Here is a 272,479-nt window from a genome sequence, read left to right on the forward strand (position 1 = left end):
GCTTTACTGCCGCCACCTTAGATTCCGCAGAAAGACCACAAAGATAAGATAAGAGAGATTAGGGCTCGTACAGAGGCTTATAGGCAGTCATATTTCCCTCGTTCTGTTTGGGAGTGGAACGGGGAGGGAAGATGCAAGTTGTGGTACGAGGTACCCTTCGCCACGCACCGTATGGTGGATTGCGGAGTATGTATGTAGATGTAGAATTCTCCACCTAGGAAAGTTCGGCCGCCGAATTGCAAGTCTTTTTAGTTGACGCCACATTGGGCGACTTGTGTTATGCTCATCACCATTTCGTCACAATCTATACGCAACACCGAGTTTCTAAGTTGAGAAAAATCTCCAACCTGGGCTGGAATCGAACCCGGGCTCGCTGCATGGCAGTCTGAACGCTCTGACCACTCAGCTGAAGGGACGGACGCTAAAGCAGATGTCAGACTTTGCTTCGTTAATGAGATACTGGGAAAAGGCAGGCAGTCTACAAAGGGGATACAATGCAGTGTGGATAAACGGGCATTAGGAGATCTTGCACTTGCGACTTAACTTTCGTTGGGCTAATGTGCATCTGTACTTCAAAAACTTGGTTTGTAGATGTCTCAGGGTCGAGCCGTACAACGACTGCTCTACCAATCAATCCATTACACTCTTGACCCTGCGGTCAAATGGTTGAGGGCAGACACGTAATGCGAGTTAAAGATTATTAAACATAAAAAATCAAGGAAATCACAGTAATAACGTATGCTACACTCGAGATATTTATTTTAAATAACTGATTTATTCAACATGATACAGCTTTCTACAGGATGGTGGTCCCGATGGTAGTGTCCACTTAACACGCTCAAATTTCTAAATTCGTTAATACGAGGGTAATCCCAAAAGTAAGGTCTCCTATTTTTTATAAGTACATAGACCTGTTTATTTCTACAGTGGTTTACATCAGTTTACAGCTCGAACATTTAGCTATTTTTCGACATAATCACCATTTCTGCCGCTGCATTTTTGTAGACGCTGTAGCAGTTTTTGTATGCCCAAGTCATACCAGCTCGCCGCCATGCTGTTCAGAAAGTTATGAACCTCTTCTTTCACCTCGTCGTCGGAGCTGAATCGCTTTCCGGCCAAATGTTCTTTTAACCTAGGGAACAGGTGATAGTCACAGGGCTCTAAGTCAGGACTATAGGATGGGTGGGTGATTATGTTCCACTTAAACTGTTGCAGGAGAGCAACGGTTTGCCGAGCGATGTGTCGGCGAGCGTTGTCATGGAGAATGTGTAAGCCCTTGCTCAACATTGCTCTTCTCCGGTTCTGAATTTCCCGTTTGAGTTTTTTTCAGAATTTCACAGTATCTGTCAGCGTTAATTGTGGTCCCAGCGATTCCTCTCCGACGACGAGTTGAAAGAATAGGTTCATAGCTTTCTGAACAGCATGGCGGCGAGCTGGTACGACATGGGCATACAGAAACTGCGACAGCGCCTACAAAAATCCATCGACAGAAATGGTGATTATGTCAAAAAATAGCTAAATGTTCAAGCTGTCAACTGATGTAAACCATTGTAGAAATAAACAGGTCTATGTACTTATAAAAAAACAGACCTTACTTTTGGGATTACTCTCGTACACCAGTTCTTCTAACCCCGCACTCAGATACATAAACTGAAGTTCATGTTTAACGAAATAGAGCCTCATAATCCGACAGCCAAAGTCACAGTTGCAAGTCTTTATTCAGAGTATAATGCGTGGTGGCACTCCCGATCGCGACAACACAAGTAACAGAAAATCCACTCTTACATAAAAAAATCATAAATCAATCCTCTCTCTCCGATGGTTGTAACTTAACTTTTTGCCCTTGCATTCCACCAACAAATCCACTAATGTCGGCCGGCCGCGGTGGTCTCGCGGTTCTAGGCGCGCAGTCCGGAACCGTGCGACTGCTGCGGTCGCAGGTTCGAATCCTGCCTCGGGCATGGATGTGTGTGCGGTCCCTAGGTTAGTTAGGTTTAAGTAGTTGTAAGTTCTAGGGGACTGATGACCACAGCAGTTGAGTCCCATAGTGCTCAGAGCCAATCCACTAATGTCGCCAAACTTTAGCCAGTGGGATCTAAAGTAGCCCCCCCCCCCTCCTCCCCACAACACAATGAATGCACTTCTTACAACACTTTTACACATTGTGTGCAGCTGAAATGGAATGAAAATGATCTGGTAATGAATGTAAATGGAATTGGTCCACTATGCCTACACTGATAATTCTACAATTATTTTACATACGTTACATGAAACATTGTTTGATATCATGCCTATTGACACTAACTAATAATTCCTGTAAACATCGCTGCGTGATGTATATAGACAGGGATCTGCATTTATCGCACTTTCAATCAAATACATCAACAATTTTAGTATGTTAAATTAAAGTGATATACTAATAGCTACATACCGCTTAATTTATATGTGTAAGTTTGGAGTACTTTCTGGTATAACACCCTTAAAAGTAGACACTTACCGTTATAGCATATAGTCACTTAGACCGACATAGCTATTTATTAATTATGTAATTCGCATTGCTGCTCGTGATAATGGTTACTGTGCAGCTCCTTTATCCGATGTTACGTCTTCCTTGCAAGACAGCTTTGTGTGTTATTTACAGAGTGTAAACGTTTACATTGTAGAGTCTAGTTATGCTTATAATTACAGATGGTGCTTGTGTAAATACGATTGCCTTTCTTGAGCTCACATATAACCCTTAAGCTTACTGCATCAGTATTTCTGGTCTCACTTTAAGTTATTAGAGTGTTTGTTATGTTCAGAGTCTTGGTATTTCCAAACAACGTTTAGCTTCGGACATCTACAACTGTTAGTGGACTCCTGGCTTTTGCCTGAAAGTGCCTGCCTCTTGAGGCAAGACGCTCACTCCCGCTAATCCGTCATCAGACCTGCCTCAGTGGAACCCATTACCGTTTGCCCAGCCTGAAATCATATAGACAACACAGTGAACAGTTTTCTATAGTAATTCAGTGTTGTAAGTGTTTCGGAAAGGGAACCTACCCTAGCGTTCTTCAGCAGCATAAACTAATCGTTTAATTCCTCCACAGCTCCCGTCTTTTAACAATACTCATTACGGACCGTCTTTAATTGTTCACGATTTTGGGTATTAGCGCAGATATGGGATCGTACCTGGTTTCCCCACCCTTAACTTATACAGCTCCAAATAACTTAATGCCAGCCTGTGGCTTCCTCCCCTGCCATGTTACGTTACACACTGGAACCAGAGAAACCCTAAATTCTGTTCTCTGACAAGTTTCTTGTGCTAGCCATTGGTCGCAGCTGCTATATACAATATAAACTGTAGCAGTGAGCAAGAAAAGGCCTTTTTTGCACTCTATAATAAATTTTTGTTTAAACAACCATACGCGTTTCGCCTCTTTAAAAAGGCACCCTCAGAGGGTGTCCTGGATTATTACGTAATTTTTCGTTTTCACAAAGTGATTTTTAGAATTAATACAGCACACGTAAATGTAATAAAATCAAGAGGTACTTTCAGTAAAAACGTCTAGTTCATTACAAAATCATCATGCAATCTTCCCTCATGTGAAAACCGGTTAAAAGTCGCACTCCTGTAGCATAAGCTCCGTAACAAAAGTCGGTGCATTTCTTCGATCTTTGGCAGCAGTAGGATGACGTTACAACCCGGCTGATAGGCTGTTACCAGTCAACAGTTCTGCAGTTTTTACTAGTTAAATAGGTTTAATTTTATAAATTAACTAATTACGGCTTTGTAGCTTCTGAGGATGTCCGCTGTAGTAGGGGACGAAACATTAAAAAGCGGAGTAGCGTGCGTCATACATGGCCTGACGCCCATGAAACGATGTCGGCAATGATATAATTGTCAGCTGTTAAAGTTTGTAGTGCGGGCCGGCCGCTGTGGCCGAGCGGTTCTAGGCGCTTCATTCTGGAACCGCGCGACCGCTACGGTCGCAGGTTCGAATCCTGCCTCGGGCATGGATGTGTGTGATGTCCTTGGGTTCGTTAGGTTTAAGTAGTTCTAAGTTCTAGGGGACTGACGACCTCAGATGTTAAGTCTCATAGTGCTCAGAGCCATTTGAACCATTTGTCTGTAGTGCTTTGTTGCGGCATTGGTCTCAGGCAGGCAGGCAACAGCAGCCAACCAAGGGTATGCGGGCCAGTCAGTTGTGTAGTTTTGTAGTTGGCCGCTACGAGAACAGTGTTGTAACATTCCGCAATGCAGTGGTCTGCCATAAGGATGGGCCGGATTGCTACATGCTGTAGCATAAAGCGCAGTAATACAACCGGCTCTGTGACGGGAACCGATATCCTGTCATAGTACATCCGGCCAGGATAAGTACTGGGTGGTTATAAGTAAACTAGCAGAGTTCAGAGAGCTGTAGTGCAGGCTCTGCATACCGCAGGCTGCTGAAACAGCGTAGGTGTGTTAATTAAACCGGCGCGTTCGCGGAATATGCTAAAAAAGTAATAGTTCCACATTTTCCCACCAGGTCAAAATATGGCGCTGCAGGCAGCCTGAATATGAAATGTTTCATGTTTTGACGGCAGTAAGCTGTTTGTTGCTTGGGGATGGGAGTTAATTTGTTTTGTGAAGTGATGGTTGGTGTAACGGTTTAAGTAATCTTTTTGGAAATTTGTGGTAAGGTCTTATGGGGCCAAACTGCTGAGGTCATTAGTCCCTAAGCTTAAGCACTACTTAATTTAAATTAAACTAACTTACGCTATAGACAAAACACACACACACACACACACACACACACACACACACACACACACACACACACACACACACACGCCGGAGGGAGGACTCGAACCTCCGACGGGGGTAAGTCACGCAGACCGCGGGGCTACCCGGCGCGGCTACGGTTTAAGGAAGATAACGTTTTCTGTATTCAGGAGGTAGACCATGCACGCTGGTAAAATTGTTTTATCAGAACAACAGCAATAGCAGTGCCGCATTGTGGGAATATCGCCTACAGAAACAGCTGCGAAGAGGGCCCATGTCAATAAATGGACTAAAGAATATGACCAAGAAGTTTGAAGAATGATGTGGCACAGCATGGAGAGGAAGGCGGCCCATTCTCGGGGCAGTTTTTGATGAGGTTGCAACAGTCAAAGCCGACCGTACAGCAAATGCCTCAAATTATGCAGCCAGTGCTAGAGCTGTGTCACGAGAACTCTCTCTCCACTAGTCAACAGTTGAAAAGATTCTGCGGTAATGTCACACTATTATCCCTACAACACTCAGAATGCGCGCCAAATGAAGCCCCAAGATAGGCTACAACGCTGTGACTTCGCCCTTCGTTTTTATGTGATGTGAAGTCATTCTAAAATATTTGTTTGCTGATGATACTAGCTTGGTAGTAAAGGATGTTGTGTGCAACATTGGCACGCTTTCAGATAGTGCAGTTCATGACATAAGTCTTGGCTTGTAGAAAATAAACTAACGCTAAATGACAGTAAGACTGAGTTTTTACCGTTTCTAACACGCAATTCAACAAATCCCAACGCTTTAATTTCACGGCATGGGTATACGATTAGTGAAAGTGAACAGCTCAATTTTCTAGCTGTTCAGATAGTAAGCTGTCGTGGAAAGCCCACGTTTAGGATCTTGTTCAAAGACTTAATGCTGCCATTTTTCCTATTCGAACGATATCTGAAGCAAGTGATACTTTGAAACAAAATGTAGTCTACTATGCTTATTTTCATTCGATTACGATGCATGGTATTATATTTTGGGGTAACTCTTCCCATTCTCCAAGGATATTTTTGGCTCAGAAACGGGCGGTTCCGGCAGTAAGGGGTGTAAATTCGCGAACCTCTTGTCGACCGCTGTTTACTAGCCTGGCTATTCTGACATTGGCCTGCCTCTCTCTCTCATATATATATATATATATATATATATATATATATATATATATATATATATATAGCTTATTCCCAAGAATAAGCAGCTTTCACTCAGTTAATACTAGGCAGATGTCCAATCTGCATTTTGACCGCACTTCCTTGACTCTTGTGCAGAAACGTGTGCAGTATACTGCTACATTCATTTTCACTAAGTTACCACAAGAATTCAAAAACCTTAGCAGTGCTCCACGCGCTTTCAAATCGAAACACGAGTGTTTCCTCACGGGCCACTCTTTCTATTCTGTCGAGGAGTTCCTTGAAAAATTAAGCTGATTCCTGTATCATGTTGTTCACCGCGTTTACATAAATTTATGGTTTGTCTTATTTCGGGTTCATAAACATTTTATTTTATCTGTTATTACTTTTACGTTAGTAATTTCGTCTACTGACACGTTCCATGACCTTCGAGATTTTCTCCTCAATTTGGTCCTACGGAACTAGACGTGTTAAATAATATAAATGAAAAATATGTCGGTGCCATGCATGCTCATAACTGTCGCATATGGGAGACTGCTCCTCCACACACTGTGTAAGGACATCGACTGCACTCAACTTACATGACTGTGTGGAGTGGTTTGCCAAACTCCTTCATTTTCGGTCCGTTTTTCTTTGAGAGGACGACATCTCTGAGTCCTTTTAGGTGTACAGTGACACCTGCTTGTTACAAGGATCTCCTTGTGCAAGAAGTGATACCAGCACAGCAAGAATGCAACTGCGTCCAGACCAATATTTTCATGCCAGGCGGGGCGCCGCCTCATGTAGCTTGCCACATGAAAGATTTGCTTCGAGAAACGTTCGTTAACAACTGCATCATCTCTAGGAAATTTCAAGATGTGTGGCCTTTCTGATCCCATTTGTGACTTGTGGTGGTGGGGACATCAGAAAGATCGTGTCTGTCAGGGATGTATCCGAACTCTTCCTGATTTGAAGGATAGCATACGACGACATATCACTCTGATTTCACCGGATATGCTGTGAGCAACTGCCCACCATGCGTGTTATGAAAGCAGCATCTTGTTGATTGGGGAGACCATATTGAACCCATGTTTCAACATGTGACCAAATCCTAATAAAAGTGACAGTAGCCGGCCGGAGCGGCCGAGCGGTTAAAGGCGCTACAGTCTGGAACCGCACGACTGCTACGGTCGCAGGTTCGAATCCTGCCTCGGGCATGGATGTGTGTGATGTCCTTAGGTTAGTTAGGTTTACGTAGTTCTACGTTCTAGGGGACTTATGACCACAGCAGTAGAGTCCCAAAGTGCTCAGAGCCATTTGAACCATTTTTGAAGTGACAGTACCACCGTTATCAAATATTTGATCGTTACTCCCCTTTTCGTGCACCCACACCACATTCTGACTGCTTACAACGCCATATTTTCACCTGGTGGCAGAAAGTGGAACTACTTTTTTTCTTCAGCATACTTCGCGAATGGACTGATTAATGAACGGTGTTTTAGCGTCTTGCGATATTTACAGCTGGCACTGCAGCCGTTGGAACACCGTCAGTTTAGTTATAACCGATAGAGGTACTCAAGGTACCCTCCGCCACACACCGTCAGGTGGCTTGCGGAGTATGGATGTAGATGTAGATAACCGCCCAGCATATAACCAGTTCAGCCAGTAGCTTCATTCCATCGGCATTGTGCTTTCGCCCGCCAAAGTCTCCACTCTAGTTATAAGCAGGATATGCAACCAAGCAGCTGTACTGCTACAGCTTCATCTGAAAGCACCATCACCTTCGAACTGGCATCTCATTTGGTGCCAACGCCTGCCAGTCCAGCCAGCCTTAGAGAGTTCTGGGTTCGACTCAAGGTGTGTGCGCGCCCACGCCAGCCACCGTGGACAGTATATGCCAATCCAGCAGTAAGCTCGCTGTGCTGCGGAGTGGACACCCGTCATGCGTCAGTAAGGTCTTTGTCGCTTGCAGCCGCTGTTGGGCTGTCTCGGCATTCTGTTATTCACTGACGCGCTCGCTGCCGCTAGCGGCAGTCAGAACCGGGGCCACAGCCATCGACCTGTTGCATGAGAAACGCTGAATGATAAAGAATGTTAGTGATTGCAGGCTTTCTCGGCGTATTCCAACCGACTGAGGTGGCGCAGTGGTTAGCACACTGGCCTCGCATTTGGAAGGATGACGCTTCAAACCCACGTTCGGCCACACAGATTTAAGTATTCCGTAATTTTCCTAAATCGCTTCTGCTAAATGCCGGGAAAGGGCATGCCTTTGAAAGGGCATGGCCGATGTCCTTCTACATCCTTGACACAATCCGAGTCTGTGCTCCGTCTCCAATGACCTCGATGTCGACGGGACGTTAAACCAAATCTTCCTGTTGGCCGCTGTGGCCGAGCGGTTTCAGGCGCTTCAGTCTGGAACCGCGCTGCTGCTGCGGTCGCACGTTCGAATCCTGCCTCGGGCATGGATGTGTGTGATGTCCTTAGGCTAGTTACGTTTAAGTAGTTCTAAGTCTAGGGGAACGATGACCTCAGATGTTAACTCCCGTAGTGCGTAGAGCCATTTGAACGATTTGAACCAATCTTCTTTCCTTCCTTCAGTGTATTCCAATGATGAAATCTTCCCGGGTGGTCGACCGAGTAATGGCATCGTCTTGTCGTAACGTTTCGATGAGTTCGTCACCCATCATCGTCGCTTGCTTGTTGAACGATTCGAATACTCCCTCAATACTCGAATGTGCATCGAAAAATGAATGTACATTAGAGTGTCGATAGTTCGAAGTGTACGGAAGCAGGACGACATGGAACAATTGAGAAGTCGGACTATCGAAATTTATGTGGGGTAAAGAAATAAAAAGACGTTGAAAAAATTCCAATAGTCAAATTATGAACTTTATTAAAACAAAATGTTTACATGGACATTTACGTTGGCGGAATAAAGGTATTAACTTACGTCTGGTAACAGTTTACTTCGTGATATAATCGTGGAGTCTCTTTTTGTTTGGCGAAGCTGCAATATTCCCGCGTGGCATTATCAAGGTTTGATCTCAAGAGCAGATCGTGTCGATCGGTGTCGCCTCAGGCTGTTGCGATGTAGCGCATGGTGGATTCAAGTACAGCGTAGCCATCAATATGATTCACCATCGCTACAGTCTCAACTTTATGCTTCTAACTTACCGTTCAAAAGGCGCAGATTTCCTTTTCTCTGTTACAGTACTCATTTTTAGATGTATGAACAAAAAGTCGACGAAGTAAACGAAACGCAACTGTACTGACAATGACAAACCTAAAAAACGAGTTTCAGCAAAGGGTTTGCATGTGTAAACAACTAAAAATCGGAAGAATCGTATAATTGGGTTATTGACACAGCTAAGGAGAGAGAGTGGTTAGACAGATGTTGCGCCATGAGTTGGCTGGGGAAACGGATTGCGGATGGATATGTTCTTGGTTTTTATTTTGTAAAAAAAACTTTCTAAAGCCAAGGTAGCATAAGTATTTCTTTAGTTTCAACAACCGGTTTCGGTTGTAAAATAGTGCACATGCATGTAATATCTCATCATGATGTGGCGTTCGCTGTGTTATTCAGTGGTTTGCCCGCATCTCGTGGTCGTGCGGTAGCGTTCTCGCTTCCCACGCCCGGGTTCCCGGGTTCGATTCCCGGCGGGGTCAGGGATTTTCTCTGCCTCGTGATGACTGGGTGTTGTGTGATGTCCTTAGGTTAGTTAGGTTTAAGTAGTTCTAAGTTCTAGGGGACTGATGACCATAGATGTTAAGTCCCATAGTGCTCAGAGCCATTCAGTGGTTTGGTATTTAACTAATTTGCAAATGAAAATGATAATCTTATTTTATTACATTGAGTAATTACTAAATAATTTTTCTCCCGGCTAAATAATTGGTCAAGTTGCTAAAGAACTCCAAGTTAACGTCGTGTTAAAGCGTTGTCTGTAAGTTGTGTGTCACTAAATCACAGTTCATACAACAGATTCTATACAACTATTGATTATGATGGAAGCAGTTATCTTCAGCAAAATGATCATTAAAACCACCGCACTGCAGTTCCTTCTCTAAATCCTCGCACAAACGAAAAAATGGCTGACATCGAAATAAGTGTCCAAGGAATAGAAAAGCAACTGGAATCACTCAATAGAGGAAAGTCCACTGGACCTGACGGGATACCAATTCGATTCTACACAGAGTACGCGAAAGAACTTGCCCCCCTTCTAACAGCCGTGTACCGCAAGTCTCTAGAGGAACGGAGGGTTCCAAATGATTGGAAAAGAGCACAGATAGTCCCAGTCTTCAAGAAGGGTCGTCGAGCAGATGCGCAAAACTATAGACCTATATCTCTTACGTCGATCTCTTGTAGAATTTTAGAACATGTTTTTTGCTCGCGTATCATGTCATTTCTGGAAACCCAGAATCTACTATGTAGGAATCAACATGGATTCCGGAAACAGCAATCGTGTGAGACCCAACTCGCCTTATTTGTTCATGAGACCCAGAAAATATTAGATACAGGCTCCCAGGTAGATGCTATTTTTCTTGACTTCCGGAAGGCGTTCGATACAGTTCCGCACTGTCGCCTGATAAACAAAGTAAGAGCCTACGGAATATCAGACCAGCTGTGTGGCTGGATTGAAGAGTTTTTAGCAAACAGAACACAGCATGTAGTTATCAATGGAGAGACGTCTACAGACGTTAAAGTAACCTCTGGCGTGCCACAGGGGAGTGTTATGGGACCATTGCTTTTCACAATATATGTAAATGACTTAGTAGATAGTGTCGGAAGTTCCATGCGGCTTTTTGCGGATGATGCTGTAGTATACAGAGAAGTTGCTGCATTAGAAAATTGTAGCGAAATACAGGAAGATCTGCAGCGGATAGGCACTTGGTGCAGGGAGTGGCAACTGACCCTTAACATAGACAAATGTAATGTATTGCGAATACATAGAAAGAAGGATCCTTTATTGTATGATTATATGATAGCGGAACAAACACTGGTAGCAGTTACTTCTGTAAAATATCTGGGAGTATGCGTACGGAACGATTTGAAGTGGAATGATCATATAAAACTAATTGTTGGTAAGGCGGGTACCAGGTTGAGACTCATTGGGAGAGTGCTTAGAAAATGTAGTCCATCAACAAAGGAGGTGGCTTACAAAACACTCGTTCGACCTATACTTGAGTATTGCTCATCAGTGTGGGATCCGTACCAGGTCGGGTTGACGGAGGAGATAGAGAAGATCCAAAGAAGAGCGGCGCGTTTCGTCACTGGGTTATTTGGTAACCGTGATAGCGTTACGGAGATGTTTAATAAACTCAAGTGGCAGACTCTGCAAGAGAGGCGCTCTGCATCGCGGTGTAGCTTGCTCGCCAGGTTTCGAGAGGGTGCGTTTCTGGATGAGGTATCGAATATATTGCTTCCCCCTACTTATACTTCCCGAGGAGATCACGAATGTAAAATTAGAGAGATTAGAGCGCGCACGGAGGCTTTCAGACAGTCGTTCTTCCCGCGAACCATACGCGACTGGAACAGGAAAGGGAGGTAATGACAGTGGCACGTAAAGTGCCCTCCGCCACACACCGTTGGGTGGCTTGCGGAGTATCAATGTAGATGTAGATGTAGAATATCAGCTGCGCACAACACTGACGTAAGTTACCTGAAACAATATTCTTCGCAACTCGTGCGTAATTAATTTCGGATCCATAAATCAGCTAGAAAAGTTTGTTATAACGATCGTGCTATGAGCACTGTTTTTAAAGAACCAATCTGATTCGAATTATTTTCATTAAAATGAGTTCGGGACCACCGGTGCACATTTATTTTTACACATTTGTATTACGTTCGGCATTTATGTCTGCAGAGTTGCGTAATTTGAATTTGCCGCTGAGACAATTGTTAAGATGGCGGCAGACAATTGATAGAGACTTCCTATTGTTAGAGCAAATAAGTATTTTAAATGCTTACTAAACTTTACAGAAACTCTACTTTCGTATTGTGCACTATTTAGACTTCATCAAGCAAACATTTGATTGGTTTCTAAGGAAAACACAGACAAAAATGCGATACAAATCGCTATCACCAATGGCTGCGCTCCTTGCAGAGGAAAGAAATAATTAACACAGATAATGCTTACTGAGAGAGGAATTAAAGTTACAAATAATTATTCACTCATATTTATAATAATAATGAACTCTATTTTCAAGTAATAATTAACAAATAATTACAATATCTTAACAGACCTCAGTTTGATATGCGTCCGCAACTTACAAAAGCCAACCAACAAAAGGTAAAAACAAAGGAAGACAAACGCAGATCATAAAAGGAATTTACAATTATCATTGTCTTTGTATGATACACATCGATATGTCCAATTACATCATAGAATATTACATAAATAATTAATATTTATAAGTTTTCACTGTTTTTTCATACGTCGAATAGATAATGTTTATAACTGTTAGAGGCATGATTTCCTCTCGTCGCACTGTAGCCAAAAGTTTATCACGTGGATGTTACAGTGACTTACGACGCATTATTTGAGAAAACATGTTTTTTGTTTGACGTTATAGGAAACAGAAATGGAAAATGTAAATGTACGTCTTCCATTCCCACTTCTCTTCGTGTAATGTTAAAAAATTTTATTTCTCAAATGTTACTTATAATTCATGATAAGAGGTACATTTCATGTACGTGCACTATGTTACAGGCCTGAAGATGACAGCAAAGTCTGCCGTAACCGGTTGTTGGAAATAAAGAAATATTTATGCTACCTTGGCTTTGGACAGTTCTTTACTAACTAAAACAGATTGCTCTTTCTCATTTCTAAACATGAAAAAATTCGATAAGGTTTAAATTTATTTATTTTTAGTTTCGAGGCTCAGATTTATGGGAAACTCGAAATTCCGAGATTCGAAATACGCGGACTCGGCTGTATTACACATGTAGTGTATAACGTGTCGTGTTCTATGGCTGGCGTCTCAGGGTAGGTTAGGTTAGGGGAGCGGGTGAGTGCTTTGGGGAGCAGAGAGACGTTCTTTTGAGAGGGAGACGTTCCTGCCACTGCACTCGGCGGGACGTGCGTGCGAGCAATAAAATAGCGTTTTCACAGCCGAGCGCCCGCCTCTGCCTCGCGAGGGGGCGTAACAAAAGATGAAGACCCGCTTTCAGCGCTGCGGAATGGCGCCCACTTACGCGCCACCATTCCGTCTTGCTCCGCTTACAGCCAGTCTCGATTGATTCCGCGCCTCGTTCGCTCTCTGCCCGGAAAGGAGCGAAAATATCTACCGCGGAAACACGGAGGGTGAAGTGCTCGTATGGAACTGTAGCGGACGATGTGAAAGCAATGAAAGCCGATAAAATTGAGATATTGAGCATGCCAGACGCGGCTGATGACCCCTGAGATGACCTTAGAGAATTGTATGTCGTGTGCAAGAAATGTAACGAACTTTTTCTAAAGCGAACTGTTTCTGGTGGAGTATTACTTATTCTCCGTGTTTTACTGTCCTTGTTAATACATACTGACAAAACAAGTATCGCACTAGAGTAATTTGGGACCCTTTATTGAATGGGCATTTAAAATTTCGCTTTCAAATAGTTTTTTTTTTCCTAACGCAAAATGAATTGACGTTTCCCCTTGACACTGGGCGTCCCATAAAGCATATGACAAGCAGTATTTTTTATACCGACGACATTGTGGTGCGCTGGGCTGTGAAAGCGCTATTTTATTTCTGGCGATCGCTCAGGCAACGATAAAACTGAGGAATTGACCTTCATATATTTCCGAAGAACAATGAGGCAAAACAAAAATGGATAAATCCTACTAAAAATGCCGATTCATTTTAGGTTACTGATGGTTGTGTGTGCTTAATACATTTTGCTAATTCGTATTAAGAAAGCGATTTGAAATGTGAGCTGTTGAATCTTCCTCTGAAATGTAAGTGAACTCTGATGCTGTTCCATCTCTCAGTGTTTATTTAGGAGTTAGTTACGAGCCAAATAAATAAAACCCAAAGAAAACTATGTTACAAAGTAAAAATATTACCAACTAATGAAGATGCTATTAGTAGAGAAAACATTTGACTTTGAAAGGAAGCAGTGCCGTAAGAGCGACTCTTGTCCCAGCTAGAAATTACGGAAAAGAAATAAAATAACTTAACCAAAAGAACGCAGATTTAGAGGGTCATTTCTCTTTTTAATGCTGACTTACTTAAAATTACAAAATTTAAAAAAAATTGGTTAACAGTTCTTTATTTGAATGTCAGCAACAAGTGATTATGATAGTAGAGAGTACTAACTGATCGTCTGTACAGTTTGGAACGCCCCTGTCTTCACATTACACTACCCAGTCAAAAGTATGCAGACACCTATTAGTGGCCGGCTTGAGTGGCCGAGCGGTTCTAGGCGCTACAGCCTGGAACCGCGCGACCGCTACGGTCGCAGGTTCGAATCCTGCCTTGGGCATGGATGTGTGTGATGTCCTTAGGTTTACGTAGTTCTAAGTTCTAGGGGACTGATGACCTCAGAAGTTAAGTCCCATAGTGCTCAGAGCCATTTGAACCTATTAGTGGACATTAATATGTGTATGAAATGTCGCGCTACAAGACACAGGAAAATAATATCCAGGATGTAATGTTTAATGAACAAAAAAGTCTGCTTCGACAGTGTGGAAATAAAGGCCAAAATACAATAACAAGAGTAACACAATAGGTACAAAATAAGTGTGGATAACAATAATGTGAGACTGGCACTAAGCGCCGAGGGCATGGGTTGGAGATTAAATTCACAGAGAAAATACTGGCGCAAAGCTCCGTTCGGAGTAGAACGCTGCCAGGTGCCAAGTCGGGAATGAGCACTTGGTGGACGCTAAGTTCGTTGCCTGTAAGTCTGGGTCAGAGTCTGAAGAGTGTTCAGTAAGGTAGCACTTGGAGTTTGTGGCCGAAAGCCGGAACGTCCAATTCAGAATAACATCGCTAATGATGAACACACTGTGCTACTGCAGAATCTAACGTTCCTGGATTCAACCAGGGTAATATTCTGGAAGGAGAAACGACGATGACTTCTGAGGGCGGCGTTTGTCCTTAACGATGCACTTAGAGAGCAAGTCAGTTCGATGGGGGTGACTAGCACCCCTAACTTGCAGCTCTAGAAACCTGACTGACTGGTGCTATCTTGCCTCCGGCTTATACAATGTGGGGCAAATAAAAGTGGTCCGGACGAATGGATACGACTGAACGCGAATATGTGCATTAACGGAGGGGGAGAACCTACAGTTACTTCCAACAGGATGGAGCAACTGCCCATACAGCCGGCCGAATCTTGGAGCACATTTATACAATCTTCACGCCTGACAGCTGTTAGCAGAGACTCTAGCTGGCCTGATCTGTCACTGTGCGGTAACTTTGTGTGGTGGGCTCTCAAGTATAAGATGTATCACAACAAATCTCACAGTCTGCAAGAACTGCAGCAGAACATTTCCGGTGATATTGCATTTGTTATATATTGTCCGCAGCTCGTGGTCGTGCGGTAGCGTTCTCGCTTCCCGCGCCCGGGTTCCCGGGTTCGATTCCCGGCGGGGTCAGGGATTTTCTCTGCCTCGTGATGACTGGGTGTTGTGTGATGTCCTTAGGTTAGTTAGGTTTAAGTAGTTCTAAGTTCTAGGGGACTGATGACCATAGATGTTAAGTCCCATAGTGCTCAGAGCCATTTGAACCATTTATATATATATATATATATATATATATATATATATTGATTTATAGGGTGAATTTTTCTTTTGATAGAGGATGATTCTTTCTCTCAGGGATATTATCTTTTCCTATCACTTTTATTTACGTGCATAAGTAAATACGAAACGGGTTCTTGTAGGGCCGCTGTTATTCATGTACCAACTTTAGATTTTGATCGTGATGACTAAAACATAGTTGCCGTTAACTGAATTGAATGTAATTTTGTTAATTTCTATTTATTGATTGCAAACCAAGGCTCGAGAGAATTTCGATTGTTGCCGTGGAGCGGCCACGATAAAACTTACTGAACTCACGGAATCTGTATAATTTAAAAAATGAACTTTAACGTAAATTAATTATCTGTTGCAATTTAAAAAGGTTCTTACAACGAAATCTCTCGCATTTACAGTTACTGTTAACACTGAAAAATAAATTAATACTTCAGCGCGTAATGGCCGACCAGAGGCTACATCGGAAGATGAGCTTCCCGCAGCGCAAATTACTGAAAAAATGCTTATTAAAAATAACTAGCCACTGCGATCATTTGAGGTGACAACTATTACAAGGAAATTCATTTTATGATAACAATAATTAGTTTATTTTAGCAGAGTACAGTATAACTTACATAAAATATGTGTAGCCGCTCAATGGCTGCCTTCCGTATCGCGAAACAAAACAGTGTGTGTACCATAAAGTATATCCTTCCTCCTCGGCCGTACAATCGCGTCTCTTTGCGATCCTTTTTTATTTTCATAGACATCTTGATTTAAAAGATATTACTCTTAAATTATCGCTGCATATCAGTTGTTTCAAAAACATTAACTAATTATATTCATAAAATACGTTAACTACGGTTTACAACCGATAAAAATGTCAATATTTATGTGACGTACCGTCACAAAACCACCTTCAGATACTTGCTTACCAGGGCCCAAAACTGCCAAGACATGAGTGGTGGTCACTACCAACATCTGCTGTAATAAGGATAGTTCTGTATTTCCTTTCCTCTGTCCTATGCTGTTTTTCTTTGTACTCTGGAAACTTGTTCTCTGGGCCACTTTCATGTGCCCCCTCCCCCCTCTCCTTCCCCCCGCCCCCCCCTCCCCCAACCTCCTATAGCTGCCTGCGGCGGACTACTGTTGGAACTATTTCCATTCCACGTGGCGCGTGGGCGCGAGAGTAGGTTCCGTGATGGCGGTGCACTCTGCAGGCGCCGGCTTCGCCTGCTGGTGACCGGGCTTGACGGCTCCGTGTCGCACTTGCTATGCCGAGACGTGCAGGGGCTGTGTTAGCTGCCCGCGGCCCGTGTGAAGGAGTTGTCCGAAGGGTTGTCTCTATAGTAGGCGATAGCCACAGTCATTGCAGGGTATGTCCACACTTCACCTTTATGACGGCTTGAAATCTGATAAGGATACTTTCAGTGGGGTGTCGAGAGTGTGTGGGGGGTTAGCAGCCATTTTACCTCAAGAGCCAAAGCCATTGATGGTTTTGAGTGTAGAACGAAGTCGACGTTCTAACTCAGCCTATGTGTTCAAAAAATGGTTCTGAGCACTATGGGACTTAACTGCTGTGGTCACAAGTCCCCTAGAACTTAGAACTACTTAAACCGAACTAACCTAAGGACAGCACACAACACCCAGCCATCACGAGGCAGAGAAAATCTCTGACCCCGCCGGGAATCGAACCCGGGAACCCGGGCGTGGGAAGCGAGAACGCTACCGCACGACCACGAGATGCGGGCGCCTATGTGTTCCCTTGGGTTCAGATTGGAACTCTGGGCAGGCCATTCCATGTCAGAAACATTATTGTCCCCATACCATTGTCTCACAGATGCTGATTTATGACAGAGTGCATTGTCATGGTGATACAATCGCCGTCTCCGAACTCTTTGTCTACCGTGTGCATTAGGCAATGCTGTAAAATGTGATCATATCCTTCCGCATTTAGTGTTTTGTGAAGTGCGATAATCACGGAACCCATGAGGTACCACTAACTCTTCCGCACGTACACGCTAGCAGGTAACGTCCTCCAGGCTTTCGCCACACACAAAGTCGTACATCGGATTCTCATAGCGTATTGCTTGATTCATCATTCCGTATCACTCGTTTCCAGTCATTCGCTGTCCAGTGGTGTCGCTCTTTACAGTAGCTCAAGCGTCGACTGAATACAAAAATGTGTGGTTTGTAAGTAGTGTAGTAGTCATGGGGAACGGCCAAGTTTTATTGCTTCGAAACATAATAAACGGGAAGTTAAGAGACAGGGGATACTTGTGCGCGACAGCAGCCAGACCTCGGAGGGCGGTTACGTAAAATGTCAAAGGCTCATAAAAACATTTGGGAAAATACTGACCAGAGGCGCCAGGGCAGCGACAGTCGCGTATATTGATAACAATACAGTCTGTAAAAGCAATAGTGATATAATGGCAGACAAGGAGCGAGGATAAGAGAGAGGTGCAGGGAGTGAGTCTCTAGGAGGGGCACCTGTACTTCATGAAGAGTCCATAGCAGGCCTGGCCTAAGACATGAATAACGACAGGCACTTCCCATCCTCCACTCAGCCTTCGAAGAATAGCCAATGAGATAGTGAGGGCCCTTCGACAGCACGTCATGTCAGGGACTGGCGGAAGCGAAGGGGAAAATTGAATAAAACTCGGAAAGAGGATCCTCAAAAAGATCTATCACAGTCACACTAGAAAGTTGGTACTGGTATCAGCAGAGAGAGCCAAAAGGAGTATCTAGACAGGGCTAAGCAGAGTTACACTATGGGATCAAAAGTATCCGGACACCGCCAAAAACATGCCTTTTTGATATTGGGTGCATTGTGTGCCACTTACCAACAGGTACTCCATATCAGCGACCTCAGTAGTCATTAGACATCGTGAGAGAGCGTAATGGGGCTCTCCACAGAACTCACGGACCTCGAACGTGGTCAGGTGATTGGGTGTCGCTTGTGTCATGCGCCTGTACGCGACATTTTCACATTCCTAAACATCCATAGGTCTACTGTTTCCGATGTGATAGTTAAATGCAAACGTGAAGGGGCACGTACAGCACAAAAGCGTAAAGGCCGACCTAGTGTGCTGACTGACAGACCGCCGACCAGTTGAAGAGGGTCGTAATGTGTAACAGGCAGACATTTATCCAGATCATCACACAGGAATTCCAAACTGTATCAGGCTTCACTGAAATTACGATGACAGTTAGGTGGGAGATGAGAAAACTTGGATTTCAGGTCGAGCGGCTGCTCATAAGCCACACACCACACCAGTAAATGCCAAACGACGCCTTGCTTGGTGTAAGGAGCGTAAACATTGGACGATTGAACAGTGGAAAAACGTTGTGTGGGGTGACGAATCACGGTACACAATGTGGAGATCCGATGGCAGGGTGTGGGTATGGCAAATGCCCAGTGAACATCTGCCAGCGTGTGTAGTGCCAACGGTGAAGTTCGGAGGTGGTGGTGTTATGGGGTGGTCGTGTTTTTCATGAGGGGGCTTGCACCCTTTGTTGTTTTTACGTGGCACTATTACAGCACAGGCCTACGTTGATCTTCTTGCTTTCTACTGTTGAAGAGCATTGCATCTTTCAACACGTTCGAGCACCTGTTCATAATGCTCGGCCTGTGGCGGAGTGGTTACACGACAATAAATCCCTGTAATGGACTGGCCTGCACAGAGTACTGACCTGAATCCTGTAGAACACCTTTGGGATGTTTTGGAACTGATTGAACGTATGACTGCGAGAGTGGAAGCTGTCATCAAGGCTAAGGGTGGGCCAATACCATATTGAATTCCAGCATTACCGATGGAGGGCGCCACGAACTTGTAAGTCATTTTCAGCCAGGTGTCTGGATACTTTTGATCACATAGTGTATCTGTAATAGTTGCAGTGCAGCTGATGGAATCCTAATCATTTCGGTAGGGACTTCTGTATGTCTTATCGTGGGTGCAGTCTCAGTAGTGACAGTTCCGTTTTAAGTAGACGGAACTGTGCTAACTAGTTACTGTCTTTGTGTAAAGACTTGGTCTCTTCGTGGATACATTTCCTTTAGAGCAAGAATATCAGGAGCTGATACTGTTTTCTGAATAAAGTTGTAGAACACTTATAGTATTTGTTATTTCAGTACGTATGCAAGCCTTACCTTTTGTAATAAGGGAATTTTAACAATATAGTCAGTTCAAGACACCTTCGCACTTAGGCCAACCGACTATTTCCTTTCCTTCCGAATTCTGTCGCCCAGTCCTGAGCAACATTCACGTTTCAGGCGCGACAGTAGCTGCTCGAAAATTGTATCTCATTCTTTTTAATTTCCTAAGCACAGACATTGTGGTAGTTGGACTGCTGGTAGCAGTTTGCACCTTACAAGTGATTGCTTCCGCTGACGTCTAGCGATTTTTTTACAACAACCCTCCGCAATGCTCGACATTGATGTCTGCGTGGTGTTTATTTAGCTATGGTTGTTCCTTCGTGTTTCCACTTCACAGTCACATCATCAACAGTCGACCTAGCTGATTTAGAAGGTTTGTCAGTGACGACCACGTCTGAAGCCACTGAGCTCTCCTAACCGAGTCATTCTGCTGTTACTATTTCACTACTACCTACACAATCCTCCTTGCCTTCATTTACATTGGCGGTCCGCCTATGTTGTTATCTAGTGTTCAGTTCCATATTAGATGTCGGTATCTGGATACTTTCGATCAACTAATGCATGTAACTTCTAAAGCGCTGTGTTTTTAAGTCAAGATAAATTTATTTGTTATTTAACTAATAAATGAGTTAATGATACTGTGGCATTTGTTTCTTTCCCCTTGATTATTGATAATATTACTAGTGATAACCAAACATGATAAATCATCGGACTTCGAATGGCACGACTGCACATGGGCACGACAGATTGTACACAACGCCTGTATCTTGGTGCCTGGAGTTTACAACCTCCATGCTATGTTTATATTAGTAAATTTTTAACAGTGGGGAATAATCTGCAATACTTCACACCGTAAACTATGGGGGCTGATTCCATTTGAGGTTCGCTACTTTAGTTAATCTTTCCTTAACCAGGGGTCTAGTTCACAGACTCTAACTTTCTTCAGCAAGGACCCTAGCTTCTCTTAATAAGTCGCACGTCATATTCGTTACATTTCACATACACTATTACAATAAATAGTACCTGAAAATTACACATACTAGTCTACAAATATCTTTTCACTAATTACTGACACCTCTACTATGCTGTGGTGATCTTTCTTTGTTTTAATCAAAGAAGTTATCTTTAATACTACAATTTTAATCGCTTTAAGGTTTCTAGTTGTTACACTTCTCAATAGTTTGGACCCACAGCATAGCATCCTGAAACTTGCAATTACAGTGCCTTTTGTTGTTTTCTGCTCCAAACTGCTCATTGAATTCCACAGTTATAACTTATTGTAAATATTTAAATAATAATTTTAAGCCTCAGTAAGACTGACCATGCTTCTGTCGTAATTTTGTTGAAACCATGACTCGTACAAAAGCCATGTATCATGTGGTAGAGGAAACAGATTAACTATCCATAAAATTCGCTGGTAATACACTTTGATGTTAACATTGATTTAATATAAACTTTTAATCGTAGCGCAATATTATTACGCTTCATTACACTTGAAAATGATTACTTTTGTTGGTCTTTTTTATAAGGTGCGGCTTCACACTTACAATCGCAATACGTTGCTGATAGCGTCTTATTTGAACAAACTTAGCCAAAATAGTGCACTTAATAAATTTCTTCTTACTAGTCGTATCGACATACCAAATAGAGGATTCCAGTTACGTGGTCATACGCAGTTGCACTAGTCATTGCATTATTGCGCAACAACACACTTTCCCTGTAAATACTCTTCTTCTCATTCTACAACTTTTTAATATTTATATTCCACGGAACCACTCTATAAGACGTCGTTTCGGCGATGTAATTTTAAATAATTAATAACTTTTAGTGCACTTAGTAATTAGCCTTGGCCTGCTCGCGTGTGATACGTCCGCTGCCTTGCTACCCGACGACTCGACTGCTCATTGTTCTTCTTCCTACTGCCAGCTGGGCTGTTCCGCGTTTGGGTTACCTGGGTGAATCCCCCACCTTGCTACTCTCGTAAAATTAACTTGTACATTTACTTATATCCTATTTACTTTCATACATTCTTTTTCCATCAGTACATACTAATTATCTTTTTTATTCGTTCAATTCTTATCTACATTCCTTAAACACTTCTGAATATTTACTACGGGGGTGCTGGTCGTACAGTATGGCTTGCAGTATCGTTCACCTTTTGGCCACTAGATGGCTCTCCTTGCTTGTCTCCAGCCACTCCTGCCATTTCGCGCCGTTCCTTTACACTAATACTACTGCTCTCAGAGCTTGTAGCGTCACAATACGAATACGGTGTAACAAGAAAAATTCCTATTGTTTTTACAATTATTGTGTAAGAGTTAAATCTGTTTGCGCCAGATGTGTACATAAGCTTTTATGTGGTGCAGCGAGGCGAGGCAAGGGGGTCGTTGTAGACTTTACCGATCGCAGCACATCTGCATGTGATGCTTCCGTGTACTCTAGTAACCACGACAATGGTCAGTTCTGTCCACTCTCCTCGGGGTGCTTACGAGCCATTATTTGTTGGCAGCTGCCATCAGCTGGTAAATGTTGTTGACCGTGAGTGATCTCGACGAGTCATGTATTAAACGTGCCACATGAAATTGTGCAGGCAAACTGCGACAGATCTTGTAAACTCTGAACACGTCTTATATCACTGCTTTATTATGCCGCTAAAATCAAGAGAGCATATGTTGTTAAAAAATTTTATCAGCAAGTGGTCTGTTGATTTTTTAGCTATATAATAAAGCAATTGTAGAAGACATGCTAAAAGGATATTCATTGCTTTGTACCTAGCGATAGTTGTTCAGTATTTGAATGCTGTTGTGGTGTGACCCTTACTGACGATGTATCTTGCCCAAAGGGGACTATATGCGCGCGATTTAAATTTGAAATGTACCGGGTGATCAAAAAGTCAGTATAAATTTGAAAACTTAAACCACGGAATAATGTAGATAGAGAGGTAAAAACTGACAACATGCTTGGAATGACATGGGGTTTTATTAGAACCAAAAAAACATCAAAGTTCACAAAATGTCCGACAGATGGCGCTGGACAGCAAAACGTCAGTGACTGTGCATGACAATCGTGTATAAAAGGAGCTGTAATGAGAGATAGAATCAGATGCGCCAGCAGTCGCAACATGATGACGTTACCTGAAAAGGTGCTTTTAATGAAGCTGTATTAGTAGAATGGGGAATGTGCTAGTTCAGCGTTACGATCCTATCCCCATAGGAAGGGGATTCGACCGGGTAAAGGTCCGTTGACAAATGCAGCTGTGGCGAGAATGATTTCGAAGTTCGAAGCCACGGGTTGTTTAGACGACAGACCCCGTAGTGGCCTACCGAGCACAAGGCGTAATACTGCTGAGACAGTTCAGGTAGAAATGGAGACTGTAGCGGGTTCGTCTATGCACGGGGAAGTCAGCGCTCGTGCAGTCGCACGTCGCACCGACATTCCATACACTACTGTTTGGTTGGCACTGAGACGTACCCTCCGATGCTATCCGTACAAAATGCATCGGCATCATTAACTGTTACCTGGCGATTTAGTGAAGCGCAAGGCATTTGCGGTGTGGGCGTTTCAAAAGATGGCGGAAGATGACAATGGGTTGAGTAACGTGTTGTGGACAGACGAAGCTCATTTCATGTTCCGAGGGTCTGTCAACATCCACAGCTGCAGAATTTGGGTTACCGCAAATCCTAGAACTGTCGTGGAAACTCCGTTGCACGACGAGAAAGTCACGGTATGGGTTGGATTTACCACATCTACCGTTATCGGGCCTTTTTTCTTCGAGGAAATGCGTGATTCTGGTTTTGTAACTGCTACCGTGACGAGTGAGAGGTACGCCGATATGTTACAGAATCGCATCATCCCCAGCCTGGCTGATAAACACCTGCTGGAACGTACGATGTTTATGCAGGATGGCGCTCCACCCCATATTGCTAGACGCGTGAAAGATCTCTTGCGCGCGTCGTTTGGTGATGATCGTGTGCTCAGCCGCCACTTTCGTTATGTTTGGCCTCCCAGGTCCCCAGACCTCAGTCCGTGCGATTATTGGCTTTGGGGTTACCTGAAATCGCAGGTGTATCGTGATCGACCGACATCCCTAGGAATGCTGAAAGACAACTCCGACGCCAACACCTCACCATAACTCCGGTCATGCTTTACAATGCTTTTCACAACATTATTCCTCGACTACACCTATTGTTGAGGAATGATGGTGGACATATTGAGCATTTCCTGTAAAGAACATCATCTTTGCTTTGTCTTACTTTGTTATGCTAATTATTGCTATTCTGATCAGATGAAGCGCCATCTGTCGGACATTTTTTGAACTTTTGTATTTTTTTGGTTTTAATAAAACCCCATGTCACTCCAAGCATGTGTGTCAATTTGTACCTCTGTATCTACATTATTCCGTGATTTATTCAGTTTTCAAATTTATACTGACTTTTTGATCACCCGGTGCTCTGGACGCATGCAGATAGACTTCAATTCAGGGCTGGCCGAAGAATATTTACAGTCTGCTGGCCCAAGATTTCCCAATACTCTGCATAGTTCTGTAATTGCAACCAATATTCTATAGGTAATAAAGGAGGAAAATGAATTATCACAATGTTCTTACGAGTTGGCCAAGCCAACAAACGTTATGTCATGAGAACAAGAAGTTCTTGTTCTTGCACGTATTTTACGAACATTAAATTTCGTTATAAGGCTGACGTTCACCACTGTTTTGAGATGAATGGAAAATGCGACCGATAATGTCGGTACCTCATTATCCTACAGCCGAAGTTCTGTATAGGTAGGTTCAAATGACTCTGCTGTGTACACTCCGTCTCACTGATTACCGACATGGATGGAGAAGTCCATGAAACTATGAACAGTAGCTAAATACGATCCAGTCCGCTGTTAGTAACGTGGTAGACCTCTTTGGAACCAACAGTGGTGGTCTCCCACACTCTTTTTGTCATATAATGTATCTTTTTGCACTGAACGCTCCATTGGAGCTCGTTGCGGGCATTACATTTTAATCATCCGAGCTCGCATTGCGTACTCGCAAATCTCGACAGGCACGAAATATTTTATGACATTCGCGTCAGATCTGTCGGAATTTGTGCAACGCGAGAGTTTTGCACTGCGCAGCCTTTTATTCCGGCGGTGTGTGGGCGCGGCTGCTGCCCGTCACGCCCTCATCTCGTATTCTGTCAGAAGCGATCTGCCACCCGCTCGTAATGAAAGCGTCAGCGGTGGCCGGCCTAAAAAATTCAGAGCCCTCGGAGTGTGTGTTCTGCTCCACGTGGAGTTAAGAGCCCTGCTGTATTTCAGTCCATCAGAAGCTCAGATTTTCTGAATGTAACATAACAAAGGCAAGCACAAGTGTCTTCTTGTTACCTAAACTGCTACTTCTGCTTGCCAGTCTTCATGGTGTTGACTTTCTGTTGGTTAAAAAATGGTTCAAATAGCTCTGATCACTATGGGACTTAACTTCTGAGATCATCAGTCCCCTAGAAGTTAGAACTACTTAAACCTAACTAACCAAAGGACATCGCACACACATCCATGCCCGAGGCAGGATTCGAACCTGCGACCGTAGCAGCAACGCGGTTGCGAACTGGAGCGCCTAGAACCGCTCCGCCACATCAGCCGACCCTGTTGGTTGCCTCGTGAAGCAGTTCACATCTTCATAGCAGACATATGCTTCTACAATTTTGCTACATGTTGTAGGTGCCTTCATCTTTGATAGGTCACCATAGGATGGGCGGTGCACGGTGCCGTCTTATGGGTAGTGCTTGAGCCTGTTTGTGTTCCATCACGCACTGTACATTTCTGTATGTGCCTCCGGTCGCCTTTATTTCTGCACTCGTCGGTAACCTGACTTTATAATAAGTGAGCACATCACATCTTTTAAATCTTTGAGCATAATACTAAACAATCGATATCAAATGGCAAGAAGAAACATAAAAAGGCGAATGGAAAAGTTTGAGGAGACTTAAAACACTTACTGCTCGAAAGGGGAAAAGCCAAATACAACACTATACTGCGCCGTTTGTTACACTGGAGCAACGTGTATTACCAAATATGGTATTAAGTAAATGTTTCCCTCTGGGAAGATTTAAGTAAATTGAGCGTTTGTTATCTAATGGATTTGGATTATCGAACCTGAATTTAATATAACAGTACAAACCAGAAAGCTAAAGATTGAAATTTGGAAAATTTCTAAGTAACCAAGTTTACTTAAAAGAAATAAAATACGATCGCCAGCCTAATTAGGCTTAGTAATATGAAACACTACTTTTAAAGAATCCATACTGAATTTTGGTAAAGGAAAGCTACCATTACTTCTTTCCCAGAGAAGTGGAATGAAACTCTACTACAATAAGATAAGTGATACAGTGAATACTAGCAGTTATAAATAGTATGTGCAAGCTCTCACAAGAACAATTGACACTTTGTCTCTTCTCAACAGTAATACTTTGTCATATATAAATTGTCTCGTCATCAAATGATGTGAAAGACACTACTAAACCAAAAATGGACATGGACATAGTCCTGTTTCAATAGTTACTTTTCATATAGTACAAATGTAATTAAAAGTCACTGGCAATATGTTTTTTTACATTCACTACGAAGTAAGCTTGTTTCTATTTTTATGAATAAAAGCAATTATGGTAACTTTATCTTTCATAGGCAAAGACTTAGATGGGGCCCTTAAACTGTCTTTCCAATTTTTACTACACAAAGCACACACAACTCTAGAATTACTTCATAATGCAATTAGTAAATTTATTGTTAAAGAATGTTTCTTCTTAATAAGCAACAATGAAGTGGAGATTCCCAAACTGACCATTACACTAAAGCAAACTAAACACACTTTTCTGAGACGATTTGGTAGATGCAAATTTAAGTATTACTTTTTCGTCATTTCACTCATCTTGCATAGCTTTTAAAACAGTTAATGCTGGAAATTTTCTCTCTATAATTTTAATTTAGACTTCAAGTGCATTTACACTCTAACTAACTTAAAGACATAGTGCTGTCTTATTGCCATTTATACAACCAGTAATTTTCACTAACAGAATTTAATGCAGTTTATCTTTAAAGCACAAACACATTGAAGTAAAACAAATCAGTCACTATGGAGGATTTCATAAATGCAACGCTAACTTCCTCCTTTAACTTCAATTGAAACCACAGTATCTCTAGATATATTTTTGCATTCAGAATTGTGCAAATAATCAACCATTTATTTTCATTAGATTTTAACATACAGGATACTCGGATGTCAGTATTTATGTGGAGTGGAACCTAAGAGGTATCACGAGATGAACCAAATCAAGGATCGGACACAAGTTTCACAGAAGTTGCCTTATTATTGTAAATTAAACAACACTTAAATGTACTGGTTCATAGTTTGACAAAATTCTGATCTCTTATGAACTGCCGAAGTGATTGCGCAGTGTCGGTGGCGGGTACATGGTGGCTACCTGGTCTTTCCTCTGGATGTAGCCGGCCGGGGTGGCCAAGCGGTTAAAGGCGCTACAGTCTGGAACCGCGCGACCGATGCGGTCGCAGGTTCGAATCCTGCCTCGGGCATGGATGTGTGTGATGTCCTTAGGTTAGTTAGGTTTAAGTAGTTCTAAGTTCTAGGGGACTGATGACCATAGAAGTTAAGTCCCATAGTGCTCAGAGCCATTTGAACCTCTGGATGTAATTTGCTCTATTATCTTCTTCTAGGCGAGGATACTTCCAACATTAGAGACTTTTTCATTAATAGAGCACCATTTTATAGCCGTACACAACCGAGGCCTTTCCATATTGCATCCAGGTACGGTACTGGATGCTACCCTCGGCACTTGCGCTGTCCACTCACTTGCTGCTCAGACCAGACTGTCCAGTAGCTAGCTGACGACTGACTCCTATCGCACCTTTAAGTCCGCGCCAACCACATTTTGGCGCGCGCCAACTCACTTCCGTTGCAAATGGGAAGTACTATTGCTTTTCATTTTATACGATGCAAGTCCCTAGGTATGAACCAGCTTATACATAGCTTTAAACAAATATCTTTTAAAAAATCTTAATATTTAAATACATTAACATGTCGACACAAAAGCCACATAATTATATAACATTTTCCTCTAGTTAATACAAAGAATTTAAATAGTAAGGAGGAAACCTTTGTACACAACTTTCCACTTTATTACAATAGGTCAAAGACATTACATAGTAAAAAATACATACTTGACACTGAACAGAATTGATCAGTACAAAATATTTACAGTATTAATTATGGTGTTACAGACTGTAGAGCATCTAGAAAGAAATTCGCTTCCAAGACGCTAGTGTGACCAGTTATATTTTACTTATTTTTTTATTACATATTTATACCAGGACCTATAGGAGACAATGCGAGTTGAAGCTATTTGGTCATGTAATGAGTCAGTACACTGTTTACAGAATGCTGGTTTTCTAAACAAAGTAAACTAAAGAACAGGAAAACATTGTGAGAGGGTATGCGGACAAATAACGCAGTTGTGTCCCAGAAATGTTTGCGACAACCTTAAAGGGGTTGTAGAGGGTGTCTTGAGGAACAAACTGAGGACACGAACGCCTGTCCGGAAAACTCATCCAACTACGCTACACAACTTCGAAGCTAGACACCGGACTTGCTAATAGGTCACCCCTTCGTCAACAAACTAGACTTAGTACAATGATGGACCGTAGGCGGAACGTCTCGCTGTGTTGTTTGTTATTCATTGATGACTGATTCCCACGATCACCATTGGAGAAGATAGATTTAGCTGTTTTGTAGAAAAGCCTTGTCTGCTATGAATGTGAAGCTTTGTTGCTTCTGTGGATGGCTGTTTCGGACATGGGTTTCCATCCGCAGTTTATTTTTTCTCCTGAGTCCTTCTAAAGTCTCAAAGGTTTTTCGGTATACAATTGAAAACTTAACTGCAGATGGAAACCAGTGATACAGTCACCTACCGAGTCAACAGAGCAACTCATTCATAAGAGACAAGGCCTGTCTATGCTGCGGGTAGCTCCATCTCCTCCTCTGGGCATCGTGGCAACCAATCGCCATCACTGAATAACAGACAACATTGCGAGACGATCCACCTACGGTCTGTCAGCGTAGTCACGTATGCTGCCGAAGGAGGACGAGGGACAGGTTCCGGCGCCTATAACTTGGCCGCTCTGTAGCGTCGTTGGATGACTTTTCCGAACGCGGGCTCCTATCCTTGATTCGTTCCTCGAGACACCCTCTACAACCCCTCGAAGTTCGTCGCAACATTTCTGGGACGCACTGTATATTACAGAGAATAGTTCTCAACTACTGTAAGGAACTCCTGTACAGAAGAAGAGAAATGTCCCACAAGGAAATCTTTCAGCTTAGGCTTTTAAGAATCATATTAAAATGAATTCTTGAAGAGTAGCGCACATCTTTCTGTACAGTGCTTACGGAAGTGTTATCCAAGTGCAAATAATTTTTCCATATAGGATACACTGAATTAATGTTTGCTGTTTCTGCTCTGTGAATGGATATTGTCCACAGGAGATCCTATGTCGGAATATATGTACATCTGGCCGGAGTGGCCGAGCGGTTCTAGGCGCTACAGTCTGGAACCGCGAGACCGCTACGGTCGCAGGTTCGAATCCTGCCTCGGTCATGGATGTGTGTGATGTCCTTAGGTTTGTTAGGTTTAAGTAGTTCTGAGTTCTAGGGGACTGATGACCTCGGCAGTTAAGTTTCATAGTGCTCAGAGCCATTTTGAACTATTTGAATATATGTACAAAGATGGTAGAGCTAGGACGTTGAGAAACGTGAACAACGGCCTACAGGAATTCGCGAATTCACACCGCAAATCTACCCTACTGCTCTTTTCTGGTCTTAGAATATTCTTAGTGAGTGAGTATACAGAGTTTCCCAAAATATGACACCATACAAGCGAACAAAGTGAATGTAAGCCTTTTCGTCCCAGTATCAGTACGGTGGAGATTATTGTTATATTTTCTGCGCAAGACGTTTAACGTGATGCTTCAGTGAAAGCTTTTCGTCTTCTACCATTCCCAAAAAATTTTTAAATGTTCGATTTTACTTCCTGTTTTACCCCTTTGGAATAATAAAGTTGCGCTTTTTGAGGAATCCCGCGTTGGAAACTGTATGCATCTCATTTTGTTACAGTTAAGTGTTAATCTGTTCTCTGAAAGCCACGTGCTGATATTACTGGCGACGCTGTTACGTATATCTGGAGTTTTAAAACTACAATAGACTATCGTGAGTAAGCGTAGACTACCGATGTTTTCCAAGTAGCGTTGGTCAGTTACGGGAGAACCGAGTTCCCTCTATGTTAGGTGTGTTGCATACCCATCGGGCGTTACCTCATTTCGATCGCTTTGTTTGCGTATGCTATCAGTGTCTTACCAGATTCGCCTAGAAACCGGAAGTGATGAATAGAAAGTGAGTGACCATACATAAAGGGCCGAGTAACTTACGTAAAAGCCCGCCCGTTTGGTCGTGCGGTCTAACGCACGGCATTCCGGGCGGGAAGGAGCGCCTGGTCCCCGGCACGAATCCGCCCGGCCGATTTGTGTCGAGGTCCGGTGAGCCGGCCAGTCTGTGGGTGGTTTTTAGGCGGTTTCCATCTGCTACGGCGAATGCGGACTGGTTCCCCTTGTTTCGCTCAGCTACGCTATGTCGGCGATTGCTGCGCAAACAAGTTCTCCACGTACGCGTACACCCCCATTACTCTACCACGCAAACAAAGGGGTTACACTCGTCTGGTGTGAGACGTTCCCTGTGGGGAGGGGGGGGAGGGGTCCACTGGGGGCCAAACCGCACAAGAACTGTGGGTTCGGTGTGGGGCGGCGGAGGGGTGAAGTGGACTGCGGTTGCCGTCGTGGGTGTTGTGGACCACTGCGGCTGCGGCGGGGATGGAGCCTCTCCGTCGTTTCGAGGGCCCCGGTTGTATTGTATATACAACTTCCGTAATATTTTTGTTCTACATGGCTATACTCCTATCTGTTATTTAAGAATAAACAGTATTTATAGCAAAGCTGAAGCTGTCAAATTCAGATTTTATTCGAAAATTGGTGATTTATAACATGAAACAGAGAGATGTAGTAAAAATTAAGAAAATAATACTGATTTATCGTACAGCGCTAGAAAACGTAATTTTCTCAAAAAAGATAAAACGAAAAAACGCAAAACAAAAATATATCAGACATTGTTTCAATACTTCATCCAACTTGTATGTAACATTTTTCTGTTATTCGTAAACAATTTTCGCATTTACCGTTAAATAAGTGAAAACTGTTGCCTTTAATCATGATGAACATCGTACTCAAACTAACAAAAAGATTTGTATAGACCTTCTATGTTTGTGAAAGTAAACTGTACTTGCATCAAAGGTAACTGCTGTCGTTACATAAAAACGCAGAAGTTATGTGACTAATTAACTTTTATTACTTATAAAATCATATTTGTATTTTGTAAGGATATAAAACGCACAGCGGACTAATACTGAACGATGTTCTGTTCTACATACGTGCAAAAAAATAAAAAAGTCGTCGACTTCCAGTTTCTCTCTAATACATTCATTTACACTGAAGTGACAAAAATCTGGGAGAGCGATGTGCACTTAATAGATGGCAGTAGTACCGCGTACGAGTGCATTGCATTGGCGGAGCTGTAATTTGTACTCAGGTGGTTCATGTGAAAAGGTTTCCGACGTTATTATGGCCGCACGACGGGAGTTAACAGACGTTGAACGCGGAATGTTAGTTGGAGCTAAACGCACGGGACATTCCATTTCGGAAATCGTTAGCGAATTCAATATTCCGTTCACAGAATGCCAAATTTCAGGCATTGCGTCCCACCACGGACAACGCAGTGACCGACGGCCTGCACTGAAAGACCGAGAGCAGCGGCGTTTGTTTAGAATTGGCAGTGCGAAATCGAAATCAATGCGGGGCATACGACGAACGTATCTATTAGGACAGTGTGGCGAACTGTGGCGTTAACGGGCTATGGTAGCAGAAGATCGCATTGCCGACAGCTCATCGCCTGCAGCGCCTCTCTTGGGCTCGTGACCATATCGGTTGGATCCTAGACGATTGAAAAATCGTGGCATGATTAGCTGAGTGTCGACTTCTGTTGGTAAGAGCTGATGGTAAGGTTCGAATGTGGCGCAGAACCTACCAAACCATGGACTCAGGTTGTCAAGAATGCACTGAGCAAGCTCGTGGTGGCTCAGTAATGGTGTAGGCTTTGTTTACTTGAAATTGGTTGGGTCCTCTCGTTCAACTGAACCAACAGAGACCTTTTGCAGCCATTCATGGACTTGACGTTTCCAAACTACGATGGAATTTTTATAGATTACAAAGCGCCATGTCACCGGGCCACAGTTGTTTGGGATTGGTTTTGAGAACATTTTGGACAGTTCGAGCGAATGATTTGGCCACACACATCTCGCGACATGAATCCCGTCGAACATTTATGAGGCATGATCGAGGGGTCAGTTTGTGCACAAAATCCGACACTTTCAGAAATATGGAGGCTTTAGAGATAGAGGCTTTAGAGATAGCAAGGGACTTCATATGACTTATTGTATCTACGCCAAGTCGAGATGCTGGGCAAAACGAGGTCCAACACGATACTGGAAGACATCCCATGACTTTTGTCACCACGGTGCATGCCAATGCTACCAGTTATATAGGTATTCCTACCATTTACTGCGTCATTTATGTAGTGTACCAAAACTACCGAACCGTGCTTTTGGTAGAGTTCAACCATAGCTATATGATTAACATTACATTCAACATCTCTCACAATATGCACGACGTCAGCAAAGACAAAAAAATCTATCATGTTTACTGCCAGATCATCGATTCATATCAAAGTGCCCAGAACAGAACCGCGTGGCATCCCCAATTTACATGACGCCAGTCAGGTTCAGATCCTTTCCTTGTTTGTTGACACTAGAGTACAAAGTTGCGCTTCCTACTTTCCAGTGAACCATTGTTGAATTTTTCTCTAATCCAAGATGTTCGAATTTTAACAAAATATTGCGTGGTCCACACAATCAAATGCTTTGGTTGAAACAAAGAAAATATTTATTGTCCTCAATCTGTCTTTTAGCCCTGCTATTACTCAGCACATACAAGAATAAACTGTATTTTTCTGTAAATGCTACACTGCTGACGCCCAACTGATAATCTGGCAAGAAAATCTGTATTGGGGCCTTCCAATATTCCATATAATACTGCTCCAGCGTTGGGAGTCCCTCTCAAGTTCGCAGTGCGTTGTGTGTACTTTAAACAGAATGGAGTCATGAAGATTCTGCGTCCGTGGCGGTCCACGGGCTCTGAGTGTTCAACAAAAGAATACGTAGTCCATTGTCGGCTGTATTGTGCTTTATTAAAATCGTGCTGTTATCTAATTTTGGCCGTGAGCAATAATCAAGAACATTTGCCGTATCATGAATTAAATATCGTGCTCATCACTTTCTTTTATGCCACATACATAAAACCAGAAGTCATAGCAGCACTTGCAGTATCTGACATAAAAGAATGTGACGACACGATACGTAATATGTGACATAGAAAATGTGCTTGATAATGGCTCAGGGCCGAAATTAGCTACTAGCACGGTTTTAATAAAGCACAATACAGCCTACGACGGACAATGTATTCTTTTACTAAACAATGGAATCAAATGGAAAAACAGCGCTTGTATAGGATCACACTTACAGGTTTTGAAACACTTTACTAAGAAAAGTACGCATGCAAAAGACACACTCCATGTGTTCGCATGTGTTTAGCATGCAGACTTGTAAGTTGATTCGAACGAATTACTGCTTAGTAGATGGATTACGATACGTAGTTTCAAAAGCTGTAAGTGTGGTTCTACGCCAGCACTGCCTTTTCAACTGACTGCAATGTGTTTAAGGGGCACACAACTGTCCCCACTGATATGCGAATTTGGCAATGTATAAAAACTTTCTAATGGTGCCCCAGAAGAGCGAAACGCCTCAGTAGAAATATTGTTTCCCCAGCAGCCAATACTGTTTTTCTTTGGAAACTTGTTTTCTTTCTTTTTATCGTTAGATGATATCTTATGAAGTGTAGAACAACAGAAATATTCTTGGCATAACTACAACCCCAAATTATTCAAACATTTTCATTTTCTTCTATAACCAGTTGAACTCAGCGTAACGTTATCTAGAATCGAAAATATTTTTGAATACAGTTTCGCTAAAAATCGATACACTTGTTGACACACGTTTGTGGATTCCTTCATATAAATGGATATCTAAATTTCAGTTTAAAACACGTACGACGTGTAGGTAATCATCTGAAATGGACACTCTGTTTCCTGGTTAAAGGGACAAACATGTGAAACCATGGGGGCTGCTCGGAGGTCTCGATGGCGAACTTGGTGTGGGCTGTAGCAGTGGTTTTCATAGTTTTTGAGTCCACGACTCCCTTGGCCTGAACACACACACCTGCGGCTCCATTCACACACGACATCTTAGGGTAAATTTACTTAAGTTTCGGAAAAAAGAATAAGAGTACTTATTTCTTTCTTAACTGATCAGGTTTCACATTTTTATCAATTTGAATGTAATTACATCTTATTCTTGCTACGAAAACAATAGGAAGTTTGAGGTTGCTTCTTCATCAGTTCTTCAAATTTCGGCACAAGGTTGGAAACTGCGACTCGTAACTCTTTCTCCATATTCACTAGCGATCTATATTTCGTGTTGATGACTGCCAATTCTGAAAACCTACTTTCCGTAAGTAGGATATTGCCAAAGGTATCAAAACTAGGGAGACCTTGTTATCTACTTGCGGATAGCTCCCGCTTCAGTAAGCTCTAATAGTCAAGCAGTGATGAGGAAACAAACTTCAACTTCAATGTAGAGTCGGAAGACATATCAATAGTTAGCTCTTGATCTTCAGTGGCACATATTTACAAAAGTTTTGTATTGAAAAATCAGAGATCCAGGTGTGTTGGACAACATGTTCTGAAAAATTCCATCAGAAAGTAATCTCTGAGTTCAATTAAATGATCCACAAACTGACTTAAATTGTTCGTTCAACGGAAAGTAAGTCTTCTAAAATCGTGTGAAGAGCAGGGAGAACCTGTGTCTTTGTCATCAAACAAGATTTTTGCCACAATAGGAGTTTCTGAAGCGTGAAATTTTGTGTGACCGTTGTAAAATTTTGGTCTCATTATCATGGATAGATACATTCAGTAAATTAAGTTTTCAAAGCTGTCACAAGGATACGGTAGCTACAAAACAAATTTACTAAGAACTTGTCGGAACTCAAATGTTTCTCTGGAATAAGGTAAGAGTAAAGTTCATCCCTAAGTTCATACAGCTTTTTCAACACAGTCCCATGTGAAAGCCAGCGACAATTACAGCAATAAATTAGGGAGATGTGCTTCTACCCAACATCATCGCACGGTTGTTGAAAACATCTCGATGTAAGTGACCTAGACTGATTTGACTTCAGTTAGTGATTGAGGAACCTCATGAAGGACAGAGCTCATGCTTTCTGCTGCCAATGCTTCTCGGCAAATAATACAGCGTGAGGAGGCTCTTTATCATCAGAGCTTGCAGTCCGTCGTCACCCCATCTGTAAACTCGCCTACACAGCATTCCTAGTCAATGTTTCCTTCCATGAAAGGATGTAGTATTTCAAAGAGATTTGTTGCTTTGTTCCAAGGGTTATTTTACTGTTGCAAGGAATTCTCTATGAACTACCTTATCATGTTTAATCTACATGTAAGAAATTAGAAGTGGACCATGGTGGTTGTCTGTAACTTCACCCAACTCAGTAGTGAAATCATCATTACATTTGAGTCTTTCAACCATATGATCATCAGTGTCGTCAGCCGTATCGAGTACTCGACATCTAATAGTGGTATCTGACAAAGGCCACATTCCAGTTGCTTGGCAGTTGACTCACCTTTCACAAAAGGTACCATGTCCGGAGCAGCTCGTAAAATGTGGCTTACCGTTATGGTGTGTGGTTTCTTGCTCTTTGCTGCAGCTCAGCAACTTTGTAAGACGAACGAACTGTTTTTGTAGGAATCGCAGCTTATTTAGTGAATATTTTTGTTTTGTTTATCGTTTCTTGTAACTTGTGGGAAAAGTATTCTCGTGGTTTGTTTAGTACACTGGTGTGATTGGACTCCAAATGTAATTTCATTTTATTAGGCAGCATGTTTTCCGTAGCTAGGATTTTGAAATACGTGAGACTCTGAGGTCGTTCTTCATTTCATGTCTGGAGAACTGCATGAAACATTTGAAACGAGACTCACCACCGCAACATCCAAATCCACCAAAAATAAACGCAAAAACATCTATTTAAAAAAGCAGATAAAGATTCGCTTGACGCTTCCTATGAGACAGTCTTCACTCTTTCCCAACTAACTATGTAAGTGTAGACCATACGTGGCGTAAATTCAAGGAAGTAGTGTCTGCCGCAAATGAGAGATTTATAACGAATAAATCAATAAAAGATGGTACTGAACTCCCATGGGACACAAAAGAGGTCAGAAGACGACTGCAGAAGTAACGAAAACAGCATGCCAAATTTAAAAGAACACAAAATCTCTGAGATTGGCAATTTCTTACTGTAATTCGAAACCTAGTGTGGACTTCATAAGAAAACTCTGTCTCGAAATCTGACAGAAGATCCACAGAGATTCTGATTGTATGTAAAATAGACCACCCCCAGCAAGATACAAATAATACCTTGAGTGCGCGACAGCAATGCTAATATTACCGATTGCAGCGTCACTAAAGCCGAGCTATTGAACTTCGTTTTCCGAAATTCCTTCCCCAAAGAATAAGAAGAAGTAGTAGTAAATATTCCAGAATTCGAATCAAGAACAACTACCACCTCGAGTAACTTAGGCTTCGATACTCTTTGTGTAGCGAAGCGGCTTTAAACACGTAATAAATGCAAGTCTTCCTGTCCAGACAGTATACCAATTAGGGTTCTTTCAGAGTATGTTGTTACAATAGCCCAATGCTTAGCAGTCATTTACAACCGCTCGCTCGACAAAAGATCCGTACCAAAAGAATGGGAAGTTGCACAGGTCACACCAGTACTCAACAAAAAAAGGGGGGGCGGGGAGGGGAAATCCGATGGATTAAGGACCCGCACCTCAGATGTCAGTTGGCAATAGAATTACGGAACATGTGTGCTCGAACGTTATGAATTGCCGTAAAGAAAACGGTCTATTGACACATAGTCACCACGCATTTAGAAAATATCATTCTTGTGAAAAACAACTACCTCTTTTTTCGCACGAAGTAATGAGTGCTATCCACAGGGGGTCTTAAAATGATTACATATTTCCAGGATGCTTTTCACACCGTTCCTCAAAATTTACTCAAAATGTACGTATGCTGCGAAGAGGGGCAATTGTCTCTTAATAAGGAAGAGTGCGATGTCATTCACAAGACTACGAAAAGTAGTCCGTCAAATTTCGATTAGACGATAAATCACACCAACTTAAATGCTGTGAATTCAACTGAATACTTAGGAATTACAATTAGGAACGACTGAAATTGGAACGATCAAGTAAATGATGTGGGAAAGACAAACCAAAGACTGAATTTTTTTGGCAGAACATTTAGATGCAACAGGTCTGCTAAAGGCACTGCCTACAATATGCTTGTTCGTCGTCAATTTTGCTGTGCTGTACCGCATGTTTGGCAGACAGTGTTGAGAAGGACATCGAAAAAGTCCAAAGAAGTGCAGCTCGTTTTGTACTATCGCGATACAGGGGAGATAGTATTACGGATATGATAAGCGATTTGAGGTGGCAGTTATTAAAGCAAACGCGTTTTTCGTTGCGGCGAGATATTTCACTTTATGTCAGTCACCCACTTCCTCTGAATGTGAAAATATTTTATTGCCACCAATGTACACAGGGAGAAGTGAATCCTTGCAATAAAGTAAAAGAAACCAGAGCTCGTACAGAAATACCTGAGTGTTCACTTTTCCCACGAGCTGTTGGAGAGTGCAAGTTCATGGATCAAAAATGGCTCTGAGCACTATGGGACTCAACTGCTGAGGTCATTAGTCCCCTAGAACTTAGAACTAGTTAAACCTAACTAACCTAAGGACATCACAAACATCCATGCCCGAGGCAGGATTCGAACCTGCGACCGTAGCGGTCTTGCGGTTCCAGACTGCAGCGCCTTTAACCGCACGGCCACTTCGGCCGGCTGCAAGTTCATGTATGCGTTATGTAACCTTGCAGTCGATAATGTAATGGTAATATTAATACGCGTTTATTAGGAATCTTACTGATAACAGGAATTTACTTTCCCGAGTCAAAATGTTCCGATAAATTGTAGGAGGAGTGATTTAGAAGACATTCTCCGTCTTTATTTTCGGATATCTGGGGATTTCCAATTTCCTGCCTGATTTCTACGGACAACCTCTTACAGATATTTGCATCAAAATAAAAAACTCCTTTCTGAACTCTACATACTCTCTTACTTCGTGCGAAAAAAGAGGTAGTTGTTTTTTTCACAAGAATGATATTTTCTAAATGCTTGGTGACTATGTGTCAATAGACTGTTTTCATTACGGCAATTCATAACGTTCGGACACACATGTTCCATAATTTTATTACCCTATATAAAAATTGTTTCACCTTTAGCATTGTTGTTTGCTTCACAGTTCATTCTAAATTCACCCTTATTATCAATCAAAAATACCACTAGGGAGCAAATGTATTCCGTTCCTCTTCCAAGGTACTTGTACGTGACAGGCTGCAACAAGCGGTAGGTGTACAAATGAGTAATGGAGAATGATCAGTTCAGTGCACATCGCGTTTCAAACAAGAATAAATGGGCTGCGTGCAATTTAGAAGCAATTTACTACCAAACATACATGATATTTCACACTGTGCTTTCATACAACGCTTGCCTGTTGCATATGTGGACATTATCACAAATAACGGGAGGGCGAAAAATTTCTGGCGCCCAGAGGCACAGTATAATTAATTACGGCCTGAATATATGGCCCCAGTGATTGGTAGCTGCTCGTTCATCGAGTGTAACATCCGACATGGCCATCCATCCGTTGGCTTCATAGGTCTTCAGTCACAAAACTAGCACTTCCCTTATAGTGTCTGAAGAAGACCAGCAAGTGGACCTACACGTCATTCTTGTCTTCTTTTCTAACGCTTACCTGCGTGGAGTTCAAAGTGTGCGGTTTTTGATTGAAGCTTTGACAGCTGCTATTAATCTTGGTATATATGGGTTGTCCGATCTGCCCCTGCCTGTGGGTTTAATGCAACCTGCAATGCCATTAAAAGCCATGCACGAGGTTTTCATATTCTCTCGCTCTCTATGTGCGAACTGTGAGTCCTACAGAAAAATGAAAAGGATTTTTTGTAGAAAATTTTATTTAGTTGATATGTCTTCACTAGGGGCCTTAGTTTTTGAGTTACCTGAGAAAACGTAAAAAAGTGACCTTCAAATGTGTTATTCTTCCAGTGAAAGCACATCCCAGTACAAAATTTAAGTACATTAAATTTCCTAAAAAAGATCCTGTTCATTTTTTCTGTAGGGCTATTAGTTTGCGTAGCCAATAAGAGAATGAAAACCTTGCGTGTGGTTTTAGAAGGCGTTGCAGGTTGCATAAAACCCACATATACGGGCAGCTCAATCACCCTGTATAGTCTTACTGGTAACGGAACATCAGTAACTCAATGTTACGAAAATTTAAATCTTTTGGACTATACTTTGATAAATTTAAGGTTCAGTGCAACATTACACGTGTTGAACAATGACAACCACATTATAAATACCTCATTATTGATTCATCTTCACTTTAGTCTATTTTTAATTACACGTACATTAGGTGCAGTTTGGCGTCAGAGCTTTGCAAATTATGCATTTTAACTCTGCCATAGAGTAGCTGTGCGTCACGAAGCAAATAATTGCCCCATACCTGAGAGAGTTTTTAGATTTAACTGAAATTACAGGTCTGAGTTAAATGTACTGTAGTACAAAGTAGAAAAATTAAGAAGCAGCGACATCACGAAAGAATTGAACATGTTTATTGTAAGAAACAAAATCGAAGACAACAGAAGAAAACTGAGTGAATGTCTCGACTGAATGAACAGTGGTAGACTACCGTACAAAATCAGAAATAATAGTCCTGTCGGACGAAGAAGTCGAGGAAAGCCAGGCAACAGGGGGCACCGTAACGAGCAAAAGCGTAATACTTAAAGAAGAAGAAGAAGAAGAAGAAGAAGAAGAAGAAGTACCGTTGTGATGGATTTATTTTAAGTCACACAATTGTCACATAATTCTATAGTGGTGGAGTTAAGGCCTCATATTGGAAGTTAATTAATGTTGATTACCTTTATTAATCATAAGAGAATAGCTATTGAGTTCGGCAGTTGCAATTAATAATAGATAAAGAGACTAAGTGTACCAACTGCAGAAATATAAATAAAATACATTACAATCGTATATCTTCAGAGCTCTTCTGTTTTGACCATTAGAGTTAATTTGTTATGCTTAACAAAATGGACTTGCTAATTAATTTGTGTCCTTCCATTATTACAATTAAAAAAATGAAAACAGTAACATCGCCTCACATTTTTGGGCAACAGTCATGAGATAATGCTGAATGATATTTCCGCCATATGAGTGCACAAACTTCGTTATTTTATATTACTGTCATGATTTAGGGCTCAAGCCATTGTATAGTACAATAGTATTGAGTATAACTAGACTTTGATGTCTTCTGTTAACAAAGTCTAATTATACCCAACGGTGTTGTACTTGGTAGTGTCTTGAGACCGAAATTGTTCAAAAAATGGTTCAAATGGCTCTGAGCACTATGGGACTGAACATCTGTGGTCATCAGTCCCCTAGACCTCAGAACTACTTAAACCTAACTAACCTAAGGACATCACACACATCTATGCCCGAGGCAAGATTCGAACCTGCGACCGTAGCAGTCTCGCGGTTCCGGACTGCGCGCCTAGAACCGCTAGACCACCGCGGCCGGCACCGAAATTGTGATAGTAATATAAAATAAAGATGTTTGTACATTCAAATGGCGGAAATATCATTCAACACAGTAACATCACCGTTGTAGTAATGAAAGTCTCTCAGATCCTTTGTCTTAGGCTTTAGTAATTATAAGGGGCAGTCAAATGAAAACGATACAGGGAAGAAAGTATGCAAACTGCCCATTATTTCAAAAGTAATCGTCAGAACTGTTGAGCCCTTAAGGAAGACATTCGTGACCGTCGTCGATTTGCTTCGGACGAAGTAGTGCATGCCTGGCTACAATAATGGTTCCACAGGGAGCCACAGACACTTTTTTTCGTAAAGGCATGTACCGTCTTGTCTCATAGTGGGATAAATGTTTTAACAGTTACGGCGATTGCTTTGAAGTAATAAACAGTTTACTTCCATTTTTTTACATCTGTCTTGTTTTCATGTGACTACCCCTTATTTTGCTCGTGATAAAAATGGAATATTGTGGACTGTGGCAGGAGTGCTTAATTACATGTCTTTACCAGCCAGGCGTCGTGGTAGCATGTGCTGTTGAATCTGCATGTATATGGCCCAAGATGGAGTGGCGTTAGCGACAACAAACCCCGCTTAACTACCCCCACAAAGCCTCGAGTGACCTGCAGGCAGTAGTGCAAACGCCTTTCCCTATGTCTGGCGGCCAGACATTTCAGCGGAATACGAGGGTGGTTTGATAAATCTGATAAATTTCTGTGAAATAATGGAACATTTTTAAGCGCCTTGATGGTTGGTAAGCTTGAAATTCCTTATAGGATCCATGGAATAATCAACAATGTTCGGCATACAGTTAATTGCTGGCAGCATAGAGTAAATATCTCTGGAGTGAGCATTCACATGCGCAGAACAGATTTCGTGTTGTCAACATACATTGCCAGCCTGGTCACGTGATCTCGGGACGACGTGTGTTTGTGCGTATAGCGCCCTGTATGTTTAGAATGTCACTACATCCCTGATACAGACGGATTCTTTTCGTACGTGTAATGGATTATTTATATATGTTGCACAGACATTTTAACAGTATCCATTTGATACGGGGAATAAACCAGCTACGTAACTTTTAAGGGCAAGTGATATTGCATTCTGCTTCTTTGCGATAGGTGTCACAGTTCAGATTTTTGGTAGTTTTCGGTATGATACGGTACTTTATAGTATTACAGAGCCTGACGTACATTTTTGCAGTGAAAGTCTTGCAAAACAACTTGACAGTACGGTAGTACTTTTGCAAGTGTCCGAAAAACACCGAATTTGCCACAAATTAGCGATTATATCCCTTCTAATTCGTCCTTTTTTCTGCTATTTCTGTGTATTTATTTCCTCGTTTTTGCAATCTAAAGCACAATTTTTCTTATTGGTGACACTTTGAAGTATTTATTTAACGCATTTTACGTACTTGCGTCCAGTTTATTAAACAAATAGTAGACCGAGTAAACTATATACATAAATCGACAAGTCACTCATAAATGCATGGAGGATAGTATTTGCTGAAACAACTAACCATTCCCTTTCCTGTTCCACTAGCAAATTTACGAGAGGACGCGATTGTTTGTAAGCTTTTGTACGAGCCGTAATATCTATTATATAGTCATAAAATCGTAGAAAAATAGGTCTACAGAATCTAGCCTTGATTATAATGCGTCTCGAAATTTTAAAATATATACCGTGTCTCTTACTAATATGATAACTATAATTAGAACTATATGGTATGTACCCATGAAAAGTTACTATCCCTCCTTTCACTTATTTTTCTTTGCATCCGTAGCAACAACAGTAATTCACCATCGCTATTACACTATCAACAAACGGTGAAACACAACAAAAACTCTTGATATTATAGACTTCAAACGCTGCGGAAAGCACACAGGCACAGCAAAGTCCCGAAAACACGTGACAGTCCTGGTTTAATGTTGACAACATGCGCAGAACGCAATGCTCACTCCAGAGATATGTACTCTATGGCTGGCAGCCGTCTGAATTGCTCAATGTGTTGACTGCGTTTGAAAATGGAGGAAGCCGGGGTTCGTGCTTTTCTTAAACATTTTCATTTGAAGCGCGGGACTGCCGTAGAAATAAAAACAGAATGGAATGAAGTTGATGCGGATTCTGCACCATTATTGAAGAACATTTCCTTTTGGATAAATGAATATAAACGTGGTAGGGCGAGCACCGAAGGCGAAGCGCGTTCAGTACGTCCAATTGAGATCACCACAAAGGAAAACCATTTACGAAGTCCATGACATGGGGAATGCAAGACTGCCGAATAAAAGTTCGTGAAATTGCTGAGACAGTAGGTATCTCAACTGAGCAATTGCGTTATATGCTGAACAAACAATTGACTATGAAAAAGCTGTGTGCGAAGTGAGTGCCGCGATTACTCACAGTCGACCAGAAGCGTATCTTGCACAATATTTGAACACGATGTTGGGTGATGTTTGACCGCAATCCGTAAGACTTTTTTCGTCGATTTTTGACTGTTGATGAAACCTGGATCTATCATTACACATCAGAGTCAAAACGACACTGTAAAAAAAAAAAAAAAAAAAAGGCAGGTGGAATTGCACTAAAGAAGGAAAAGACCATTTTGTCAGCTGGTAAAGTAGGCCCATTGTTGTTTTGGTATTCCCAAGCAGTAATATCCATAGATTACTCGGATAAAGGCATAATCATAACTGGGTCCTGTTATGCTTCATTGTTGGATCGTTTGAAATAGGTTGACGGAAAGAAAATCAAGGTTTTCACGCAAAAAAGTGCTCTTCCACCAGGATAATGCACCATCTCGCCCATCAGCAATAACAGTGGCAAAAGTGCAGGAATAGGGCTTTGAATTGTTTCCGCATCCTCGATATTCACCACACTTAGCCCTGAGTGAGTTCTTCCTGTTCAAATGGTTCAAATGGCTCTGAGCACTATGGGACTCAACATGTGAGGTCATCAGTCCCCTAGAACTTAGAACTACTTAAACCTAACTAACCTAAGGACATCACACACATCCATGCCCGAGGCAGTATTCGAACCTGCGATCGTAGCGGTCGCGCGGTTCCAGACTGTAGCGCCTAGAACCATTCGGCCACTTCGGCCAGCCTTCCTGTTCCCTACGTTGAAACTTTGGCTTACTGGGAAGAAATTTTCATCAAATGAGGAAGTAATAGGTTGCAGTCAATGTGTATAAGTTTGACAGAACCTATGTTTCCGATGGGATGAAAAAGCTGGAGGATCTCTGGAGAGAGTATGAAAGGTCTCTGTTGGATTCCTTTCATGTTTGATTTCTTAAATCTGTTGTCATTTATGGAATAAATTCCTCTTCTAAATTTACTGTGGCGTTTCTGACTATCTGGGAGGAGACTGAGTAGTGGAACGTGTTACTTTTACACATAAACAAGAACGATCTGTCACACTACTACACTTTAAAACACAGTTTATATGTAATTCATGTCACACAGTCTCATACGGAACCTACATCCGCTTTCTTTTATATACTGTATATGATAAGATACTGTCATCCCCCTTCCCTTCTGTGTGAGAGTATGAATGAGCAAATGTATTTGTAGGTGCATGCTTGAGGGTAGCAGACAAGCCTGTCTGCTAGAGAACAGTAGGACCAACGTCGGAACAGGTAGCTACGCTTCCTAAAAGCAAAGAGGTTTCTATCCTTAGTATGGTTCTGTCCGTCCGTTGTCATGTTGGTATAGGAAGCTGCCCCTCTGGCCACTTCCGTTTGTCTTTGTGAGCCACCCTCAGGAAGCACGCTCGGCAGTAGTCAGTTGCAGTCTGGCGGTGGCGAGCGTCTGAAGTGGTAAGATCTCCGGCTAAGCGCGTGTCTGCTAAGTCCATAGGACAATGGATTTGTTAAGTTCAGCCTAACTGAAAATTTAATCATCTTTATTTCGGGTTTAGCTCTAAAATATCCAAGGTTATCTTAAATTGCAGCGTAGTGTAATTCTCGTGTGAAGTTCATATTAGTTTCCGGTTGTTGCTTTGTTACTACTTTGTGAGTAAAGTGGAACCATGTGTTGATCAGTAACTCTAACTAAGTTCATCAATCTTAAATGTGAATGCTTGTGTGATTATAACGTCTCGTCTTGACAATATTTTACAATATAACAACTTTTCTTTATGCTTTTCTTTATGTTCAACCCACGTGGAGTGTACTTTGCGCGACCAGTACCACGTGCTTATATAACTGTTTGACCCATCAGGTTAATAATAAGACGTTAGTAACCAGTTCAAGGTTTTTCTTTTGTCAATTGCTTTTCGATCGAATTTATTTTAATTATCAAAATTACTGTGGAGTTATACGCTTTCTGTAAACCAAGTTGACCACGTGGAGCATGTGGTGTAATCATCAAAGTAGCCTTCAGCTATTCCTTTTGGGAAGATTTTACAAAGAGTTAATATGAATTTAGTATACCAGTGTGTGGTAATTACATGACGGACAGGATTGTGTTACGAACGTAATTTCTTTGGGTGAAAACTGAATCTGTTGGTTGTGGTTAATTTCTCCTTGCTTATGTTTCAACGTTCTTTGGGTGTTGTTTTGTGAATGCAGGGTTGTATGCAGTCTTCCAATCTTGGCTCCATATTTGATGTGTTCCGTAAGATTAAAATCTCACATTTTTACAATCCTTAAACAAGGCACCAGCTCAGTTATAACTCACGTATAATATGCTGAAATTTCAATGAACAATTTTAAAATAAATTTCCAAATATAAACTGATTTCTTTCTTTTTATTTAAATTCTCCTTATATATATATATATATATATATATATATATATATATATATATTACCGGTTTTGTATGACTATTAAAAGATTATCATTAATGTTAGTCTGCTTGGTAAACCTAGACTAAATATCTGATGAAACAGTTGCCCAGTAATCCACGGTTAACGTCCCCAGACAGATCACGGCTTTTAACCCACTTTCATTGTCAATTAGCACCGATATCAGCATACCAAATTAAAGTTACAACATTACAAGTATATCTCCCTCAGAGAATACTCAGGACGTGAGGTGAGCTGTTTACGACACCAGCATTTTTCTTCCTTTTTTTACCAGACTACTCAAACGATCCTCGTACGTCTCTTAAGCCGTCGGCACACGGACCGTGCTGTCGAACCTAAACGTTGAGCGTGCCAAGTTCAACGTGCTGCTGAACGCTCAGGAACAATGCGACTTGTGCATACGGTTCGCGGGCCCCAACGTGGTATACGCAATCGCAACGCACTCCAGCGGCAGTTGTGGGATGTTTCTAGTTCGTAAATCACACTGTTTACTCAACAGGCGCGCTTAAAATTCCCACGTTCACTCTATTAAAATCACATTTCCTCCATTGTTAATATTCTAGTCAGGTTGTTCTGTATGTATTATACACAAATAAAAATTTCAATATCGATGTACATGCTTTAAGACAAAAAGGACACAGGCTTATAAAAGTTCCATTACAAACAATGCGACACAAATTTGCAATAGTTATCCACATAAGATAAACACTATTTTATCTTTCCCACATTTTAGTAAAACCCTAAGGTCATTCTTACTTGGCCGGCCGGTGTGGCCGAGCGGTTCTAGGCTCTTCAGTCTGGAACCGTGCGACCGCTAAGGTCGCAGGTTCGAATCCTGCCTCGGGCATGGATGTGTGTGATGTCCTTAGGTTAGTTAGGTTTAAGTAGTTCTAAGTTCTAGGGGACTGATGACCTCAGATGTTAAGTTCCATAGTGCTCAGAGCCAAGCCATCATTCTTACTTGATCACTGTTCCTACCCAGTAGCAGAATCTTTACAACATGTAAATGACGAAACACAAAAGAAAAAGGAACAAAATATCTTTATACAAGTAGCGCAAGCTGTCCTGTACATTAAGCCAATCGAATAAGCTCACTCCTTAAAAAAAGGTGAGCTTATATTTACGTAACATCAAATATTGTAGTATATACATTAAACAATAAATAAATAAAGACCGAGCGAGGTGGCGCAGTGGTTAAACACTGGACTCGCATTCGGGAGGACGACGGTTCAATCCCGCGTCCGGCCATCCTGATTTAGGTTTTCCGTGATTTCCCTAAATCGCTCCAGGCAAATGCCGGGATGGTTCCTTTCAAAGGGCACAGCCGACTTCCTTCCCCGTCCTTCCCTAATCCGATAAGACCGATGACCTCGCTGTCTGGTCTCCTTCCCCAAAACAACCCAACCCAATAAACAAAGCATCAGAACCTATTATACGCAAATGTTAGGAAAAAAAATATTTAGACTCAGCGAGGAGCGAACCATCAGATCACGTATCAGGTCACGAATCATCAACGCTACTCACTACGTGACAGTGACAACAATTGATTTTACGGCCAAGTCTAACATGTTGCCACCTGCTAAGTGCTTTAATCGTAGCTATGTTACTAACTGAAATTTAATTATAACAAATTGTACTAGGAACAATGTGTTCTTGGTGGATCCTCAGTGTGTCGCTATGACATACTCTCATAACACGCAAGTTACAATAATTCTTTTGCCACGAATATGATGTGTCTCATTATTTTATTGCAACGAATCACGCGGTTAACAATGGGCTTTCGAGTGATTCTCAATTTGCTGGTGCTCAGAAACGACATATATACGTATAGGCTTGAACTGAATGCCCTGCCTCGCAGTTCAGTGCTGAAGGGAGATGGCGTGCATGTGACGTATGTGGCGTTGTGCCATCTGACTGGTCAACGGTCAGACGCACGTTCGGAAAGACTCCCGAACGTGCTATTCCACCTTACGACGTCAGAAACTCGGCACGCTCAACGCTCGGATGCACGGTCCGTGTGCCGACGGCTTTACAAGAGAGGGCTCCCGTCACAGTACCGAAAAAGGTATTTTTTTTTCTTAAATTTTACATTTTGGGTTCTGTAGAACACGCTCCGTCCAATTTAACGTATTGAGGTATATTAGTCAAATATTTTTCGAGTCAATCACATTTTCGAGAATAATACGTGTAAGTGTACCTGGATTAGTGTCCAACACCTTTCGGAATTCTTGTTGTTTCCTACAATTCGGCGCGAAATACCGAAGCGCCAGTGTAGTGGAAAAGAGGCCCATTGGTTGAATTGCCCGGAGCTGTACGGCCCACGCCGTGGCGTGACTGGCTGGACGGAGGCGGAGCTGTACCTAACCTCTGTGCGGTTGGCCACCGTGCTAACGGAGCAAGCTGTGACGTAACAGGGCCGCCGCTAATGGAGGTAACTAAGTTGCCGGCAAGTTGCCCCTCGGCGCTGTTGCCTGCTGGGAGGTGTCGGGCCGTACCGCCGCCAGCTGGACCTCTCACGCCTCCACTGTCGCGCACTACGACTCGCCAGGGCGTGAAGGGACGACAATTAGCTCCTAACGTTAGCGCCAATGGCCTAACAGGGTAAATTGGCGCCCGGAGCAAAATTAGACTTCACCCTCCCTCCTTTCAACGTCCTCCTTTATGTTTAATCCACAACCTACTTGAATGCGCCAATAAACCAAAACAGTATTGTACGGAAGAATAATTTTAAGTCTGGAATTCTTCGATTACCTATTCCGACAAGAGGTTGCCAAACTACCACTTCCAAGCTCCAGACGAACCAAACCGTCTAAACTTTTAAGTTGTTCTGGAACTGTTCAAATGGCTCTGAGCACTATGGGACTTAACATCTTAGGTCATCAGTCCCCTAGAACTTAGAACTACTTAAACCTAACTAACCTAAGCACATCACACACATCTATGCCCGAGGCAGGATTCGAACCTGCGACCGTAGCAGTCACGCGGTTCCGGACTGAAGCGCCTAGAACCGCACGGCCACCGCGGCCGGCTTCTGGAACTGTAATGAGCCAAAGCTTAAATAATAATGAGTTATTGCTTGTTACGATTTCGCTGCTCGTACCGCAAAGAACGTACGAAGCAGACCATGTCCATAGAGACAAATTTGTCCGATAAATGCTCTGACCTACGAAAGAAGGAGCTTAAGTTTGCCGAAGGATCCCACGCAGGTAGCAACACAACAGAGAATGGCGGCGTGATTTGGTCGTCTACCCTTAAATTCGCAAAGACACTTTCGTCACTATAGTTAACTGTGAACTGCAATAGTTGCGCTGATTTCGACAGTTCGATGGAACAGCTGTTTGGCATTAGTATCGTGCAGTCCAAAAATTCTGCATACAGTTCTTCACCGTCCACGTCACGGCTGTAAAATTTGCCAAAACATTCACATTTGGTCTTTAGGCCCGTCTTGCTAGCATCGCACACAGTTCTCTTCACCTGAGAAGAAACCTTCACTTCTCAGGTGTGTCATTCAATGACGAGAATCTTCATTGAATCATTTCTTCTCGTTCTTCATATCCCCTTTTGGCCTCCTCCTATCCGTTTGCGATCCTCAATTTTTTCCTAGTTCCTTTTCGCCCTCCCTCTTGACATTTTAGTTTGCACAACCTCAATTTTTTCTCCCTTCACAATAATTCGCCCTCGGCAAATTAGCTGTTGAAAGGTCATGTGGACCTGCTGTCATATCCTGGTTACGCCGTCGATTAGCGCTCTGTATCTTCATCTATACGTAGAAGGACGCTCCATATTCATTTAAACGTTTTTTCCATCATTCGTTTGCACCGTTTGACTCATCATTACTGCTGCAAGTACACTGCACTTTGGTCTGACTGTAAGTAGCATGAAAATCACCAGAAGTGTAATCCGTGCACAGTATAACTAAATTTCTCGACTGCTGACATTTGGTGACCGGACAACATGGAGTATGGTAATCGAGGACAGTTGCTGCACGACGTGGTTTCTGTGGTAACACAGTGTAATCACTACGGATATTCACAAGCGATTGATGGCAGTGTATGGACAGCGTACACTGTCACGAAAAGTTATACTGCAATACGACAACCCCCCCCCCCCCCCCCCAAATGTGAGTCGGAAAACCCCATCTGCCTTTGCTGAAATGGGATTCCAGGTACTGCAACACCCACCGTATTCTCCTGGATTGGCTCTTTTAACTTCTGTAGACCCTCTCTGAAGCATTTCTGTTGTCTGCCGCAGTCCCTGGAAGTCTGCGAAATAACGTCCGCGTAGAGGTTCCTTCATAGCTCAGAATATGTGATAATCACAAGAGATCAAGTCAGAGGAATACGGTGGGTGTGGCGGTACCTGGAACCCCATTTCAGCGATGGCAGCTGCGGTTTTCCGACTCGTATGTCGAGGAACGCTGTCGTGTTGTAAGAGCACTTTTCGTGCCGATACGCGCTTTCCACACACTGCCACCAATCTCCTGCATATATCCTCAGTGTTCGAACCTTCTTTCTGCAGAAATCTCGTCCTCCAGCGCTGTCTTTGATGGTCACATTTCATTTGTCCGCTCACATAATGAAAGCAGTCGGGGAAATGGGATTACAAAATGGTTCAAATGGCTCTGAGCACTATGGGACTTAACATCTGAGGTCATCAGTCCCCTAGAACTTGGAACTAATTAAACCTAACTAACCTAAGGACATCACACACATCCATGCCCGAGGCAGGATTCGAACATGCGACCGTAGCGGTCGCGCGGTTCCAGACTAGCGCCTAGAACCGCTCGGCCATCCCGGCCGGCAAATGGGTTTACAGTTCTATTGATTGTCCTGCCACCTACTATTAGACCAAAGTACTAGATACCTGTAATGATGAGTCAAATGAACGATGGGAAAAATAAAGTTTAAAAGAATATGTAAGGCCCTAAGTATAACTAAATTAAAGACCACCTACGCGTTTTTCTCTCTGTACGTGAAGGCTGTTCTCAGGAACTACTGTAAGAATTTCGATGGTGTTCTCACTAAGAGACCAACTGATTAACGAGGAAAGTTTTTGTTTATGATTTATTAGCGTTACGCCAGGCAAGTCACCTGGCCTTAGGTACTTAGCGCTGCCCATGCCCGTGCGAATCCACCTCTGAATGTGTACCGCGATCACGTCCCCTTTTTTCTGTACCATTCGCGACTAATGCGTGGAATGTACGAATATCGGTATGCCACCGTGTGCTCTTAAAAACTTTCCTCTCGTGGTTACTTTGGTAGACGTACGCAGAAATAAGGAATATGGTCCCTGACTCTTCTTAGAACGTACACCCTCGCTCTTCTGACAGTCAACCATAATGAGTCTCTGTAATGCACAACGCCTCTTGTAACGTCTGCCAGTAGGGTTCGATGATTTTGTCAGTAACGCTCTCGTATTTATTAAATAAGCGTACGACAATCGTGTAATTCTCACGACAATCGTGTAATTCTCCTTTGGATTTTGTCACTCTCTTCTATTAACCGTACCTAACAAGGATTGCAAACAGACAAGCAGTATTCAAGAACTGCTCCAATGAGCGTTTTGTAGCCCAAATCTTTCGTGGTGGACTTAAATTTCATTAGCATTCTTTCGACAAGTATTAGACTGTCGTCTGCTTTCGCTACAACTAGTTACATTGCTCATTATACTTCAAACAATTATGGACGGTTACGATTTGTATTGTATTATATTGTATGTTAACCGGAGACCTAGGAACGACGGAGATGCTCCGTCCCTGGCGCAGCCGCAGTGGTCCACAACACCACGACGACTACCGCAGTCCACTTCATCCCTCCGCCGCTCCACACCGAACCCAGGGTTATTGTGCGGTTCGGCCCCCGGTGGACCCCCCAGGGAACGTCTCACACCAGACGAGTGTAACCCCTATGTTTGCGTGGTAGAGTAATGGTGGTGTACGCGTACGTGGAGAACTTGTTTGCGCAGCGATCGACAACATAGTGTAACTGGGGCGGAATAAGGGGAACCAGCCCGCATTTGCCGAGGCGGATGGAAAACCGCCTAAAAACCATCCACAAACTGGCCGGCTCACCGGACCTCGACACAAATCCGCCGCGCAGATTCGTGCCGGGGACCAGGCGCTCCTTCCCGCCCGGAAAGCCACGGTTACGATTACGTTTCTCCCTCTTTTGAGTGATCTGTTTACAATTGTGTTGGGGACAATAATGGCTCTTACTGCATCATTTTGTTGCTGTGGTCTTCTCCCCAAAGACTGGTTCTATGCAGCTCTCCATGCTAGGCAAGCCTCTTCATCTCTGAATAATTACTGCAGCCTTCATCCATTTGAATATGCTTGCTGTATTCGAGCCTTGCGTTCCCACTACAATTTCTATCACCCACAGTACCTTCCATTACAGAATTGACGACGACTGCTTGACGCCTCAGAATCTGTTCTATAGCCGGCCGAAGTGGCCGTGCGGTTAAAGGCGCTGCAGTCTGGAACCGCAGGACCGCTACGGTCGCAGGTTCGAATCCTGCCTCGGGCATGGATGTTTGTGATGTCCTTAGGTTAGTTAGGTTTAACTAGTTCTAAGTTCTAGGGGACTAATGACCTCAGCAGTTGAGTCCCATAGTGCTCAGAGCCATTTGAACCAATCTGTTCTATAAACCGGTTTCTTTTTTAGTCAACTTGTCCACAAATTTCTTCTTTCCCCAATCCGATGCAGTACCTCCTCATGAGTTAGGTGATCCACCCAGCTAATCTTCAGCATTCTCCTATAGCACCATGTTCCAAAACTTGCTTCTTGTCTGGCCTATTTATCGTTCACGTTTCACTTCTGTGCGAGGATACGTGTCAGACAAATACCTTCAGAATTTTCTAATATTTAAATGTATATTCGATGTTAACAATTTCTCTTTTTCATTAACGCTTTAGACTATTGCCTGTCTGGATTTTAAGTTCTCAGTGTTTCGACCATCACCAGTTATTTTGCTGCCCAAGCAGCAGAACCCATAGACAGCTTTTTATGTCTCATTTCCTAATATCATTCCCCAGAATCGCATTATGTAATTCCACAAGGTTCCATTACCCTTATTTTGCTCCTGTTCATCTTATAACCTCTTTTCAAGACACATCCATTCTGTCAAACTGCTCTTTCAAGCCGTTTGCCGTCTATGACGGAAATAAAATGTTATCGACAAACCACTAACCTGTAATTCCCTTTCCACATTTCTCATTGGTTTCCGTCAAATGTTGCTGAATGCACAAATTGAATAAAACTGAGGACAGGTTATATTCCTCTCTTGCTCTCTTATCAACTACTACTTGCTTTTAATGTCCTTAGACTGTTATAGCTGCAGTCTGGCTTTTGCACAACTGTGAATAACCTTTTTCTCCCTTCTTTTTATCCGTGCTGCTTCCAGAATTTCAATCGGTGTTGCCCAGTCAACGTTCTGAAAAGATTTAGGCAAATCTAAAATTGCTCTAATCGCAGGTTTTTCGTTTTTTTCCAACTTCTAAGATAAGTCGTAAGGTAAGTTTTGCCTCACGTATTCCTACGCCTCCCCAACGTCAGCCTGTATCAGTTATTCCATTCTTATACAAAGGATTCGTGTCGATAATTTTCAGCTGATACTTCGGTGATAATCACACCTGTCATCAGCTTTGTTTTATGGAATCGGAATTATTATATTCTTCTTGAAAGAACCTTCAGAAGAATGTGTTTCCCCTGTCTCATATACCTTGCATACCAGTTGCACACCAATCTAAATAGTTTTATCAATAATTCTGACGGAACGTCGCCGACTCCAGGGATCTTGTTTCGACGTAAATCTTTGAGTATGATGTCAATTTCTTCTCGCAGTATCAATCTTCCGTCTGATCTTCATCTAGTTCCTTTTTCAGTTTCTATAACACTGTCTTCAAGTTAATTTCCTTTCTGTAACCTCACTACATACTCCTATCTTTCAGTTTTACCTTCTTTACTTAGTACTGGTTGTCCACCTGAGCTCTTGATATTCATACACCTGCTTCTCTTTTCACAAAAACGTCTTTAATTTTCTTGTAAGCGGTATCTATCCTTCTAAATCATTACATTTGCCCTCTAGCCGTACCAGGTTAGCCGTTTTGTACGTTCTGTGAATCTCTCTTGTCTTCTGGTTCTCATCTTTTTCGCTATTCGATCCTCTGATGCTTCCATTATTTCATCTCTTAAACGCACCCATTCGTCTTCTGTCGTATTCCTTTCACCTTTTGTAGTCAATCATTGCCTAGTATTCCCTCTTGAAACTCTCAACAACCTCTGGCCCTTTCAACTTTTCCGGGTCCCGTCTCCTTAATTTCCTACCAGTTACCAGTTTCTTCACTTTTAATCTAGAGTTCATAACCAATAAATTATAGACAGGGTCCACATCTGCCCCTAGAAATGTCTTACAATTTAAAATCTAAAGTCAGTATAGGTTTTTAAATACGTGCATAAATCCGGCGATCCTTTATAAAATCGGAACGACACGCGCCTCTTTGCAATCGCTCCGAAATGTCTCTAAAATTAATACATTTGGAAATTTCTCTTTGTCAAACAGCGAATTAAATGCTTATCTTCTCCCAGTCATCCATGTTTTTGTTTTTTAATCAATCGTACAAGTTTCGTTCCTCCTCTCTACATTACTTGCGTTTCTATTACTTTCCTCTTCCTTGTCCCCTTTCCCATTCCTTTTCTCACGTCCTTTATTTCCAGCATCAACAATTACAATCTACCTGCCTGAAATTTACCTTAATTATTATTTTACTTCTCAGAAACGAATATCGAGTTTTTTGACTGTTACAGCTATTGATGTTTCTTCTGCTTGTTGTAACCATTTCCAGTTGTTGGATTCCATGTTAGATGTAAGATCTCTTAAAACGTGTTTGTAATTAATGTAAAGTTTAACACGAAAAAGCATAACGAGGATAATGGAATGTAGTCGAATTAAGTCTGGTAATGCTGAGGGAATTAGATGAGAAAATGAGACACTTAAAGTAGTAAAGGAGTTTTGCAATTTGGGGAGCAAAATGACTGATGATGATCGAAGTAGAGATGATATAAAATGTGGACTGGCAATGGCAAAGAAAGCATTCCTGAAGAAGAGAAATTTGTTAACATCGAGTATAGATTTAAGTGTCAGGAAGTCGTTTCTGAAAGTATTTGTACGGAGTGTAGCCATGAATGGAAGTGAAACGTAGACGATAAATAGTTTAGACAAGATGAGAATAGTAGCTTTCGAAATGAGGTGCTACAGAAGGATGCTGAAGATTAGATGGGTAGAGCACATAACTAATGAGATATTGAATAGAATTGGGGAGGAGTTTGTGACACAACTTGACTAGAAGAAGGGATCGGTTGGTAGGACATGTTCTGGGACATCAAGGGATCACCAATTTAGTATTGGAGGGCAGCGTGGAGGGTTAAAATAATAGAGGGAGACCACGAGATGAATACACTAAGTAGATTCAGAAGGATGTAGGTTGCAGTAGATACTGGGAGATGAAGAAGCTTGCACAGGATAGAGAAGCATGGAGAGCTGCATCAAACCAGTCTCAGGACTGAAGACCACAACAACAACACGAAAATTGCGTGGTTACACGTGAGAGACGGTCTGATGGTCCTAATCTTTCCAGGGTACAAAAAATTAATACACAGGAAGTGTTTTGACCTCACCAAGAAATTTTGACAAATAGTAGGCCCCATGTATACAGAATCAGTTTTTTTATTGAGATGAATATACTTTCTAACCGTTGTTTCTGAGGTACGTGTATAAGATGCCCTGTGGTCAGCAACTTCGAGTAAAGAAGGGCAGTACCAAGGGTCACAGATTTGTTGGACCCACGGGAGATCGTCACAAAGATGCTGAAGAACCTGAAATGAAATGGCAAACGCCTGGAGACAGACAACGTCTAACAGGAGAAATCAAGCTCCTAGAACCAGTGTGAAATGGGGAATGTATGAACGTGTTACAGCCCCCTCTATGTAGCCGGGGAGGGACCGCGAGTATAGGACTAGACTAACTACAACGCACAGAGGGAAATTTAAGCAGTCATTCTCTCGGTGCTCCATTCGCAAAAGGGACGGAAAGAAACCCTACTGTGCGTTTCAGTGGAAAGTACCCTTTGCCATACACTTATCTTATGTAATGGGTGGTTGTGGATGTAGATACAGAAATTTACCCCAAGTACTCAGTCTGCCCATGCCATATGGCCCCTGTTGTTCCAGTAACGCAGTACCCATTGGATCAGTAACGACACTTCTCGCGGCGTATCTTTATTGGAATATTTCTTCTTTTCACCCTAACAAGCATTTCACGTAAGGTTCTTTTAAAAGGTTTAGATTGTCTTGTATCAAATCGGGTTTTATATTTGCTATAAAATTAGTTGGCCGCTTGATTATGTTTAATATTAAGCAAATAGCTGCACTCGCAATTTTTTTATTTGGCTGTGGAATAGTCTTCCACTGATACTTTCCATCCATACCTATTTCCTTTCCCCTCCATTCTTTGTCAGCTGAGACTAATGCTGGCTTTTTTTCTGCTTGCAGGGGCTTCGGCAAGCAAGGTTTCCAGTGTCAAGGTAAGCACGCGTCGCCTGCCTTCGCCGTCCGCTTTATCTTCTTTATTTGCCTTGTTTAATTGGCATTTCGGCAAAATCGACGGGACGCATTGTTTACAGTCTGCCTTAGCTGAAACTGTTCAAAATACAAACACGACAGCGTGAAGGACTTCCGAGAAGCCAGGGGAGTAAGTAAGTATGCAGCACTTATAAGGCGCCTGTTCGACCGATTCTTAGTATTGTTCATGTATTTGGGGTCCTTACCAGTTAGGACTGATAGGAGAGATAGAGAAGATCCAACGAAGAGCGGCACATTGAGTCACGGGTCGCCTAGTCGGCACGAGAGCGTTACGGAGATGCTCAACAAACTAAACTCCTGGCCATTAAAATTGCTACACCACGAAGGTGACGTGCTACAGGTGCGAAATTTCACCGACAGGAAGAAGATGCTGTGATATGCAAATGATTAGCTTTTCAGAGCATTCACACAAGGTTGACGCTGGTGGCGATTTCTCATACACAAACAGCAGTTTACCGGCGTTGCCTGGTGAAACGTTATTGTGATGCCTCGTGTAAGGAGGAAAAATCCGTACCATCACGTTTATGGCTTTGAAAAAGGTCGGATTGTAGCCTATCGCGATTGCGGTTTATCGTATCGCGACATTGCTGCTCGCGTTGGTCGAGATCCAATGACTGTTAGCAGAATATGTAATCGGTGGGTTCAGGAGGGTAATACGGAACGCCGTGCTGGATCCCAACGGCCTCGTATCACTAGCAGTCGAGATGACAGGCATCTTATCCGCATGGCTGTAACGGATCGTGCAGCCACGTCTCGATCCCTGAGTCAACAGATGGGGACGTTAGCAAGACAACAACCATCTGCACGAACAGTTCGACGACGTTTGCTGCAGCGTGGACTATCAGCTCGGAGACCATGGCTGAGGTTACCCTTGACGCTGCATCACAGACAGGAGCGCCTGCGATGGTGTACTCAACGACGAACCTGGGTGCGCGAATGGCAAAACGTCATTTTTTCTGATGAATCCAGGTTCTGTTTACAGCATCATGATGGTCGCATCCGTGTCTGGCAACATCGCGGTGAACGCACATTGGAAGTGTGTATTCGTCATCGCCATCCTGGCGTATCACCTGGCGTGATGGTATGGGGTGCCATTGGTTACACGTCTCGGTCACCTCTTGTTCGCATTGACGGCACTTTGAACAGTGGACGTTACATTTCAGATGTATTGCGACCCGTGGCTCTACCCTTCATTCGATCCCTGCAAAACCCTACATTTCAGCAGGATAATGCACGACCGCGTGTTGCAGGTCCTGTACGGGCCTTTCTGGATACAGAAAATGTTCGACTGCTGCCCTGGCCAGCACATTCTCCGGATCTCTCACCAATTGAAAACTTCTGGTCAATGGTGGCCGAGCAACTAGCTCGTCACAATACGCCAGTCACTACTCTTGAGGAACTGTGGTATCGTGTTGAAGCTGCATGGGCAGCCGTACCTGTACACGCCATCCAAGCTCTGTTTGACTCAATGCCCAGGCGTATCAAGGCCGTTATTACGGCCAGAGGTGGTTGTTCTGGGTACTGATTTCTCAGGATCTATGCACCCAAATTTCGTGACAATGTAATCACATGTTAGTTCTAGTATAATATATTTGTCCAATGAGTACCCGTTTATCATCCTCATTTCTTCTTGGTGTAGCAATTTTAATGGCCAGTAGTGTACATCGGCAGACGTTACAAGAGAGGCGTTGTGCATCACGGAGAGATTTACTATTGAAATTTGGAGAGAGCACTTTCTGGGAAGAGTCGGACAACATATTACTCCCGCATACGTCTCACATAATGACCATGAGGAGAAAATTCTAGAAATTAGAGCCAATACAGAGGCTTATCGACAGTTATTCTTTCCACCTTATTCGCGAGTGGAACAGGGTTGGAGGGCTCAGTTAGCGGTGCAGAAAGTATCCTCCGCCACATGCCACTAGGTGACATGCGGAGTGTGATGTAGATGTAGATGGTGTCCCAAGACCCTAGGGTCAGAATTGCAAACATGGTAAAGGTTCCTAAACTTAGTAAGTAATGATCATAAACGAATATTGTTTCTGCATGCAAACAACTTTAACCTTAAAACAACAACTTACATCCATACAACGCTCGACATCTAGTTGCATCAAGATGACAAGTAAGAAACTTGTCGAAAGCTGTTGCTCAGCTGACTTTCCGAGGTAAATTAATAAGTGCAACTTATCAATAAAACTGTATTCACATATAATAATACGAGGTATGCCCACAAAGTAAGTTCCATTTGGTTATATAAAACAAATGTGGAAAGATACCAAAAAAAAATATTTGTTGTATAAAAGTCTACAATTGTTAAACTACTTTTCTGCATAGCTTCCGAGATTTTGTAGGCACTTGTCATAGCGTGGCACAAGTTTTTGTATGCCTTCTTCACAGAACGTTGCCGCATGTGTAGTCAACCATGTGGTAACGTGTTCTTTCAGCTCGTCGTCATCGTTGAAATGTGACCACCAAGGACAGATTTCAGGTGTAAGAAGAGATTAAAGTCGCTAGGAGCGATGTCCGGGCAGCACGGAGGATGATCAGACGTGTCCCAGTGGAATTCCCATAAGAGTTGTTTGGTCACATTCGCCGTGTGGGATTGTGCATTATCGTGGGGAAAAAAAACACCTTTCGACAGTAATCCTCGGCGCTTGTTCTGTATTGCGAGGCGCAATTTCTTAATGGTCTCGCAGTAACCATGTGCACTGATTGTATTGCATCGTCTTAAGAAATCAATCAGAAAAATGCCTTTTCTGTCCCAAAAAAACGTGCACATGACTTTTCGAGGTGTCAAGATTTGCTTAGACTTAACCTTCGTTGGGGATGAAGTGTGCCCGCAGTACAATGATTGCCATTTTGTTTCAGAGGTGTCGCAGGATACACAAGTTTCATCCCCCGTGACTATCCGAGAAAAAAAAAACCCGTCGCCTTCTTCATTGTAGTGTGCCAAAAACTGAAGTGCACTCCCCATCCTTTGTTTTCTGTGTTGTTCAGTATGGATATTGGGTACCCAGCTTGAGCAAAGTTCTCGAAATTTCAGTTTTTTAGTAACAATTTCATGAATTTGTAGTGATCGTGAGATTTGCTGAACTTCCATAGCAAGGGCACTTAGTGTCAACTTATGGTTGTGCTTAATCTTATCTTCAGTTGTGTGAACCAGTTCATCGCGCACTTGATCACGTCCTTCATCGATTACTCTGACCAATCTTCTAACCATTGAATCACTCACAGCATTTTGTCCGTAAACCTCGCAGATTTGCCGATGAATTTCCTTTGGTTTGACTTACTTTGCATTAAGAAAACGAATCACAGATCTTGTGAAACACAACTAGCTCTTTATACTCATGAAGTAATAAGTGTTATCGACAGGGGATGTCAAATTGATTCCATATTTTTAGATTTCCAGAAGGCTTTCGACACCGTTCCTCACAAGCGTCTTTTAACCAAGCTGCGTGCCTACGGAATATCGCCTCAGTTGTGCGACTGGATTGGTGATATCCTGTCAGAAAGGCCACAGTTCGTAGTAATAGACGGAAAGTCATCGAGTAAAACAGAAGTAATATCAGGCGTTCCGCAGGGAAGTGTTATAGGCCCTCTATTGTTCCTGATCTATATTAACGACATAGGAGACAATCTGAATAGCCGTCTTAGATTGTTTGCAGATGGTGCTGTCACTTACCGTCTTGTAAAGTCATCAGATGATCAAAACGACTTGCAAAATGATTTAGATAAGAAATCTGTATGGTGCGCAAAGTGTCAATTAAACCTGAATAAAGAAAAGTGTGAAGTTTTTCGCATGAGTACTAAAAGAAATCAGCTAAATTTTGATTACGCGATATGTCACACAAATCTGAGGGCTGTAAATTCAATTAAATACTTAGGGATTAAAATTATAAATAACATTATCATATAGATAATATTGTGGGTAGAGCAAACCAAGGACTGGGATTCATTGGCAGAACACTTAGAAGGTGCAACGGGTCTACCAAAGAGACTTCTTACACCACGCTTGTCCGCCCTATTGTGGAGTATTGCTGTGCAGTGTGGGATCCGCATCAGATGGGACTGACGGATGACATCGAAAAGAACAAAGAAGGGCAGCTCGTTTTGTATTATGGCGAAGTAGGGGAGATAGTGTCACAGACATGATACGTGAGTTGTTGTGGCAATCATTAAAACAAAGGCGTTTTTCGTTGCGACGGGATCTTCTCATGAAATTTCAATCACCAGTTTTCTCCTCCGATTGCGAAAACATTCTGTTGGCACCCAATTACATAAGGAGAAAGGATCATCACGATAAAATAAGAGAAATCAGGGCTCGCACAGAAAAATTTTATTGCTCGTTCTTCCCGCGTGCCGTTCGAGAGTGGAACGGTAGAGAAACAGCATGAAGGTGGTTCACTGAACCCTCTGCCAGGCTCTTTATTGTGGATAGCAGAGTAATCACGTAGATGCCAGTGATGTAGTCGCAGCTTATGCCGTGAGATATCTTGATCGAGGAGGTTCATCAACCATAACGTTCTTACATACTGAACAATGACTTCCAGAAGGTACAGCTGTAATTAAGCCAGTCCATTTTGAACGTGATGTTGTGCAAGAACGAAATAACAGATTTTCTGTAAGATTATTAGACTCAGGAATGGTCTACGCTGTTGCCCGATTTAACACCAGTAGATTTATTTTTGTGAGTCGACTTCTAAAAATTGTGTTTAGCCTTTGAACTCAGAATCCAAGATGACTTCAAGCAGTGTACCGACGAATCTCGCCGCTTCGTGTCTCCAACAACTTCCCATCTAGTCCGCGGTTCATGTATAAGGCGCACTGCGTTGTGCATTTAGGAAAATGGTTACTGGTTTAAACATGCCACTTAAATGAAGAGACCGTGAGAAAAACATCCTCCAGAACAACGGCAGTTATGTATGTTGAATCAGCGCTAAAATTCTGAAGGTTTGTGTCTCGCTAACTAAAATAGACAGAAAATTTATTTGGACACAGGTTTGACTTCACATAAACAAACTGTCAACTATAGGGAGGAAATATGGACTGTGGTTGATGGCAGATCAAATTATGCACTGAACTTAAAGGCGTATGCTGGAAAAGAAGGGAACGCCCCAGAAAAAAAATCAAGGGCAAAGAGTGGTGTTGAAACGACCCCTTAGAAAATTTTGAATTACTGCGCTGGTAAACCTCTTACGTTATTTGATTTACAAACAGCTGAACAAAACTCAATGTACTCAAACAGTTTTCTCTGTACGTATTCTGATCATCACTAAACTGACACACAATATTTTTAGCGCAACGCAATCTGACCCTCAATAACCCCTACAAAAGAATGGCCCTGACTAACAATAACCTATACCTTTCATGAATCACTTACCTCACGAAAATCTTCGTTACTGGAACTACTGCCATACAGCGAGCGCCAATACTGCTAGCTAAATAAAAGATTCTAGCGACTGAAGGCACTAACTACTGATAGGCACAGTTAGCAAATGAAAGATTTTGATAGAGAACAAACAATGTATTAACCTTAATAATGTTCAAAAGTCGTATATATATATATATATATATATATATATATATATATAGAATCTCAATTCATGACATCTTTACAAATTTCCTTTTTCTGGCGGACAAACGTCCGCTTATAGTGACCCCCCACTTATAGTGAGTGACCTCTCAAAACTCTGTCATCTCTCTCTCTCTCTCTCTCTCTCTCTCTCTCTCTCGCTCTCCACATCCACCACTGCTGGCGACTTGTCTCCAACTGCACAACGCTACGCGCTGTTCACATCGAACTGCCCAACACTACACAAGCGAATATTCCAATAATGCCAACCAGCTACAGACTGCACCCAGCACAGTCAGTGATTTCCATACAGAGCGCTACGTGGCGTTACCAACATAAAAACCTAAAAACCCTTCTTGCAATGAAGAGACCGCGAGAAAAACATCTTCCAGAACAAAGGCAGTTATGTATGTTGAATCAGCGCTAAAATTCTGAAGGTTTCTGTCTCATTAACTAAAACTGACAGAAAATTGATTTAAACTGATTGGGACACAGTTTGTTTATGTGAATTCAAACTTGTCAACTATAGGGTGGAAGTATGGGGCCGGCCGAAGTGGCCGTGCGGTTAAAGGTGCTGCAGTCTGGAACCGCAAGACCGCTACGGTCGCAGGTTCGAATCCTGCCTCGGGCATGGATGTTTGTGATGTCCTTAGGTTAGTTAGGTTTAACTAGTTCTAAGTTATAGGGGACTGATGACCTCAGCAGTTGAGTCCCATAGTGCTCAGAGCCATTTTTGGAAGTATGGGCTGTGGTTGGTGCCAGATCAAATTATGCACTGAACTTAAAAGCATAAACCGGAAAACAAGGGAACGCCCCAGAAAAAAATGAAGGGCAAAGAGTGGTGGTGTCTCTAACTAGTTGTCTTAGAGTACGTTATGGCATCACCACTGATGACTTTTTTTACCTCTCTTCCACTTTCATTTGAACTTTAGAAGTGGAATTTGACTCTTTGTGGAACAGTGAGTAAGAATAAGAAACAAATACCTAAAGCTTTGTTGCCTAACACTATGAAGAAAGTAATATCATCTGTTTTCGTTTTTCATAATGAGGATACCTTGGTGCTCTATGTCCCGATGAAAATCGCACCTTATTTTTCTTAGCACCGTGCTTCGTGACACGAATTTAGGAGATGATACTGAAAGCTACACAGAAATGACATTTTTCATTATAACACCACCAAAGGTGTGTTGATACACTGGACAAGATGGTCAATGGATATTCTGTACAAAGAACTGACAAGAAGAGGGTCTTATGTCGTATTTATCAATATGGTTGACAGAGGGTGTTCGAATGCTTGTATATTATCTCCATCCAAACGTGCCTCGGGAGGCCCAACGGTACCGACCGACCTCCGCGTCATCCGTAGCGGATAGGCGTCACTGGATACGGATGGAGGGGCATGCGGTCAATACACAGATCTCCCGGGGGCTGTCAGTTTTCGTGACTGGAATCGCTACGTCGCAATCAAGTAGCTCCTCAATCGGTCTCACAAGAGCTTAGTTCTCCCCACTTGCGAGCAGCGCTCGGCAATACACGGATGATCACCCATCCAAGTGCTAGCCTAGCCCGAAAGCACTTAACTTTGGTGATGTGATGGGAACCGGTATTACCAGTGCGGCAAGGCCGTTGACTCCATGTGTATTATGCATGACAAAAAAAAAAAACAAAAAAAAAACGGCATCTTCCTTCAAGTTCTACGCGTGGGAGGAGAAATTTTTTGCCAAATCTTGGCAAGGAGTTAACCATACCCCAAGTCAAACGACGACCTGAACGACACATAGGACTTCCGAAGATAGTAATAACTGCAATGAAAAATATAGGTACAGAACAGAGGCTGTGGGAAGAGAAGATGACTAAACTCCCACTCAAGTCCAGGTTTTCGGAAGACGTTTGTGTCAGCTGTGACCAAGAAAGTTTGACAAAACGTGTAGTGTATCATGAGCAATGTGCAAAAAATATATATGCACAAAAAATTTCAAGAATATTAGAAAAACTCTGTGTTTCATGCAGTGGACAACATGAAGTGAACAAATGCTTGGAAACTTGATAGTTCCTTTTTTTTAATTCAGTTTCTTTCTCATTGTCGTACTTTTGTTTTGACTCACTAGGAAAACTATAATTAGTACGTTTTCCAAGGATGTAATGCAATTTTTATGAGTGCATATGAGAGAGAGGAACATATGAAGTCAGTTATTGTGTTATATTTCGTATTCATAGCCACAGCATTATACCCTTGTCTTCAGGCCGAAGACTGGTTTGAAGCTACTCTGTGTTGTGAAAGCTTCATCTCCAAGCAACTACTGCAACTTACATCCTTCTGAATCAGCTTAATGTATAAATTTGTTGTTCTCCCTCTACGATTTTCAGCCCTCATACTTCCCCCCAGTACTAAACTGGTGTCCCCTTTATGTGTCAGAGTATTTCCTACCAACCGACCCCATCTTCTAGTCAGACTATGCCACAAATTTCTTTTCTCCCCAATTTTACTAATTACGTCCTCATTAGTTACGTGATGTACCCACATCATCTTCAGCATCCTTCTGTAGCACCATATTTCAAAAGCTTCTATTCTCTTCATGTCTAAACTGTTTATCGTCAATGTTTCACTTGGTATATTAACAACTAAAGTGTATTTTTTACTTAAATTATTTTGTGACTTTTGCATTCATTCCTATTCAAAGACAACTACACATAACAAAAAAAGTTTTGCATCACCTCGGTTCCGAGAGTTCCGGACCTGTTCACAAAATTGGAATAGAAATCAACATAAACATCATTTCCGCCCTTTTTATTGCTCATGAAAACCACACATTGCATGTTGTACCACCATACAGCGAGACCTTCAGAGGTGGTGGTCCAAATTGCTGTACACACCAGTATCACGTCCTCTTGCATTAATGCATGCCTGTATTCGTCGTGGCATACTATCCACAAGTCCATCAAGGCATTGTTGGTTCGCATTATCCCTCTTCTCAACGGCGATTCGGCGTAGATCTCTGAGTGGCTGGTGGGTCACGTCGTCCATAAACAGCCCTTTTCAGTCTGCCCCAGGCACGTTCGATAGAGTTCATATCTGGAGAACATGCTGGCCACTCTAGTCGAGCGATGTCGTTATCCTGAAGGAAGTCATTCACAAGATGTGCACGACGGGGGCGCAAATTGTCGTCCATGAAGACGAATGCCTCGCCAATATACTACCGATATGGTTGCACTGTCGGTCGGAGGATGGCATTCACGTATCGTACAACCGTTGCGGTGCCTTCCGTAACCACCAGCGGCGCAAGTCGGCCCCACATAATGCCAGCCCAAAACAGCAGGGAACCTGCACCTTGCTACACTCGCTGGACAGTGAGTCTAAGGCGCTCAGCCTGACCGGGTTGCCTCCAAACATGTCTCCGACGATTGTCTGGAAGAAGGCATATGCGACAGTCATCGGTGAAGAGAACGTGACGCCAATCCTGAGCGGTCCATTCGGCATGTTGTTGGGCCCATCTGTACCGCGTTGCATGGTGTCACGGTTGCAAAGATGGACCTCGCCCTGGACGTCGGGAGTGAAGTTGCGCATCACGCAGCTTATTGTGCATAGTTTGAGTCGTAGCACGACGTCTGTGGCTGCACGAAAAGCGTTATTCAACATGGGGTTCCCCCGAGCCATAATCAGTAGGTAGCGGTCATCCGCTGCAGTAGTAGCCCTTGGGCGACGTGAGCGAGGCATGTCATCGACAGTTGCTGCTTCTCTGTATCTCCTCCATGTCCGAACAACATCGCTTTGGTTCACTCAGAGATGCCTGGACACTTCCCTTGTTGAGAGCCCTTCGTGGTACGAAGTAAGAATGCGGACGCGATCGAACTGCGGTATTGACCGTCTAGGCATGGTTGAACTACAGACAACATAAGCCATGTACTTCCTTCCTGGTGGTGTGACCGGAACTGATCGGCTGTCGGAAACCCTCCGTCTAATAGGCGCTGCCCATGCATGGTTGTTTACATCTTTGGGCGGGTTTAGTGACATCTCTGAACACTCAAAGGGTCTGTGTGTGTGATACAACATCCACGGTTAACGTCTATCTCCAGGAGTTCGGGGAACCGGGGTGATGCAAAACTTTTTTTGAAGTGTGTAGTTACCACTGATAGAGATCAGCAAATTAATTAATTAATTTCTGTAACTTATTTTCACGTAGCACTTCAAACTTTAACATCTATCTAAAACAAAAGCGCACCATGCGGTACCTTATTCACTAGCGACTAATACAATGGGTTCTGCCATTTGACTTGACGAGCACGCACGCAAGCTTAGGACTTGGCGATACGGAAACTAGCCTATATATTTATCTGTCCACTATGAACCTCACAGACTCTAGGCGTCCACTACGGACTACAGTACAATCCCTGAGTACCATGGAGCGTTAAGGAAATGCTCCAGGGTACACGGGAGGGAACCGGGTTTCTCTTCACCCTCAAGTGCAAACATTGTCTGACACCTGATCGTCAGACAATAGAGTAGAGACGGCCAGGTAGCAGTACACGTCTCAAGCTCAAAATGGCTCTGAGAACTATGGGACTTAACATAGGAGGTCATCAGTCCCCTAGAACTTAGAACTACTTAAACCCAACTAACCTAAGGACATCACACACATCCATGCCCGAGGCAGGATTCGAACCTGCGACCGTAGCAGTCGCACGGTTCCAGACTGAAGCGCCTAGAACCGCTCGGCCACCGCGGCCGGCACGTCTCAAGCATGCAGTCCCAGTGTACATCTATCTGGGAACCGGGGTGATGCAAAACTTTTTTTGGTGTATTATTGCGTGGGATCTAATTTGACGGCTTCTGGAGGTGCTATTGATCCTGGAACCTAGTAGCCCGTAGGTTAACCGATAACCTGCAATATTGTAATTTAGAATGATCACTTGCCATTAAATTTTCTGCATCTTATTTGTGTCCATGGGCTTCTCTGTTAATACGTCTCCACACACTCTCCAGCATAAGTGTTTCCGCTTGCTTGGCACTGTACTTCTCTTTTTTCCCTTGAAGCTGCTGCTAGGTGAAGTAAGGGATTGTGAGTGTGAACAGTACAAGGAAAAGTTTAACGTCCCGTCGATAACGATAACGATGCCGTTGGAGACGGAGCACATGCCCTGATTAGGGAGGGTGGGGAAGGAAATCAGCCGTGCCTTTTTCACGGGAATCATCCCAACATTTACCAGAAGCGATTTATAGAAAACACAGAAAATGTAAATGAGGATGGCCGGATGTCGATGTGAAGGGTCGTCCTCCCAGATGCGAGTGTAGTGTGAACTGTAGAAGGTGGCTATGGAGTAGGGATGTTAGACGATAATCAGAATAACACAGGCACTGCAATATCGAATTTATCTGCCGATAGCGGGCAAGTGACTTTAAAGTGCTACGTTTGACCTGAACGGGAATATACTTAATGGATGTACGTGTACAGGTCGTAGATGCATGGTTGACGACGTATGGAAGTTCGGATTTGACTGTGAGTCGTGCACGGATAGCCAAATGGTAAGGCGACCGCTCGTGATAAGCGGGAAATCCGGGTTCGAGTCCCGATCCTGCAAAAATTTTCATTGTTGTCATTCTATTCTACAACTGAAGGTTGTCCTTATTCGCAGTTGCGAACACATGTAATGTATTCTTGAGACAGTCTTTTAGGTGTCTGTTATTTCTTATCTTAAGTTGTGTATTAGCGAAAATGTGATTCTATTTTGATAGTGTTTTGATTATTGAACAATTTCCGTTTTTATTGCCTTTTCCTAGCGATTGATCATGACCACCTCGTGTATTTTCAGCCAAAGACCGGGATATCTGTTTTTATTCGAGTGAGATGGTTGTTTTCCTATATTGGGTTGAAATGGCTCTGAGCACTATGCGACTTAACTCCTGAGGTCATCAGTCGCCTAGAACTTAGAACTAATTAAACCTAACTAACCTAAGGACATCACACACATCCATGCCCGAGGCAGGATTCGAACCTGCGACCGTAGCGGTCGCTCGGCTCCAGACTGTAGCGCCTAGAACCGCGCGGCCACTCTGGCCGGCCCTATATTGGGTATTCTGTATATGTGTCATCTATACGCTCACTCTTCAGTTGTTAAGAAAATAATTATTATAAAAATAATCATTTCACACTGAAGATGTCTTAAACAAAAAGACTTAATCATTTTGTATGCGCTTACGCGGCTGAATTATACGGTGGACAGCTGATACGGATGAAGTCAACATTCCTCTCTCAAATTACGTGATCTCTCGCGGAGAAATGACACTGGCACCCTGTCAAAAGTGTGGCCTTTTAGCTGCCAAACCAGTAAAGACGTCAATTAGTGGTTGACGGAATTTCGGCAGTTGGAAATTGGTCCTATTCGCTAGAAAGACAGTTTTTCCCATACTAATTTTTCACGCAAACCAGGACCATAAAAAGTCACATACGACAGAGGTCGAAAAGAAGTCGTTTCTAAAATAGAAGAAAATCAAAACACATTTCAACGATCCATTTTAGACGAAAGGCCCAATGTTTTGGTGTCATTTAATTGTCTTGGAAGATCATTTGCAACACTAGCTCATGAAGGTAAAACTATATTAGTATGAAGTCCAGGCAGAAACCAAATATACCGAGCGAGGTGGCGCAGTGGTTAGGCACTGGACTCGCATTCGGGAGGACGACGGTTCAATCCCGCGTCCGGCCATCCTGATATAGGTTTTCCGTGATTTCCCTAAATCGCTCCAGGCAAATGCCGGGATGGTTCCTTTCAAAGGGCACGGCCGACTTCCTTCCCCGTCCTTCCCTAATCCGATGAGACCGATGACCTCGCTGTCTGGTCTCCTTCCCCAAACCAACCAACCAGAAACCAAATAGCTAATAAAATTATTTTAAAAATTAATTATAAGTCGCATTATTTGTGAAAGAATTGTATTTGAATTCTACATGGGTAATATTTGTTTGGTTGATACATTCCTTTTGTTATCGTGAATCTGCCTGGCAAACGTATTTGCTTGTAAGTACAGTATTTTTTTTTTTAAATTTCAACGCTGCTTTTTGCATGGACATGACCTTAGTCTTTTTTTCTTAAAAAAAGTTAAGTTGTTCATAACGATGTTAATAAATGGTGTTGAATACCTTAATGATATATATCCGATTCATTTTTTAATCTTATGAATTCATCAATACAGTAGAGCCCTGGTAATTTGAGCTAATTGGGGTGAAGGCTACCTCGAACGGAAAAAAAAACCTACTACGAAAATACGGAAATATCTCTAAATCAATGGGTAAATCATGAATAACTGTTTAATGAGCACAATAATGATTAAAAAATAAAAAGCGATGTAGTACTTATGTGGGCGCACATTTCCAGTCTACAAAAATGTGAGTGCAACTTAAAGAAATTGCCCATAGTCCTTTGTTTTATAATAGAGCCTCGTTTTTTAGTAGCAATGTGGGGTCATCTGCTAAAAAGTCTGGTGTCAGTTGGAGTAGCGTCCGCTTTCTGCCGGATATATAATGCAATGCCACACCTAGCGCTGCTAGACTCTCGGGGTGAGTGATCACTCGTACAGTTTCTTCAGCTCGTCGTCACTGTCTTCAGCGTGTTGACTCACCATTTCGATAACTGCATGATCCATCCATTCTGTAACATCACTCTCATTCGCATTTTCACGTCCAGCAAGCGTTTTCATCATTTCTGCGAACGACAGGTCATATTCGTCTGTGTTGTAGGTGTCCGTTTCATTCCGTAAAATCTGGTTCCGAAACTTTTGTAGTGTGTCCGCCTGTATTTCAGACCATGAATCAGGTATCTAGTAAATATCTTTTTTGGTCGGTCTTCTCTCTCTCTCTCTCTCTCTCTTTTTTTTTAAAAAAAGAAATTCTTTGATGGTTGCTTCACCTTTCTCTGAATCAAAATCTTCGAAAAACCACATCTTAAAAATATTTTTGTCCATGTAAGCAGATTTCTACTAGACTGATATAACTGGCAGTGCAGAAGCAGTGCTATTTTTTAAAGCTCTAGGCTTAGCAGACTTTCCTATAACCAGCAGCGTCAGTTTATGGTGGCCACTTGCATTCCCTTCAGTAAGAACTGCTAACCTCTCTTTACATTTTTTGTAGCTCCCGAGTTTTAGAGCGAAGCATTTTATAATTTAACCCTGTTTCATCACAGTTATACACTTAAGTAGAAAGATTTCCTTCTTCTGTAATTTTTCTTAATTTATCACAAAACTGTGTAACAGTTTGAAAATTTGCAGAAAGTTTTTTCACCGCAAATTTCAGGCAGTCTTACGGCGTATCGCTTGTTCCTCCTATCCAACCATCTTGAACTTGCAGTAAAATAGTCCTCACCTTCCTTTAACTCACTTCTAAAAGATACAGCTTTTTCTTGCAGAATATGTCCTGCAATTGAGTTTCCTTCGTGTTTTAGTTAAGTAAACCAAACGAACAAAGCTTCACTCATCTTTTCATACTCAGATTTCTTCATGGACTTCCGTTCAAATGACGAAGCAGAATACTTGTTTGATGAAAACTTCTCAGTTTCGTCTCTATTTCTACACCAATGTCCAACTGTCACACACCGACTCCATACTCAGCAGCAAGGTTTTTATTATGTATCTCCTTTGTCACGTCTTTCCACAGCCTCCAGTTTCACATCCACAGACTTGAGTTTCATTGATTTTAATGATCCTCAGTCAATAAACAGTAAAATTATGTACATGAATTAAAATTAAACTTCTAATATTTACAGGTTTAATGCTTACATCTGCTTTCATTAAACCCATCATTCACATGGTAGGTAGTTACTTGACTACTACAACCAAGTATTGTAAAAAATTAAAGTATAATAAATTATCATTAAAATGGACTACCGAACTTGTTGAGAGATTCATGAATGGAATGCTTTTAAATTATGTTTAAATTGTGCCTTGTCTGAAACTAAACTCTTAATGGTTGCTGGTAACTTATTGAAAATATACGTTGCTGAATATTGGACTCCTTTCTAGTATTGATACTGTGTACTAAGCAATTAGTTGGAAAAAGAGATGTATTATTTACAACAAACTACATTAAGGAACAAATATACTGAGAATCTGTGGTTAATATGCCCAATTATTTGAATAGGTTTCGACATGATGTTCTTGGATTTACACTACACATTACTCTCATTATAAGCTTCTGTACTATAAAAAAATTTTCTTGGTTTGTGGAGTTACCCCAAAATATGATACCATATGACGTAATGGAATGAAAATAAGCAAAACATGCCATTTATTTTATATTTATATCTCCTATATCTGACATCATTCCCATTGCAAACATAGACTTGTTTAGGCGCTTTAGCAGTCCGTTGGTATGTCGCTCCCAACTGAATTTATTACCAAGTTGTAATCCCAAGAATTTTACACTCTCAACTTCTCATGTTTCCATGTCATCATATTTTATACATACACTAGAAAGAAATCTCTTGGAAGTTCTGAACTGCATATAGTTGTTCTTTTCAAAGTTTAATGACAGTGAATTGGCTACGAACCACTTATTAATTGAGTAAAAATTTGATCAGCTGACATTTCTAAATTTATATTTAGTTTACTATTTATTGCAATGTTTTTATCACCTGCAAATAAGACATACTTGGCATCTGGTAATGTAAGAGATGACAGGTCATTAATGTTGTTGTTGTTGTTGTTGTTGTTGTTGTGATCTTCAGTCCTGAGACTGGTTTGATGCAGCACTCCATGCTACTATAAGCTGTGCAAGCTTCTTCATCTCCCAGTACATTCTGCAACCTACTCCTTCTGAATCTGCTTAGTGTATTCATCTCTTAGTCTCCCTCTACGATTTTTACCGTCCACGCTTCCCTCGAATACTAAATTGGTGATCCCGTGATGCCTCAGAACATGTCCTACCAACCAATCCCTTCTTCTAGTCAAGTTGTGCCGCAAATTCCTCTTCTCCCCAATCCTGTTTAATACCTCCTCATTAGTTATGTGATCGACCCATCTAATCTTCAGCGTTCTTCTGTAGCACTACATTTCGAATGAAGCCGGGTGATGCTGAGGGAGTTAGATTAGAAATGAGACACTGAAAGTAGTAAAGGAATTTTGCTATTTGGGGAGAAAAATAACTGATGATGGCCGAAGTAGAGAGTATACAAAATGTAGACTGGCAATGGCATTAATATACACATGGATCATTAATATACACAAGAAAAAGTAGTGGGCCCAGTATGTTATCTTGGGGAACACCACATGTAATTTCTTCCCAGTCAGATGATGTCTGATTTCCTACTGTTGAAATGTTACGTAATGACACCCTTTGTTTTGTGTTAGTAAGATATGACTGAAACCACTTGACAGCACTACCAGTGATGCCATAATATTTTAATTTACTTAAAAGAGTGCTGTGATTCACACAGTCAAAAGCCTTTGACAGGTCACAGAATATGCCAGTTGCCTCTTATTTGTTGTCTAATGAATTGCGGACATTAAGGATGGTATGCACTCTACAACTGATTGTCAGGCGTTCCCAGTTAGTGAAGGGTCGACTAAGAAAGAGCAAGTGCAAGCGCATTCATCGAAACCTAATGGTACCTGCCCATCTCTCATAGAAATGCATTAGCACTCTGAGGCCAAGGTTATTTCTGTGCGTTATGAACGAAAACTCTTAATTGGGACAGTTTTATCTGCATTGTACATGGGAAATCGAAAGAAACTTCAAAATTTATCACATTCGAAAGTGCGTAAAACGTACATTCGGACAAAGTATGAAAACGTCTTTTTACTCTGTGTTTTATGTAACATTTTAATTTTCTTAAAACCAGTACGAATTACACGGAAGCTCGAAATACCGGGGCTCTATTGTATTACTAAATGGCTAAAACAGATACCCGGTCTCAGTAGCTGCAGGCTGCGTTTCTAACGGCTTCGCCGGCCGCGGTGGTCTAGCGGTTCTAGGCGCTCAGTCCAAAACCGCGCGACTGCTACGGTCGCAGGTTCGAATCCTGCCTCGGGCATGGATGTGTGTGACGTCCTTAGGTTAGTTAGGCTTAAGTAGTTCTAAGTTGTAGGGGGCTGATGACCACAGATGTTAAGTCCCATAGTGCTCAGAGCCATTTGGTCTAACGGCTTCCAGGGACAAGATGAATTTAATATTCAATATTTCATATAATTATTGCCCGTATTTAAAAGTGTGAAATACTGTCGTAATTGTTCATTAATAGGTGTAATCTCAAGTTAAATATGAAAGTTAGAAACTGAATATAAGTCTTGAGGCAGACAAATCACGGCACGTAAATTATACAGACTATATTCAACCACTATTTGGGAACCAGAGCACATAGCGATTTCCAACAAACTTTGAAAGTAATCTGAAACCTTTTAGATACTTTTCCTCCCCGCCACCGCAACATGATGATGAATGGAAAGAGGTTTATCACTTGGTACATTTTTCGCTGTTCTTGCGATAACACTTAAGCACAGTTATCATGTTTTTATTCATTACGTCTTTGCTACAAACTCCAGTCGCAACGTATTTTGCAGACAGTATCCGCATATACCATTGAATGTAATTCCAGAATTATATCGATTTTATCGTTATACATGTCATACGTATATGACGTTATAAATATTGGGATGCCTGAAAAACTATATTTTTTGTGTCTTCGACAAAATTTTTTTACATGCTTAACGTCAAATATTTAACACATTAACTCAGTTGGGAAGTAATCAGACGTTAAAAGCTATTTTATACATGGAGTTCGATTCTTTAAAAACTGAAAAGGGGGGGGGGGCGGGATTTCTGGTTACAACATAAATTGTACAGTAAAACTCTGTACAGTTCAATAAAACCCTTAAATGCTGCGTCATAGGTCTTCAATTTTAAAATTTCTGTAAACTGCTATTTTTGGATGTTTATCATCCTGGTATGGCCCGCACCACGAGTTTGGCATAGAAGTGTACAGATCTTCCATATGACCCTGTAAGAAGTAGTTCCTTTTATTAAGCCTGAACGCGATTCGTGTTCTCTTAGAAAGAGCAGCTAGTGCAGCAGAGTGGCTTATGTTGCTGGAGAACAGATTCACTGTGCTAAACGATTGCAGCAGACAGATGTGTCAGGCCCGGTCGTCGTCTGTTTGCAGCGCTAAGCTGCGCCAGTCCTGCGCACACTGCGACGATGGCAGCTCGCCATTCCGTTTGATTTGCTAGACAGTCGCTCAGACTGCGTCCACAGCCCTAGAGATAACTTCATCCATGCGCCGTCTGTACGCCTGTGGAAGTCGCTCTGTTGTTAACTGCAGGGACACTGATCACCCCGACGCATTTAATACGAGTAAGGACGCTAATGCTGGCTTGCACAGCTGTACGCGTGGTAAAGCATTGTACAGAGCAAATACGGGTGGTTTGCTGGCAATCGTCATTCTGGGCCATCGCACTGCCGCTCATACACTGAGGACTACAATGTACACTATAGTAACAGAATTAAAGCAGCACTTTTTCGAATTTGGCTCAAAGGTGCCTACAACTGGCCTCTGTAATGGTGCACAAGCGTGGAGCCCTGCGACGTATCCTCGGGCTCGATGGCGCTCCAGACAGCGAGGTGTCGACACATACGAAAAAAAAGGCCACGGTTCAGAAGCTCAGGTGACGTGTAAAGTGGGTTAATAATGACCAATTGGCACCAAATTTTACCACAATTCTGCCCAACGCCATCGGCAACGTGTCTTATGGCAGGATGGTCGTTACAGCCCCCTCTTACCCACATTTGACCCCTTCGTTTGACGGCTCTGCGATGGAGGTAAGAACCGCGACGCCCAGCGTTGAAATCATGGACTGTTCTTATGAGTGGCTGAGGAAAACATTTCGCTGCTCAGAATCGACACGAAAAAGCCTCAGGAGTTGGCATAAAGGGCATCAATGACACCACACCTTTCCTTGGGACGTTGATTCCCGAACACATCACTGTCGCAAACGAGAGCGCAGTGCGATAAGCAGCAGGAAGACGTTCTTGACAATCTTTGATACTACTGACATTTCCCCCGCGCTTCAATCCTTCTGCAAGGACATCGTGGGATCGTGGGCTAGCAACCCCATTGAATCTGCCGGCCGCGGTGGTCTAGCGGTTCTAGGCGCTCAGTCCGGAGCCGCGCGACTAAGGACATCACACACATCCATGTCCTACGCAGGATTCGAACCTGCTCGCCCAACGAGGCCGGGCCGGCCGGAGGGGCCGAGTGGTTCTAGGCACTACAGTCTGGAACCGCGCGACCGCTACGGTCGCAGGTTCGAATCCTGCCTCGGGCATGGATGTGTGTGATGTCCTTAGGTTAGTTAGGTTTAAGTAGTTCTAAGTTCTAGGGGACTGATGACCATAGATGTTAAGTCCCATAGTGCTCAGAGCCATTTGAACCCATTGAATCTGATCTCACCTCTTTGAAGTACAGCAGGGCGCAATTTTTCCTGTGTTATACAGGGTGGAACCATTAGGGACAGTTCAAAACTATTCGACGAAATCTGAACGCGATCCGAAACAATAAAGGGGTCTTACGCTTTTTCAGTGCTCCTGTTTCACGCCTTACAGAGGGTTACGACATGGGCAAATGGTTAAATAAAACAGCAAAGTGTCCGTCTAGACTCCCCCCCCCCCCCCTCGTTCGGCAATAACCTACTGGTACCTGCCACCAGTTATTGAGAATTTTAGAAAGTGCATTTACAGAGGAAAACGTTCGGAGTAGTTCTAAGCGCCTGCAGGTAGGCAACCACTTGACACACCTACGGTGTCGGTTGCCTCCCTGCAGCCAGGGCAAACACCAGAATTATGTGGAAGTTTTCGTTAACGAAATTAGACTAGCTACAACAAAACATTCATTTTATAGAAGCCATGCTATTGCGGCACTAAGGTTTGTTTAAGATTAAAGGATTTCTTCTCCTGCGAGATTCCTTATTTTAATGCTTACGTAAATCATAGTTTATTACCGATATAGAAACACTTCTTACTATGTATTATATCTGTGTAGTTTACAGTTTTGCCAGAGACGGGAAAGGGTTTGGAAGAACAATGAACGAGATGGGTAGCACCTTGAAACGAGATTATGAGATGAACTTCAACAAAAGCAAAACAAGGGTCATGGAGTACAGTCGAACGAAATGAGGCGATGCTGACACATTAGACTAGAAAATGAGATACTAAAAGTGATGTATGAGTTTCATTATTTAGGCAGGAAAATAACTGATGCTGATGGAAGTAGACATACTGGCAAGAGCGAGAAAAGTATTCATGAAAAAGATAAATTTGTTAGCATCGATTATAAAGTTAAGTATAAGCTTGCTGGCTTTAATAGTCGTTGTCACTGAAAGCAAAATCCTCCAAGTTGTTAGGTCGCCTTAGATTTCTTTCCAGTTTCTTCTTATACAAAGGACGTTTCGACTACTTTAAGTGGCGACATCAGAAGACCCTGAAGATGACACCAGTAGAGGATACCAACGTCCATTGTGTGAAGTAACTGAGGTGGAATATACCGCGGCCTAAAAACCTAGAAGATTTAACATCAATAAATTTAAATGTCAGGTAGTCTTTTCTGGCACTTTTTCTCCGGAGTGTAGCCTTGAAGGGAAGTGAAACGTAGGCGATGAACATTTCAGAGAAAAAAAGAAAAGTAGCTTTTGAAATGTGGTGCTGCAGGTTAGATGTGTAAATCGAGTAGATAATGAAGGAGGTACTAACCGAATTTTGGGAAAAGTAATTTTTGATACGACGTGATTCAGTCTTACGATTAATGAACGGAGTCATGTGTATCATACAAATACCTGGACGTAACAGTGTGTGGGGATATGAAATGGATCACATGCGTTCAGTCTTGGGTATAGCAAGTGAAAGACTTCGATTTGTTGGAAGACTAATGAGAGAACGGGTCTTACTTAAGACGGAGACTGCTTACGGAATGTTTGTATGACGAGAATAGCAACACAAATTCATAGGTTTGTGGAACAGCGGAGCTCCAACGTATGTTTGTGCATTGAATTGGCAGCACGCATGGTCGTAAATACCAATAATATTTTTCTTTTCTTGTTTTTTCTTTTTTATTTCAAGCATACTGCAGTATGAGGGTGTTCTACATCAGACTTTACATTTCAGTTGACTTCGATAAAACTAATAACGCAAATGCAGCAAAAGAAAATTCAAGTTCCAAAAAGCCGGAAAATCGGGGAATGTGAAAGTGTAAACACGTTTTTTCAAAAAATGGCTCAAATCCCTCTGAGCACTATGGGACTTAGCATCTGTGGTCACTAGTCGCCTAGAACTTAGAACTACTTAAACCTAACTAACCGAAGGACATCACACACATCCATGCCCGAGGCAGGATTCGAACGTGCGACCGTAGCGGTCGCGAGGTTCCAGACTGAAGCGCCTAGAACTGCTCGGCCACACCGGCCGGCAAGTTTTTACAACTCCTGCTAACAGCGAGGTACAAATCGAGACAAATCTGTCGACTACAGAACATCTAAGAAAGATAAATGAACGCCAACAATAGTGCTTAAACAAAAAAAGCGCCATTCGGACACATTTGTGTAATGTAGAATATCGCGAGAGGCAGACCCGCCAATACAGAAGAAGGTGGGCTGTATTATATTGTCAGTAGAGAAGCAGTAACTACAGAATGACTTCTTCAGGAGAACTCAGGGACTTCGAACGTGTACTAGTCATTGGATGCTGCCCGAGTACAAAATTCATCAGGGACATTTCACCCTACCTAAAGCTACCAATGTCAACTATTGGTAAACTGATTGTGATGTGGAAACGCGGAGGAACAAACATAGCTACATCTACATCTACATAGATATTCTGTAAATCACATTTAAGTGCCTAGCAGAGGGTTCATCAAATGATCTTCACAATTCTCTATTATTCCAATCTCGTGTTGCGCGCGGAAAGAATAAACACCTATATCTTTCTGTACTAGCTCTGATTTCCCTTATTTTATCTTGGTGATCGTTCCTCCCTATGTAGGTCGCTGTCAACAAAATATTTTCGCATTCAGAGGATAATGTTGGTGATTGGAGTTTGGTGAGAAGATTCCGTCGCAACGACAAACGCCTTTCTTTTAATGAAGTCCAGCCTAAATCCTGTATCATTTCTGTGACTCTCTCTGTCATATTTCGCGATAATACAAAACTTGCTGTCTTTCTTTGAACTTTTTCGATGCACTCCGTCAGTCCTATCTGGTAAGGAGTCCACACCGCGCAGCAGTATTCTAAAAGAGGACGGACAAGCGTAGTGTAGGCAGTCTCCTTAGTAGGTCTGTTACATTTTCTAAGTGTCCTGCCAATAAAACGCAGTCTTTGGTTAGCCTTCCTCACAACATTTTCTGTGTGTTCCTTCCAATTTAAGTATTTTGTAATTGTAATACCTAGGTCTTTAGTTGAATTTACGGCTTTTAGATTAGACTGATTTACCGTGTAACCGAAGTTTGAGTTCCTTTTAGCAGTCATGTGGATGACCTCACGCTTTTCGTTATTTGCCGGCCGCGGTGGCCGTGCGGTTCTAGGCGCTGCAGTCCGGAACCGCGCGACTGCTACGGTGGCAGGTTCGAATCCTGCCTCGGGCATGGATGTGTGTGATGTCCTTAGGTTAGTTAGGTTTAAGTAGTTCTAAGTTCTAGGGGACTGATCACCTAAGATGTTAAGTCCCACAGTGCTCAGAGCCATTTGAACGATTTTTGAACCATTTCGTTATTTAGGGTCAACTGCCTATTTTCGCACCATTCAGATATTTTTTCTAAACCGTTTTGCAGTTTGCTTTGGTCTTCTGATGACTTTATTAGTCGATAAACGACAGCGTCATCTGGCAACAACCGAAGACGGCTGCTCAGATTGTCTCCCAAATGGTTTATATAGATAAGCAACAGCAAAGGGCCTATAACACTACCTTAGGGAACGCCAGAAATCACTTCTGTTTTACTCGATGACTTTCCTTCAATTACTACGAACTGTGACATCTGACAGGAAGTCACAAATCCAGTCACATAACTGAGACAATATTCCATAAGCACGCAATTTCATTACGAGCCGTTTGTGTGGTACAGTGTCAAAAGCCTTCCGGAAATCCAGGAATACGGAATCGATCTGAAATCCCTTGTCAATAGCACTCAGCACTTCATGTGAATAAAGAGCTAGTTGTGTTTCACACGAACGATGTTTTCTAAACCGATGTTGACTGTGTGTCAATAGACCGTGTTCGAACAGAATATATGTTCTAAAATCCTGCTGCATATCGACGTTAACGATATGGGCCTGTAATTTAGTGGATTACTCCTACTACCTTTCTTGAATATTGGTGTGACCTGTGCAACTTTCCAGTCTTTGGGTACGGATCTTTCTTCGAGCGAACGGTTGTATATGATTAAGTGTGGAGCTAATGCATCAGCATACTTCGAAAGGAACCTAATTGGTATACAGCCTGGACCGGAAGAGTTGCTTTTATTAAGCGAAATCAAGACCGGGAGGATCTCGTGTACTGGCGGGCAGGATCTGTCAAGCATTGCGGAGGGTGGTTATAAAATATACCTTGAAATCAGAGGAGGAAATCATTGAGAGTTCCAAAGTGCTACAAGCAGTCGAGCTAGTCCGATGATTGTGTTTAGGAACTTAAAACGAATGGGGTACACTGATGGAATAGCTAGTCATCAGCCACACACGTCTGTAGTGAAAGCTAAGCGACTCTGGAGGTGCTGTAAAGGACCGCACGCTGGACGGTGAACGACTGAAAGCGAGTGATTTGGACTGATGTATCACACTGTACCCTGTGACAATCCGGTGGATAGGTTTGGGTTTGTGAAGGCCTGTAGGACGTTGCCTGACATCGTGTGTATTGCCAGAAGTGATATTCGGAGGAAGTGGTTTTACGTATGAAGGAGTTTTTTCGTGATTAGAATGTAATATCCTTACTGCGGTAAGAAAGCGCTAAATGCGGAAGAATAAGAAGAAATTTTTCAGCATTGCGTTCTGTTTACAGTAGAGGAACAGTTAGCAGATGCCGATTGTCTGCATCAGCATCATAGTGCAGCCTCTCCTAAAGCAGCATTTGTGAGGCAATGGTTTGTAGACAGCAACATTAAATTAATGGACTGGCTCATCCAAAACCCCATCTGAACCCAATTTAACACTTTTGGGTTGAGTTATAACGCAGATCCCAGCGTTCACAATCAGTATCTTTTCTGATTTTGGCTCTTGAGGAAGCACAGTTAGTCGCTGCTCCATAGACATTAAGATATTTCTTTGAAAGACATTAAACGTATTAGCAATTGCGAATATGGACAGCAGTCAGTTGTTCAAATTTCTCTGAGCACTATGGGACGTAACATCTGAGGTCATCAGTGCTCTGTACCTTAGAACTACTTAAACCTAACTAACCTAAGGACATCACACACATCCATGTCCTACGCAGGATTCGAACCTGCTCGCCCAACGAGGCCGGGCCGGCCGGAGTGGCCGAGTGGTTCTAGGCACTACAGTCTGGAACCGCGCGACCGCTACGATCGCAGGTTCGAATACTGCCTCGGACATAGATGTGTGTGATGTCCTTAGGTTAGTTAGGTTTAAGTAGTTCTAAGTTCTAGGGGACTGATTACCTTAGAAGTTAAGTCCCATAGTGCTCAGAACCATTTGAACCAGCGAGGCCGGCAACAATCAATTGTTGAACGGAATGTCAACAGTGAAAATTTGTGCAAGACCGGGACTTGAACCCGGATTTCTCGCTTATTGCTAGCGGTCGCCTTACCATTTGCCTACCCCTGCACGACTCCCGGCCACACTAAAACTTCCATATGTCATCATCCATGTGTCCACAACATGTACTCGTATATCCACTATGTATGTTCCCGTACAGATTTTGCTTGAAAGTCGCATTCGTGTCCGAAGGAACTTTGCACCTTAATTCGGGATCCACAGGCACTGCAATATCGTATTAATCTGCCTACACCGGGCAAGCGACGGTCTACGGACACTACATCTACATCTACGTGATTACTCTGCTATTCACAATAAAGTGCCTGGCAGAGGGTTCAATGAACCACCTTCAAGCTGTCTCTACCGTTCCACTCTCGAACGGCACGTGGGAAAAACGAGCACTTAAATTTTTCTTTTCGAGCCCTGATTTATTTTATCGTGATTATCATTTCTCCCCATGTAGGTGGTTGCCAACAGAATGTTTGCGCAATCGGAGGAGAAAACTGGTGATTGAAATTTCATGAGAAGATCCCGTCGCAACGAAAAGCGCCTTTGTTTTAGTGATTGCCACTCCAACTTTCGTATCATGTCTGTGACACTATGTCCCCTATTTCGATTTCGCGATAATACTAAACGAGCTGCCCTTCTTTGTAATTTTTCGATGTCATCCGTCAGTCCCACCTGATGCAGCTCCCACACCGCACAGCAATACTCCAGAATAGGGCGGACAAGCGTGGTGTAAGCAGTCTCTTTAGTAGACCTGTTGCACCTTCTAAGTGTTCTGCCAATGAATCGCAGTCTTTGGTTTGCTCTACCCACAATATTATCTATGTGATCGTTCCAATTTAGGTTATTTGTAATTGTAATCCCTAAGTATTTACTTGAATTTACAGCCTTCAGATTTGTGTGACTTATCGCACTCATAATGTAATTACGATTTAACGATTTTTCTCCACATTTATCTTTGTTGCTGCGGAAATACATTCACAAGACTGAAAAAAACAGTAATTTTCAGTCGCCGAAACGTAGAACACAGAATACAGAGTAACGCAGCAACCCTCAGACAGATGCAAAAATTCTGTGGTGTGGTTGTCACTGCGGGAACAGCGGTACTTAGCATCGCTGAGGCGCTCTTCAGTGAACCGATGTACTAGCTTCATATCGGCCAACTCTTTTTTCAGCAAACCTCTCCATATTGCTGTGCATCACCGTTTACCTACAAATAACACAGCCGGAATAAAACACACCCGAGACAGAACCGAGGAATACTGAGTTGAAGTGTGGAAGCGAAGACTAAAGTGGACCTAAAATGTGGAGATATTTTCACAGAATGAAAGGTAACTGGGCTAACAAACTGAATAAATTATAATTATATGACTACTCTGCAATGAGCCTCCGAAAATCACGGGACGGGCTTATGCCACATCAGTCAGAAAAAATCCCCGACAAATTTCCAAAATGTTGTCGATGGAGTTAAAGCTCAACCTGTAAATACGGGCTGACAGTTATTGAAGTACATGGAAAAAAACCGTAAATTAGTTACAAACTACAGCGTGCGCACACTGTATTCAACGAGTAACCGTCACTACAGATATTCGAATTATGTTACGTCAAACGGTATTCGATATGCTTGTCATCAAAAAATGTTCAAATGTGTGTGAAATCTTATGGGACTTGATTGCTAAGGTCATCAGTCCCTAAGCTTACACACTATTTAACCTAAATTATCCTAAGGACAAACACACACACCCATGCTCGAGGGAGTACTTGAATCTCCGCAGGGACCAGCCACACAGTCCATGACTGCAGCCCCCAAGACCGCTCGGCTAATCCCATATGCCTGTCATCATTGGCGATGATGTGCTGCAGACGAATAGCGAAATTCTGCATGACCCGCTGAAGTGTCGGAACATCGATGCTGTCGATGACCTTCTAACAACCCTACCACAACAAAGGTCAAAAATTATTTATGATTGTAGTCTTGCTCACGCTGCTAAATATTGCATTTTCGGGCAACATCAAAGTTATATTATGTGGCAGGTGTCATTATAGCACAGTTAATAAAGTCATTTCTTGAAATAATGGATAAACTAGGAACTCATCTTTTCGTGTTTCCCACGCTGGTCTCGTTGTGAACTCATGGCTCAATCGTCGAACATCTAGGTAGTGATGATTGCTGGCTCGGATGCAAAGAGGTCTAGGTGTTATTCTGCGATATTCAAAAGTTTTATAGATGTGTCTCATAAACCATTCTTGAAGATTAAACTTTTGCAAGTTAGGACAATGGTGATGTAAAAAAGTAATCAGCACTACGAATTAAAGTTACACTTCTTTTTTATTACTTTTGTTGCAATATCACATAACTCGTTCCAAAACATCACTTCACAACATAAAACATACTTGAAAATATCTTCCTCACTGTTAAAGTTCACATTTCATAAACTGACTACAATTTGCGTCTTTTTAACATGACGACCAAAGCTTGACTCTTTAATAACCGCTTATACGCCCAAAAATCAGAGTTACAAGTACGTCAAAGATCATAGTGACAAAAGAAAGAATACACATAAGAATAGTATCATTGCTATATATACATATCGATGTATCGAAGTACATCTACATTAATGAAATCAAATCTGAATGTTGTCACAGAAATATGTTAACTATTTTACAGAAACACAGTAGAATATTGCTGGTATCGAGAGGTTGAGGTGAGGTGCCGTAATGGTTACGTAATTCAAGTACCATTAAAACCTCCTGAATGGTAGTTTTCACCAATGGTTTTGGGGTTATTGCTGTACACATTGCCTTTAATATAGGCCCACAAAACAGAGTGGTAAGTGTTCAGATCCGGAGAATATGGCGGGTGATCCAGGCCCATGCCAGTGGCCACTGGGTACCCCAGAGCCAGAATGTGGTTCCCAAAGTGCTTTTCCGTGACTGGGCACTGCACACCACACAGTCACCTGCTCATCCTGAAGGGACTTCTCGATCACGAAATGCGGATCTCAGTCCCCGAAATGCAGATTCCCAGCCCCTCAGATGTGCCAATTTTGTTTATTGATGAACCCAACAAAACGAAAGTGGGCTCCGTCACTAAACCAAACCATATTCACATAGAAGTTCAGTTCGTCAATTCCGTGGACAATAGTGTTGGCGAAACACAACTGCTGTTACATGGCCCTGGGGCTTAATGGCTGATGGGTTTGAATTTTGTATGGGGTGACATGCAGGTCTTCAACAACAATTTGTCACATTGTCTCCTGGTTGATTCGCACCTGTTGTGCAGCTCGCCTGATCGATTTCCTGGGGCTGGTATGAAACACAGCGGGTGTCTTCCCGATGTCTTTAGCCTTTTTGGACGACCAACACTATCCGTTCTCCCAACTTGTGAATCAAAGTCTTGATTGTTAGCACCCTTGGACCTGTTATCTTCAGCTTGAACTCGCTGGAAAACTTCCTTTGAGCCGCAGTTGGAATGTTATTGGTCGCATAGTAGGCCTTCACAAGCTCTGTACGCTCAGGCAGGCTGCACCGAGACATTGTCAAGTGCAAATGGCCGGATGCGCGTACTAATTCCCATCATGCCCCGCTGCCAATTGTGCAGTGTAAACGTCCTAACGCAAACCGTTCAGAAGTTACGACGATTTTATTTCATATAGTTCAATAATTTTCACCCTGTGTGTAACTGTAGATGTTAAATCGTAGAGTTCTGCATGAGCTCCATTGTGTTTCATAGGCGGTTTCAATCTTCGCTGCTTAAGAGATATAAACTCAAACTTTTTTCGCTTATTTTTTCCTCAATATCTGCAAACTGTTGAAGACAATATTACGGTATGCTAATAACTTTTATCGTTATTACCGTCTAACTTATTCTTTGCAAGACATCTTCAGTGATCTCTGGAACATGTACATATATTTGTTTATATAATTTAGTTTACATTTAGGACAATGTATATATAGGCTACAAACAGTCCTGGGGTTTTGCATTTCTGTGATGTAGTTTTAATTTAAAGTTCTACTTACAGGCTGCCTGGATGTTGTTCTGTATGTTGTGTTTTTGTTTGTTAGTGCTGGCCACGAAACCTGTAAGTACAACCTTAAATTATTACTGCATCATAGTGAAGCAAACTGCCAGAACTTTTTACAACCTATATACATAACGTCATAAACCTAAACTTAATAGTACAAACAAAAATATGTACATATCCCAGACCACCGAAGATGCCTTGCAAAGAATAAAGGCGAAACGCGGGATGGCACAAAAATTGTGTTCATTCAGTTGTAATTAGACGGTTATAAAGGTAAAAATTATTAAAATACTATAATATTACACGCAACTGAGGACGACAGGACTGCAAAAAATTGAATAGGTTGAGAACAAGTTTTGAAGTTAGAAATATTTTAGAGCTTTCTGCAGCTACATGCATTCCACCTGCTGGGAGCCCCTAATATTTTTGTGTACATGTAAAAAATACACCCTGTGTAAATTACAAAACGCTCGTGACAACGATAATTAGCTAGGAAACGTTATTACAGAACCATTTAACTATTGTGACACTTAGGTCCGTGGCGCAACACTAATAAGTTACTTGTTAGTGAACCTCAACGTCTGTGTTTCCGACCTACACGACGAAAAGGGAGATGCACTTGATGATACACAATTCTTTTAACGCAAGCTCTTTGCTGTTAAGAACGATCTGCAGAGTGCGGTAAACAAATGAGGTTACATTCCTCCGTTATTATCCTTGGATCCAGCATGAAGTAATCATCTGTTAGTGTTGTTACTGTAAACAGTTTTGACAGTTCTGGGTAAGTGGAGAAGATACATTCGCTCTAGTGAAACCAGTTCATAATGAGATAAGTTTGTGAAATACTTTCACACAGGAGTTTTATCTTTGTACTTAGCAGCATACTGGAAGTCTATTACTGCACACGGGAAATGACCGACATTTGCCAGAGCTTAACTGAAGGTGATGACCACCATTCACCGTGTAGAGTAATAGATTCCCAGTATGCTGCGAAGTACAAAAATAATACTACAGTATAAAAGCGTTTCACAAACTGGTTTTGATCCATCAGAGCTACAGTATGCGCTGCGTTTAATCAGAACTACTAGTACGATTTACAGTAACAGCAGTAACTGTTTTTAACTGCGCGCTGTATTCATGGACAAAACAGAGGAATGTTCCCTCATTTGTTTACTCCATTGTGTAAGTTGTTCATAACAGCAAAAAGCTTGGAGTAGAGATAGGCTCTCTAGAGGGGATAAGTAGCGAACATGAAAAAGTGTTCATAGCTCTTAACGTGCGCATTTTGGAGCCCATGTCTACTGGATATTTTTCTTGCGTTGGTTCACCTCTCCAAAGATGGAATGCTTTTTTAACGTCCTTTATATTTATACGAAGGCAGACTGACTAATCCTGTGAGGCTTGTAAACAAAGGGAACGGCGACGGGAGAAGTTCAGAGGACGGAGTCCTTATCTGTTCCTCAGATGGGGCCTGCTGTTGCGGACTCGAGCGCGAAGATGAGAGAGGTTCAGGCAAATAATTAATTTTCTAGAAGATAAGAAATTAAGAAAAGAAACCGTAAAAATGGGTAGTAAAATAAAAGTTAATGACAAATACAGCTCGTATAAAGTGAAATGGCTGAGATAAGAGGTCGGAGAGAGTAGAAAGAACGGACAACATTAGAGGTTGAAAGAGAGATTTTTTTTTTTTTGATGGGGGAAGCTGGTTTCTTCCCCTGTAATATTAAATAACTTCTTACTACCTACAGATAAGAGCAGTCTCCTATATTTATCTTATGGCGTCATCCCAACGTATGCTGTGCTGTTTTTTAACTGTTTCCTATTTCCGTAAGTTGCGCGTGAAATGTGTATGACAAGAGTCCGTGCAGTGTTTGTCTTGTCGTGTTTGGTATTATTAGCCGAAGCATCGCCGCAATGCACTTAATTGATCCATAATCGTTTTGTACGCTGGACTGTGTAACTTTATAAAAATAATTTTCAGCAGCGTGTATGTGGTTAGCAAAGTTTTCTCGTGTTAAAGAACTTGTCTCACTCTTCATTATACCTTGCTACCTCCAGTGCTGTCAGTTTGGACGTTCTTAAGCTGCGTTCGTTCTCTTGTTGTCAGCCACATCATTTGACACCGATCACAAACATTCACGAGTCTGACACCATTTTCGGCAATGTACTGCGTTACGTTTTGTTGTGGTTGCTGCGACCCATACATTCTGTAGATCATGCTTCATGGGTTAACATTACTGCATCGTCGTCCGCCCCCGGTAGCTGAGTGGTCAGCGCGATGGAATGTCGTACCTAACGGCCCTGGTTCGATTCCCGGCTGCTGCGTCGGAGATTTTCTCCACTCAGGGACAGGGGGTTGTGTTGTCCTTTTCATCACCTTTTCATCCAGATCAACACGCAAGTCACCGAAGTGGCGTCAACTCGAAAGACTTGCACCAGGCGAACGGGAGGCCCTAGCCACACGGCATTTCCATTTACTGCATCGATGTCGTCGTCGTCATCATCAACTATTTGGCTACCGTTGCCGTATGAAGGCATCCTGTAAATGTTTTGATACATTATGCTGTTCAGCTATACACGTTTTTTAGAATAGACCCCCCCCCCCTCCCCCCGCCAAGGGGACTCAGGTTACTTCCTTTTCCCTCTTTGGTTATCCCTTCCCCTTGACTGGACTGTGCTGGTTGTGTTGCTTCTCCCTTAATTTCTGCCATCTTACATCATTGGACCGATGACCTTGCTATTTGGTTCCCTGGCCCAAATGAGCCAACCAACCATATAATACACTGACGGAAAAATATCGCAACACCAAAAAATAATTCATGTAGAGTAAAGAAATTTCGGGAATACATTTGTCTAGGTAACATATTTAAGTGATTAACAATGCAAGATCACAACGTAATGTAAATGCAAGTTACGCCATTGCAAATGTGAAATTTTGGAACATTAATAACCGGTGTAACCGCCAAAATGTAGAATGCTAGCGTGCAAACATTGTGTCTTACAGGTGCCGGATGTCAGTTTGTGGGATGTTGTTCCATGCCTACTGTACTTGGTCGTCAATATATGGTCGATTTATGCTTGTTCTGGATGACGGGTTTTTGTTCGATGATGTCCCATATGTGCTCGACTGGAGACAGATCTGGTGATCGAGAGGCCTAGGCAACATGTCGACACTCTGTACAGCATGTTGGGCTACAACAGAAGTATGTGGACGAGCGTTATCCTGTTGGAAAACACCCCCTGGGAAGCTGCTCATGAATGGTAACGCAACAAGTCGAATCACCAGCTTTACTTACAAATTTTCAGTAAGAGCACGTGGGATAACTACGAGAGTGCTCCTTCTGTCATACGAAATTGCATCCTAGACCATAACTCTAGGTGTAGGTCCAGTGTGTCTAGCACACAGACAGGTTGGTTGCAGGCCTTCAACTAGCGTCCTCCCAACAACACAAGACCACCTCTGGCACCGTGGCAGAACCAAGTTTCTCATCAGAAAACACAACAGCCCTGCCCTCCAGTGATCTCTCGCTTGACACTACTGAAGTGGTGGTTTGGGGTCAGATGAATGCAGACTACAGGGCTTTTGGGTCGGAGCTGTCCTTGAAGTAACCGATTTCTAGGAGTTCGTTGTGTCGTTGTGGTGCCAACTGCTGCTCAGTTTGCTGTGCAGATGCAGTACGATGCGACAAAGCCATTCGCCGAACACGATGGTCTTTCCTCTCAGTAGTGCCACGTGCCCGTCCGGAGCCCGGTCTTCTAGCGACCGTACATTCTCGTAACCACCGCTGCCAACAACCACGTACAGTGGTAGCCACTCTTTCTGCAATAAGCATTTCTGCAGTATCGCAGGAGGAACATCCAGTTTCTTGTAGCCCTATTACTCAACCGCGTTCAAACTCAGTGACGTATTGATAATGGCGCCTTTGTCGCTAAAGACATTCTTTGATTAACTTCACCTCACCACGTCCAAACTCAAAAATAATTAACGCACACGGCCGTTACAGCGTGTGTTTAAAGGAAACCTGATTTGCAACCGTCTACGACACTAATAGCTCCACTTTTATGTGACTGGGGCGAAATTGGAATAGATATCATCTTTCAGATGCAGAAACACACTTACAACTTCCGTTTATGTCGCGTAACATCTTCTTGGTGTTGCAGTTTTTTTTTTCTGTCAGTTCCACTTCCCATTAGGTCATAATCTTTCTCTCTTGGACTCCAACAAAGGACTCAAGTGATCCACTCTACCATCCATACTAGTGACAACATGTCACACCGCCGCTCCCTCACCCTCAAATTCCATTTTAGTTCCATTACAGGCGTAATTACGCTGCCACTAGAGTCTGTTCTCTGATCCAGTTTTTATTCTCCTGTCTTTCCTAGTAACTCCCATCAGACATTGCTCCATCAGTTACCGAGACGTCCTTACTTTTGGATGATTTCGCATTCAAAGACCAAAATTTCACCATCTGAAGTCAAAACTGGTAACTCACATATTGCAAACTGTTTGTTTCAGACGCATCAGAAAAATGATTTAGAAACCCTTATCTAATGTACCATGCGTTATAAACCATTTTTGTTCTTCTGTTTATCTCTCTGGCTTTCCACCCAGGTGTCTTCAATTTCCATATCGCTTTATACCCTGATGGTACATACAAGCACCAGATTACTCGTCTTCAACATGCAGCGATACAGGGATTCTTGCGGCGGAGCTCTGGTCTGTTACACTGGTCAGCTTGAGAGTGATCTTAGGCGGTATCTCACGCTCGTATAGGCAAATGCTGGGCTGGTCCCCAATGTAGGCCTTAGAAAATGAGATGCACGCACTGGTAAAAAAGTAAACAACATTCACGAATTATGTGTTAGGCCTCTTCAGACTTCCCGCCTGCTGGCTACGAGCAATATGAGGAGCGGTTTACGATCGTGGAACCTGTGATCGTCATCTCGTCAATCCATCCAGCCGTTGCAGCCAGTAGATGAATCCTGACGCTGCCGCTGCTTCTTCATTCAAACAGCTCCTGATTTGGCCTAACTAGGATCCTGTCCCAGACCCCCCCCCCCACCTCCCCCTCCACCCCCTACCCACCCGTAAAGAAATCTAAAGAGGTACTGGAAATCGTCTTTCCGCACTGAACTGGTGCTAACCATTCGGCTACGGAGACAAGCAGTCCTTTTTTACTTCAAGCATGCCAACCCGGATAAATCTTATTGTCTGGAGACGTAATCTTTCTCAACTCATTTTTTCGTGACATTGAAACAAACGGTTTAAATACGATAACACATCGAAAAAAGTTAATGCGTTTCAGAAGCAGAAGGCTCACAAATTCCTTCCCTCAGGTGAATGATGACCTAGGCTGCCAGTAGGGATGACAGATTAAACTGACAGAATAACAGAACATGCCAGACGAAAGGGTGTGCTGATCTGAAGACTGAGGGTGAACACAACAAAACACTCACTTATGAGGGCGCACTGAAAAGTAATGTCTCCGAATTTTTTATGCGAAATCTCTTAAAGTTTTTTAAATAAAACAAACGTCATTAACATTCTACACATTTAACTACATATTTGTAGCCCTCTACCTCTAGAGGGCTCCGAATTGTAGCATTTAACAAGGAGATGTGTAACGCAACTATGTCGGTGTGCGAGAAACACCGTACTGGAATCTAGTTACGAATTCGGAGAGTTAGTCCACACATGGAGCACACAATCCTTCAGCATGACGATGTCAGAGCACACACGAGTGCTGCGTCATCTGCATCAGTCCGAGGCCCTGTGTTCAGTATCATCGATCACCCTCCATGCAACCCCGACTTGGCTCCATCCGATTTTCATCTGTTTACAAAACTTGAAAAACATCTTCTAGAACTTCGCTTTGATAATGGTGCTCTGCAAGCAGAGGTGAGACTGTGGCTCTGTCAACAGAGTCAAATATTCTATAGTGACGGTATCAACAAACTGGTTTCACTTTGAGAGAAATGTCGCCAGGGCGAGAGCGTTGAGAAACAAATATGTAGACATAAAGAATAAAGATGTAGAATGTTAATAAACTTTGTTTTATTTAAAAGGCTGTAAGATTTTTCACATAAATAATCCCATGGCATTATTTTTAAGCATGCCGTCGTATATTTATTATTGATAGTTATAGTTTCCAACAGATTCTTTTTACTTTTAACTTTTTTGTAAAAGCCGTTGCATGCTGCAAACTTCAAATTACAGCGAATGCATAATTCTGCGTTTACCTTATCGACACTCAATTTGTTTCTAGCGTCACACTACAAATGATTTGTGTGACAAGAATTCCATTTACATCACCGGTTTAGATAGTTCATGCGAAGAGATCCGTATACTGACTAAAACTATGGAACAATTACGAAACCAAGCTTTTACGTCTACAAACTCGTTTTCCTGGAAAACCTTTTTTAATGGAGAAGAAATGATTAACATGCAGCAACGCCTATGTGGAAATAGTCTTCAGTGACATGGATTATTTATAGTCTGACCCTACAAACAAATTGGTTGTCGATATGGTTAAAGCAGAATTATGCATTCGTCGTAATTTAAAATTTGCAGCACGCAGTGACTTTCCCAAAAAAAATAAAGTTGACAAAAATTTGTTGAAAGCTGTAACTAGCAATAATAAGTGTAATTTTTAATGTTTGATAATTGTTTCATGGTATTCGCCCTCAGCTCGGCCTATGTTCGGTAATTTTGTCAGTTTAATCTGGCCATCCTACTAACGACTGTGGCTTTCGCCACAAAGTTACAATACAAATAAATTTTCCAGAACATTAAGAACAGCGGATCCAGCACGACGGACTTGCTGCGAAAGAGAGAAGTACTAATAAGCACCATATTCTTTATGCGTCGTAGTTTTCGACAATATATACCGTATGCTGGAGTTACAAATATGTGCCTCTTTTATATTAATTCTTCCTAACTGTTGACAGGGAACAGAACCAATCTGAAACAGTCAACAGCTTGCATATGCGATTACTGTAACAGCGCACCTCAGTGTGTGAGACACGTTTGGTTCAGTGCTTGCTTCTTTTGCATACAGCTCTACTTACTTGCGTTGGTAAGCGTGCCCACTACTTTTTTTCTAGTTTTAATGCTCAGAGAGACTATTGGAATACGAAAGTGGGTCTAAATAACAAATGCAACGACACCCACATACAGAAGCTTGCAAGTTATATGCATGTTCCTTGATTGATAATAGCTATCTAGCGATTTTGATATTAATTTTGTTATCTGGTAGATGGATTTGTGATAAAAGATTGTTATGGCTGAATACTTCACGCCTTAAGTGTTACTGTTATTTTGAAACTGGTCTTTACTGTTGAAAACGAACTTCATAACCAGTTGAATGTATTGTGAGGATGTTGTCAGTGCGCCCAACTGTTTGACACTGGAGCACTAAAGGGGAGGAAATGTTACGTTTCTACTAGACCATCGTAAATTTTACTACTCCAAATTTTATTCAAACGAAGTTCAAACGCCAGTTAAAAAATTATTAGATCTCCAATGGTATGTTACTACAAAATAAGTATAAAAAGTCCTGCTCTATAACCTAAATGACAATTTTACTGTCAAAATGTTATTGGAAAAGCAGCCATTATACAGGGTGTTTCAAAATGAGTATACAGGTTTTAAGGCTTTGCAGCACTTATTACATTCACCTTACAATTATAAATAATTCACCAAATGAAAGAGAAACACAAACAGTTTTTGTTACAATTATCCATTGTGAACACCGATCACACATAGTCTATAGGCGAGTTGTTCCGAAAGCTTGATCAATGTGTCGGGAGTAACTGTTGCAATAACACTGTTGCTAAAGTGAGATAGATAGATCAGTTGGTATCGGAGATACATACACATGATCGCGTCATATCGTGTGTGAACGTGGAGGTCATGCATAAACTGCTGTGTCAACCGGCCCCTTGCGCCCAATCCACCGGTCGGGTACGTCATCGTTTAACCAGTCACGTATTGAGCATTGCCCACGCCGGCGCATCATCTTGCTCCCAAATAAAGATGTGTTCTTCAGCTTCTCCCCATTGAGACACGGGCCATAGCTGTTAACACATCAAGATAAGAAACATCAGTTACAGTTGATTCACCGAAAAAGAAAAGCCCATAAACTCTCCGCGGGGCTATTTCTTGGGGCCAAGCGTGAAAGACCCGCACTCGTTCAACACGTTTTTCAGTCACTCTTTGTCATTCCATACTCTTCCCACTGCGCGTAGGTATACAAACAAAATTGTTTGAATCGCTCTTTCATTTGGTGTATTATTTACAACTGTAAGTTGAATGTAATAAATGCTACAACGCCTTAAAACCAGTATGTTCATTTTGAAACACACTGCAATTTGTGGCACGCACTGGTTACAAACTATTATTATTATAATAGTTAACTCAGAGTATTTCGCACATAAAATAAATAGTCTTCAGCTTTAGACACCATTATTACAATGTGAGCAAGACCTAGCTCGGTATTCTGCACAAATTCCCCTGGAGCAGTGATGACAATATGTCGTCAGTCTTCGTTTTCTTGAAGGACAAAATGAGCATGCTTTTTCTCTCTTGACGTTGTTGTGCGTTCTACTACTGCTCAGGCGAAGTTCTACATGCAAATCACTCAATCTGTAAGTCAAAACCAAGTTTTGCACCATCCATATTGTGCTGATTCCAGTAGCAACAGACGAGATTAACACTGAAGAGAGCCAAAGTGACGTAAATTGTCTTTTAACTGTGACTGCTTGATACTTCACCTAACATGCCACAATACGATGAATTCCAAGCCAATGTACGACTGTGAGTAATCAGGCACACTATTACATAACATTCGCAATATTTACGACAAGAGCACCAGTGTCAGCAAACAGTTGGAGTCAGGTTGTAAACAATTCATCCATCATTGTTAACAACAGTGATTGTCATGAAGGTATTCAAGAGTACGTGTCGCTTATGTCTCCAGATTGGCGGGAACCGTGAAAATACACCAAGTGAAATGGTAAATTTTACGAGGTTTTAGTAATGTAAGGTTAAAGAACTCTACAAGAACGTGTAGAGCAGCCACTACATGTTATTCGCACTGAACGCTTCTGTGCGGCGAACATTTTCTTTCTTTTGAAGGTTTGTCCAGTACATTATCGAGCGAATAATAAGAAAGCTGAATGAGCTTTGTGATATTTTTTATTTCGAAAGTCTGCTATTGTTCATAAGTAAAAGTTGCAGAGCTCAGACGTTACAGTAAGTAACGTCAGGTCTTACTTGCTGCGTGTATGTGACTGTGATGTCAAGATTGAAGTACAATTCAGCAAGTGACACTCGCCTCTGTTGTGGGAAGTAAGGCTCTCAGCCAAATATTAGCTGAAGAAGAGGTACTTCAGTTCATTGTGGAAGACATTCCCTCCGACACAGTGATGCCAGTTAGATCCCATATACGCGCAACAAAGCGAAGGGGAAAAGTCCCGGGTGGATAGACGCGTCACATTAGACCGCACGGACAGAAATCAAGCTGTCATAGCGCCGAGTGCTAAAAGGAAATAAGCAATGCTTACCTTTCCTGCGTTCGTTTCATTAAGTACCGTGTGAGTGAACAACACGAAAAGAAAACGTTCATTATGGGTGAAAAAATGGATGAGCAGACGGGGTTTTTCTTCAAAAAATAACTTCTTTTAGAGGACGAAAACTCATTTAGAAATTGAGGATGAGGGACTATAATTATCGATTTGTTGTAGATCTTGTACAACAGAAATTAACCAAGCCGCACACTGCGATGCAACAATCAATTACTTTTGCCGAAAAAACTGTCGGTTTTTCTAAGATTGCAACTGGAACCGTTGAATCGAAGTCTGCCAAAAAAAAAAAAAATATATTTTTTTGGTATGTAAACATCCTTCCTGCGGGCACCACTTAGCTTAGAGGTCTCAGTGACAACTACTTCTTGGAACTATCGTGAAAGCGGTGTTTATAAAATTTTCTCCACTGTTGCCTACAGCCTACACGCTTTTAACGTAAAGAATATTTCGTTTAATGTTGTATCACGTCTGTTCCTGTTGGGATAATCTTTACTTCTGACTTCAAAAAGTCGCGGCTTCAGTTCACATTGTTAAATAAAACACGTGTTCTTTGCACGTAGTTGTCAAATTCTAACTTCCTTCTTCTCGAAAGGACTTAGCACGCCGTGGGATCTTTGAAGTGGACAGCAGCAGACGCCTTTACCGCTCGAAGCACAAGTGGAAGTAAACTGTATGGGTGCCATCGGGAGCGTTCTTGTAACATGGTACGGGCTTTCACATACGGATCGTCCCAGCCGTATTGTTTCACCAACTTGTGCTGGAAAATACCGCCACTACCTTCACTTCAGCTGTTGAAAATTTATTATTTGATGCTAGAAGTGATTTGTGTGATGAACAGGAAACTATATCCGCGCAGAGAGATTGGTATAAGAGAAAAGTTGTAACAGGTATACCGCCAGTCCTGCAGAATGCTGGTACGCGAGTAGGAAAAGAGAGGGTTTCCGCCTGTCAGCAAACGAGAAATATGTAGATTTATCGGTTAGAAATTATTTTCTAACAGTCCTGCGGTACGCCTCGTGACTGTTTCTCTCAAATACGTTTGTTATTTGCATGTGAATGACGAGGCTGTTTTGCCAAGATTCAATACAGATATTCAGTACAGATAAGCTATAAGAGGTTGACAACTAACAGATCAGCTTGTTGCAAAATTCATGAATTGCAGATGCAGATTAGTGACGGGCATAGATTAAAGTATGGTCCACTTCAAAGATAGAACATCTGAAAAGCACTACATTTCAATGAACCCCACAAAGAGAGGCTAAGGACTGAGATGCAAATCTGGTTAGATACGCGTTATCTGTTTGTCCAGGTAAAACAGCTGCATGTGAATGATCCATAAAGAAGTGTGATCTGAGATGAAGTGTTGTGGGATGGTTGATAATAATTCTGATAAAAGCCTTGTTGTGCTCGTGGATTCTTCCCTTCTGTAGTGGAGCTGTTTGAGTACGTGATCTTGTAGAACATACACTTGCAGGATTGAGATACCCATTCTTACAAGGGTTCTTTCGCACAAACTTAAGACATACGCAAGGACTGCCTTGAAAGTAAACTGACAGAAATGAAAGCTCTATATGGCCAAGCGTTAAGAAGAAAATGGAATTTTTTGCGCTGGTTGGATGGGCCATTTATGTTAGGGTAGTTTCCAGTCAGCCGTTGGCGCAGCGGAGTTGTTTGCAGTCCTAGGTTCGTGGGGTCGAGTCCTTACGCGGAAATTTCTTTTTTAATATTCAGTTCTTACGTTACTTACACTGAAAATAAACGAAATAAAGCGCAATACATTGCATTTACTAATACCTTGATATAATACATGAAAAGGAAAGGCAAAGGAAAATTTGCGATTGAAAATAAATTTCTGTTAAGGGATTTCAATGCGTGCGCGAGAACTTCGTACATAAAATAAGAAACTGCTACTTCATTTGATGATTTACACATGCCTGGTAATACTCATCGTAAAGAAGGGGTACCAGTAATTTTCTCAGCATCCTGTGCACTTTGTAAGCGCCACGTTTTTGGAGACTGTTGGTAAACAATCCTGGTTTACATTCATAAAAGATTCTCTCTGTCTCATCACACAGTTTGGCAGCAAACCACACAAAATACGAAGTTTCACCAGATATTGGCGAGGGTAGCTGGTGATTTAGTCTTCACCAGATGATTCAGTGTTCTCCAAGGTCAAAATGAAACTATCGCAATACGAAGTCCTGCTTATTTTAATTACAACCCATTTTGAAAAGTTATTTGCAGAATCCTGTGAACACCGTAAGTAAAGATCTTTCTTGGAAACTGATTTTGCAATCCTAAATTTTCCTGTGCGTTTCCTTTTCATGCCTCTTATGAAAAGAATAATATCGGTTTATTTGCATTACAAGAACGTAAAAATTGAAAATAAAGCAAAGAAAAAGTTTCCGCGTACGTACTCGATCCAACGACGGTTAGCGTTCAGTAATTTTTCCATACCGCCAACCGCCAACCGCCAAACTACGCTCACATAAATGGCTGATGCCTCTTCTGACTCGCGCCAAAAATGCTGTTTTTTTTCTAACCGCTTTGACATAGGGAACTCCCACTCCTGTCGTTTTTATTTCGTGGCCAAGCCTTGCATCTACCATAAATTTTGATGAAATCAGTGATTACGAGTAGGGAGGGTCCCATCGTTAGCCATTTTCTACGACTCCGAAAGGACAAAGAACTGCATTAAGACGACTACTACAGCACAGTTGAAAGGCAAGGCTTTCAGAGCCGAAAGCCCGGTCGTGTACTCTTGATGACTGCACGACACAAAGCTCTCCGCTGGCTACCAGTCTCCCCAGAGTGAACAGTACCGAGAGAGGTGGCGCAGTGGTTAGACACTGGACTCGCATTCGGGATGACGACGGTTCAATCCCGCGTCCGGCCATCCTGATTTGGGTGTTCCGTGATGTCCCTAAATCGCTCCAGGCAAATGCCGGGATGGTTCCTCTGAAAGGGCACGGCCGACTTCCTTCCCCATCCTTCCCTAATCCGATGAGACCGTGACCACGCTGTCTGGTCTCCTTCCTCCAAACAACCAAACCAAACCAGAGTGAACAGTATTGAGCATATCTGGGATGCCTTGCAACGTGTATGCAGAAGAGATCTCCACCCCCGCTCGTACTCTTACGGATTTATGAACAGCCTTGCAGGATTCATGGTGTCAATTTCCATCAGCTATACTTCAGCCATTAGTAGAGACCATGGCACGTCGTTTTTCGGCACTTCTACATGCTCACTGGGGCCCTACACGATATTAGGCAGGGGTGCCTGTTTCTTTGGCTCTTCAAAGTGTAATATTCAGTTGACTGACTGGTACACACTAACACACACATTTTGCACTTGTCTCAATGCTACGTTGCCATAGTCATATAAATTAGTCTATGAAAGAATGCTGAAGTGCTGATTATTAGGCAGGACAAGGATCCAACGATACTTAAATCCTAGAATCGAGTTTGTTGCCGTTAATATACAGGCGAAGTCAAAAGGGGCTTCACAACTTTGGAATAATATATAAATTTATTGAGGTAACTTACAAAACCTGTAGATGTGTCATTTTGTAGCAAACAACCTCAAGTTTGATTCACGTAGTGCAGCAGTACCCATTCCGCCCCTAGGAGCGCCAGTGTAATGCAAAGTTAATGTGGCTGCTTTCACTGTTGCGGAGTGTGAACGGTGTGTGTTTTGTTTTCATGAAACGAACTCGGCAACAACTGTTCGGCGTAAATTTCGCATCGAATACGCTAAAAAAAACCTGCTAGCAGACCTACGGTTTATTCCTGGCACACGAACTTTGTTGAGAAGGGTTGTTCACTGCGACGTGATACAGCACCAGGTCGCTCGCGTATTGATGATCATGTCGGACGGATTAGGGAGATCTTTGCCCGCATTCCACTAAAATCAACGAGTCTCGCTGCACTGGCATTCCACAAAAGACTGTTTGGTGAGTCCTGCGTAGACATTTGCATTTGAAACCATATAAATTCACAATGGCACAGCAAATTAGTGATGCACGTAAGGTTGCTCGTGGGGAATTCTGTGCGAAAACGTTGCATCGGATAGAGGACGACGAAAGGGTCGTAAACAAAGTAATCTTCAGCGATGACTCAACATGTCATATCAATGGCATGGTTAACACCCACAACTGAGAATATGGAACAGCCAAAATCCACATGCAACACTGGAAACGTTCGTGACAGCCTCAAAGTTAATGTATTTTGTGCAAATTGAAAGTGAAGGGCCCTTTCCTCTTCATGGAGAAAACTATCAGTTGTATTGTGTATCTAGATATGCTAGAAAACTTTTTTAATTCCACAATCGATCGATGAAGGTAACTGAGATGGGGTGGTTTATTACCAGCAAGACCGTTCACCACCACATTGCTCCGTGGAAGCTCGAGGATTCCTCAATAATCGCTTCCCAAGTAGGTTGATTGGCTATGACTACCTCCCTACACAGACTTTGTCTGTGGTTTCATTAAAGACCGTGTGTATGTTACTCCCCTATCATACAGTTTAGCCGACCTGAAAAGTCGAATCTACGCTGCCGCTACAGAAGTTCCGCCCGATTTACTGCAACGAGAGTGGGAAGAAACTGATTACCGGTGGGATGTTCACCGCATCACAATCGAACCAAAATGACACTTGACACTTTTATATGGAACTTGAGGTTGTTTGCTACAAAATAACACATCTACCGATTCTGTAAGTTATCTCAATAAATTTCTCTATCATTCCAAAGTTGTAAAGTCCATTTTTGACTCACCCTGTATTAGAAAAACCAGTATGCAGGAGGTGACAAGATCATAAGTTGCTACACGGGATGACTCTCACCAGTACAGATTTAGAAGAGGCAAGACAACTGAAGATGCAATTAATAAGGCGACCTCACTGACGGCAGACACTCATTCTACATACACTCTAGCGATAATGATAGATATAACTAGCGCTTTCGATAATTTACTCTGGCCTTAGCGAGTTTGAGTGTGCAGAGGTGCTGCACAACTGCCTGAGAAGCTATTGCCGCTAGAGACAAGCATCTTTAATATGCCCAGGAAAGTAAATGTCGAAGACCATATCAAAAGACCGTCTGCAGGAATCATTGTGTGATCCAGAGTTTTGAATGTAAGATTTACAGCCCATACTACAGAAGTTATATGAGAGCCGTATTGTAAGCAGTCTGCTAGCATTTGGAGATAACATGTTCTTCGGTAATTCCAGAGTGGTAGAAGGCAAATGCAATGCAACGTTCAATGAACTGGAAGGATGGAGTCGAAGTGTCAAATTGTGATGAGCACTTCACAAAACTACGTACCTGCTGCTGAAAGGGGACCTAGCAAGGAGCCTTAAAGTAATATTTAATGATATAACGATCAGAAGAAGCGTAATAACGAGATATCCAGTACTTCTGAACGAATCTCGTAATTTTGCACATCGTATAGAGGAGGCTCGCAGAAAAGGTATACGTGATGTACAAAATTGTGACTATCGCAAATAAACAATTTCTGCTTCCATTGAAAACAATCTAAGCATACCACCAATCTGTATTAACATCAGTCGTAAATGCCGGGATGGTTCCTTTGAAAGGGCATGGCCGACTTCCTTCCCCGTCCTTCCCTAATCCCATGAGACCGATGACCTTGCTGTCTGGTCTCTTCCCCCAACAACCAAACCAAACCAACCATCAGTCGTAGGATATGGTGTGAGTGTTTGAGTTCATAGATTGCACCTTGCGAAGCCAGCATCATTAGTCAGAAGATTTCAACGAGGAGTGCTCCTACGGTACTACTCCGAATGACGCACTCTCAGTAGTTCTAGGAATATGCTCCTTGAACTTTGAAATCGTAAAATTGGAAGCCCGTTATTGGTTAAATAAAGACATTCAAATGGAATTACGAAGGATACTTGGAACTGAGGCCTATGCGAAGAAGTTAATGCAGGATCGATATTCTAACTGTGGCGAAATGAATGGGATACTTCACGCGCGGGCAGGAGAACCTGCGAATTTCTTCCTATATCAAGGAAGTGACTGATACATTAGTTCACCCGTCATGGCCCTTATCTACGTAATCTGTACAAACGTGGAAGACAACTTAATGATAGTTGCGCCAGTGGCAGTGTGGGCGCTCCAGAGCACACATTCTCGAAATCTGGCAGAAAATCCAAAGAGATTCTGGTCATACATAAAGTACACCAGTGGCAAGACGCAATCAGTACCTCCACTGCGCGATAACAACGGTGAAGTCACTAATGACAGTGCCACTAAAGCAGAGTTATTAAACACGGCTTTCTGAAACTCCTTCACCAAAGAAGACAAAGTAAATATTCCTGAATTCCAATCGGGAACAACTGCCAAGATGAGAAACATAGAAGAAGATATCCTCGGAGTAACGAAGCAGCTTAAATCACTTAATAAAGGCAAGGCCTCCGGTACAGATTGCATACCAGTCAGGTTCTTTCAGAGTATGCTGATAAAATACCTCCATATTTAGCAATTATATACAACCACTCACTCACAGAAAGATCCGTACCTAAAGACTGGAAAATTGCTCAAGTCACACCAATACCCATAAAGGGAAGTAGGAGTAATCCGCTGAATCACAGGCCTGTATCACTAACGTCGATTTGCAGTAGGGTTTTCGAACATATACTGTATTCGAACATTATGAAGTACCACGAAGAAAACTATTTATTGACACATAGTCAGCACGGTTTCAGAAAATATCGTTCTTGTGAAACAAAACTAGCTCTTTATACTCATGAAGTAGTAAGTGCTATCGACAGGGGATGTCAAATTGATTCCATATTTTTAGATTTCCAGAAAGCTTTCGACACCGCGCCTCACAAGCTTCTTCTAACCAAATTGGTTGCCTACGGAGTATCGCCTCAGTTGTGCGACTGGATTCGTGATTTCCAGTTAGAAAGCTCATAGTTCGTAGTAATAGACGGAAAGTCATCGAGTAAAACAGAAGTAATATCCGGCGTTCGCAAAGGAAGTGTTATAGGCCCTCTATTGTTCCTGATCTATATTAACGACATGGGAGACAATTTGAGTGGCCGTTTTAGATTGTTTGCAGATGATGCCGTCATTTACCGTCTTGTAAAGTCATTAGATGATCAAAACGACTTGCAAAATGATTTAGATATGATATCTGAATGGCGCGAAAAGTGGCAATTGACCGTGCATAAGTAAAAGTGTGAAGTTATTCACTTGAATACTAAAAGAAATCAGCTAAATTTCGATTACGCGATAAGTCACACAAATCTGAAGGCTGTAGATTCAAGTAAATACTTAGGGATTACAATTACAAATAACCTAAACTGGAACGATCACATAGATAATATTGTGGGTAGAGCAAACCAAAACGACGATTCATTGGCAGAACAGTTAGAAGGTGCAACAGGTCTACTAAAGAGATTGCTTACACCATTCTTGTCAGCGCTATTCTGGAGTATTGCTGTGCGGTGTGGGATCCGCATCAGGAGGGACTGACGGATGACATCGAAAAAGTTCAAAGGAGGGCAGCTCGTTTTGTATTATCATGAAATACGGGAGATAGTGTCACAGACATGATACGTCGATAGGAGTGGCAATCATTAAAACAAAGACTTTTTCGTTGCGACGGGATCTTCTCATGAAATTTCAGTCACCAGTTTTCTCCTCCGATTGCGAAAACATTCTGTTGGCACCCACCCACATAGCGAGAAATGATCATCAAGCTAAAATAAGAGAAATCGGGACTCGCACAGAAAAATTTAAGTGCTCGTTTTTCCCGCGTGCCGTTCGAGAGTGGAACGGTAGAGAGAGAGCTTGAAGGTGGTTCATTGAACCCTCTACCAGGAACTTTATTGTGGATAGCAGAGTAATCACGTAGATGTAGATGTAGATTGTCAATATCCGCAGAGAAATCGAGCCAGCCTATCGAAGGAGCCGGTCCATCAATAGCAACCTTCCCCTGTATGATACCAACTGAAAGAAAGATACTCAGTGATCTACAAAGACGCAGCGCATAAGCTCCCTAAGCAGCAATGTGGAGCGAATCGACCTGGCGCATCTTGGACGACACTGCAGCCGCAGTATCCAGGAAGGTCAAGGAAGACTTCACGAGGCATTCAACCCCACGTCAGCATGCTGCCAACCCGACTACACGAGATTTCTCTACATATGGAAAGAGGTCAGATGCAATTTGCACAACTGCGGTTGGCAACCAACCAGTGAAATGCTTGTTCAAGAATTGAGATTAGATTGGTGCTAGTGATAAAGGAAGTGTGGGTTCCAACACGCTACAATCGCTTGTTGTAGTGGAAACGCTAGTGACGTGCTCCACGCCTAAGGGATCCAGCAGGCGATACGCTTATATGAGGGCGGATCGAGTAGCCGTGACGATCATCTGCAGTCAAATGCACCCTGATAATTGTACAAAAGCAGAGCAGAATCTGTAGAACAAACGATAGTATTAGTAGCTGGCTGAAGGAAGGAAGGAAAGATGGAAGGAAGGAGGAGTAGGGACTAACGTCCCATCGGCATCGAGGTCATTAGAGACAGGGTAATTTGTTAAGAGGTTAGGTTAGTGTTTTTTTTTTTTTAACGTCCCGTCGACAACGAGGTCATTAGAGACGGAGCACAAGCTCGGGTTAGGGAAGGATGGGGAAGGAAGCCGGCCGTGCCCTTTTTCAGAGGAACCATCCCGGCAATTTGTCTGAATCGATTTGGGGAAATCACGGAAAACCTAAATTAGGATGGCTGGAGACGGGATTGAACCGTCGTCCTCCCGAATGCGAGTCCAGTGTGCGCCACCTCGCTCGGTCAATTTGTGAAGAGGTTTTACTGTAGTTTAGTAGTGACAGAAAGCAATTGTATTGTCAGTATTTTGTAGCATTAACATTTGTTTTTGATAAATACCATGAATAAATGAATTAATATACATGCTTATTACGATCCACGAAAATGTGAATTATATGGCCTGTTTTAGCTTCCCGGATAACAGGCTGTAATTGTGAAGAGTAAAAAAATAAATGAGTAAATAAATATATCCTGGCGGATCCTTGAGAGACAATAATATCGTGCAAGATTTTTGATTGTGCAATATTATTGACCGTCTATGGGGAAGATTGACGGCTGTGCAGCGTATGTTGAACAACATACTGACGCCGCTACCGAGACTGGATTTTAATTACGCCAGTCCGGCCGCTGTGGTCGAGCGGTTCTAGGCGCTTCAGTCCGGAACCGCACTGCTGCTACGGTCGCAGGTTAGAATCCTGCCTCGGGCATATATGTGTGTGATGTCCTTAGGTTAGTCAGGTTTAAGTAGTTCCAGGTCTAGGGGACTTATGACCTCAGATGTTAAGTCCCACAGTGCTTAGAGCCATTTGAACTATAATTACGCCAACTGGTTCTGCTAATGTATGTAGTCTCTGGATAGTACCGCATATATTTGACTGCTCAATCGCGCCTGCTAGGCCGTTTATGTCGCGCCATTTGTTGTAAACCGAATTGTGGAAATTGCTACAAAAATCTGCTGAACGTACGTTCAAAAATGATTCAAATGGCTCTGAGCACTATGCGACTTAACTTCTGAGGTCATCAGTCCCCTAGAACTTAGAACTACTTAAACCTAACTAACCTAAGGACATCACACACATTCATGTCCGAGGCAGGATTCGAACCTGCGACCGTAGCGGTCGCGCGGCTCCGAACGTACGTTCATTTTAGGATAATTGGAAGTAGATAGGGATTTGTCAGCTTCGTTGTTGCGTAAAATTTAATGCATGTAGTAACTGTCAGAGGAAAACCGAGGAACAGGCTATCATCAGTTGACGAAATACAGGGAAATACGAGGGGCGTTCAGAAAGTAAGCTCCGATCGGTCGCGAAATGGAAACGACTATGAAAATCCGATAAAGCTTTGCACAGATGTGTTGGGTAGTGTCTCTAGTATAACCCCAGTTAGCATCACGTCGCTCTTCTCATTTCTGAGCTCGCAGTGAGTGCGTAAAGATGTCTAGAAAATAGTGTCTGCCGCCAAGTACGAGGGCCTGGTGAGAAATTTCGCCTGAAGCTCTGAAGCTATGCAGCTAACATTACATAACTGTCGTGCTGTTTCGTCTTCACGACAATTCTCAGCCGCATTCTGCAGGGGCAATGAAGATGCTCCTGCATCGTTTTCAAATGGAAATGTTAGATTACCCACAATACAGTCCGCAATTGTCTCCCCCTGAGTTTCATCTCTGGTCACATGAACCGCTGTCTTTGAAGACAACATTTTGACACAGACAACGAGGTGTAGGCCAGCGTGGAGAATTGGCGGAAAGCACTGGCGGCTGCCTTCTATGATGAGGCTATTGAAAAGTTGGTACAACGCTATGACAAAAGTCTAAGTCAGAACGGCGACTACGTAGAGAAGTAGCTGAAAGGTGTAGCTAATTGTTACACGTAAAACATTTCTGATGTTCACTGTGGTTTCAATTTGGCAATCAATCGGAGCTTACTTTCTGAACAGGCCTCGTATATCCGGAAACGAGTAAGACACAGTAAGTAAAAAAGTTAAATTCGTTGCGGAGTATTTACGAGATGCGAACGAAAAGCGAAGCTGGAGTTGATCTACTGGAACAAAAACACGTTGGTAATTCTGATACCACCAACGTTTTGTAAAGTCGAGAGATACCTTCTAATTTAAATCTAACCACAATTTGAAGATGATAATAATAATAATAATAATAATAATAATAATAATAATAATAGCGTGTGACGAGGGCCTCCCGTCGGGTAGACCGCTCGCCTGGTGCAAAACGCATGTATACATCTTTCATTGTATTTATGTAATGTTTCAAGCTTTCTGTAATAGCTGTGCACACTTCCATCAGTATTAGGATTTTGACTAGTTGTGCTGTACTTCGGAATTTTAGGTCTTCAGTTGAAACTATTGTAGCCGAACAACATAAAGTGACTGTCAGGCTCTGAGCTGCAGAAGCGGAGTCTGGCAGCTGAGTGGTCTTTTTCGTAATTATTAATGTGACCATTTGCAGAGGTACATCAAATGAGCGAGCGTCCATCCTCAGAAAATTCCAATAACCCTTTGGTCCTCTTTATCATAAAGTCAGTAAATTTTGATGTTCAGGTTTCCCTCTTTTCTTAGACCATTGATTCATTCATTCATTCATTCATTCATTCATTCATCTACGCTTCCTCTTTTCTTTCCGACCCAGGGACCAAGTAGGCCTAATAGGTAGCGTCCCTATCCACCATGTTTATACCTCCGACATTTGACAAGTAATTTGCGCAATACCACTTCGCTGTCTGGATCCCACATTCAGTAAATAGCACTACATTATTGACACTCTAGAGGCCGCTTTTCGGTTTGATGTTGTTGACACGAGCAAAATACGCTACGCCACGCTCACCCGCAAGGATAAGGGCCCTACAAACGCTCCAACAAGCAACAGACCGACAAATTTCGTGGAAACTTAAACTGGGATTTGCCATGGACGGCTTAGAGGTAACAAGGCTGAAAAAGCTGAGGGAAAACTGTAGGTAAATGCAAAGAAAGAAATTCACTCACGTTCTGTTACTTAAGGAGCTGGGAGCTATGATTTTCGTAATTATGTACTAATGAATGACTCATACTTTTCGGAGCTGCTGAACATCATCAAATCATTCTTAACGAAAAAGAATAGCCATGAAAGAGGCTGTAAGCTGCGAGGAGACACCGTTAGCTATAGTAGGTTCCTAACCACTGAGGACCTCAAATTCAGTGCAGCTATATCCCCACGAGTATTAGTTACAATGCTTCCAGAAACATGCAACACGATTTATAGTTGCTGAGTAAATACATCGTGGTAAAGCAAAATAAATAAATCAAATGATATTCATGTAAACTTTTTTATTTATGTAGCATAAAAGATGTCCCCTGTAAGTTTAAGAAACTCATTTCAAACCAGAAGAAGAAAGGTTACAAATGTTGATGCGTACATCATCTAATAAATAGAACAATAGATACATAGAAAATGAAGCATTTAGCAACTGTTAGGAGCATAAAAAAAGAACAAGAGACAGTCCTACACTTCGCCCTTAACATCTCAAGGATTAGATATAAACTGTATTTTTTAAATATTTCTAGTTATGAAACAAATATGTTTTGTGAATAAAGTCTACCTACGGTTTATGTTTCGGTTACCGAAGAACAGAAGGCAACGGACTTTTATTCATAAAATATACAGTATATCTTTTGCTCTCTCTACGTGCCACATTAAACCATTACGGATTTGTTAAAAATGAATCAGTTGCTTCGTTTGTTATGTCTCTATTGCTATACTCCCGACGTATCCCACAAACAACTGCCGTCTTTAAATTTCTCCAGAAACTCTGTCATTAAAGTTTCGTCCGCCTCGCGCTGTATCATGTATATTAGAATAGCATTTAATCCCGTGGTGACAAAAGACGATCTTTTGTCGAGCGGTTGGCGCGACAGCCAACAAACCGCCTGACAATAAAAGTTGGTCTGTCCGTCGACGCGTCTCTAGGCTCTTAATTGTAACTATGTTCAAACCGCAGGCACACGGCGCGCATTCCAATGTTGAGCGCTGAGTGTGTCGAGTTTCTGTCATTATAGCTTGGAATCAGTATGTTGGGAAGTCTTTTCGAACATTCAGAGCAATATAGAGTATGTCGGATATTCTGAGCGGAAGATGGAAAAACGCCAGCTGCGTCACCCGACGCCATTTCTGTTCAGTACAGAGTCGCAAGACACCGTAATTATTGACTTTCAGTTGAAGCCCAGATGAATATGTGCCGTTTCTAAGCACCATCAAATTACGAATATCTCTAAAATCTGTTGTTAACTGTACTATTTGTTGTAATAAAATGACGGGAAACGTCGTATTGGTGGTTAAAGAATTATTGTAACTTCCGTATTACGAAGTATGCCGTTTCAAGGCAACGGCACGTTGAGGATCCATCAAAAACGCATTGTTCTTAATACAATTTGTTATTATTAAATGTAAGTTAATAACATATCTACAATTAAAGCTTTTAGGAGATGGTAGGACACAAAGTATGGTTGTAATTAATCTACGGTTGGCGTAGCGCAATGAGTAGACACAGAATTGCTACTTACCAGGTGATATATTGGTGGTTCGCTACTCACTGCAAAAAAAATTTTTACTAACCTTCGCGTTTTGTAATAGGTGCAGATATTTTATTTTTAGTTTAATAGAAGTATATTCTATGATATTCGATGTTATGTAAATGTAAGTGCGCTCTTTATAAGGAGTTAATTTCTTCGTTTGGCTTTATCTACAAGACAACTTGGGCTACTTGCAGTGCGATATTTTACGCTTTCTTGTATCAATTTTTGTATTTCATGTGTTGTAAATTAAGAATGACCTTAGAGGTTTACTGAAAAGAGAGAATGGTGAAACCAGTGACCTTGTGTGGAGAACTGTTATAAATTTATATCGCGCTATTTATAATTGAACTTTTATACGCCGATGTTCTTATTGGCTGATACTTTCCTTTTCGCCTTACAGCATTGTTGATGGATGTTGAGGTTTTTACTTATGTGTACTACAGACAGAAAAACATGACCAGCATATGGACAAGGGAGGAAATGTTCGTTTTAGTAGAGCTAACGTAGGTATTTTACGCCTGTCAGTTTGGCAAACAGTGTGATTTGCTAGCCTCAGATACAGCCGACAACTGCCGCTGGAGAGCGCTGCGATCGCATGTACCACGTTGAGGCTCACATACCACAAACGGAAGTCGCATCGTTTCTGAACATTCAGCAAGATATTGTTGAACTCGGCAGGCTCATCGCTGACGTTCGAACGCTGTTCCTCTGATGTGACTTACTCTGTCAGCCACATGAAACATACGTAATTTACTCATATTACAAGAACTTTATTTCAGTGCATTTAGTAAAATTTCATGATTGTATTCCCACCTAAGCGGCGGGAGAAATCTGGCGTTATTATTCGGAAATCTGTGAGAATTGAAGTTCGAATCAGACCTGAAGGCGTGCTCAGATAGCCTAACGGTTGAGAGTGGCACTAATTTTCAGTAATTATAACATATTCATTACATTGTAGGTTCAACATATCCGAAGTTTGCACTGATAAAATTTCATAGCACTGTATGTTCTTTGGTTTCATCCCCTATCAGGCAACTCGTTTCATTGCATTTGAGTGTATTTAATTTAGTTTGGTCACAGGTTTATTTGGATGGCGAGAGAGCGTAACAGAAATACTTGAATATTAAAACTGGTCGACATTTTATGTGAGAAGGTGTACATCTCCGCTTAGAAAATTTCAAGCGCAGTAACTACCAACATTCCTTAGTCCACCAAGTATGTGTCCCATAGGGATCGTACAGATAAATTAGGAAGGTAACTATTCTCACAAAGGCTTTCAATCATTTTCTCGCGCTACATCCGTCTGCAGAACAGGAAGAAACCTTCATATATAGTACCGTAAACTGTACCTTTCGCCACACACTTCCCAGTGACTCACAGAGAATAGACCTTGTTGCACAGGAACACCCAGGATATTCTGGCACCATTATATGTTTGTTCTGCACGTCATACAGTTCACCTGTTGAGTGTGTATGTGTGTGTGTTTTTTGAACGTCAGACATATTGTTGTGATTATTTTGTATTTTATTTCAGCCGTATCAAGTTTGCGCCAATTCTTTCCTCGGGAGTTTGACGTTTCCTTCTTCCTTTCGCACAATTCTGTAACGTGTGCATTATAGTTGCTTTGGAATGAGAGAAGACGGGTATTATTTTATAAACTGGTGTCCACGATGGCAAACCGTGCGGTAGCAGCGCTCGTATGTGTTCAAACGCATGTGGTCTGTGTCGTGTGGTTATTCATGTTGTATTGTTTGTTGCAGTATGCAGCTTCGTGGTCCACAAGCGATGTCACGAATATGTCTCGTTTACCTGCCCCGGAGCCGACAAAGGAGCAGATTCAGACGTAAGTATCCGAAAAGCAGGCCTGTGCATTTGCTGCACTCAATAGCGCTGCTTGTTCAGTAATATGATATTTGCGCAGTTTTAATTACATAAAAGTTTACTACATTATAGACTCAGTGACTTCGAAAGTTTCAAGGTATGTTCTGTTTACATTGTGAGATAATTTGAAACGTACGCTTCTTTTACAGTTCCAGTTTTATATGGTTCACGCTTGTATCGGAATAGTAAATTACCAGAAATAGTGTAGAAAATTCTCACTATACTAGTTTTTACACATAGCTACACAGGTCACACATCTGAAGTAGACAAGATAGTAACAGATCTGCATGAGAAAAAATATTGGCATTTCTAGATTTCGTTCTTTAAAATTGACGTGGAGGCGGATAAAGCAGTTGTTGGACATATGCTCCAATACTGAAGACGGCGAGATTTGAGACAATACGCTAATAGTAAGCGTTAGAACTAATAATGAGGATAGTAGCATAACCTAACGAACAATGTGTGTCGACAGATAGCAAAGTTTATTGGATGATAGGACAATTTTCCATCGGTTGGCTGTTGGCTGGTTTTTGTTTGGATCATGCTTCCTCTTAAGTTTTTTTCTCAGACTCATTTGTGTTTGCAGCAGTTCGGCGATTCGAGATACTATGTCCACAGTGTGTTTCAGTAAGGATTTTGTAACTTTCAAAAACTCGTTTCGCTACCTTTCAGGATAACTACATGTTAGCGAAAGTTTGCTTGGCATAAATTTCGGCTTAACGATAAATGAGACAAAGACAAAGAATGAACGCTCAGCGCGGCCAGTAGTTCAACAAATCGGCATTTTGCGTCCTTTTCAATGATGCGAGGCGTCGAGTATAGTGGCGTCCCAGTGAGGAATTAAAGCCACAGTTTGTGGAGGGTGCAGTTCAGATAAGAGATGCTCCTGTGATGTTTTGGGAGTAACTTAAGCAACATGTCGTGGGTCCATAGATTAGCGTTACCGTGAACATGAGCCAGGATACCATTTCAACATTGCCCATGACCAAGTGTAATCTTTGCATACGCTTGGGGTATTTGAATCACTACCAAATCATGCATCAATTAGTAGTTGTCATAACAGCTCCCTTTTCCATAAAGTGACAATTTTTCGTCTATCAGATTTCGTCTTAGTTACGGTATTGAGCCAGTTTCAGTTTTATAACATGTACATGGTCAAAGCAAAAGTTATTGACTAAGGAAGGGCTCATTCTGCGCAGACAACTGACACTCTCTGTGCTCGCTACATAGCGGTCGTAAACGCACTACAAAAAGCTCTCCACCCCTGGCAATAGGCCAGGCGGCGGCCAACACCACTTTCACCCTTTTCAGTCTCCTCTACCCTGACTCACATTTGTTCATAGCGGATGAAAATGACCCGCCACAAAGCAAAACTTACTGCGTTCATACCACTACTTTACTACACGAAACTGAGCTTTGAACACAGGTCTTCGGCCCGCAGCGTCTAAACGCAACTCTCGACTTCGTGGTAGAAGCAGAGAATACATATGCAGTGCCTGGCAAAAAAAGTAAAGCACTCCGAAGACATTACGCATACACAACACCAGTGGGCATGTAAAGGATTAAAGTTGCAATTCTCTGTGAGAGGTAAATCGGTCACCTCTGTGCTTCAGTGTCGTTCATGTACAATGTTTTACCATGCCTGGTAGCACCTATTGGGTGATTTCAGCTGCCCCTACATATGGGTATTACGCAACCTGCAACGCCTTCAAATACTACGCGCATCCTTTTACAACTTTATCGTGATTATACTGCGGACACTTCCGTCTTGCAAAATGACAACAGCTTGTTCACATGTCTGTACGCTCACGTTACTGGTTCGTCGAACACTCGGGCACACATCGCACCTTGAGTGGCTCTCTAAATCGCTCTGTCTTAATCATGTAGAAAATGGCGGTGACTGGTTGGAACAGTGGATGAAACGTGGCTTCAGCTTTGCATCGCACACCTGAAGAAACTTTTGGACTATTTCGTCACAGAATAAAGATGCAATTATCTAGGTTAAAGACGGTGTTAGTGTCATGTTTCCTGGGGTGACAAACTTTTTGTCTGGTGTGCTTATCTGTCTTATGCATCTGCGCAATATTCATCAATGCATTTTTGTTTCTAGCATCTTCCGATGCAGAATTTGTTGATATACAGAATGTTTCCTGATTTCTATTACCGAGGGCACTTAGTAGATACAGATTTAAAAAGGAACCCACGTGCGGAAATGTTCTGCTTGGTTATAAAATATGTTTCTAGAATGAATGTAAAAAATGAGAGAGCTAGTAGAGTGGCTCGTAACAAGCAACTTGCATATAGCGTCCCATGTTCGCAACCTTTAGCATTCGGCGTCATTTAACAGCGTTGCGCGTCGCCGGGAAGGTAGGCATACAGCCCGCCATCCGAGTGGACATGGTGGCTGCCCTGCGGGGCAACGATTTCAACTTCTTTGTGATACGAAGGTAAAAGAAAGGTTAGGTTGACGTTTCATGACCTTTATTTGAAAACAAAAACTGGTCAGTTACAAAAACTGGTCAGAATTACGTCCTCCTGCTCGAATGAACGCCATGCAACGACGCCTGAGTGATTGTCGCACCCTTTCAAACTTCCCTTCATCCGTCTCGATAGGGTGTTGTAACCAAGGAATTTCACGTGTCCCCAGACGAAAAAAATCGAGGGGAAACGTGCAGGCCATGCCACCGGCCCAACGGGCCCTATCAAATTCTCACCTAATGTCTCTTCCGAATGATTTCGCACCGCATGAGCGAAGTGCGCAGATGCACCTTGTTGTTGGTACCACATGCTTTGTCGCATGTTCAGTGGGACATATTCCAATAACTCTGGAAATGTTTCCCTTCTACATCTACATCTACATGGATACTCTGAAAATCACATTCAAGTGCCTGGCAGAGGTTTCATCGAACCACCTTCACAATTCTCTATTATTCCAATCTCGTATAGCGCGCGGAAAGAATGAACGCCTGTATCTTTTTATAAGAGCTCTGATATCCCTTATTTTATCGTGGTGATCGTTCCTCCCTATGTAGGTCGGTGTCAACAAAATATTTTCGCATTCGGAGGAGAAAGTTGGTGATTGGAATTTTGTGAGAAGATCCCGTAGCAACGAAAAACGCCTTTCTCCAGCCCAAATCCTGTATCATTTCTGTGACACTCTCTCCCATATTTCGCGATAATACAAAACTTGCAGCTTTTCTTTGAACTTTTTCGGTGTACTCCGTCAGTCCTGTCTGGTAAGGATCCCACACCCAGAAGTATTTTGAAAGAGGACGGACGAGCGTAGTGTAGGCAGTTTCCTTAGTAGGTCTGTTATATTTTCTAAGTGTGCTGCCAATAAAACGCAGTCTTTGGTTAGTCTTCCCCACAACATTATCCATGTGTTCCTTCTAATTTAAGTTGTTCGTAATTGTAATACATAGGTATTTAGTTGAATTTACGGCTTTTAGATTAGACTGATTTATCGTGTAACCGAAGTTTAACGAGTTCCTTTTAGCACTCATATGGATGGCCTCACACTTTTAGTTATTCAGGATCAATTGCCACTTTTCGCACCATTCAGATATTTTTTTATAAATCGTTTTGCAGTTTGTTTTGATCTTCTGATAACTTTATTAGTCGATAAACGACAGCGTCCTCTGCAAACAACCGAAGACGGCTGCTCAGATTGTCTCCCAAATCTTTTATATGGATAAGGAACAGCAAAGGGCCTATAACACCACCTTGGGGAACGCCAGAAATCACTTCTGTTTTACTCGATGACTTTCCGTCAATTACTGCGAACTGTGACCACTCTGACAGGAAATCACAAATCCAGTCACATAACAGAGACGATATTCCATAAACACGCAATTTCACTACGAGCCGTTTTGTGGTACAGTGTTAAAAGCCTTCCGGTAATCCAGAAATACGAAATCGATCTGAAATCCCTTGTCAATAGCACTCAACACGTCATGTGAATAAAGAGCTAGTTGTGTTTCACAGGAACGATGTTTTCTAAACCCATGTTTAGAAGATTAAATATCTGATACAGTGGCCAGAGGAGCATGTATGGACCAATCAGATTATCGCCTACCAAAACGGTCGAGACACCGACAGCAAAGCACTCTTGGTGATCACAAGTAAAGGCGGTGTGAGGATTATCCTGTGCCTTCACGTGTTGACTGTGTCTGTTGAACACATCTTCCTTGTAGAGGATGTCTCATCTATAAAAAGTACAAAGTATCGAAATTCAGGTTGAAGGGCTCACTTCTGCAAAAACAACTGGCAGAAGTCAGCGAAACGAGGAAAATATTCTGGGTTAAAGGCTTGAACATTAAACACCCATCAGACCTTGGAATGACTAACTGCCATTTCTCGAGCAATGCTACACGAGCTTGTTGAGGGCGTGTATTGAAATAGTGTTAACGCCTCCTCGTCGAACTCTGGTGCACGCACTGTGCGTTGATAACCACATCGTGCGCCATGACGATACGTTGTCAGCGCAGAACTCGCCTCAAGTGCGCCTGTCTCTCTTAGGGACTCGTGGATGGCGAGAATCTGGTACTCAACGATTCGGAAACCGCTAAACGTACAACTGTTGAGCAGTGAGATCATTTCCATCCACCGCCCCGTAAGCATAGTGCATGTCTGCCCTCTTCTTCCAAGAAAAGCGCTCCACTTACCGTCCACTCTGCAAGGAACTAAACACAAGAGTGTCCCCGTTTCTTGGCACACTGACACAGGACAAGACAGGCTCTGTAGCGTTTACAGATGCCGTCCTATGTGCGACATCGTATCGAGGAGGCATTTGCACTGCCAAACGCATCGCGTTCACGTCCCAGCAAATGCCGTGGTGTTGTCCCACCCGGAATACCTGCTACCATTTCGGCTAGGGTGGCGGGGAATGTATGCCTACGTCCTCGGCGGCGCGCGACGCTGTTAAATGATGCCTAGCGCTGAACGCAAAGAGCTACCGACATGAACTGTATGTAAAGTTGCTTGTTACGAGCAACTCTACCAGCCCTGTGCTTTTTTAAATTCATTTTGGAAACACCCTGTAGAATAAGTTTAAAGATAGGATCACTTCCGAATGTCCCCGTTCAATGTACGGACACAGGCTGAGGAGAGGGCACCGTCGTCAGTCCCTGTTGTAACCATGACATCACATACCATTTTTATCCGACTACAAAACGGCTGCGAGAATCTGGTACTTCCGCTACTAGTAGGTTTGACTGTGGTGTTACAGGGACTCGCCACGCTATGGACTGTGGAGAAGACACACTTCGTCATGTAGAAGGGAACCCGACGAAGACTGCTCGCATCATTGCACATGCCATTGGCTCCAGTAAAGCACAGCGGACAGAGCTCATTGTCTCCATCGTGTGTGTTCCGTAAAGTGACTGATTTAAGTGATTCGGTCTTCAAACTTCTTTTACATCCAAACGGTACATTTCCCAACTTGAGTTCCTAATTAAAACGTTATCTACAAAGTCCCCTCAACAACCTCTAGAAGCCTGTAATAGGAATTGTGAAACGTATGTATTGTTGTGGACATAGCCTTCCCATAGGATGAAAGAGATTCTGATTATGCGTCGGTAGGAATCTGAAAGATGTACCAGGAAGAATTATCCTATTCTGCCAACTACTTTCAACTGAATTGTTGGCACTGAACTATATGGGGTGATTCCATGGAGGTATAACAAACTTTCAGGGTGGTCTAGAGGTAGCATCTTAATTAGTTAGTAATCAAAACGTCATGGATCTCGGGTTCGAAACCAGACACTGTTTAAATTTTCAATAAAATCATCAGCAATAGCGGATAAGAAGTCACCCTCGCTCTGCCAACGGCCTTTCCAAAGAGGGCGGAGGAGCGGGCAGAGGTTCCAGGCTACTCTATTGCCCTTGTGGTGGGAAATCTGCCCCCAAAAAAGGCGGAAGGATCAGCTTTTATCAACTTCATGAGGATGCAGAAGGCAATGGAAACCACTGCTTTAAAGACAGACAGTGCGTATCCACAGGACTTGTGGCCTATAATTGAAAAGTGTAGTGATGGTCTCTCCATTGGAAAAAGTTTTCGGATAAGTCCCCCATTCTAATCTATGGGAGGGGACTGCCAAGAGAGAGGTGCCCATGAGAAAAAGATTGAATAACCAACGAAGTCAGAGCATGGAATTTCAGAAGTTTAAACTTAGTAGGAAAACTAGAAAACCTGAAAAGAGAAATGCTAAGGCTTAATCTAAATATAGCAGAGTGACATTGAAGTGAAACGGAGAGAGGATAAGAATTTCTGGTCAGACGACTGTAGGTAATATCAACAGTAGCAGAAAATGGTATAACGGGAGTAGAATTCGTTATGAATGGGAAAGTACGGCAGAGAGTGAGCTACTGCGAACAGTTCAGTGATATGGTTTCTCCCATCAAATTAGACAGTAAACAAACGCCGACAACGATAATTCAGATAAACAGAGCGACGTCACAAGCAGAAGGTGAAGGGACAGAGAAAGTATATGAGGGTTTTGAACGGTTATTCAGTAAGTAAAGTGAGATTAAAAATCTAATAATCATGGGGAATTAGTACGCGTTTGTAGAGGAGGGAATAGAAGAAACTGTTGCTGGAGACTATGTGGCCCGCATCTCGTGGTCGTGCGGTAGCGTTCTCGCTTCCCACGCCCGGGTTCCCGGGTTCGATTCCCGGCGGGGTCAGGGATTTTCTCTGCCTCGTGATGGCTGGGTGTTGTGTGCTGTCCTTAGGTTAGTTAGGTTTAAGTAGTTCTAAGTTCTAGGGGACTGATGACCGTAGCAGTTAAGTCCCATAGTGCTCAGAGCCATTTGAACCATTTGAGACTATGGGCAAGGCAGTAGGAATGAGAGAGGTGAGAGACTAATTGAGATCTTGAATAAGTTTAAGACGGTATCAGCGAATACTCTATGCAAGAATCGGAGGAGGAGGAGGAGGAGGAGGAGGAGGAGGTGGTGGTGGTGGTGGTGGTGGTGGTGGAGCTATACTTGGAGATGGGAGAAAATTCCAGCTGGGTTAAACCAATGACACCGAGATTCCGAAATCAGATAATGGATTGTGAGGCGTATCCAAGAAGCATATATAGACGTAAAGCACAATTTAGTAATGATAAAGAGTAGACTGAAGTTCAAGAGAATCGTCCAGAAGAATCAGTGTGGAAGGAATTGGAATAGTGAAGTACTGAGAAATAATGACATTCGTTTGAAGTTCGCCAAGGATATGGATACTGCGATAAGGAATATCACAGTAGGCAGTTCAGTTGAAGGGGAGTGGACATCTCTAAAAAGGGCAGTCGCAGATGATTGACAGTCAGACATGGGTACGTGGGAGGTAACTGCAAAGAAGCTTGGGTAACATAAGAAATACTTCAGTTCAGGACAGAAATAAGAGCAGCATGGGTCATAATATCTATATTTCATTGCAGATCTGGATTTCAGCTGAGAGCAGCTGTCGACAGTGCTATAAATACAAAAATAGCACAGGATTCAGACACTGATAAAGTACACAAACCGAGAAACATGTCACAGTTGTACACAATGCCAACACAAAAATTGCATGCCGTGATAGGTAGTCATGTAGACTCAGCATAGTTATAGGACACAAAGTAGAATATAACTTTGGCATGTACAAGCGTCAGTCAAACTGAGACTGCTGTTTACACATCCATACAGCTAGCCTCGGTTTATGTGATGTTGGATGGCCAACGCCGTCTATTTCCATTACCCGTATATGAAAAAAATGGGTTAAGGTAAAATTTGCACATAATAATAAAATGAATTCACATAATAATTATAGCAAAATACATTTTTTTCCAGGAGGCATGTAAATTAAAATACGAGTGGCGGCAAATGTGGCAATACATTGAGTCCATTATAGTGAAGTACATTAAAGTGTATTAAAAAACTTTACTTCATAAAATGATGATGAATGAACACAATTGTTAAGAAGCTTAATAATTTACACAAGAAAAGAAAGTTCACATGTGAAATAGCGAATAATGATTCTAAAAATTTCCTATACTTTAAAATTAAGAATGAAAATGGGAAACACGTCATTGGGATCTTCCGGAAACTCGCCTGTACAGATGGTGTGTTAGATTTTTATTCTGACCACCCTAACCAAAATACGAAGGAATTTTTAAATTTTGCAGTAAATCGCTTTTTCAAACTTCCACTATTGCAGTCTGAAAACAAAACAGAATTAGATGTCATCAGTTACACTAAAAAAGCTAATTATTATGTAACAAATATTTACAATAAAATTTCAGTTCAAGTGGGACCAAATACAACATCTGTTGCAAATAACACAGCAAATGCCAAAGATAATAAATTTGTTATGTTACCGTACTATCGTACTCTTAATATGAGAGTGCCGTCAGCTTTTAAGAAATATAAAGTTACAGCATCTTTTACGACAGTGAATAATCTTGGTCGATTACTATTAAGTAATTTACGAAAAACTAACATTTTTCACAAGTCGGGTGTAGAGAGAGTGGAGACTTCAGATTGTGACACTTGTAATGTGGGCCAAACTGAGAGACGGTTCGCGTCCAGATTCCGGGATCATATGACGCTGGAAAGAAGGGACCTGACGGGTAAATGTAATTTTGCCGTCCACCTGATGGACAGCTGTAACAGTGTTCTGGATGTGACCTTGCAATTGAAATTGCTTCAGAGAGGCGAGAAGGGCAGATTTTTAGATTTGCTTGAGGAAATGGAGATTTTTTTTTTTTCCATCACAGATTTTCTCACGCTATCTTTCTCAATCAGCAAGTAGCAGTGAGAAGCACCCATTTTTTGGGAGCTTTTTCAAAGCCACCTTCTCGACAGAAGGCATGGTAGCGACTTAAGAGGTCCGAATTCAACTATTCAATTACTATGTAGTAACATTTGACAGTGTACCATATGAGTACAAACAGTAGAACTAAAACTCTAAGTTGTCTTTCCAGTATTTAGAGCTTGTACACGTTGTAAAGTAGTTTCTATCATCAGTGAATGCTACGTACGTTTCTTTTTTTTAAAAAAAATTGCTAACAAGCATATTGTTACAATTTTTTTTTATTCCACTTTCGCTTTTCAGCCATGACACCGACTGAAAAGTTTCGTTATGTGGTGTCTACTTGCTTTCTATTGGTTAATATATTTCACATTTTTAGACCATAAAATGAACTAAAAATGGAAAATTACAGTTTCTACGCCAGTTTGTTACTCCTTTTTAATATATTAAGGAATAAAGTTTTAATGCATTTCATTGTCCTTCGCTGTAATGGTCACAATGTATTGCAATATTTACCGCAACACTTACTTTAATTTATACCTCCTGACAAAATTATATTTTACTGTAATTGTTTTTTGAATTCATTTTATTCTTACGCATAAGTATAATCTTAACCTATTTTTTCATATATGGATCACGGGCATAGAGGGCGTTGGCCGTCCAGCATGCCGTAAACCGAGGTTAGCTGTCTGGACTTGTAAACAGCTGCCTCAGTTTGACTGATGGTTGTACGTGCTGAAGTTATATTGTAATAGCGGCTTTACAACTATGTTGAGTTTACGTGACTACCTACAACGATATGTAATTGTGCAGTTGGCACTTCATACAAATCTGACATGGTTCGTGGTTAGGGTGCTTAATCAACTTCTGTGTTTTTTTTTTGTGCTCGTATTTATAGCACTGAGAATAGCTGCATTGTTAGCTGAATTCTACACTCTTGCTCAGAAATTAAGGATAACTGCAGAATGTGGTGCCACACAACGTGGCACTCCACAAAACTGGCGCTAATAGCATAGGAACATAGGGATCACACACGACACAGATCTGTAAGTCCACGGTATTTGTGATAAGTTGAGAAAACCGTCCGGAAACACATGTGCTACAAAACGTCGCTGTTTCCTGCGCATGTACCCCGACATCAATATGGGATATGATCACCATGCACAATACACAGGCCGCACAACGGGTTGGCATACTCTGGATCAGGTGGTCGAGCAGCTACTGGGGTATAGACCCCCATTCTTGCACCAGTGCCTGTCGGAGCTCCTGAAGTGTCGTAGGGGTTTGAAGACGTGCAGCGATACGTCGACCGAGAGCATCCCAGACGTGCTGGATGGGGTTTAGGTCTGGAGAACAGGCACACCACTCCATTCGCCTGATATCTTCCGTTTCAAGTTACTCCTCCACTATGGTAGCTCGGTGGGGCCGTGCGTTATCATCCATCAGGAGGAAGGTGGGACCCGCTGCACCCCTGAAAAGGTGGACATGCTGGTCCAAAAGTTCCGATACACCTAACCTGTTACAGTTCCTCCGTCAAAGACATGCAGGGGTGTAAGTGCACCGGTCATAATCCCACCCCACACCATCAAACCACGACCTCCATACAGGTCCCTTTCGAGGGCATTAAGGAGTTGGTATCTGGTTCCTGGTTCACGTCAGATGAAAACCGGCGAGAATCACTGTTCAGACTATACCTGGACTCGTCCGTGAACATAACCTGGGACCACTGTTCCAACGACAATGTGCTGTGTTCTTGACACCAGGCTTTACGGGCTCTCCTGTGACCAGGGATCAATGGAATGCACCTTGCAGGTCTCCGGGCGAATAAACCATGTCAGTTCAGTCGTCTGTAGACTGTGTGTCTGGAGACATCTGTTCCAGTGGCTGCGGTAAGATCCCGAGCAAGGCAACTTGCAGTACTCCGTGGCCGTCTGCGTGCACTGATGGTGAGCTATCGGTCTTCTTGTGGTGTTGTACACTGTAGACGTCCCGTACTGTAGCGCCTGGACACGTTTCCTGTCTGCTGGAATCGTTGCCATAATCTTGAGATCACACTTTGTGGCACACGCAGGGCCCGTGCTACGTTCTGCTGTGTTTGGCCAGCCTCCAGTCGCCCCAGTATTCTACCCCTCATAACGTCATCAATATGTGTTCTTTGAGCCATTTTCAACACACAGTCACCATTAGCACGTCTGAAAACGTCTGCACACTTACTCGCTGCACCGTACTTTGACATGCACCAACACACCTCTGCGTATGTGGACTGCTGTCAGCGCCACTATGCGAGGACCGCAGGTCAAATGCACGGCATGGTCATATCCCGAGGTGATTTAAACCCGCAAACCGCCAACCAGAGCGTTGTTTCACCATGTATCAGCATTATCCTTAATTTATCAGCGTGAGTGTAAATAGCAAGTTGCAAGGCAGCCAAGACGAAGTAGATGCAGGAAAAATGTGAAGAAATCTAAAAATTAATTATCGTCGTAAGAACTGACCCAGCAAATGATAAAATCAAAACAATCCTCGGTTAATTTAAAAGAAAGGGTGATTGCATTAGTGCAACGAAAATTCCACTGTAAAACGCAGAGGAAACAGCGGACGGGTGTAGGAAGTACACTGAAAGCCTCCACGAGAGGAAGGACTTGTCTGATGAATTGATAGAACAACAAACTGGAGTCGATAAAGAAACGTAGACGATCCAGTATTAGACTCAGAACTTGAAAGAGCTCTGGAAGACTTGGGGTCAGATAAAGCAGAATGGGTAGATAATAATCCATCATTGGGGGAAATAGTAGCCAAACGACCGTTCAAGTTGGCGTGTAGAATCTATGAGACTGCCGAGGTACCATCAGACCTTCGGAAAAATATCGTCCACACAATTCCGAAGGTAAGAGCAGGAATCTGCGAGAATTGCCGCACAATCAGCTTATCATCTCATACATCCAACCTGTTGACGAGAATAATTCACAAAAGAATGGAAAAGAAAATTGATGATGATTTTTTGGCTTAAGGTAGACGACAGAGAATTATGTTGAATAATGTTTATTCAAGGAAGGTCGTTTCAAATAAACGGGAAGTGGTCCTACAATATTCAGTTAAAAATACAGACAGTAACCACCCTTATCAAATGCAGTAGAGTTACGTTGAGTGTGATACGAGAATGGTAGCAAAAGAAACTAGAGAGGCATTTATCACTTTGGCTTGGTAATGGAAGCAAACTGAAGGAAAATAAAGATACGCTTATAGAATTCGTAGATCTAGAAAAAGCTTTCGACAAAGTGAAGCGGTGCAAGATGTTAGAAATTCTGTGAAAAAATGGTTCAAATGTCTCTAAGCACTATGGGACTTAACACCTGAGGTCATCAGTCCCCTAGAACTTAGAACTACTTAAACCTAACGACATCACACACGTCCATGCCCGAGGCAGGATTCGAACCTGCGACCGTAGCCGCAGCGCGGTTCCAGACTGAAGCGCCTAGAACCGCTCGGCCACAGCAGCCGGCGAAATTCTGTGAAGAAAAGGAGTAAGCTACAAGGAAAGACTGGCGAGGTTCAATATGTACAAGAACCAGGAGCGAACAATGTGGTTGGAAGACCAAGCTTTGAATATAAAGTGGGTGAGACAAGGTTGCAGTCTTTCACTACTACTTTTCAATCCATGCATCGACCAAGAAATGATGGAAATAAAAGAAAGGTTCAGTAACAGAATGAAAATTCCGGGTGAAAGGATATCACTCGTAAGATTCCATGATGATGACATGGCTATCCTCAGTGAAAGGGAAGAACATTTAGAGGAGCTGTGGAAGGAGATCAACAGTCTAGTGAGTGCTGGACTCGGAGTAAACCGGGAAAAGACAAAAGTAATGACAAGTAGCAGAAATGAGAAAAGCGAGAAATTTAACATCAAAATTGGTGCACGCGAGTAGACGAAGTTGAGTTCGGCTACCTTAAAAGCAAAATAAGCAATGACGGACGAAGAAAGGACATAAAAAGGAGACTAGTATATGCAAAGAGGGCACTCCTGGTCAAGACAAGTCTACTGGTATCAAACAAAGGCCTTAATTTGAGGGTGAGCTGTCACAAAATGTAGTTTTGGAATCCAGTGTTATCCGGTAGTGAATCAACGACTGTAGGAAAACCAGAACAAAAGAGAATCAAAGCGTTTGAGACGTGATGCTACATTAGAATGTTGAAAATCAGGTGGACTGATAAGGTAAGAAATGAGGAGATTCTCCGCAGAATCAGCGAGGAAAGAAATATGCGGAAGGCACTGTCGAGGAGAAGGGACAGGATGATAGGGCATTTGTTCAGACATCAGGGAAAAACCTCTATGGTACTAGCGGAAGCTGTAGAGGATAAAAACTGTAAGGGAAGACAGAGATTGGAATACATCCAGCAAATAACTGAGGTGGCAGGCGCATCAAACCAGTCTCCGTGGCAGGCCGCATCAAACAAGTAAGAAGACTGACGCTGCAAACATGGACTATAAAATGCGCACCTTAGTAGCTATGAGCACTTATTTATCTTCGATACTATGAAACACACCTCTTCTACAGAGAAGATGCCCAAAGCTCTTAAGGTATGCATGCTATTAGACTTGGTCCATACTATCACCTCTGAATGTTGCCTAACCCACGATTTTAGAAACAACGTATCTGGTACAAGTCAGAGGTTCGACCACTGTACCATCCTCTGCCAATGACGATATCGGATGCAGTGCAGGGTGCACCTCGTACGATTCCTTCCACCAAGAAAAATCCTGGCAATACTGGGTATCGAACCCGCGTACCCTCGCATGGCGGTCAGGTTCCCTGACCTCTCTGCTATGGAGACTGATTACAGTCGGAAATATCTGAACGGTTTTTGCCTATAGCTTTAGACTTCATTGTTTCTGGACCAGGGTCTCTTATCTCAAATTGATGTATTTACCCGTCTCCATTAACACTGAAAGTTTGCAACACTATCACGGAATCATCCTGAAGAACGTGCACTAAGCTCTATTCTTACTGAAAATTGTGGAGTCTTAAGTGAACTTTTACTACGACTTGTGCGCTTCTGACGATTGGATGTGGCATCACAGTACAACAAGATTCTAACTTAATACATAGTGCTATTGAATGGCAGCTTAATCCTGTATGATTACTTGAATGGCATTTTGGAGGCTTTTCATGTTACGCCATTTATTATGTTTCTTACTGAAACGCACTGTGTAACTTCACTAGTTGTTCCTGAGAGACATAGTATAACGAAGCTGTATTTACGTAGTGAAATACACTCCTGGAAATTGAAATAAGAACACCGTGAATTCATTGCCCCAGGAAGGGGAAACTTTATTGACACATTCCTGGGGTCAGATACATCACATGATCCCACTGACAGAACCACAGGCACATAGACACAGGCAACAGAGCATGCACAATGTCGGCACTAGTACAGTGTATATCCACCTTTCGCAGCAATGCAGGCTGCTATTCTCCCATGGAGACGATCGTAGAGATGCTGGATGTAGTCCTGTGGAACGGCTTGCCATGCCATTTCCACCTGGCGCCTCAGTTGGACCAGCGTTCGTGCTGGACGTGCAGACCGCGTGAGACGACGCTTCATCCAGTCCCAAACATGCTCAATGGGGGACAGATCCGGATATCTTGCTGGCCAGGGTAGTTGACTTACACCTTCTAGAGCACGTTGGGTGGCACGGGATACATGCGGACGTGCATTGTCCTGTTGGAACAGCAAGTTCCCTTGCCAGTCTAGGAATGGTAGAACGATGGGTTCGATGACGGTTTGGATGTACCGTGCACTATTCAGTGTCCCCTCGACGATCACCAGTGGTGTACGGCCAGTGTAGGAGATCGCTCCCCACACCATGATGCCGGGTGTTGGCCCTGTGTGCCTCGGTCGTATGCAGTCCTGATTGTGGCGCTCACCTGCACGGCGCCAAACACGCATACGACCATCATTGGCACCAAGGCAGAAGCGACTCTCATCGCTGAAGACGACACGTCTCCATTCGTCCTTCCATTCACGCCTGTCGCGACACCACTGGAGGCGGGCTGCACGATGTTGGGGCGTGAGCAGAAGACGGCCTAACGGTGTGCGGGACCGTAGCCCAGCTTCATGGAGACGGTTGCGAATGGTCCTCGCCGATACCCCAGGAGCAACAGTGTCCCTAATTTGCTGGGAAGTGGCGGTGTGGTCCCCTACGGCACTGCGTAGGATCCTACGGTCTTGGCGTGCATCCGTGCGTCGCTGCGGTCCGGTCCCAGGTCGACGGGCACGTGCACCTTCCGCCGACCACTGGCGACAACATCGATGTACTGTGGAGACCTCACGCCCCACGTGTTGAGCAATTCGGCGGTACGTCCACCCGGCCTCCCGCATGCCCACTATACGCCCTCGCTCAAAGTCCGTCAACTGCACATACGGTTCACGTCCACGCTGTCGCGGCATGCTACCAGTGTTAAAGACTGCGATGGAGCTCCGTATGCCACGGCAAACTGGCTGACACTGACGGCGGCGGTGCACAAATGCTGCGCAGCTAGCGCCATTCGACGGCCAACACAGCGGTTCCTGGTGTGTCCGCTGTGCCGTGCGTGTGATCATTGCTTGTACAGCCCTCTCGCAGTGTCCGGAGCAAGTATGGTGGGTCTGACACACCGGTGTCAATGTGTTCTTTTTTCCATTTCCAGGAGTGTATATTGAACATTTTTGACATATTAACATTCGATTACCCCTAGCGAAGTACAGTGCGTAGCTCTCTTGATACTTTTTGAAAGTTAGATAAATGATGCACTGAAATTAAATTCTTACTAGCTACAGTCATAGAGTGTAGTTAAAGAGTACGAAAACCTATCGCTGAGCACCAGAAACTCTAAAATTCTTATCTTTCATTACGAAGGAGAAGAATGGATTGCATTTAAACAGAAGAGTAGCCTTCTCTATAAGTTTGTACGTTTTATGCTTACAATGCTAGTAATTTTAATTATTTAGCCTATTGCATGATTTTTGAATGTAATAGTGATGTAGTTAAAATGCTGATAAAGTTTGAGAATATATGCAGAATGATACGCAGGTATTAGGAGAAGAAACAGAATGCACTGTATTACATAATGGTATTTATAAAGGTATTATATGAAAGCACATTATGGGTTGCAAACGGCGACAACTAAGACATTTTCTTTGTTACTTTACTATCATGATCTTTTCATGGGACAATCTGGATCGAATGGAGTCCATTCATAGCGCATAATGCTCCGTTCGTCGAAATTATTTGCAACTCTCCCCTTCATAACAAAAATGCTGTTTTATCTTGTCTTTAGACTTCAGTTTTGACAAATAGACATATTAAACCTGTGTTGTTACACTATGAATATATGTCTAAGTCTACCAAAACTGGAGTTGAAGTATTAAGTACAGCCATGAAATAGTTTAAGGTTACTAATCATTCAGGTTACATTAATTCCGTTTACACCATTGACCTGGCCATATTGACTATGGTCAAATCGCATATGCCTCTTATTGATAACGTACCATAATTGGAGAGGCTCAACAACGGATATTTTGGTCTTGAGAAGTACTACTACTACTATTGCCGCCGCCACCACCACCACCACCACTACTACTAGCAATGTGGTAGAATATTCTGGACTCCAATGCTTTTGGTTTATATCTAAACCTACTTAACTCTATCACCACAAATGAGAAGGATTTACAGGGATTTCACCCGTCTGGGTATTTGTTATTGAGCGGGAACGATATGCACCCATTGTACTGTATTGTATGTTAACTGGGGACCTAGAAACGACGGAGAGGATCCGTCCCCGTCGCAGCCGCAGTGGTCCACAACCCCACGACGACTACCGCAGTCCACTTCACCTGTTCGCCGCCCCACACCGAAGTTATTGTACAGTTCGGCCCCCGGTGGACCCCCCAGGGAACGTCTCACACCAGACGAGTATAACCCCTATGTTTGCGTGGTAGAGTAATGGTGGTGTACGCGTACGTGGAGAACTTGTTTGCGCAGCAATTGCCGACATAGTGTAACTGAGGCGGAATAAGGGGAACCAGCCCGCATTCACCGAGGCAGATGGAAAACCGCCTAAAAACCATCCACAGACTGGCCATTTCACCGGACCTCGACACAAATCCGCCGGGGACCAGGCGCTCCTTCCCGCCCGCAAAACCGTGCGTTAGACCGCAGGGCCAACCGGGCGGGCCATATACATCCATACTCGAAAGCACTACGTGTATAGCATGTTACTTGGCTTCTTCGCCTTGTACTCAGAATGCCAATAGTTGTGGAATACCGATTAGACTGTGGAAATTCAACACGGTGAAGTTTCTTACCAGTCAATGAACACACAGGGTTCAATTGACTCCACCCGAAAGATATTCTATTTTGTCCATGTTTAGCAATCTGTGTAGCGACATAGTTTCTTAAAACTACTCAGACTGATTTTCATACCTATCTCTAACGATCTTAGACAGGGACTGGAACCGAGAACCCGGAACTTTGGCTTTCACGGACCCGCTCTTGGCTCTTACTAACCGAGCAATCCAGCTAAGTTCCAGTCTGACGGAAGTTTCTAATACATGTAAAGCACAAATGAGTTCTCATTGAACACGTATCTCAAATCGAAATGTGTAGTGATTTCGTTTAGCAGCTGGTTTGGAACCACAGCAGAAGAAATTCTATATGTTATTATGGTGCAACAACTGCCATTTTTCATTGGGTCTTCATGGTGACTGAATCATTGACATTATCTGCATCGACATCAGTCTGAGAAAATCGTCGAACAGTGTGTGCCAAAGATAACTTTTTTGTACCATACATTAAAGTTTCTTTGCGATCCATTCGTGAATGGAGCGTGGGAAAAATGACTGCTTGTGATCTCTTTGCGCACTCATGAATGCTTAATTTTGTCTACACGTTATCTGTGAATATGTACGGTGTGTTAACTGCAAGTTGGCTGATTGGCTCCCTTCCTGAAACGGTAGATCAGTAGTGTCTTTTCGTACTGTACCCATTCCTTGTGATAAGTGTGCGTAATTGTTGCAGTTAGGATTTTATTTAACATGTCACGACAGTATACGATTTCCGTTTCGATTACAAACAATATTTAAGATAGCTACAATTAAGCATTTCTGTTACTCCGCCAGCCACAGTAGCCTGTGACAAGTGACATTTCACAGCGCTTTTTTTGTGTGCGTTTGTTGTCCCCTGTTAGTGCGATCTGATATACTTGAGCAATATTCAAATGTAAGACTGCAGTAAACCAACTGACACTTAAATTTATTGAACTAAACTGTTGTTGTTGTTGTTGTTGTTGTTGTTGTTGCTGCTGTGGTGGTGGTGGTGATGGTGATGGTCTTCAGTCCTGAGACTGGTTTTATGCAGCTCTCCATGCTACTCTATTCTGTGCAAACTACATCTCCCAGTACTTACTGCAACCTACATCTCTTCGTCTCCCTCTACGATTTTTACCCTCCACGCTGCCCTCCAATGCTAAATTTGTGATCCCTTGATGCCTCAGAACATGTCCTACCAACCGGTCCCTTCTTCTTGTCAAGTTGTGCCACAAAGTCCTCTTCTCCCCAATTCTATTCAATACCTCCGCATTAGTTATGTGATCTACCCATCTAATCTTCAGCACACTTCTGTAGCACCACATTTCGAAAGCTTCTATTCCCTTCTTGTCCAAACTATTTATCGTCCATGTTTCACTTCCATACATGGCTACACTCCATACAAATGCTTTCAGAAACGACTTCCTGACACTTAAATCTACACTCGAAGTTATCAAATTTCTCTTCTTCAGAAACACTTTCCTTGCCATTGCCAGTCTACATTTTATGTCCTCTCTGCTTCGACCATCGTCAGTTATTTTCCTCCCCAAATAGCAAAACTCCTTTACTACTTTGTGTCTCATTTCCTCATCTAATTCCTTTAGCATCACCCGAATTAATTCGACTACGTTCCATGATCATCGTTTTGCTTTTGTTGATGTTCATCTTATATCCTCCTTTCAAGACACTATCTATTCCGTTCAACTACTCTTCCAAGTCCTTTGCTCTCTCTGACAGAATTACAATGTCATCGGCGAACCTCAAAGTTTTTATTTCTTCTTCATGGATTTTAATTCCTACTCCGAATTTTTCTATTGTTTCCTTTACTGCTTGCTACAGTAAAGCTGCATGCCCTCGGGAAAAATTACGGCTGTAGTTTCCCTTTGCTTTCAGCCGTTCGCAGTACCAGCACAGCAAGGCCGTTTTAGTTAGTGTTACAAGACCAGATCAGTCAATCATCCAGACTGTTGCCCCTGCAACTACTGAAAAGGCTGCTGCCCCTCTTCAGGAACCACACGTTTGTCTGGCCTCTCAACAGATACCCCTCCGTTGTGGTTGCACCTACGGTACGGCCATCTGTCTCGCTGAGGCACGCAAGCCTCCCCACCAACGGCAAGGTCCATGGTTCACGGAGAGGGGGGGGGGGGGGGGGGAGGAAAGGGTGAACTAAACTACAGTATTTTATTACAGCATAGTCAGCTAAGTGTTTTGGAAGATTAAACAGAAGCCCTTGTTTCTTGTTTTTATTAAAGATACTTCCTTTAATCTTCTGTCCATTTAACAGCGAATGCTGTTTTAGAGCCAATTGACTCGTAGATACCTAAGAGAATATGAACATCGGTGTTGCGCATAAATTTTAATACATTAGGGAAAAATCAGGAAACAGCTTGAACTAGATAGGTTACATATTATAATTGATGAAATTTGAAAGCTCCTTATCCTAAAATCCCATTTCTGTCTTGTGTCATCTGTATAAATACAGTATAAAATGAGAGATTTTATAATTTGTCCATGGTCACGCCTTTATGTACTAGTTATTAGGTTTGTTAAGTTTCCATCAGTGGTCTATCGAAATTGCTATGTTGTGTAATTGCGTCTAACTTATATTGTGGTGTGTTTGCTGATCTACATCTACATGATTTCTGTAATTCAAACTGTAAGCGCCTGGCAGAGCGTTCATAGGGCCACCATCAGACTAATTCTCAATCGTTCTACTCCCGAACATCGCGTGGAAAAAAGAAACACTTAAATCGTTCCGTACGAGTAACAATTTCTGTTATTTATTATAAGGTTTGTTTCTTCCTGTGTAGGTTAGCGTCAGTAAAACAAATTTCCCTTCAGAGGAGAAAGTTGGTGATTGAAATTTCGTGAAAAGATCTCTCTGCAACGAAAAACGCCGTTGTTTTAATGATTGCCATGTCAACCTGCGTATTATGTCCGTGACACTTCCCCCCCACCCCCTCCCTATCCCACACCAACCCCTATTTCGCGATAATACAAAACGAACTGCGCTTTTTCGATATCTCCTACAATCCTATGTGGTAGGGATCCCATACGGCTTACCAGTACACTTTCAGAGAACGGACAAGCCTAATGTAAGCACTCTATTTACACTCCTGGCCATTAAAATTGCTACACCACGAAGATGGCGTGCTACAGACGCAAACAACAGACGAGTGTAACCCCTATGTTTGCGTGGTAGAGTAATGGTGGACAGGAAGAAGATACTGTGATATGCAAATGATTAGCTTTTCAGAGCATTCACACAAGGTTGGCGCCGGTGTCGACACCTACAACGTGATGACATGAGAAAAGTTTTCAACCGATTTCTCATACACAAACAGCAGTTCACCGGCATTGCCTGGTGAAATGTTGTTGTGATGCCTCGTGTAAGGAGAAGAAATGCGTACCATCACGTTTCCGACTTTGATAAAGGTCGGATTGTAGCCTGTCGCGATTGCGGTTTATCGTATCGCGACATTGCTGCTCGCGTTGGTAGAGATCCAATGTCTGTTAGCAGAATATGGACTCGGTGGGTTCAGGAGGGTAATACGGAACGCCGTGCTGGATCCCAACGGCCTCGTATCACTAGCAGTCGAGATGACAGGCATCTTATCCGCATGGCTGTAACGGATCGTGCAGCCACGTCTCGATCCTTGAGTCAACAGATGGGGACGTCTGCAAGACAACCACCATCTGCACGAACAGTTCGACGACGTTTGCAGCAGCATGGACTATCAGCTCTGAGACCATGGCTGCGGTTACCCTTGACGTTGCATCACAGACAGGAGCGCCTGCGATGGTGTACTCAACGACGAACCTGGGTGCACGAATGGCAAAACGTCATTTTTTCTGATGAATCCAGGTTCTGTTTACAGCATCATAATGGTCGCATCCGTGTTTGGCGATATCGTGGTGAACGCACATTGGAAGCGTGTATTCGCCATCGCCATACGGGCGTATCATCCGGCGTGATGGTATGGGGTGCCATTGGTTACACGTCTCGGTCATCTCTTGTTCGCATTGACGGCACTTTGAACAGTGGACATTACATTTCAGATGTGTTACGACCCGTGGCTCTACCCTTCATTCGATCCCTGCGAAACCCTACATTTCAGCAGGATAATGCACGACCGCATGTTGCAGGTCCTGTACGGGCGTTTCTGGATACAGAAAATGTTCGACTGCTGCCCTGGCCAGCACATTCCCCAGATTTGTCGCCAACTGAAAACGTGTGGTCAGTGGTGGCCGAGCAACTGGCTCGTCTCAATACGCCAGTCACTACTCTTGATGAACTGTGGTATCGTGTTGAAGCTGCATTGGCAGCTGTACCTGTACACGCTATCCAAGCCCTGTTTGACTCAATGCCCAGGTGTATCAAGGCCGTTATTACTGCCAGAGGTGGTTGTTCTGAGTACTTATTCTCTGGATCTATGCACCCAAATTGCGTGAAAAAGTAATAACATGTCAGTTCTAGTATAATATATTTGTCCAATGAATACCCGTTTATCATCTGCATTTCTTCTTGGTGTAGCAATTTTAATGGTGTGTAGTGTAGTAGACTTGTTTCGTCTTCTAAGTGCTCTGCCCATGGAGATATAAATAAATGAATGTCATGTGGCACAACGGCCAGGTGCAAGCAATTGGACGCAACTTCGGCGACTTGGGTGTCTTGAAAACCAACGGCATCCGGTTCTACCCAAACTATCACCCGTCCAAATACTAGGTGGACCCAATGTTGCTTACCCCCTTAAACATCCCAATAACCACCAACCGCCACTCAATGTTGCTTACTGTCAGCGATCGGGCGGGAACCGGTGTTACCTAGGTGACAAGGCCGCTGGCATGGAGGTGTAATATGGGGAGGTGACACTACATTACTGTTCGTTGCTCTGAAGTCGGCGCCGCCATGTTAGATACCTTAAAACATTAACAGACTACTGTTTACGATTGCATCACGTTCTTTATCTGTGTCGTATGCATGCAACGGTTGTTCTAAATAGCAACTGCTGCAGTTCAAATGTGTGTGAAATCTTATGGGACTGTCCGCAGCTCGTGGTCGTGCGGTAGCGTTCCCGCTTCCCGCGCCCGGGTTCCCGGGTTCGATTCCCGGCGGGGTCAGGGATTTTCTCTGCCTCATGATGACTGGGTGTTGTGTGATGTCCTTAGGGTAGTTAGGTTTAAGTAGTTCTAAGTTCTAGGGGACTGATGACCATAGATGTTAAGTCCCATAGTGCTCAGAGCCATTTGAATCATTTTTCAGTTTCACCCTTCTGTTAGTGCGGGACAAACAACCTCTTTTTATATGGTGTAGAAAAATTTCCGCTACCAGTCACAATAAAAGGTTATTTATTTGTCATACGACCGGTTTCGGGCATGCGCCCATCCTGAGATGTTTATACATGTACATCTTTATATTGCTGGAGATCACTGTATAAATACAAAAAAAAATTATTTTACATATGCCGCCTTACCACTTACAATTGTCCCAGTTGTATCTGTTTAGTCACCAGCAAATAATATTTTTTTATTTATACATTGGTCTCCAGCAATATAAACATGTACCTGAATGTATAAACACCTGAGGATGGGAGCAAGCCCGAAACCGGTCGTGAGACAAATAAATAACCTTTTATTGTGACTGGTAGCGGAAATTTTTCTACACCCTATAAGGGAACTATCACGGAGTTCAACTTCATCCACTATGGATACAATTCATTCTCTTTTTATATATTTCATGAAACGTTTATTAACAAATCTGTCACAGTTAAAGTACATACGTTTGGTGACTAGTTAACGAACTGACTGGTTCATTCTCAAGGCTGACTTACTATGGCTGCACTGGAAGTACCTGATCTTAATAATGAACATCACTATGGCAATACAGGCTTTTATAAGTAATTGTAGATGACTGTCGCAATCAGCATGTCTGTCTTTGAATCTAACTTGCGAATTAGGCACATTTTGGTTGCGACAGTCATCTACAATTACCTTGTGAAGCTTGCATTGCCACTGTGATCGTTATTAAGGTCAGGCACTTTCAGTGGAGCCTCAGTTGGTCAGGCTTGAGAATGAGCCAGTTGTTTGAAACTAGCCGCGAAACGGATCTACTACAACTGTGACAGATTTGTTAATAAAGGTTTTATGAAACAGTAAAAGTAACTATCGCTAGAACGAGTCCACTTACGAATGAAATGGAATTCCTTTACACTTTAGACTAAAATTTGTGACATTGTTAACGAACTTCAGGTATGTTCACTTGAAAACCGACATACTTGTATCAGCATTATTTACTGTTGTTTTGGACGTACGTTTAACTTTGCAAGCCTTGGTTGATTTAGCTGTCTGCATGTGTCATCCCGCTGTCCTTGTCGGTGCTTTGAAATTATCTATTTAATCCTTGTACAAGGGTCGTCCACAAAGTCAGTTCCGTTTGGTTATATAAAACAAACATGTACAGATACAGAAAAAATATTCATTGTGCAAAAGACTAAAACTGTTAAACTACCTTTCTACATAGCTTCCGATATTTTGTAGGCACTTTTCATAGCGTGGCACAAGTTTTTGTACACCTTCTTACCGCCTGTGTATTTAACCATGTGATAACATGTTCTTTCAGCTCGTCATCATCGTTGAAGTGTTGATCACCAAGGACAGATTTTACGTGTAAGAAGTTCCTAAGGAAATGCAATCCGAAAACAAAGGAAGTAGATTACAGTACGCTTGTTCGCCCTCTGCTTGAATACTGCTCAGCAGTGTGGGATCCGTGCCAGATAGGGTTGATAGAAGAGAGAGAGAAGATCCAACGGAGAGCAGCGCGCTTCGTTACAGGATCATTTAGTAATCGCGAAAGCGTTACGGAGATGGTATATAAACCCCAGTGGAAGACTCTGCAGGAGAGACGCTCAGTAGCTCGGTACGGGCTTTTGTTAAAGTTTCGAGAACATACCTTCACCGAACAGTCAAGCAGTATATTGCTCCCTCCTACGTATATCTCGCGAAGAGACCATGAGGATAAAATCAAAGAGATTAGAGCCCGCACAGAAGCATACCGACAATCCTTCTTTCCGCGAACAATACGAGACTGGAATAGAAGGGAGAACCGATAGAGGTATTCAAGGTACCCTCCGCCACACACCGTCAGGTGGCTTGCGGAGTATGGATGTAGATGTAGAAAGTCGCTAGGAGCGAGGTCCGCGCTGTATGGAGGATGATCAAACGCGCCCCTGTGGAGTTCCCGTGAAGAGTTGTTTGCTCACATTCGCCGTGTGAGGTCGGGAATTATCGTGGGGGGGGGGGGGGGGGGGGACGCCTTTTGGCAGTAATCCTCGGCGCTTGTTCTGTATTGCGTGGTGCAGTGGTCTCGCAAAAACCATGTGCTTTGATTGTTCGGCCTCGTGGTAAGAAATCAATCAGCAAAATGCCTTTTCAGTCTCAAAAAACAGTGCACATGACTTTTCGAGGTGTCAAGATTTTCTTAGGCTTAACCTTCATTGAAGTGTGCCTCCATTCCATTTATTGCCGTTTTGTTTCAGGGGTGTTGTACGATACCCAAGTTTCATCCCCCGTGACTATCCGAGAAAGAAAACCATCGCTTTCTTCACTGTAGTGTGTCAAAAACTGAAGGGCAGTGCCCATCCGTTGTTTTTTTGTGTTATTCAGTAAGAATTTCGGGTACCCAACGTGAGCAAAGTCTTCGAAATTTCAGTAACAATTTCATGAATTAGTGATCGTGAGATTTGCGGAACTTGCATAGCAAGGGCACAAAGTGTAAACTATGGTTGTTCAAATGGCTCTGAGCACTATGCGACTTCCGAGGTCATTAGTCGCCTAGAACTTAGAACTAATTAAAGCTAACTAAGCTAAGGACATCACACACATCCATGCCCGAGGCAGGATTCGAACCTGCGACCGTAGCAGTCGCTCGGCTCCAAACTGTAGCGCCTAGAACCGCACGGCCACTCCGGCCGGCCTTATGGTTGTGCTCAATCTTCTCTTCAACTGTGTGAACCAGTTCATCAGTAACCACAGACGGGCGTCCACTTCGTTCTTCATCGTGCATTGGACCACATCCTTCACTGAGCAGTCTGACCCATCTTCTAACCATTGTGCTACTCATAGCATTTTGTCCGTAAACCTCGCAGATTTGCCGTTGAATTTCCTTTGATTTAACTTTCTTTGCATTTAGAAAACGAATCACAGACCTGATTTAACACGCGGCCGCAATTGCGGCTGACATTATAAAGAAGCACTACAAAGCAAACGTTGGCAGCAGCGATCTGAAAATGGCGTACATGTCTTCTCCTTGAGTCAGAGTAACCGGCGCGCATGCTCGGAACTGCGATCGTAGCTCTGCCGCGGATAGAAATAGAAACGGAACTTACTTTGTGGACGACCCTCGTGTTTAGTCTGTTCCATCGTCTTTTGAGGTCTGGGTTATCCGCCCGTCAGGTTTCCCTATTGTTTTTTTTTTTTCCTGTCATATTAGGTCGAGGGCTTGTTGGGGGATGGCCTGTCTCCAATTTACTATGATGGTGGTGGTGAAAGCTTCTTCTATTGCCTGTTGTATGGTTTTTCGAGTCTGTTAGTGACCTGCTGGAGGTCATCGTCATCTGTTACGGCTACTGGGAACGCAAGGCTTTCTGGGAGGACATACTTGTATCTATCTCAGTCTGCGTTAGCGTATTTTCATGTTGTCCGCCTTCTGGGAACAGTCTGGTGGGCTGAGTGGGACTGTTCGCGGAAAGAACAGGAAGCTTGTCGCTTGTAATTGAATCACCGATGTAAGGTTCTGCCGCTTCGTCGCTGATGTTGGGTTTGTGCAGAACGAGGTCCGGTTTCTAGTGTCCCTGAAAGCCGATGAAGGCCGCTTGATTTACACGGAGAGTAATGAACGGTTCTGTTGACAGTATGTTGTGAAGTCGGCGTCCGTTTCCGTTGTCAGCTCTGTCTCCCAGCATATGGTGTCTTGTATTTAAGTCACGTAGAATTATTAACTTATTTATGGTCATTATGTGTCATAAGAACTGGGATGGTAGGAGCCTCCTTGGGGAGGGGGTGTTTGTACATAGACTGTGATGAGGGTACACCTGTTTCTGCCTTTTATTTGGACTATGACCGCTTCGATGTTCTGAAGTACTAGCGGGAGAGGTCTTTCTTTCTCTGCCACCGAGTCGCGTGTATACAGGGGGTACATAAAGTCCGAGAACACTTTCAATTATTTATTGCACAAGAACGAAACATTCTACAGATATCGTTGTTGTTGTTGTTGTGGTCTTCAGTCCTGAGACTGGTTTGATGCAGCTCTCCATGCTACTGTATCCTGTGCATGCCTCCTCATCTCCCAGTACTTACTGCAACCTACATCCTTCTGAATCTGCCTAGTGTATTAATCTCTTGGTCTCCCTCTACGATTTTTACCCTCCACGCTGCCCTCCAATGCTAAATTTGTGATCCCCTGATGCCTCAGAACATGTCCTACCAACCGGTCCCTTCTTCTTGTCGAGTTGTGCCACAAAGTCCTCTTCTCCCCAGTTCTATTCAATACCTCCTCATTAGTTATGTGACAGATATCACTTTCAGGGTTTCTCTTCAAAATGACATCTGTATGACAGATATCAAACATATGTCATTTTGAAGAGAAAGCCTGAACATTTTCCTCATGTATACCGCCATAGCGTAGTTTTGGTAATTTGCCGATAGTCAGCGCTAGCCGCAAACATAGCGAGTTCAGGTGCGGAGCGAGCTTTGTGTGTGTGTGTGTGTGTGTTGGAGTTTATGAAATAGCCTCCCTGATCACCAGATCTCACTCGGTATGTTTTTTTCCGTGGGGACACATTAAAGATCTGGTGTGTGTACCGCCTCTTCCCGTGATGTAGCAGAGCTCCGGGAGAGAATACGGGAAGCGGTTGCCACAGTCGACGATGCCATGCTGGGATGGGTATGGCAGGAATTCGATTACGGTGTTGATGTCTGCCGGGTTCGCATATCGAATGTTTGGAAAAAACTTTCATAGTTTCTCTTCAAAATGCAATACGTATGACAGCTGTACAGTATTCAGTTCTTGTTCAGTAAATAACTGAAAGTGTTCCTGGACTTCATGTACACCCGTTTGACTATTCCGTCTCTTCCGTCTTACCTATATTAGCGAAAGGTGTTGTATTTGGGAAAACCGAATTTGTTTCTTAACGTGAGCCAATTGTTGGCTATTCCTACAACATGAATGCTGGGAAGATTTTTTTTTCTCTCAGCACAGGGTTCAAAGCCCGGCTCAGCTGTAGACTCCACGCCTCACTCAGAAATAATATCGACGGATGTTGAGAAATACGTACCAAATAAATTAATAAGAGATAGTACTGATCCCGCATCGTACACAAACAGGTCAGAACACATCGTGCCACATTTAAAAATACAAAATTTGATGACTGCCGATGTTTTGCTGAAGTGTCAAAATGTATCGCGGACTTAAGTTGAGATGCTTTTGTTGAGATGCTTTTGATGGCTTCCACTACGAAACTTTGTGTCGGAATCTGACAGAAAATCCAAAGAGATTCTGATCGTATGTAAAGTATACCAGCAGCTAGACACAATCAATACCTTCCCGGAGAGATAGAAATGCTATTGATGAAAGTGCCAAGAAAGCAGAGTTACTAATCATGGTTTTCCGAAATTCATTCAGCAAAGATGATGAAGCAGATATTCCAGAATTTGAATCAAGAAACACTCCCGACATGAGTAACTTACAAACAGATATCCTCGGTGTAGCGAAGCAGCATAAATCACTTAATCAAGGCAAGGTCTCCTGTCCAGATGTGTGTCAGTCAGGATTTTTTCGCAGTATGCTGATACAATAGCTCCATATGTGACGAAGCAAGCTGGCATCTCTTACTTCCTCTCTAGTTTTGCCATCTGCCTCCTTGAATTCATTTTATTTTCATTTTTGACTAATTACCATTAAAATACATGAGTATAATCTGCATTTTCATGAAACAGAAATGTTGGCCCTCAGCCTTAAGGAATATAGCACCAGATCTAATTTTGTGCTTAGCTTTGTGTATGTAATTAATTTCCTCATTTATTTTGACCATTCCTAGTTAATATCTTTTGTTATACAGTGAAATCAGTAATTGTTTCGTGGCTTAAATTCTATTGTTGACTTATGGTTCAAATGGCTCTGAGCACTATGGGACTCAACTGCTGAGGTCATTAGTCCCCTAGAACTTAGAACTAGTTAAACCTAACTAACCTAAGGACATCACAAACATCCATGCCCGAGGCAGGATTCGAACCTGCGACCGTAGCGGTCTTGCGGTTCCAGACTGCAGCGCCTTTAACCGCACGGCCACTTCGGCCGGCTTGTTGACTTATAAACAAATATAAATTCTGTACTTATTATAAACATATGGAAGGACTACTACTAGGATCCTTGAAGTATTCATTTGGCTCTATTCGAAAACATTGTAACACGCCCGGGAGAACAAATGGGTGGGGTACCTTTAAACTGGTTTTCACTTCTGGACCGTGCGCCCTGTCCACACCACGTACCTGATAATCCCGCGGCGGTCGTATTGTCCTGCTCCACACTGCTGTTGGCTTGCCTGAAATTATCTATCGAAATATGCAAGCGGGTTTAGGGGAGCCACTCAACGTTAAAACACAACATTGTTCGACGTCTGGTATGAATAACTATATTCTGTGACGATTAAAGAAAATCTCAGGTTGCACTGTTTACATTCTAATTCATAAGTGTTTATCCCAATTAATGTATGATAACCAGTCCACAGCATCACCCAACGAGCGAACGCGTAACCGACACGACGCAGGTGATTGTTGATGATGCGGTAGTCGACTGATCGCACGAAAGTTCTTACGCTCGTCATGCATACATAAATATTTGGTACCAGTCCTCCTTGACACTAGTAATAAATTTTAACACTGTTCACAAAGTTAAATTTACAGTTCTCAGTTGCACGAGCGTGCACGTAACCGTCGTGGCGCGGTTGATTGTTGATGATGCGGAACGCAATGATCGAACGCACGTTCTCACGCTCGCTACAAGACACTGGCACTTAAATGCTCTCTTTCGTGGTAAATAGTATTACCGATTCACATAGTTCATTCTTGGAAACCGAACACGGCGCGGTTGATTGATTGAGCCGGGTGACGCGCAGCGAGAGGATACACAAATGCGTAATCGGCGGCACTGCTCACTTTTAATTACGTCATTACGCACTTTTCTCTGAATCACTTACATATTCCATCACTTTACTATAATATCACTTGCAGCAATACTTCAACTTCCATACTAACAATGCCTCTCACATGCAGAGCTACACACAACACAACATAACAATTCCGTGTCCCATGCTCGACTCAACAGACGCGGCTGCCCGCATAGATACTCTACAACTAAACCAGCGATATGACAATACACTTACAACATGTTAGCAAAGCCAGCCCTTAGTAATTCCAAAATAATTACCTGGTTTGTCAAAAGTATTGTTTGTATAACCATATTTGTTAATTTCATTATTTAAACAAATAATTCGGCCTAACGTTTGTGATAGAAGGAACTATTAAAAGAGGAGGAATTTTTCGATGTGTTCAGTTAATTGAATGAGTTGGGTTTTAATTATAATTTCTTTAACTTAAACGCTGGACAATGTATAGTTTCAGTGCCTGTTATTGTGAGGATATATAAAGGCACAATTTTTGGTCCCGAGACAGTCAGTCACGGCCGATTTTCAGACAGGAAGTCTGTATCAGTCAGAGTAACAAGAATGTATTAACTTAGTCGAATTAGTGTAACACAAATAGGCCGTGTGTTAAAACAGTGACAGTGTCCGATCAATTTATTTGAGAAATAGTGTGACACGTATCTTGTATTCTGCAAGAACTATGAAATCTTCTCGGATTGAAGTCGCCTGAAGATGGCAAGTAAGAAACTAGCTGAAACATTGCTGGAGAACAACGCATTGTATCAGCTGTCAACCCGAGAAGATTTTATCAATGTGTGGTTAGGTATTTACTGCTCATAGATGTTCAACAGCAAACTATTGTAACAGTATGCTGATGTTTGCGTGCAAAATATTAATGAGGCTTAACCTTTACCAGTATTGAACTGGCCATATAACTGTGTAATACTGGGGGGTTGTGAACAGCGAAAGTAAAAGAACTGTGGAACGCTACTCCCGTCCCCCATTTTTCAGCCCGTATAAAAATGCAGTACATCGACACCGAGGACTATCAACGAAGAAATAAAGCAGGCGAATGTCACACATACAACCGCTCGCTCGATGAAAAATCCATAAGAAAGTTGCACAGGCCACACCGATACTCAAGAAAGGAAATAGGAGTACTCCGCGGACTTACAGATCTGTATTACTAATATCGATTTGCGGTAGGATTCTGCAACACATACTGTGTTCTAATCTTATAAATTACCTCGCAAGTCGCCGAAGTGGCGTCAGCTAAAATGACTTGCAAAATGGCGGCCGAACCCCGAAGGGGATTCCCGGCCAATAAATGCCATACCACGAAAAAACTATTTTTTGATAGCCAACACGGATTAAGAAGACACTAGTCCTTTATTCACACGAAGTAATGATTGCTATCAACAGGGAATCTCAAATTGTTTCCATGTTTTTAGATTTACAGAAGGCTTTAGACGCAATAACTCACAAGCAACTTCTAATAAAATTGCGTGCCTATCTAATATCGTGGCAGGTGTGCGATCGTATTCGTGATTTCCTGCCAGAAAGGTCACAGTAACTGACGATAAGTCATCGTCTAACACAGGTAATATTTGTGGTTCCCCAGGGAAGTGTTCCAGGCCCTCTGCTGCTACTGATTCATATAAACGATGTAGTAGACAATCTGAGCAGTCCTCGTAGATTGTTTTCGGATGAGTCTGTCATTTACTGTCTCGTAAAGACATCAGATGATCGAAAAAAATTGCAAAATGATCTAAACAAAACATCTGTGTGGTGCGAAAAGTGCCAGTTGACACTAAATAATGCAAAGTGTGAAGTCATTCACATAGGTGCTAAAAGCAATTCACCAAATTTCTGTGACACGATAAATGGCGCAATCTAAAGGCTCTGAATTCAATTAAATACTTAGGGATTACAGTTAATGTTGTGGGGAAAGCGAACCAGAGGCAGCGACTTATTGGCAGAAGACATAGGAAATGCAACAGATCTATTAAAGAGATTGTCTACACTACGCTTTTCTATCCTTTTCTGTAGTACTGCTGTACAGTGTGGAATCGTATCAGATAGGATTGACGGAAGACATCGGAAAAGTTCGAGGGAGAGCAGCTTCTTTTGTATGATCACGAAACAGGAGAGAGTCACACAGATACGGTAAGCGAATTGGGGTGAAAATCATTAAAACAAAGGCGTTTTTCGTTGAGGCAGGATCTTTTCCCGAAATTTCTGTCGCCAACTTTCTTCTCGGAATGCGAAAATAATTTGTTAATGCTCACCTACAATGGGAGAAATTATCATCGTATTAAAATAAATCAGAACCCGCACGGGTAGATTAAAGTGTTTTTTTTTTTTTTTTTTTTCGCGCGCTGTTCGGTAACTTGAAGGTGGTTCGATGAATCCTCTGCCAGGCACTTACTGGTGAACTGCAGAGTAATCATATACATGTACATAATTAGACCGTCGTGAACCATAATTTGAGTGGCCTCTTTAATCAATCTCAGAAGCAGGAAGACTGTCGAAGTATCTTGGTTTTGTTGTGATCTACAGTACGGACGGATTTTATACTACGGTCGGCCGATTTGGTGATATGGTGTGATTAATTGCCGTGTCTACAGGGTGACAATTATTGAACTACACGAAAAAAACGTAAATTAGTTACAAACTACGGCATGAAAACACTTCAGTCAACATGTAAACGTCAGTACAGATATTCGGATTTAGGTTATAACATCTTCGATATGCCTGCCATCACTGACGATGATGTGGCGCATACGAATAGCGAAATTCTGAAGTGTGGAACATAGATACTGTCTATGACCTCCTGAATGGCTGTTTTCAGCTCAGCAATGCTTTTGGGGTTATTGTTGTACACCTTGTCTTTAATATAGCCCCATAGAAAGGAGTCGCATGTTTTCAGATCCGGAGAATATTGCTGCTAATCGAGGCCAGTGCCAGCGGCCTCTGGGTACCCCAGAGCAAGAATGCGGTCCCCAGGCCGACGCAAGGCACGTGCGAAACGTGCGGCCGCAGGGGGCGACTCTTTCCGAGGGACGGAAAATTTTCCGCCTCCCCCCCTTTTTTTTAGGGCACCCTCAACATTCATGCCCAAGAGGGGATTCGAAAGTAAACCTTGGAGGGAGCGGCTTCGGGAACTAAGGCATAGCGCCCAGTGTGCGATTTGCAGGGGGGGATGGGGGGGATTTCCCCCCCTCTGCATCAGACCATCGCCTCCTCTGGTTTTAGTTTATGCATCCCAACCTGGGATGTTTATTTCCCACGCACTGGAGTAATACTTTACATATAATTTAAATTTGTCGAGCCGAACACTGAAAGTCTTTAATACAGTCTTACTATTAATACTATTAATATGTTTGCTTATTAATATTGAAAAAGTGTTATGTAGTAGGTAAGCATTTCAAAACATTTAGAACTAAATGACAAGACGACACACGCCACATTTCCGTAGCATACCAAAATGTTGCAAGACGTCAACCCAGCGTAAACAAGGCATTAGAGCCAGGTCTGTATTGTATGGTGGATGTGATGTGTTGCGCACGAAACTAAAACCTGCAATCAAATCCAAACGTCGTGGAAAACTGTGAAGAGATGTCATCCTGCAGCAAGATAACGCTCGCCCACATTCTGCCAAACGGACAGCCGACACGATAAAGGAGTTGAGATTCGAGGTGCTGGAACATCCACCATACAGTCCAGACATGGCTCCTAGCGATTTTCACATGTTTGGACCGTTAACGGAAGCATTACAGGGAAGAAGATTTGAAAGTGATGAAGACGTCATTGCTGGTCAATTGGTCACAGATGGAACCGATAAACGAATTTTCTGATGAAATAAAAAAAAAACTTGTAAAACATCGGGAAAACTGCATTGAAGTCGACGGATGTTACGTAGAAAAATAACGCATGTTTCAGTTTTCTATCATCAGAATAAGTACAGCTTTTCACAAATGTACCTTTACTTTTTGAATTCCCCTCGTATACCTACATGTAGATGATTTTGTAAATAAGCTTTACCTATAATGTACTTTTAAAGATATAACAAGGGATGGCTTTTCTGATAGTGCATACGCGTGAACAGTGAGTTTCGGCAGTAACATCTAGTTATAAACAACTGTTTAATCATGGGTAACGCCACGGTTCAAACTAGTAACATATATAATTATACTAACCCCCTAAGACATCCCCCCCACTGGTAAAAGCGCAAATCGCACACTGATGGCGCCTCGAATACCTGCCGGCCGCCCCTGTTGAACAAGGGGTGGGAGGAGGACTAATTTCTTCCTCACCACTGTGGCAGCACCGTCGTGTTTACGCCGTAGGAACAGAGAGGGGGAAGCAGTCTGGCTTACACGCCAGTATTCATAAGAAGCGCTACCAGCCTTAACGCGCCGTGCGTTTACTCACAACTAATTTTGCAGAAGACGAAATCTAATTTGGAAATTCGAATGCAATGTTCGACACTGCGGTTACATATTAAGCCTGAAGCAATTTTGCTAAGCCCTTCAATGGCAGTTTCCGAGTGTTTTATTCTTCCCGCATTATGGAAAAAAAAAAAGGTTGAACGTAACTACAATCAAACATGTCTAACACCTACAATGGCTAGAAGTATTCCGAAAGTGTAAATACGCTGCGAGTAATTACAAGGGCTATAGACATTACTAATAAGCCTGGCATAAGTTGTGTTTCGACGTATTTTTGAAAATTTTTGCTATCCGTTTCTGAATGATAGTCGGACGTTTTGGTTTTTGACCCATGGACACCTGTCTCCGCCTGCATGAACAACAATTAAACTCTGACCGGCACTTTTGTTTGACAATACTACTTGCACACTACATGTAAGCACATATTAAAAGCTTTGAGACTGGCCACTCAGTGGCCGAAACCTAGGTAGATCTGAAAAGTAAAAACAAAAATTGCTATTGATTGCTGACATTTCCTACAGATTTGTTTAAATAAAAGTACACAAACGTTTTGTAAATAAAAAACGGGGGGGGGGGGGGGAGGGCGGCAATTTAGCAGCTCGCACGGGGCGGCACTTGGGCTTGAGCCGGCCCTGAAGGTCCCCATAGTGCTCCTCCAGGACATCAAACACTCGCCTGCTTCGATGGGGTCGAGCACCGTCTTGCATAAACGGCACCTTATCGAAATCGAGGTCACTTTGGATAATGGGGATAAAATAATCTTCCAAAACCTTCACATACCGTTCGGTGGTCACCGTGCCATCAAGGAATATCACACTAATTATTCTGTGATTGGACATTGCACACCACCCAGTCACCCATCGAGAGTGAAGAGACTTGCGGATTCCCAGCCCCTCAAACGCACCAATTTTGCTTCTTGACGAACCCAACCAAATGAAAGTGGGCTTCGCCGCTAAACCAAACCGTATTCACATCCAAGTTCTGTTCGTCAGTTCTGTGGACAATAGTTTTGGCGAAACACAACCATTGTTACATGGGCCTGGGGTTTAATGGCTGATGGGTTTGAACTTTGTATGTTGGTTGATTCCCACCCTTTGTGCAACTCGTCTGGTTGATTTCCTGGGACTGGTTTGCAACATGACGCACAGCACTTTCAACTAAATATTACATATGATTTACATTTCAATTTATGTAAAATATGACAAAATGTATAACACCAGGTACATTTTCAATTTTAATATTTGTCTATGTTAAAAAAGAGAACATAAAGTACATATTATGTGTATTAAACAATGGGAACTCCAGGATGAAATAATGACAGTATTATGAAAAGGAAAGTTGCTACTCACCAGATAGTGGAGGTGCTGAGACACAGAGAGGCACAACAAAAAGACTGTCAAACAAACAAACACACACACACACACACACACACACACACACACACACACACACACACACACACACGACCACGACCACAGTCTCTAGCTGCCAAGGCTGGACTGTGGTTTGTGTGTGTGTGTGTGTGTGTGTGTGTGTGTGTGTGTGTGTTTGGTGTGCTTATCTGTGTCTCAGCAAGCAAATCTCCTTTTCAAAATATTGCATGTGTTAAGATCCCCAATTGAAAAGATGCTACACTAATGTACAATGGAGAAAATCTCCATCACTTTCTATTTATTGATCCCTCAATTTGCACTAGTTTCAGGTACTGATTGCACTAGTTTCAGGTATTGATTGCACGATTAATCCAGTCATGTATCTTTATGATTCTAGAAAGTCAACACATGGAGACAGTCAGCAAAATTATTAAGAGGTGGCTTGGGTAGCTTTTCCACTTGCTTACTGTTGCTTTCATTTCTAAGTGTGTCTTGCAATTACGTGGCAAATAATATCACCCCACATATCGACTTTGATGGAAGTTGTCGAATTTACTCAGAGATGTTCTAGTATGAAGATATTTACCTCTAAATACGATGTGACATAAACTTTTTTTAACAACTACTGTTGTGTGTAGGGAGAAAGACATACATTCAGTTCTCATTAGATGTTCAAAAACTAAAACTTGCGAAAACTTCTTTGTGGTATGGAAACCCAGATGCTTCTCAGTCTGTCTCACGATGATGGTACCATGGAGGAATGTGTTTGTGCAAACAGAAACATTAGTGGTACATCTAACCACTAACATTTTCTTTCTTGAATAATCGGGTTCTGTGCACATTACTCATAAAGCAGACAATGCTGACATGTTTAACATTTAATACATGGGCTATGTCAGCTTTGTAACATCTCAAGTATATGATATTTGTGTTGAATCAGTGGATGCACCTTTTCTACTGTATGTGGTGTTAAAACACTTTTCATTTGGTAAGCTAGTGTCACATGTGCCAAAAAGCCATCAAAAATAAATTGTTGAGTTTCATTGTTATAACAATTGACTGAGTAATATTAATTTGCTTGGAAAGCCTCTTTGGATGCAGAATTATTTCTTAACCTACTGTTTAATTATTCTTCAGTGTAACATCTCAGCTTAATCTTAAAAGAAATGAAAAATGTAGATGATAGATCTAACATTAGCAGATTTCAGTGGTTTTTGTTTTTACTTCAACTATTAAATTAATCAAGGGCTATAGAGCTGAGAAGGAAATGTCTGCCACTTAGTTAACTTTTTTTTACATGCATTCTGAATACTGTTTCTGAATCTTTGTGGTGGTGGTTCATTACATGGACTTGGTGAGTTGTGTGTCTGTTGGGTTTCATCTTCAGTAGAGCAAGGTAACAAAAATTATAAATGCAATGCAATGGAATGGAGAGAATGTGACGAAGTTTTCTTCTTTATTACTCTTAACAATTTCCACTGCTACTCTGAACAGTATATATTTTGTAAACTAATATATGTGTCCAAGAATTAATGTGACAAGCTCCACAGATGTACCAGCTGAAACATGTAACAAATGCCACTCCTCCATTCTTTAAATAACTGCTTGAATTTCAGAATCTTTTGTCATATTTCAAGGATGGTGGCATTTAAAGTTGTTTCAGTGCTATAATACAGCACTGTGCTTTGAAATAAAGTTTTTCACTTTATAATAATGAAGACAAATATAAATCATAGATAAAGAAAATAAATACTCTCAGTGAATGTTTCCATGGAGAATTTACATACCACCATCGTTCTGAGAATTGTTGATTTGTGTTATATGATGATGATATGAACGATATTTTGTGAAGAGATTAGATACCAATTTCCATTTTATTGTAGTTTATTTATTAATGAAAGTAACACTATTGTGTAGTAATTTAGAACAGTGTTTGTTTACTGTACTGCCAACTTGCCGATAGAGCATACAACATCACAGAAGGCACGATTTAGAGTGAACAAGAGACAGTACAGTCTGTATGTATCCACAGGATTCTCGGACGAAACATCGGTTCAAGGTGCACACATACAGCAGTCCAACATTCTGCGACCACTGTGGATCACTACTATATGGGGTGATCCACCAGGGCATGAAATGTGAAGGTAACGGTGGGCAGATGCTGAGGAGCCACCATTGTCAAATGTAACTCTCCCATTTGAGTCTGGGATGCCGATCTTTCAGAACAGGCACGTGCTAGAGCCAGTGCCTTTTTTTTGCCATACATTTGTGTCACATGCAAACATTATGTCTGCATGATGCAGATAAATTTTCCAAATATAAAAGGGCATTAAATCCTGTAAGGGAAAGAACCATTATGCTATTCTAAATATCTTAATTTTTGTTTGCTAAGTGTTGTTCAATGTAATTTTTGGAGCTAAAACTCAATGTTTTTGATTGGTATTTCAGTGAAACATGAGCAAAATTTTTAATTAAAATGTTGCTGCTAAAATTCAATTATTTTATCAGTCACTATTTCAGTGAAATATGAGCTGAAATTTGTAATAAACAAAATCTGCATCCCAAATCAGCTAATGGGAGATGACATTTCACAGAGTATTAAGTAAAAAAAAAAAAAAAAAAAAACACTTTGACTTGGTGGTGGTCCCGACACTAAATCTTTTCCATTTGGTGATTTGTGCCTGCCTGCTTGCCCATTTGCTTGTCTGATTGCATGGTTGCATGTAATCTGTTCTTGTAAACAGCTTCTCTCTCATTACTTTTTCCTTAAAATCAGATTTTCATTTTGTAACCATGCTCACAGTTGTCATCTGCAATGGAAATGCATCTTATCAGTTATGGAACGAGCACTGGAAAACTTTTCCCACAAACAGGTGAAATCTGTTACTGAATTGGGATGAAAAAAGTTCATTCAGATCTTCATAAATGATTGCAGGGCAATCCATTATCCATTTATATTGAGCAGTTTAGTGTTTTTAAAAAGTTTAACAGGATGGTGTATAGCTGTGTATTCTCCCTGAAGTAAATTTCCAAAAAGTTAACAGCAGATTGTATATAGTTAGAGATATTAATTTTGTTAATAATTGTGATATAATGTAAATGCTGAAACACAGATGTTTGTCCTTTATGTATTAAAACTGTAATATTTTTGTTGTTTGTGTATACTTTTCTTACAATAGCACATTTCAGCATGTGTAAATGCTGCTACCATAACTTACCAGACTGGCACAAAGTTATTTTTACTTGAAAAGCAATTCTTTTAGCATGGAAAGAATTTATTGTGTTTGCTCAAAGTTGTTGTCATTGATTCTCTCATACAACCTTTATTTGCTTCCTGAATAATAGGGGATAACAATCTGCTTGAAACAGGTTTCATTCAGCATTCTGAGGGTTGTGTAATATTTCTCAACTATTTTAGGTGGGGCTAATGATTCATTGGTAGCACATTTTCATTGAAACAGTATGCTAGTTGTGCTATCATTCCCCATATTACCATGTGTCTTATTATATGAATGTGAATAATTCTGAATGGGCTGTATGAAGAGCACTTCATAATAGAGTTATTATTTTGATTGTCCCAAATAGGTAAGTTGGAGTTTTTTAAAAAATCAATATTTCAGAAAAGTATTGGTATTTACTTTTCATTTAAAAAAGAAAGACATGTGTGATAGGAAAGTACTGTTTGTCTGCATTTTATGTTCCTGATCACTGTAATCAGTTCCATGACTTCAGTGAGCAATATTTTTCATTGAGTATTGATCACACAAAAATAAACATACTAAGTCTTTTTTTTTTCAGCTAGGGGATAGAAAATAATCTCAGTGTCCCAAGGCCTGCAACAGTTTACATTCATTCAATTTCTGTGTTGCAAAATTTTGTCCTCAAGTGACTCTACACCTCTTCATACCTTATTTTTGAGTTTTCTGTTTTCCTCCTTCTCTCCTATTACCTTCCCAGTCCACAGTACCTGATACTGTACATTTGCTTGTGTTGGTTGATACTCACTGTGATAGGCCACTAGCGCGTGACGCTTTGATCGGACACTCGAATGTGTGTTGCTCTGTGTTTACCACCAGGCCTCCGCCGTGCACAAGTGGGAGGTTTTCACGTACTTGACTCCGACTTTCTGTGACCACTGTGGTTCCATGCTGCACGGCATCACGCATCAGGGCCTCAAGTGTTCAGGTCAGAACTGTTCTCACAAGACACAACTGTTGCCACTGTAACAACATTAGTGCCAGTGATATAGAAATTTAGTATCAAAGCCATTTCATGAATATGTCAGATATTAGATTGCAACCATTTCTGAGCAACCATTAATCCATGTTTACAAGTGTAGAGAACATAGCCCATCCAAAATTCTATCAATATCCAGCTGTAAGAAATTATACATCTAGTGATGTGGTTCTTTATGGTACTGTGACACCAAGTAACTAACATTAAAACTAACAAGTAGCTGTAAATTTTGTGCTAAACTATTTGTAATAAAGAAAATAATAAAATTGTTTTAAAGAAGTATTATCCCTTACTGTGGTCTGAAGTGAGCTAAATGAACTAACATAGCACTATTTAGTAATTTTTGCAACCAGGTGACAACCAAATAAATTTCAAGCCATCATTTGAAAATAACAAAAGGAAGGTGGAAGACTGTGTGATGTATTTTGTAGCAAAAGAAATGCTGATTAATTTATAGATTGCATTCATATTTTTCTGAGAAAATAGTCATGAGACAATATTACTTATTTATTGCTCCTTTCATAATAACTACTGCTGTAAATAGCTTGTAGCCACTCCTTTAAATTATTTCACTTTCTTGCAGCTCCTTCTGTAAATGTCACCTTATCAGCTAGTCATAAATTTTTGCTTCTTTCCTGGTATATCATATTTTCAAGATCAGAATTCTCAAAACAAAGATATGAAAAAAATGAAGCTATGAATTATATTTCCACTGAATTATTGCTTTCAACTTACAGTGCATATCCTTTATGTGCCACTGATACAGGATTTGAATGAATTTTCAGTTTCTAGTCTTCTTTGTTGCATTTTTTTCTATTTCTTGCTTTCAGTTCTCTGCAAAGAAAGCACTTCTTCACAGAGTTCATGGTTCATTGTATCCAGTCACTTCATGTTGATATTGCCTTATCAACTTAATTAGTTTTCACGTTAGTATATAGAATGTTACAGAATAAAAATATAATGTTGTTTGGGCGTTCAAGTAAATTTGTTTTACATCTTTTCAGTATTTGGTAAAAACAAATTATTCCTGAATCAAATTCTGTATTTTTCTGTATATGATATTTAAATCTTATTATTTTAGATTTCAAAAAACTACTTTCATTGTGGAACTTCAGTTCCTCTTGAAATGGAATACTTAGATGCAACTCATCTTTAATCCTTTTGAAGTATTTTGCAGTTTCTCTTATGTGACTTCTTTTAGATCATAAAACTTCTCAAGACACTTAACAGTGACAAAATGTGCTGGAGGAAACCTCTCAGAATATTTTACGATCATAAAGGGATTCTTGTAAGCAGAAGTGATTTTAATTAACTACACTGAGGTGACAGAAGTCGTAGGATACTTCCTAACACCATGTCAGACCTTATTTTTCCTGGCGTAGTGCAGAAACTTGACATGGCAGCGACTCGACAAGTCGTTTGAAGTCCCCTGCAGAAATATTGCGCCATGCTGCCTCTATAGCTGTCCATAACTGCAAAAGTGTTGCCAGTGCAGGATTTTGAGCACAAACTGAGCTCTTGACTCTGTCCCATAAATGTTCAACAGGTTTCATGTCAGATAATCTGGGTGGCCATACCATTTACTTGAATTGTCCAGTATATTCTTCAAACCAATCATGAACAACTGTGGCCCAGTGACATGATGCATTGTCATCCACAAAAAAATCCATTGTTGTTTGGGAATGTGAAGTCCGTTCCACACCATTATGGAGTGACCGATGGCATTCGCAGTGCCTTGTTGACAACTTTGGTCCATGGCTTCTTGAGATCTGCACCACACTTGAGCCATACCATTAACCCTTACGAGCTGAAATCATGACTCATCTGTTGATAGGCAACAATTTTCCAGTCATCTAGGGTCCAACCAATATGGTCACAGGCCCATGAGAGGTGCATGCCGCCAGCAGTCGTGTTGACCGTCTGCTGCCATAGCCCATTAACCCAAAATTTCACCACACTGTTCTGATGAATATGTTTTTCATATGTCCCACATTGATTTCTGTGGTTATTTCATGCAGTGTTGCTTGAGTGTTAACACTAATAACTCTAAACAGATATCGCGGCTCTTGGTCCTTACGTTACAGCCATGAGCCACTGCATTATCTGTCATGAGAGGTAAGGCCTGACATTTGGTATGCTCAGCACACTCCTGACAGTGTTAATCATGAAATACTGAATTCCCTAATGATTTCCTAAATGGAATGTCCCATACATATAGTCCTAACTATCATTCCACATTCAAAACTGTTAATTCCTGTCATGCGGTGATGATAATGCCAGACGCCTTTTCATGTGAATCACCTGAGTACAAGTGACAGTCCCACCAATGTACTGCCCTATATACCTTTGTGATAATGCCACCATCTGTGTACATGCATATTACTTTCCCATTACTTTTGTCACCTCAGTGCGTATGTAAAGCAGTTGGTATATTAGTGTATCATGTCTGACAGTTTTGAGAAAACTATTGTGCTTCATTTTTAAGTTGACACTAATACAACTAACTAATTTCAAGAATTTTAAATGACTGCTGTTGTAATTATTTCTATCAAAGGATAATTCACTTGAGAAAACTACATAAATATGAGACAGAACTTCTGGCAAGTCTTTATTTTCAACAGGCAAAATATAAGCATTCCCGATAGGTATATGTGATAATTATTTCTTCATATTGGGGTTCATAGCTTGTGTAATGTTTACCGATTACATCATTTTTCCTTTATTTGTTTGTCTTTCAAATACAGGAAGAAAGACTCCACCTAATAAGACTGAAGTAGCCTAGCAACAGAGAACAAGGTTATTATTGGCGCATCTCCTGATGTCATGGAGCTGTGTGTCTAATTAATTTAGAATGCCTCTCAGAGTGTTATTTCTTTTTTTATCTTGCTGCATATGATTTCTTGCCCTTTGACACATAAACAGGCTGCACAACTAAGTCTGGTGCCTCATAGTTTTAAGCAAAAAAATTTTGGTGTTCCATAGCATATGCTACACCTCATCGTCCTTTTAATTCGTGTTTTACAATTGTGTCCTATGTCTGTAGGACATGCAAGATACTTATTTCCAAATTGATCAATGTTTTTATGTTTTCTCTTTGTTTTCTCTTTTTGTTTGTTCATCTCATGGCATTTTCATTTACTTTCCTTTTTATTGACAATCACTTCTTTATATAATTCCTTCAATCCCTTTCTTCATTTGTCTTCAGTACTATCCTGTTGTCATCTGCAGTTTTGCTCTATAAAATAATTATTTTTTTCTTTTAGCAAAATATCATACCATTATTTCAGGTTATTAAAATTATTTGTGATCATTAGTTTCCTCCTTATACAATTCTGTGCCTTAAGTATGGTTTCTCTTCCACAGTTTCCATTGCTGGTTTCTTACACATATACTTCTCTCCCATTCCTCTTTAGCTGCAGACGAAATGACCTTTAGGGCTGAAACATTGAAATTTGGCCTTGATGGGTCACTGGAGGGAGTTGCACCACTTCTGCATGACAAGTCACCTAATTCCCATAAATTTTGGGTAGAGCAGCAATGAGCTCCAATGGCAAATTCAATCACATCCCAGTTGTGTTCGATCGGGTTCAGATCTGGTGAGTTGAGGGGCAAGCACATCAACTGAAACTACCCAATGTGTTCCTCAAACCACTCTGCACATTCCTGGCCTTGTGACATGGTGCATTATCTTGCTGAAAAAGATAACAGGTCATCATGAGGGGGTGTATGTGGACTGCAACCAGTGTATGATACTCGTCGGCCACCATGGTGCCTTCACAAGCTCCACTGGACCCATCAGTTCCCATGTGAATGTTTCCCAGAGCATAATGGAGCTGCTGCCAGATTGTCTCCATCCACACTACAGGTGTGTAGGATCTGTTCCATTGGGAGACGAAAGATTCGCAGCGTCACATCAGTATGATGAAGGAGGTATTGAGATCAAACCAAGCAAAGCTCTGCCATTGTGCCAACATCCAGTGCCAATGGTTACATGCCTATTTCAGATGCAGTTGCCAATGTCGTGGTGTTAACATTGACACATGCATGTGTTATCGGCAGCTGAAGCCCATTGTTAGGAGTGTTCAGTACACTGCATATTCAGACACACTTGTACTTTGTCCAGCATTAACATCTGAAATTAGTTCTTCCACAGTTCGCAGCCTGCCCTGTTTTACCATTCTTCCGAGCCTATGATGTCTGACATCTGCAATGAGGAGTGGCCACCCAACCCCGTGTCATCCAGATGTGGTTTCACCTTGGTTTTGGCACTTGTTGAAGGCACTCACCATAGTACTCCTCAAACACCTGACAAGTTGTGGGATCTCCAAAATGCTCATGCCGAGCCTCCGGGCTGTCGCAATCTGCCCTCAGTCAAACTCAGAGAGATTGTGTGCCATCCCCACTCTACACACGGATAGTACATTCACTGAAACTACACAAACTGTGCATGTGTCTCATTAGTAGTCATTCCTTGTCAGCTGACACTGCTATCTATCTTCAGGATAGGTTTATATTGATAGCAGGTCAGTGGTCCGAATGTTCTGGCTGATCAGTGGATTTCTGCTAGCATCTATAGAATCAGTAGGTGCCATCTCAGAGTCTGCATTTGCTTGAAAATGTATCCTCTGAGTTTGCTCTTTTTGATATATATTCCCTAATGCAAGATTTATGTAATCTTATCTGTATGATGTCATAATCTCATTCAAATTTAGTACAACTTCTTATGTGGCATGTAACACCAAAAATTTTCTTCCTGCACTAAGATTCAAACCAGCTATCTATGAAGACTGCCATACATTATCAACCTAGGCCACTGAGAGGTTTTGTTGCCTGTTTACAGCTTGGATATGATTGGAAAATAAAGCTCTTCATATACTGAATACCATGTCAAATACATGCACAGTGTAATGCTAACAATGCCTTTGTTAGTCTCATCCATAAACTCAAGTCTCACCTGTACTTTGCCTTCACATGACTGATGAATCTCTCACTTAATAGCAAAGAGCCTTTGCCTTTGAGCACTATTGGCTGGAAATCATTAATAAATTTTCCATCCCTTACTAAATTAGAAAGAAGAAGGAAAGAAGATTAGAGCTTAATATCCCATTGGGGATGATGTCATTAGAAATGAAACACAAGCACAGAATGGACAAGGAATTGGATCTGTACTTTTTAAAGGAACCATCTTGTCATTTGCTTTAAAGTATTTAGGGAAATCACTGAAATTTACTTCACAATAACTATACTGGGATTTGAACCCATTTCCTCCCAAGTGTGAGACCAGTAGTGTATCCACTGTGCTACATTGCTCATTCCCTGTATTGCCAGTACTAATTATCATAAACTATAATGACCTGCACTGTCATGTGGAGACTCTGTCTGACATTTCCCACAATTGCCAAAACATCAAGTGTAAGGCTGAAAACTTGTGTCTATGAAGTAAGGTGACACTAAGAACTTTCATGATGGCTACTGCATTTCATTTTCGTATTGTACCACTTTTGCATCTCATGGCTAATTGCTATCAAGATCAAGTTCTTCTCTTTAACATCTTTTGCAGTCTTCTAAATATTTTACTTTTTTTCTTACCTTGTAAATTATGGACATGAAATGTTGCAAATTTTAGTCCACCATGATTTTGTGTTAGTATCCGTTTCACTGAACACATTGTCTCAACAGGTACTGTTTAATTCTAGGTATATGTGGAATATAGCTTTGACTTTCATTCTTTTAAGATTTCCTTTCAAGTAACGTAAAAATCTACCTAAAATAAGAATTTGAAACGTTTGCTAAATATTGTCATAAGCAGATATTTATTAAAATTTGTCTAATAAGCTACAGAAATTTACTTTCGGTGTAATGAGTGGTGGCTGTACTTGTGAACCATGTCCAGAAATTATTCTTACAACTTTAATCAAGCAGTGATGAATTTGCTATGTAAAATCTCATTTTGTAACTAGACTGATATGAAGACATGTATCCGTCATACTTACACTGTTGATGGAACATTTTCTTGTGAATCATCTGTATGATGGTTCATTTACAGAGTTATTACTTTTCTGCAACATGGAAACCAATGACAGTCAACTGAGATTGTGTACATGTATTGTTTTCTGGTTTCAAAACCTGTCCACTAAATGATATCTCCTAAGAAAATAGCAATAAAAAACCCAAAAGGGGCAACCTTCCATTGTCTTTTGGCAATACTTTCAGTAGCTGTAACTTACTTTTGGTATGTATTTCATTTTAGAATTGGATGTCTCTATTCATTTTCTCCTGATCTATTTTATTTGGTCAATACACATTAGATATCCAACAAAAATATGCTACCATCAGGTATTAAGTAGATGTGAGATAAAATTTTTGAGGAGCCAACATTTTCCATTCTTGTTTTTGGATTGTGCTAGCATTTGGTCATCCATTGTGTCATAGTGCAAGCTTAACTGTTTACAAGAATTGGAGATAAATCAGTCTCAATATTGTTAAAATAATCATCCTTACATTTTCTTTGGGTGCTTTAGGGAAACTGCGCAAAAATTGAATTGGGTTTTTTGGAAGATGATACATCCTGACTATTCCTCCAGTGTCTCAAGTTTATGGCCTGTCAGACCAACTAATTGGATTCTGTGACAGAAGTAGGCAACTATGTATAATATGAAGTAGTTCTTGTAACTGTGTGCGCTGTCAAGGGCACTTCTTTGTCTTTTCTGTTTGTGAGATATCACTGTTTAATATAAAGACATTATGTGTTCATCAAACACCATGGGAAATGACAGAGAGTTTGTTCCATACCGTTACCAAATCCTAATATCTCATAGTTGTGAGAATTACTATTGCTTATGAAGCCATCTGACTTTCATTGGTCCAATGCCTTCCTTTTCTAATCATTGGAGGAAGCAATTAGCAGCCACTGATATAAACACTGGTGTATTTACAATTGTTTCTTGTGTTATGGCAGGGAAATTAATGTAAATATCTAGAGCCATCAGTCAGCCAACACCAGATGAAAGTTTGCACACAGTTAAGTGCCCCCATCATTAGTCACTAATCCCCTTCCTGCCTTCAATTGAAAGAGGAAAAAGTCACTGCATCAACATGAGAAAATGGAAAGTTGAACCAGTGACAGCTGTCACAAGAGGTAAGAAGAATGATATTCCCTCATTTTACAAGCTTCAGCACAGAGTGTCGATTTCAGAAGTTCAGATATGTGAAATGAGAATTTCTCCAGTAAAAAGACTCCTGCAATGATATCAGAATTACAGGGAAAATAGAGATGATGCAAGACGATAGCTTAACCTGCCATGCATGTTTACTACTGCTGGATGGTAGCAGTTGAGTTGCATTGAATATCTTGCAGCATTACAACTCTGTTAGAGTGTTGGGGGTGGTATGCAATCATAGCTTACACAAAACAGAGCTGTTTTAGGCTGTTGACTTTGTTTTTAGAGTATGAAGTACAGGACCTTTCATCATGGATGCTCATTTCAGGGAGATAACTAAAGTGTACAGTGAGTAACTTGACGTATTTCACTGATACTGTATTGTATTAAACTGGCCTTTGTGCTCTTCAAAAGTCATACACGTTTGTTAGATATTTGAGCAGCCCTCCATGTGCTTCTTCTCCCTTCCCTTCTTTATTGTAGTTTCATTAGTTTTTTTCTGTCTTTTTATAACACTTTCTTAGTTTTCCTTTTTCTGCAATGTACCCTTTATTGCAAATGCTCCACTTCAGTTTGGTTTTCTGTCATCTCGGTTATGTCAGCTTAATGTAGTGTTTGCTGTGTACTGTTCTGGTCCTTGTACAGAAGGTAAATCTCAACTGCAGTGAATGAGATACGTAAAGTATAGTCTACATAAATTTCTGGGTTTCATCTGGTTGGTTCGTCAGTGCAGTTCTTTCAAGAACTCAGTTTTGCAAGTTGTATCTACTGCAATCCTTTTCATAACAGAGAAAATTTGTTTGTTGTAAATACCACCACTAGTATCCTGCATTACATTGAAAAGTAGCTTCTTTAACAATTTTCTATTCTTGTGTAACATAATGCATTTCATGTTTGTCTGAAGCTCTGTACAATTTTTGGAAAAGTAGAGTAGCATATTGTTTGATCTGTGCTTAATGAATTCTCAAGAAGCTTATCTTTTTGTTGAATTTACTTATTTTATTGATTAAAATTAAGTTCATTAATGTATTCCCAGGTAGTTACATGTTTACTGCATACAGTGTAGCTTTATACAAATTTAGCTGGAGAGAGATGACTGAAAATATATTTTGCTCTTTCTGATATTAAACTGGGAAATCTCAGTATGTATGATACTAATTTTACTGTTTTGTCTATTCAATTTTTTGGGTAATATGCTTAGACAAATTTGATAGCTGAACATCATTATACCATGAGGTTGCTTTCCTTCAGTATGCTTACAGTTACTAGACTCACACATTGTTCTCTTGTAGCAATAAAATAAATTTAAATTGTTGATATTAAAGAGAGCTTTCACTCTTAAGATTACTTTTTTACTGGAAATTTTTGGGTTCCTCACAGACACCATTAAATGGCAAATTTTACTAAAATGCAATAATATGTTAAAATTAAGAATATCTTGTTACCTTTACTTCTTAACATTTGCATCCCACCAGGACTTTCTCTTGCCTCATTAATATTCTGTTATCATTTTCAATAATTGATACTTAAGATTTTAATGCACAGCTTTAAAACAGGAAATGAAAGAGTAGTATCATTTTTAAAAGAAAAATTTAATTTTTAACAATATGTCATGGATAAACTTCAAGTACAACATTTGGAATATACCAGTTGCTTTTTCTGCCCTGATGTGTGTAGATTGTTTACACATTGGCACAACTACAAATTCAGTGACACCATTGTGTTATGTGTCTTTTGTCTTCATTGTGTTGTTGTGGTTTTTTGCAGCTCTCCATGCTACTCTATCCTGTGCAAGCTTTTTCATCTCCCAGTACCTACTGCAACCTACATCCTTCTGAATCTGCTTAGTGTATTCATCTCTTGGTCTCCCTCTACGATTTTTACCCTCGACGCTGCCCTCCAATACTAAATTGGTGATCCCTTGATGCCTCAGAACATGTCCTACCAACCGATCCCTTCTTCTGGTCAAGTTGTGCCACAAACTTCTCTTCTTCCCAATCCTATTCAATACTTCCTCATTAGTTATGTGATCTACCCATCTAATCTTCAGCATTCTTCTGTAGCACCACATTTCGAAAGCTTCTATTCTCTTCTTGTCCAAACTATTTATCGTTCATGTTTCACTTCCATACATGGCTACACTCCATACGAATACTTTCAGAAATGACTTCCTGACACTTAAATCAATACTGGATGTTAACAAATTTCTCTTCTTCGGAAACGCTTTCCTTGCCATTGCCAGCCTACATTTTATATCCTCTCTACTTCGACCATCATCAGTTATTTTGCTCCCCAAATAGCAAAACTCCTTTACTACTTTAAGTGTCTCATTTCCTAATCTAATTCCCTCAGCATCACCCGACTTAATTACACTACATTCCATTATCCTCGTTTTGCTTTTGTTGATGTTCATCTTATATCCTCCTTTCAAGACGCTGTCCATTCCATTCAACTGCTCTTCCAAGTCCTTTGCTGTCTCTGACAGAATTACAATGTCATCGGCAAACCTCAAAGTTTTTATTTCTTCTCCATGAATTTTAATACCTACTCCAAATTTTTCTTTTGTTTCCTTTACTGCTTGCTCAATATACAGATTGAACAACATCGGGGAGAGGCTACAACCCTGTCTTACTCCCTTCCCAACCACTGCTTCCCTTTCATGTCCCTCGACTCTTATAACTGCCATCTGGTTTCTGTACAAATTGTAAATAGCTTTTCGCTCCCTGTATTTTACCCCTGCCACCTTTAGAATTTGATAGAGAGTATTCCAGTCAACATTGTCAAAAGCTTTCTCTAAGTCTACAAATGCTAGAAATGTAGGTTTGCCTTTCCTTAATCTTTCTTCTAAGATAAGTCGTAAGGTCAGTATTGCCTCACGTGTTCCAGTGTTTCTACGGAATCCAAACTGATCTTCCCCGAGGTTGGCTTCTACTAGTTTTTCCATTCGTCTGTAAAGAATTCGTGTTAGTATTTTGCAGCTGTGACTTATTAAACTGATAGTTCAGTAATTTTCACATCTGTCAACACCTGCTTTCTTTGGGATTGTCTTCATTGTTTTCCCAAAATGTGACATAAACTGTTCTACCAGCTACCTTGCTCATTATGTTCCACAGCTTGTTTGAGTTCCTTACGATGTGTTGTTTTTTTTAGTTTTTCTCTGTTGTTCCCAGATTAGTCTGAAGTGGAATTTTTGAACCAAAACTTTTACAAAAGTATTCTGCGTAGTACACATACAAACAGATCCATGATCTGTGAACAGTATGATCCAGTGTTCAGAAGACATAAACTGCCTAGTCATTTAATAAACCAATAAGCAGTTTACAAACAATATTTAACATTTCAGATTTCTTAACTGAAAAATTTTTCCTGTATTAGGGTTTTGAACTGACCTAAATCACTTCTTTGATGTATTTTTACCACCTATCAATCATTAATCAGGGTGAAATTATTGTATTTTATATTTTCAGTATCAATATGTTCCTGTGATTCAAATAATAAAGGGACAATGATTGTCTGATGCCAGTGAATTTTGTGGATACTGCTCTTTTGCTGGAGCCCATGCTTCTGACTGTTATGAACATTATTCTTGAGCTTTGTGTGTTAGAAACGTGGTGACAGAAATTTTTGTAAAGGAAGACTGAAGTTTGTTTCTACTTGGTGAACAGTTTCCATTTCATAGCTGATATATTCTGCATTTTGATGATAATACTTTTTGTCACCATAAGATGACAACATCTTTCTTTTGTTGTCTTTTGTTTACATCGTTGGCTCTCAGTTGGAAGGAAACTGAAGGGGGTCATTTGTTTTCCAGTTTGCCAAAAATATTGGCACTACCATTCTAAAAACAAAGGGGGAGGGGGAGAATTTGTGATTTTTACTCCCTGCAGTATTTCTTTAACTCTTGTTTTCAGATTTGTTTTCATGTTGTTCATCACTGTGCATCATTGTCAGCATCTCTACTTTGAAAAATTAAAGTGCTCATGAACAGCTCAGCATTTTAAGCAATCATGCACAATGTTTTTATGTACTTTTCTTTAATCTGGACCTGTACTTCCATAAATATCCATCAGCGAACCAAAAGTAAGATGCATACTCGAAACAAGTCAGAAATATTTTTTGTTATATCTAATAAAGGCCAGAATTTGCATAAATCACTTAAAACAAGGTATTAAACAGTTAACAGTAATTAATGTGCAGTTTTCCTGAGTGAATTAATGAGTCTACTCTGTTAGACCGTTTTCCCAACAAGTGACTAGAAGAAAATCCTTTAGTATGGCTTAACAAAGACTGGCTCAACAAGTAAAACTTGTCACATTAACATGCAAACATAGACTAACATTGTGAGGGATAGTTTTCTGTGTTGAGTGTGTCGAGTGTTGCAGCATGTGACATGAACGTACACAAACGCTGTGTGGAGACGGTTCCTAACCTATGTGGCTGCGATCACACGGAGAGAAGAGGGCGAATTGAACTGAAGATTATCTGTGCTGGCAACAAATTGACTATTGAAAGTGAGTAAATGCAGAAATGACTGGAATCCTTCATCTTTTTGAACTTCCTAATTGAAATTCTGTTCATTGTATTTTCTCAATCTTGTCTTTTTTTGTTCTGTGAAAAATATTATTTTTAATTTGAATTTTGGTTGACAAATATTCTCTTTATAATTAATTGACTGACACTGAATTCCTTGACATCAGCTGTATCTACTACTCGATAATGACATGTGAAAATTTGTGCTAGATTTCCTGCTTATCGTGAATGGGAATTCTGGCTTCAAGTCTTGGTCCAGCGCATAGATATATACCTAATACAGCTGATGTCCATAAATTGCTGTGAGCGAATTAATTTTGAAGTATTTCATACAGCTGTGGATCAGCAGCAGCATCTGTTCTTTCAGACATGCATGAGAGACTTTCTCTTATAAATTTGCAGTTCGCCAAGGCCGAAACCTAATTCCAATGGATCCAAATGGTTCATCTGATCCATATGTAAAACTCAAGCTCATACCTGATACAGACAGCATAAAGAAGAAAACAAAGACAATCCGTTCCTCTCTGAACCCTGTTTGGAATGAGACAATAACATTGTGAGTATTTGTTGACTTGTTAAATTCTGTATTTAAGTGTAAAGGTTGTAAATTGAGAAGTTATTCCATTTTTTGAAGTGGGAATTTAAGTGTATGGCATAATCCACTGATGATGTGTACTCATAACAGAATTAACTGTGCATGTTTCCCTTATTTCCTTTTCCAGATGTTGATCTGTTAATTTCCTTCTTTCTTTATCAAAGAATAATACATTCAGATTAATTATTAGTATGAGAAGGAGACAGGAGAGGATGTAAGAACAGTTAATACTTCTTTGTTTCAAACTAGGCACCTAATGCTGCTGTAAAAAGTCTCCCATTTCTCCCACTTTCCTCAATCCACAACCTAAGAGTAATCTAATCAATGTATGGCTTTCAGGTCTGCCATCAGATCACATTTTGTAAATCCTACAGTCAGCCGCTCCTGGTCTTGTCATTAGCATTTCTTTCTCTCGATCATGGGGCCTGGGTTCAGTTCCCATCTTGGTCTGAGATTTTCTGTGCGTGAGACTCTTTGGTTGTTTGTGTGTGTGTTTTTTCTTTTTGTCAAACAGATTTCATTTCTTTGTAAATCCCACAGTATCCCTTTGAGGCGACTTCTCAATATTGTCAGATGCTGGCTGTTGGGTATTGCTGGCATGCTTCTACCAACTGATGATGTCAAGTAGTGAGATTTTCAAGATATAATTTGGTGGCAGATCCAAGAGCCGTATGGAACTTTTAGTATCTGATCTGTGCTCATCTTGTCTTCTTACTACCCCTTCACTCTTCTTTGCCAAGGAATCTCATTCCATAACACACAACTGATTCTTGCTTTCTGGCTGTTGTTGGATCTCTGTCTTACTTTATCTTCACCTCACCAGATCATCATCAAAAAGCTTTGTATTTAAATGCAAACATTTTTGGCTAGGCTTTGTGGTGACTGTTATTAATGTTGAATGAAACAAATTTACTGTTACCAGGTGAGCATTGTATGTATTTTATATTCTCCTAACATCTCTGCCACCATCACAGTTTGACCTGCTCCCAGCTAAGATAGTCATGAAGAAGGTGCTAAAACACCATAGCCCAGCTTCCAGAAGTGTATATTTTGTCTGAGCATGTATGTACAGAATGTACACAGTTGAGCCTACATATAAGATATCCCATTCTTCCTATCCCCTATCAATTCCTCTCCCTCCTATAAATCCTCCTCCTCTCTCTTCTCCCCGCCCCCTTACCCACTCTTCACATATTTCCCCATTCCCTTCATGTCCCCATGTCTCCCACTCTCCACACCTATACCCCTCTCCCTAGCCTCACCCCCTTCCCATTTTAAAATTGCTACCCCACACTTTCATAAAAGTTTTTTAGTGGGTGTATGTAATACTATAGATATAAATTTTTAACACTACATGCCATTGATGGGGCCAGGAAAATTAAAGATAAAACTGTAACACTTAACTGTGGTTATGAGATGTGTTGGTCCCAGATTTGATTATATTAATGAGAAAATAGCTCTCTCAGTTTTCGCTTTAACATACAAGGCAAAAATTATACAGTCCAGTCAGTCTCCGACTCAGTTTAATGCAAAGAGCTAGCCAGACAACATCCACTGAGTTCGTATTTACACAGTCCAGTCACATTAATGTGACCAATGCCTCTGTTCAGTGTCAATGTACAATAACTGTTCACAGATGGCAGGTGGCAGCACTAGCAATGGAGGGCACACAAATCGTGTTGGGAGCACAAGGAAAACAGTGCAGTGATTGTCGTAATATGGAAATGGAGAGATTTATGTGGCATCCAAAATGCCATGTTCCTTGGCTTTTAGGCCAAAGGTGAAAGCATTTCCAAAATTGATAAATTTATGATCTGCTTTCATGCTGCTGTGTTTAAAGTATACTGTGTATGGCTGAATAGCGCTATCCAAAATTGGCATCGAGGCAAGTGTGGTGCACCACAGGCCATAGATGACAGCAGTGAATGGCTGTGCAGATGTGTATGGACAAGTAAATGTGCACCTGTTAAGCAACTGACTGTCAAGATGAACCAAGGGGCTACCAATAGTGTCTCGTCAAAGACCATTCAGCAAATGTTGCTGTGTATGGACCTCTGCAGCAGGCACCTGGTTCTTACACCCATGCTGTTCCTTGGTGACAAAGGCTGGAATTTGGACACCAGCAGTGTAACTGGATGTCCTCTGAGTGGTGAAAGGTGGCATTTTCAGGTGAGTCACATTGTTTGCTCCATCAGACAGCTGGCCATTGGTGTGTATGGCATGAAACATCTAAAAGTAAACATCCTGCAACAATTGTCAGAATGGTCCGAGCTGGAGAGGGGGAGTGTTAGGCTCTGGGAAGTGCTTTTGTGGCATTCTCTGGGTGATCTCATCATTCTGAAAGGCATAGTAGATCAACAAATGTATGTTTCTATCCTTGGGGACCATGTTCACCCCCATACACAGTTTGTTTTTCCTTGTCATTATGGCCTCTACCTCAGGACAACGCAAGACGTATACAACGCACAGCAAATTGGCGCTATTCAAAACTGGAATTAAGACAACTGTGGTGCACCAAGGGCTGTAGATGGCAGTAGTGTATATGCATAGTTTGAAGAGCACCAGCATGAGATTACCATACTCCCTTGGCCACCAAATTGGAGAGGGGGAGTGTTAGGCTCTGGGAAGTGCTTTTGTGGCATTCCCTGGGTGATCTCATCATTCTGAAAGGCACAGTGGATCAACAAATGTATGTATCTATCCTTGGGGACCATGTTCACCCCCATACACAGGTTGTTTTTCCTTGCCATTATGGCCTCTACCTCAGGACAACGCAAGAAGTATACAATGCACAGCAAATTGGCGCTATTCAAAACTGGAATTAAGACAACTGTGGTGCACCAAGGGCTGTAGATGGCAGTAGTGTACATGCATAGTTTGAAGAGCACCAGGATGAGATTACCGTACTCCCTTGGCCACCAAACTCCCTGGATTTAAACTCAATCAAGACTATGTGGGACACCTTCATCATGTTGTACGCACAATGGATCCTCAATCGAGAAACCTAGTGCAGCTGGCCATGGCACTGAAGTCTGCATCACACCAGATTGCTGTTGGTGTTGACCAGAACCTCAGTGACCGTGCAAAATGTGGATATTCAGACTTTTGACAGATCATCACATTAATGTGACTGGACTGTGTATAAAAGTATAACAATTAGCATTACGTTATACACCAGTAATGGCTATGACTGTTTCTTTAAAGAATTGAACACCCATGTACAAAGCAGCTAGTTTTTCATGCATCTCAATGTTTACAATGTCATATTGCCATAACTGTATATTGTAAGAGCCTGGGCTGAGAAACCTTACAGTCGCAGGATGGTGAAGCATGTAGCACAGTGGTGAAGGCCAGACGGCACTCTGTGCCCTACTGAAATAGCATTAGTAAGATGTATATTTATTCATTTTAAGTGTTACAATTACATCATCATTTCCACGGCTGCGGTGAGGGCAGTGGGCACATCAGCCTCGCAACATGCTGACTCATCCACCTTAGCAGATTGTCAAAGCCGTTGTCTCCAGAACACCAGGGCACCATGTGAGGTAGTGGTGTGTGTGTGTGTGTGTGTGTGTGTGTGTGTGTGTGAGATGTTGGCAGCTCACAGTGACCAGGTCTAGCAGACTGGGTAGTCAGCAATCTTGAAGGCAGAAATCATCTGGCAAATGGTAGACAGCGTCTCACAGGATCTGCATCATAGCAGGCTCACTGTAACTGAACAGCATAGGGGTAGGAAGCCTAAGTACATATTGCTTTTCATCTGAGGCAATGACATTCTCTTTTGCTGAGGATGACTGCATGTGTAAACATTTTCTGGGCTCATCGACATTCTTGATCACACCTCAGTGTCACAAAAGTAGCTTTCAGCACTTCAACTTGGTGCTTTGCACCATGTCAGTGGGCTGATAGGTGCTCTTGCATAACATTTATTCATTTTTGCAGCATCACGCTGTGCTGTCAGAATGATGTTATGGTCCCTCCTCAGTAAGCTCATGTTGCTGCATCAGTGATTCAGACTTCTCACTCGAGCAAGGTGAAGCAATAGCTTCCAGGGTGTGCCATGTTATTTGTAGTGTCAGCTCTGCCTGTTTGCGTTCTGGTTGCTGCGTGGTGCACTGACTTCATTTCATTTGGCTTAGTACTAGTCGGAGAAAACCTTAAGAAATCATGAATTTGACCATGACACCTTTTTGCAGCACAAAAGTACAATGATATTATTTTGCAGGTACATTTGGTGGTATATGCGGGTACAGTGTTGCAAATAAAGTTAGTAGTAAAGAAGTTATAAATTAAAATGTCACAAAATGTAATAAGCAATAACTTTCATCATTTTGTTGGGGGTGTCAGTAAGAAAAAGTTTCTAAAAAGTTTGAAATTATGTTTAAGAAGTTAAGTACTCTCATTCACAAATACTGTATCAATATAGCTGTGTATTATGTGTGGCATGAGTTATGCACCCTCAAGACATAACAATTTTAATACTTGATTTATTGTGTTAAACCTTTAATGTAAGATTACATCTCTTAGTGAGTAGATTATGGAGCATTTTAAATTATTACGTTTGGGCAATAATTATATGAAATACTGGGAATAAAATTTTTGTTTAGAAGTTGTTAGAAAGGCAATGTGCAACTGAGATTGGGTGACCGCATGAGTGTTTTAGCTGTTTACTAAGTTGCTGGATAATTCATTTAAAATTAATATTTCTATATTAGAATAATTGTACATTGTTTATAATACTGGACATTGTTTGATTTGTCATTTGTCTTTGAAAAATCATAGTTTTTCTACAAAACTACAGTAATACTGCTTAAAACTCACATTTGGTACATTTATTTTGACTTTCTGGAGTGTCATTGTTGCATCCTTCGTGGGAGGTGTATGGTACAATGAACAGATGTGCCCAGGTACCCAAAAAAATGATAGAACTTCATTACACAGTACTTTAAACAAGTACAACAGTTTCTGAAGTGACACCACTTAAAAATAGTTCTGATCTGATAAAAGTTGTCACAAACAGAATAACAGTTTCTTGAATATAGGAGCCTTGCCATGATGCAGATACAGCTTCTGAGTTAAGTACCCTCCCCATCCTAATAGGGTAACTCCTCAGGGGGCTCACCGCTCTTCGGTGAGTTTGTGCTTGGCCACCGTGGGACCCTGCCTTTGCAGTGTCTTTTCCTTTCCATGCTGCATGTTTATCCATTTGTTATTTTTTTCACCCCTCTTGGGAAACATGTCTGGGATGTTTTTGGGACTGTGTTCTGCATTTTCAGTAGCCTGACATCAGAACAATCCCTCCACTATTTTCTCATTCTTTTTTCTTTCTTTGGTTCCCTTTACCTATCCTTCCTCCACTTTGGCGTTTTGAGAGTCCTCTTTTTCTTCTTCCTCCCTGTGAACTCCTGAAGGCTGGCCCATGCATCTGTTGCATAACAGGTGACTGGGTAATGCATAATTCCCGTCCATGGGTCAACAGGTAGCATTCGCATATACCCCCTGGTACAGGCCAGGTCCAAGTAGAGGTGTTTGCCTGAGCTGTTACCTTCCCAAATTGCCAATTGGACCCTCTGTCAGGTGTTTGTGAGGTGAGGCCTGAGGTATGAACAAGCATATTAGGTGGGTGAGCCCCCCCCATCCAAGGGGGAGGGGGGGGGGGGGTGCCAGTTGGAAGGAGTATGCCGTCGGAGGCACTGGCAATCATGGGGGATTTTCTCACAGTGAGCCAAACTTCATCATCTCAGTCTATGTCTACTAAGCATAAACGGAATAAGACGGATGAATCGAAGTCCTTCCCAGCTGCACCTAGGTTCCTCTTGGTTTTGCATGCTGAAGATGGACAGTCCTTTGATATGGCTAATCTGTTTATTATTCAGAAAGGTGTTGATGCAGTTGTCAGCCCTATGAAATCATGCTCTCATTTACGCAATGGCACTTAGGTTTTTGGAGACTACATGTGAGTCTCAAGCACAACAGCTGCTTGCAGCTTTGTTCCTCCATGGATACCCTGTTCATGTCAAGGCCCATCGAATGCTGAATTCTTCACATGGTGTTACTTACACTAGGCTGCTTGATGGTCTTACTGAGGCAGAAATCCAGACTTACATCTCTGATCAGGGCATCATTGCAGTCCATTGGGTGAGGAAAAAGGTAGATGCATCCTTAGTGCAATACACACTCTTTTTCTTACACTTGATAGAGTAGTGCTTCCATCCAAGATCAAAGCAGGCTATGAAGTTATCTATGACTGTCTGACCATACATTCTGAACCCAATGCACTCTACCAGTGTCATCATTACAAGCACACTCACATATTCTGTCGACACCTGGCCAAATGTGTAATCTGTGGTAGAGATGCTCACTTCATTCTTCTGATCCACCCCACGGCTGGACGATGTTCACATTCATATGTTGCAGAACCTTTCTCTTGTGGGTAAGCAATTTTTCCTTCATATGTACAATCGCATTTGGGCAAACGGCAAGTTTCCTAGATCTAGCATGAAGCCACTGTCATACCCATGCCTGAGCTCAGTAAGGACAAACACCTTCCTTCTAGCTATTGCTCAGTTTCTCTCACCAGCTGTGTTTGTAAGGTAATGGAATGTATGACTCCTTCCCGGATGATATGGTAGCTTGAGTTTCGCAATGTACTAACCATTGCACAATGTGGATTTCTAGCACGTCTTTTTGCAGTTGACCATCTCATCACTTTGTCAACCCATGTCATGAATGTTTTTCTGTAGAAATACCATCCTGTGGGCATGTTTTTTGATTTGGGTAAAGCCTATAAGACCTGCTGGAGGACTGATATCCTCTGTACTCTCTACACGTGCGGCTTCCAAAGCCACCTGCCCCATTTCATTCAGGAACTTTCAAAATACCGAGTTTTCAAGGTACATGTAGGTTCTGCCTTGTTGGACACCTTTATCCAGGAAAATGTGTGCCTCAGGGTTCCATTCTGAACGTTTTCCACTTTGCTTTTATGGTCTATCTCCCGCAGGGCACCTCCAGCTCCCTTTTTGTTTCCAATTTTGCCATATATTGCAGTTCTCCATGGACTTGTATCCTTGAGTGGCACCTTCAGTATTGTCTCACTTGTCTTTACTTGTGGAGCATCAACAATGGCTTTCGATTTTCCAATGACAAAATTGTTTGTATGAATTTCTGGCTGTGTAGTGGTTTCTTCCAGTGTCTTTACTTCTTGGACCTGTTGCTCTTCTGTTTGTTGAAACTATGAAATTCCTGGTCCTCATTCTCAATAGGAAACTTTCTTGGTCCTCCCATGTCCTACCTGGCCGCCTGCTGTATGCAGTCTCTCAATATCATACATGTCCTCAGCAGTACTTCCTGGGGAGCGGATTGGACCACCATTCTCCGTTTTTACCAGTCCCTAATCCATTTGAAACTAGACTACGGGTGCTTTGTTTATGCATCTGCACATCCGTCCATCTTACACTGTCTCAATACAATCAACTGTCAAGGCATCTGTTTAGCCACTGGTGCCTTTTACGCTAGCCTGGTTGAAAATCTGTATGCAGAAGCTGTCGAACTACTGCTGTCATACTGCCGTGATTTTCTCCTCAGCAGATATGTGTACCATTTGTTTTCCATGTCTGGCCACCCATCGTGTGCCGTCTCCTTCAGTGACTCCTTTGTTTGCCAGTATGGGGCGCATCCCTCTTCTCTGTTATCTCTTGGAGTTCACTTTCGGCTATTGCTCTGGCAGCTTTACTTAATGCTACTTCCCACTTTCCCGATGGGTGGGAACCCTTCACCACTCTGGCTTTGTGCAATGGCATGTGTCCATCTTGGACTTCATTAGCTTCCTAAGGACACTACTTCAGACTCGCTCTATCATAGTAAGTTTCTCAACCTTAGCTCAGAACTTTGTGATAGTACCTATGAATACACTGATGGCTCTCAGACTGACCATGGTATCAAGTGTGCCTTGATCATGGACACCGAAGATTTCACCCTGTACCACGCCATGCAGTACATCCAGTGACACAGGCTTTTCAATTCTGTCATCTTCTCAGACTCTCTGTGTCCTTCAGAGCCTCTGTGTGCTACGTGTTATACACCATCCATCCCTTAGTGCAACAGCTCCAGAAAAGCTTTCTCTTGCTCACTCATGATGAAGCCATTATAATACACTCCTGGAAATTGAAATAAGAACACCGTGAATTCATTGTCCCAGGAAGGGGAAACTTTATTGACACATTCCTGGGGTCAGATACATCACATGATCACACTGACAGAACCACAGGCACATAGACACAGGCAACAGAGCATGCACAATGTCGGCACTAGTACAGTGTATATCCACCTTTCGCAGCAATGCAGGCTGCTATTCTCCCATGGAGACGATCGTAGAGATGCTGGATGTAGTCCTGTGGAACGGCTTGCCATGCCATTTCCACCTGGCGCCTCAGTTGGACCAGCGTTCGTGCTGGACGTGCAGACCGCGTGAGACGACGCTTCATCCAGTCCCAAACATGCTCAATGGGGGACAGATCCGGAGACCTTGCTGGCCAGGGTAGTTGACTTACACCTTCTAGAGCACGTTGGGTGGCACGGGATACATGCGGACGTGCATTGTCCTGTTGGAACAGCAAGTTCCCTTGCCGGTCTAGGAATGGTAGAACGATGGGTTCGATGATGGTTTGGATGTACCGTGCACTATTCAGTGTCCCCTCGACGATCACCAGTGGTGTACGGCCAGTGTAGGAGATCGCTCCCCACACCATGATGCCGGGTGTTGGCCCTGTGTGCCTCGGTCGTATGCAGTCCTGATTGTGGCGCTCACCTGCACGGCGCCAAACACGCATACGACCATTATTGGCACCAAGGCAGAAGCGACTCTCATCGCTGAAGACGACACATCTCCATTCGTCCCTCCATTCACGCCTGTCGTGACACCACTGGAGGCGGGCTGCACGATGTTGGGGCGTGAGCGGAAGACGGCTTAACGGTGTGCGGGACCGTAGCCCAGCTTCATGGAGACGGTTGCGAATGGTCCTCGCCGATACCCCAGGAGCAACAGTGTCCCTAATTTGCTGGGAAGTGGCGGTGCGGTCCCCTACGGCACTGCATAGGATCCTACGGTCTTGGCGTGCATCCGTGCGTCGCTGCGGTCCGGCCCCAGGTCGACGGGCACGTGCACCTTCCGCTGACCACTGGCGACAACATCAATGTACTGTGGAGACCTCACGCCCCACGTGTTGAGCAATTCGGCGGTACGTCCACCCAGCCTCCCGCATGCCCACTATACGCCCTCGCTCAAAGTCCGTCAACTGCACATACGGTTCAGGTCCACGCTGTCGCGGCATGCTACCAGTGTTAAAGACTGCGATGGAGCTCCGTATGCCATGGCAAACTGGCTGACACTGACGGCGGCGGTGCACAAATGCTGCGCAGCTAGCGCCATTCGACGGCCAACACCGCGGTTCCTGGTGTGTCCGCTGTGCCGTGCGTGTGATCATTGCTTGTACAGCCCTCTCGCAGTGTCCGGAGCAAGTATGGTGGGTCTGACACACCGGTGTCAATGTGTTCTTTTTTCCATTTCCAGGAGTGTATTTATTTGGTTCCTGCTCACATCATTCTGATCTTCCATTCATGGGAACAAGCTCTGGGGAATTAAACCTCTCCCAAAGGCTTGGCTGATCTCCTCTTGACCCTCTCACTGTGAGGAGATCATTTTAGTTGGGTTGCGTATTGGGCACTGTTTTTTCATCCATCACTGTCTGTAAAGTGGCGCTCTCCCACAACTTTGTGCTCAATGTGTGATGTTCACCTGCTTTATTTCTTCGTTGACAGTCCTCAGTGTTGCTGTACTGTGTTGTTACACTGGCTGAAAAATGGGGGCTGGAAGTTCAACACTGACTCTGTAAATGATGTAGCCAACAGCTGCACAGTTGTGTTTCACAGTTATTTACTTTCACTGGTCACAACCCCCAACATTACACAGTTAATCTGACCATTTCACTATTGGTTAACTTTTGATAAGCCTCATTTATAGTTTGCAGGCAAACATCAGCATAATGCTACAATAGTTTACCGTTGAACATCTATGAGCAGTAAAAAACTAACTGCACAGTTTTTACAGAATAGTACGTGTGACACTATTGAACAGACACTGTCATTGTTTTAACACACAGCCTGTTTGTGTTACAATTATTTCACAGTTAAGGCGTTGTTCCTGATCTAACCTGTGCAGGTTTCTCATCTGAAAATCGGCCATGGACTGACTGTTTCAGGACCAAAAATTGGGCCTTTATATCCTCACAATAATAGTTACTGAAACTGTACATTGTTAAAATTAAAACAACTCATTCAGTTAACTGAATGTATCTAAAAAGTCCTCCTCTTTAACAGTTACTTCTATCACAAAGGTTAGGCTGAATTATTTGTTTAAATAATGAAATTAACAGATATAGTTACACAAACATGACAAACCAGGTAATTATTTTGGAAATAAATAAGGCCTGGCATTGCTAACATGTTTTCGAATAGAGACAAATAAATACCCTAAGAATGGTAGTACTACTTCTTCTAAATGTTTATAATTAGTACAGAATTTATATTTGTTTACAAGTCAACAACGTAATTTAAGTCACGAAACAATTAACTGATTTCACCTTATAACGTAAGTATTAGCTAGGAATAGTCAAAATGAATTAGTAAATTAATTACTTACACTAAACTAAGCACAAAATTAGATCTGGTGCTAATTCTTTAAGTCTGAGGGCCAACCTTTCTCTTTTATGGAGATGCAGATTATACTCATTTATGTTAATGGTAATAAGGCAAAAATGAAAATAAAATGAATTTAAGGAGGCAGATGGCAAAACAAGGGAGAAACCTTGCTTCATCACAGTTGTCCTCAATCTTTGACGGTTCACCATTTCCTGACAGAATGCTCTTTTTTTTAACAACTTATCTTATAATTTATATTTGTCATCTGAGTCATTGGTCATTTTAGTGAATGATGTGCAGGCTGTTGACTGAATTTTACTTTTTATCTGTCATAGCAATATGGCGAAGGATATTTAATCATTAGTTCAGGGCTTCTGTTTTTATAGCATATTTTATGGCCCTTTTTCCAAGAGAAAGTACCTGTTTGTAGCTGTGTTTCCTTCTCTCAATTGGACTAAATGTGTAGTCACTTTTAACTCCTTTTTCATTGTCCCTTCTACAGTTCTGACATGGGCATGTATGACCTTATTCGTTTTTGCACCCTAAAACAAATAAAACTAATAGTGTAGCACTGATGTAGCTTCGAAACATCCATACATGAGCGTAGTCCGTGGCTGAAGTAGTCCCGAAGACCATGCGGTTTGTATGTGGTATGCAAGGCTGTAGGCTCTGGCAAGTGTGAAACCACTTGCATGGTCAACTCCTGGGCCAGAGAACCACAGCTATGAGCTCTTGATGTTGACCGATAAGTGGGCAGCTGGGCAGCAAACTATAAGGTCAGAAGAATACCAGGAAATCATAATAATGTCACGTGGCTTGCAGAAGGCTGCTAGTGCCAGTGATACTGGCACTGTATCAAGTGAATGTGGCACCATTAGATACTCCAGTGGCTGCTGCAAGCATGATGTGTTGTGGTTGAGTTGCAGGTGCCTTAGCAGGCTGGCAACCAGTAGCACTCTGCTGAGTGGTTGATGACTGTATCTAAAGGTGTCAGTCACAATGACTACAATCAATGTTTATCACAGTTCAAAACTAGCCCACACAGACAGAGTGGTTTAAAATGGAACGAAACTCGTAAACAATTTTAGTTTTTATAAAAGTGCCAAACTTCATATAAATTCTGTAAGTTTGTTATGTAAACAGCAAAGTATCCCATACATTCCTTCTTCAACTAATGATGACAAATAAAGCAGAAAACCTCCACAATAGCACCCAAAGATGTTAGCTATTCACTCAAAACCCTATGATGACACCGGAAAACTAAAAAGACAATTTATGAATGAAAAGTATACATGTATCAGCTGCTTCACTAAACCACTTTATCAGATATTTCAGAACTTTCCAGTCGTGGTAGTTGCATTTCTACCTCTCCACCCTCTTCCGCCCTCTCCTCCCTTTTGCCCCTTCTCCCCCCTCCTACTGTGATGTGTCTTTCCTTTTTCCCACTAGTCTGCCTTCATCTTCTCCTCCAATTCTTCTCCTCTTTCTGCTAACCAGTTCCACCCTTTCTGACACTGAACTATGCTGTTTAACCCCTTCCTGTTGCACCCATCAATTGCTAAGCACTTCCATTCATTGTATAGAAGAAGTCCCTCCACATGCGGATGTTTATTTTCCACTTAGGAGTTTTATTGTTTTGAAATTACTGCTACAGAAAGCTGCTGCGTGGGTTGTAGAATGTGTTTGCTGTAGAAGTGCAATTTTTTTTATGGTAGAGAAACCAACCCTCTGGTGGCCCAGTGAACACTTACATGTAGTACCGTATTTACTCGAATCTAAGCCGCACTCGAATCTAAGCTGCTCCTGAAAAATGAGACTCGAAATCAAGGAAAAAAAAATTTTCCCAAATCTAAGCCGCATCTGAAATTTGAGACTCAAAATTCAAGGGGAGAGAAAAGTTTTAGTCCATCTCCAAATCAAAACAAATTTGGTGTATTGTAATATGAGACACAATTTAGGTCAAATGAATGACAATACAGCTACAGTAGTTTGGTTCGAGTCGTAAGCTTAGCAGTTAAGGTTTACCAGGTAGCCATGGCGACGCGTCAGGCGCTCCGTCTGTATTTATATGGGTACCCTTCCTTTTTCACGTGCTTAACCTGGTTTGAATTGATTGCTTATTTTTCTTTGATCTGATAAGCACCATTTTCTTTACGTCACTCTAAGCTGAAAATGCATTGCTGTACTGTGTCATGCATTCTGATAGTGTGTGTTTACCGCCTGTTGCCGCTCACGGCATGGCTTGCTTTTGTGCGTGCTACCACCGCTTACAATTAAAAAGAAAAGAGAGAAATCGTTTCATTAGCAAAACAATGGCGAGAGACTGCTATTTGTTGTTACTTACACTACTGCTTTCTACCCCCCTGCGGGTCCGGGGTAAGAATAGGCCCCAGGTATTCCTGCCTGTCGTAAGAGGCTACTAAAAGGAGTTTCAACCATTTCGGCCTCCTCGTAGTAGGTCCCCCTTGGAGTTTGACCTCCATTTTTCAAAATTCTAGTAAAGTACGAGCCTTTTGGGGAAGGACGCCTTACGTGGTGTATCTCTGGTCCTCAGTGCACTAAGACCTTGGCACGCAGCATTGTAACGGCGTTGTTACCACACCCACTATTCCTCAAATTGGGCCTAATCGCCTGATGAGTTGCACAAGTTACGCCCATAGTGCATCCCCATCTGCACCTACGATCATGATGGACTTTCCATGGCACCCGAAATCCAGCACGGTAGCCAGACCGTTGTGGTGGGGTCGTCATCTAGCCTCTAGGTTGTAGCCCCCTGACAACACAGGGATCGTCCTGCCGATACCTGAGCTGCACCCTCCCCACACCGGCCAAGTAGTAGATGCCCATCTCCTTGGGGCATCAGGACTCCCTGCAACGGTCATTCTGCCAGGTGGCCCTTGCTGAGGCTGGGTGGCACCCGTGGGGAGAGCCCCTGGTCGGAGTGGGTGGTATCGGGTCGGACGTTTTGCAGATGAAACGTCAACATGTATCAGGTCGATCTGCGGCCGAGTCTTTTAAAAAGAAAGGTACTGTCTCTGGTTCTGGTTCTCCTGCCCTTTCCCCCATGGCCACTCCCTGGGAGGAAGGACAGGCCCGCCGGCTTGGGACGAAGTACTTCCCCCGCTATTTAGTCTGTTCTCGGACTGATGGGGGGACGTTCGCCACCTCCAAGCCCATGTTCTTTGTCCAGCACATCGAGGACATCTTCGGGGAAATCGAGGCTCTCAGTAAGATGCGTTCGGGGTCCGTTCTTATAAAGACCACCTCCGCCACACAGTCGGCGGCGCTTCAGGTGTGCGACCAACTAGGGGACATCCCAGTGTCCATTGTCCCGCATCTGGCCCTGAATAGGACGCAGGGGGTTTTTCATCGGGACCTCCTGCTGCAATCTGATGAGGAGCTCAGGGCCAACCTGGAGTGCCGAGGCGTGCATTTCGTCTGGCGAGTCCAGTGCGGCCGCATCGATACCAGGGCCTTTATCCTCGCCTTCAAGGGGGACGTTCTCCCAGAGAAGGTAAAGGTGATGTGCTACCGGTGCGACGTGCGACCTTACGTCTCGCCTCCTATGCGCTGCTTTCGGTGTTTGCGCTTTGGGCACATGTCCTCACGGTGTGAGGCTGAGCCCCTTTGTGGCGATTGTGGACGTCCTCTTCGTGAGGAACATACATGCACCCCACCACCTCAGTGCGTCAATTGTCCTGGCATCCACTCGCCTACATCTTTAGACTGCCCCGCGTATCAGATGGAGAAGAAGATTCAAGAATTAAAAACTTTGGATTGTCTCTCTTATTCTGAGGCCAGGAAGAAGTATGACCACCTCCATCCCGTGACGTTGACAACTTCGTTTGCCTCAGTTGTGTCCACTCCTTCCACAGTATCCTCGCCCCTATCCTGTCCACCCTCCACCTCCTCACCCCATCCGGGGTCTATGCCTCCGCCTCCCAAATCCCTCCCTTCCAAATCCTCCTCCCTCGCGGCCCCTGCCCCCTCTGCCCCAGGGGCCACCCTTCCTACTCCTTCCCCTCCGCCGCCTGAGAAGCGATCCTCTTCTCAGGCATCCATCGGGGAAACGTTCCGGACCCCGACTTCCGAGGTCCGGCATTCCAAAACGGACCCCGCGTGTGAGGACCTTCTTCGGGTCCAGCCCACCATCCTCGTGCCTCATCGGACTTCCAAGAAGGCCTCTAAGATGAAGTCTTTATCCCCCTCTCCACCCCGGCACATTTCGTCTGACGCTCCATCCGTGAGTCGCTGCTCCTGGCCGTCCTGTTTCGCCGGACGCTCTGCTGCCAGGCGCTCAGCTAGCCTCTCGTCAGCGGACGATGCTGCCCCTCCTACGCAACCCGGGAAAGCGGCTGCAGCTGGCGATGACTCGGCGGAACAGGATCCACCTCCCTCCGGTTGTAGCGTTGTTCCCTCGAAACCTGGCCCTCCGCGGCCGTTGAGGTGACCAGCTCTTCCCCCGTTTCGTTCCCCCTTTTTTCTGACTTGCGATGGCCTTGTTACATTGGAACATAAGAGGTATTCGATCTAATCAGGAGGAATTACAACTGCTCCTCCACCTGCACTGTCCACTTGTCCTTGGTCTCCAGGAAACCAAGTTGCACCCGACTGACCGTATTGCCTTTACCCACTATACCTCGGAGCGGTCTGACCTCACCCCTGCGGACGGTATTCCAGCTCATGGTGGGGTCATGTTGCTCGTTCGGGACGATGTCTATTACCATCCCATCCCATTGACCACCCCACTCCAAGCCATAGCTGTCCGTATTACTCTTTCTGCCTTTACTTTTTCTGTTTGTACCGTCTACACTCCATCGTCATCCGCAGTTAGTCGTGCCGACTTGATGCACCTGATTGTTCAGCTGCCTCTGCCGTTTTTATTGTTTGGCGACTTCAATGCCCATCATCCCCTTTGTGGCTCTCCTGCATCCTGTCAGAGAGGCTCCCTCTTGGCAGATGTCTTCAACCATCTCAATCTTGTCTGCCTCAATACTGGCCCCCCCGACCTTCCTCTCGGACTCTACTCATACCTACTCCCACTTGGACCTCTCGATCTGTTCTACCACTCTTGCCCATAGGTTCGAGTGGTATGTCCTTTCTGACGCCTGTTTGAGCGACCACTTCCCCTGTGTCGTTCGTCTCTTGCACCACACCCCATCCCCATGTCCTTCGAGCTGGAACATACCGAAAGCTGACTGGGGACTTTACTCCTCCCTGGCGACCTTTCCGGACCACGATTTTCTCAGTTGTGGCAATCAGGTCGAATATCTCATGGCTGTTATCATCAATGCTGCCGAACGTTCCATTCCGTGTACTACCTCTTCTTCACGTCGCGTTTCCGTCCCCTGGTGGAATGAGGCTTGTAGAGACGCTATCCGTGCTCGACGACGTGCTTTATGCACCTTTCGCCGCCATCCTACGTTGGCGAATTGTATTGGATACAAACGAATCCGAGTGCACTGCCGCAGAGTCATGAAAAGACAGCAAAAAAGCTTGTTGGGCCTCTTTCACCAGCTCCTTTAACAGTTTTACTCCCTCTTCTGTCGTCTGGGGTGGCCTGCGCCGGCTGTCGGGCATTAAGGCCCACTCCTCGGTACCTGGCCTGACCTCAGGTAATGAGGTCCTTGTTGATCCTGTGGATGTCTCCAACGCCTTCGGCCGCTTTTTCGCGGAGGTTTCAAGCTCTGCCCATTACCACCCTGCCTTCCTTCCCAGGAAAGAGGCAGAAGAGGCTCGGCGACCTTCGTTCCACTCGCTGAATCTGGAAAATTATAATGCCCCCTTTACTATGCGGGAACTCGAACGTGCACTTGCACTGTCCCGGTCCTCTGCTCTGGGGCCAGATGCCATTCACGTTCAGATGCTGGCACACCTTTCTCCGTTCAGTGCAGCTTTCGTCGCCTCCACTCCGCTGTTGACCATCTTGTGACCTTGTCGACATTCATCATGACCAACTTTTTGCGAAAGTGCCAAACGGTAGCCGTGTTCTTCGATTTGGAGAAGGCTTATGATACCTGTTGGAGAGGAGATATCCTCCGCACTATGCACCGGTGGGGTCTACGCGGTCGCCTGCCCCTTTTTATTGATTACTTTTTAATGGATCGAAAGTTTTGGGTACGTGTGGGTTCTGTATTGTCCGATGTCTTCCTCCAGGAGAACGGAGTGCCTCAGGGCTCCGTCTTGAACGTAGCCCTTTTTGCCATAGTGATCAATCTAATTATGGATTGCATTCCACCTAATGTCTCCGGCTCTCTTTTTGTCGATGACTTCGCGATCTACTGCAGTGCCCAGAGAACATGCCTCCTGGAGCACTGCCTTCAGCGTTGTCTAGACAGCCTATACTTGTGGAGTGTGGCAAATGGCTTCCGGTTCTCTGAAGAGAAGACGGTTTGCATCAACTTTTGGCGATATAAAGCATTCCTTCCGCCATCCTTACATCTTGGTCCCGTTGTTCTCCCATTCGTGCAAACAACTAAGTTTCTAGGGCTCACACTGGACAGGAAACTTTGTTGGTCTCCGCATGTCTCTTATTTGGCTGCCCGTTGTACGCGTTCCCTTAATGTCCTCAGAGTTCTTAGTGGTTCATCTTGGGGAGCGGATTGCGCTGCCCTGCTTCGCTTGTATCGGTCCATAGTCCGATCAAAGCTGGATTATGGGAGCCTGCTCGGCCATCCCTCTTACGCCGTCTCAACTCCATCCACCATAGGGGGTTACGTCTTGCGACCGGAGCATTCTACACTAGTCCCGTTGAGAGTCTTTATGCTGAAGCTGCCAAATTACCATTGACCTACCGGCGCGACGTACTGCTTTGTCGGTATGCCTGCCGGCTGTTGTCAATGCCCGACCACCCCACTTATCAGTCTTTCTTCGCCGATTCTCTCAACCGTCAGTATGGGTTGTATGTGTCTGCCCTGCTGCCCCCTGGAGTCCACTTTCGTCGCCTGCTTCGACAATTGGATTTTGCCCTCCCTACCACCTTCAGAGAGGGTGCGAGCCCGACACCACCTTGGCTCCAGGCTCCGGTTCATATTTATCTCGACCTCAGCTCGCTCCCGAAGGAGGGTACTCCAGCTGCGGTGTATTGCTCACGGTTTGTCGAACTTCGTGCACGACTTGCCAGTCACACCTTTATTTACACTGATGGCTCCAAACCTGACAATGGTGTCGGCTGTGCCTTTGTCGTCGGGCCCGTCACCTTTAAATACCGGCTCCTCGACCAGTGTTCCAGCTTTACGGCCGAGGTTTTTGCTCTGCATCAGACTGTTCAGTATGCCAGCCGCCACTGCCATTCATCGTATGTACTCTGCTCTGATTCACTCAGTGCTCTTCAGAGCCTTGGAGCTCCATATCCGGTCCATCCCTTGGTGCAACGGATCCAGCATTCTTTTGCTGATGATGGCTCTCCTGTCAGCTTTCTTTGGGTTCCCGGCCATGTAGGAGTGCCTGGGAATGAGGCTGCTGATGCTGCAGCCAAGGCTGCAGTCCTCCTGCCTCTGCCAGCCTCCCATTGTGTCCCGTCATCTGACGTTCATGGGGTTGTTTGTAAGAGGCTTGTGTTGTTGTGGTGGGATACTTGGTCATCACTTCAAGGAAACAAGCTCCGGGCAGTAAGACCGTTCCCAACTGCTTGGACAACCTCCTCCCGACCATCTCGGCAAGAAGAGGTCCTTCTGACCAGGTTGCGGATTGGGCATTGCCGGTTTAGCCACCGCTACCTGCTCTCGGGTGACCCAGCCCTGCAGTGCCCTTGTGGTCATGCATTAACAGTGCACCATGTTTTATTGTCGTGTCCCCGTTTTAGTCAATCTCGTGTTGTCCTGTCTCTGCCATCTACTTTACAGGATATTTTAGCTGATGACGCTCAAGCAGCTGCTCGTGTTCTTCGTTTCATTACTTTGATTAGCTTGTCCAAAGACATCCAACTCTTTCACTTATTTTATCTGCATCTTTGTAAGAACTTTCTGGTGTCCCCTCCCCTTGAGTTTTACTAGATTCTATGTGCTCTAACAATTGTGACTGGGCGCTAATGACCTCAGTAGTTGAGTGCCCTTAAACCCCCCCCCTCCCCCGCCGGGGGGGGGGGGGGGAAACAAAACAAAAACTACTGCTGTCTTTGATAATGATCAACAAGAACCAAATAATAGACTGCGTATGATAGATGATGTTCTGAACGAAAGTTTAGCGAAAATTTTTCTCCGTTTCAAAATCTTTGCAGGCGCCTCTTTAATTTCTGTGCAGAATGTAATGAACTAGAGTCATCTTAGATTTAAAAATCTAGTCAGTTGCCGTGCTTCATTTCTGACTGTATCACTATTAGGCATAAGAATAATACGAATATAAACATGACATTATATGTATATTCTTCCGCGTTTGCTGTTGTCTCACTCTAGTTTCGTAGTTTATTAGGCAGACAGGATTTAAATGAGATAGCAGCAAACATGAAACAATACATGGCAAAATGTTTAGATTTGTATTATTCTTATGGTGAAGAGAATACTGCATGTGATTCACAATTCATAAAAGTTCCTATTAGCAACCATCTCTTCTCGCAGGTAGGAAAAAATTCAGAAAGCAGAGTTGGCCATATTGACAAACATCCCAAACAGTCTTGCCAGTTGGATTTTCGTAGTACATTGAAATGCTGCTACATTTGAAGATGAACAATACGGAATTTGTATTTACTTCGTTGGATAATGTACCAAAATGCAGTGGTCGAAAGTCGGGGCAGAGGAAAAAAGCTAGTCTTCCACCCTTTTTTTTTTTTACTGATGTAGAGGTTTTGGTGCCATTATTTATCTTTGTGCCTACAAAGCATTGCTTGTGTAGCGCTACATATACGCGACGGCAGAAGTTGTGGCTGCACCCACCAACATTTTTCAGAACTTCCGTTTGCTTTGCACTCGATTGTAAGCCGCAGGTGGTTTTTTGGATTACAAAAACCGGAAAAAAAGTGCTGCTTAGATTCAACTAAATACGGTAGTCCCCAGAGAGATGGATAGTTGGTCAGTATTAATAATGGAGAGGGATAGACACCATTACAGATAAGGGAGTGGGAATTTAAGTGCTGTAGCAGCCAATAGTATAGGCATAGTTACTTAATTAGTTTGAAGTCCCATGGATCAATTGACAGAAAAACCTTAATGATGTGGAATGATTTATTTTACATCCACACCACAAATTAATTTGAAAATATTTTTGTACTATTCTTTAGTATGGGAACATTACAAGGTTGTATTAATGGGACAGATGTGGAGAATTCAAATAAAAGTGGTACAGTTCATTATGGGTTCATATCATTAAGGTAAAAGTGTCCTCCAATGGGAAGCACTATGGAAATGTGTCTCATATAGAGACTTAACATTAAAATTGTGAGAGGGCACATTCTGAAATGGTTTAACAAAGATATTTCATCCTTCAAAATAGGTCTCAGTGTCCATGATGATAAAATATGATCTTTGCTGGCACACAGTCATGCTGAAAATAATTTTTGCCATATGCAGTTCATTAATGGAATAGGAAGCAGATAAAATAACACTGGTATTGTGTCAGTGCTTTGAGTCTATGCAGCCTTCCTTAGAGTTCTTCAAAGCCTTATATTTTGCTGCAGTGTAGTATACAGTTTTATATTTTGCTGCAGTATGGTGAACGGTTGATCCCAATCAACAAGAGAACATTCAGTGTGTGAGCCGTCATTTATTGTCACTACAGGAACTATTTATTGCGTTATCATAATAATTTTGTTTGGCTGCTTGTATCTACTTCATTCAGACAGCAACTGTGTAACATTAGGAAGACAATTCCAAATTGAAATTTGTTCAGTTTTTAATTAGTACACCAAGTGTAACTCTCTTGAATGCTAACATATCCTAGATTAAGATGAAGTTTTTAGGGTTGTGATTGTGATCCAAAGGAATACTGAATCTGGAAGATTTTGGCCTGAACTGTGGAGAACATTTTAAAAATTAATGTTTCAGTTTTAAGAGGTACAATCTGTCTGGCTTGGAATTTTACTTTTGTATTGCTGGATAATTATTTTCATGCATCATTAGTACTTCTGGAAAGAGCTCCAATTTGCAAAACAACTTTCATTGTGGAATATTAAACAAGAAAAACTGGTAAATTTGGCTGTTGATTTTTTTCAGATGAGAAAAGTATTGTCAAAGAAGAGAAATTTGTTAATTAAATATAAATTTGAATGTTAGGGAGGCTTTTTGGGAAGCATTTTTCTGAAGAGTAACCTTGTGTGGAATGGAAGCATGGATGACAAATGCTGCAGACAAAAGGAACTTTTCAAATATTGTTTTACAGAAGAATTCTGATAACTAAATGGGTGGTTTAGGTATGTAATAAATACTGCAACTAGATGGGTGGTTTGAATAAGTAATAAATACTGCATTGAGTCTGGTAGAAAATGCTTTATGGATAATTTGATTAAAAGAAGGGATACACTGATAGAAAAAAATCCCAAGGCATCAAGGAGTAGTTCGTTTGGCAATGAGGGAAAGTGTGTGAAAATTCTACATTAAGACCAAGGCTAAAAATACAGTCAGTAGACTCAAATGGTTCATACCTACACAGTATGATAAAACATACCCAAGGCAGAGAAGAATGGAGAGTTGTATCAAATACTATTAGGACCACAGATCATAACAAAAAAAATCTTCTTGGTGAAATGTCACCCTGGACCTCAAGATCTGTGTAGCAAGGGCCTGAATGAAGCATTTATATCCACTGTGCGCAGTTTCACCACTAGTCCACATCATCTCTCATGTAGCTGCTACAGACTGTTTAAAGTCTTATGAATTAATACAACAAATTATCTGCAACTTTAATGTGCAGTTTCCATTCCATTTCAAAAAGGGTAAATTATATTTGTTCAAATTGTGGCATAGGGCTTAGTTTTTCTTTAACCAGAAGCTTCATCTATTAATAGTCTAATTACTTTTCTTTCTCAGTGAACTGAAGCCAGAAGACAAGGATAGGCGGCTTCTGATAGAAGTGTGGGACTGGGATCGAACTTCACGTAATGATTTTATGGGCTCCCTGTCATTTGGCATCTCTGAGCTCATTAAAGCACCAGTTGAGGGGTGGTACAAACTCCTGACACAAGAAGAAGGAGAATTTTACAATGTCCCTGTACCTGAGGAGGGTGCAGATCTTGCTTCACTGAAAAATCAGATGAGAGTAAGTATAATCATTTTAACAGAATATAAATTTGTGTGTATGCCTAATTATATATGGAATCAACACATATGTGTTTCATAGACCTGCATGTGCAACAGTGCCATTGTTGTGCATGTTGGTACATGGAAGTTAGAGGGGAGTGGAAGAGGGGTCATCAGTTTCAAAGAAAGCTGTGATAAAGATTGAGAGATTTTGTTTTATTTGTCGTATATTGCTGATATTTGGAGGTCTTGAAATCTTTTGACATAAATGCATAAAAGCAATTTTTGACATTAAACTAAAGTGATTTTAAAGTATTGACTAAGTTTTAAATCATGTCATATGATTTATAATACATGAGTCATTAATATGGAATCATGGTAATTATTGTGACACTAACCAGAAATTAAAAACCCTGATTCTTAACTTATAAGTTGCATAATATATAAATTAAAGAAAATATTGACATTATGATTCATTAATGTGATTTCTGAATTAATACAAAATATTTCTTCTGTTCCCTCCATACAGGGAGCAACAATTCTTAGCAAAAGTCAACTCCGTCACACGGTGGGCAAAGGTTTTACATACTGTATTCTTAGGTTCATAGGTGGCTGCCATGCATGCACATGTAGAGACAGTTATGGTGCTACTAGTGCCATGGGAAATTAATGCAGTTATCTCTTACTTGTTTCCCTTGTCTGAGATTATTTTTTAAAAATTGTCTTTATAGATTTATGTATAGTGAACACTTACAGAATAAGATTAAATGGATTAAACTACCACAGTTTTATTTGTAAAAGTAGAGAAACCAGTTTCTTACAGAAATATCAGTATTTAAGCTACAACAAATAGAACCCTGGAATAATAAATCATCCTTGAGAGTGTAGGTACTCACAGAGTTGCCTCTTCTATTGAGATAAATGCCAACTTGAATATGTGGCAGTATTAACATACTGTTTGTCATCTGACAACACCTCATTCCACTGTTCCCACTTGCCAACCACAGAATTATTTCAGTCACTGTATGTGTTCATTTACTATACGTTTATTTTCCTTTTGGTCTGGAAACATATCAGAAGACCAAAAAAATATATCCATACAATTCCCAATGGTAGCAAGAGCAGATAAGCATGCTAACATTGCATAATCAATTTTGTAGCTTATGTATCCAAGTTGCTGACTAGAATAATATACAGAAGAATGGAAAAGAAAATTGAGTACTTGTTAGATTATGACCAGCATGGCTTTTAAAAAAAGTAAAGGCACCAGAAAGGCAGTTCTCAAATTTCACATGACAATGGAAGCAAGAATTAAGAAAAATCAAGAGTTTTTCATAGAACTTACCAAACTTTAAAAAACATACAATAGTGCAAAATTGTGCAAGGTGTTTGAAATTCTCAGGAAAACATAAATGGAAGTTATAGGCAATATATCATATATCCAATAACCAGGAACAATGTGCTTCAATTAGAAACAGTATTGGACATTGATATAGTCTAACTCCCCTGATCTTCCATCTAAAATGTCAAAGACACAGTGATGGGAATAAAAGAAAGGTTCAGAATTGAGATGAAAATTTAGAGTGAAATAATATCACTAAGATTAATGTCATCCATATTTTGCAGCTGTGAAAGTGACTGTATTCAATAAACAAGAAGTTTGTATAAAATGCCATCTTCAGGTGCAGATCATCTAATACATAATTGACATTTGTTCTTGGGTGAGGTGATATGCATATTCGTGTTACGAGAAAGTTAGATGTTAGGTTTTGTATTTCATGAATCAAGTGCAGAAAATACTTTAGAAACAGTGGGGAAGAAAAACAAAACCTTACCAAATACATAAGGAAGAAAACTTTAAACTTTTGAGGTCAATATACAGTGATTTATTCATTCTGTCATCACATGTTATGTCACTCAGGCACACATTTGTTTACACATTCTGAAAACACTTCACAGATGTAATTTAACCTGATAGAATCAAAGATGATATTTATCATGTAGTGTCAGAAAATTGAGTATTAACAAGTTGACATATGCAAGGAATAATTTTAAAATAATTCTTTAAAATTACTGAAGTAACTATGGCTAGGAAATCTGTCTGTTCATTTAACATAAATGACAAAATTTATGAACCAATGTATGTTGGCCTCAAAAGGTTAAAAATGTTCTTCTTAGTTTGTTCAATAAGTTTTTCACTTTTTTTCCACTGTTCCTCAAATATTTTCTGCACTTGATTCATGAAATACAAAACTTAACACCTTTTTCGTAACTGGAACATGTGTTCCACCTCATTCAAGAGCAAATGTAAATTGTATATTAGACGATTTGCACCTGAAGATGGACCCCCCCCCCCCCCCCCCAGGGTGTTCCACCTCATTCAAGAGCAAATGTAAATTGTATATTAGACGATTTGCACCTGAAGATGGACCCCCCCATGGTTTGCAATGTATCATGTCATTTAATAAAAAAAAAAAAAAATTGTTACTGAAGGAGTTTTTATTCAAACTTCCTGTGTAATATCATTAAGATTGCCATCCTTAGTAAAAGTGAAAAATAATTGCACGACCTATTGACTGAAGTGAACAGTCTAATTGAGCACACACACTAAGGATTGAGAGTAAACCAAAGAATGAAAAAAGTAATGAGTAGTAGCCAAAATCAGAGTTGGGAACCACAAAGTAGACGATGTGAAACAATCCTGCTATCTTGGAAGCAAAATAACACGTGAAGGACAAAGCAGTGAGGACATAAAGCAAACAAGATAACAAGGTCTCATGGCCAAAAGAAGTCTGCCAGTATCAAACATCAGTGCTGGAGGAAGGAATTTCTGGGAATATACATTTATAGTATAACATTTCATGGAAGCGAATCCTGGACTGTTGGAAAACTGGAATAGAAGAAACTTGAGGTGTTGGAAATATCATGCTGTAGGAGGTTGTTGAAAATTATGTAGGCTGATAATGTAAGAACTGAGAGAGTTCTCCACAGAGGAGAGAAATATGTGGAAAATTTTGACAAGAGGGGGGACAGTAAGACAGGGCACATGCTGAGAAGTCAAAAAATAATTTCCATGGTGTAAACTTCCAGATTTTTTCATAGTGACAGATTAATAGTGTGCTCTCAGGTGTTCTGCGAAAGTTATTGTTCCATTTTATGCACAGTATTTCGACAGATAATCCAGTCATCTTCTTCAGGTGGTATGAGTTACGCTATTGTGCGTACTCTGCCCTGGACTCCTACAAGACTGTGGCATATTGTTGGTCTTGCATTGATATTTATAGCTCAGTTCAATTCCTGATACCCACTACACTCTTTGATGCTCTTGTTTTTCAGAACCCTTACTAATACTCCAGGAAACACAAATTCTCTCAGAATTTTCCAGCCCTGCTGGATGTGATGGCTGGAGAGATCTTAATAAATTGAGTGCTGGGCCACTAGCCTTGTTTAAATTGAAACCTGCATACCTGTTCATCAGATTTTTTATCTTTATTTTGACAGACTTTTTAATTATGCTGTCCCAGAAACTTGGTGTTTGCACTAAAGTACTGGTCTCGTCACATTTCATTACATGATTATATTCCAAGCAATACTTGGTGGCAGCTGATTTGCTTGGTTGCTTTAGTTGGGTATTTCACTGATGTTTCTTGCATCTGTTCTCAACTGTTCTGATAGTTAGCCACAAGTAAGATGTGCCACTCTTGGTGTTCAGAGACCTCAATCAATTGCAGCTTGGAGATAACCTTTTATTTTTATGTTGGTTACCCATTCAATAGAGACCCATGTTCCAATTCCTTGGCATAATCACAGAGAAGTTTGATCATTGTTTTACAGAGTTTTTTTATGAACTTTCTGACTCATCTTATTTTCTGTTCAATGGAAAATATTATGAACAAACCAATGTCTTTGTGACAGGTAGTCACTTATTGCCTTTCGCAGCCAACCTATTCGTGAAATACTTTGAAGAAAAGGCACTAGAATTCTTAAAGTTGAAATCAGCCTGTGGACAACACATTTGTGGTTTGCTCACAAGGAACAAAAAAACTTGAAGAGTTCTTAGAACATTTAAACTTATGTCCAAAGTAATATAAAATTCATGGAGGACCTTTCCTCAACAAATTAGTTAAGAGAAGAATGGGTGGATCCTGGGGTCACAGTGGATATAGAAAGCTTGTGCATATTGACTACTATCTCCACACCTTGAGCCATCACCATCTGTCACAAAGAAATTCAGTGTTAAGGACTGGTCCATAGATCTTGAACACTTTCAGACAAGGAGAACCTCACCAAAGAATTACAAAACCTATGAATAGTGTTCTGCAGGAATAGGTACTCAGATCATCAAATTGAGTGAACATTGCATCCAGTATCAAGAATGCCCGAGAAAGAGTTTGAGACTGAGGCTGAGCAAGAGTTTGAGACTGAGGCTGAGCAAGAGAAGCCAAAAATCACTTATCTACCTTATACTTGCCCAATATCCGAAAGATCAGTAGACGAAAGACCTGCACCAGGCAAACGGTCTACCCGACGGGAGGCCCTAGCCACATGACATTTCATTTTCAGTAGACTCCTATGGAAACACGGCATCCAATGTATTTTACTTCCTTCAAATAAGATAAAAAGTCTCCTGTGTAGTGTTGCAGGCTGTTTAGGTCTCCAAAGGTTGGGTGTGTGTTGCATTCCATATAAATGTGGTATATGTTATGTGGGCCAGACTATCACAACAGTCAACAGGAGATGCAGGGAATAGCAGTTTCATGCCCGATTAAAACATTTAAGCAAATCAGTTGTTGGAAAGCTCAGCCTTGAATCTAATCATGAAATTAAATAAAACGAGGCCAATATTATGACACAAACACAAAGTTTCTGGGACAGCACAATTAAGGAGTCTATTGAAATATAGAAGTCAGAAACCTTAATAAACAGGGTTAGAGGATTTGATTTCAACAAGGCTTGGGGTCTAGCATTAAATTTATGAAGATCTCAGAAGCCATCACATCTACCAAGACAGGAAAGCACTGACAGAATTCCACCTTCATGGAATATCAGTGCAGGCTCTGAAAAATGAAAGAGAAGCAAAGGGCATAGTGGACATTGGGAATTGGATGTGGCTCTAAATATTGCTGTGAGACCAACAATACTTTAGAGTTTGTTTGGAGTTAGACAGCAAGCACTCATAACATCAAAATCCATAGCAGCTGAAGAAGATGTCCAGGTCAGTCATCAAAATATATTCCTTGAAATGGAAACAATACTTGACATATAACCCAGAAACACAGTGTTAATTTCCATAGTACTTGAGTGAGCTGTAAAGATTAAAAGATGTAGGGGAAGACAGAGATTAGAATATACCCAACAAATAGTTTAGGATGTTGGGTTCAAGTGAGATGTTGAGCCGAAGATGTCACCAGAGGAATATGTGGTGGGCTGCATCAGACTAGTCGGGGGGACTGATAAAAGCCAAAAATTAACTTGAGCATGAACTTGACCCATCCTCCATAGTACTACTGGCAGTTTTCAATCTGTTACAGCCACAGATTACACTTCTAAATTTCTTTACAGCCAGTTCTGGCTTTGGAAGAAAATGTGAAAGTGTGGTCTACATGCCCCATGAATGAATCGTAATAGTCACCACTATGGGCCCTGGTATTATGTCAGTATGTGTGATGCAGATGTCTTGGTTCCAGTCATCGTGTAACTAAGAGTTTTAAATTATCATAAACATTCAATACAGCAGCCACTCCAGGAAAAGAATAAGGCATTCCATCTCAGTACACTAAGTCAAATTGAGATAACTGGATTGGATGACATTCCTTCAGAATCGAGATCCTTGAAAGAGTCGACAATTGCAAAACACTCCACCTAGTGTGGAAGACAGGAGAGACAACTGAAATATCTTCAGACTTCAAGAAGAATATAATAATTCCAATTCTGAAAGTAAGAGATGCTGACAAGTTTGATTATTACTGAACTATCAGTTCAATTTGATTTGCCATGGCTGAAGAATATCGATAGGAACTGTTTAAAGAAGAATGAAAAAGGTGGTAGCGGTTAAACTTAGGAAAAATCAGTTTGGGTTCTAGAAAAATGTAGGAACTCTTAAAGTGTTACTGACACTGTGACATCTTAGATGACAAATAAAAGAAAGAAAAACCTATGTTTATACCATTTCTAGAATTAGAGAGAGCTTTTGGTGTTGCCCAGACTACACTCATTGAAATTCTGAAGATAATGAGGATAAAATACAGGGAGTGAAAGTTTATTCAAAGCTTCTGTAGAAATAAGACTGCATCATAAGAGTCAAAGGACTTGAAAAAGCAGCAGCAGCTGAGAAGGGAGTGAGATAAGGTTGCAACCTATTCTTGAATGTTATTAAATTTGAACATTGAGTAATATGTGAAGGGAACTAAGGATAAATTTGTTAACAGAGTTAAAGTTCAGGGAGAAGAAATGAAAATGTTGGTGTTTGCTGATAATATTGTAGTTTTCTCATAGATGACAAATGATTTGGAAGAGCAGCTGAGTAGAATGAAGGAGGTCTCAAAAAGAGGTTGTAAGGTGGATATCAACAAAAGTAAAACAAATGTAAAGGAATGTAGTCGAATTAAATCAGATGATGCTGAAGAAATTGGATTAGAAGGTGAGATACTGAAAGTAGTGAAGGAGTTTTGCTATGTGAGCAGAAAAAGAAATAATTATGGTTGAACTGTGGAGGATGTGAAATGCAGACTGGCAGTAGCAAGAAAAGCATTCCTGAAAATGATAAATTTGTTAACATTAACTATAAATATAAGTATTAGTGAATTTTTTCCAATTTTATTTGTCTAGAACCTTATGTGGAAGTGAAACACGAATGATAAACAGTTCAGACAAGAAGAAAATTGAAGTTTTGAAATGTTGTGCTGCAGTAGATGGCTGAAGATTAGATGGATAGATTAAATAATGATGACATACGGAACTGAACTGCTAGAAAATAATAAGTTTTTGGCACAACCTTGCTAAAGGAAGCACTGTTCGTTAGGAAATAACCTCATGCATCATGGACTCAGTGGTGTGGTAATGCAGGGAGGTTTGTGTTGGGGAGGGGGGGGGGGGGGTGGGCAATTTTGTAGAGGGAGACCAAGGCTCAAATACAGTAGACTGGTTCAAATGGATGTACACTGTAGTATTTCTCCATCTATATTTATATTCTACAAACCGTGGTGAAGTGCATGGCACAGCTGTAGAGAACTGCACAATGTGGCAGCTGTATCAAACCAGTATTTGGACTGTAGACCATAGCAAAAAACAGAAGACATTACAACTGAACCGCTTCAATCATTTCAGTATGTACTATGTGTATTTCAATGCACCATGAATTTGAAGAAAATGTTATATGAAATGAAAACCATTACTGCAAGCGTTCAGAGACTGTCCTTAATTACAACTCATAATGTTATGCAAATATACCAAGGGTTTAACATTTTAGTAAAGCAAAAGTCCATGTCTAACTGATACTTAGTTGAAATCAAACAATGGAAACTCGAGGTAGGAATATCAGCAATGTAGAAAAAGATAGATTGCTACTTACCATAAAGATGACACTTGAAGTTGCAGATAGGCACAATTAAAACACACTTACACATAATCTTTCAGCTGCAACCTTCATCAGAAAAAGAAAAACACACACCATTCATTCACACAAGCAAGCACACATGACGACCAACTATGGCAGCTCAAGCCAGAATGTAACTATCACATGGGATGGAAGCAGCAATCTGGAGCAGGTGGGGAAAAGGAAGGGATGGCAGTGTACAGTTGGAGAGACTGTGTATGGGCTAAAGTGCCAACAGGTGGAGTGTCAGGAAGTTGTGGGGCAGGCAGGAGGGGAAAATGGAGTGAAAAAGTAAAAGAGCGGGAAAGATGGGCAGGTGTGTCGGCAGAGGGCAGCAAACAGATGGTAGGAGATGAGAATGGGGAGGAAGTGACAGGACAGAAGGAGTGGAAACTGTTGGGTGGAGGGTGTTAGGACTGTATGTTACCATAGGTTGAGGCTGGGATAATTACAGGAATGTGCTGTAAGGATAACCCCTATCTGCGCGGTTCAGGAAAGCTGGTGGTGGAGGAGAGGATCCAGATGGCTTGGGTAATGAAGCAGCCATTTCAATCAAGCCTGTTATATTCAGCTGCATGATGTGCCACAGGGTGGTCTACTGTGCTCTTGGCTGCAGTTCGACAGTGGCCATTCATCCTTGTGGACAGCAAGTTGGTATTCATACCAAACTTGAGGGTGGTGGGAGGATTCCTGCTTGTGAAGGCCTTAGTGAGACCTCAGTATACCAGATAAGGGAGTCTTTATCACTGCAGGTATGACATCCCCAGGCAACCAGGCTGTGTGGGAGTAACTTTTTGGTGTGAAAGAGATGACAACTATTGAAATGCAGGTACCGTTGGTGGATGGGTGGGTTTGATGTGGACAGTTGCTGATGGAGCGATCGGGGAGGACGATGTCAATGTCCAGGTAGGTGGCATACTGGATTGAGGAGGACCGGGTGAAGCAGATGGGAGAGGTGGTGTTGAGGTTGTGAAGGAATGAAGATAAGGTGTCTTGGCCGTGAGTCAAGATCATGAAGATATCATCAGTGAACCTGAACGAGACCAGGGGTTTGGCTATTTGGGAGGCTAGGAAGGTTTTCTCTATGGCCCATAAACAGGTTGGCATAGGAGAGTTCCCTGCAGGTGCTCATGGCTGTGCTGTGGATTTGTTTGGATACATTTCTTTCAAAGGAGAAGTAGTTGTGAGTTAGGATGAAGATAATAAGGTGTGTGAGGAATAAGGTAGTGGGTTTGGAGTCTGAAGGACATTCACATAGGTAGTTGTCAATAGTGGTATGACCATGGGCATCAGCTATGTTGGTGTATAGGGAGGTGGCATCAACAGTGACAAGTAGCGATCCAGGAGGTAAAGGGGTGTGGGTGATGGAGAGTTTGTGAAGGAATTGGTTGGCGTCTTGCCTGTGGGAGCCTAGGTTTTGGGCAATTGGCTGAAGGCCTTTATCATTGTAAGGGTGCATGATAACCAGCCACAATGGGGCATTCAGGATTGTTGATTTTGTGTATTTTGAGGAGCATGTGCAGAGTACAAAGGGAAATGGACTTAGAGGAAAGGTTTTGGAAAGGGCCTAAGGCTTTAAGCAGGAATTATAGGTTGTTTTGGAATGGGATCACTCTGGCAGAGTTTATAGGTGGAGGAGTCAGACAAATGGCAGAGGTGTCCCACCAGTTAGTTACTGCAATTCATAACAATAGTGGCGAAACATCTGTGTAGGATGATTAAATCAGGATTTATTACATAATAGAAATATAGTTTTACTTACTATGTTTTCAACTTGTAACTTCATTGTTTCCCATGGTTTTATTTATGTTTTTGTAGCAGCTTAAGTCCAAATAGCATGGCAGCTGATTCATATGCAGCATGTCACATAGTCAGCTGCTTTATCATGTGCAAAGAGCTGAACTTAAATAACCACATTCTTTACTTAGAGTTTTTATTTTGAAATGTTGGAAAAACTACACACACATAGAATGCACTATAGAAAAGTACTTTTAACAACAAACCAAACCTGTTATTGACATTAAAGTAAATACAAGACTACAGACTATATTCAAATACATAAATTAAAAAAAAATAAAAAATACCTTTTATGCAAATTAAAAAAAATTGTAGCGTGTGAAGAAAGGCTAGCAACAACATGGAATAGTTAAAGATAAAGGATACTGAGCTTTCAGGAAATGAGGAGTCTTCACATGTGTATTGCATTCTTCATCACTGTACCATATATTTTGTCTTCCACACTGTCCAAGTTGTCGTAACTGCCAGGTCTATTATGACGCAGGCTTCCTTAGTAGCTCTATCATCAACCAGTTAAACCTATTCACCTATCACTGTGGTTCTGGGGATATAATGTATAACTGAATTTTTAGACAACTTCATATTACCAAAATATTTAAGGAGCAGCATTTTCCAAGAATAGAGTTTCTTAAACAGCTTTTGCATTTGTTATATACTCTTAACACACATTCCTCAAAATGAAATTTTGTGCACCATTGGTTAATAGTCTTCCATATAAGTTCCAACTTTTGTGATATAGTTGGTAGAGTCTCAAATTACATGGAAGTCTCTCTCTCGTCCCTTGTAAAACTGCCTGCAAAAGCTATTAACCACAGTATGATGACATAAACACGAAAAGGATCTAAGTAAGCCTGAGTGATCAAAAAATTAGCTTTCTCCATAATTTAACAGTAGGCTTCTTAGCATTGTTTAATTAGGCAACAAATTTGAGAAAAAAGCATTCAAAATCTGCTTGAAACCTCCAATGGAAATAAATCTTGCTGCCATAGAACAGGTTCTGTGACATAACTGGATAGACATGAATGTGTATTTTTGCAGTTATAACGGACATCACAGAGAGATGTAGTCTCTTCATTATGTCTATATATAAATATATGTTCTTTCTCTTTACCAATGTGTAACCAAGGCTGATCTTTTTACTGTGTTTTCTTTCTATCATATACTTCTCTTTTATCTTCAGAACATCAGGTTATACTCTGTTTAGGTGTGTGATACATTTTTTCCATTTTCTGCAGCCTTCCTGTTATTTACCTTTAACTGATTTATGTTGTTGATTTGGCACAGTGAAAATACTTTGTCAGAATGATAGAGTGTAGTGTATTATTGCACATTAAAATACTCAAGACTGCTTCAAAAGTTAAAACATAACAGCTCATCAAAATATTGTCATTAAATTGAATTTTGTTGAGAGTTCTAAATGATGGGAAGAGAGGTGTTTATTCATAGCAAGCTGCTTTTTAATTATTTGCAGATGAAGTGTGTTTTCAGCTCCATTTCTTTTCAGCTGTGTGTGTGTGTGTGTGTGTGTGTGTGTGTGTACAAGCATACAGTGTGTATTAGATCACTCACTCACTTGTCTGCCTAAAGAGAAACAGCTATTTCATGTTTGCACTAAAGCTAAATTAGAAGCCAGCAGCAAACAGCAGTATGGCTGTTGTAGAATGCCTGAATGTTTCTTAATGATACATTTTTAGAAAATAATTTAGTTTGTATCATAACATAGCATAACTTTAACGACAATATGAATACTGATATGTTCCTAACAGATGAAGATTGCGTTACAGGGCTATGAAATAAGCCATCAGTCATCTCTCATTTAGAAAGAGTTACTGAGAACACATGAGATATTTGAGGTAATTCACATGACACTGAAGTCTTTCATTACTAAACTATTTGGATCACTGATGGCAACGTCATCCCTTCAAAAGGTTCTTCTTTTATGTCGTTTTGTCTTAACCAGTATATTAACTATTAACTGCAGTTTCAGGAGACGTCTTTCATTACCACTTCATGAAAGGAGATATGGGTGGTCTGGAGAACTGGTGGAACATTAGTAATGTGTGTTAAATGAACATTTTGGCTGTTTTAATGTGTTCAACTGATGTTAGAAATTCTTATACAAATTGGGCAGAATGTGCATACCAAAAATATTATCAAAATTCTTCAGTAAAGAGGTTTGTTGGGGCAACGCTCTCTCAAACTTCGAGATTACAGTGTACAGTTAATTTAATTCTTGGGGAAAAAAATTTGTTTCCAATTAAGTGAAGAAGGATCTTTTTGTCCATTCATTGTATTCTGTTTTCTTTCTTTTGAGAATTAAACCGTCTTCTTCTTCTCCTTATTTTCATTTTGGCCATCTGAGGACTGCATAAACTCAGATCAGCTTCATTTCTTCTGTCTTTTTTCCTGAATATTCTTTCTTTCTCATACTTTGCAAACTTCTTCACAGTTACGTCCATGATGTTTCTATCCTAGGTCTAATACCATACTGGAAACCTACGACAGCCTGAATTTTGTAATCAGCCTCACCTGGTTAATTCAAAGTATGTGTGTGAAGAACGTGGTCCTTCTTTTCCTGACTGTGGAGCTCTTCTCTATCTGGGTGTAAAATTATTGGCTTTCTAGTCCTGAATATTGACTGCTTCCAGCTCTTTAAAGTCCCAATACCTTCCTGAGAATCCTCCATTCCAGAAGTTGTACTCTCTTAAGTAATCCTGTTCTGTCTAGGTTCTGGCTTTCTGCATCATATAAGGCTTCAAGGCAGCTCATTGCCTGGTAGTGTCTTAATTTTACCTTGATAGAGAGATTCTTCTTAGTTTAGATGTTCATAGTGGGTCTATTTGATAAATTTATCTTATTCATTCATACTTTCATAACTTCTTTTTCTGTCAGAGCAATTTCTGTGCATTCTTATACCCCTTCCTGACAGTGATCTGTAATCACTCATTTCTGAAATTAGGTGGTTTGATTAGTTACCTATTCTAAAGGTGACAACAAGATCACAAAATCATCTGAAAATGCTAGACAGCCTACCAGTATTTATTTTTTCTTGCATTGCAATCATATTCACTCACTCCTTCCATTTCTTGTCATCTTTCTTTGACCATGTTATCAAAGATACAGTTAAGGAGCAAGGGTGTTTCCATATGAAGGACTCCGAATATTTCCTCTAAATTTGAATGTCCTCTAGCTTGACCTTGAGTGTGAAGTTGGTAAAGGTCTATTTAATCAATTCACTGGAGTTTCTATCCAGACTTCTCTCCTCCAAAATTTTGAACATGTTGGTGTATCTGCTGAATAACAAGCATGCTTGAATTCTATGAATGTGAGTATGAAACTCTTGCTTCTCTGTTTTTTATATGCAGTTACTGATTTCAGATTCAAAATTGGTTTTGTGCTCCTTTCTGAAGCTTTCTTGGTTTTAAGTTCGTGCATTTAGTTGCTTTTACATTCTGTTTTGAAAATATTGTCACGGTGGTATTTGATGATATGAACCTGTTGGAACACACTCAGGAATAGTTGACACTTGCCTCATGTTGTCACAGGAGGGTCGACATGCCCAAGTGGAATAGACTTGAGCAGTATTGCCTCAACCATATTGTGGACAGCAGGCAAAAGGGGCAACATTCAATTACAATATACAGAATTTTTCCTTTTTTATATGATAAAGCGTAATCTACATCTACATCTACATCTACATCCATACTCCGCAAGCCACCTGACGGTGTGTGGCGGAGGGTACCTTGAGTACCTCTATCGGTTCTCCCTTCTATTCCAGTCTCGTATTGTTCGTGGAAAGAAGGATTGTCGGTATGCCTCTGTGTCGGCTCTAATTTCTCTGATTTTATCCTCATGGTCTCTTCGCGAGATATACGTAGGAGGGAGCAATATACTGCTTGACTCTTCAGTGAAGGTATGTTCTCGAAACTTTGACAAAAGCCCGTTCTGAGCTACTGAGCGTCTCTCCTGCAGAGTCTTCCACTGGAGTTTATCTATCATCTCCGTAACGCTTTCGTGATTACTAAATGATCCTGTAACGAAGCGCGCTGCTCTCTGTTGGATCTTCTCTATATCTTCTATCAACCCTATCTGGTACGGATCCCACACTGCAGAGCAGTATTCAAGCAGTGGGCGAACAAGCGTACTGTAACCTGCTTCCTTTGTTTTCGGATTGCATTTCCATAGGATTCTTCCAATGAATCTCAGTCTGGCATCTGCTTTACCGACGATCAACATTATATGATCATTCCATTTTAAATCACTCCTAATGCATACTCCCAGATAATTTATGGTATTAACTGCTTCCAGTTGCTGACCTGCTATTTTGTAGCTAAATGATAAAGGATCTATCTTTCTGTGTATTCGCAGCACATTACACTTGTCTACATTGAGATTCAATTGCCATTCCCTGCACCATGCGTCAATTCGCTGCAGATCCTCCTGCATTTCAGTACAATTTTCCATTGTTACAACCTCTCGATACACCACAGCATCATCTGCAAAAAGCCTCAGTGAACTTCCGATGTCATCCACAAGGTCATTTATGTATATTGTGAATAGCAACGGTCCTATGACACTCCCCTGCGGCACACCTGAAATCACTCTTACTTCGGAAGACTTCTCTCCATTGAGAATGACATGCTGCGTCCTGTTATCTAGGAACTCCTCAATCCAATCACACAATTGGTCTGATAGTCCATATGCTCTTACTTTGTTCATTAAACGACTGTGGGGAACTGTATCGAACGCCTTGCGGAAGTCAAGAAACACGGCATCTACCTGTGAACCCGTGTCTATGGCCCTCTGAGTCTCGTGGACGAATAGCGCGAGCTGGGTTTCACATGACCGTCTTTTTCGAAACCCATGCTGATTCCTACAGAGTAGATTTCTAGTCTCCAGAAAAGTCATTATACTCGAACACAATATGTGTTCCAAAATTCTACAACTGATCGACGTTAGAGATATAGGTCTATAGTTCTGCACATCTGCTCGACGTCCCTTCTTGAAAACGGGGATGACCTGTGCCCTTTTCCAATCCTTTGGAACGCTACGCTCTTCTAGAGACCTACGGTACACCGCTGCAAGAAGGGCGGCAAGTTCCTTCGCGTACTCTATGTAAAATTGAACTGGTATCCCATCAGGTCCAGAGGCCTTTCCTCTTTTGAGCGATTTTAATTGTTTCTCTATCCCTCTGTCGTCTATTTCGATATCTACCATTTTGTCATCTGTGCGACAATCTAGAGAAGGAACTACAGTGCAATCTTCCTCTGTGAAACAACTTTGGAAAAAGACATTTAGTATTTTGGCCTTTAGTCTGTCATCATCTGTTTCAGTACCATTTTGGTCACAGAGTGTCTGGACATTTTGATTTGATCCACCTACCGCTTTGACATAAGACCAAAATTTCTTAGGATTTTCTGCCAAGTCAGTACATAGAACTTTACTTTCGAATTCATTGAACGCCTCTCGCATAGCCCTCCTCACACTACATTTTGCTTTGCGTAATTTTTGTTTGTCTGCTAGGCTTCGGCTATGTTTATGTTTGCTGTGAAGTTCCCTTTGCTTCCGCAGCAGTTTTCTAACTCGGTTGTTGTACCACAGTGGCTCTTTTCCATCTCTTACGATCTTGCTTGGCACATACTCATCTAACGCATTATGTACGACGGTTTTGAACTTTGTCCACTGATCCTCAACACTATCTGTACTTGAGACAAAACTTTTGTGTTGAGCCAACAGGTACTCTGAAATCTGCTTTTTGTCACTTTTTCTAAACAGAAAAATCTTCCTACCCTTTTTAATATTCCTATTTACGGCTGAAATCATCGATGCCGTAACCGCTTTATGATCGCTGATTCCCTGTTCTACGTTAACTTTTTCAAATAGTTCGGGTCTGTTTGTCACCAGAAGGTCTAATATGTTATCGCCACAAGGTAGTTTTCAGATAAAGCACTTAAAAAAATTTCACTGGATTCTTTGTCCCTGCCACCCGTTATGAACGTCTGAGTCTCCCAGTCTATATCCGGCAAATTAAAATCTCCACCCAGAACTATAACATGGTGGGGAAATATACTCGAAATATTTTCCAAATTATCCTTCAGGTGCTCAGCCACAACAGCTGCTGAGCCAGGGGGCCTATAGAGACATCCAATTACCCTGTCTGAGCCTGCTTTAACCGTGACCTTCACCCAAATCGTTTCAAATTTCGGATCTCCGTCAGTTTCCTTCGATACAGATAAGCAGCTAGTGCAAAACAGTTTTTGAACAATTTAACTGAGAAATGGCAAAATTTTTTATAGCCAGATGAAGCTATATAATATACTGTGAAAGATAATTCTGCCACGTGTGATGATAGCTTCAGTTAAAATACTGTATGTTTGAATGCTCCTCTTGCTCTACTATACTGCAGGATAAGATATGCAATAAATGATAAATTTATGCCTCTTTTCATACTCTAATCACATCTTTAAAAACTGAAGAAAACATCTGTACAGAAAAAATACCATAGTCCAAAGCAAAACTGTAAACACATAGTAATTGTGAAATAAACAAACACTTACTAATGTGAAGAATGTTAGTCCATTGACAAGTCACCAACAGGAGATAAAAAACTTTCAGGCTTCTATGTTGTGAGTTCTTTTACTAGGAGGGAAAAAGAAATCCCATCGAGGAAACATTATTTTGTAAAAGAATAGGAAAAAAGTTATCATGGCTGTCAGATCAGTGCAAGCATCTGAGGGTAGTATGAAATACAGTGGCATTTTTAGTCAAGGAAATTTCCATGTCATCCTATTTTAATATGTACTGTTGCTCTTTATTCTGCATGTGATTACTATTTAAGTCTTTATATTAGCTTATTCTTTTTTCCCTTATTCTCATTTCTCTTTAAGTGCTTTTTCCTGTTTCCTCCTTCATTATAATGATGCAAGTTGCACAAATAAAAAGTACAGAATGAAAACCTTGGGTGAGAAATGAAAAAGGAAGTAGTTGCTGCATTTTAACATCAGTTGAATGGTAAAGCCATTGTTTGAGAGCCATTTCCATCTCCACGGTAGGAAAGCCCTAATGTGGAGGGAATCCAAGAAATCTAATGTTCTAGTAGGAGCAAAAGTTTATGCTGTTATGTTTCACAGTATGGACAGAAAACAAATATTGGATGTTATCACTGGTTTTGACTGATAGCTTGGTGCTGATAATGCAGATGAAAAGCTTGTGCAAGACTTAAAGGCATGTGTGTTCTCTCTTAGGCTGCCATTCCCTTTATATCCTATGGTATACCAGTAGCGGGTCTGGAGTAAATGGTGCTGTCTTAATGTACAGAACTGACTTTTTAAAACTCCATCTTCTACAAAATGCACTGTATTTCTTTCTTATTCATATCAATTTAATATTGTGGTGTAATTTAAAAGCCTTATTTTGTAGATTGAAGTCCAGTTTGACACTCTAATAAAAATGCAATATTCTTCTGTTACAATCAGTGTTAGTATTCATTTCTTTTACTTTAACTTTGAATTAATCATGATTCACATACCTGTTTCATCTGCTGTAAGGCCACAGTATGCAGATAAGGTAGTTGGTAAATAAATGAGAGTAAAAATCACCAATGTATTCCCAAATTTTAGTGTAATTTAAAAAGACAGTGTGGATAAAAAAGACAGTGCAGGATTTCAGATTATCCCTGTTTCCTAGAAATCTTTAATAACTTAGCATAATCTCATAAATTAGAATACTACTTTTGGCTACTGAGTAACCTATTGTTAGCATGCTTTGTTATTTATCTTCCATTTCTGTAGTTCAAACATGCGTGCAAGCTGGCTTTTAAATAAACTGTAACTGCCACAAATTAACTGTTACATTTTTAACTGCTGGTATCTTTGCCACTGATATACAGTTTGCAGCTAAATAGACTGAAAATTGCTATTGTTTTTATCTTGGCCTCTCATGATATTAAAGAGATAAACAAAACGAAACAAATACTTTATTAAACATTTTTAATTAAGTAGTTTACTTCATATAGGGGTTTTACATTTTTCATGTTATATACATTATGAATTTTTCTTTTACAGTGTAGTAAAGCTAAAGGTATAGGATGACTCTCAGCAGTCTCCTCAAGCATCAAAACTTAGTGTTGCATGCAAAATGTAAAAAAAAACCTTGTTCTTATTATTTTTAGTGAAAAAATAAGGAGTTCCACTCTAGTACAGTCTACAACTATGTTACATATGAATAAGTCAAGTGTGACCATACAGTTTGATTTGCATTAAGACTAGTAACAACTTCCTGCACAGCACTTCCACAATATTTGCAAATTAGGGCAACCAGAACAATTACGTTGATATTAATACTGTCCAAGACATGTTTTATAAAAGAAGGAATTTCCTTTCACTATGAACCTCTGTTGCACTGTAGGAGTAATTTAATAAAACCCCATTAAATATGTGAATATTTATTTCTGTATGACTGATATGTCAGAATTCATAGCCATGTCACCATATATGAGTGTGGGTCATAATCTGTCTTGTTATATTACAGAAAACTTCCATTACAAAGAAAGCACCTCCTCCTTCTGACAAAGATGTACCACACAATATGGGAAGGAAGGATGTCATACGTGCTTCAGATTTCAACTTCCTCATGGTTCTGGGGAAAGGCAGCTTTGGCAAGGTGATTGCTAAGAGTGTTCATCATATGAGGCACTGCCAGAGATTTTGTTGCTATAAAATTTAATACTTTCAAATCAGCAACTTTTAATAATATTTGAGCTCAATAACTTCTTCAGATATTTTTTTGAATTCATTTTAAATGTGGTGCACTATGTTGTGCGTTCCATGGTCTCCTCCTGAAATGAATCTATTACAACATTTTTCTTATACTTTTGCCTCATTGTATTTGGAATGTAAATAATATTGCATTTGTTCTTTTAGAATTTTGGAATGTAAATAATATTGCATTTGTTCTTTTAGAATTTTGGAATGTAAATAATATTGCATTTGTTCTTTTAGAATTTTGGAGAATTATAATATTGAATGACTTCCTTTTGTTTTCCTGCACTTCATCACATATATATATGGAAAGTTTGCAGACTGAAGAGAGGATGTTTTGTGATATTGCATGGGCAAATGGAAATTAGTCCTGTCAAAATCCACAAATTAAAAGGTTTTAATATGACATGGACCCTAACATACATGAAATATAAATGTTTCATAATTTACATTTTTATGTTGTTCCTCTTCATTGCAGGTAGCTTTCTTAGGCATGCATAAATTGTTTCATGCAACTTATATTTTCCACTTGTTTCACAACTTTTGGGGTAAGATAAATGCACAAAAAGCTGACCACAAGCCTTCAGAAGTAACATTGAAAGAGGACATTTGTCAGTGTTTCTGAATGTCTGATTCTTTGATTTCTTATTGACAACACTGTGTGCTGGCTAATATTGTCTAGGAGTATCATGGACACACACAGTTTAGTGAAACAAGACATCATATCACACAACGAAGACACACAGCAAGATATAAATTTTTCAATCTTTCTTGTAAGTATTATAAGCTGACCCACATACATTTTCAGTCCCACTCTGCCCCCTTTTTTTAAAGGACTTCAACAAACAAAAATCTGAAATAACATATGAACCCAGATCTGAACTAATCCCTTCATAACACAAAGAAGACAGTTTCATCTGCCACCTACTTACGTTTATTTTTCAAACAAACAGTAGCTAATAAGCCAAGATGAGTTTAGGCAATACTGATTCCAGTGGCTTAGTTGCACCTTGTGACAGTGATTTAATTCTAAGGTATGCTTATGGAGTTTTGGAATATAGTGTTGGCTATGGATATGTGAGTTACAGTGTTCTGAAGGTGGAAAGTACACCTTAATATCAGTAAAGCAAGAAAGAAATATCATCATGTTTTTATTTGTTGATGTTCTAAATATGATTTCTTAAGATGTGATCGGAATGTTGTTGGTAGTGTGAAAATTGTGTCAGTGGCTAATGACCGAAGTCAGTTGTTAGAACATGTATGTGTGTAATTAATTTTGGTCTTAAAGCTTCTGCTTCTACATTCACATATACAGTGAGGTGACAAAAGTCATGGGATACCTCCTAATATTGTGTCAGACCACTTTTTGCCTGGTGAAGTGGAGCAACTCATTGTGGCATGGACTCAACAAGTTGTTGGAAGTCCCTGCAGAAATATTGACCCACGCTGCCTCTATAGCCATCTGCAATTGGAAGGTGTTGCTGGTGCAGGATTTTATGCACGAAATGACCTCTCGATTATGTCCCATAAATGTTCAATGGGATTTATGTTGGGTGATTTCAGTGGCCAGATCACTCATTAAAACTACCCAGAATGTTCTTCAAACCAAATGCAAACAACTGTTGCCTGGTGACATGGCATATTGTCATCCATAAAAGTTCCGTCACAGTTTGGAAGCATGGAGTCCTTGAAGAAAATCATCTCCAAGTAGATAAACATAACCTTTTCAAATCAGTGACTGATTCAGTTGAACCAGAGGATCCAGTCCATTCCGTGTAAACACAGACCAGACCATTGTGGAGCCACAACCTGCTTGCACAGTTCCTTATTGACAAATTGAGTCCATGACTTTGTGGAGTCTGCACTGCACTACACTCAAACCCTACCATCAGCTTGTACCAATGAAATAGGGACTCATATGACTAGGCCACAGTTTTCCAGTCATCTAAGGTCATAAACACAGATGAGGCATGGCAGGTGATGTGCTGTTAGCAAAGGCACTCGTTTCGGTCATCTGGTTTCATAGCCCATTAACACCAAATTTCACTGCACTGTCCTAACAGGTATGTTTGCCGTACACCTCACAATGATTTCTGCAATTATTTCATGCATAGTTGCTTGTCTGTTAGCACTGACAACTCGACGCAAATGCCACTGCTGTCTCTCTGTGTTGTTTGTAGTAAGAGGTAATACTAGGAATTTGGTATTCTTGGCACGCTCTTGACAGTGTGGATCTCAGAATATTGAATTCCTTAATGATTTTCAAATTGGAATGCCCCATAGCTCCAACTGTCATTCCGCGTCCTCTTAATTACCTTCATGTGGCCACAGTGGAAACTTTTTCATGAACTACAGGAGCAGAAATAACAGCTCCACCAATGCACTGCCCTTATATACCTTGTGTACACAGTACCACCACCATCCTTATATGCGCGTATCACTATCCCATGACTTTTGTCAAGTCTGTGTATACTCCACAACACACTGTACAATGCATGGGAGAAAGTACATCATACCAATATTATCGGTTTTCTGTGCTATTCTTTCAACTTATCATGCATAAGGGAAAAAGACCCACTGTATGCCTCTGTATGTGCCCTAACCTCTCTTATTATGATCCCTATGTGAGAGACATGGTGGTGACAGCAAGATGACTATACAGTTTACTTCAGTTACAAGTTCTCTAATTGTACCCAACAGGGCTTCATGAGAACTGTCATTCTTCTTTCAATCATTTCCACTGAAATTCCCTGAACATTTTTATTACACTTTCACACATTTTGCTATCCTTTCAACATGTCTTTAGATGGCTGAAACAGTATTTACTTGAGCACTGCTTCTGCTATCTGTGGATTTCTGTAGTATCACAATAAGTACACCAAATTTACCAAATATTATTAACTGGTTAATTATGTCACTTTGGATTATTATTCAATTTGATTGTTGTGATTATGTATTCTCATTTAATAACTTCTTTCCTTACAAATTTATTGTGTTACCCATTACTTTGTACATCATATGTACAAACAATGCACTAAAAATTACTATTGGACCAAATAAAAAGTAAATAATACTTGTTCAGCTGAACACTACAACTATGTAAACTCCAGTTGTAATACAGTGTGTGTTTCCCAGTCATACTGTCATAACTGGAGTTCACTTCAATCATCCAACAGTTGTGTTGCCTGAGGCTTTCCCTCCAGACTAGTTGTAAATGCAGTTCTCGGATGAGACGATGGATGTTTTTGTGATAATTCCACAATATTTCAGGCTGTGACTGAAGCTTCCTATTTATGACAGTCGGAGAAGAAAGTGCGTGGGCATGGAATTTTTACAACATCAGATGCCTGAGAACCATTTTTATAAATTGCATCCAACAGTTAATTGATTGGATTAACTTCAGTTTTGTTAGTGATGAGTAGGACAAGACATCCTGTAATATGCATTGCCAGAAAAAAAAATTAGTACACCCATTCAGAGTTTTCCAGTTTACTTAGGATATACTAAAAGGATTGTAATCTTAGCCTGTGGTCAAAATATTTATTCACACTGTGTTTCTGTGGAATACGACCAATCCTATTGGAAACAATTCCTGCTTAGGTCAAAAAGGCCATAATCGTAGGGGCCAGAACTGTGGCAGGCCAACGTATAGAGTATAAATGGCACAGCTGAGCAAATCTGCTATTCCAGAACATTATCTTGGTATGGCTCCTCCTGTGGCATATTCTAATGTGCAATTTAAACTATTGGGACAGTATTATTAAGGAAGCTGCTGAGATCAAATTAGCGAGTGACCTTATAAATGGAGATTGAGTTTTTTGCTTAAATTGTGTGTTGAATCTGTCTCTCTCCCTTGTAAAACAACAGAGGGACAGATGTAATGCCACTTGCTCACCCATTGATAATTAATGTTCACTGTCAGTAACTTTTGACTTTAGTCATCTGTGTTGGCTTTCTCCATATATGTTTTAGGGTTCTTATTTGTGTAGCCCCATTTACTGAGGATTGAAATTTTCTTATACACACCTTTCTCGTTGCATTTGTGCCTTGAAAATGATGGAGTGTTTCCTCTGCCAAAATGTCAACAGTTGTTGAAGACATCACTTGGCTGAATTTCTTTAAGATGCTCATACTTACAAAGAATTACTGTCTACTGCATAGAAGGTGTAAAACAAAACGTACACCTGTAATTAGAGAGATGCCGAATGAGCCATGTTTGGCTGTCTATAGGAAAATGCAGGAAGCCTGCCCTATCAAAATCTTACCAAAGAATTGTTCACAAAAGCCAAAGTACATTTGATCATATGTAAAGACTGTCAGTGGCACCAAAGTTGAGTTCAACACTCGTGGGTGACATAAGGACTGAGATTGACTATCAAACCAAAAATGGAAGTGCTGAACTCCATTTTCAAGTGATAATTTTCAAAGGAAGATCCAGGAGTGCTGCTCCAGTTTAATTCTTGCATACCTGCAAAGATGAGTGATACAAGTATTAGTATTGGTGACATTGAGAAACAGCTGAAATTACTAAACCTGAATAAGGCCTCAGAGTCCTATGGAATCCCTGTTATATTTTACACAGTATCTGTAGGTTGACTGTCCCTCATTTTAACCATAACATAGTGTAGTTACAAAGAAAATATGCCCAATGGTTGTGTGAAAACACAGGTCAGGCTCATTTGGAAGAAGGGTAGCAGAAGTAATCTAGAAAAGATCGTCCAACATTTTTGACATCCATCAAACAAAACACTGTGCTTAATGTTTGGAAGAAAGCGGAGGTCACATACGTCTACACAAAGGGTAGCAGAAGTAATTCATAGATCTACCATTTATTATCATTCACATCCATCTGTTGTTGAAGTTTCTCAAAGAGAATGATCAACCAACATGCATTATGAAAATATCAGTCATGGGGAACGTAACTGTTCTCACAAGATGTTCTGAAGTATATAAAGTTTGATAATTAGGTGCATACATTATTTGTAGACCAGTAAAGGCATATGACTCAATATGACACCACCACATATTAACAGAAATAAGACCATTTGGGGTATCAAATAAAATTTATGACTGGATTGAGAATTTCTTAGGAGGAGGGGTACATTTTGGATGGAGACTCATTGACAAGTGTAAAGGTGACATCAGACATGCCCCAGAGGAGTAGGTTTGGACCATTGATGTTTGTGATGTGCTCGTAGATTAATAACTGGGAAAGCAAAATTATTATTAATTTCAGATTCTTGGGTATGGTGCAGTTATTTATAACGAAGGACTAGCTGAAGAAAGCTGGACAAATATTCACTCAGATCTTGATAAGACTTCAATGTGATGCAGAGACTGGGTACTTATTTTAAGTGGAAATGTAAAATTTTTCACTCCACAAAACATAAAACTTAGTATCCTCTTACTAAAATATCAATCAATGACCCTTGCCTGGAATCAGTCACTTCATACAAATACCTGGCTGTAACAATTTGAAAGGATTTTGAAATGGAATAATCACATAGTCTCTGTTGTAGGTAAAGCAGCTGGCACACTTTGTTTCATTGGTAGGATACTTGGGAAAATGCTGTCTACAAAGGAGATGGCTTCTAAGATGATGCAATCCATCATAGAATATTACTCAGCTGTGGGATACAGACCAATGCAATTTATTAGTATCCTCGTATTTCATTATATACAAAGACACAGAATTTGTCATAGATGATAATAATAATAATAATAATAATAATAATAATACATGAAACAACTGACAAAGATAGTTATATCAATGAGATGGAAAGATACAATGAAGAAAATTAATGTGTAGAATGTGGTTTTTAAAAAGAAGGTTAAAGAAACTTGTGAGTGGTTGGGGTGAAAAGTCAGTCAGTGGACAACAGATTGCTTAACCATATTTTGTATGTTTTATCATTTGTGGTGCCTAATTCTTGAAAAGTCTTTGCTCATTTCGTTCATACAATGTAATGCACACACATGCTTGCATGCACTTGCTGAATATTATTTCTTTGTGGAAGTATAATATGTTTGTTAATTTTCAGGTTATGTTAGCAGAAAGGAAAGGAACAGATGAATTGTATGCAATTAAAATACTGAAAAAAGATATCATCATTCAGGATGATGATGTTGAATGTACAATGGTTGAAAAGCGAGTGTTGGCCTTATCAAGCAAACCACCCTTCCTTGTTCAGTTGCATTCCTGTTTTCAGACTATGGTAAATATTTAATATAATTTCTTATGATATTATTCTGAAAGTCACTTTAGTAATTTAAAAAAAAATATTGCAATCTAACAGTGTTACCTGGCTGAAGGACAAGAAATAGAGAACATACTGTGCTCTTATATGTTTCTTAGATGGGTATAACATACATAGTCATAATGTATGAAAAGTAGTCTTATGGACTTAAATGTAAGTTAACAAGTACCGTTTTCAAATTACATTCTCTGGTATGCACTACTTCATACTTAGTCCATCCATGTCAACCTGGATCATTCACATTTTTGTGAATCACTTGGCTAAATTTCCACATTGATTGATTAGATGTTTCTTTAACATTTATTATTTTAGTTCTCTAATTTTAATTTGTTTTTGGCTATTTTATCCTGTGGTTGGCTGCTAGTATTTTTCTCACTGATCATATTTCTTCCAAAGAATTAACAACAACCATAAATTTACTGTGCAGTTCCTTAAGCTCTGATTGATTAATACCAATGTTCTGACATAAGCTATGACTTCTTCACTCTAAGAACTCTCTCATTTTGGTGGCTAATGGTAGCAGCTGTTTTGATAGAAGTCAGAGGAAGTGTCTGTTTTGATAGAAGTCAGAAGACGGTGCATGACTTCTGAAGGATATTCATTTGTTTCCAGTCACTATCAACCATAACTGTCAATACTGAGCGAAAAGAGAACTTTCACTACATGTAACCATTTTAAGATCAGTTACGTATGCTATATCTCTGATATTTAACACTGCATATTATGTGTAACTCTGCATATTATGTCTTGCCCATAGCCTGCTTCGATTGTGTGGCCATGGGCTGGTGCAACATGAACACCATATTTTTTCTGTATATATATTTGTATATATGTTTAGTTAGATAATTGTATATCAGCATGATTTCCCAGTTTATGCAAGTCCTTTTCGGGAATATTTAGTTAGTATCCAGTAGCATTTGAACAATATAAGATAACCACCTCAGAATATTGTTTATTTGCATTGCTATAGTGTCAGGCAGAGATAATCAACACTTGCCACACTATCACTAACATCACCCACTGTATTCAGACTTATAATTCTCAATTAAAAATAATAATTATATTATCATATAATCTTATATTTCATATCTTATATTTTATATCGTTTGTATTCCTTCAATGTATTATTTCTGTCTATCAACACTGGTGCTGGCTTTATTTAGTGTACTGCTGTTTGCTCTTATACCTTTGACGAAATGGATATTTGTGGAAGAATGGTCCCCTTCCTCCTCGGCTCCAAGTCCTTATCTCCAACTCATTATCTCTCGCTTCCTCTTTTCATGTTTCATACATACCCTCAGTGTAGTAATTTAAGGTATCTCAGAATTTTCTGTTATATTTTATCAACTACATGAGTGGCACACACAAAATAAAATGAGTAAATATCCTCAATTTCCTATCTAAGTTTATGTAAATTTCTTGTAGCTGTAGGCCTTTCCTCTCAAATTTAATTTGTCTGAATGTCAATGTCAGTGCCTTACCTATCGTACATTAGCTTCATTTGATACTTACCAGTTTTTATATTATATGCACATGTGTGTGTATAACTCCAAAAGTATGATAGGAGCTGAAAAGTTTGTGGGACAAAAGTTGCATAGAACAATGGGGGCCATAATATGACGTTGGGTTTTTCTTGCTAGGTGAGGTCACTTCAGAGGTATGAAGGTCTACTTTGTTTTCTTAAATGGGATGCTATAGTTTGGTACTTATATTCTGATAGTGGCTATCAAGATGAATCCAATGATATGTAACAGTAAGATGTTTGAAGCTCAACGAAGGTCACAAAGGTAGCAGGAACGTCCATTTACAGAAGGTGTTCGAAGAGATGACCATTGGTATCAATGCAGCGCTGCAGTCTTCTTTTCATGGATTGAGTGGTATTCCTTCTCACATCGGAACTTATCGAAACACATGCTCTTACAGTTCTCTCTCACATATCTTCAGGTGTAGTTGGAATGTCTTTACAAAACAACATCTTTCATGAATCCCCACAGGAAAAAATCCAGGGGCATCAAGTCTGGCGAATGAGCCAGCCGCGACACATCTCCTCTGTGTCCAATCCGACGATTTGGGAATTGTCTCTGCAACTCATTTCTAGCCATCAGCGAAAAATATGGTGGACACCCATTGTGTTGATACCACATTCTGTTCCTTGTTCCTACAGGTATTTATTCCAATAACAGACCTAATTTTTTTGCAGGAATGTGGTGTACTACTTGCCATTAAGATTTCCTTCAATGGAATAGGATCCTACAATTCTGTCCTCCATAATCCCACACCACACACTCACCGACCATGGTTTTTGGTGTGTAACTTGCCACAGCCAACGTGGATTTTCAGTTGCCCTATAATGCATGTTATGCAAATTAACATTTCCATGGTTCATTAATGTAGTAAATAAAATCAAATTAATAAATGTGTCATCCCTCTGAATCTGAAGCTGAGCCCATCGGCAGAATTCAATTTTATGCATACAATGTGTATCGGTTAATTCTTGGTGGAGACTGATATAGTAAGGATGATAATTATGGTGATGCAGAACACTAACAACACTACTGTGGCTCATGCCAGATTCCCTTGCGATTTGATGCGAACTAACACAAGGATCTCAAACCACTGTGGCAAGAGTACCAATTACCATTTCCTCATTAGTAACTTTCCTTTGCTGGATATGTTTCCAATGCATTAAAGATCCAGTTGTTCTCAATTTATCATACCCTACACATTGTACATTTAAAAATGTGTGAGTACGGTGAGGATATCTTTCAGTGTACAACTCTCTGGCTCTCACTGAATTTCGTTGGCTTTCTCCGTAAATGAGAGGCGTATCAACTTGTTCTTGGAAAGAATACATCATTCACATTTGCTTGATTCAATGACACTAGTCTTACCATTCCTATTAGTGTTGTATTGCAAAACTGTTGAATGGTGTTTACATGTCAGCGGCATGTTAGATGGATACACTGTATTCGGCACAATATACGATAAAGAATTGTCAGAGCATGTGCTTTAATAAGTGTCAAAGTGGTAAGGATTGGATTGGATTGTTTGGGGGAAGTGACCAAACAGCAAGGTCATCGGTCTCATCGGATTAAGGAAGGACGGGGAAGGAAGTCGTCTGTGCCCTTTCAAAGGAACCATCCCAGCATTTGCCTGGAGCGATTTAGGGAAATCATGGAAAACTTAAATCAGGACGGCAGGATGGGCGATTGAACCGTCGTCCTCCCAAATGCGAGTATACCAGTCAATCCATGATGAGAAGATAGCGGCACTGCATTGATGCCAGTGGTCATCACTTCGAACACCTCCTGTTAATGGACATTCATGCCACCTTTTTGACCTCCATTGACCTTCAAAGACCTCACTGTTACACATCATTGGATATGTCTCGGTAGCTGCTATCAGAAAATAAGTACCAAACTATAACATCCCATTTAAAAAACAAAGTTGACCTTCATATCTCTGATGTGACCCCACATAGCAACAAAAAAACCAACATCATTTTATGACCCCTGTTGCCCCATGCAACATTTGTCCCATGCAACATTTGTCCCACAAACTTTTCAGCTACTATCATACTTTCAGAGTTATTCTAGGTGGCAATAGTTAGTGACACCCTGTATATGGCCCGCCCGGTTAGCTGTGTGGTCCAACTCACAGCTTTCCGGACTGGGAAGGAGTATCTGGTCCCTGGCATGAATCCATCCAGTGGACTTGTGTTAAGGTCTGGTGAGCTGGCCAGTCTGTGGATGGTTTTTAGTCAGTTTCCCATCTGCCTCAGCAAACGTGGGCTGGTTCCCATTATTCCGCCTCAGCTACACTATGGTGGCGATTGCTGCACAAACAAGTTCTCCACTTACATGTACACCACCATTACTCTACCACGCAAACATAGGTGTCTGAGACATTCTCAGGAAGGGAGGGGGGGGGGGGGGGGCAGAACTGACACATTAACCCTGAAAGAGTGGTTTGGCGTGGGATAGTGGAGGGATGAAGTGAACTGCAGTAGTTGTCATGGGGTTGTGGACCACTGCTGTGGCGGGGACGGAGCCTCTCCGTCATTTCTAGGCCCCCAGTTCACATACAATATACCCTGTACATAAAGTACCAAAAGTAAACCATTGATTCCTTGAAGTGTCAAACTTCCAAGCCTAAAACAGCTTCAGATGTGTGATTAATGTGTTAAATACTTGACATTAAGCATGTAAGCAATAAAAAATTTAGAAAAGGGTTGAAATTATATTTAAATTTCTTTGTAAGTCGCTACACACCCTCATTATCAAACACTGAAAGAGTATAATCTGGGTAATTGGTGCTCTGTTTTAATAAAAAGCTAGTTCATTACAAATCTCAATGTTTATGACATCGTATCTCCTGAACTACGTGTCATACAATGATATAATTTTGCTGGTACATGCAATGGTATATACAGATACGGTCTGCAAAATGTGTTGCACATAGTGTTAGTAGTGGCATAGTAGTAAAGTAAAATGTCATGCCTTGTACTGAAGTTTTACTGCATGAACAACAAAAATATAGTAAACGATAACAGGATGGGGATGGGGAAAGATGCTAGTGCTGCCGATGGGAGCCTGCAGGGACAGGACAGGACTGCTAGATGCAGCCTCAGGAAGCTGTTCTAGGATGAGGATGTGGAGAAGAGAAAAGGAATATGTAAGTGCATAGATGACATAGAAGGCATATATAGTACGGGAGTGGGAGCAGGGAAAGGAGTATGTCAGTGGAGAATAGGGAGTAGTGAAGTTGGATGCCAAGGGGGTTACAAGGAATGAAGGTTATGTTATAGGAAGAGTTTCCGCATGCACAATTCAGAACAGCTGGTGTTTGTGGGAAGAAACTAGATGGCACGCTCCATGAAGTAGTCATTAAAGTGAAGCACATAAAGTTGGGCAGCATGTTCAGCAAATGTGTGGTTGAGCTGTTTCGTGGCCAGTTTGGCAGTGGCTATTTGGGTAGAAAGACAACTTGTTACTTGTCATGACAATGTAGAAAGTGGTTCTGCGGTTGCAGCTTAATTCGTAGATCACATGGTTGCTTTCACAGATAGCCCTGCTTATGTTAGTGTGCCAGGAGCAACTGTCTATCCAGGCCTAGTAAGCCTGAACTTAAGACACAAAATATTTTAACTTCTTATCAGAAAGCACAATTTAAATATAGTGCTAAAACTCTCATAATGTGAAATGAGGTCACTTGTTTTTTTATAGGAGAGGGGTCGTATTTATATTTAAATAAATCATAGAAGTCAAATTTTGAGGAAAATCAAAATGTGATCAAGCCTGCAGATTCTACAATTTATTGTTGTTACATATGTGACCTGTCATAACTGGAATATCAGTAAAAGTCTTAGAATTTCGTGTAACCATTTCCACTAACTCTGCTCTAACATTATCACAGACTGGCAAAATTAAAATCATGTAGTAAGACTCACTGAAAGCACAACAAAGAAGTCTGTCTTTAAGCACAACAAACACTTTTCTTATTTTGAACTGCACATAATTCTATCTGATATGCAAATTAATATGCGTTAGTGTGGCTGAACTGTATTTTAATGTTGAAATGAGTACAGTGTTCACCAAAGTACAGATTTAATTAAAGTTCATTACTTCATTGCAGGACCGCTTGTATTTTGTGATGGAATATGTGAATGGAGGAGACTTAATGTTCCAGATACAGCAGTGTGGTAAATTTAAAGAACCTGTTGCTGTGTAAGTTTGATAGCTTTATCAGATTTATTAATAGTATTTCAAACCTCTATAAGATGCTTGCACTAATGAATTTAAATAAATTCTAGGTTCTATGCTGCAGAGATTGCAATAGGACTATTTTTCCTTCATGCTCGAGGAATTGTATACCGAGATTTAAAACTGGACAACGTTCTTCTGGATCAGGATGGACATATTAAGATAGCTGATTTTGGCATGTGCAAAGAAGGTATAACTGGTGACAAGACAACAAAGACATTCTGTGGGACGCCAGACTACATAGCACCAGAGGTAAGGATACTGATGTGTAATATTGACTTGTGTGAACAGCAAATTTATGTTAACCAATATAACAATGATTGATAAAATGGCTACTTCCACATTATTGTCTGTTTATTTCTCTCTTCTGCTTCAAAATAAATGTGCTTTGCTGAAAAAAGACCAAATTTTCTGCCTATGTACTAGTGTTCCTTTAACCGTACCATGTTGATTGTTGCAATAAATCAGATTACCGAATTTAAATTTACTTTTTATGCAAATTACTTTTGAACAACGATTACCTAATAACCATCAAAATTCTCTCATGGGTTATGTTTTCAAAGTTGTTGTTATTCAAGCAGTAATTTATACTTTGCTAATGTTTATGGTGCATTTAATTTGGATGAGGAGTTTTTATCTTACAGAAGACATTGATATTTAAAATTCCATTACGTATAAAGTTTCTTCATTACTGAAATATGTTTGAATGTACCTTTGTGATAAATTGTAAAATTTAGTCAATTGACAAAAACTGTACAGCAATTATTTATGAACTTCTAGCAGTGGATGTCAACACACTCCGATAACAAGTCGTCAGTTGATTTGTGTGGTGAAGCTGTCAGAAGGAGTTCGTGCCCTGTGCACCAGGAGAACTGTGGTTAATGTCACTTTGCTGCAGTGCGACACTCCATGACTGTTTTATCTGACAAAAAAGCTTCACTTAGTTGCGATCAAGCTTGATTGATATACTTACCTTTTAATGATCATTCTTTCTCATTTCATTAGAGGTTTGGATTATTCTGCTTGTCATTCAGTGCCCTGATTTATTCTAAAATAAAAGTTGTTCTTGCTGCATCAGAATTAATATTTTTCATCTGTACTGGCTGAGTTATGAGCACTTCATGGTCTGTTCAGAAGGCTATCAACTAGTCTTGCAACAGTGGTGACCCCAGTGTGATAAACCCAGTGACAATTAACTGCAATACAGTTAAATTATAACTGATTTTTCATGAGTCACGAATTTTTGATATGGTAGATGTACGCACTGTATAAAGGCTCTCAGCATGACTACCCCAGCATTATAGTTCAGTTGAGGCAAGTTTTTTTCTGTGCTGGACTAACAGCAGGCTCCACAAAGTTTGTGTTAGTGGTCAGCCAATTAGACAGTTGTTACACCACAAAAGTAAAGGACATAATAACCATGCCTTCTGAGATAGAATCATACGGTACAAGACAGAGTTGATCCACAGTGTGTCAGTTTCACAGGAAGAGTGAGGGGGTGAGCACTTATGCAGGAAGACATTAGGGACAGAAAGTCATCTCAGTACCACCAACATCTGCGCAGAAGGGCAATGTGTGCACAGTATGGGGTACACTGTTGCACACACTGTGGAGCAACTGGCTGCCATTATAGTGTACCAGACAGAGATGTCACTAAATGTCATACCAGACCTGGCAGATAGAATCCGGGATGCAGTTGTGCGATCCTCGTGCAGTTCAACAGTGGCAGCATGCAGCAGTATATTGACAGTGACACGCATGGGTTATGACAGCCTCATGAAAAAAGTTGAAGCTCTGAGCAAAAACATCAGTGAGTTACACTCTGAAATGCTAGAGGTCACTTCCAAGGAGGTCTAGAACTAATTCCCCTAAGAAATCTCCAGCAACAGGCAGTGCAACAGAGCATGAAATTTGTCAGTATCATCAAAATTTCAGAGACCAGACATAGAAATGCACTTCACCATGCACTTTCCCAAATAGCAATGGCAATCAGAAGTAAGCACAGTTATCAGTCAACTTTGCTCCACCTGAAACTTCCTGGCAGATTAAAACTGTGTGCCCGACCGAGACTCGAACTCGGGACCTTTGCCTTTCGCGGGCAAGTGCTCTACCATCTGAGCTACCGAAGCACGACTCACGCCCGGTCTCACAGCTTTACTTCTGCCAGTATCTCGTCTCCTACCTTCCAAACTTTACAGAAGCTCTCCTGCGAACCTTGCAGAACTAGCACTCCTGAAAGAAAGGATATTGCGGAGACATGGCTTAGCCACAGCCTGAGGGATGTTTCCAGAATGAGATTTTCATTCTGCAGCGGAGTGTGCGCTGATGTGAAACTTCCTGGCAGATTAAAACTGTGTGCCCGACCGAGACTTGAACTCGGGACCTTTGCCTTTCGCGGGCAAGTGCTCTACCATCTGAGCTACCGAAGCACGACTCACGCCCGGTCTCACAGCTTTACTTCTGCCAGTATCTCATCTCCTACCTTCCAAACTTTACAGAAGCTCTCCTGCGAACCATGCAGAACTAGCACTCCTGAAAGAAAGGATATTGCGGAGACATGGCTTAGCCACAGCCTGGGGGATGTTTCCAGAATGAGATTTTCACTCTGCAGTGGAGTGTGCGCTGATATGAAACTTCCTGGCAGATTAAAACTGTGTGCCCGACCGAGACTCGAACTCGGGACCTTTGCCTTTCGTGGGCAAGTGCTCTACCATCTGAGCTACCAAAGCACGACTCACGCCCGGTCTCACAGCTTTACTTCTGCCAGTATCTCATCTCCTACCTTCCAAACTTTACAGAAGCTCTCCTGCGAACCTCTTCATAACTGATCGAAAGGCAGAACAGGAGTTTCTAGTGGACATGGGATTCAATTTGTGTATTGTTTCATGGGCCCTGTTGCATAAACATTGGCCACAGATGTTGTTCCACCTCTCTGTAGCCAGTAACTCATCCATAGTGGCCTGTGGCATGCAACACACACAACTAGCTTTGGGATTACACCATACCTTCACTTGGATATTTACCATAGCAGGTATGGCAGAACCCCTAACTGGAACTAACTTCCTCGCACATTATCACATGCTGCCAGACATCGCCAATGCATGCCTTGTCGACATGGCGTACCTGCTATGGGGTTTTGACATAGCATGGCTGTGCATGATGCCAAACTTATTCAGTCAACAGGCAACAGGTATGCCAAGCTACTGGAGCATATCCCACAACCCCCAGGCACTCTGAAAAAGGGTACACCACTCTATGCAGTATATTAACAGTGCTGCAAACCCACCAGTTTCATGTAGACCAAAATGCCTTGCTCTAGATCATTATGCTTTTGCCAAACCAGAGTTCAATGTAATGTTGATGGAAGGCATCATATTCCCCTCCAGTAGCTCCTGGTAGCCTCCCCTACACTTGGTGTGGAAAAAGTGCAGCGCATTGCGCAGATTAATGTGCCCTTAGCAATACAAGGTTTTTCTTATTGCATTGTATGCCTTGATGACTTCCATGATTTTTCAGCCACAACACAGGAATATCAACAACACATACCCAAAACTGTAGGCACGTGTATAAATACATGGATGTATTAAATACTGCCAAGTGAGATCATCTTTTAAGGCCATCTGATCTCAGCAGCAGAATGATTATTGCTTGTGAAAAAAGTAGAAGCCATATTGAAGATTCTACAACTGGAAACTGCAAAGGAACTATGCAGTATTCTGGGAATTTACTGGTGTTAAGTAACCCAATCAACAGAGATTCAAGAGCCTCTAACCACAAAATTGTCTCCCTGAAGATAAGGGAAAAATGACAGCACTGTGGACGAATGATATGAACACTGATTTTGAGGCAGCCAAGCAGTGTGTCACTCCTTACACACACTGTGTTAGAAGCAATTCTCACACTGGTGGTGGATGCAAGCCACACTGCAATTGTTGCAGCATTACAACATATGTGGACAGAGAATGGCAGTCATTCACGTTTTACTCATATAAATTCTCTCTGTCACAACAAAAATTGAATGCATACAATCACAAACTACTCACAGTTTGTGAATCTATTACCTACTTATCATGAACGTGGAGGAAAGAGAGTTTGCAACTTACACAGACCACAAACCACTCATCTACACCTTCAGGCAAAACAATGATAAATGCTCATTATGGAAATACAATCAATTGGAATTTATTGCTGAGTTCAGCACCAATATCCTTCACATATCAGGAATTAACAACTTAGTAGTTTACTGCCAAACCCTTGTAAACAGTATAATGGACACAGTAGATTTTACTCAAATGACCAAAGTGCAAGAGTTTACCCACCAGGGTAGCCGAGAGTGCTAATGCACTGCTTCCTGGACTCAGGTAGGCACACCGGCCCCGGATCGAATCTGCCTGGCAGTTTAACAACGAGGGCCGGTATGCCGGCCATCCTGGATGTGGTTTTTAGGCGGTTTTCCACATCCCACTAGGTGAATAATGGGCTGGTCCCCACGCTCCACCTCACTTACACAACTCGTAGACATTTTGGAAAAAAATAAAAATGTTCACACTATTCCATGGCTTAAACTAAATGCAGACAGCTGGGGTACACTAATTCTGTCCCGGGGGGGTTTGGGGTGGTGGCAGGAAGGGCATCCGGCCACCCTCTGCAACTAACACTGCCAAATCAATAGTAACAAGGCCAACCCTGTGTTGCAGTGGGAATAAGGCCTCAAGAAAATGATGATGATGATGATGATGATGATGATGATGATGATGATGATGATGATGATGACCAAAGCACAAGAGTTGGACAAGGAGCTTAAGGATCTTCTGAAAGATACTTCCCCCCACCTTCAGTTGAAACTGACCAAAGTTTCTGTCACAAACATTAAACTAATTTTCAAAGTCTCTAATGGAAGATCTCTACTGCTTCTGCCTTCCTCATTCTATAGATACACTTCTGATAGCCTACACAACTCATGTCACCCTGGCAGCAGGTCACAGTTAAACTGATCGCTAGTCTTTTGTATGGCTTGGCGCGCAGAAAGATTGTAGAACTTGGACTCATGCACGTGTTCAATGCTGGCAAAGCAAAGTATTTCACCTGTGGGTGATTTCCCAGATTCCCCTTCTAACTCAGTACCACCCAGGACTGGATCAACTTCATTGCATTCTCTGCCAGGGCTTCTACTACCTCTTGTCGTGCCCTGAAATGAGAAATATCCTTCCCACCCCTCCCAAAGAGGTATTTGGCTGTCCACCAAACCTACACAATATACTTGTCCATTCCTATGCAACCCCTGCTACCAACCCTTACCTCATGGCTCAAACCCCTGTAATAGACCTAGATGCAAGACCTGTCCTATACATCCTCCCACCACCACCTACTCCAGTCCAGTCAGAAACATCACCTATCCCATCAAAGGCAGAGCTACATGTGAAACCAGTCATGTTATCTACAGGCTAAGCTGCGACCACTGTGCTGCATTCTATGTGGGCATGACAACCAACAGCTGTCTGTCCGCATGAATGGCCACCGACAGACTGTGGCCAAGAAACAAGTGGACCATCCTGTTGCCGAGCATGCTGCCAAACATGACATCCTTCATTTCAGTGACTGCTTCACACCCTGTGGCATATGGATCTTTCCCACCAACACCAGCTTTTCTGAATTATGCAGGTGGGAAGTTTCCCTGCAATATAGCCTATGTTCCCGTAACCCTCCTGGCCTCAACCTTCGTTAGTCATTGTCCTCTCCCATCCAGCTCCTTCTCTGTTCCCATTCCAGCATCGAGCACTACACAGCCCTCATTCCTCCATCGCACCCAGTCTTTTTACTTCTCTCCTTTTCCACTATCCCTTCCCCCTCCCCACCTCTCCACTCCCTCCGCCTAACCTCCTGACTCCACACAGCTGCCCTACCCTCTTTCCACCTCATCTCTCTGCACTCCTCAACAGCACGTCACTGTCTGTCATGCCTACCCTACTGGCCCTTCCCGTCCCTGCCCCAGCCTCCTCCTTACCCCCACCCAGTCACCACTCCCATCATGCACCAGTGCTGCTGCTCACATTGTGGCCTCATTTGCCCGAGACTGCAGTCATATGTGTGTGAGTTGTGTTTGCATGAGTGTATATGTGTGTTTATGCCATCTAATTCTGATGAAGGCCTTACTGGTTAATAGCTAATTTGTGACAGTCTTTCTGTTGTGCCTATCTGCGACTCAGCATCTCCACTGTATGGTGAGTAGCAACTTTCCTTTTCACAATATTGTGGTATTAGGAAAAGGATAGATTACTATTCACTGTAAAGATGAAACATTGAGTTGCACACAGGTGCAACAAAGAGGGTGTTACACATTTGCGTTTTGGCCAAAGCCTTCTTCAGAAAAGGAGACATGCACACAACACAATAGCAAACGCATCTCATACATACATGATCACTACCACCAGCAGTTGTCTGTCTGCCAGGCATAAGGAACGTGCTGTTGATTTGTGGGTTTTCAGCAAAATTTAGTGTAGGAATATGTCAGAAAAAGAATGCTATTAATTGTATCAAAATTCATGCGATAAAAGTATAAAATTACAAAAACAGGTAACGGCTGAGCAGTACATTCAGGAAGTGAACTTCATATGTTGGAGAAGATTAGACAGGAGAGCCAAGTTAGTCAGACACCTGTTGTAGGGATGAGGGGAAACAAAGATCAAGAGAATGCTACAAGTCACTTACAATTGTATATCACTTGTAGTACTCCTATTTGAGTAAGCTTGCAATAGAACAATATGGCAGAGACTTACATTCTGCTTGGACATTCTTATGTTCTACCAGAATTTTCTAGAACTTTCGACACCATTTTAAGATTCCAGTACCATCAAATTTACCATACAAATAGTAACTTAGCAAAGGTACAATAAATTTGTGTTGTTTGTTGCTGATAAAACAGCTTCAGATTCCACCTGTGGTGACAGCAGTGTTAAACTACTAAATTGAATTTCCATTTTGATATGTACCTTTCATGCAGAATGATTTCTCCTGTGTTTTATTAATTTATAAACTTGAAACTTCTGTTTATAATCTCCATTTATTCAAAGAACTTTCAAACAAAATATCAGTCTTCATGACAACTACACATAACAGTGTGACAAAGAGCGTCCATATATCACAAAATAAATTTTATACAAGATTATCAGTGTAGTACATTATTATGTTTTCATTATAATTTACTTTAGTAAATCACAACAAACATACATAGTTTCTCATTTTAGCATGTATTCCATCTTCTTTATTTGCATGGAAATTTCAATAATTCTAGAACTTGTTCTTTTATCTCATAGTATACGATTTTGTATCGTTACTGGTTTTTGCGCATATATATTTTCTTGCCTTTGGGCTTTAATATTTGTTTAAATTTAAACATCATTTCTTTGAACAGTTTTATTAACATACTTATATATATATATCCTCAGTTTTGATTTGTTTTCTTATACAAAACATCAATTCATATTATCAGACACATCAGGGATGAAGGGGTGCAAGTGTTTTACAGTAGAGATCACATGGTCCACAGCTGTTGTGGTACATTCTGTTACTATGGAAGCTCAAGTGAACATCCCCCATGAGATAATACTGCTCCCACTGGCCTGAATCAGATGTGTGATGCCTGTTTTGAGCAGCTGGTCATAATCAGTAGTCCAGTTTAGCACACAGTGTAATTCTTTCAACAAAGTGACATTTTTCTTTGATTCACATGTAACTGATACTGCTGTGGGATCAACACAGGAACACAAAGGAGCTGTCTGCTGTTGATCCACATGTTCAACAATGTGGGCTGAACACTTGTGTTCAGAAACACTTACATCTGACCTTTGGAGAAAAGAGAGCCACTTGTATGAATATCAAGAGCTCAGATGGAAACCCAGTTCTAAGCAAAGAAGGGAAAGCAGAAAGGTGGAAGGAGTATATAGAGGGTCTATACAAGGATGATGTACTTGAGGACAATATTATGGAAATGGAAGAGGATGTAAATGAAGATGAAATGTGAGATTCGATAGTGCATGAAGAGTTTGACAGAGTACTGAAAGACCTGAGTCGAAACAAGGCCCCAGGAGTAGACAACATTCCATTGGAACTACTGACGGCCTTGGGAGAGCCAGTCCTGACAAAACTCTACCATCTGGTGAGCAAGACGTATGAGACAGGTGAAATACCCTCAGACTTCAAGAAGAATATAATAATTCCAATCCCAAAGAAAGCAGGTGTTGACAGATGTGAAAATTACTGAACTATCAGTTTAATAAGTCACAGCTGCAAAATACTAACGCGAATTCTTTACAGACGAATGGAGAAACTGGTAGAAGCTGACCTCGGCGAAGATCAGTTTGGATTCCGCAGAAATGTTGGAACACGTGAGGCAATACTGACCCTACGACTTACCTTAGAAGAAAGATTAAGGAAAGGCAAACCTACATTTCTAGCATTTGTAGACTTAGAGAAAGCTTTTGACAATGTTAACTGGAATACTCTCTTTCAAATTCTGAAGGTTGCAGGGGTAAAATACAGGGAGCGAAAGGCTATTTACAATTTGTACAGGAACCAGGTGGCAGTTATAAGAGTTGAGGGACATGAAAGGGAAGCAGTGGTTGGGAAGGGAGTGAGACAGGGTTGTAGCCTCTCCCCGATGTTATTCAATCTGTATATTGAGCAAGCAGTAAGGGAAACAAAAGAAAAATTCGGAGTAGGTATTAAAGTCCATGGAGAAGAAATAAAAACGTTGAGGTTTGCTGATGACATTGTAATTCTGTCAGAGACAGCAAAGGACTTGGAAGAGCAGTTGAACGGAATGGACAGTGACATGAAAGGAGGATATAAGATGAACATCAACAAAAGCAAAACGAGGATAATGGAATGTAGTCGAATTAAGTCGGGTGATGCTGAGGGAATTAGATTAGGAAATGAGACACTTAAAGTAGTAAAGGAGTTTTGCTATTTGGGGAGCAAAATAACTGATGATGGTTGAAGTGTAGAGGATATAAAATGTAGACTGGCAATGGCAAGGAAAGCATTTCTGAAGAAGAGAAATTTGTTAACATCGAGTATAGATTTAAGTGTCAGGAAGTCGTTTCTGAAAGTATTTGTATGGAGTGTAGCCATGTATGGAAGTGAAACATGGATGATAAATAATTTGGAAAAGAAGAGAATAGAAGTTTTTGAAATGTGGTGCTACAGAAGAATGCTGAAGATTAGATGGATAGATCACAAAACTAATTAAGAGGTATTGAATAGAATTGGGGAGAAGAGGAGTTTGTGGCACAACTTGACAAGAAGAAGGAACCGGTTGGTAGGACATGTTCTCAGGCATCAAGGGATCACAAATTTAGCATTGTAGGGCGGCGTGGAGGGTAAAAATCGTAGAGGGAGACCAAGAGATGAATACACTAAGCAGATTCAGAAGGATGTAGGTTGCAGTAGGTACTGGGAGATGAAGATGCTTGCACAGGATAGAGTTGCATGGAGAGCTGCATCAAACCAGTCTCAGGACTGAAGACAACAACAACAACAACAACAACTTCTGCAACAGCTCTGTACTGTGTAATCAGATTTGACACAGATTTTTGCTGCCTATCCTGGCTTACATATGGTGCAACACCTTGTTGCCTACTTATAGTTTGTAGTTTCACCATCCTTGAACCACAATTCGCAACAGTACAACACAAAGAGATAATGAGTTTTGCAATTTCCAAGGTGCTTATTTCCAGGTTCTGGGCCATAGCAATCTGCCATCTGTAAGAGCCACTTATGTAAGTGTATTTATCCATTTGCAGCCTGTATCATCGCTAGAACGATTTCCAGTCAACTCTGCTCTCCTTATATTCTTTTCTTATTACATTACGTGCTCACAATGCCATCAGGTGCATTCAGGCTCATGGTGGACAATAGAAATAATATTTTGCATCTTCAGTCTCTACCATATAAAATCTTGCCAGAGTTGTTGCATCAGATTGAAAGTGGGTGTTTGATATCAGGAGGCTATGATGGAGTGGGCTACAGACTTGGACCCTTACTTGTTGGAAACATTGATGAAAGTTGTGTTGTATCATTGATTTATATCTCTGGTTCCAGGGTACATCCCTCTTTAAGAGTCAGTTGTTTTCCTGATGGAGGGAACAGAGTACATTGTTGAAGTTTAGAATTTTATATCAGTTTGCCGAAAAAAGTCTATGGAAAAGTTTTTATACATTAAATCCAAATCCATCTCGTAGGAGCATTTGTTAGGTTCTTACAGCTGTACAGTTTTTTAACATAATACTGCAAACTGAAAGCTGTATCTAATTACTGATTGTGAGATTGATGATTTTGTTTTCATATTGCAGTGTAATCTCAGAATACTATTTCTCCATCCATCTTGCAGTGTGTACCCTTGAGTATACTAGCACAGTTCTTAAAACAGAAAGTGTCAGAGAGTGTCGAATTTATCATAATAATATCACTTTCAGATTATTTTGTATCAGCCTTATGGGAAATCTGTGGACTGGTGGGCTTATGGTGTATTGCTGTATGAAATGCTTGTTGGACAGCCTCCATTTGATGGTGAAGATGAAGAAGAACTTTTTGCTGCAATCACTGACCACAATGTCTCATATCCTAAGAGCTTATCAAAGGAGGCAAAAGAAGCATGCAAAGGGGTTAGTATCTCTCCAGGATTCCTTGAATATGTCAAAAATAATGAAGCTGTTGCACTGCTCAGCAATTTTATATTATTTTTTTTAGTTTCTTACTAAGAACCCAATGAAAAGACTTGGATGTGGGACAAGTGGAGAAGAGGATGTCAGAGGTCATGCATTTTTCAGAAGGATTGACTGGGAGAAAATTGAGAACCGTGAAGTCCAGCCTCCTTTCAAGCCAAAAATAGTAAGATTAAAATCATATAATAATAATTCTTACTTAGTTTGTTCTTATGATACGTATATGAATTTGAGATGAGCATTTTATTCTATCAACAGAAAATTCAGAATTTTTACCTCAGTGTATTAATGTTTTAAAACTAAAAAGACATCACATGAAAAGATAAATGCTTCCATTTATTTTTATGCATTAGCTATTAAGTGAATTGCCAAGATCCATCATTCCAACTAGCCTTCTTACTGTTTAAAGTTCCCTTTCATTATCTAAGTAACAGCTTGAGAATTAAGAATCAAATATAATTCACCAATACAAAATTTTCTAGAAAGTAGCCATATTTCCTCTGTTTGATGAGAGCTGTGAAAATTTATCAATGTATATGACATATGGAACATTGCTGTTTATTATATTAAATAGTAGAATAAAATTGTATTCATGCACCATCCATTATTAATCTATGAGTGAATAGCTGCCTTTCCTCTTATTTGTCATTTTTTTTTATGACTTGTTCATATTTCTCTTTACTGCTCTCTTTGAAGGTGAAGTAGTGAGAAGTGCACAGAAACCACTGGAGATTTGTGTGTAGTTGTCAGATTTGACCTCATTCTCAAGTATTACCAAGTCTCAGTACAAGCATTACACAAAGTACTTTGTTTTACAATAACTCAAAGCAAATGAGTAGATTCAACTGCTACACATGTACCGCCTTAGCTGTGTTCATCTGTTCACTATGTAGCTCATCACCTTTTGGGCAAGAGCTGAAAACCTAGACAGTAATTGTTATTTTGCATACTGGACTTTCCATAATGGATGTTGTGATGTGTCTTGTAATATCCCTGTAACTTTTGGGTAGTTTAAATGACATATTCACCCTAAAACTTTTTCTTCTTATAGAAACATCGTAAAGATGTCAGTAATTTTGATAAGCAGTTCACATCAGAGAAGACAGATCTAACTCCTACTGACAAACTGTTCATGATGAATCTCGACCAGACTGAATTCATGGGCTTCTCATTCTTAAATCCAGAATTTGTGCAGCATGTGTAAAACCAGTTTGACAGATGTCTGTTTATGGTAAGTTTCTGTGTAAGAGAAAGTGTTACAATTTATACAAAGTAAGTGATTTAAACAGTTTTAGATTGTGTTTATACTTTTGGAATATGCGCTAGACAATTATATTTAAAATATTACATACGATCTAGTGACTTTCCAATTTATTTATTATTATTTACTTCTTGTAAATAGAAATGGCCAATATTTTTGAGTAAATATTCAATTCTTAGGAGATTAGTGGTACTTACATTTCCCTACAGATTGTTGATTTATTATGATCAAGGTTCTTCAAAATTAAGCAATAGCTCTATGTTTAATACAGATAATGCCCTATTAAACATTTTTCTGTAATTTTGTCCATTACTCTGGATAAAATGAAAAGAGTTACGGTTAGTTAAACAACAATGTGATGTCTATCATAACTTATGAAGGTCATGCAATATAGCACATTATTTTAATGGATTAATGTATATACGAGAGACATTTTCATGCATGGTTTTTATTGAAACATCATTTCATACACAAACCATTTCCATTTTGCCCTATCCAAGCTGAAGTATACACTGGGAACTATACTTTATTTGATCACATTTATACACATAATATGGTTAACTGTTTCACATGAGTATATTATACTATCATTCCAAACTTTCATTAGGTTCATGATCATCTCTATCCAACTTGCAGTTTAGAGCAGTGCTAACATAGTCATTCAGCACCATAAGTCTTACGATTTTGCCACGAGAAGTGCTCTATGCTGTTTATGCTGTTTAGTGTAGCAGTTAGTGTCTTTGGTGAACATGCTGCAGGTCACCAGTTCAAACCTGACCACCAGTAGTTACTTGTTATTTAGTATTTATCATATCTGGAAGGTTCTCAAAAATTCTTCTGTTTGTAATGTTTTTATATTCTGTGCTTGTATAAACAGCAGCACTCTCAATCTAGGAGTTCAGTTCTGTTCTGGCTGTGCATTGGTGCTCAAAATAAAGGTGCTTTAATTGCTAAGTGTTGTACTTCATTGATGACCCTGCTTTTGGATTTAGACATGAGTATGGTCACAAGGAGACATAGTTTTATGGAAATGCAGTTTTCTTCAAAACATCAACATCACTGTGGCTCCAATTAGGCAATGTAAACGCCATCAATCTGCATGGACAGGAATAGGTATACAAGTAGTAAATCATTCCCAAGGTCCATATATTGCACATACCAATGCACTCAAAAACAGAAACAAATTAGCTCCACATCAGACATCCATCGTGTTTTCTGGAACACTGGTCAGGATCCAATGAAATGGCTGAGAAGCTTCAGCTAAGCCACCTAATATGATTGGAGGGATGACATAATGTGTTTAGGAGTTGTGTACTTTTACTTGGATGGCAGAGTTCAACAGTGGGTTGAGAACAATGCAGACAAACTCAATAGCTTTGATAATTCTAGGCTGCACTGAAGAAGATATTTGACAACAATCAGCAGCATGTCTGTTTAGTGGAATAAAAATTGAAGAACAGGGTCCTACATCCTGAGGAAATGACACAGTCCTGCATATGGAATGTTTTGGCTCTGTGCCACATTATGAATCCAAATATATAGAAGCCAAAAAAGTTTCACAGTTTGTGAAAGGAGTTGCAGAAGAGATATACCAAACTCTTCTAATAAAGGAGTTGTAACAAGCCAGGAATTCATCAAGTAGTGCCAGTGCATTGAGGAAATGCTGTGGAAAAGAATCAGACAAAAGAAGTATGACTGACTCCTGAATGTTGCCCTATGGCAGTTGTAGAACACCATCATGACCTCACTTTTCTGATACGCTAAGTAGTGAGAGAAGAGATGCAGCATTTTATGACAGGCACAACTATCAGATCAAGTAAGCAAGAGACAGAAGCTATGAATGCTAACTGCGCACATAAGGAGATAGTCGAGGCTGTCGAAGTATTAGTGTCTGTTGATCTTACTGCCAGTCTCCACCACCAGTCAAACATGATGGGAAGAACAGATTCCTTTAGCTTGGATGTGGACCAAAGCCAGCATCTAAAGGGAACAATGAGCTCCTCCTTGAAGTATAATGCCCTGCAGAAGAACAGGTATCTCAAGGACAGAGGACAAAACACCAGTGTGTTTCCTCTGCAGATGCCCAGGTTACTTACATTACTACAGAGAAAGAAAACAAGTTTTTGAAGCCTTCTACACTACCAATCATCACTGCAGTTGTGTTCATGCCAGCTAACTACAGACAGCTATAGTTGACCTGTGGCATGAAGCTTATCACCATACATGGACAAGATTGCTCCCCCACAGGCTATAACTGTTCCCTGTCAGCATACTACAGAGGTACCAGCTACTCGCCTAGCTGCTGAATTCAGAAAATCTAAGCAAGGCAACCAGTTATGGAGGTGAAGCTGCCACAGATGAAAATTATCCATCCACAAAGATGTCTGAAAATATCGGTGACATTACCATTCATGGCAAATGTGTCCAGGCACTGGCGGACAAAGACACTTCTTTTTCTGTAGTGTAGGATGCTTATCATTACCATGTAAAGAAGACTATGCTTTGAGATATAAAAGTGAGTGTGCTGAAAGTCACAAATGGGAAATGTGTCCAGTCAGTAGGAACATGTATTGTGACAATAACTATCAATGGCAGAACATAGCCCTTCAAATTAGTCATTCTATCAAAATGTAATTATAATAATATTCTTGGAAGGACATCTAACAGGCATCACAAGCAGTCATAGTCTGCGAAAGATCAGAGCTCCAGTTTAACAAAGTTATTTCAGCAGGCACCCATAACAAAGACTGCTCTGGCCACTTGTTTGTTTTTGAAGATGTTTTTATTCTTCCATCGTCAATGAGGAGAGTTTGTCATCAATAGAGATGCACACTGATGCTCCTGTCAATTGCAAAACACTATTCAATTAAAAAATAAATCTACATGCCAGTGTTGATCATAAGCATTATAGGTGGTCAAGAAGAACTTGGGATCACTAATTGTCATGAGCAGCCACTGCTTGTTCCTAAAGGAATGTATGTATGGATGGCCAAACCAGTCCAGGAAATGCAGCTTAATGCCATCAACAAAGAATTGTGCTCTGCTACCACTACAGACAACATACAATAGGAAACCACTATTTAACAGCCAATATGATCTGGCCAATTCAAGAAACAATGTTAGTGAGTGTTATCCATTCTGCACCAGTTTTTGGATTCTTTAAAACCTGGAATAAAAAAACATACCAAGAGACTCATGGTAAAATGTTGTAGCATCATTGGGGTCATCCACCAAATACTCTTATAGGGCATTACTGACTGAAGTACAGATAATCCAGGAGGTGAAGATGACACTACAACCCTCAGAGTATCCTGATTCTCTCCTGTGGTGCTTGTGAAGAAGGATAGCACATGATGCTTCTGTGTTGATTATGGATGACTGAATAAAATCACAAAGAAAGACGTCTACCCATTGTCAAGCATTGATGACACCCCAGATTACTTGAGAGGAATAAAATACAGGGTGTCCCAAAAAGAATGACCCAATTTTAAACAGAATTATTTATTAGGAAGAAGGGCTTAACAACAACAAATGGAGTACCTAATTACCCAGAAAAGACAGAAGTTTATAAAAATCTGTCATAAATGTTCAGTATGTTCTCCATTGGCTGCATGGACGATATCTAGCCAATAGCTGAATTCATCCCAAATTGAGCACAAGGTGTCTTCTGTCACTGAATCTGTAGCAGCTGCTGTTCTGGTTTTTAGTTCATCAGTGTCACGAGGTAAGGAATAAATGTAAACACATTGTTTAATGTATCCCCAGTGGAAGAAATCACATGGTGTTAAGTCAGGGTACCTAGGAGGCCAAGAGTGTAAAGCCTGGTCTTGCGGTCCTGTATGCCCTATCCAACGTTGAGGCATGTTTTGCATTGAGGAAGCTGCACAATTTGTTGTGCCAGTGCAGAGGTGCTCCATCTTGCTGATAGATTGAATTGTCAGAGTCAGGTTGTGTGAATAACCAGTTCCATAGCAATGCAAGATACAATTGTCCTGTTACAGTTTCTTCCTCAAAAAAGTATGGCCCATAAACCATGCTTTGCGAAACAGCACAAAAAACATTCACTTTTGGTGAATCATGTTGATGTTCAATTGTTTCATGAGGATTTTTGAGCCCACGCCTACATTCATTATGACAGTGAACCTTACCGCTAACATCGAACATTGCCTCATCGCTGAATATCAACAGTGACATAAAAGTGTCATCTTCCGTGTTCTCTAGAATAGTACTGCTAAAGTCCACTCGCTTCACTTTGTCAGTATCTCAAAGAGCTTGTACCAGTTGTAATCAGTATGGTTTGAGAGCTAAATGACGCCGTAACACACGCCACACTGTCATGCGCGGTAATGCAAGTTCTCGGCTAGCATTATGCGTAAACTCCGCTCAAATGCTCATCAGATTTGTTCCACTGTTCGTTCAGGAATGTGTGGCTGGCCAGGAGTTTTGCCATTACAGAGGCACCCTTTTTCTTCAAACTGTTTATACCACTGTCAAATCTTCTTTGGTGATGGTGGTTTAGCACAAAATCGAATATGAAACACCCGCTGAACTGCGATCACTGATTGAGTACAACTAAATTCATTAACACATTACGCCTTCTATTGTGTGGACGCCATATTACATAAGACTGGCTGCACACTCCAGGTCAGCACTCATAGCAACATTTAGCGGATATTTTCTGAAACTCTAGACCAGGCTGATTACATATAGCACTGTTTCTGTTACCTAGTGACATTTGTCTCAATATTATTACAAGTTAAAATCAGGTCATTCTTTTTGGGACACCCTGAATTTCTCTACTAGGGCATGCAGACAGGGTACTGGCAAACTGAGGCTGACTGGGAAAAGGTGGCTTCTATAAGCTCCAAGGTATGTCATTTGGGCTATGTAAGACTACAGCCACCTTAGAGTGTTGTGGATAATCCACTTTGACACTTGAAATGGAAAACATGTCTTTGTTAGACTCAGTCACCACGCACCAGGTGCCTCAAGATGCTTCATCAGCAAAGAAGCACTTCTATCTTTTCCTAAATAGCGACTCCAATTTAAAATTACTAAAACACTGCTGCTGCCACGCAGGACATAGAAAAGAAATGTCAGGATATTTTTGGATCTGTTTCTCAGTAAGTTACACTATTTCTTGAAGCCATTAAACAATCTACCACCACAGTAGTGACCAGAAGGTCATTAGCGAGGAGGATGTTTAAGCTGCTTGACAACCATGTTGAAATGCATTCAGACTGCAGGTCTCCACCTGTACCGGAAAGTGCTTCTTTGCTGATGAAGCATCTTGGCGCACCTGGTGCGTGGTGACTGAGTCTATCCTGATCCAGTGAAAATAAGAGCAGTCACAGATTTTCTGACTCCTTGGAATGTTCTTGATGTGAGAAATTTACCAAAATGTTCTATTGCTGGCAATTCATAAGAGTTATGTACTAAGGCACGACCCTTGCCAGAGCTACTGCAGGGAGACACCAAATATCCGTGGAACAAAGTATAAGAAAGGTCTTTCCATATCCTTAAGGTGGCACTAACATCTTATTCAACCCTAGCATTTATGATTAGAATACTAAGACAGTAATTCACACCAATGCTAGCCATTATAGGATTGGTGCAGTTATAGTACAAATTCAGGGATGGCCTAAAAAGGACGATAGCTTATGCTTCCAGAGTACTCTACAAGTCCAAGAGGAACTAAACTGAGAAAGAGTGCCTTGTAGTTGTTTGGGTCATCAAAAAGTTCCCAAATACAAGGACACAGATTGGCTTTAAAGGAATCCTGTGGCAGAACACAACAGCACAAATTGAATTTCAGTCATTGTTGCATTAACTGATATTGCTATTGAACACAAGGAAGATCAAGGCTTGCTGAAAACCATGCAGGCCTTAAAGAATGAGGTACTGACCAAAACAGAACTCCAGTTAATGAATGGAACATTTAATAAGGGCAAAAGCAATTATAGTATGGTATTATTGGCTGGCACACCCTGTCTAGGGTTGCTTGGCTGCCTGGTGCAAATCTTTTCATTTGATGCCTCTATGGCGATTTGAACATCAATGAAGATAAGATGAAATGATTAGGACAACACAGACACCCAATACCCAAATGAAGAAAATCTCCAGGCTGACCAGAAATCGAACCTGGGTCCCTACGAACAAGAAACAGTAACACTAACCATTATACCCCCAATCTGTGGATATTTATAAGAGAAACTGTGATACACGGGGGTGGAAATAGTTGCTTGTCATCCCAGCTCAACTATAGTTGGCTATGCTAAAGTTTTCCCACAAAATTCCAACATCTGGTCACCTGGGACTCATGAAGACTCTAGACAGAATCAGGCACAGACTGCCAGTTTGTTAGATACTGTGTGAACCACTGACAGAAGCACATGCCAGTGACAGGAGAACATGCCAAAATTACATCTGGGCCTTCTGGTACCAATTACACCTGTAGCAGGAACATTCCACCAAATTGGGATGTTCACTACACTTTCCCCAAACTTGTGATGAATGCCGAAACTCCGGAAATTGTAAGGTTCCTTGTGTAAGATATCATTTTGAAGCATGGAGCATTCACTGTGACCAGTTCTGATTGTGGAAAAGTTTTCCAGTTGAGACTAGTATCAGAGGTAATTTCATGTTGCAACATCAACCACAAGGTAACAACTGCCTGCCACCTACAGATGAATGGTCCTGCAGAATTCTTTAATCAAATATTGGTAGACAGGGTCCTGGTGTATGTTTATGTCAAACAGAGACATATTGCGAATACATAGAAAGAAGGATCCTTTATTGTATGATTATATGATAGCGGATCAAACACTGGTAGCAGTTACTTCTGTAAAATATCTGGGAGTACGCGTGCGGAACGATTTGAAGTGGAATGATCATATAAAATTAATTGTTGGTAAGGTGGGTACCAGGTTGAGATTCATTGGGAGAGTCCTTAGAAAATGTAGTCCATCAACAAAGGAGGTGGCTTACAAAACACTCGTTCGACCTATACTTGGGTATTGCTCATCAGTGTGGGATCCGTACCAGATCGGGTTGACGGAGGAGATAGAGAAGATCCAAAGAAGAGCAGTGCGTTTCGTAACAGGGTTATTTGGTAACCGTGATAGCGTTACGGAGATGTTTAACAAACTCAAGTGGCAGACTCTGCAAGAGAGGCGCTCTGCATCACGGTGTAGCTTGCTTGCCAGGTTTCGAGAGGGTGCGTTTCTGGATGAGGTATCGAATATATTGCTACCCCCTACTTATACCTCCCGAGTAGACCACAAATGTAAAATTAGAGAGATTTGAGCGCGCACGGAGGCTTTCAGACAGTCGTTCTTCCCGCGAACCATACGCGACTGGAACAGGAAAGGGAGGTAATGACAGTGGCATGTAAAGTGCCCTCCACCACACACCGTTGGGTGGCTTGCGGAGTATAAATGTAGATGTAGATGTAGATGTAGATACAGTACTGTCTGTTGTAGCATTCACCTACAGCACAGCAAAACTAGACACTTTCTGCTTCTCACTGTACTTCCTGCTCATGAGGCTGAAACAACAATGAATACACTATTCCCCTTTCACTTCGATGATACTGAGGAAAACTGTGTAAACCATCTCATAAACGGGACTGAAGAAGCAAGACAGCTGGCTCCCACATGAATCCTGGATGGCAAGGAGAAAGACCAGGAGCAGTGCAAGCCTAGAACCGGCTAGTGAGATACAGTTTGGGTGATGTGGTACATATTTTTACACCTGCACGGAAAGTGGGATTAATAGGAAAGTTACTAAAGTGCTACATTTGTTCATATTGTATCCTGGCACTTGTTGGATGTCACTTTTGAAGTCGAGGATTATGAGCCTTCATCGAGAAGACAAAGGTGCCAAGTGTCATTCGTGTCCTCCTTCACTCCTGAGACATAGGATGATGGTGGAGACTTCTTGTTAAAGAAGACTGAAGATCCACTTGATGATCAAGAAACTTCAAGGGGAGTGGTTACCTTTCATGCTCTTCATAGTGAAGAGGGCGTGATAACACGACCAGAATTTGAGGATCCACCAGTGTTGCGATGCAGAGAACCATTGACAAGATCTAGATCCAGGGTGCTGTAGTTGGTTGCAATGAGAACTTCTAAAACAGCAGCTCACTGATACTGCAGGAGAGGGAGCAATACTGTGAGATGTGTTGTATACAGTGTAAAGTGGTAGTTGGCTTTACTGGCATGCTGCAGGTTGCCAGTTCAGACTTAACCACCAGCAATTATTTCTTATGACATATTTATCATTTATAAAAGGTTCTCAAAAGTTCTTTTGCATATAATGCCTGTGTAAATATCAGTAGTCTCTGTCCACAAGTTATGTTCTGTTGTAACTTTATGTTAATGTTTGTATTAAATGTGCTTTCAGTGCTAAGTGTTGTACTTTATATTGATGAACCTGCTTTCTGATTTGGTCTTGAGTGTGGCTATGAATTGACAGCATAGTAATGTGAATTTATCTATATCTATATCCATATTCTGAAACTAACATGAAGTGCATGGCAGAGCACACAACCCATTGTACCAAATAGCAGGGATTCTTTCCATTTCATTTATGTGTGGAATTCTGGAAGAATTATTACAAAAAAGCCTATCTGCACACTGTAATTAGTCTCATTTTCTCTTTGCAGTCGTTAAGGATACGTAGGATGTGGTAAAATATTTCTTGACTTCTCACTTAATTTGGGTTCTTCAAACTTTTTAAGGATAATTTATGTCTATACTCAGCTTTCTGCCAGATCAAGTTTTCATTTCAGTGTTGCTCTTCCATGAGTGAAACAAACATGACCATGTGTGTTGTTCTCCCAATGTAGTCAGAAGTTCTACAAACAGATGGATGGAGTCACCATGTGTTACCTTCTGGTGCCAGGCATTGCCAGTGTGTATGTGGAACACTTCTAGGAAACAGCTCTCAAAACCACACAGCTGAAACCACTGATATTTTACAGAGATGTTTCTGTAACATTCAGGGTTTTGTCACATGGTGAAGAAAACCTATTAGAATTCTTGTGCCATTTTAACAGTACACGCAACACCAAAGAAGTGGAAGGAAAAGGATGCCTACCATTCCTACACATTCTGATACAGAACAACCATGAAGGCATGTATGGGACATTTTGCCTGCGGGAAGAAAACACACACAGTCCTGTACCTAAATGTCAATAGCTACCACCATCCAGTGCAGCACACATCTTTGCTCACCAGCCCGGTACGTGTGGCAGCGAGCCATATGCAACAAGGGAAGTCTGTCTACCAAGTTACAGCATCTCCGCGAAACCTTTCACAAGAATGCCTACTCGGAAACAAAAATGAAACACACTCTCCAGCCAAGGAAAAGGAAGAAAGATAACAATCCCAAGAAGAAGCCAAGTGTATGGCATTCCATCCATATGCATTGTTGCCCACAGCCAAGATTGCCAGGATAATGGAGAAGTACAGTATAAAAACCAGTTTTTTGCTTGGTGGTCAAAATTTAGAATTTATTTGTGTCAGTCAAAGACCAACTAGGGCTTACAGGCACTTGGCATCTGGGGCATAACTTGTGAGTATCACAGGCAGGACATTGGTCAGACATAGTGTGCATCTCACCGCACTGTTCAAAAAAAAGTGGGAAGTATTCACTTTGGCCAAACCTAAAAGTCTGCATTGTTAGAGCACAGAATCAATGGACACATGTTTGTTTTCGAACAGACAAAAGTGCTGTACCTTGCCAAAGGTTCTGTGATTCGTTCGTCAATGAGGCAGAACAAATAAGAGTATATAATGATCATGTCAACCAGGACAGCGGTTTCCATCTGACCTCTGCATGGGATGTGGCATTAGCAAAAATGTGGCCGGGATGCTCTGATGTGAAAGTGGCAGAAGTAGTGGGCAGAATAGACAGGCAGTAGGAGGACCCAATGTCCAGACAATATCCACCCTGCCACATGCATGCCGCCCCCCCCCCCCCCCCTCCCTGGCCCTGGCCGCAATGTCTCCTCCAGAGGCATGTGATTGATCCACCCATTTGACCTCAGCAGAGGAGACTGCAGTCCAGCAGTTATAAAGGAATGAACTGGACATGAACCAAACACTTCACTTTCAGACAATGTAACTTTCAAAAAAAGTTACGAAAACAAAACACCACAACTTAGGTGGTAACCCAAGAAGATTTCATCAATGAAATTTTCTGAGAACACCTGCATTCCAATATAACCTTCTTACTTTTTATCTTGTCAGTCCATATCATATAATTTTCAGCATAATTTTGTAGACCAGATCTGAAATGCTTAGTTTCTCTTCTTTTCTGATTTTCCCACAATCCATGATTCACTAGCACATGATGCTGTCTTCCAAATGCACATTCTCAGAAATTTTTTCCTCAAATTAAATCCTACATTTGTTACTCATAGATTTCTTTTGGTCAAGAATGCCCTTTATTCAGTGTTAGTCTGCTTGTTGTGCATGCTTTGTGTGTAATTTGTTAGTTTGCTTCCAGGGTAACAGAATTCCTTAAGATCGTCTACTTTGTTGTCACCCGTTTTGATGTTAAACTTGATATTCTCATTCCTACTACTTCTCATTACTTTTGTCTTTAAGGCTTATCTTCAGTTCATACTGTGTACTTGTTAGGCTGTTCATTCTATTCAACAGGTCCTGTAATTCTTCTTCACTTTCACTGAGGATGACATGTCATCAGCAAATGTTATCATTGATATCTTTTCACCCTGAATTTTAATCCTACCCCTGAACCTTTGTCTGATTTTCATCATTGTTTCTTTCATGCATGGATTGAACAGTACGGTAGAAAAGTTGCATTCCTGTCTTACACCTTTTTATTCCAAGCTCTTTGTTCTAGGTCTTCCATTCTTAATTTTCTCTGTGGATTCTTGTACTTGCTGTATATTACCCAACTTTGCTTGTCGCTCTTTCCTATTTTTCTCAGAATTTCGAAAATCTTGCACCATTTTATACTGTGTAACACTTTTTGTAGGTTGACAAATTCCATGAAAGTGTCTTTGTTTTTCTTAAGTCAAACTTCCATTATGAAGCCCAGAAATGCCTCTCTATCATGTTATCTTACCTAAAGCCAAACTGATTATCATGTAGCAGATCTTCAATTTTTCCTATTCACCTGTATATTATTCTTTTCAGCAGCTTGGATGCAGGAATTGTTAAACTCATTGTGCAATAGTTCTCACACTTAAATACTCTTAATGTTTTCAGAATTCTGTAAATGATGTTTTTACAAAAGTCTGATGGTATATCCATAGTCTCGTAGATTCTACACACCAACCTGAATCGTCATTTAGTTGCCATTTTGTCCCAACAATTTTAGAAATTTTGAATGAATGCTGACTGTCCCTTCTATCTTATTTCAAACTAAGTCGTCCTAAGCTTGGTTAAATTCTCTCTCTAATACTGGATCCGTATGTCTTCCATATTGATTCCCATGTCAACTTGTGTCAGGTCATCAGAAATGACCTCCTCCTTGTACAAACCTTCAGTTCACTCTTTCCATCTATCTACTCTCTTCCTTGCATTTAACAGTGAAATTCCCATTGCACTCTTAAAGTTGCCACCCTTGCTTTTAATTTCAACCAATGTTGTCTTGACTTTTCTGTATGCTGAATCAGTCCTTCCAACAATAATTTCTTTTTAGATTTTTTGTTTTTGCCCTGCAGCCATTTCACCGTAGCTTTTGTGCATTTCCTATTTCTTTCATTCCTAAGTGACTTACACTATTGTGTTCCTGTATCTCCCTGAACATTTTTGTACTTCTTTCTTTAGTTGATCAGTAGAAGCATTTCTCCTGTTACCCAAGCTTTCTTCACAGTTACCTTCCTTGTATCTATTTTTGCCTGTCCAATTTGTGTGATTGCCCTTTTAGAAATGTCCATTGATCTTCAACTGAGCTGTCTTCTGTGATATTCATTATCATATCATATAGAGACAGAAGTTCAAACACATCGTTCCCTAGTACTTCAGTACTGCACTTCTTTCCACATTAATCCTCCTGGATTCACAGTAACTATCTGACCTACCTTGCTATTCATAATGAATCCTACTTCTGTTAGACCATTTTCTGCTGCTGTTGATATTACCCAATATTCATCTGACCAGCAATCTATATCTTTCTTCCATTTCATTTAATTGACCCCCACAATATCTAGATCAAGACTAAGCATTTCCTTTATCAGATGTTCTAGCTTCCCTGTCATGTTCAGACTTCTGACGTTCCGTGCTCTGACTGGTAGAGTGATACCCTTTTGTTGGTTATTCCCTCATTTTATCATGGTTACCTCTCTCTTGGCAGTCCATTCTCAGAGATCCAAATGGGGGAAAATCTGGAATCTTTTGCCAATGGAGAAGTCATCAAGACACTTTTTCAGTTACACATCACATGCCCTGTGAATCCACATTATGTACCTTTAATGCAGAGGTTTCCATTGTCTTCTTCATCCTCGTGCTTTTAGGGTGAATTTTCCCAACTTGGGAGGCAAGAGAGTGACTCATACTTCTATCTGCTACTCTGCCACCTGTGACGAAGTTGTTAGCAGATGCCAGACTTAAATTTCTTGGAAGTATCCTAATAATGTAAAATTCATGCATTAAAATGTTGCTTACAAAACCCTTGTTCAACTGTTTCTTGAATTTTGTTCACTGGTCTGGGGCCTTTACCGAATTGGTTTAAGGGAAGAGAGAGAAAAGATTCAAATAATACTTGTTTGATATTTTGTGGGTTTGTTTAATCAGTGTGAAAGTTTCTGGATGGTCCTTTCAGAGAATTGGCACAGAAGTTGGAAGTGCTGTGATAGAGGTGCAGTGGTGCTGGTGTCAGTGGGCATGTGAGCATTCTTAGGGAGCACCTGTAGATGAGGTTCTGGGTATCCACATATCACAGACACCAACCAGGGTCATCATATTGTAAGGGCTGCAGTGACATACTGTACAGCTAGCACAAAAAAGATGGATTGTGAGCTCAGATGTGTCAACATGGACTGCTGCAAACTGGTTATTAGCAGTAGGACTACGGGCATGCACGCCTTGAGCTCATTTTCCACTTATGCAACAGCATCCGACATGCATGGCTCGACTAGTGCCATCAGGATCTCTTGAGAGATGGAATAGCACACTGTGGTCTTCAGAGACAAAACCAGATTCTTCTTGCATGCAAGTTATGGTAATTTGCCCATATGAGCACTGTCTCATAGAGTGTATTCGTCTAAGACACACTGGCTCCACCCCAGTCCTTATGGTCTGTGATGCAATAACCTACAACTGTTGTTCATCTTCGGTGCTTCTGGAGGTGATGCTGACAGCACTCAGTATGTGTAAAATGTTGTTAGTCCATTCTTTTCCCGTTCTTGCAACAGGAAGGTGCAGTATTGTGTCACAGGATAATGTTCTCTCTCTCTCTCTCTCTCTCTCTCTCTCTCTATCTATCTATCTATCTATCTACCTATCTCTCACACACACACACACACACACACACACACACACACACACACACACACACACACACACACTGCCCATGAAATTCAATGTGCCCTTCAAGATATGCAACAGCTTCTGTGGCCAGCAGAATCTCTGGACGTGTGGGATATGATAGGATGAGAAGTGACTTGTGCAATTCATCAACTAACAACTCCTACATAACAATGTAACCAGGTCAAGCAGGCGCAGCATAATGTATCAGAGAATGGTATTTGCCATGTGTATGATCAACTGGTTGCCATAGTCAGCATCTGCATTGCCACCCTTGGAGGCTACACCATATACTAATATGGGTGTTTCAGCATAGATCAATACCTGGTACCTCAGAACCACTTGTGCTATTGATCTGTAAATGTAATCATTTTGTGTACTCCATATGCACTTTTGCAATGATAAATCTTAAGTGAATTGGAAACCTCCAAAAGGTAGTATATTTCATCACTTAAGTATCATGATCTACAGTACGAGACTATTCATTTTTCTGCACAGAATTTGTTAAATAAGTCTCATTGTAAATTCACTAAGCGAGTTTGTACAGAGAAAACTATATTCTTGACTTTGCAAATGAATAAATAAGTTTTTAACATACTGCACTGTGATGTGTAGGATGTAAATAAGAAATTTACACTGAGTAAGCATCCTTCCTCGCAGAAACATAGAGAACAACATGTAAAATGTTTTTGTTATATATTTCAGCCTCATATCACACAAATAGTACCATGGCTAGTTTTGAATTATTAACAGGTCATCCTCAGATGTTCTCAAGTTGTTACAAAGAATATATGTAAGTGGTGTTTGTTCCATCAGACATGTCTGGTAGAACTCTCACATATTTCTGTAATGACTCCTTGATATCTGTTTCAGTATGATTGTACTAATATCATCCAAACGCCTATGGGACTCAGTAACTTGTGCGTAGAGGGGTTAATGGACGAGAGTTGCTGCATTGCAGCTTGTAATAAGTTGGAAATTTGAACCGGTTAGGGTCTGTGTCCAGGTGGCTAAAGTGGTTAAGGCAACCACTCATGAGAAGTGGTAAATTGGGGTTTGAGTCCATGTCCAGCAGAAATTTTCAACTTTCACCATTGCCTTACTACAATGTCCTGTGTTGCTGGAAGTCGTGCATACCCAGCTACTACTCCCATCACGTCACATTGTACTGGGGAGGTACTTAAATAGTAAACATATCTGCACTGTGATCCAGAATTTGACTTATTACCAAGCTGTCATCAGATGATTTGAATATGCTACATTGTAACTTGGCAACTGAACAAGCCAGATTCAGAATCAGAGTGCAACTATGTTTACACTGTAATTACCTTCCAGGGGCTGTTCAATTGATGAGCTACTAAATAACATAATAAATAATCTCCTAATAGCTTGGTGATAAGTCAAAGTCAGTAGTTACATCATTTGTGAGACCTGAGGCTGAAATATATAATAAAGACATCAACGAGAAAGATATCACAAAGATCAAATGTAATGGAAATTTAGCTGGTCCTCAAATGTAAAATAGTAATTATATGCCTTAACTGTAATTCTTCAGGCTTTCCTGGCAATATAATATACCTTAACTGTTCATGTGTAGCCTGACAAATACAACTACCCAGCTTTCACTGGTGATAACACAGTGAAGACCCCTACGAGTATTTTCTGTTATATCTAACATAGTAAATAATATATCTAAAAACAAAGATGATGAGACTTACCAAACAAAAGCGCAGGCAGGTCGATAGACACACAAACAAACACAAACATACATACAAATTTCAAGCTTTCGCAACAAACGGTTGCTTCATCAGGAAAGAGGGAAGGAGAGGGAAAGACGAAAGGATGTGGGTTTTAAGGGACAGGGTAAGGAGTCATTCCAATCCCGGGAGCGGAAAGACTTACCTTAGGGGGAAAAAAGGACAGGTATACATTCGCGCGCACACACACACACATATCCATCCGCACATACACAGACACAAGCAGACATTTGTAAAGGCAAAGAGTTTGGGCAGAGATGTCAGTCGAGGCGGAAGTAAAGAGGCAAAGATGTTGTTGAAAGACAGGTGAGGTATGAGTGGCGGCAACTTGAAATTAGCAGAGGTTGAGGCCTGGCGGATAACGAGAAGAGAGGATATACTGAAGAGCAAGTTCCCATCTCTGGAGTTCTGACAGGTTGGTGTTAGTGGGAAGTATCCAGATAACTCGGACGGTGTAACACTGTGCCAAGATGTGCTGGCCGTGCACCAAGGCATGTTTAGCCACAGGGTGATCCTCATTACCAACAAACATTGTCTACCTGTGTCCATTCATGTGAATGGACAGTTTGTTGCTGGTCATTCCCACATAGAAAGCTTCACAGTGTAGGCAGGTCAGTTGGTAAATCACGTGGGTGCTTTCACACGTGGCTCTGCCTTTGATCGTGTACACCTTCCGGGTTACAGGACTGGAGTAGGTGGTGGTGGGAGGGTGCATGGGACAGGTTTTACACCGGGGGCGGTTACAGGGGTAGGAGCCAGAGTGTAGGGAAGGTGGTTTGGGGATTTCATAGGGATGAACTAAGAGGTTACAAAGGTTAGGTGGACGGCGGAAAGACACTCTTGGTGGAGTGGGGAGGATTTCATGAACGATCGGTCTCATTTCAGGGCAGGATTTGAGGAAGTCGTATCCCTGCTGGAGAGCCACATTCAGAGTCTGATCCAGTCCCGGAAAGTATCATAAAATGAAGTAAAAGTGACAAAATGTTTTGACACTTTGCTAAAGCCTACACAGTAAGATGGTGAAATTATGGATTGTAGCTGTCTTTTATTTTACACTGTGATCTTGGAAGGCTGAAGATGTCTTTTTTATGCTTGTGGTTTATTGCTGGCACAAAACTATTGCAATATAGTTTCTCCACATTTAAATTTTCATGGATACTGCTAGTTAGTGACATTAGTAGAGGCAGCAGTAGTTTTCTAATACATGAGTTAATTTTAGGAATATTAAGCCAATTTGAATTTCGTATAAAGATCCTCTCAGAAATTTTTATGAGGGAGTTCAGTTTTTGCAATGTGACTTCTGTAACCAACAAGAAAATTATCGTTTGACTACTATTAATCTGATAAAACAGCAAACATGTTTCACAGTAGACATCTGTGTATGACCTACTGACCTACAAATCTTCATTTCCATTTGATGAATTTCAATGCTAGAAGCTATTTTAATAGTAGTAATTAAGAAATAAATATCATATTTGCATTTCATGTGATTCATGTCCACTTCGTTGTAGGGGTGCACAGAATACCAGCTCCTAGAATTTTTTTTGTGTCTTCTGATATGTATTTTGTGATACTTACAGGTGAAAAGAGAGATGCGCCTACCTCCTTGTTGATGGAAGAATACTGTTAGAAGATGAATGTTCCATGTCAGGTGAACAGTGTGTCTGGATACATGTTCCACTTCTCATTCAAACCTTCTCATGGTCTTCCTGGTTGGTTTGAGCTGTGTACACATGCCAGAAGCAATAAAAGTAAGATAATTAGAATTGACACTGCAACCTGTATTATTTTAGCTGTTTAAGTATGTTATTGGAGAGCAATAGCATTCTGCATACTCATAATTTTCAAACACACGTGTCTGAAAATTTTGTATTCATTCCATCTGTGTACATTAAACATTAAATGATACTTTGACATTTGTAAATTGTAGTTCAATACATTTAATGCTATAAACACTCAGACACTTTGTTACTTTTGAAACTTTAGTGATTGAATTTCTTCTTCAATTCTCATTATCCCATCGTGTTTGGAATTAAAGATAGAACTAGTTTACAAGACAATATGAAATACTCTGATTTCCAAATGAAGCTTTATTATTATCTAAATATAGAAACATATCTGACATTCCTAGAATTCTGTGCAGTTTCAATAAAATGGTGATTGTAAATAATTGTTCATATTATACATTTTGTTTTGAGAACTGCACTGCAATGTCTCTTCGAAAATGTTTTCAAAGTTGTTTCTTTATGTGTACTATCTTTTATGTTTAAAAATATAGTTATTTACACATAAATATGTATATTGTGTGTGGAAGATGTACACAAGACATTAGAAATGATATTATATAGTTGAAACTTAATTCTCTTAAAAAAATATTTTTAATAAATGTTCCAAGTGCCTGCTTCAAACTCTCTTCATGCACATTGGGACATCCATATCTCATAATATTATATGAATTGTCTATCTATTTGTGTGCTTATGGGTTGGATTCCACCAATGTTTATAGTGCAAATATGTAATATAATTTTTTACATTCGAGTTCCTACTGACTGATAGAAATGTTAATTACTGTTCCCTGTTAAATACATTGTGTGTTCTAACAGAAAGTTTGTTCTTCATTTGACCGTTGTGGTTGTGTGGTGAACAACTAACGATTCTGTACAATAATGTGACATAATATTCCAACATTGTTATAGAAAATTACACTGTATAACACCAAGTCTGTTGCCTGTTTTGTGATTATATTGTGCTGTCATTTTTAAAGGTGCAAGAGGCATGCATCTCATTTCAGATTTTTAATGTAGTGTGAGTACAATTTTAATAAACTATATGTGCAGCTTTGTCAGATTAAACACAATATCCTTTCCAGTCACAGAATGTTTAATGTGTTACTTCTTTTCTTATGTAATAGTTCTGTCTGGAGCACTAATTGATTTACCATATATACATATATAGTACTAAAGAGAAGTAATACAAATATTTTCACCATTTTAACAACAACAACAACAATAATAATAATAATAATAATAATATAATAATACCAATAAACTTCATAAAAGAAGAAATATATGTATGAAAGTTATAAGTTGAAATTATTTACCAATGAAAGAATGGCCAAAATATTTTATGATGTTTCTGTATTTTTCTTTGGTGTTACAACTTTGGTATGGTTGCAAAAATATTTGTCAGGTTTATTAGGACTGCAGTACTGTAGATGTGGGATGCTTGTTAAACAATTACTTTTTATCTTACGATCTGATTTCTATTGATTGTCTTTATGTGTTTATTTCCAACACTAGTGTATAGGAAAACGTCTGAGTTGTACATCATAACAGAGGCCAAAGAAAACTACACAAATGACTTTCACAAAGATAGTGGAAGCTATCTTCTAGCTTAATAGCAGGAGGGATGGTTTTATGTGAATGGATTTCTGTTGAAGATATTTGGCCTGTACTCGGCAAGGGATGGGGAATGCAGAGAGAGAGAGAGAGAGAGAGAGAGAGAGAGAGAGAGAGAGAGAGAGAGAGAGAAATTTGGGGGGGGGGGATATATATATATATATATATATATATATCTAACTGTATAAATCTGTGTATTTTATCACATATTTCAAGTTTCTTCTGTCCAAGGCAAATGCAATTCACCATTGATGAGCATTTTATTAATTTATGAGCTGCCTGAAGCTCAGGTATTACTGGTATGAAACCATTGGTACCCAAAAGCTTTCCTTTATTGAAGTCAAAATAGGAATGAATATCATAATTTTGTGCTTTTGAGAAATTGCATTAATATATTTGTAGTACACATCTCCATAAAAAATTTACAGGCAACAGTTAAATTGGGACAGTATTTCTGTATGCCTATGACATGTAATGAAATTCTTGTATTTTGCATTGTTTCCAAGAAAGCGTTACTGGTAGGAGTACATTTTACAGTATCAAAAACCTTTGTATAAAAATGATATGTGTATTCTAAAATTAGAGAAGATAATCTAAACTGGTAGTTAAAACTGCAAAAAGTATTTATAAGAGACAAACTTAACAAAACAGCATGCTGTAACACAGAAGTATAAATATATTCATAAGCTTCCACATTCAAATGATCCATTTGCTGAGCTCAAAACAAACAAGATAGTGTATTGCAGTAGGAAGAGATGGGGAAAGAGACAAGCATGCTGAGAGAAGTAGACAGAAACTTTCCATTATAACCAGTACTGATCTGTCTGTAATTAGTTGTGCTTACAACTTAATATCTTTCACTGATTACCTACCCCTTCATGGTATAAGCCAGTGTGTCTCTATAGTGACATGCTGTTTTGGTAAGTGATGTTGTTTTATTTATATTTCAATGAAATGAACTCTTGTTTGTATAAATGTATCATTTGGTGCTATTGTTGTAAACAGATTCTATTAATTAGAAGTGTCTTATGTTTCTATGATTTCAGAATTTCCATCTTGCATGTAACTCTTCCAGTACTACAGCTACCAACTTTAAGTGGAATTAATTAAAAGTGGAGCATATAAGCTGTTTCGTTTTATTATGTTAACAGAGAATCTAAGCATGTACTATATGATGACATTCCAATAGCATTTTTGTATCTCACAGATCAGTCATAGAGAAGTGCCTTCTGCAAAAATAGGAACACTGTCAGTGTTTGCCATCCATACCAGCATCTTCACTGTTCCCTTGCATTGTTTGACATGGACATAACACCTTTTCCATGTGTTTATTTATTGTAATACTGTTCTTTCACTGTTTGGTACTGTTTTCTGCCTTCATACCTTTCTTTTTGCTGTTGTTGTCCATTAGTATTTCCTTCTGACATTTCCCCATTCTTTGCCTTCCATCTCATCATTTGCTTTGAGTCTACTGAAGGACGGTATACCTGAGGGAATGAGGTTTTCTTAACTGTTTTTCCTGGTGTATCAGTAGGTTAGCCTGTGGTGTGAGTCAGAGTATCTTCAGCTTTTGTTTGCACTTTAGTCATTTATGGCACATTATGTTGGATTTGTTAAGAGATTGATAACAACATCTACTATTCTCCACTTATTCACAATTATTGTCTCCAATTTATAATACTGTATTACAGTAATGTTCTATCTGAACATTATGTTTTCCTCTAAAAATATGTCTAGACATTATGTTTGCCTGCATCTTATTGAGACATTATTTGTATTACTTAGGACAGGAATTATTCTTCTGTGTGAATATTCATCTTCATTGCTTGTGTATCATATGCAGTTTTTATTTGCAGATCATCCTTACTTTAGCAAATCAATGAAAATGATCAATTTTTGAAAATATGATGTAATGGATAGCCAAAAATCTGCTCACCAAGCTCACTCATACTCTTGTCTGGTGCAGTCTCCAACAACCAGTCTTTCCTTCTCATCCTGTCCAGTAAGTCTCCCCTGACCCAGGGTTCTGTCCGACTATTACAAACTCTCCTTATTTCCTAAACCTCTTCAGTTCTTTTGCTTTACCCCTCTTCATTCCCCTTCAGCTTTTCTGCCAGAAGAAGGAGCCACCAACTCCAAAATCTTGCAAATTTTAATACCTGTATGTGTGTGTTCTCCTGCCACTGCTTGGTAAGTAGATTTTTATCCATCCATTACATTGCATCAGTGACTGTATTACTGAAATTTGCTTATCTTGTAGTGCCCTGCCTTTGTAGTTGTTTGTACTGATTTTTATACCCTTAACACTATCTTCAACTTTTCATTATCCACTACAGGTTATAATTTTCATACTTTTGGTACTCCTTAGTTTTTATTCCTCAAAATTTTCTCATTTGCATAAAGAAGTTAATTGCTAAATTGATACTGAATACAGATGTAGAAAAATATACTTTTGAAATGGCATTAAAAAAACACATGAATGAAAGCTGACTGAAGCTACTTTTAAAAACCAGTGGTACCTTCACTTATGAAAAGAGAGGAGAGGATTTTAGGAAATGTGAGTATTTAGTGATATTCAAGGGAGTTACACTAGTACTCATCTCTCCCTTATTTTTACATTATGGAGCAATAAGCTTTCATAGATGTTGATGTGCCAGACTTAGAACATGTTTTGCTTCTTCTTTTCTAGCTTGGACAGCTCTGTTTGATTTCAAACAGATGTCTTCAAATGAAAATAACAGAAAATTTTAACTTCTATAATGTAACTAGCATTGACAAAATATTGTAATAAATATCTTCATTTTTTTATACACATGATATTGTTGTTCTTTGTTTAAATTATTTCTGCATTGTGGTATTTTGTATTATGGATAATGAACTTTTATTCTGGAGTTTATGCTATTGGAAGGATATTTTTACTCAGCATTAACTGATTGATGGCTTGTGCTGTGTGCCTTGAACTGAAGTTTGTCCACTGTGATGTTGTTAGCCAGTGTCGTATCTTCAGAGTAATGATCCAAGCCTCATTCTCTTGCCTCATCCCCTCCTCAACTCTCATTCCCCCACCCCCCCCCCCCCCCTACCCCTGGCCAAAACACACACACACACACACACACACACACACACACACACACACACACACACACACACAGAGAGAGAGAGAGAGAGAGAGAGAGAGAGAGAGAGAGAGAGAGAGAGAGTGCTATTGTTATGACTTATCCATCACTTCATAATGTTGTTTTCAATCTGATTCTTTTGAATGTCTTTCTCTTGTTTGTCAAAAAACCCACATCATTCTTGCAGAGTCTCCTATCTGACATTTTGGCTTCAACAAGAAAGCTGAAATGTTGTCTCAGAAGAGGCTACAAGAATGATATGACAAGAAAATCCAGGAACTTTTACCATAATTGAGTATGACTATAATACCCTTCATTTTTAAATGAAAAGAAATTGTAGCTGTTTAAAGCTCATATTTATAACACATAATGTGGTTTATTGTTAATGAGTTCCTTTATCTGTGATTTGTGAATCTGACTGTTTACAGTAATAATTGGTAACATTCAACTGTATTTATCTCCTACTTACAGTTCAACAACGGATTTTGAGAGGTGTCACATGATGATGAGAGCATTGTCTCTAGAAACATATTGTTGAGCTGTAAGTAGGGCAGGAACAGAATTGAATGCTACCAAGTATTATTGTAAAAACCTAACAACAAGTACCTCACATCCGTAATGGATGATGATCCTGATCTTTAGTCTGTCGCCTGTGTGTCTGACAGATTGTGAGGGTCCCATTATTCATTTGGCCAGTGATAATATAGCTGCAGATTCTTTCTGGAAGTTTCTCTTGCAGAAGCTGTTTGAGAGTACATGTTTTGGTAAAATATACATGTAATATTAAATTATCCATTTTCGTAGTAGGCCCTATAGTACCAAGAACTGGAAGATTCAGCTGGAACAATAAATATATGCAAAATATATCAGTAACAGTGTGATACAAAAACACCACTGTAGTTTCCTTATTTTTTTAAATTACCTTTAATGAAAGTAAATTTTTGGTAATTAGAAGCAGTTTATTGCTTTCTTATATTCCTTTCAAAATATGTTGGACACTTGTATTCTATATTGCTCTCTTTGGCTCTTACTATAGTGATTGATAAAAAAATTTGTTGTCAAATTAGATCCAGTGTTTATTTCTGCGTTTACATATCAGCTTTACATTACCTTTCAGATGAGTGAACTTCGTCATTTCATACAATGTATGGAGAAAGGATGCAAGAATATGAGTTTTACTGTTGTTGTTGTGGAGGAATTTAGTCCATTGGGATTATGGTACATTTATTTTACAATCTCTCTCACTGTTAACTCTGGATTTTTGCTGATAACATGCATTATAATGATTGCATGGGAATGAAACTATATGTTACATATCTTATCAATGATTTGAATTTTGACTGCGAGGTTCTGTAAGTGGCTGCTGTCGGCAATGGACTCACTTGCCTGATGATAACTATTACAAAACTTCTACACCAGTTTTTATAGTGAAAAGTCAGCTCTTTGCCACACCTTTTCTTCCTCTTCTATGATGCTCTCCGATTTGGTCTTTCACAAATTATCTTCCAACCTATGATACTGGAAGATAGCATAATGTGAGAAATCAGTTGATGATAGTGGTCAATGTCTTTTCAACATGATTGTAGAATTTTTGAAGTTTTCCTGCAGGACAGAACAGTCCTTCATTTTTCTGGTGTACATTTGGTTGTTGGAAGTTACCATTAGCAAGTTTTCTGGTTTCAAGCCATCTGTTGCTAATGAGCAACAACAATTTTCATGTAAAAGGCTGCATTCTGCAGTGTGTGGAACAAGAGGGATCCCTCTAAGTTGATCCAGGCATCAGGACTGCCAACCCATAGCTCACACATGTTTGTAGTTTGTGCACTGACTGAAATATAACTACGTGTTATCTGTATCATTGAGAAGGCCAGAGTGCTGACCACATGAGACATCAATTCTGGCATCAAGTGATGCTTTGTACAGAGTATGAAATATCAGTTGATCTGCAGGATAATATTAATACAACTTCTGACCATTGACAGGGTTTGAATTCCCCCCCCCCCCCCCCTTAAACTTGTGCACAGCAATCACACAACACAGATGAAGTTGACCAGATCATCTATACAACTCACATGTACTTTGAATATCCCGCTATGTTGAGCCAGCTCCTGGAGATACAAGATACAAGATTTTTCATGCTCCAGTTTTATCAAACTTCTCTGGGTAATCACCATAATGCATATAAAATAACTCATTAACTCTTAGAAATTGCCACAGACTGTTGAATATGTATTTCTAGATTCTTAATGGGTTATTGTAATAACGCATATTGTTAACCTACCATGTATCTGGAAAGATGGATCACAAAAATTACATTATGTTCTGATTAATGTTGTTCACTTAAGAAATGAAGTACAGAAACACAGCTGTGCACCTCTGACAAATCATCATGACCCATCTAAATCTAGGCTGACCCTGGCCGAAGCTCTGGAACAGCTCAAATGTTGAATGAATGTGCATACTGTAGTACTAATATGTAACAGACCAGGATAAAAAGTTCTCCAAGATATTTTTTCTGCACTCATCTCTTATCTGAAGCTGTACTCATAACTCTTAAGGGCTTGTCCACAATGGAATACAATTTAACTGTTAAAAAAGTAATATCACTTAAAGCAAATACATTTAAAAGTCTAGGAGATTCAAGACTGTATGCATCTTAGAAGTTAAGATACTGCTCATTGTTAGGGAACATAAAGTGTAGCACTCTGCAGTGTGAAGTAGTTAAGTACTCATGAACCATCATTCTAAGTATCTTAATTGCCATTATCATTGAAGCTTACAAGAAAAAAGAAAAATACAAATATCACTGATGTGTACTTCAAGGTACATTGTAATTCACTGCCACCAAATACATAGTGCACTATATTGAAATATAACTTGCCTAATAGAACATTTCTTCCTGGGAAATACGATTTTGCTCAACAGTGTGTTTCTGCAACAAGTGGCTCAGATTCATGCTACAATCAAATAGAAAATGGAGTGTATAAAATTCGATTATAAACATAACTCTTTGTGGACTATGAGTAATTTCATTATTATCCAACAAAAATCTTTGAATGTACATTAACAAATCAAAATTAAGATATATGTATAAGAATAATTTTGATAATTCTTACAGAAAAGAATGGCAATGAGATTTCATAACTATATAATACAAGGCATTTCCTCAATACAGAAGAAATTGTAGGGAGAATGTGCAACAGTAATTTGTTTGGCAGAGAGAGTCAAAATATAGCGAGGGATGTTTAAGTTATGAATGAGAGAATAGTGGTAAAAAAAAATATTGCCCCAGTCAGTGTAACTATTTTGGAAGCAAGTTTCCACCAATCTGAGGGCAGAGACTGTGAAAGTAAATAAGCAGTTAGTCTGCATTTTGGATATTCCACAATATTGCTATTCTTATTATATGAATGTGACATACTGTGGTAGATGATGTTATTGTTATGTTATTTCTCTTGCCTTAGTAATAGGTTGTTTCCAGAATTTGGAAGGCAAGAAGAGTCACAGCAACAGGCGGAAGTGTTTTTCCTCCTTATGTAACACTCTTTCATGGGTAAAATGGAAGAGCATTGGCCCCAAAAGATAGAGATCTTGATTTATTCCCTGGTCAAAAAATAGTTTTAGACTATCACAGATTTTGAGCCCATGAACACTCCATTAAGAACACGAAAATCTTTGCAGTATTTTATTTTATTCCGCAATGACCACTTTCAACAGAATCTTGCTGTCATCATTGGATCTTCAGAAAATCCTTATTAATATGCGTACGTGCCACCACTACAATGAAAACACTATCCACTCATAGGAAATGACATTATGTTGACTTGTCAAACACATAAAAATTGTATGAAATACAAACTGAACTAATTGTGTGCCCAGGAGCAGAGATGCACACGTAGAAAGCACATTCGTGACCCAAGTACGTCACAGGGCCATGAATGCACTTTTTGTGTGTGCATCTCTGCTCCTGGGCACACAGTTGTTGCAACGTATGTTTTATTATGTTTTATATGTTCTTTTTTTGTGTTTTTGAAAAATAAACATGATATTGTTTCCTATGAGTGGAAAGTGTTCTCACTGTAGTGGTGGCAAGTATGCATGTTAATAAGAATTTTGTGAAGATCCAATGATGACAGCAAGATTCTCTTGAAAACTGTCACTCCAAAATAAAATAATATACCAAATGTTCTTGGTTACAGATATTCCTGTTCACCAGTTACAGATTGCTCCCTACAAACATGTGCTCACTATACTCCATTAAGAAAAATAAAATGAAGCGTAGTGTCAATACTGATTTAAGATTAACTTGGGTACAATATACCTTAAGGTTACTCTTCAGTTCCACTGCGTTTGTTGCTTACAGTAAGATAAATCTGAAAAAATATTGCTTTTACTTTATTCGGTATGTAATATATTTATTATCACATTAGTTAGATGAAATTAGTGTCTTAAATGGCAAGAATGTGGCAACATAGAGCCCCTGTTGTCACATCGTCTCTGCCATGAGTAGATAATAAAAGTATCATAGTAAATATATAAGATTGTTGTGTATCTAACAACATTTTACTAATGTAGTTTGTAGAGTGGTCTCTAGGTCAAGATGTTTAGTACATATATCTAACAATTGTCTTAACAAAAATCTGCAGTGAAACTGAAGAACTGATCATAGAAGGCAAATGAAATTTGACTGTCAGCAAGTTCACCTTTTTATGGACATTTTGAGTCTAATAAATGACTGTGAATTGTAATCCACTAATGACTAACAGATGGGGAAAAGTAAAGTGGCATTTCAGTAAAGATTATTGATAACTGTGAGGAAAAAAATTAACTGAAATGAGAGATATCTTATCTAAAACACTCTAATACGAAACTTAGACATAACTTTGAGGGGTTGAAAAAACAGTTAATTGAAGTCGGAGTATATTCCATAAAATGAAATATAAAAATCATGAGTTTTGTTAAAACTGGAAGTCAAATGTGACTGTGGTGAATGAATCGAATGGATGTAGAAGAAAACAGGACAGGACTCAGAAGATTTAGGGTTTATATACACTTGTCAGTAGTTTCCTACCATAGTAGTCTCCTGAGCACACTGCATACTTTGAAGATTCATGTACAACAACATTATTCAAACTATGATTTAAATGAAAATAGGAGATAATGCTTGTACAATCCCCAACATAGTCCTCTTGACACACATTCACCACTACCACAGACATCACTTCCCATTTACCACAATTTGTCACCACCTTCTGCTTGTAAATATGTTGCCTAAGATATGAATTTTATGAATTATTCATTCATGTCCTCTAACCCACATTTTTCCATTAATCATTCAGCTAACTCGGTGCTGAGCTCCATTTCTTACCATGCTGTGGTAACCCTTTTCTGCTGCACTGCTGCACTGCACATCCTCAGCAATCTCTGTGAAGTGTTACAATCCATCTGCTGTCTGTTATAAACATTTATATCTCATTATATAGAGGAGATGTTTGTCAGAAACATACACAACAAAAAGACTGCTATACATTATAGCTTTTGGACAAAAGGTGTTCTGTGAGGTTGCACGCACACACGCACGCACGCACACACACACACACACACACACACACACACACACACACACACACACACACACACACACGAGCCTCTGGCCACAGTGGCCAGTGTTTTGTGTGTGTGTGTGTGTGTGTGTGTGTGTGTGTGTGTGTGTGTGCTGTACTTGAGAAGAAGACCTTTTGGTGAAAGCTAAAACATATAGCAGTTTTTTCATTGTGCCTGTATGCGGCTCTACAGTTCCTGTATATGGTGAGTAACAATCTATCTTTTTCATAATGTTGTTATTTTTTCATACTGTACTTTCCATTGTTTAAATTTTTATATCTAAAATAATCTGGAATCCAGAGTACCGTAATCTGTGATGCTATAGGAAGTATCTCACCAGTATATCACAGAATTTTTCCCCAGTCTGTACCACTTAGTAATTGTATTTAGTACTTCCTTATAATAGTTTACATCTGTCATCATAGCTTATCCCTCTGAAAATAAAATTTTCTTATTTTATTACAAGTCACCTAAAATATGCTGCATTTGTTAATATAAACAAAAAAGACTAATTCTCTGCTTCAGCCTATTGACAAAATAATTGTGCACTTACAGACCTTCACCAAAACAGATGATTAAATTGATATGCTTGTGCCTGTCACTGAAATATTACTTAAATGAATGGATAAATAACTATAGGTTTTCTACAAATATAGAAATATGTGCCACAATAACAGTTGGATTTATAGAATGGAAAAGAGTAAATGTTCTCATTAACTGATGTACATATAACTTACGTTGTTTGACAGGAGAAAGAGAAGGGAGAGGTGTATGAGAAACTGTTAATGTTACTGAATGAATGTAATTACATTGAAAGATTCAATCAATAAAATTAGACCAAGCTGTCTGTTTTCAGATACACACAGTTTTGGCTTTGAGAGTTACTCATTAACTCATTCATCACATTATGCAAATGCCATTACAGAGGAGAATATCCAGGAATGTGGAAGGAGCCAAATTACACACTGACAAAAGGATATGGCTGTCAGTGATGTCTTCGAGCTGTATTAATGATCAGATATCACCAAAGCTAATCTAATGTGTACAACATTCTTGCTTAAAAGCACTACAGATCAGTTTCTTATAATTAACAAACAACATTATGAAATGAAATCGCTCAACACACATGATTAACAGGTTGCACATGGACAGAACTACACATGCTCTTAAATGCATTCAGTTTTAGTGATTAACTTCACTTGCCACATGTTTCTGTAATATTAGCACTGGTGTGTCATATTAATATCATACTCTCAGCATTCTTGTATTTCGTATTACAAAGAACATATTTGAAATAATCTTTAAAAGCAAACAGAACAAAGAAATTATACTAATGTAATAGAGTACATCATACCCTATTTCTCAGTAACTGCAGTCAATACTTTGGGTAACCTGTCCTTCTAAATTTCACCTCCTTCCACTTCCAGCCAATCCTGCCAACTAACTTTGTTCCATCATTACTAATCTCTTGATTTTCAGTATCTGTCATTATATTCACCAACAGCTCAGGATAAATGAGACACATGTTAGAAGCTCATATCCAACTAACAACCTGGCAAACCAAGAAGATTTAAAACCGTTTATCATTTAATGATGCAACTAGAAGATGCAGGGCTACATTAATTAGTTCTTCAAGAATGTTTCAGTATATGACCTTCTATTAATGACAATGACCATAACTTTTGTTACTTTGTTGTTGTACAATCTTTCTCACTTGGATTTTTAAATGAAGTTTGCTTGGGATACATTATTGTTTCAGTTGTCTATTTATCAACTTCCTAGGTAGCAGAATTTCTGAATTTGTTCTGTGTTTCATATAATTCTAATATTTATTTATATTATCCTTAGTATTCTTGATTTTAAGTGCCTTTCTCATAACCATCCTTGTCCTCAAAATATATTCTATTCTTCTTACCAAGAATTGATTTAGGCAATCTGCAGAAAAGTGTTTTCATGCTCGCATATTAATTACTTTGCGTAGCATTTATTTCCCTTCCATTATCATACTTCATGTTTGATATTTTGATTCCCTATCATAGTACCTGCCATTCCAGACTCCTATGATCTGTTAGTGACCAAAGCTTAGCTTAGTAATATCCTAATATTCCTACAGTGTAAATAATATCCATGCATTGCTTCATGAAATGTTCTTTATTTTGTCATGTACATGTCTTTTGTGGGTTGGTATACGTAGACAATAATACAATTTCCAGAACATCTGAAAGAATGTATGTATGTGTTGACAAGGTAACCAGTTGATTGTGAAAACTCATAACTTATGAAATCTTCATAAAAGAATTATATCTACATACGTGAAACATGATAGAAGATTAGTGGTTTCTTTTGTTTTCCCTCTTTGAGTCAAATGTACACCCATTGGAAAACAGTAGGATCTTAAGAATTGACTGTAATAATTCTAAGGCACTATTATGTGTCTTTTTATGAGTTATATTTTTCTTGTTACTCGACTTCTTTTTTTTTTTTTAGAGGTGGTGATCATGATGTAAAAATGTAAAGACGAAAGACATAGATAGTTTTGGTTGTTATAGTTAGCAAAAGAACTTGTTCTCCCATTGATTATGTACATATATGTGGAAACTAACTTAAATCTGTCCTCCCCCCCCCCCCCCCTCTCTCTCTCTCTCTCTTCATGTATGTGTATCCTTTTTTCCCCTGTGTGACTGTGCAGTGAGAGATGGTCATTCTTTACATCATTTTTGTTTTGCTCTATACTTTATTATTTTGAAATGGATGATAAATAACATTACAATAACTATGTTGACACTAACATAATTTGAAAATGCTTGCTGAAGTCACTTGTAAATTGTTTCTACAGTGTGTGTGTGTGTGTGTGTGTGTGTGTGTGTGTGTGTGTGTGTGTGAGGAGGGAAGGGGGTAGGGGGTCACAGGCACATGTTTCACACAATTATTCCTTAGGTTTGAAATGGTACTCTTCGTCTTCTAGAATTTGTATAAAGTAAAGAAGATGCTTAGAATGTTTTTGCCTAGTAAGATATATCAGTTGCAGTAGACAGAGAATAATTCCAGTTTCATACCGGAAATCATCGTTCTTGTGTATCCTTGGACTGAGGTTCAAGGAGATGCATTCATTCTTCACATCAGATTTGAGTTGCATTTTAATAGGGCTTAGCATGTAAGTAGAAGGATATCACATTTAGCTTTGAATCTAAAAAATAACTATTAACAGATGTCATTTCAATTTGTTGTACTTGCGTATCAGCAGCATGACAGCTGATCTGGCGGCGTAAAATTCTAAACTCTTCTTTAAAACGTTTCTCCTTCTGTTACATATATATAAATATCTGATTGTGCAGATGAATATTTTGCATTCCACATTAGACACCCAAGTGAATTATCTTAGAAACTTCATGTTGCATTTAAGTTTTATGAGAAAAGATAAATCAACCATAATAATTTATTAGAATACAAGTAGTCATGGTTTAAGTATGTCTGCAAAGAAAGAAGTGGTATAATATATCTGCTACTAGCTGTTAAGCACTGTTTAAATTTTATGCTGTGTTGTTGTGGTTGTTTTTCACAACTAGACCTAAGAACGACAGCACACATGCTGTTACTCGCTACATTAAAAAGACATATTATAGTTCATTAATGCTCATAACATGCCAATAATACATATTACACTTTTAAAATAAGTCAACATTAATGTGTGAGGGGATGCATTTTGTAATTAATATTTTCATTTCTTGTACAAAATATTTGTGAGAATTCAGTAGTCACATGAGTGGCAAATGTAAAATCTTGAAAGGTGTTGAGGTAGACATTATATTATTCTCCTATATCTGTTTCGGCATGTGTGTTTCAACAACAATGGCAACATTAAAATCCAATTATGTTATCATGATCAACTGAAGATTGATTGAAAATTTTGTTGAAGGAAGTACTGTTGTTTTATAAAGTTAAAAAAAATGTTTAAATTGTATGTAAATAATAATAAATGGAAGATGTTCATCAATAGACACCAGAATCACTTCATTTTAAAGACAATGTGATAAATTACTGTTAACTCGATAGTGTGATAATTAATGTAGTAATGTAAAAGTTTTTATATGTACATGTGAATTCAAGAATGCTTTTGAATGACCTGTAAAAAGTCAGTGTTTACTGGACAGCTAACTTTCCAAATTAAAATGTTGAGGTGTTCGTTGTGTTTTCTATGTGCTTGATATATATGGGTAGAAGGTGTACTTCACCTTCTAAGCACCTTTCTTTAGAGAGAGAGAGAGAGAGAGAGAGAGAGAGAGAGAGAGAGAGAGAGAGATTTGGATGAACAAGTCATCACATCATTATGAACCACATTACTCAGGAACTTCCATTTTCTGTCTTTCAAGTGTGAAGTATTACTTTCTTTAAAATCAGAGATGGCATAAATCCATACATATTCTAAAGGCTAATGCTTTATCAATGCAACCACTCTCTTTTGTCAGTGGCTGTTTGTTTGTTTCAGTTTCATGTTACTGCCATATCCTGTTCTTATCTTGATGTCTTCCAAATACTTTATCTGAAGCCATCCTCTTCCTTTCTTTCCCAGTAACTTCCCTCCAAGAATGTTAATGATGAAGGTTATTTTTATGTTTTCTGTTTCTTTTAATTATCTCCTCTGCTCACTGACTTTCCTCAGTACCCCCAGGTTGGTTTTTCTTTCCAACTAGCTCATTCTTGTCATTTTTCATCACATCCACATTTCAGCAGCTTAATGTTGATTCCAACTCTCACTGATATGAAACAGTTTGCTCCATATAAATGATTTTGTAAAGGTTTTTCTAACACCTTTTCCCATAAATTTCTTGTTTTAAAAATTTTTCTTAGCCTTTATTTTAAATCCCTCTCACCAATGCTTCCTTCTCTCCTCTTTCATTAAGCATCTATTGTCCCCAGTAATTATGTTACAGAGATAACAAAACTACCTCATGTGATTAATTCTGATGTCATTGATTTTTATATTGGTTTTAATTTCTTCCATATTTTTCCATACTACCATTACTTTCATTTTCTGTTTGTTCAGTTTTAATATCCATTGTTTAAGAAGTTTTACAGCACTTGCAGGATTGTATTTCTTTTTCTTTTTTGGAGACTACAGCTATTGTGATGTTGTCAGCAAATCTGATGCAATGTATCCTTTCACCATTCAGTTTTATTCCCTTTGTCTCCCATTTCGTGATCTGAATAACTTTCTCAAAGAAACATGAAATAAATATGGAGGCAGGGAACAGCCTTGTCTTAAATCCTTTTCTCATCTTGGCTTCTTTCTCTACCTTATTGACATTTACATTTGTGCTTTGGTTCTGTTACAGTTGATTAATCATCCCAGTCCAGTCCTATATTCTTCATAGTCCTAAAGAGAAGCTCCCAGTTCATATTCTCAAAAGCTTTTTCTAAGTCAGTGAAGGTAAGATACGCTTGTTCATTCACATCCACCCTTCTTTCCAGCAGGATGATGTCTCTAAATAACATTGATAATGTTCTATGATTTGATGCTGTCAACTGCCTTTCTAATTTCAAGTATGGTTCTGCATTGCGTGAAGTCCTCTAGTATGACTCCTCTTTCATAGCAGTCATTTATTACTCTCAATAATTGGTCCTTCATGTTATTACCTAAATTTTCCAACAATTCTGCTAGGAAGTCATCAACAACAGTTGCTTTTCCTTCTGTGAGACTCTGAAAAGCATGTTGAAATTCATGTCTTACGGTTGGGAGACATTGCATTTCTCTTTCACATTCATTTATGATTTCAGTTGGATTATGTTGATTCTTGAAGTCCTTATTATTGTGAATTTCTTCTACGTATTCTTTCCAACAAGCACACATCTCATCCTTTGTCTATCAGCAATAATCCATCTTAATTTTTCACAATTGCAGATTTCATTTTAGATTTGCACTGAAGGGCTCTTGATTTGCTAATAAACTAGATACCGTTTTCCCTTTTGCCAATCTTCTTATATTTATACATCAATGTTTTATGTCTGTTTGTCTTTTCATTCTCTGCATTTCACTATGATGTGATTTTTAATTCTTTTGTAGTCATCTCCATTGCTTTAGTATTTCTTCTGTTATCCATAGTTTTATAGGCTCCAGTCTCCTCTTTCCTCAAACCTCATTTGTTGCTTTAACTATCCCCATCTTGATATTATTCCACTTAGTTGGCTCATCACTTGCATCAGCTATTTGATTGTTTCTTTCTTCAACAGTCATGGACTTTAATAATTAAAAGTAAAGTAGTGGATTTGCTATAACTGTGTGTTCTCCTCTTCCTCTAATAATGGAGCCTGAACAAATTATAATTTGGCTTCACATGAATTTTCTCTAATAATGCTCTACATCAGATCAAGTACATGTTGTAATGCAGGGAAACATTTTTTTGATTCTGTGCATGTTCTGGAATTCATTGTTACATATCAAAATTGCTGCATTATTGAAATCTAATATTTTTTGTTGCTGCAGCATCAGTAGAACTGATGAAATAGTAATTATTCTATCTTAATGGTTCCCTTGTGTTTAGGCTAATTAGGTTTTAGGTATGAAATGGTTTTTGCAATACACCATTATTCCATCTTCACAAAACTTCAATTGCTAGGGTATATAGTTTCCAGTATCACATGGTTCAGGTCCTCTTAAATGCTGCTTTTCTGTTTGTTGCTCGGTACATTGCTGATATATCATGTGATTTTTGCAGTTTCATCTGACTGAACAGCAGTAGCCCTTCAGATATATAACAAGCAAAGGCAGCCTTAGATGACCAAATAATTCTGAATTTTTTCAGATAACAACTACTACTAATACATCTTCCGTGCAGGGCTTTGTATTATCATGCTTGTTGTTACTTGAGAGTGCCTATCTTAGCCAAACCTTTTGTGTGTGTGTGTGTATATATATATATATTTGTGTGTGTGTGTGTGTGTGTGTGTGTGTGTGTGTGTGTGTGAGAGAGAGAGAGAGAGAGAGAGAGAGAGAGAGAGAGAGAGAGAGATTCATGTTTTTTCCTGTTTAGTGAAAAAAAGTTATTTAAATTGTGGTTTTCAGTTGTCGATTGTGGTGACAACTAGTGTTCTTTCTTGTGTGCAGTAATCAATGATATTTTTTGAATTTCTGTGTAGACATAAAACACAACCACAGCAAGTAAACTTACTATTTTTTCTAACTATTGGTGTCACAAAAAATTACAAAAATCAATTATAGATACATTTATAATTGCAGAATTAAAACTTTTATCAAGATATTCTAAACACAATATTATTGAAATTTGACATGTGGAATAAAATTGCACACTATAATATACTTTAAAGAAATAATTTCAGAACTTTTACCATAATAAAGCATAGATGCATTGAAGGACCCACATTGTTTGCAATGTTTAGGTGCTAAATAATTCTGTTTATCTTTCCTCATAACTGCTTTATTTCCTGTTACAATAAGTATTTGTGTTTCTTCACTTCCTATCCTTTCACACACACACACCTTCCTCCAAAGATACATAAACAAAGTGTAAACAGAGATTATTATCAATGTCTGACAGAAACTGGCAGCCATCTAATTGCTTTTATATTTTATGTTATTGCTGTTTGTGATTTAAATTTATTGCATCAAAACTACCACTCTGCAGACAATATATGGTTTATTCCATATAGTGGCTTAGTTAAGAGTTCAAATGTTATCTTTTTGTCTGAAAACAGCCATTTTTTAATTTTCCTCTTCTGCTCTGTAATGTGCGGTTTTGCTTCATAATTAAAAAACTCCTCTCTTCTCATCATTTGCCATCTTGACCTTAATGTTACACAAAAACCTGAAACATTTTTTAAAGTCCCACATTAAGTGATTAACGGTGCTATCTTATGGAAAAATATTGTTCATAACAAATTCTTAATGATTTTTATGCAATTGTTTTTAATGCCTTAACCATGATTTATGTATTTGTAAGCCATTCACAAATAACTGTTTAGGGTTTTAATCTAAAGAAAACACATGGCAGATGTGATAAGTACTTTCAAGTTGCTACTCAGAAGTTACTGTCTTAAATTGACTCTATGGTAAATTGTGACAGTTAAAGAACAAATCATAAACAAATAATCAGTAAATCTCATTAAGAGTAATCTATTGATTTGTGAAATATTATACAAACTCTAGTCTTTTATTATAAAAATAGTCTTCTCATACATGAAATATTAGCTACTGAATAGTAGAAGCATTCAGTTGTTGACAGGCACACAAAGAATTAAATCTTTCTTCTCTCTCTCTCTCTCTCTCTCTCTCTCTCCTCCCTCCCCCCCCCCCCCCCCCCCCTCCCACGTGCATCTATCCAGCTACACTATGGCAGCTGAACATACAATGTTGCAATTGCAGTATGGCACGTGGACTGGGGTGAGTGTTTGTGTTGGGTGGGATGGTTATAAGGAGAAAGAGGCGAGAACAGAAAGGAGTTGTTGGGGAGGCAGCTGGTTGTAGGATAAGAATGCGGGGAAGGGAGAAGGGGGAAAGAGGGGGGGGGTGCAGCAGATGTGTGGGAAAGAATCATGGCACAGAGGCACTGGAGCCAGTGTGTTTGTGCAGGGCTCACTGACGATGATGTGATGGCATGGAATGAGAGAGGGCAACAGAACAGAAGGAGGGGAGAAAATGGGGCAGAGGATGTGAGTGCTATGGGCTAATGGAGATTGAGGCAGGAAGATTACAGGAATCAAGGATGTGTTGCAAGGATTACTCCCATCTATGTAGTTGATCTAGTGCTCGATGGCACATGTTGTGAAGTAGCCATTGAACTCTAGCCTGTTGTGCCTAACCTTGCATTGCATCACTTGCTGGTCAGCTCTGTTCTTGGCCACAGTTTGGCAATGACCATTCATTCTAGTGGAGAACAGTTTGGCAGAAAGTGCAGCACGCAGCCTAGTTTGTATTTGAAATGGCTGCTTTCATAGGTGGCCCTGCCTCTGATGGGACAGGATAAGCATGTGTCAGGACTGGTGCAGGATATGCTGGCTAAGGTCTTCCACAGGGATATGAACCCTGTTGCAAGTGATTGTGAGGGGGAGTGGCATATGGATGGACTGGAATTAGGAAGGGAGGCAAGAATTGTATGTAGAATTTCCTTCATTTCCAGGTGTGATGATAGATAGTCAAACACCTGGTAAAGGATAGGGTAGGTGGTATTGGGTGATTTTTTTTTTTTTTTTTTTTTTTTTTTTTTTTTTTTTTTTTTTTTTTTTTTTTTTTTTTTTTTTTGTGGTGGTGGGGGGAGCCTCCTATCTAGTTCCTCAGTATGGTGGGAGGGTTAGAGGGGCATGTGAGTATATGGCATATGAAATCTGTTTGAGGACTAGGTTTCTAGGTTTTTGGGGATAGTGCCTGTCTGTGAAGGCCTTTGTGACACATTCAGCATAGTGGAAAAGGATTTCTCATCACTGCAAATATGCTATGCATAGGTGGCCATGCTGAATGGGAATGATTTTACTTCATGTGGAACGGGTGACAGCTGTCAAAATTGCAGGTTCTGTTGCTAGTTAGTGGGCTCGATATGAACAGAGGTATGGATGGAGCCATCAGATAGGTGGAGGTCAATGTCCAGGAAGGGTGGCAAACTGGACTGAGGAGGATCAGGTGAAGTGGGTAGGGAAGAAAGTTGTTGGAGTTGTGGAGAAATGAGGACAGGTTGTCTTTGCCCTAGGTCCAGATTGTGAAAATATCATTCACACTACATTCTGTTTTTACCCTATGGAAAATTAGTTACACTGAGAAATCATTACTTGCGAAGAAGTGGCAATGACAATAGCTTGTATGCATGTAGACCTTCAACTGCTGCCAATTTATTACTATAAAGTTTTCATATTTTAATTTGTCAAAACTAAATTATAAGATAATTTTTGTTATTGAAAGTTGCACATATTAATCTCACATAGTAAGCATTGACAAGTTCAGTCTTCTCCACACAGAGACTAGGATTCAGGTTGAGATGGTTAACTTGCATGTTGAGCAGGTTGTACCTTGCGTCCAAACATTGTTTTGAAGAAGTTTGCAAGTGGAAATGATTATAGGAAACAACCTGTAATTATATTTATTTTCATTAACAGACTTTCAGCATTTCAGTGAAACAAAATCACTTAGAACACATTGTGTGAACCAATACATAAATTACATGAAACATTGAAATATTTTATAATGTAATAAAAATAATTACATTGTTGGAGAAAGCTAAAGATGCACTGAAAAACTGACATTAAATATCTTAAATGGTAAACCATACCATTTACACTGCTTCTGTTAACGCAATTTCCTTTCCACTTATTTTTTTACTATTACACTGTAATTTTTAATGTGAATGCATAAAAAGTGCCATTTTCATTTACAACCTTGTCGATGCAAACTACAAATGAGAGAAAGAGAGGGGGAGAGAGAGGGAGAGAGAGAGAGAGAGAGAGAGAGAGAGAGAGAGAGAGAGAGAGAGAGAGAGAGAGAGAGAGTTCTTGTTGTGTCCATTTGCATGTTTGTGTTGACATGCATGAAATAGGGGTGCTATAAACACAACAAAGAATTTGTAAATGTATTTAATACAAATGATGACAGCAAGGTTTTTGAAGTTAAATGTCTGACAAAGAAAGATCGAAAACAGTAATCAGAAGGAAAAAATGCAAAATAAACATGTGTAAAAGAAACACTGACAAAAGAGAATTTGTTGAGTGTCAGTAGGAACTGACAGGTACAAAACAGACCTTTCTTGTCAACTGGTGGGAGAAGGCAGAAACATAGCTAAGGCACTTCAGAATTTCTGGAATTAATTTAAAGTAACTGTGGTGGGTGACAGTGATGAAAAAATTGTATATGGAAACTGGTAGTTCTTTTTCAGTAAGAAGAAACATTCTTCAAAACTGTTTTGTATATCATCAGGCTGTTCCTGAACATTCTTATCAAAAATTACAAAATCTTTGAAATCATTTTATTGTGGAATTTTATTGTTGCAAATATTAAACATTTTTTCACTGTTACAAGTGGTACATCATTATATAAACTATTTTGCTGTGCATTTAAAGTTTTGTTGTTGCCAGTGCCATATATTTGTGGAGACACAGTGTAAGATTTCGGGGATTCAGTAAATTGGTTGCATGACTGGTATACAGTTAATCTAAGCTTCATTGTAAGAAATACTTGTAACTTATTTCAAGATGTTTAAGCTGTGCAGGACTGATCAGGCAACATAATGGATTTAAGGTGTTTGTTTTTTTCCAACCCCCAGTTTTTTCAAGGAGTCACATTTTCTTTCTGTTGACAATTGGTTAGGCCAGCTGCACAAGTACTTGTCTGGACATAAATTCATCACTGTAGACTTTCTTTGTATTGTTTTTATCCTGCCTGTTGCATAATTATTCGTGTCATCAACTCTTTGTTTATTTATCATAAACCATTTTGAAGTGTCTCATTATTCAAGATTGGTTGTGACTGATTTTTTCTCTGTCATCTGTGTTAGTCTTCTGTATTACTTCACGTAATTTATTCACAAAGGAGAAATTTAATGGTCATACACTCTCAAGATTCAGCATTTATCTCTATATCTGGCAAATGGTGGGATCTTTATGTTTGTCTTACTTGGACAAATAAAGAAGTGGACGAGGAGAGTAGCTGTAACATAAGAATGTTAATGATGAATCTCAATCCTTTATTTGTGAAAACTCCATTCACAAAAACAAGGGTACAAACCATCTGTTGCATTTCATTAATAGTTCTGAGTAACTATCCTTCCCTGTAGTACACACTGTCATGTTCAGTTTTTGTTTACTGTCCTTATATTAAGTCTTACATTGTAAGTATGTAAAGTCTTCAGTTTTGTATTTGTAATATAGTTCCTGTTGCTCATCTCTCTATCCTTGTTTTTATATGATTTTGTAGAGTTCAACACATTTTAACATACTGTATTTGCACATTTACCAGCAAAATTATAATTACTATTGATGTAAACAATCATATGTCCACATTATTATTATCTGGCTACACTTATCAAGGGGTGATTGTATAGTTCACTTAATTAAATTTCTGAACACTGAAGTATATAGTGGACTTGCACTTCCTTATGTCCTTTTGCTGCCACTGAATGTGGCCAGACCTTTATTTTTAATAGATCAGTGAGTTATCAATTCATAATACTGTATTTCATAGTCACATCAAGTCGGTGCATATCAAATAAGTTGCTGATAATTAAAAAAAAAAATGAGAACAGCCAAACACTCACCAGTAGACAAGTGATGTAAGACACAATTAAAAGGTCTTAAAATTATACTTACCTTTGAGCTTTCACCATTCTTATTGCCATAATTTTTGTAGGTAGGGCTAAAGAGCTTAAAAGTTATGGTGATTTTTTGATCTTGTCAGTTAGCTTATATGGTTGCTTCTTCACAGTGTTCTGTTTATTGTTTGCATTCTGGAGCTTCCAGTATATTAATATACAAATCACTTGTAGAGATACTCAGTTTGCAGATTTTATGTAATTTTTGTGCATATATACTGCAATATTTCTTTTTCTTCTGTAGAAGAAGTAGATTTCTTGCACTCCATTAATGCGAGTGATGGAATGTAACTCCACTGTATTTATGTGCAATACTTTATTCAAGCACATTTTGTATGTAGTGTGTATATAATCCATCCACAATGATCTCTTCTCTGAATGCCAAATACTTACATCATTGTGATGTTAAAGCTCATAGATGGGTACTCAAAGAGCAATTTAAAAATGGCCTAAAAATCTGAATGTGGTTGTAATGAGTAATGTAGTGTTAGTGAAAAGTGGATATAGTTTCTTCATGTTATATGTAACAGACTAACTTTGTAGCAGTTTTAGCTGCAACCTGAAGCAGAAGCATTATTGATAATAATTGTACTCTTCCTTCAAAGACTCAATGCTTTGCTGTGTAACTGTGAGACATCTACAAGTGTGAAGTTTTGCAGTCCAGGTTGATCTTTTATTCATTAAGAAGTAGATAGGATTTTCTCTCAAGGAGGAAAAATAAAGAAATCTATTCTTCAAAAAGTACAATAATTTCTAATAAGTTTATGATATTATTGGGACAAGGACTGTGGTTTAGCAGCTTGTAAGAATGCAAATTTCAATACAAAAATAGACTAAATTTTCTCAATAGATTAGCAGTGTAAGTTTATTGATTCTAATTGCCATTTAAACTAGTTTCCAACATGCTGTACATAAAGAACTCGGCACAGTATTTGCAGAAATATATGCGGTACTCGCAGTGCTTATGCTTAAAACTGCTATACATTGTGATATTTTGTTAGCTAATACAAGTAAAAATGGTTTTACTGGCATTTCATGTACTGTAAATGTATAGTGATAATGCAATGTTTTTTGATCATATGCCTTGTACAACATCTGAAGTACTGCTTTGCAAAGTCATCTAGATATTGAAATACAATTTCAAAGTTTATAGAATTCCTATTACAAACTTTATGCTGTAATTTTGAGGAAAGATATTTTCATAGTCATAGAATATTGTTGAACATATCTTTTATGGAATCATATTCATTATTTACTACATGTATCAACTGAAGAAACATAAACAATCAGTAGCATCAATTTAGACATTAGTGATGGTATTTTGGTAATACATTCTGATATAGAGAATTTCAATATACTGATTAGAGGCCACAGTACATGGCTGAACTTGTTCATACTGTGGATTCCTAACTGGTATAATTGTGTTCAGTATGGTGAAATGCTGAATTATACACTGCTGATGTCTCAGACAGTAATAGTGTGTGAGAGAAATAAAGAATACCTATCTTAATATCTCTGTGACTGAATAAATGTTCTTGTGTTTGTTACTTATCTATATGCTGTGACTTCTTATAAGAAAAAGAAATTGGTCTTTGTCATTCTATTTTACTACTTGCTGCAACATATTTCATGGTCACTAGTGAAATATTTCCCTTTTTTCATTATCTCTTCACACTTCTCTGAATGACGTGTAATAATTTTTTGAATACATTATAGTTATCGATAAGTCACTTATGTAATGTATATCCCACTAAAGGTCTTCCGAGAAATAAAGGAAAGTCTTTCAAATCTTGAATCCTCCACTAGTATCTGTGTGATAACAAATGCCTTGTGTGGTTGTAAAGATGATAAAATAAAGATGTAAAGAAATTAATTTCAACCTATAGTGTTGTTTAATTGTAATGGATTGAACCCTCATGTGTATGGTGTGAATATGTATGACTTGGGAAATAGTGATTTGCTTTGTTTCTGTGTAATTTTTCTGTTTTTGTGTCCAGCTTTGCCCTTAGTGTAGTCCACAAGCAAGAGCCATTCACAGCATTATATTCATAACTCAGAAATTTATCTTCTTCTCTGCACTATTATCCTGTGTTACCAAAGCACAGGCCTTTCTGTGAAAGACAAACCTGCCAATTTTGGAATATTAATGTATTTGGCGGATTACTTTTATGAACTTATACAGCAAGCCTCTCTTGTTTTATATTTCTTCTGTCTGAAATCACACTGTTAAAATAACAACTGATACTGGTTTAGAACAGGGATGCAGTTTGTCAGTGATACTTCTTATATTGAGACAATGAGTAAAAAAATGGAGTTTTGCATCAAGACCCTTACACAACAAAATTAAAAAAGACTCTTTGGTGGTGATCAATTTTTATAGTTGATAGTGAGAATGCCTTCCAAAACTCCATTTAGGGATTAAATGCAACTGCCAAAAGTTGTAATTGTTTTGACTCAATGATAAAAAGGACACCATGTGGATGACATCCTATAGTGTCTTCATTTATGAAACATCTTTTCACTAAACAATATCAGAAGCTAATAGCTTTTAAAGATCAAGATCTAGTTACAAATGAAATTGCAACAACTGATCAGAAAATATACAGAGTAAATGAGTTCAAGTTCTTGGGGAAATACTATCTACTTCACAAAAGAAAGACACATATCGACTAAAATAGAAAGATTCAGTTATGTTGGAGAGGTAAAATCCAGATTAAAGATCAAAAATTTGAGGAGAGGGACCCTAATATTTTTTTTTTATTATAAAATAAGGCAGTACAAACTATACTATATGATGATGATAGACACAGCAGAAATGAATTTTCTAAGAGCAACTGGCTACATAATATCAGGTAGAACAAGAAACACAGCAATCGGACAAGAATTGGGAATTAGAAATATTAAAAATTGTTTAAGAAATATGCAGATAAATGGAGAGTCTTTGTCATAAGAATGAAACAACACAGAATATCCAAAGTAATAATGAGCTATCAATGAACAGGAAAACAATCATTAAGTAAGGTACGGTGCAGAAAAATAATTAAAAACTTGCAGTAAAGATATACTACAGGACGACTTAACAGGTAAGAACCTAATTCTGGAAGGTAGTCAAAAAAGCAGAAGAAAAAGGAGGAGGAGGAGGAGGAGGAGGAGGAGGAAACAGCAGTAAAGGCAGACCAAGTACAAACATAATATTCTATGAATAATCTTTATGATTTGACTTCATGGTCTGTTCTTCATGTGCTGCATCATGTTTATGATGCAACGGGTTCTTGTGGCATTTTCACCTTATTCTTATCAGTAGTGGGAAACACCAAGACAACTGCACACTGAAATACTGCAAGTGTATGCCCAATCTGCATTGGGTTCACTCACCTGTGACTGAGTGGCAACATCAGTAATGCACCTCAAAAGATAATATCTAAAGTAGACTGTTTGAAGTATCTATGAGAATGGATATCAGACAACATGAAGGATAAGATGACAACAGAAAATGTAAAATAGAGATGGCTTTCAAATAACAAGAAACATCCATGTTAAAAAATCTTTATCTTGAACACAAATCTGAAATACTATGAAATGAAAGTCAGGCAAGGAGAAACACTTAAACTAACTATAAAGGAGAAGCATGAAAAATTAGAAAAAAAGTGAAAGAAGAATCTCAAGAAAAATATGAGGCCCAAAAAGCAGCAGTAAATTAGAATACAGATTAAGATCTAATTTCCCCTATATATAAAAGGAAATGTCCTGACTGATTTACTTACTCCTCATCTTGCAGCCCAAACCATTAAGGATAGAAACATGTTGGAGAACATTTTGAGCTTATACTGTAGGCATTGTTTATGAAGGGATCTTTCAAAATTGCACCCCTAAGCGGATGAAAATTCTGTTGAAAATATTTCACTATTAAGGCGAACTATGAAAACTGGTATTTGGTTTCTTGGTTAGAAACAAAAAATTGTGCATTTCAGAATTTTTGGAAAGTAAACCCATGGGAAGGGGCATGAGGGGGTGGAATTTGGGATGAAAATTTTTGTAAAAATATTTCATTATAGTAAAACATTTTGAAAGTTAAATCTATGAAAACTTGTATTTGACTGCTTGGGCAGAAATATGTATTAAGGGGTAAAGTTTCTGTGGAAATGTCATCATAAGAACTCAAAAGGCGTAAGTACAGAATTGCTTAAAAGTCTAGGTGTTGTTGCAGTTTGTGAAGTAAATAAAAAAAAGCTGTTTAGTAGCCACCAAAACAAATTGGCTTTGTCAGACTGCCTAGAAAAATAAACAGATTTTTAATACATTAATTTTTCAGCAGGCCTAATCTATGTTTATAAAATTATTTTTGGTGTAATTACTGCTCTAACTAATCATTACTTATGACAAAATAGACACCACATTGAAGTGCATTTTTGTTTGAAATGACCAAGTGCACTGTTCCTAGATACTGATTTGTACATGAACAGTGTGTGTAAGAAAATATAAATTCAATTAGATTTTTTAAAAATGTGCACATTTTATACAAAGTATTTCTTTATTAAATTTGAGTACCCTATCTGCAGCTTAATTTACATCACTAGATACACTGCTTACACAGTGTTTGGATTTACACATGAGCAACAGGCATAACAACATACAAGTTTAACGAAAGAAAAACAAAAAAATCTGTGCAGGTCGTACAGTTTACACAAGCAAAGTAATGGGTGCAAAGCTAGTACAGAACTATAGCTGAAAGCTGAAAAGGTAACTGATGTAATGAGAAAAAGGTGATTAAAAATCTATGGACACATATACAGGATGAATAATGACAGAATAACTAAACAAAGTTTGGAATTACTAAACAATTACAAATTCAAAATCACATGGCTGAGAGAACTAGGAAGAGATACCGAAAATCTTGGAGTGAATTTGGACAAAATACGAAACAGAAAACTTTTAAATAAGCAATGCAAAAGGTAAGATTTCAGGACAAAAAAAATCAAGAACTTGAACAGAAAAGGATACAAGAAACAACACTAACCAAGGATGAAAGAAATATGGCCCCAAAGGATACTGCAGTTAAAACAAGCAAAAATGATGTTGTTATATCCTCCAAAAGGGTACCTTTAAAAAAAGTGCTGCAACTTCAATAAAATACTCAGTTCCTTTCATTGTTGCTGTCATCCAACCATAATGTGAGTTGTCTCAGTCTGAGGGGAAAGAACCAAGAAGTACAAACACAGCTGCAGTGACACTCCATGAACCTGATGAAGACTGCTTGTAACAGTAGCTGAAACTGGTTGTTATTTTCACACATGACTACACAACAAGCAAATTTTACTAAAATAGATTACACTAAGAAAACATTTGTTCACTCATATGGTACGGTTTAGATTTGCTCTTGTGTGTGTGTGTGTGTGTGTGTGTGTGTGTGTGTGATGCTACACATTAAGTAGAGAAGCAGAGCCCAGACTTTTATGTAATCAGGCCTACATCTTCTTTCCTTTCACTACTATGCATGTGAAAAGTGTTCACAAATTATTTTGTCAGCTTTGATATATTTCATTTGATCATTACATATTTTTACATATTTCACTACAATTACATATTTTAACTTCATGTTACATAAAATTACAAATTATTGCTTTTTTACCCTTCTCACCATACGTTACCACTCGCTAGAAAAATATTGGTGTAAGACCAACCACAAAAGTTGAAGATAGGAAGTAAACTATCTTTAATCATTTATGTTGTAATCAAATGTGTTTCATTGAACTTTGAGTTGGATTATAAAGGACGTACATTTGCTTAATTTTCTAATACTTGACATTTCAGTTCTCAAAAGCAAATCAGATACAATAAAATACTGTGTATAGCATTGTAGTGGCCACTGTTAGTAAAGGGCTTTGCGTGCTATCGAGATTGTCAGTGGCCAAATAAAAGACTAGCAGCCTGATATTTGCTGACTGTTAGTGATTTTTACTGATCCAGAACTAGGGAGTGCTTGCACCAACAAAAGTGTGCCAAATAGCACTTAAGAGTTCATGCCTGACTGGTGTTCATGATGCCTCCTATTGCATCAGAATTATCATCTAAATTAAGATCTTTGATTATGATGGATGACTCTTTAAGCATTGATGCAGAGATTGTTCTATGTTGAGTGTGTTCTGTGAATCCCTTCTCATGTATGTGGCGATACGCACACAAACCACAAAGCAGTGCAATTGACTAAGAGGAAACTCTTACTGATGCAGTTATAAAAAATCCCAAACTCCACAAATGAATTTGTCCGTGATATGTGCTCCACTGTGGTTGCTGTGTACATTCCATGGTCAAGCTTGAAGTACCCAAGTATCGCATGTTTCCACAAAAGTACTTCAGGCAATAGGTTCCTTGTGAACTGACATTAAGGAAAAACAATTTAGGCTTCTGCTACCAGGAGGCTCTGAAAAGTGTGTGTTACTTCATAAATAACCACCGTATATGGATAGCTGTTGACAAAAAAATAGACCTATGTGGAGGTTTCATTTGAAATCTCATTGTTGGCATACTCAACAGAGAAGAACCCTCAAAGCCATTATTGATTTTCTGCCAAATGTTGGAACACACAAATCATTCAGCAATGAATTTTTTTGTGAATGACAGTCTTAAACTATTGTGACCTGAGGGAACTCTGGAAATGAAGTCCTACATGCTGAAGGCAGCAACTGCCCTAAATGTATTCTACCTTCATTTAATCCACTTAATCTATCTGCCCCATGCACTGGAACATATCACCTGGTAGTGCATGGCAGGTGCCGAGAAGTCTCTTTCTTTGCCTTGTCCCACGTGTATATGAGGTTGACATACCAATTCGATTATACCAGTGTTAGTGGTATGTGATGGCGGGATGCCCTTCCTGACACTACCAGTTCCCCTGATGGATTATGAGTATCCTCATCTCTCTGCATCAAGAGTAATTTCAGGTTCAAGGGTGAGAAAATATACTAGCTCAATAAAATTCTTATGGGTATGTGACCGCATTGGCAGTGTGTGCAAAATTCTTTGGCATTACGAGCACTGATGCAAATGGCCATCTTAATGATGTTTTTGCTAACTGCTGAATAAGAAAAGTTTTGGTTCTTATATACCGTGAGAACAGGCAGTATGATAGGATACTGAGGATGAGGAGAATGGTTGTTACACGTCCATTATTGCTGTTCGTTATTTATTTCATGGAGGAAACAGATGTTCTTGATTGATATTTGCTTAATTTCTCACCGCTAATGGAAACAGGTGAATGAAAAATGAGTGGGAGTTGTGATTTAGCACTGTTTACTTGCTGCCTAGTACCAGCCAAGCCATTTCAGTACTCTGTGTACCTGTCTCTGCTGGTAGGCTTTCTATATACTCTATGGCCAAGTTCACCATCAGGCTTTTGGTAAACTTCCATATCAATGGAAGGCAGCACATAGTTCTTTTTTATCTCCATAGTGAACTGGATTTTGATGTGCTGTTGACTTGGGTGTTAGTGGAAGTTCTTTAGCTTTTCTCCATGCGACAAGATAATAGAAGTGTTATCAAGATATCTGAGCCAGCATTCTGGGCATAATGGTGCAGATTGGAGTGGTGTTTCGTGCATCCATGAAGATGTATGTTGCAATAGCTGAGGGAGGGGAACCCAAAACTGCACCACCTGTCTGTTCATAGAATCCCCTTTCCGCCTAAAACAAGTTGTCGTTAAACAGTGGTGCACTAACTTGCAGATATTGTGTGCCATGCGTTCCTCTAAGATGCTTATGGTGCCCACTACTGATATATTCGTGAACAAAGACTTCACATCAAAGCTGACTATCAGATCTATAGCCAGTGCTACAAAATGGTTGGAGTCCTTAACATGCAAATCTGTGGGATTCATCAAAACCGAATTTTTGGAGCCAGTTCTTTCATTAGACTGTAGGTCAGTGAGTTAATACTATTCAGAATGGTCCACAAAGG

General features: G+C 40.6%; 1 protein-coding gene across 2 annotated transcripts; it reads left to right on the forward strand.

Annotated features, from left to right (window-relative positions):
• The first annotated feature begins 109,048 nt into the window (after positions 1 to 109,048).
• On the forward strand, positions 109,049 to 242,963 carry LOC124550957 (protein kinase C, brain isozyme). Of its 2 annotated transcripts, none has more exons than XM_047125776.1 (13): positions 109,049 to 109,131; positions 146,345 to 146,456; positions 160,091 to 160,219; positions 160,641 to 160,794; positions 182,487 to 182,715; positions 200,617 to 200,748; positions 206,888 to 207,061; positions 212,738 to 212,829; positions 212,916 to 213,117; positions 223,338 to 223,526; positions 223,612 to 223,752; positions 224,638 to 224,817; positions 241,687 to 242,963. In XM_047125776.1, exons 2-12 carry the CDS (start codon positions 146,444 to 146,446, stop codon positions 224,788 to 224,790), a joined length of 1,608 nt encoding a protein of 535 aa, XP_046981732.1. In that variant the 5' UTR covers positions 109,049 to 109,131; positions 146,345 to 146,443; the 3' UTR covers positions 224,791 to 224,817; positions 241,687 to 242,963. The 2 variants fall into 2 exon arrangements, with proteins under 2 accessions (XP_046981732.1, XP_046981741.1); XM_047125785.1 differs by lacking the exon at positions 146,345 to 146,456 and adding an exon at positions 148,389 to 148,497.
• The last annotated feature ends 29,516 nt before the right edge of the window (positions 242,964 to 272,479 follow it).

The sequence above is a fragment of the Schistocerca americana genome, chromosome 1, assembly GCF_021461395.2.
Source record: "Schistocerca americana isolate TAMUIC-IGC-003095 chromosome 1, iqSchAmer2.1, whole genome shotgun sequence".
Lineage (NCBI taxonomy): Eukaryota > Metazoa > Arthropoda > Insecta > Orthoptera > Acrididae > Schistocerca > Schistocerca americana.

Bases quoted from the DNA above. Each gene is read 5' to 3' on its own strand.
- LOC124550957 (XM_047125785.1), top strand. From the start codon at position 148,458: ATGCTGCACGGCATCACGCATCAGGGCCTCAAGTGTTCAG. The intron at 207,062-212,737 runs GTAAATATTTAA...ACTTCATTGCAG, and splicing joins ATTCCTGTTTTCAGACTATG to GACCGCTTGTATTTTGTGAT. The intron at 223,527-223,611 runs GTTAGTATCTCT...TATTTTTTTTAG, and splicing joins CAAAAGAAGCATGCAAAGGG to TTTCTTACTAAGAACCCAAT.